The 288,358-nt window shown below is 38.6% G+C and overlaps 3 protein-coding genes and 1 long non-coding RNA gene across 7 annotated transcripts; 2 read left to right on the plus strand and 2 right to left on the minus strand.

Moving 5' to 3' along the window:
• The first annotated feature begins 18,456 nt into the window (after positions 1-18,456).
• On the plus strand, positions 18,457-141,299 carry SEMA3C (semaphorin 3C). The gene is made up of 18 exons (XM_061467313.1): positions 18,457-18,893; positions 21,967-22,107; positions 88,868-89,028; positions 91,408-91,470; positions 95,266-95,385; positions 99,079-99,169; positions 103,002-103,121; positions 104,658-104,800; positions 106,874-106,988; positions 108,144-108,213; positions 110,568-110,712; positions 114,147-114,369; positions 123,462-123,550; positions 127,668-127,709; positions 128,969-129,126; positions 132,090-132,157; positions 135,311-135,441; positions 137,369-141,299. The coding sequence occupies exons 2-18, from the start codon at positions 22,005-22,007 to the stop codon at positions 137,780-137,782; spliced, it is 2,256 nt and encodes a 751-aa protein (XP_061323297.1). The 5' UTR covers positions 18,457-18,893; positions 21,967-22,004; the 3' UTR covers positions 137,783-141,299.
• An 18,807-nt stretch (positions 141,300-160,106) lies between these two features.
• Positions 160,107-187,785, minus strand: CD36 (CD36 molecule). Of its 2 annotated transcripts, none has more exons than XM_061467314.1 (14): positions 187,632-187,785; positions 184,463-184,699; positions 175,559-175,719; positions 173,313-173,457; positions 170,880-171,059; positions 170,648-170,739; positions 170,139-170,185; positions 168,571-168,640; positions 166,740-166,927; positions 165,833-165,951; positions 164,418-164,491; positions 163,589-163,643; positions 163,226-163,390; positions 160,107-162,547 (listed from the first exon to the last, which is right to left on the minus strand). In XM_061467314.1, the coding sequence occupies exons 2-13, from the start codon at positions 184,580-184,582 to the stop codon at positions 163,226-163,228; spliced, it is 1,416 nt and encodes a 471-aa protein (XP_061323298.1). In that variant the 5' UTR covers positions 184,583-184,699; positions 187,632-187,785; the 3' UTR covers positions 160,107-162,547. The 2 variants fall into 2 exon arrangements, with proteins under 2 accessions (XP_061323298.1, XP_061323299.1); XM_061467315.1 differs by having other exon boundaries at positions 184,463-184,696; positions 187,632-187,779.
• Positions 187,786-189,768: 1,983 nt separating this feature from the next.
• Positions 189,769-194,669, minus strand: LOC133276486 (uncharacterized). Of its 2 annotated transcripts, none has more exons than XR_009745886.1 (3): positions 193,966-194,669; positions 191,325-191,417; positions 189,769-189,884 (listed from the first exon to the last, which is right to left on the minus strand). It is a non-coding gene; the product is annotated as an uncharacterized LOC133276486 (long non-coding RNA). The 2 variants fall into 2 exon arrangements; XR_009745885.1 differs by lacking the exon at positions 189,769-189,884 and adding an exon at positions 190,545-190,694.
• A 23,175-nt stretch (positions 194,670-217,844) lies between these two features.
• LOC133276360 (guanine nucleotide-binding protein G(t) subunit alpha-3-like) lies at positions 217,845-266,211 on the plus strand. Of its 2 annotated transcripts, none has more exons than XM_061467081.1 (8): positions 217,845-218,097; positions 248,849-248,891; positions 253,526-253,667; positions 256,469-256,626; positions 260,547-260,675; positions 263,848-263,977; positions 264,185-264,338; positions 265,677-266,211. In XM_061467081.1, the coding sequence occupies exons 2-8, from the start codon at positions 248,887-248,889 to the stop codon at positions 265,865-265,867; spliced, it is 909 nt and encodes a 302-aa protein (XP_061323065.1). In that variant the 5' UTR covers positions 217,845-218,097; positions 248,849-248,886; the 3' UTR covers positions 265,868-266,211. The 2 variants fall into 2 exon arrangements, with proteins under 2 accessions (XP_061323065.1, XP_061323066.1); XM_061467082.1 differs by lacking the exon at positions 217,845-218,097 and adding an exon at positions 242,744-242,998.
• The last annotated feature ends 22,147 nt before the right edge of the window (positions 266,212-288,358 follow it).

The following is a 288,358-nucleotide window of genomic DNA, read 5'->3' on the forward strand; positions in this document are numbered from 1 at the left end:
AACCGTTCCTTTTTGTTCAGCCCCCAGCATTCCACACGCTGGAGCTCAGACCGCCATGGAAACATGTGCGAGTCAAGATAGGGGAAAGCTCACAGGCTGTTCTGAGACTGCTCTGGATAGACCCTTTACTTCAGAGCAGAAATCCACATTCACAATCCACATTTATCCCTCTGTCTTTGATGAAATGATTAAACCTGTATCTGGGCTTGCTGAGAGATTTTGGCTGAAAGATCTTAGATCTTATTTTGGTAGTCAAAACCTGCCAGAGACGGCTTCTAAAGAAGGGTACATTTTTTTGATAACTGCACCCATCTCCTAATACGTTATTATTATCGCGGTAGTGCTTCATCCAGAATAGCTTTTTAAGATATCCAGATGTCATGTGAAATATATGTCTATGTCCTTGCTTTAGACAGATTACAAAGGCTCTAAAAATCATACCCAGACTTCACCTGGAGTAAACTGACATCATCCTCCTCAACTTGCTGACTGCACCGTCTACAGTCAAGATGCTCAGAGCTGCCAGTATGGGAGCTGCAAATTTTATACATCCCTATACAAGCATATAGAAAAAATCTGCCACTACATAAGGAAAAGGAAAAAAAAAACCAACCCAATTTAATTATTTTTCTCCTTGAATTATAGGAAAGTTCAATAAGTCATCTTTATTATGCTGGAGGATTCCTCCTCCTTCATAAGGGCTCTTTGTTCCAACGTTCCCTCACCAAAAGCTCATGAAGCATTTTTATGAGCTATAAAGGAAAAGGTTGTTCTTATTATTCCATACTCAAAATAGCGATATTTATTGTCACATGCCATGATTTTAAGCCATTCATCAGTGCCTGTTTATTTGTTTATATATTACATACATGAGAAGAAATTACTTTATATTTGGATCCCTGATGCAAAGCCAGTGCATTACACTGACTAGTCATCTACTAAATGTCTGCAATCATCCTCAGGATTTCTGTTTTATTAGAATGCATTCACATATAGGGCATGAAACATGAATCATTCTGACTTAGCACACTATTTTTCTGGGACGAGGCTTGAAAAATATTGTATCCATATAAAATCAGAGGGAAAATGTAGGCACCACTATAAACAGTACTTTCACCTAGCTCAAATTTGCCAAGAACCATAGCGCTAACATCTCTGTTCTTGCTAATCACCAATCTGGGTAAGTGCTAAGCCCTGCAATTTTGCAAGTCTACAGATGTTTCAGGAGTGTTTTCACTTCAGACCTTAAACAAATTATGGGGTATTTAATAATGGCAAATGATCAGCTTTATGTCTCATCCAGTTTTATGGATCCCCATCAAACTATCGGAGGAAAGTAAGATCAATTTAATTACAAAGACTGAAGAAGACTTACTTATTATTCCTCATCTTCAGAGCTCCTACATGTCTGACTCCTGTATGAGTGAATATCTCCAGGCATATTATGCTAGACTTCTGCATTAAATTGCTCCTCTTAAGACAACAAAATGAAATGCAAGAAAAGAGATCCCCTTATAGACTTTCCATGTGGAAAACTTTCTGGTCACATATGTTTAAACAAAAAATATTATCAGCAATTTGCAGCTCTTCTTTTTTTCTCAAAATTGCAGACAGCTACGAAACCCACATCCTTTGGTGTCAGCATCACTGCAGGTAAGTACTTCAATACATATCTTTTGTTGATATTTTTTATCACATATAAAACCAGCCACTCTGTATTGAGAGTCCATCTAGCCCAGTAATGTCTCCAGAAGTGTCTACCTGTGGACATACAAGGAAAAAGAGCATCGGAGCAAGTGTGCATGATATTTCACTCATAATATTGTTTGCCTCCAGCTACTTTCAGATTTATTTCCTAAGTACTCGTCCAATCTGTCTGTTAACCCATATAAATGTTTTGCAAACAAAGCATCTTTTGGCAAAGAACTCCACAGTCATAAAACCTGTTGCATGAAGAATCACTTCTTTTTGTTTTGAAATTCTCTACTTCTAAATGATAGTAGAGGGAGACCATCTGATGGATCTTGTACCAGAAAAACATTAATTGATCCCTATCTACCCTCTCTATGGCACTTATTATTTTGCTGATCTTTATCACACTCCTAAATTTTCTGTTTTGTAGGCTGAGGAGATTCAACCTGCTCAACTGTTGCTTCTATGAAAGCTGCTTTTTGTTCAACCTTATTGCCCATGTTCCTTTCTTCTGGGGTAGCAAAGTACACAGATTATAAAACAAGAAATCATACAGTAGCTTCATTATGTGGTTTTTTGGTGGGGTTTTTTTTGTTTGTTTGTTTCTCTTTCTATTCCTATTTTAAAAAACCTCATATTTTATTTGGGTTTTTTGACCACTGACATGCTCTGAGCTTTTGTTTCCATAGAACTAACGTACCAGTGAGATTAAAAGAATTATAGAACTAGTTCAGTGTATTTTAAACCTGTGAGACTTTGCTCAAAGTAGTGATGTGCTAAAAGTAGTTCTGGTAATAACTATATGACTATATAGTAGAGCTTTCGTTGCTGAATTTAGCTGTAATGTTTCAGAGATGGGAGGGGGACATTCAGCTTACAAAGAAGTTACCATCTACAACAGCTCTTATACTGGAATAATCATGCCTGGCTATATTCAGGAATAGTATTATGAAAAGGATAAGGGAGTATTAGACTTCCCTATAAATAATAGCTGGTAAATTGTATGCTTCTATGACATACTTGTACAGTTATGTGGCATCCACATTTACAACTGCCCTGGCTGTATGTTCTATTAAAAATCCCAAGAATCAATTCCTACCTCATTGTCTAAGCTCAGTCAAAAACTGGGACAGAGGCTTAGGAATTCAATCTGAAAGTTTAATGCATCCACTTTTGTGCTAAAAAACTGTAGTAAAATAGCCACACTGCCACATTAATAAGGTGAGGGCTGTTTTGATATGACTAATTTCCTGGGTAGTGCAGAACCACTCTGGTAGTCATTGGCTTCCTATGTGCTGCAAATGGTGGTTTCTTTGTTAGTTTTAAAAATGTGCTTATTCCAGAAACTTTCCAACCCACCACTGAAATACTATACATTAATTCAACACTACATTGTACCAAACTGCAGCCACAGTGCCAGGATCTCCTGTTGTGACATTTGTGTAAGGTCGAGCAAAGAATGACCATCATCAAAGGTATTAGCAAGAATAGTTTTAATATGATTTATAAAGGCACAGCTTTATTTATCAAAGAATTTGATGGCAAGGCTCATGACATCTCCCATTTTGTGCTGAGGTATGTTTTTAGACAATGAAGGTGTCATGCTGTTTCTCAGTGACATGGGTCTTATATGAATTAGAATTGACGAGAAAGGGTAAATCCTTGCTGTTGCTGTAAGAGAGACTGGAGATAAGAGCTGAACTATCTGAATATTTCGCTACCCTGGTTTTAGTTTCTCTTGATATAGCTCCTCTAAAGACCCAGCAAGAGCTTTTGGCAGAGATTTCTCTTCCCATGCACAATGTATGCAATATTATCACTCCTCATTAGGTACTGTTGATTCATTTTGTTTTTAAAGGAACCCAGGATGGATATCTGACTGCTTGAACCAAGATCAGTGACATACTTTCTACTTTTACAAGTGATTGTGTAACTATTATAATTCAGTGTGTAAAGACTTTGATTCAGGGACAGAGAACGTAGTACTGAGAATATGAAATGTGAAGAGGCAAAATACAGATTTCTCTTTTTTTTTCCAAAGGAAAAAAAGGTTCAGAGTACTGTAAAAATAAAGTAGCTGCAAAAAGCAATTTACATGTTTCTTGTTAAAGCCAGAATTTAAATTATGGGTGACTGCTTTTAAAGTACTGTAGGAAAGAGCAAGGATGCCAGGTTGGATAGCTAGCTTTAGATGGAAAGCCAGAATAAGGTGTAGTTTGAGCAGAAGATCAAAGAAACGGACTTATGGCAACTGTATCGTGTGCTGGCTAGCATCACAGGAAGCTACAATCAAGGGAACCAAAGTCAAAGACACAGTGCAATTATTTAAAAACACAAATGAATACAGCATGTCCCTGCTTGGCATTCACATCTGTCTGTAACTCTGTAACTCAGGCTGAAAGTGAATTCCTATTAGCAGGGAAAGTAAAGAGAGAAACCGTAACATGCTTTGCAGATCTGGATATCTTTATCTTCATTAGTGAATCTCTCCAACCCAGTGAATTTATTCCAGAACATAAATGGTTACAGGAACCTTACAGGAAACAGAGGAGAAAGTGGGAAGAAAAGCATATGATATTGCAAAAAATCAGCTGACTGCTTAAGAGAGATTATTTTTTTTTCTCTAGTAGTATAAAAATGTCAATGGCAAAGTCTCCTCCATTGCAGAATAATTATAGTCTCCACACAAAACTTTTAGATCATTATGTTCATGGAACAAAAGGCCCAGAGGATTCACCCTGCCAAGCTACTCTAACCTTCTTCAGGATATAGGCCTTAGGATTTCTCTAAACTGACTTTTATTTAATCACTGTATGCAGACTCATAAAACCAGGACTACAATTTTAATCTCACAATGTACTGAGACAAAACTGGGTTTTGATTCTTTATAAGCTTTATGATTGAGTTGATTGCATACACAGATATTCCTGATAAATAAACATGAGAAAGAGCAAACGAACAGCAGAGAACAAGTCATACGATCTTCAAGCAATGATACCATACTGATCAGCATATACATGATAGTGAAGATACAGGCTGCATCTTTATCTATTTGCTCCCAAAGTTACAATGAGCTCTGGCATCCTGATCTATCAGTCATTCAAGCTGGCACACAATCAAACACAGTCTGCCTTTTATACCAAGTACCCAACTTTCCTCTGCATGGAAATAGGAAACCATTCATGGGGGCTACAGTATAGATGAGGCAACAGCAAAGTTGTACGTGTGAGTTTGTAACAAAAGACATTTGCCTGGTTAGATTGTTGTCAGCAGTATCATTCATTTTCTTTTTATCCCAGAAAATTTGTTTGCAAACACTGCTGAAAAAGTCTGCCAAATTGAATGTACTGTATATTCTACTAATGCAATAAAATATATCATCACAACTTTGTCATAGCATCTGTCATTAGATAATGTCACCATCTTCAGGAAGCCTGGTATTTTCTACAATGGGTGTAAATACACAAATCTGAAGAAAACTCAACTTGCCTTTGGTAAACCAGGGCATCCTTAAGAAGCCAGTGCTGTAGGTGTTGCAGTTACTTGTGCATTTTGGCAAAAGGCAGGTGTGCGAGGTGCAAAGTTTCAGGTACACACATTATTCTGTCATATTTCAATGTTTGGGGTTCCATACATCCTCCTTTTCACTCCTTATTTTTTCCGCCTTGGAAGACTTCCTGTCCAGTCAGGATATATTCATTTTTCCACAGGCTCAAAAATGCCACATTCACTTCCAAACCTATGTCTCTTCTGGGAGAGCATGCAATGCTGTCAAATCCAAACTTGTGGGCTAGATGCGTTCTTTAACAAAAGTAACCCGAAACTCTGTAAGCTTTGTATAATGCTGACATCTGCATTTATTCAGCTGCAAATTACATGCACAAGGCTAGCTCCTAGCTGGTGTAAACAAGGACAGCTTCTCTGAAGTCACTGAGGATTGCCTCCACTTACACAATCTAAACATATGGTATATATTCATCAGTTCACTTCCCTTACACAAAGTTGGTCAGATTGCCAGTGAGGTATTCATTCATAGACTACTCATACATACTCTTTCACTATTACAGTGAAAGAATTACAGCCTTCAATTACAAATTCAAGTATATATCATTGCTCAGATCAAGGATGTGCTGAGGCAGTTTCTTCTGGTACATATAGTTCCTGAAACCAACATTTAAAAATGCATCTCAGAAAGTTTAGCTCTCTGCTGCAGCTGTGCTTTTATGCACAGATTGGCCAACCGTGCTAGCTCTTTCTCTCCTCTATGCCCACTTAGTTGTGAATGCAGAAATCCCCTCATCTTTTGTATATGGAAAACTTCCCTCCCCGCCCCCGCCACACATCCTGCTCTCAGCTTTACCTCATGGCCACTCACCCATGTTCAGAATCAACTGAATTTTGACACCCAGAGCCTGTCTTAAAGGCAAGGAAGAGCAAACAGAACTAGAAAATAGGACAGCAAAGTTGGAACAGCAGTCTTGAATACATGAAAGGGAGTTGCAAAGACAGATTCTCCTTGCAGGACACAGTGAAAGGACAGGGGACATCAAGGAAAGAATGGTCCAAAACCAACTTAAGGAAACCACATTTAGACAGGGGGAAAAATTCTTTGCTATGAGAGTGCCCATGGGCAGGAGCAGGCTGCTCAGGGAGGTGGTAGAACATCAGTCCCTGGAGATTTTCAGGACCTGACAGGACAAAGGGCAATATGATCTCACTTTGAGGTTGGACTTAACTCCAGAGCTAGTCCTTTGAGAGGGGACTGAAGGAGATTAAATTCTTGCAATCCCAAATCATTCTGTGATTCTGTGGTTTAGTTCAATTCCTGTTTCAGATGAAAAAAGTTTCAACAAGAGACAGTTTCAGTGATTGCAGGTGGGTAACACTGCACAAACATGAATATAATTTACAACAAAACCTGGGCACTCCTTTATGCCTAGAATTATATTATATATTATATATTTCAATATGATATGGTATGATGATATAATATATAGTATAATTTTTTCATTTAAGCACTCCCCAGCAGATGACAGCCTCATCTTCCTGTGATGCTCTGATAAAATCTACAATTTAAGCAGATATGAAGAATGAAAAAATACATTCAGCTATTTGCTATAGAATACAGGTTTCCTGACCTAGCACACCAGCTTTGTTAGCTTACAAGATGTTGTTTCATCCTCGGAAAAAAATATCTAAAGAAAGTGTAAAAGAACAGGCACATGAAACAGTATTAAAAGACTGGATCATTTCAGTGCCTGGGATTCTCTGCATAATTTAAATACCAAAGGATTTGAATTTCTTTTGATAATAAAGATTAAAAAATAAAGGCTTTATTGGTCATTTTATCTCGACGCATTTTTTAGATCTGTAGATGCTAGTAAAACATACTTTATTTCTAACTTCTTTAGAGTTTATGATGATAACTAGATGTTATGTTTGTGACATTTTGCAGAAAGTGAACTCTCTATTCTGTATTCCCCTAAAAGCTATTATTTGCAGTTTATGTTTTACTAACACCAGCTCAGATGATATAACTTCCAAAAGCAATCTAAGTGATAAAAAAGTCCAAACGCATTTTTAGTTTGCTTCCCTCATACTACTACAGCCTATACAAAAATTACTTTTGTTTAGACCGTGTGTGTGGGGGAGCATCTGCTCAGTGAAAGCAGCTGACATGTATAAATTCAGTGTTCCTGTGTCATAAGAAATTACTGACCTCATATATGGAAATCATGTTTTTCACTTACAGTGATTGCGCAAAGGGAACATAAAAATAAATTAAAATTTCAATCATTCTCTTTTGATTGCAATTTACATCACCCTGCACCTGTGCAAACCACCAAACAAGGTGTGAAGCAGCCAGCAGCCAGGACCAGAATACCTCTTCACTGACAAAGATGCTTTAAAAAGATTATTGTCAAAACTTAGTTTCTATGATAGGAAAAGAGAATTAGCATCTTTAAATATTTACAAAGTGAATGTGTATTTTAAAGTCAACTAGGAAGTCAACATCCTCTCTCTAAGATGTAAATAGAGTCTGACAAACGACTCAGAATGAAAAATGTATTCAACAACTTGAACCCCATTTTCTTTCCAGGCATCGTTTGTGAATAGACTTGATTTCTGATAATGCCCTCATTATTCTAAAATATTTTAACCTGTCATTACCCATAGATGAAGATAAGCAGGGGTAAGCCCTGAGGCTGTTTGAGGTGGCTCACAAATATTCATTTGCACTTTAAAAGGTTGGGTTTTTTTGCATATCAGAATTGTTCTTTGAATACTCACAGGCAGAGTTAGAAAGAGGACAGAAAATACCCTTGGTAAATGTGCTTTCTTCTGCAATGCCACATTTCAAATTTAGCTAAGTTGCTTACTTCATGCCTCCTCTTGACTTGAAAGGATGTCTCATACAAATACAGCAAATGTGACACTGCCTCTGACAAAGTAGACTTGTACAACATCAGAAACACAGGTATGTTCTGGTGTTACTGGATTTTGCTGAAGGCTTCTTAAAAGCTCTTCAGTGTTTGCTCTGAGTCCTAATGGCTTTGTTTTAAGAATCTATCTAAAGACAACATAGCATTAGGGGAAGAACATATTGAGAAATATATCCTTTCTGAATAGTTTCCTATTGAAAGAGAGAAGCTAGAGGGAGAATGAGGTGAGTCTCCTTGTCTCCTGTTCTATGGGAGGTAAAGTCAAGGCCCATAGGAATGAAATTTTGACACACAGGAATTAACCATCAAGATCACTGAAGAACTTAAGAGTGCAGCATTTATATGAAGCTTTAGCAGAGGAGAGATGGTTGGTGACGTTTGCTTGATTGCTTGCTTACTTTTAATCCAAAACCTACTGCAGTAGATAGAAAATACTTCTTTATTATCTCATTTGTTTGTTGGTTGGGTTGGTTTGTTTGTTTTTATTTTTTTTACCAGGCCCAATAAAACTACTGTCCATGAAACCAGGTAGAAATAGGAGAACAGGACACCTGGGTACAAGCCTGAAGCATGTAGAAGGCTGTAGTTTTCCTTCAGAAAAGAAATAGAAACTGAAGGAAAGTGTACCTGCTAGTCTATGGAAACCAATGACTCTTGAAGTGATAACGTATTTTCATCTCAGAGAGTAGTAATAGCTCTTTCATACCTGATTACCTTGCCGGTCTTCAAAACAGTTCTAATGAACTGTCTAAAATAACAGCTCATAAAGCAGTTGTGTGTTTAAAGGTACTGGGAAAACACTGGAGAACCTTAAACCCTGTACTTAATGTGTGTTCCCAGGATGCATCATGCTTGTTCTAAAGAGAGAACTGAAATAACAGAAGGAGGAACACGGTCTTTCTACTGTTGCCAGCATTGTTAAAACATAACCTAACATAAGCCTGTTTATAGTATAAAGGAGAAAACTGCCTAGCAGAAATCTCATTGCTTCCAAATAGGTACAGATGCTATTGCATGTCCATCACCAGTTGAGTCTTAAGGATATAGAATCATAGAATAGTTAGGGTTGTAAAGGACCTTAAGATCATCTAGTTCCAACCCCCCTGCCATGGCCAGGGACACCTCACACTAAACCATGTCACCCAAGGCTCTGTCCAACCTGGCCTTGAACACTGCCAGGGATGGAGCATTCACAACTTTCTTGGGCAACCTGATAGAAGTGCTTTCCTTTCCATGAGCTCTAAGACTTGTCTGCACCTAGAAGGCCCAACAGTTATCAGTATAATTCCCTCCTATATAATTTTCCAATTATTTACATAGCAGTAGCTGGTATGTTTGACAAACAGAAATCTTACGATGTTGTTCAGGCATATACGTGAATCCATACAAGCACCTCCACAAGTCATTCCACATGCGGAGCAAACACAGCACTCCCAAAAGCAGGCAGTCACAGAGCTGTCTGATTTCAAAATTTCCCAATAAAGACACCAGTGTGTATGCTGGAATTTAGCCAGGCTGTAGTCCATCATTTCAAATATTTGTTACCTGATGAAATTAACAAAAATCCTGGCATTGCTCCTAAAGAAGAAAGATGGTGAAAAATCTGAGGTTGCAGATACAGAATTTAATTGATCTGATTTCCATTTTTAATGGCAGGGATTACAATACAAATACTGAGGTATCATTGCCTTGGGGAAAGATATGCAGGTGTTAACATAAATTATTTGTCAGATCATAATTCAGTGGATTTACTGGCTTCACCAGAATATTTTTTGTGCCAAATGCAGCACCAGCTTTTCAACTCTTCATGTAATGTCCATGCAACGATGAAGTGGATTGAAACCCACAAATCTTTCCCTTACATAATTATTTTACTTAATAAGTCTTCATAAAATTATCCAGATGATAAAATTACTAAATTCAGCTCTTCATTTCAACCACCAATTTCTGCAAATAACAGATTACTTCTGGATCTCCACATTTTTCTGGTACACAGCAATGGAAAAAAAGATCTGACACGCTGGAGAATACCCAAAACATATCTGAAAGCAATTTGTATTCTGTCAAATTGTTTTTCCCTATAGTTGTTAGTGAAAGTGATTTAGAGGTAGAGATCATGTGATAAATTACATAATTCTAGGAAACAGGACAATAAAATACATCCTTGGTATATGCTAAATACTATTAAGTCAGAAAATGATGTTCTGAGAGACTCAGAATTAAAAGAATCCATTGCTCGTTGGAGTGGACAAGGATGATGCAGCCAAGTACTTGTCTAGAGACATTTGCAGTACTTGATAAAGCAGGAATAGAGGATAAGACATAGACAATTACTGCTCAGGACACCCAGTATGTGTGATCACAAGTCTGCCTCTGTTCATGAAGAGCAGAACTGCAGTTTACATGGTCACAGCTGGGCTCTGAAAACCCCTCATAGTACATATTTTTTAGTTAACGACTTTTCTTGCTCTTGTTCCAGAATGAAGATTTTTTATCTTTCTGGGAAACAATCCAATATTCACTGACATTAGCAGAAGTCATTACATTATGCCTTTGGATCTAACTTCTACTCTGAATTTTTCGGTGGGGAGGGGAGAGAAGAGACTCCAACTCTTTTTCATCCCAAAGGCTGAAAAACCTTCAGGTCCTTATTTTCATACAGTACATTTTTACATTCCTCCCATTCCCACCGTCTACATCACTTACAAAAGGTGTTGAAAGTCTCAGGTTTAAGTTCTTTCGGGTTTTCTTTGGTTCACAGCAGAAACTCAGAATTCACATCCTCTGTCTCACACATGCTCTAATTTTTCTTCAGTCCTATTTTCATAATAAAGCTGCAAGGGTCTAATTTTTGCTGCCTTGCTCCTTTTTTCAAGGGAAGCACTTCAATGTATCTTTAAGTTCTGTTTGTGTGGAGAGAGCATAAATAAGTGCTTAAGGTTAACCCTGCCTAGGCATACTTCTGAATTGTGTCTATAGGTCAAACCATCATCTTTTGGCTTTGTTGTCTGGTAATTTCTAAAATGCAAAACTAGTACTTTGCCTTTTCTTTGGTCTTCCCTTGTATTTTTGGACTATCCAGTAAGAAAACCCAAGATAGTGAACTATGCTTGTCCCAGTAACTCATTTAAGGTAGACCTAATTACAGAAGTATTCACATTTTTTACTCCTTTGACACACAAGTGGAGTTCCTGAAACATTTGTGCTCATATTGACATGCATTTTCTATTCTAAGCGCATGAATAATGCCCTCTTATGGCAAAATTTAGGGATTCCCCAAAATTTAGCTCAGCTAAGATCATTTACATTATCAAACTATAATAGAAAAAAAAACACTTACCCTGGAAGGAAAAAATAGTGATTAAAAAAAACATACTGTGCAAGATATCACAGCCATAATGAGTTACACTAGTTTTTTTTCTTTATACTTCCTGCACTTATGTGATATTTGAGAGGATTATCCAGTTTTAGAAACATTTTTTTTTTAACGATTAGGATAAAGGTCTCATTTTTAGAACATTTTGATGAGTGTTCTTTGCCAATCGCTACATTAAAAGGAGTGTACATAAAGCAAAGAGCAAGCATCTATTATACATATATTTATTGATATAGACAACACAGGATTTAATTGATTTCTGGAAGTGTTTGTAATATAAGTAAACTGTAAGGAGTAAACAGGCAAGACTGTGGTGAAATATTACTGAAAATATTTATCTCCAGTTTCACAATACTTTGGAGGTACAGTAAGACAAATTTGTGTGAAGCAGTGTAAAGTACATGTTTTAAATGTCAGCAATAACAAAATAGCAAATAATAAAGTTCTTAAGAATTATTTTGCATCTATTCCATGTTTTTATTTTGCTTTTTCTTCTTCCTAGTTGACTTTGAATAATTGACAATGAATAAATTGATTTTACGTTATAAAGGTGTAATTTGGGAAAAGATCCTGGCTGTCATCCAAACTGTAGGTTCTATTCCTTTTTTCCTTGGCTTAAACCAAACTACTGCTGATAGATTAAAATAGAGATTCTATTAACAGATGTTCTGGGGAGAGTGAGATTAAAAAAAGGTAAATATTAAGTGGAATGTTTACATTGCTTGAGAAAAAAATTAAATGTAGACTAAATTATGGTTCTTTTAAGAAGAAGTCAAGTTAAAGCAACATAAGCTTTTCAGTGTGATAAAACATTCTGAAACTTAGTGCACAATGTTAGATTACATGATGCTGTACTTCTCGTGCCTCAGGTGCTTCCATGAAGCCTGTGCTAACTTTGGGAAAATAAGTAAAACAATAGGCATAAAGTGTATTTCTATTCCATAATAGCCAATACACTGGTTGGACAGATTCTATGACTGCTTCTCAGTCTTTTTTTAACTAATCAAATCTGATTTTAAACTGATGACTTCATGTTATTTTAAATTAACCCATATCCTGATTGTCCTGAGGCCTAAAGAATTTACGAAGAAATTACTAGATGCTCTCAAACCCCTCAGAACATACACTGACTTCACAGGCTTTCACTCCCCAAGCCGAGTGTTTGCTCATGCTTTTTACACCACACATTCTAATGAATATAGTGGGGTAGCTCTGAAGAAGGGCTTTGGTGATTGAAATATGATAACTTTATATGCTGCAAAAAGTGTTTTAAAGAGCCTTTCAAAACGTCTACTACACAGACAATGAAAAAAGGAAAACAGAGCTCCTTGTACCCATGAATCACGAGCATTCAAAGGCACTGTATGAATACCTGTGACGAAGGAGAGCATTCACACAATCAAGAATACAGCACAGAATACAATAAAGACCAGGGCTTCCATTTTATCTTCCTTAGGACCGTAGAACAATGCACAGGTACATATACAGCAAAGCACTGAAATGATCAGTATTACAGCTAAAACATCAGTACAACACCATTCATACCATGCTGATTCTACAGACAAACCTTGGTTCATAGCAGACAATATGACAGCTCTTTAAGAAATCGAAAAGAACATTTTGCTGGAAGCAAAAATTCTTCCTTAATGCTGAGATAATACTATGGTAAAGAATTAGGACTTGAATCCTACAGCATCTCAATGTTTCCCACCTTGGGGGAATTACAGGATAATTTGGATTTACACTAAAATTGCCACTGCTACTTCAGTTTCTTAAAGAAAAGGCAAGAATAGTCATAATGGGCCACTTGAAAGAATAAGTTTAAAATCCCAACTCCAGTGACAGCGAGGATGGAATGCAAAAGGATCAGGCTTGATGAGTAGGAGAAGGAGACATCTCTGGGGCCTGTTCCACCTCTGGTCCATATGCAGACAGCAGGCATTACTCGGATTGTTTCAGCGCTCCTCTTGGCACGTATGCTTTAAATTATGACCCTCTTCATAAGTTTTGTTCTTCTTTAATCTGGAGACACAAGCCCTTTAACTTTTACTTCTTCTGCATGGGAAAATCTTACTTGTTCCATGGCAGAAAACATTTCAAATTAAGTTGAAAAGAACACTTTGGCAGAAGCAAAAATGTCTTCCTTAATGCTGAGATAAGACTATGGTAAAGAATTAGGACTTGAATCCTACAGCATCTCAATGTATTCCACCTTGGGGGAAAGCATAGAGACAGTGTCCAACAGGACATGTTTAGGGAAGGACAAGACATACAGAATGGTCCTTCTGCTCCTCTTCCAAAGTAACAGCTTGCAGAAAAAAAAACAAATACAATCTGTAAAGCCTAAACTGAAAAAAAACCAAATACAATCTGTAAAGCCTAAACTGTACCTACAGAGAACAAAGCAAATCAAAGAGTGCAAGGTATGCATCTTCATTTGAAGATGAAGGATGGTGGGAAGTAAGACCATGCTGGTATATGATCTGGGACCAGACTGTAGTGGGTAGTTTTATATAATCAGGCTTCAAAAAGTATGCTTCATACCCAAGATAAGGGAAAAAATCACAAGGTGCGCTTTTTTTTAATTTCTTTTTATTTTGTCAAACCAGTGCTTCACATAATGCTTTACAAACACTGAAGTATCAATGGCAAAAAAATTTACCTTTCCACAGTTCGACACTGTCCCACACGACATCCTTGTCTCTAAATTGGAGTGACATCAATTTGATGGATGGACCACTTGGTGGATAAAGAACTGGCTGGATGGCAGCACACAGAGTTGTGGTCAATGGCTCAATGTCCGACTGGAGACCAGTAACGAGTGGTGTCCCTCAGGGATCGGTGCTGGGACCTGCCTTGTTCAACATCTTTGTCACTGACATGGACAGTGGGATTGAGTGCGCCCTCAGCAAGTTTGCCGATGACACCAAGCTGTGTGGCTCGGTTGATACGCTGGAGGGAAGGAATGCCATCCAGAGGGACCTTGACACACTTGTGAGGTGGGCTGATGCCAACCGCATGAAGTTTAACCATGCCAAGTGCAAGGTCCTACAGCTGCGTGGGAGCAATCCCAGGCACAGCTACAGGTTGGGCAGAGAAGAGATTCAGAGGAGCCCTGCAGAGAAGGACTCGGGGGTGTTGGTTGATGAGAAACTTACCATAAGCCAGCAGTGTGCGCTTGCAGCCCAGAAAGCCAACCGTATCCTGGGCTGCATCAAAAGGAGCGTGACCAGCAGGTCGAAGGAGGTGATCCTGCCCCTCTACTCTGCTCTTGTGAGACCTCACCTGGGGTATTGTGTGCAGTTATGGTGTCCTCAACATAAAAAGGACATGGAACTGTTGGAACAAGTCCAGAGGAGGGCCATGAGGATGATCAGGGGACTGGAGCACCTCCTGTATGAAGACAGGCTGAGAAAGTTGGGGCTGTTCAGCCTGGAGAAGAGAAGGCTGCGTGGAGACCTCATAGCAGCCTTCCAGTATCTGAAGGGGGCCTATAGGGATGCTGGGGAGGGACTCTTCATTAGGGACTGTAGTGATAGGACAAGGGGTAACGGGTTAAAACTTTAACAGGGGAAGTTTAGATTGGATATAAGGAGGAAGTTCTTTCCTGTGAGGGTGGTGAGGCATTGGAATGGGTTGCCCAGGGAAGTTGTGAATGCTCCATCCCTGGCAGTGTTCAAGACCAGGATGGACGAGGCCTTGGGTTATATGATTTAGCGTAAGGTGTCCCTGCCCACGGCAGAGGGGTTGGAACTAGATGATCTTAAGGTCCTTTCCAACCCTAACGGTTCTATGATTCTATGATTTGTTTGGGGAAGCAGCAAGCACCATGCATAGATACAACAAAAGCAGTATCTGTTTGTTTTGGCCATGAGGTTTGGCTTGCTCAGATCACATTGCAAGTCAGCACTGCTCCAATTCCAAAGCTGAGAGCCAGTGCCTGACTCTGCCCTGATACAAGTGATGCAACCTGGGGTAACTGCCCTTAGTTATAAATCTCATATGCAGTGAATCAGAATGAGAAGCAAATGGCACGCCACCTCATATGCTTCATGTAATAGAAGAATGATTAAAAATCAGCAGCAAAGCAGAGTACAACATTTGTCTTCATCCCCTGCTACCCTGTAAAATACACAGCCTGGAAAGCAAGTGTCTTGCATACTTTTCATTTCACTCACACGGCTGATTCACGCCAGAAAATACTGAAACCCCACCTCATAGTTTGGAGAAGTAATTTCCATTCCATGAGTTTTGCTTGAAGCTAATACATGCTATTACAAAACATCTAAAGTCAAACTTTAACCATTTCGCTTAGCCCAGCTGTGAAGTTCTAACTGCTTTTTAAAGTTAATTATCATGCTCTGACCTGCACATATGCATGTTAAATACAAATAAATCAATATGGCATGCTTATTCTTGTTTAAAATCACTTTTTGTTTTTAAAATTAGCATACTCTTGCATTGCCTAACAGATATATGAGTGTGATGGTATCTCACAGATCAAAGTTTTATGTTTGTCTCTTTGTAGTTCATTTGCTATTTTATAAACCCAAAGTCCTTGAGGGAGTGTCGGAAAGCCCCATAATTTTCCTCAATGTTCCATTTTACCTTTTTATCTCTGATGTAGCCAGCACATGTGAAGAAGACATGCAGATAGCCAGATGGCTCCGAAGTGTCCAGACATACAAAAGCACTGACAAATACAAGGGACTTTAACTAATGCTGATGTTTTCTTGAGCATATTCTTGTCTTTTTTTTAATGCTGTATGATTAAGCATAAGTGTTTATGATTTTACCTAGATTATTATTCTGAATTTTAAGCAGAAAATGTAGAATCATCATACTTTTTCTTTTTTTAAACTTTATGGCAGAAATATTTGCGGAGGACAGTCAGAATAATCGCAATTCTTAGTGTTGGTATTTCATGGAAACATTTTTGGTTTCCTTGACTGGTATTGCCACCCATTACACATCTCCCAAACATCTCCTAAAACAGAAGTTACTTCGTATTTGCTTTGTGGTTTTGTGTGCACTCTCCTCTGAATCACCCTGCATAGGCCACAGCAAGATGGAGAATTAGGTGATTCACTCCTGTTGCTTGGTGTGGTGATCTACAATTGCACTTAGCTGTGGGGATTTTCCAAGGCAGACAAGTGACTTCTCCCTTTGCCAGGGTGCTGCTGTCAGGCCAAAGCATTTGAACATCACACATTTCAAGGATAAGCAGCATAATGTTCACAACCATGTTGCCTGCCCATGGAGAGAACAAGCTCTCTGATGGCTTAGTTTAACTGCTCTCTAGGACAGCAAATGTTCACACATTTCGTCATAGTTTATTTGTGTTAAGGAGGAGAACTGGAAGAGCATCAACATTTGTTAAGACTCATCATCTGGAGAGTTTATTCATCTGATGCCATCACCTAATTCATCCTCAAATTATGATCTGAAATGATCATGTTTTTCACAATTCTGGGCTCATTTCTTTTCTGGCATGAGTTGCAAATCTGATGGCTCATTTCAGAGGAAGGACCATCCCATACTTTCATGTTCTCTGGGATTACAAGTGCCTTATAATGCTGGAATTTCTGACTTGAAGAAAGCGTTAACTTTGCTAGGCTGTCACTGAATCCTGGGGGTGAAACAGACTTCGAAACATGTGTGATCCTAACTCATGCAGATAAGCTCTGACATGAAGTAACCTATAGACACAGGTCATAAAGACATCCACATGTATAGACAAAATTTGTTTACTAAAGGCACTGCATTCAGGCTACTCCCTGCTCTTTGGCTATAATGTATTAGTATTATTGTCTGCGTTGGTTAGTATGGCTACTGCCTAATAGCTAGACAAAAAACTATAACTTGAGTGTGTGCACTGATTCATTGTGGGTACTTGTTAATATATGTCTGCCTCTGGGACAAGGCTGCAAGCGGATGACGAGATGTGCACTACTGCTGTGACAGTACCCTAGAGCCTAGCAGGTCAGACCAGCACACAACACATCTGCAACACAACTTAGGCAAACCTCACCCAGAACCAAAATGCTGCTGTTTGGAAAATCCTAGCTCCTTTACCAACACGATGCTGCAGTTCACATTTTCAAGACACCTGAGGGTAAAATTTCCTAAGCTGTCCCATTGCCATGAAAACACGTATCTCACCAAAACCAAAGACCTTGCTCGACATCGTGGGGACAAATTCAACCTGAGCAATTGAAGCTCCAGACATGCTAAACTGAAGAAGCACTTTCAACAGATGGTGGTAAAACTCCTGGAACAATCGGAACACTGACCTACAAATCTAACTACTGCTCGAACTCTCTCTTCTTCCTCTTCTTCGCTCAATTTCCTGCAGAGCATCAAATCGAGGAAATCATTCAGAAGGGGGGATCCCCTCTGGCCGGTGCTCGCCGCGACCTGGATTTCTCCTCACTACTTCCCTGCCTTTTTTCCCCCCTCTTCACAGTGACACCTACCGGCCTCCCCCGAAAGCTCTCCGGAACCCTCCGCCCTCGCCGCTTCCCGGGGATCCGCTTGCCTCCCCAACCTCGGCGCCTCGGCATGCCCCCGGACTCGGCTTCGACCTCGGCGCTGCCGTCGGGGAGCGCAGGGAGCCGCTGGACGGCCCGCATAGAGGGGTAGAAACTTTCCTGGCGAGTTTCCCTCCCGTCTCCAGCGAGTCCCGCGGGCGCGCAAACTACGCGGAGTGGGAAGTGGATGCGAGTCGGGAGGTACCTGGCGCTGAACGCCCCTCGGGGCCAAGACGAGGGGGAACCGGTGGTGTTACGTTGTGTGCTCCTTAAAGAGCTATTGACTGCATTGCGCCCCCCTACCCCGCACAGCGAAGCGCGGGGCACGGTATGTGCGCTGTGCTGAGCGGAGCCGTCGCCGAGCTGGGAGAGCGGAGCTGCCGCCCTACGCTGCCCGTACCGTGCAGCCGCCGCCGCCGCGCTGGGCGGGGTGTGGCCTCGCCGTTATTTATGAGCTCCAGCCCCGCTCTACTCCGCTAATGATGCACCGGAGGCAGTGGAGCCGCGTCTCGGTAGCGCGGCGAGGGCAGGGCAGCGCCTGTAACTGGAAACCAGAGCGGTCACCGACACCGCCCGGCCGCTTCCCATTCACTCCTAGGTGCTCAACTGAGGGCTGGGGAGAAGCGCTCCTGGCGCGTTAGGAGTGCGGCTGCGGGGATTGTTCTACAGAGGAGCCGGGAGTACCTTTGCAAGCACCGGGAGGACAGACTTTATTTTCTTTTTCTTTTATTTTCTCCCCCCGCCCCCGAATGAGCCAGGTTTGGAATTAAAGTGTTCTGGTAGCAGCCCTGGAGTCTGTAAACTGATAGAGACCAGATACAAATCTGTATCACTGGTTCCTACAATTGCTGGGTAAGCATAATTGAAAGTTCTCTTTCTTTGCTGTGATAGATGTGAAATGTCTTTGATGGTTGAATTTTCCTGCTGTTCACAGATAGTTAAAGCAATATTTTCTGGATTAACATAGTCTGTGATTGTTGGTGGGTTTGGTTTTTTTCCCTGCTTTCTTCCTTCACTTTTTTTTTTTTTTTTCTGAATGGTTTTCCTTACAGATTTTAAGGGTAGGACCCTGACTGTAGCGGATGACACCTGCACGGCACTTCACAGCAAAGCTGTATAGTACTTTCCAAAAGCAATACAGCATGCTGCAAGTGCCCTCTGTGGTAGGAAAACTTCATCACTTTAGTAGTGGTTTGCCAATTTGTTTACAGTTAGAATAGGGTATTAGATCAGAAATGTAGTTAGACATTGTTTTTTGTCTGTCCTGAAAGATACTTTAAAAGTACTTGGAAGGTTTTAAGGTCCGTGGGTTGTCAGCCCAGATCATGTGCACGGGACATGCTGAATATAGTATCATGACTTACTGAGATAAATTCAGAACTGGGATATAAGCCCAAACCAAGAGTCAAACCTGCAATGAGTTTATGTTCAGTTACCAACTATGTAAATCTCTGAAATTAAACCTATTTCCATTAGGTAACTCACATGTCAGACACCCTGAGGTACCTTTTTGGCACCATATGCGTTTTTCATTTATGTGTCTAACAGCTGGGTAGGAACCATGCAGCTCACAAATTGAATCTTACATTTGCCTGTCACTTCTGTGTTAACGGTGAAGATCTGCAATTTGAGCAATGAAATGTAGCAATATTTCACTCCTGCAACTGATTGCACTAGAATTGGCAGGAGGCATGAGAGTGGGAGGGAAAGAGCGTTGAAAGGGGTTTTTTACTATTATTATTTCCTCCAATATTATTTAAAGGAAGAGAGGAAAGCCACACACTTGTTCCTCTTTGACTTTTTATCTCTATTGCAAAGAAAACATAGTGCTACTACTGTAAAGTACTACCCCCATTGCATCTGTTAAGTCACATGTTCTATATGATTGGCTATTTGTTTTGGCCTGACGGAGAAATTTTATCTGGATTTAATGGCCTTTCTCTCTTAGAAGAGGGATAAGTTAAAGAGTATCCCATGGGCTAGTCACAAGGCTTTAAATTTAAAGCCCACAAAGCAGCACTAATACTGGAGTTCAGGCAGCCTGTTTAAAAATTATTCTTGGCGAAAATGCTGCAACTATTGTTTTATTAGTTAACAGACCCTTAGAGATAATTTGGAATGGGGCCAGTATGGATAAGTTTCTCGGGTAGACCAGATCTGTAGCTGGCAAATTCCTGACACTGGTGTTTTTGTCAATTAGCAGACTTGTAGCATTACTTGCTCTGCATTTCTTGGTGCTCCAGAACAAATAATGGGGAGTTTAGAGTGTGGGCTGCAGAGCTGTGTGTTTGCTCCATCCCACCTCCAACTTAGTATAAAGTTCTCATGGAGAGGGAAACCTTGCAAATGATTTACAGTGAGCGGATAGGGAATGACAGAGGTAGTAATGAGATACTAGGCTTTTACTGCTAAGGCAGTAGTGTGGATCTGCCCCAAATTGGTGTCCTAAAGTCATCCCTGCCTGACAGCTCATTCCTACCGTGCTGTGCTGGTTACAGCCAGCTCTTTTAGGACAGGTGGGAATCTCAGAGGGGCCAAATGAACAAGCATGTAGAAATATTGGCTTCCACTGGAGGGACTGTAGTGCTAAAGCAGAGCCAAGATAAAGAAGTGTAAGAGGATTGCATGGGCAACAAAAATCTTAATGAAATAAATGTATAGCCTTTAGTGCTGTCTTCAAGCTGTAGGGGTTGCATCCTTCAAAGTGCTTCCAGTTACCATAAAATTGAATATATCACCTGATTAACCAGTAAGTCCTAGGAGAAGGGCTGTTGATGCTGAAAAGAAAATGTACATATAGCAGGGAATTAAAATGGGCCAAAATGAGGATGTGTTAATAAAATGCATTTTGCATCTGAGCTGCAGAACGAAGTTGTTATCACAGGTGAGGTGGAATTTGGAATTCAGTTTTGTGAGAGATGCCATTTAGGAGCGTTATAAATCTTCAATATTCAGCATCTAATAACTGCTTGGTTTTATGGGTCTGGTCCATTTAAATTGATAACGAAGTGCCACTGACTCCCATGAGCAAAAGCTCTTCCTGAGCTAAGAAAAGATACAGATTTGTTTAGGGATGTTTTCTGTTTTTCTGAGGAGCTCAGTTTTCTCAGCAGCTAAACCATATAAAATTAATGTGAATTCAGAAGATGTGCAGGAGGAGTCACAGAAGCATTAAGTGCAATGCACTGTCCAACACTGGGTGTACTTAACGCTCTGTAGAAGTCTATCAGAGCAGGTAAGTATCTTGAAAGGAGCTGACCCAAAAAGCAAATGTTGACTAATGCTTTCAAGCATGTTGAAATACTTTTGGTCTCAATGGCTTTGAAATTAGTAATATACATGGTCAGGATTTCATCTTAAAAGAAGACCTAGAGGGCTATTAGAGAACTTAATAAAACTTAGAGCTCATTTTCAAGCACCTTTGATTTCAAATATTAAAAGGAAAAAAAAAAAGGGCAAAACAAAGAAACAACAACCCAAACCTGCTCCCTCCTCTCAAACACAAGGGAGATCAAATATGATGTAAGGAGAGACAACTAAAAATATCAGCCAGCTTTTTATTAATGAAACTTTATCTCCTGTCCTTGCTTTGCTCTGCCTTGACATCTAGTATAATTATCTTTCCAGCAGGTGGAATTGTCCTTATTTTAAATAAACTAAATCTAATGATGTAGTCTGCCTTAGCCAAAACTCAGGCTCTGTTGGTTCATACTAACAGGCAGAGAGGTCCTTTTGTGCCAGCACAGCAGACTGCTGGGGAAAACCATTCTTAACTGCACAAAGGCAAAACAGAAGCAGTCTACCTCCTTCACACTGTCATGTATTATGGCTTTAGCTGGAAGAGCTTTCTAACACAGGTCTTCTTGTAGCGTTGTTTTTGCTCCACGCAACGGTGTAACAGTAATGCGATATCTCTGTCTTTCAGGTTTGGTTTCTTGGATATTAACTTGCAAATCTGAAGAGATGGCATCTCTTGCACTGCACGTGTTGATTGGGATATTTATTTACTTTAGCAGTGTAAAAGGATCTTCGCAGCCTCAAGCAAGGGTGTTCTTAACATTCAATGGTAAGACAGAAGATAAACATTCTTAAGCAAATGTTATGATTGAACATTTTCTTTTTCCCCTTAAATTCAATAACAGAGTAGAAATTGGCTTTTTGATCTGCGGCCACAGTTATTTGTGGTTTGTGTTGCTGAGGTACCCCTCAGCCTAAATTTGATTTTTACCTGAAGTTCATTGCTACCGTAGCTATAGGTGCATAATTAACAATGCATTCTCTTTATTTTGATAGTTATTATGGATTAATAACAACTAAAGCTTTTATTTTTCATACTTAATTTTTTGGGGGAAAGATGATAGCACATGGCATGTAGTGGAAATGTAATGACTTGAGTTGCTTTCGTTCAGTGCCCAACTGAGACATGTTGTACCTGGGAAATGAGGCTGCCTGAAGGCTAACCAAGATAGTTAGCAAGACACGGGGCCCTTTGACAAAATATCCTTCTTTGTGCTCTTTGTACAGTGTGTTAGATTTGCATTGCATAGAGCAATCACTGATGCCTGCATATTATACAGCAATCAAGATTATTACTGTTAACAGAAAGATGCTTTTACTTCTGATGTGATGAGCGGTACCTTGTTGCTGTCTTTACCCCAGTATTACTTTTAATAGTAAGGTAGCTTATCCTCCTAGTATTAATGCCAAACTTAAATAGAGATTTTAGCCACCACTTCAGCATGTGTTCTTCAGCTTACATTTTCTGTTACATCTGTGCAGAGTTTTTCTGTCACTAACTATAGGGTCGTTGGCTTTGTTCAGCCCTCTGCCTTTTCTGTGACTGTCTTTGAGGCATAAGGGCTACTCGCTGCACCAATACTGTCTGCATTAGGGTGTGCGGTTTTGTGGTTCACTATTGCAGGGATGCCCTGCAACTGCCATGGGGATATTCTCGGTGCTCTAAATAGTCTTTAAAGAATCACTTTTAAAATAATCATAGCTAATAAGTATCTCAAACTGCTGTTTGCCACAGTGATCAAAACTGTACTCTCAAGTCTGAGAGACATCATGAAAGACAGCTTCCAAGTTAGACCTTCCACAAACACCAACCATCAGGCTGAGCACATTACAAAATACTGTGTATTGTAGAGTATAGAGCCCTAAACATGTGAGTGCAGTACTTGATAGGTAAAAAATGGCATGGTTCCAGCAAAAGCAACAGTAGATACTGCATTCCAAGGAGGGACTGCCAAATGAAGAAGTAGATGGGAATTTCTTTTCCTTGGTTAAATAATGCTGACTTAACGTAGATGGTACTGATTCAGCACAACTTGACACACAATCAAGTTTGGCTGTGGTTATGTGTTACACCTGCGGGTTTCAGTTACACAGGATAGGCTGATTCATATTTCCACTTCGTGTCTATGGTGGCCATGAAAGTAAGCTAGGCTTCCCCTGAGCTGTGGTATGAGCATGAAGAAGGAAGTAGCCAGGTTTTGTGGTATCCAGCCATGTGAATGGGAAAGAATCACAATGAGGGGTAAATGGTTTTAACCTGGTCTGAAGAGATTTGTGTTGCATTCCTTGGCTCACCACAGGTATCCTGCAAGTCTGAAACAGAGAACTACCCATAGGGCAAAAAAACACAGACCTAGGGGTTTAGAGAAAATACTGGCTGTGTGAATGGAAACTTTCATTTTCTTTGCGAGAGGAGGTTGTCTCTCCATCCTTTAAAAGGGGCTATGACAGCTTTATGTCCCAGCAACCCTTATGTCTGGTGAGCCTCTTGGGCCCCCATAGCTCTGCCACACCATGCCAGCCCTGGGGATACTGTCCCAGTTCTCCAGTTCCAGACTGTAACCCTGCTGAGCTGCCTCAATTACAGCTCATTTCTGCAATACTATGTACAGTCATATTGTGTGTCCTGTGTCCTTTCCTTGATTTTTAAAGTAATGCTTTGCATGGGTAAAACTGAGTCTCTAAGACACAGTGGAATTTAGGGGAAATTGTCACTAGAGCCTTGCAATACTGTTGCATTATCTTAAAATGGACATTTTACATTCTCTAATACTTATCTCAACATTCAACTTTAAAGCATTAAAATGTTTTAAAGTCCTTGATTTTTATTTTTAAAAATAAAAAATGAATTATGTATTTTATAAGATGACAACTAGTATCTGAAATAAAGGGCTAAGCTTTTTGTATAATACAGACCCAGTAACTTTATTTTTAAGCCTGGTTACCAGATGGTAAGAAACAACTTTTATAGCGTGAGAAGAGTTTGCAGGTTGTTATGTATAACAAGGTAGTGGCCCCACCTGTAGCATGAACTTTTGTTCTATAAATCTTCATTTATTTACATGGGTACTGATATAAGAGAAAAAAGAGAAACTTCAAATTGTTCTCTAGCCAAGTGTGGTAACATACTCTTTCTGCATAAGCTGCTTCATAGCTTATTGTTTTTAAATCATGTAGAAATACCAAGTTATTGACTGTCTTCATGCCCTGAGAAGTTGTCAGTTATTATGGAGAATTGTCACTCTTTTGAAGTGCATGATTTGAAAATAAAACTATAATTAGGACTCCTTATGTTTTAAATGACATTAGACAATAAAAGACAAGTCATTCAAGCTTAGGATACTTACATGATATTTTTCAAGTTCTGAATTAGATTTGGCTTGGTGTCTGTAATTACATTGCCTAAGTTTTGCGGGTAGAATGTATACAGGAGGAGAAAATGAGTGATGCATTTCAAAGCTAACCTACTCCTTCAGGATCAAGTCAATTGAGCTTATTCACATCACAACATTTCTCATGGGAAAATCCAGCAAGTATCTTGACCTATTCTGTTTTTCATCAGAAAAGATAAAAATGCGAATCATTTGAATCATGGGCTGCTTTTCTCTTTGCCATCTACTTCATTAAGAATCAAATGTAATTAAAAAGTAAGCCTGGGTAATACCTCAAGAGCCTGATAATAGGGATTGTGCAATTAACTTCAATGGAAGAAGGACTGCAACCCTAACTTCTCTTTTTGAAATCAAAAGCTTGGCCTCTTGTCTAATTAAAATGTAGTTCATGACTTAGCTGAGATTGTTAAATGCACGTCTGATGTGAGCATGGGACTTACTGCTGTCTGCACCCCGAGTTTCTTGGAAATTGCAGTGCCATACAGAACCCCGGGGCCTGATTTCTATTGCTTTGCACTTTGTATGGCCATTTACTTGGGTGAAGGGAAAGGTCAAGCTGGAGCTGAACTGCTTGTTTTGCACAGGTATACGTGGTTATACATGGCACTAGGCCTGCAGAGAATTGGACAAAGGGGATATCAGTTTTTTTGGGAGTGATTTGTTATGACCTAATTGTGCTGTTCAACTGCAATGGCTCGAACCATCAGTATTTGTATATCCGCACTTGAAGAGCTGTTGCAGCTGAAAAAAGAAGGATGGCTCTAGCTTTTTCTGACTCTGAAATTGCAAAGATGCGAAGCCTGTGGTGCAGAGGCTGTGTTAATGTTGGAGAGTCATCAGCTGTGTTACCATGGAGGATGCAAGAGCAATGGGAACCTGGCACAGGGGAAGTAAAGGGCTCAAGACATCTCCCTATGCTGTTAGTGTACCATCCCCCCCTCCTCTTACCTCTTCTGGCTGCTCTGCAGAATAAATCTTTTTTAATCCACCCATCATAATTTAAAGCACCATAGTTTATTTCTCTCCACAGCAAACAATGTACCTTATCTGTTTATGAGCTATCAAGTATAGTGCCTGCTGTTTCTCGAGCTACATGCGTTCCTCCTCATTGCTGCATGTCCCTGAACATATAACCGGGAACTGTATCATTCTGTTTTTACAGGGCCAAAGCCTTTCTCAGATCAGTGAGAATATTATCAAAATATGAAAGGAGTTATTAGATGCCAGGATAGTGTCAGACTTCTGTTCAAACCCATATTTACATTTTGGGGTATACTGCAACCCTAAAATGTTGGGCCATACCATTTTAACAGCAGATTCTGAATTACTCAAAGCAGTTCCAATACTTTGTTTTTGAAAATAAGCTCAAAGAAGATTTATATGGAGACACACAAGCAAGTGATAATTTTGCAATTTACTGGGACCATTTCATGCATTCCTACCTAAAATACCTGGTCAAGCAGATATTTCCCATGTAGATTCTCCCATTTTCTCCAGTGAAAATTCTGTATGAGGAATCAAGGCTAATTTGCAGACAGTTTTGTTCTTCTTTTTGTCACGAAATTGCTAGAACATCTAAAGCACTTTTAAGAAAGTATCAGTCAGCTTCATTAATGACAATTAAAAAGCATAAAATGTCACCAAAGCAACACCAGCACTTATTCAACTGTCAACATATTTTAAAAGATTTAATGCAACCCCTGTGGTTACCCTCAAGGAAAAATAAAGGAACTGAGAACCATTTTCTTTGAGCTCTTGAGCAACAGAAGTACAACTTGTTTTTAAACAATCCCTCATTGTAATGTTAATGTTACCACAGTTAATAAAAAGTTCATTTATTATTTGGGGGACTTTGTGCTGATGACAGTCTAGTAGGCAATGGTTTATGCTCAAATAGTTGATTGGCTCTTCTGTGATGTCCATGGAATGAAAGCTACTTGAAAAATGAAGTAGAGGTAAAACATTAAAACAAAGAGGGGGGGAAGACAGACAGAACCATTGTTTTATTCTTGTTTATATGCAGAATTCATAGAGAAATCTCTTTAACTGTTTATATAGTTACATAATTTTCAGCAAATTGTTGGTCAGGTTTTCGCAAAAGTAACTGATTTGTGGCTTTCACAGCTTCATAGATCTTAAATCATACTAGTTTATAAAGTGTTGAACACCAACCATGTGAAAACTCTTCTGCTTTGATTGTCTCACACTGGAGACATAAAACTGAAATCACTTTTAAATTCTGTCAACTAAAAATAATTTTTTTTCTGATCTTTAGTAGCAAAGTAGATATTTTTACATTTGGTTGAATTGACACCTTTGGTTGTTCTTCAAGACAAATACCTAATTTACAAATTGAAGTCTTTGGGGGTTATTATTGTAGACTTTTTCCCTGTATATGGAATTTTTTTTCTTGCCTTTTCTGTTGTTAAAATAAGCAGAGACATAATGGAATGTATCTTACTCGTATAGAAATTGAATTACTTGAATAGATTGAGTTAAATGTAAAAAAAAAATAAAAATAATTAAAACTGATATTAAAGTAAGTATTATATAAAAAAAAAAATCAGTGTTATTTCTTGAGTTCCATGGGTAGAGGTCCCACATACCAAATGGCATTGAATCTGCTTGTTTTCACACTTATTCTTGTTCAGCAGCAGTGTCACTGACCTTGCTTTACTGTCATTATTGTTGACATGAATGTACAGGAGAAAAGAATTTCAGATATTGTTTCTCTAGTTAGATTGTGCCATGTGCTGTGACTTCAGTTGTGAGAATGATCATGCAGTAAAACTGAAGTTGTAGGCAATGTCTGGTCCAGTTCTTTCCTTGTTCTCTGAATTTACCACAAGAAAGAGGTATCTTCATAGGAAGGCAAAATAATAAGTACATGGTCTTCAAGGTAGTTAATTATCAGCCCCCAAATTTAGGGGAAAAGCTTAGAAATTTAATCCTACCCTTGGATGAACTCATCCAAGTTTTGCGAAGTTTGAGAAGGCATGAGTGTTTCTTCCATGAAAAAAAATAAATTATTATCTGAGCGATTACTTATTCCCTTTAATCTCTTTCTGTTCCCCAGCTCAGTCAATTTGACCTGTCTCTGAACCATGTCTTTTTTTTTTCTTTTGGTATGGAAAAATCAAACTTTATCGTAGAACATTTTGACACATTCAACACATCTTGGCGCTCTCTACTTGTCATAGAAGAAAGCAGCTTATCTTGGCCAATTCCACTGCTCTTTCTTTACAATTCTTCCTTGTGTTGCTTTTCCAAGGCAAATTCCGAAGTTCCTACATAGGCAGTTGTATTGCCATCATGGTATAACACATCTTCTTTTATGTTTAAAAAAATGCAATGAGAGAAAAATGGCATAGACGTTTCTAATGCCCTATCTTTTACAGGGCTGTTCAAGCACCAGTAACAAGAGCTCCTCTGTGAGCCATTCCCATATTGGATGAGTTCACAGTGCACTTTGATATGTGGTGCTGCACAAGTCTTTTTGTGTATCAGATGTAATTAGTGACGTGACTCGCAATAATTACGCATTTTATTGAAGTGCGTTGACTGAGATCCTGCCATGAATAAATACATAGAGCAAGACCTTACCCTGTCATTTGAACTGGCCATTTCCCCAACATGTGTATTTTGTTCTTTTCAGTGCTTGACTGTTCACTGTTCTCAATTCCCTAAGTAAAAAGACTAGGCACTCTTTCTCAGGGAAGGGCCTTTGTCATAGGGACACAGTTTGCTGATTCACAGTGTGCCTTCGTATCTCATCTTACATTCAGATAGCAATGGCTGGAGCAGACACTGTGTTAAAAGAAGACTGTGTTATTTTCTCCTATTCATCTGACCACAGACTTGGGTTCCGGGGTGCATCAGAGGGCTGAAAAATACTGTATTACCTGTGTGAATTAGTGTGATGTTGGACTTTCTCACTGTGAAGTGTGCAAATCAAGATAAGCGCATGTTTTCAGAAACAAAGTGAACAATGATAATTAATGGAGGGTTTATGCTATCTGCCCTTCCACCCTGCACTTCATACCTCCATCCTTTTTCAGTATAATCTTGGTACAATTGTATTTGCAACCTTACTTCATCCATCATCGATATGGCTTCTTCCTGGAAGCAAATATCTTGTCTTACTGGTTTACTGAAGCTAAGACTGGTGTCACAGTGGAAAGAAGATAAGGAGTGACAGCTGTGACTCTCCCATGAAACCACTCTTGAGCTGAGACCATTTTGCCCTTCAGGAGTTTAGTTTTTCTTATCTTTGTGAATATAATGTTAACTGTCTCTCCTTGAGGAAAAGTCTCTTGCTTCTTGAGTGTATAAGGTTGATTGAGGTTATGTTTCTTTTCAGAAACATAGTATAAATATTTTTAACTAATGATCTTAAAATAGTTATTTTATATTCCAAGACAGTGATACAAACAGGAGAGAACATTTTGGAGAAATGTTCTGCTTCCCTCTTATATCTTGCATGCAAGAAACTGTAGCTCATGGTATTCCATTATTACCTGATTTTATTTTTTTTTTATTTTTTTTTTTTCTATCAAACCATCTTGATTGATAGAAAAATCTCTGGAACAACATTTCACCAGTACACAACTCCAGTGAGTTCAATCAAGGAGTGCCAAGAAATACAGGATCTGTTAAGAAGTCTGTGTGCTGTTACGGAGAGAAAATGATTTTCAGACCTGGTGCGTGAATGCCCTCAAATCACAGTGATCTTAGAGTTAAGTCTATGAGCACCTTTTGAGTTTTAGCTTTAGATCTGTGAACAACTTTTGGGGTTTAGTGCTTAATTCTGAATTTGGCCAGTCCTTAATTTGGCCACCATCTCAGGAGTGATATGACTTTTTAATGGCATTGGTAATCTGTAAAGAAAGAATGGTTTGGGTTTGGTTGTTGTGTTTGGGTTTTCTGGTATTGTTTTTTTGGTTTGTTGTTGTTCTTGTTTTGTGCCTTTTTTTTTTTAACTGAGTTAAAACTTCATATAAAACAAACCCTCTTTTTATGAGAAGTTTTTACTTAGTGTACGAAATTCAAATGCACGTATGATTTTGTGAAATGCAACCTTTGGAAATAGTTTGGAACAATTGCCCAGACTATTGAACTGTTCTTAATCTTACTCACTGCTGTGGGATAAATGATTGCCTCACCAAGATTATCTTCTAGAATGTGGATGAAGAGATATCAGAATCACCCTAGATTGCCAAGTTGCTTAATGGGGAAAAAATGTGTCTTGGCAGTTGCTTTTATTTTTGAAAAACTGAAAATACAAAATTAAGTTGAAGACAAATTCTTTAATTAAAGGCATCACCTTCAGACATTAAGAGGGGCAGACAGGCGTTCTGAAATGAGCTTTGCTTTAGAGTCGCACAGTAAATGTGTGGCATATTAAAATTCATTTTCAACTATTGGTTGTCTCAACTACTGTTTCCTTTTAGTATTTCCTTTGTAATTTCGTAGTTCCTGTATTGCTTTGCAAATGCCAAGTGGAAAAAAAAAATCCTTCCCTGAGAGTATTAGGCTTTCTCAGTCACCTGTTTTGATCATCTGTTGTTGTTTCTTAGATTTTTTATTCTTTTGATTAATACCATTTTCTTTGACAATTCTTAATGAAAAATACATTTGCTTTTAAAAGTTTCATGTTATGCAGAGTAAATAAATTTCTGTCAGCTCAGAATCAATTAAATTGGGCAAACGTTTGGATCCTTTTTAACATCTGTGTAAATCAGGCTATACCTCTCAGTCTCGCAGCTTAAAGGAGCTGCGGAGTTGAATTTGCAGGGATAAGGGAAATATGTGAGTCAAATGTCTGATTACTTACTCAGTTCAATGGCTGGGAATGATGAGGTTCCTTTTCTTTCCTTCTCATGTAACAGACCAAAAATGCATAATTTTGAACAGCAGCAGCAGAAGATAAATACCATACTATACATGCATACAGGAATTAATAGTGTAATAGGAAACAAAGAGGAAAAGATAATAGTTATCTGTATTCATAGTCCTGCACTAATTTTGTTTTAATGCAAAAGGGCATTCAAAACACTGTGTCATACATACATCAGTAGGTATGCTTGTGATTTCTTCTTTTTGACCCCAAACATTTTACTAGGTGTGAACCTAAAACTGATAATGGAATCTATGGAATCAGCTACTGAACTTATAAGACAAGACTGGAGTTTCTTACCCTCTATGGAGCCAGATTGAGCTGAGGAATGAACCATGTTTTTCTTGGGGCAAAAGACATACTTCTTTGGCCTTTCTGCTGCCTTTCAACAGCACAAGATAGCTTCTAACACATTTAGTTTCTACAGTTCTTAGAAATTCTTCCTTGTCTGAAATAGCCAGCCTGCATGCCTGTCATTGCAGGTTTTTCAGATAGCCTCTCTGTTAATATGTTGAGTGCTCTTACATGACACAATATCAAATTAGTATACAAAAATGTGAGCACTTGCATCTTCAGAATGGCACTTTCTGTATTTTTTTAGTATCAACCAATTAAGATGTTATTTTTCAAGGAGAGGCTTGGCATTTTTTCAAAAATTTACTTTTTGAGGCCTGAAAAGGACTTTGTTGGCATTGAGAGCTGATCCCAGGCTTAGAATTTTCAATGCTTCAACATGAACACAGCTGGAATATTTTAAGCTGATTCAGCTAAAAACCCACTTCCTGCCACTGTTGAAAATAATGTGCCATAATTTTCTTATTTTTATTTTTTTTCCTAAAGCAGACAAACCTACAGCAAAGACAAAAGAGTTTAAAGCCCACATGAGGTGCTTTATTGTGGTCTGCATTAGGGAAATAAAGCTGAAGAATGAATATGCCTGTAAAGCCATTACCTCTGATTTAATAACTTGACTTTATAGCTTTGGTAAGTCCCTTTAAAATGAGAAGGGTGTCAGCCATTCATTTCTCCAGTAGAAACCTTGTTTTTCTTATGGATACTTGCAAACTTAAGACTTTTAATTTTCAAAAATAGAGTAAGAGAAGAATCAAATGTTAGTGATTTTTATCTCACTGGATGTTTCTTCAGACTCTCTCTCTACCAGTTCCTGATCTCAGGTAAAAGTGCTCTTATACAGACAGCTGAAGAAGTCTGGTCCTAAAGTGGCAAAACTGCATATAATTGCATAAATAACCTGAAACTTTCAGCCGTGGTTGCGTATACCGCTATCTGCACTAGCAGTGTTCACAAAGTGAGCCAAGGAGAAGAGTTACAAACTTGACCAGCACACTTTGGCCCACCAGCCAGGTTCAACAAACAACAGGCTTATATTTAGTGCTGCCTTTTCCTTCGAGCCATGGGAGAATCTTTGCTTGCACAGTGTGTGCTTCCTTAGCTGATGAATTCTTCCTCCCACTGCAGCACCCTGAAGATGAGCAGTGAGTTCATGAAACACCTAGTACGTCTCTTACAGAAGAGAAAGAACATGAGTCTTGCTGTGTTTGTGTGTACATGTGTGACTGGACTAATTAAAGCTGCTGCTGTGTCCATGTCAGTAAAAGCAGGTGCTGGGGGAGAGGGGTAAGCACAGGAATTCAGCATCTCCCTAGAAGCTAGGGAGAACAGACCACCCTGATGCAGGAGCTCTGAGGAGGGGTTTATAGGGGAGGTTGTGCCAGCTGAATCAATACTAGGGCAGGTTTCATACTTGTGTGGTAATTTACATAGATGTGTTGGGGGGAGTGATCCAACAGAATTAAGTTTGTTTTTTTAAAAAAACAACAGCCTTTCTTGAGTTGGATTTGTTTGCAGATACAGCAATCTGCCACAAATGATGACTTAATTTCCATTTGCTATTTCAAAAAGAAGATACATTCCAGATTCTCAGGGTGTCATTGCCAAAGAACTTTCCTTCATAAAAGCATTCCAGATGCATCCAGCACTGCAGTGCAGCAATGAGATCCCTCTCTATTATTATTATTATTATTATCATCATCATTATTATTATTGTGCCTGTGCTAGGTGTGGCTTTATTAGTATTGGTATTACCATTGGTATTGGTACAGGAGCCAGGCACTGATTACTAGTTTTGAAGCAGCCTGTTCTTCTCCTAGTATATTCAGTTCCTTTCTTATCTTGTCCTTAGTGGTAAAAGAGATAAAAGAAATCTGCCCGGACTTGTCCAAAGGCACACAGCTAAGTTTTTCCTTCTCACTTTACATGGTGACTGTGAAGGACCTTTGCTTTAAGGTTATTCTCTTTCTACACATGAGGGGACAATGTCATTGGAAGGAGTTTACAGCTTACTTATGGCTGATGAAAGCTTCTCTAGCTAGCTGAAGAAAACTCCCTTTCAGTTCAGGTTGGATGTGAGAGAAAACATCTAACATCCAAGTGTGTAACGTCAATAAACCACAGCGCTCTGAATAAACAAGGTGGCCACTCGCTGTTTACTGTTCTCTTTGCTTATTTTTCCTGCTCTGTGTCTGGGATAGCCCCAGCCTGTTTGCTGAGCAGTTGAAACTGAGTTTTGTTCAGAGTGGATCTCACTCTTGGTTGATGGGTATGAGCCCAATCTGGAAATGTGTGAGAGAGAAACAGCAGATTGTGGGACGCTTTTTCTCTTAAAAGGCCCTTTCAATAAAGTAACTATTTCTCTGTGGAGAGTGAAGGGGTGATGTAGCAGTCACCAAGAGGTGAAAGGGTCTTGTGGAGATTACTCACAGGCACAAGGAGTTGGGATAAAGTTATTTCACCCCAGCTCACACTGTATGAGAACATTCAGCCATGAAGTCTGCACTAGAGGTAATCTCTAGCTTGTTTGAAGTTGACTTCAGATCTGATACCGGATCTTCTCATGCTGAAGAAAGTACATGTGTGTATTCTCTTTAGGCTCAGTTAGGAGGCAAAATACTGATTTTCTACACAGGGATTGAGCACGGTTCTGGCCTAATGTGTCATTTATATGCAAAGGTTTCTGCAGTCCTGTCCATTTATTAGTTTTGATCTGTGGAGAGGAATGATCAGGGAAGCAGATTTCTGTGTTCGGTTTTGTGATCTCCCAGCATAAGAGGTGCTGGTGATTTGAAGGAATCTCAGTGCAGGGCCACTGAGCTGTTATAGGTGCCAGAGCATGTGGTACATAAGGAGACTCTGAGACATCTGAATTTCTTCAGCCTGGAGAAGAGAAGGCTAAGGGGCATGTTGTGCTGTCCTTAGCTGTCTGATGGGAGAGAATGGACAGAGCCAGACTGTTCTCAGAAGTGCACAAGGCAAAAGTCTCGAGTTTTAGCATCATAAATTGTGTTTAGGTCATAGGACTTTTATTTTATTCACTGTGGATGTAGTGAGAGATTGAAACAGGTTGTACAAGGAGACAGGAGACTCCATCTCCCCAGGTATTCAACACTCAGCTAGACATGGTCCTGTGCAAAACCATCTCACTGCAGCAGCTAGCCCTGTTGTGAGCAGGACTTTGGCCAACACAACCTTCAGATGTCCTTTCCAACCTGCGTGCTTTGCATTTTGTGATTTTATCAGGGATCAGCAGGTGTGAGTATTAAGATGTAGGTATCTATTTTGGCAGTGTTTCCAGCACAGCTTATCTACTGAAGTACTTCTGAAGAAGAGAGTTAACTTTTCTCAAAAAGGTCAGTAATCTGACCCAAATGACCTGGCAGCCTGTGTCCACAGTGGAAGCTGTAAGCACTCAACATCAGGAATTTTTATTTAGATGCCTACTGCAAATTATTGTGCCTAAAGTGTGGCTTTCCAAGTTTATAACCTTGCATGTTGTGTAAATTGTTTTCTTATGGTTTAATGCAATAGATTTCCCTGGTGTAAAAGAGGAAAAACATGGATTTGTCTGTAGCTGCTCAATAAAATACAAAAATTCCTCTTATAAGTAATGGCAGAAATCCTGCATGTGCAGCATTACATGATATGATCTGAAAGCGATGTCAGATGCTTCTACCTATATTTTCTGTACATAATCTCCTTTGTTCTCTTGTTTAAGAAAAAGAGATCACCTTCTTGTTAAACTGAGATCATTCATAATATGATGAGTAAATGACTACAATTTATGATGGAGTGTGCAGAATGTAAATAGATTAACAGGTACAGACTTTATTCATATTAACAATTCAACAACTTCTCTAATACCAAATTAAAATTTTAGTTAAAGAAGTGGCATTTCTGTCCAAATTCCACAGTATGCATTTGGCCTCAGAACAGATTAGGTCTTTACTTACTATGACTTTTTTTACTTACTATGACTATGTCTTTGTTAGTGACATGGACAGTGGGATTGAGTGTGCTCTCAGCAAGTTTGCTGATGACACCAAGCTGTGTGGTTCGGTTGATACACTGGAGGGAAGGAATGCCATCCAGAGGGACCTTGACACGCTTGTGAGGTGGGCTGATGCCAACCTCATGAAGTTTAACCATGCCAAGTGCAAGGTCCTACAGCTGGGTGGGAGCAATCCCAGGCACAGCTACAGGTTGGGCAGAGAAGAGATTCAGAGCAGCCCTGCGGAGAAGGACTTAGGGGTGTTGGTTGATGAGAAAATGAACATGAGCCGGCTTCAGTGTGCGCTCGCAGCCCAGAAAGCCACCGTATCCTGGGCTGCATCAAAAGGAGCATGACCAGCAGGTCGAAGGAGGTGATCCTGCCCCTCTACTCTGCTCTCATGAGACCTCACCTGGGGTATTGTGTGCAGTTCTGGTGTCCTCAACATAAAAAGGACATGGAACTGTTGGAACAAGTCCAGAGGAGGCCACGAGGATGATCAGGGGACTGGAGCACCTCCCGTATGAAGACAGGCTGAGAAGGTTGGGGCTGTTCAGCCTGGAGAAGAGAAGGCTGCGTGGAGACCTCATAGCATCCTTCCAGTATCTGAAGGGGGCCTATAGGGATGCTGGGGAGGGACTCTTCATTAGGGACTGTAGTGATAGGACAAGAGGTAATGGGTTAAAACTTAGGGGAAGTTTAGATTGGATATAAGGAGGAAGTTCTTTCCTGTGAGGGTGGTGAGGCCCTGGAATGGGTTGCCCAGGGAGGTTGTGAATGCTCCAACTCTGTCAGATTTCAAGACCAGGTTGGACGAAGCCTTGGGTGGCACGGTTTAGTGTGAGGTGTCCCTGCCCATGGCAGGGGGGTCGGAACTAGATGATCTTAAGGTCCTTTCCAACCCTAACTACTCTGTGATTCTGTGACATTTGGTTCTAGTTTAATTTCAAAGTTTGTATCTGTACATGTGTATAATGTTACATAGAGCAGATAAAGCAGACTTCTACAGTATATACTGTGTTTGTGGAGATACATGTGTCTACTTCTGGGCAAGTTTTATGTTATCTGATGTATGGCAGATGTATAGAAAAATAAAGTTTGCAAAAATGATATTAAAATGGCACCGTCCAGAGTAAAAAAATCTAAACTCCCTGGCCACATCCTGTTTCATATGTGTATCAAACCAAATTTGCCCAAGCTATGGAGTTTTCTTTCTTTTCAGTGGTTGAGTTTGCAAGATTTAGCTGTGTTCTTTAATGATAAACGTACACACACACACATCCACGCATGCATGCACAATCAGCACACAGAAAACGTAATGATATGATACATGCTTCTGAGCTTATTGATTTCAGTCATGTGATTGACACTGCATTATATTTAATATTTGAAAAGGTCATTAAAAGTTCATTAATTGTTAGGCTACTCGGACTTAGGGAAACTTTCTTTAAGCTCTCTGAAAGTCTGTAATGGTCTCTTATTGACAATGTTTAACAAAACTACTATATTTTTTGTGTCATTCACAGAACCACAGAATCTTGTGGGTTGGAAGGAATCTCCAGCCAACATCCTGCTCAAAGCAGGTCTGATTAGATCAGGTTGCTTTGACACATTTCCACTTCAGTTTTGAATAACTCTGTGGCTGGAAATCCCACCTTTTAATGTCAGTGTTCCAGTAGCCTCCCAGTAGGACACTGTACACCGCAATAAGATTTCTCCTTTTCCTTTGCTTTTTAAAATTGAATGAACCCAGTTCTCTCATCTCTCTGTGTATGCTACGTGCTCCAGAAACTTTATTTGTTCTTTGGCTTATTTTTAGTCAGGGAAAGTGATTCTTCCATTCTGATGGTGAGCTGCTCACTTCAGTAACTGCTCACCATAGAATCATCACTCTCCAGGCATATTATAGGAACAGTCTGCCTCTGTTTATATTACAGTATTTCATCATTCAGCCACTTTAAAACTGAGTATGATCAGAATCAAGACTATATCTGCCTGTGTATCCACTTAATAACTACTAAATTGTTCTATTGTCCAGCTGGGGAATAAAAAGGAGGATTTCGTTGGTTCCAGTGGGGTTAGAATCAACTATAGAGGTTTTTTTTTCTGGAGAGTGTGAACAAATATGAGTGTGGTGTTCCATGGCAGTTGAGTATTCGTTGATGCTGGATATCATGATATTATGAGGAACTCACCTGCCAGCTGTTTTTAGAGCAGTTTCTCTTTGATTTTCTGAGGGGATACCTTTTGATTCCTACCTGTAATTCATATAAGCAATTTAAAAGGAAAAGCCTGTGTATCCATTAGCACTTCCATATTAATTTACATTTTGGGCATTAATTCCCAAGCCCAAGAGCCAAAACATTGTGTCATTTTTGATAGTACCAATATACAATACCTTGTATATGAATAATAAAAGAAAAAAATGTCTCAATTCACTTCTGTAGACTTTGTGCAGACAGATTAATTCTCTGTGTAGTAAAGGATAGGTGGATTTTCTTTGTAAAGAGGTATTCATTCTCATTTGATCTCCCTTAATCCTGAGGATATGGGTTCAGATCCCAAAGCCATCAAAAATATTAGCTTGATGCTTCCATCATCCTTCAAAGGCTCTGTGATTGGAAGGCATTCAGCAGCTGTTATCTACTATAGTAAATGCCAATGATAAAAAGGACTAGACAAGGTGAAGATTTATTTTTTTTTTTTTGAAGAACAGATAAAACTATTTTCTTTCTAAATTAAGTTAGGGAAAAAAAAATCCTTTGATGATTTCCTTAGTGCCAGAAAATATCAACAAGATTGTTCTTGGTTAAAGCAATTGTTCTTTTCCACAAATATTGCTTAGGATTTGTGTGTCACAGTTCATAGTGAAATATGCTGCCTCTGTTTGCCCAGCTGCCACACCTTCTCTGCCTTGTCTCCTTCTGCATGTGAAGAAAGAGTCTGAAAGCAAGGTAAAGGGAATGACAGATGTAGTGCTGCTCTGCTTGTAGACGATAATGAATGTAAATGGCATTATAGGATTAAGACTTTTTGCTTCCATGTACGTATCCCACCCAACAGGAATGACGCCCTAGTATTTAGCACAAGGAAGAGAGCGTAGTCTCTCACTGTGGTTTTGGCTAAATAGGGACATACAGCAGTAATCCAGAATGCAGGAATAAGTCCTACAAGATTTATTATTGTGATTTTGTTTTCACTGTTAAGTCAAGGTTGTAACAACTGAAAATTGCTCCTCCAGCATAACCAGGGCAGTCTAGACAGAAAGGGCCTCCAGAAAGAAGCAAAGCAAAATGTCAAAACTAAAGGAAACTGGTAAGGAGACAAGGGATATGGAAGGGCTGTTTCTTCCAGCTTTCATTCCAAGTTCAATTTTATGGATGTGACACACAAATTAAAGTAAGATTGTGTTACAGAACTGTATGTTCCAAAACCTTACGGTACAAAGCATAAAAGAAAAAAATATGCACATTCATGTTTGTGACTCCATACACTTCAAACAGATGCATTTTAATTTCAGAATGGGCTGCAGAGGGTTATCCATAGTTTGCATTGCAGCAGTCTCTGCCTTACATGTTTCCATTTGGTTTTGGCAAAGCGAAAGGAAACAACAGCTGAAAGGAATTTTATTTTGTAGGGCGAAAAATGAGACAAAACAAAGAGTAATTCCTTCTGAAGTCCAGTGTTGTTAATGAACGTTGAATCGTGATCATGTTTTCCAGTGGGTTCTGTATTTCAATTAGAAATCTACACTTACTCTCTACCCTAAAAGAATGCGTACAGTTACAAACACAGTGATACATGGCAGTGTTCAATGATTTTTTTTTCACTGTAAGAAAGTATTCAAATTTCCAATTAAAGTTAGAATGAAACCAAGAAAGATTAGAATCAGTTTCTATGTTTTTGCAAGTTCTTATGTCCCAATTTCAGCATGAAGCATTTATCCAGATCAGAGGTTTCAGAGCCTGTGGGAATGGGGATTCATTAAGAGGGTGGCACTTACACATCTCGGGACAGGCCTGGCTGCTCCCTTTGCAGTGATGAAAAGGGTACATGTTTGCTGCTGTCCCTTCTTCACTGGCCATGGCAGTAATTGCCACTTTGTATTATTTATAGAGGCAGAGTTGGTTTTCAGGTTTGGTCTTCTTTTTTTTTTTTAGCCACTACCCCACACGACTGTACCCAAGCTTTTTGTTGAGGTTTGTCTAGTGGAAGCAGAATTAAAGATTATTGTGTACTTTGCCATCTTATGACAAATGGCAGCAAATGAACTGAGGCATGTCAAGCAACTACCACAAAAAGAAATCTGTAATTTACAAGTTCAGACAAAGGTTAAAGAAACAGACCTTCTCTGTAATTGTGCTGTCTCATACAGTTAGTTAATATTGTCACATTTGAGAATATTTAATTTTCCTAATTGAGGGAACGTTGCACTACAGTTCAGAAAAGAAGGTGAAATCAAATGCAAAATACTCTGATTTTCAGCAGAGCAGTGCTACCACTTTTTATTAGTCAGTAGGAATAATATGGAAGTGGATGGGAAGCAGTAATTCATTACTGTCTCTCTTGCAGTCAGTTAAACATACCTCATACCTAACTGATTAATGCTGCCTTTTTTTCCATTATGATGATAATAATAAGATTATTCTGAAACAGACCAAGAGTAGGACTGTTTCTCGCAGCATCTCAGCTCATTAGAGGAGGGGAAAAAGTAAACCACAAGTGCCAGTCTTAGTAGCTTGAGTCTGATTATGAAGAATCAAAATAAAATAGAGATTTTTCAAAATCAAAAAACTAAAATGCTCAGAGTGTCTTTAATGAAAGCAGTCTCACAGGGATTCATAAAACATGAGATACCTAGAAATGTTTATAAACTTTTTAAAGTGCTAGTATGTATGTGGCTATTTGTGCTTATGCTGCCTCTTTATTCACAGGGGGTTTAGAAAAATAGAAGTTATTAGTGACTCTGAGACTTGCAAATACTTGAGTTATGAAAACCATATAAGTATTGAGGGGGTAACTGTTCTCTACAAATACAGATTCACATTTTTATAGCTGCAGAGTTTTTCTTCCTGCTCTGATTTTGACTCTTGTTAACAGCCAGACCTCCTGAATCTTAAACACTGCAGCATATGTTGCAGTTGTCACTGCAGCATACAAAATTCAGTTTTCAAACATTACAAAACCATAGGTAAAAAATCTGGTGATCCGCTGTGTAAATATAGGTGTAAAATCGTGGATCATTGCATGTAGCGAATGAGTTCCTACTTTCTGTACCCTTCCCCCATCCCTAATTTGTCTGCTAATCAAATGCTATAATTACAGAAGGTTTTCATAGAGCTGATGTCTTTATTATCCCTTTCTTTCTATAAAATCTATTGTTACTTATTTGTAAGCTGTTTAAGAGACTGAATACTATGTTGCCATGCTAACATGGGCCTGACAATTGTTAACATACTGTCTCCTCCAGTTTGATTCACATGTGCTCCCTTCTGTATCTAGTCCCCTGTCCAAGTTAAAAAGTAAACTAAAGTATAAGAGATGTTTGGGCCTCTGAACACATTGCTGAAAGGTTCCTTTTTCTGCCCAAAAGTGTTCAGAGTATTTCTCACAGAAGAATAGCATAAATTATGGAGATTGAGTTAACAGAACAGTGAATGGTATTGTCAGTTTGCTTAGGAAAAACGAGTGGGGTCGTAAAGAAATACTGTCTACTTTATTAGAGTAAAATTTGACAGCTGGAAAAACAAGGGCAATAGGCTGGTTTCCATTTTCCATTGATTTTAGCCCCCAACATTCAGAAGACTTCCTTTTCTGAAAAACCACATTCACACTGCCTACACACAATGGTCTTTTGCTTCAAGCCAGAGGCAGATTAAACTTCATTAGGAGAGTAAAGCTTAAGGAAAGTTCAAACTGTAACAGATAGTAATTTGACAAATAAAGAATTGGGGTTTGTTTTACTAAAGCCAAAAATGAAGGCTAGAGCAAGGTTCCCATAGTTCTTTTGTGCCTTTAACTACTGGGTGGGAACACAGTCGCTTTTCGCAGTCAGGTTTACATACCCAATAAGCCACATACCAAGGCTTTTTTAATGCACTTAAGCACCACTGGAAGCACACATCTCTCTCATTAAATAAACAAAAATATGCCTATAAAGTATTTACCTTAGAGCAAGAAATAAGGATTGGAACAAGAATATGTGTTCATAGTATACTTAGGTAGATGCACTAGTGGCTCAGATTAAAAGAAACAAGAATGAATGCATTTTATGTCTAGATAGATAGGACTAGCTTTCTGTAGCAACATTAAATTCTCACCCAAGCATCCATATAGTGACACTTTCCCAGGCCTTGCTAGCTCTAGGATAAAGGATGGATCGTTGCAGTTGAGTGGCAGATACCTGTAGTAACTGATGAGCCATGATTTGAGAATTTAAGTTATTCTCGCTCAATTAGCAAACTGTGTAATGGCTAACATGCTGTGGCACAATCATAGACAAAGGTCTCTAACATTAATACCATAAAACATTTTGTTAATATATATCAGATGAACCTTAACAGACAAATTACCAGTGAATGATGCTACTTGCTATATGGTATGTGCTGGAATGCACAACATACTGAATAGTGACTGCATGCAAACAATATTGCAAAGTGATGGCTAAAGCAACAAAGGAATAACATGCTGAAATACATGTCTGGCAAACACATGACATGACTGTCTCCTGGAGTGGAATTCAAAGCCTGTGTTAGGTGTCTGTGCTTGCTTTTGAGCCCATGAGGGGTGTTAGGCAGCCCAGACTGAGAGATGAAGCAACCCTGTCAAATAAACAAATGCTGCTGAAAATAGTCATACTTCTTTAAACATTACCTGGAAATAGCTAGAGGAGAATCTTTGAGTACAATAATAGGACACAAATCTTGGTATTTAGTTGACTTAATTCAGGTCTGCAGGGAGATACCTCCATCAGCCTGGAATCCACACAAAGGCTCATTGCCTGAAGAGAAATGTTTGTATAGTTTACATTCAAAGAACTGAGAAAAGATTACTTTTTTTCTTTTCTGCATCGTATGTAATAAAAAAAGAAAGAGGTTCAACTTCCATCTTAATTTGGAAGCAAAGGTGCAGAAGTTCTAACTCCAGACCGTAGAATCACAGAATAGTAAGGGTTGGAAACATCCTTCAAAGGTCATCATGTTTCTTAAGTAACTGTTGTAAGTAGGAGATACAAGGTGAGGTAATCAGAGAAGTGTACTTTTCACTCCTCTCTTTAAGATCTGCCACTATACACAAAAAACAATTCAGAATGAACTGAACTAGACTGAGCAGCATAAAGGGCAGTATATTATTTCTGAGTCCTAGCTGTAGTTTCTTGTTTTCATAGTTACAACTTTATTTTTAGTAGCTCTGTAAAACAGAGACTGTCCATTAGGAGTGGTCATTGGGATGGAGGAAGACTGGAGGTGTGGGCAGCCACTGTTCCACTCCTCAAATCCACCAGATGATTCCTGTAGCCTACTGAAGGGGGGCATTAGCCACCTGGCCCCAGAATCTTCTCTTGGATTGTCTTCTGCACAGATCAGGCCTCATAGCTGTGTTGCATCTCCAAGGCTTGATGCTGGGAAACCTCTCATTTTAGAAGACTGCTAACTCTTTGGCCTGGCTTTAGGCTGGATCACAGATCTCAAAACTGAGTTAATTTAGTGTGTTTCCAGAAGATACTCCTGTGCTTGGAGGGTTTAAATTCTTGCTGCTATGAGTGAGCAAATCTACCATTTTATATGCTAGTGATCCCCAAATGCTGCATACAGACATACAAAGATGCCTGTGTTCTGAAATGGATTTAAGCCTTGGTCTATATCTCCTTTAAAACATTGATGAGGTTAATTAAATTGTTGTTTGGTTCTTTGTAGGGACAATTTACCATATGACTTGAAGGAAACTACTGCACCAAATGCAACTATAAAATTACAAAGACTATGAATTTAGTTTTATAGGTTAGTTTTGCAGAAGTAAAGGGGGGGGAAAAAGATAAATCTAGAGTCAGGGTGAAAACAGTATATTTCTTTGATAAGGCATACTTTGTAGTGAATATGTGTATCAGAATAATCCTGAATATACTCATTTAAAAACCATGAAATGCAGAGCAATACATGCTTAAAAGCTTATTCCGAAGTGTGTAATTAATCAAAATTGCCCTATGTTGCAATTACAGTTTGTGCTGACAGGGAAGAATACAGTTTCAAACCACACATTTAGGCTGACTCCCTCTTCTCTTTTCGTCATTCAAGTAGCCTTCTCAGCTATGTATGTGGGGGCAGCTGCATTTACCTCTAATGAAACTATGCCAGCAGAGAATTTGGCTCTGTTTCAATAACTTTGTTTCTTGGAGCTTTTATGTCTCATTCCCTCAAGCAACAGGATAGAGATCAATTCAAGATATGTGTGTGAATTCAGAAAACTTCTTAAATTTTGCCTCAAGGAAGAAAGAGATCTGAATAACTTTCTCTTCCTAATATGTACATATGTACACACACTTCTCTAGCCTGTTGGCTATGTGTGCATGCACACATATAGTACACACATACAGGCACAAAATGTCATTATGAGACATCAGTCTAAAGAAATAGACCAAATCAATTTTAAAATCCAGTCCTAATGAAAATGCATGTGTTATAAATGTAGGAATCTTTAAAATTGTGAATATTCGAAATCATTAACTCCTCTAATCCACTTCACTTTAATAACAAAATATTTGCTCCAGCACATTTTTTAAGTGCTTTCTCTTGTTCAGTAATGAATCTCGTAAGCACAGAAACTTTTTTTTGAGCTGTTATTTCAGGAAGAAGAATTATTTTCCAACTATAAGCCTTTCTTTTCTGTTTTGAAACTCCGCAGCAGAGAATTACACTTTTGTACACCATCCTAAAATCCTGTTCTGTCTGAGCACAGAGCACTCACACAGAACTATCGTTATGTTGCTTTACAATCATTTTTGGCCTTGCTGGCCATTGTTTGGTTTGCTTGTTCATGTTTTCTTGATGTTCCTTCATAATTTGGTCTCTTCAGTGTCTTGAATACTTAGACTTGTGCCCGTTTTCCTCCCCATTACTAATACTGACGAGCTTAGCAAGGGAGTTCATTATTCCATGGATAATCTCAGGGTGGTAAAGGGGTGTTCTATGGTGGGATTCCTCCAGGTAGGGTTCAAAGTAATGCTAAATACAATTCAGTGCATTTTTAATTTATTTCTCACAGGTGCGTATGCTGCCATTGTTCTAATGGTAATTTAATGTGTGCAGATCCAGACTTATGCCCTTGAAGTCAGTGAATCTGCATCACCTTCCTAACTGTGTATTAAGGGATTAGATTTGAAATAGTAAAAATACAGTGAGTGAAGTCCATAGGCACACTAATGTATCACCAGTGACACAGTACTAATGAAGTAACAGAGCCAAGACTTTGGAGAACTCTATTTACACGCTTATGTGCACGCTTTTTCCTGAAGCTTGTCATTTTGCCATTGACTCACCAGCTGTACAAATGCGTAGGGCTGTACTCTCAGCATATTAATATATTCAGGCACATGCCTGTTCTTGCCCTCTAAAGACCACATGTGTAGTAGGACAGAAGCGTGAATTAGAGGATACATCATTCCAGAGGTTTCCAGACTGGTAATTCACACTGGATTTTGCCATTCAGTTTAACTGGAGATGAAAATCTCAGGTTTTACCTACAAAAGGAAATCATACCTGAAATCACACACCAGAAGGGCACTACAGTAAATTTCCTTACTGATGCCTGAGACAGGACTACCTTGACAGGTGTGATGTTGGGATTGCTGGGATGTGGGTTGCTGGTAAGAGCAGGCAGCAATGCTGCATGAGGCTGCTTTCATTGCAGGGATTTGTCTCCCCCCTTCTCCCTGCAGGACTCTGACTCTGCTTTTAGGTGTCAAGGCAGTCTGCTGTGGTAGGTACATGCAGACAAGAAGCAGAGAGATCCAGATGCAGTGTTGTAATACTAGAAAAAGGGCTTCATGATATGGGAACCAGTTACGCGTTTCTCACTTCCTGACTACTATTATCAGTATCATTACCAGTGCTAGAATACTCCAGTGAAAGCAGATGTAATCAGATTTGTTTGTAACAGAGACTTGCTGCCAACTATGAACCCTTTCTCTATATATTCTTCATGGGTATGGGAATGTCTGTTCTGCTGAGGGCTTTCTTCAGAAACAGGGGTTTGACTTGCTCTTAGAGACTTGTGCTCTGAACAGCCTTGTACTTAACCAACAAACATATTTAGTTCTCAAGTTTTGTGTGAGCCTCAGGCTCGCTGTAATACTGTTTAATTGTCACTGGTGCCAGCTCTCCTTATTACACAACTTAGAAATCTGCTGCCTCCTTTCCCCTCTTACAATATCAAGGCATATTCCAGAGACAGCAACCTCCACATTTCATCCTCTCTGCATGCTCTGAAACAAGATAGTGATGGAAAGGAGAGGAAAATGTAGTTCAGCAGTACAGTCCTCACTGCTGTTATGCAATCTGCATGTAAAATCATCTCCTTATGCCTATTGTTTACTATATAACAAAGAAGAAGTTGCACTGCTGAGGAATTTGCAGTCTTAAGAAGAAAAAAGTTTAGCTGATCCACAGTTCTTTGAGCTGGAGTTAAAAGGGGCAGAGAGAAGCAAGGCCTGGGGGGGAGTGACTGTGCTTTTGTTAAAGAACAATAGAAACTAAGGAAGACTCACCACTGATGCTCAGGAAGAGCTTGTGTTTTCTATAATGCTTAAAATGCTATTTTTCTAGCAAATGTATCCTTGCAAAATACAATCCAGGTAAATCAAGCTAACAAAATTAATTAGACTTGTATGTGTTGTTTGTTTTTATTTCATTTTAGGTGCATAAGATGCCCAAAGGCAGTTTTAACTTGCATAGGCTTCAAAGGACTGTAGAATCAGTTATACGATATATGCAAAATAAGAAGAATTTCTGGTTTGTTCATTTGCTTTCTTTATGGTTGTCTAATCTCTGTGTGCCATGCAGCAAGCAGGTTTAAAGTGCTGAAGTGTTTAGGTATGCAATAGGGAATGGTGTTTAATTACTGGTGTTTAATTAATTTGATGCTTCTGTTTAAGTAGAGTAAATGAATGTAGGCTGCACCTTTTGAGCCCATTAGCTTTATCACTTCCTTGAAGGTATAAAAAAATTTGGAAGAAGTATTAGAACAAGTCTGAAATAAAAACCAAGAAGCTGATATTATTATTGGAATCATTAGAATCTTTTCCTGGATTTTAAAGCAGTTTTTCATTACCTGCTGTGAAGAGTTTTTACATAAAACCCCAAACACCTGCATGAGCCCATTGTGCAATACTAAGTATATCAGAAAGCTCTACATGCAAGAGCCACTGATTAAACTGCAGAAATGGCATCAAGAGCTGTAAGACTTGTAGGAAAGCAAGGCTCTCCTATCACTTTACAATGTGGATTAGACATCAGAACTGAATATAAGAGAGGGGAAATCAATCCTTCCAAATCAATCCTTCCAATCTCCAGTTTTATGTCATTTTCTCTCCAGCATTTCTCTGTTATTACTTTCCAAAATTAAATGCAGATTCTTGTATATAATGCTACAGCAACTGTAACTATCATTCTTCCCAAGGCTGGTTTGATCCTGTGCTTCTCGTATTTTCACATACCCATGTCTAAATAGGGAACTAGATTTTGCTGGTGCGGTGAATGGATGGGGAAAATCTGACAAACAGTTCCTACTGTCTGTGTCCCCATGAGAGCAGCATGGCTTCCTATAGACTGCCGTAGCATCTAACACTGCAGAGAGCAGTGCCACTATCCATGCTGGGAGTGAGCTCCCTTGGCTTTATTCCCAGATGGCAGAGCTGCCCTGCGAGCTGCTCTGGGGTCACGGCTGTCCCCTTGTGCCCGCGGCACAGTGCAGAGCAGCCTTCCCGGCCAGAGATGCCACTGCCTGTGGGCAGCTGCATCTCACACAGTGTATTTTTGGAAATCTCTGAACTTTACAGTTGAAGATGTGCCAGAATTAGTTAGGAAAAGTTCAGGAGGCACTGAGCATTTGAGCACTTGCTTCCTAACCTGCTGGTCTGACAGTGTTAATAAAAGCGAGTTTGACAGTCTTTCACTGAATTTAAGTGGATAAAGCTTATAGCTGTGGTTAGTTTGTTTCAGTTACCTCATGCCCAGCAATCACTTCTGCTCATTAGAAACTCCCACTGTTTGTTAAAAGAGATTAAAATGCATTTTCAAGTTTCTAATGAAGGAGAGCTTTTAGGTATATAATTTTTTCAGGGATTAGAGACCTGTGATAGGTCCTGGAATAATGTGGGTCAAATGAGCATGAGCACCACCAGTGAGTGTGCTGCAGTTGGGCTCTGCTTGGCAGTGGTGGAATGAGAAGGAGGCTGGAGAGGAGGAGTGGGGAGTGATGGCAGGAGGAAGGCAGAAGTGGACTCTGCTATAGAATGAGCAAACCAGCCAGCAAAGTACTGAGCTGAATTAAAGTGGGGAAGACTTTTTTTGGTTTTCTTTTTTTTTTTTTTTTTTTTCAGGAAAGCAGCTTTGGTTTGTCATGGAGTCTAATTTACTTAATCGCAGTGGGCCATTTATCATCTTCCAAGGGAGGAAAAATTGTGTATCCATTAAATCATGTTCAAGATGAATAAAAATTTCCTGTTGCTTCAAGTATTCCACCTTTTCTTTCTGTAATGCTCCGAAATACTTCCCACGAGGGACTCACTTGCTGCTCAGGGGATTTAGCATTCATGTAACAGTACAGAAACGTAACTGTCTCATGATTTGGTATTACAGGAGCATTTTGAAGAGATTTACTGGGGAGAGAGATTTGTGAGGAACAATACAGCTCCTCCTGTCTTTTCACAGCAAGTTTTTGCTTCTCCTCCCATTCATTTTGGCACCTGCAAAGGGCTCTGTTTGTGCTGCTCTTTCTCTGTACCTGCTCCACCCTTGTGCGCACTCTCCGGTAATGGATACTGCTTTAGCTGCCTTCATTTCTCTGTGCCCATAAAGTGGAAGCTCAGAAATCATTAAATCACTGAAATGACTAAATCACGATAATGCGGTCTTTTACTTTTGCAAACAGTTTGAACACTTGTGATGAACTCTGCTTGGAGCAGAACTTCTAAAGCCTCTCGGAGCAGTGATTTTTGATCTGTCCACCCATACATAAACACATCCAATATATGTATTTTCATTTTGTAGCTGATATTTGGCTCTCTAAAACATAAATGACTGCAGATTTTCTTTTGATAATTCCTTCTGTTTTACAAATAAGCTCTTATTTGTAGAACAAGCTCTGGAACAGACAGCTAAAAAGATTTGGGGCATTTTGGGGTAAAAGATGGTTTTCAGTCTAAATATTAAAAGTATTAATGAGACCAGACTGAATTGCAACTGGTCCAGTCTGCTACTAAGCTAATTCCTGAAATAAAATGGAATTTGGAAGCAAAGCAGATTACTGTGAGAATCTCATGAGCTGCAAATCTAAATTTAGTGGCAGAAAAAGGAAACACTTCCTTACAGTGGTCATAAGTAAGCTCTAGTTCCTTTCAGGGCTCACCTTTCAGTAATGATTGACTGTCTTTAATCATTACTAAACCAGGATTACTTAATAAATTCTAAATGTCCTTCTGATCATATGAGCTTCTGAACTGGGACTTTAACCACTACAGCCTACAGCCTACTTGATGGATGTGTACAATATAGGAACAGGTCCTTTACATTTTCTGCCTGATAACTGTGTTTTTGCTTTCTCTCATTGTATTGATTTTAAATGGCTTTGAACCCAAAAGTGAGCACTCTTTTCAATGGGTAGTAAAGTTCCAATACACTTAAATCTGAGAAGACTGGATATTGAATCCGTGGAGCCAGTGCATGACTTGACAGTTTCAATGATGGAACCTTTTTTTTTAAGCTACAATTTGCAAATATTTTTTCCTGAGCAGTCACCTAATTCTTGTAACTGTTTATTTTCTTTATATGTTTTGGGTATCTGCCATGAACAGGACACTATTTACATATAGCAGAGTTTATGAGTGTATTCATAGAGATAATTATGACTCATCAATGCATCAAAAGTTGGAATTTAGAAGAGTTTGACACAGCTTTTCTGAGGTGCCTCAGTTGAAATCCCTTTGAAATGGTTAACTTTGCCACTTCATGTGATTTATTTTACATGTCCAGCCTAAAAATTTTAAATAAACCTGACTTGTTCTACTGCTAAACACAGAACTTCAGATATGCCAAATACTGATCCAGTACATGTGTGAAGGCATTTTACAGGGAATATCATTTGAAAAATCACTTCTGTTACATTCTGCTCCTGTAGCTATTTTGGGGTAGACACTGTGCAGGCCTTTGGTGTGAGCTAAACCAGCTTGCTTTATATTCCAACGTAAAGCCCATTAAGCATGTCACAGAAAGACTCTTACAGATTGTGTGGCTGTCCGGCTGTCTGGCCAGGCTCTGTACAACAGGTGTTTAGTTATGATCTCAGTCACATATATACCAATAGTCCCTTGTGCTGACTCTCTATACCTTCTTTTAGCTCAAAATCTAATGGTTTCAACTTGATTGTATTGCTTCAACTTGTTTCACTATTGATCTTAACTCCAGTGCCAATAAATTTGTCTCTGTGTAACAAACACAGAAAGACACAGTCTGAAGATCATTTGGTCTAAAAAAAGGCAGTTACTAAGACACAGTTATTAAAAATTGTAATAGTTTATCATAAATAAATAAATAAATAAATCACTAAGGCACCTACTTTTTCAATCCTTTTCTTTTTAGCCATCAACATGTTTTACCCAGCAGGTCTAACAAACAGCCATATGCTCTCTAGTCCCAAGGGAAGTAGTTCCAGCTTGAAAATCAATATGTCACTACCAAGCTGTAATAATGGATGCTTACAGCAGCAGGTTTATATAAGCTAATGGTACACTGTGCAACAGCAGCTCATTTAGATGAAAGGGTTGCCTAGTCTCATTCAAATGTTTGAGGCAGCAAAAGATGAATGTTTGTAAAAGCTAATCAAAATGGTAATTTGTTCACTGATGAGCATGCTGTCTATAGTTGCTACACTGGAGATCCTACCAAGGAATACATTCAGTGTACACTACTCCATGTTTTTTTTTCTGCAAGATCTAAAGACTGGTCCTACCCTATCATCCATCATAAACTAACATATTTTAAATTGAGGCTTTTTCTTACATGAGTATTGACCCCTCTGGACTTGGTTAAGCTGGAAGAAACCTGCAGAAGAACAAAGTTGTAAATATGTGTTTGAAATTCGATAGATGATAGAAATACCAACAAATCATCAAGACCTGTATTTAATGTGTACTTTGAAAAGAGAAAGCCTAAATGAAAGGCCTAAAATAAAGGGGATTTTTAAAAGAATCCCACTTTTTTCATGGTTTGTTGTGAAGAACAATGATGACAAGTCATATAGATCAGTCTGATCAAACTGTATTTGTACAGTGTGCCCTTGCAAAGCCATTCACAGTGCTGCTAGTGACATTCTGCTTGTTTCTACAGAGGGCTATTTCAACCACTGCTACTAATTCATCATACCCTGGTGTCTTTCAGAGGAGTTAAAATACTCTTCCAGAGTAATGTCTTGCTATGCAGTGGAAAGAGGTCTCTGTGTTACGTACAAAAGAAACTACAGACGTGTACATTGTTAAAGACATGTACTGTTTTCCTTTCATGCTTGTTTCTTTCTGTTGCTTGGGACAACCATAATGTATTTTTTTGCCTTAAGTATGTGTTCTAGTTAGCAAGGACAAGAATGAGATTTTGGCTAGAAAATGCAAGTTCATAGGGTTAAACAAGATTTCTGTCCTCTCATCATGAATGGTGACCAACAAAATATACAGACTTATAGGTAAGGCTGTCGTCTATCTAGATTCTTACCTAGCATGTAGTACATAGCCCACATTACAGAACCTGCTTCTCATTTCTGTCAATATCTTTTCAAGATAAGTTTGGTCTCTTGACTTCCTTCCATTTAATACAAGAGGTCTTGAGACAGTCCTTTCCAATCATTTTCCATTCTTTAGGATAAAATAACGTGTCTGAATATTTCAGATTCACTCACTAGATTTTCTTTGAGTTCAGCCCTAGAAATAAGCAAAATTGTTTGCAGGAGAAAGGGATGTGATTCCTGATTGTGTCTGTTTAATTCTAATATTCATAGCTTGTGGGGGTTTGTTTAAAAAGTGCTGAAATGCAAAGCCAGTGTGTATCTTAATCTCCTGTTCAGACATGGTGCTCTTAGTTTAAATAACTAGTTAAAAAGAGGTATTTAAGCAGTCCTTTGTAACCCGTGGGATCCAAAGCTTGCCTTGTTGAGCTTTTAAAATGTAACTAAGCCGTGTTTTGGTGATGTATGTGTAACTCTTTCTGTTTGTTTATTTCAAACTCTTCCAGCAGCTTGTTTTACATATATTTATAACTGAAGTTTCATTGAGAGGACATGTGGCCTCTTGTTTTCACATTTACAGGGAGCATCAAAGGGCGTTATAAATACACTGAAAATTTCCTCTAGCAAGAAACAAAACCACCAGGTTATTTGTGCACTATGCATGTTTATAGCCTACTTCAAAGGCTTTGATTACCTTAGCTCTGAGCCTTGGAATCTCTCTTGCAATGTATGAGCAGGTCAAGAACTTCTAAATATACACACTGGCCTGGCAAACTAAGCCTGATGTTGTCACAAGTAAGTGTAGACACTAGTGTGTTGCCTGTTCTCTCAACAGTGATTTCAGATCACTGTGAAATACAGAGAAACACCCACTTTTGGTCTCTTTTTTAAAATCTGATCCACTGACCCTTGAAGTCATCTGAAAGATTCCCATGACCTAAATGTTGCTGTAAATGTTGCTGTGGAGGCTCTCGTCTGAGAGGCAGCCTGTCATCATTTTCTTATAGGATCCCAGGTTGGGTAAAATGTGAAAAACTGACAAACTATATTATCAAAGATCAGAAAGCATAAGAGCTTGTGAAATGTGAAGTCTTTTAGTATATTAGGTCAGCTATTCACAGAGCTCCCCCTTCACATTAGCCTGGAAATAGAACTGATGAGTGAGCACAAGTGAGAATTAGACTCCTTACAAAACTCATCCAAAACTCAGCTATGTGAGGAGAGCATTACTGAAGGATCAAATAAATCACTAAAGACTAGAAAATAGGAGCCTAAATTTATCTCAGCTGCTTTTTGATCATTTATTGTGAAATTATCATGCCTTTTTTTTTTTGTAGGCTACCTCCATGTTTGAAATTAATCAGGGCCTGAGATACAGTTCCTAACTGTGGATCTCTGTCACTTCTTTGCAGAAGGTACAAAGTGAAAAGGAAAAAATGCAGCTTCATGTGTCTGAGGGAACTGAGACCTCTCCTTGTCTCTCTCACATTGACAATGCTAGGTTGGACAGTTAAGCAGTGTTTTCAGCCGGTCTCAAACTGCTGTCAGCAGGGATGAGATTCCCGTTTGTTGCAGAAGTGACAAATATTTAAACTTGAGAATAGAAAATAAACACCATAAAACAAAACATAAAAGGTGCTATTCAATAATAAAGCCTATAAAGAAATATATCTTTGTGTCTTCAGTTGCATACCCAAATTTTTCTTAAATTCTTCATCTATAAGTTAATAGGCATGTTATAATAGTAATGTAGTTAACATTTCTAAAAGCACTAAGGTGCTAGTGAGCAGCATTGAAAAGCCCCAGTGGAATTAAAAATATTCTCTTCAACAGAGGTTGAATAATTCCTATCACAGAGGAATGATGGTAAAAAAAATGCTGAATTATTATTAATCCAGATTATTCAATATTCCATGCACTGAATGAGTTAATTGGACTACTAAGGAAAAATGTGCTGTTGTAGTTAAGAAATATGTTATAATTTATAATACTGTAATTCACAATAGCATAGAGGTCAAATTAGATTTTATTCAGGCAGCTTCCATCTTCTGAGCGCTTGAATTTGTGGTGTTAAGTTTTCCTTCAAAGTAAAGCTGAATGAATGAATGAATGAATGAAAATCTTCACAAGTGTTTTAAAAAGCATTCTGAGTGCCTCCTTCCTCTTCTGCTGAAATTCTACCATTGTCTTAATGCATAATCATAAGCCACATATGATTTGAGGTCATTTAATCCTCTAACATTTAAGTGGCAAAAGAAGTAAGATGACCTCTGTTGAAGTTCCTTTTGATCACAGGCCAGCCTCCTTCGTGGTCTTATCCACTGTATTTTGTTGAAGGACTTACCTCCATATCCTGCCTGATCTCGTGTTGGAAGGGCAGAAAGGGTGTGAGACTGAGTTTGTTGAAAGGGCTTACCTGAGACAAGTTTCTTTTTGCTTCGTCTAGCATCTTGGCCTGACATGCAGCATTTGATCCAGGCTGGAATATGTCTCTGCTGGGAACAGGCAAAGTATAATTTCTTGAAGGTGCACATTTTGGGCACACATGGGTACTTCCTCCAGAAAACAGAAGAGGAAATTGCACTGTGAAATTTCAGAACATCCTTTGAAAGGATGCTCAAGCTCAAACCCTTTATAGGAAAAGTTATTTACACTTATTTACACCAGCCTGGTCAAGATGACATATAATCCTTAGCCTCCTTTTATAGAAGAGCAGAAATGTGTAGCTGAAAATTTCCAGGGTTTCAGCCCAAGGCAGAGGGCCAAAATGGAGAAATTTAGCCCTAACAATTTCAGTTAAGCGATTGAAAACAAAAATGTGAGTAACCTTTGAATAGTCTAAGCCCCATGTAAGACTTTGATAGTTTGGTCATTTCTGGCTACTAAACTAAGTAAATTGGAAAAAAAAATCTGGTTAGCTACGTAATTTAGGAAAGGCCTACAAATAAATTGAGCAAAAATGCAAATGAATGCTAGTATCCTTGCTTTCTTTTGGTGTTGCAGTGCTTTTAAGCAAACTGAAATAGAGGCTTTTATAATGATACAAAACTATTTTCAAATGTGTGTTTTAATAATAAATCCACTAACTTTGGCCTAGAAACACTGCTTGTTACTTGACGAGTCAGTGAATGAACTGCTGTTATTCAGAAGTGTTACTTTAGAGCAGATTGACAATTTACTGTAAGCCTGATTCTGAAGTAATCAAGTGCTGCAGAGATTTTTTTATCCTGTGGGTCTTGATACAAGTAAGAAGTGCAAAAGAGAAGTACAAATCTGTAGCTGACTGAGAAGAGAGCAGATAAACATATTGTGGTTACAAGCTTAACAGTTTACTTTAGCATGAAGAAAGAGAGAAACACTGATCGTAATACAAGAACAAGTTAAAGGATATTTATACAAGCTAGATATTTTCAGTTGTGAGAGGCTGATTAAGTTTATGCTAGACAAATTTAAGGGAAGTTTAAGGAATCCTTCAGTTCCAAGGCTATGTTTGTACTATCAAATACAACATTCTAGGAACTTTCCTGGGTACTGATGCCATGGGGCATGAAACAGTACAGGTCTCCGCTAAAAACTTTCTTTGTCTCCAAAACAGGGCATCTGCATCCAAAACATTTGTTGGGAATCATCCTGGAAATTCCTACACTGCATCCAACCTCGGCATTTGGTTGGGACAGTGCTACCTGGCACCAACCCCAACAATGCCAGGCTCCTGTTATTACAGTTTAACACTGTAGACTTGTGTCTTCATTTTTAATCCCATAATAGGTGACCTTTTTCTTACTTCCTAAGTGCAGCATTAGTGACTCTTTTCAAGAGTCCTTGGAGAATGGTGATATCTAAGTGGGTCAGAGCATGGTCCATCAGTAAAGATGAGGTTACTCTTTGCAAAGATGCAAACAGAGGGTTTTAAAAAGTACAGACCTGTCAATAATACTGGAACCAAAAATCTTCCAAATTAACCAGAAATTTTGTAACGTCAGTTTAAATGCATTTGGTAGAATAGTGAGATGAATAGAATTAAGCAATGTGGATTTATAAGGACTAAAGTGGATTTTAGTCTGATCCAAATTCCTTCTTTGATAGAGTGACTGCTTTTATGGATGTGAGGAACTGCATCTGTTACAGGTTCACTTATTATTACTCTGTTTCGAAGTCATTTAAGCAAACTATGGAATTAAGGGCTAGATTAATTTAATATATGCTTAGTGGGTGGCAAATAATTTAAGGATGCTGTTTGCTGTCAGACTGGAAAGACTTCTGTAGTGTGATTTCACAATGGCTGCTTGGAATCTATTTCTATTACACATTTTCAGTAGCAGCTTGGATTATGGAATAGAATTTCCACATTTGAACATGACACCAACCTGAGAGAAGTTGTAAGATTTTTAGAGGATAAAGTGAGAGCTCAAAATAATCTCACTGAATTGAAAAATGGTCTGAAATCAATAAATTGAAATTCAATCAGGAGAACTGCAAGTCTGTATATGCAATTAGGGAGGAGAAATTAAATGGTCAAATCAAAATGGAAAAGCTTGGGCAACAACATCACAGAACTGGAGCTGGGTGTACCACCTTGTAGCTGAGTAAGTAATAATATAACTGTGTCAGATAAACTGACAGAAATGTCCATTTCGGGCACAGGAGTCAATTTCTGTACTTCACACTAATGAGTGCAGTTTGGTCACTGCACTTAGCAAAGATGTAGGCAAAGTGAAGAAAGTCTGTAGGACAGCAACAGGATGATAAGAGGTAGAAAAGATACGACCTACAAGGAAAGCTTGAAATAACTGCATTTGTTTAGTCTGGAGAGGAGAAGACTCATAGTGTGGGAGAAGGGAACGTGATAACAGTCTTCAAAACTGTTACAGCCATGGTAATTATCAGCTGTTCCCCACATCCATGCAGGACAAGGCAGGGAGCTACTGACTTAATTTGTAGTAGGGATTCATAGGAGAAACTTCAACTGTGCAGAGTTAAACAGGTTTTGTTGGAAGAATGGGAGTGATGGTCCCCAGACAATTGCACATTTATCAGAAAAAAAGTCATTGTAAACCTGTCTACATATATTGATCCTTCTTCAGCTTAGCAGGATAGTGTAATAACTTTGTGATCCTTACCAGCTCTGCTTCTCCATTTTGATTTGGTCCAATGTATTATCTTCCATGTAAGTGGTATAATAAATAAAACCTCATGCATTTCTTGCCTTTGCTGAAATATAAATTAGTCAAGTAATTGGCAGCAACCCATAACCGTTAACATTTTTTAATGAAAGCTGTTACTTATTGTAGAGGACAACATGTTGATATTTGATAATGATGAATTACACATTTTTCCTATATCGGAATTGAATAATAATATGCCATACATTTCTATATATTCCACATATTCCATATATTTTCATAATATATATTATAAAAGTTACCTCATTTTCATGGTCTCTCCTGCAGAGTCTATGCTAGGGCTGTATGGACTACGTATTAAAAAGCAGACTGTCTAGGAGCAAGCATCTACATAAACTTACAAATGAAACCTTTCCTCCAATACTGTATTAATGGCCATAATTTTTGTCTCTATTACGGATCCTTTTTCAAAGTAAAAATGAGCAAACCTAAACCTACTATCTGAGATCCATAAAATCAGGCCATATTTTGCCACCAGCCCCAGTGGAAACAAGACAGATATTTTTAATGAGCTCCAAAATTAACTTTTTGGTTGCTTTTGCAAAGCTGTGTATTTCCCGATACAGGTCTGGGATGACTGCCATCTGTGAGTGATGCCGTTGTTTGTGTTGTGGTGCATAGTATTATAAGCCTGGTATTTTCCTTTCCATGTTTCATTCAGCTTTCATACTTCCCCCCCCCCCCCCCTTATTTTTTTCCCCTATCATACTATGCTGAGTTGAGTTTCCTGTGCTGAAAGTATCTATTAATATTTCTGGACTCCCTCGAGGGATGTCCCATGCTCTTACCCTAATTTTGACTGAGGAAGAAATTTCAGCAGAGCAGTACAGTATGCCCAAAGAAAATGCAATTTGAGCTATTGGAATGAACCATATATACCAAAAAGGAAAATGTAAATTGAAATACAGTTCCATTGTTGCTGCCAGTAAGTTTTGCCATGGCAATTCCATTGGTTTCATGGCTTTGTATCCTGATTTTGTGCATTAGAGCATTCTTTGTGATCTCAAGTGTTTGCTTACCCATAATTGCTGCTCACTGCTTCTTGAGTGGTTTTGGTCATTAATATTAAATGAACATGAATATAGAACTGCTGCACACACATCTGTAAAAGTGCGCCAGTTCACCTTCACTACTGGAGACGAGGTATGGTGTGGAGTGGAGTCTAGGCTTGTGAGCTCTCTGGGCACATTAGGCAAGGGCTTTTGAGTATGTCTCCAGTAGACACCAGCACCCTGAGGGAAGAGAAAGCAAGCAGAGGCTGGTGAGGATGCAGCAGCAGGGCTTCAAGGGTGAATAAAAATGCAGTGACACAAGGCAGGAGAGGAAGAGAGGGCAGCATGTTTAAAGGCCAGCTGTTAAAAGTTTAGAAAGCAATGTACTACAAGAAGAAATAGAAATTTTGTACCCTGGTTTAAGATGAAGTTCATTAAATCCCATGGATTCCACAATCCTTTCTAAAATGAATAAAATTACCAGATTTCAGCTCCCACCCAGTGTTTCTTAAGTATTTTGCAAATGAGTAGTCTCATTTTGCTTTATAGTGAGTATGTTGTTCTGTAAAGTGTAGAGTAAATTAAATGTATTGATCACATTTTCAGTCTTGGAAGTGCAAAGAGAAGTAACTTATTTTTGTGCTATTCATCCTTTTCAACCTTAAATGTGGTTATTGCAATAGCTATTTAGCTAGAACTAAAACCGGAACACTACTGCTGGTGTAGTCTAAACATACAAAAGAAAGTTTTTGCTTCCACGTAGTAGGTCCTTAAACAAACAAATTATGAACAAAGAAATCCAGGAAAATAATAATTTCTTTCTGTAACAGCTGTATGGGCATTTTGGTATTATCTCAAAAGCCTTCACTTCTACAAAAATTCAGTAAGCAGTATCAGTATACAAGGGGTTTCTGGAGTAGGTTTTAACTCCAGTATTTACTATTTGTGAAATTAGACTATGTATTTGCATCAAATATGAACATACAACAGAAAATTAATTACTTGGTTCAGTGAATTTGTCTTGAAAGGACATGGAAGTTGCACTGGTATTTACCAGCTGCTTGACTATGACTTCTTTATGTCTGCAAATAGTGCCTATAAGTGACCTCCCTGCCAAGAGCTGAACCAGCCTAGATCTGCCTAGATTTGACAATAAATACAAGAGGGATTTAGCCAACTTAATTCACGTACACACAAAATACATTTCTGTGGAAGTGTTACGGTGCTTGTATGTAACTTTCTGGGCCAAGATTGGTCTGAACTAGGGATGGTTCCACAGAGATGTGCAGTGAATAATTAGCTGATGAAGTTGATTGTGAAAGAATGAGCCAAGGTGAGCCACCATCCCTCATTGAGCAGGAAGGACAGGAAGGATGTGAGAGCTTCTGCCTGAGGTCAGGTCTTGGTCTTTTGATGGTTTGTAGTTGGGTTTTACTTTTCAGTTGAGGTTTAACACGCATGTTTTACTTGGATTGACCCCTCCATGCTTCCACACCTGAGGTAAGCACAGCAGTACTGGAAGCTAGATGCATTTGTCATGTTGGATTGATGTGATTCATTGTGCTGATCAAGAATAATAAAGGCCACAGAGAACTAATGATGATGAGGTGGGTTTTGCTAGTAGAAGTGAAAGGTAAATACTGCATCTGGTTAAAACATTAGTGAGTTAAAAACACTGCTGGACTTGCAGAAAGGGGAGGCATCCCCAGTGTAAGCTGTAAATGCATTTATTTTTTTCCATCCATCACATTTTTGTGAAAGTCAGACTTTCCCTCACACATGTGCCAAATCCACTTGCCTGTTAGCATTTCTTATCAGCTACTCCTATAAAGGATGATGAATACTTAATGTGGTGGATATAGACAGTATCTATTTCTGATGGGATTCCAGCTGTAAAATCACTTAATATTTCCATGATCAAATATTAGGGACCTGCAGGGAACATATTTGTTTGACTGTCTGAAACTGCTGCATCTCCTCTAACAGCCTTAGTTCTGGTAACATGAATCTTGCATACATTTCGGATCCAGGATGCGTCCCTGGAACTGAAAATCAAGTACACCTCTAAAAAGCACTGAAATAAAAGGAAGCTTCAAATTAGGTTTGCAATTCTGAATGTAGGTGCTAGACTAAATTTATCCATATGGAGTAAAAGGGAGAAACCGTAACGCGGGAGCAGCATCATTTTTCTTATCTCAGCCCTCTTCTGTGCTCCAGAAAACCAGGTTTTCCCATCAATAATTAAAGATTTCTAGATTATATCAGAAATGGTTGCTGCACCAGAAATGTAACAGGGTACAGGCCTTGCACTTCTAGATGGGTTAATGCTTTTAAAAACAGCATAAGCATCGAAACATAATTATGTACCTCACACTATACTCTTAGGGGTAGGACAGATGTCTTCTCTCTTGTTTACTTTTAACTGCAGAGATGTGTACAAAAAGTATATCAACATTAATATATGTTGATATTAAAATATCAACAACATATTTTTGAAGGTAAAATTACTTTGCAGTAATGCAGAAAGTGGAAGGAGATGATACAATGGACACATACTGACACAAATCTCATCTTCTGGTTGTGCTAGTATTTGAAGCTAATTTACTGGATGGCAGCAATGGCCTTAAGGATTCCTAGTTGTTTTAATTACAGTGGGTTTGAATCAAATATGTCTTCAACATTTATGTGCATAACTGTTCTGTTCTATAGCTATAGGAGGAACTCTTCCTAAAATACATCTATGACCGCAGATGTGCTCCTGGTCTGCCACACTGATCCCTCTGCTATCTGAATGACTTGATACAGCTCTGTAACTGTGCAGAACCATTTAACAAAGACACCCACCCCTTTAAAAAACAATGCATCATGTTTGACCTGTAATTGAAAATTTTGGTAACTGCAGGGTATGTAACCCTCACCTGCTGAGGCAATAAAATCTTTGATGGCACAATGTCTCAGTAGACTTTGGGGGGAGGGGGAGAAATGTTTGCTGCGTTTGCTGCATAAGGTTTTCTTCACAGCCTGCTGGTTTGAATTAGAATCAGAGATGAATTTCCAAGTCAGCATGTACAGCACCCTGCCAGAGAGTTGTTCTTGAAGCTGCTGCTTCTTTGTAAAACGGGGGGGGGGGGGAGGAATAAATAAATAAAAGGGAGGAATGGCTACTGGCAGCTTTTCCCTCCTGTGTTTAGGATGTTGTAGAGACAACAACCAATACTGTCTGGGCTTTGCTGAAGTTAAAACTGGATGGGCAGTGTGGTTTCTCCCTCTTGGTAGATTTTGTTTTTTAGCACACTGTTAGAAAAGAAAGGAGAGCTTTCACTGAGACTGGCAGCACTAGCAACATACATTTATTAATATGTGAATGAAGCAATAGTTCTGGCTTTTATCAAAAACATAGCGTAAAGTTTATTGTATGTTTTACAATTTCATATATACCCCCAAAAGGAAAAGACTGTTTTGGAAAATGTAAAAAGTATTTTCCCACAAGTAGCTAAAAATTTTTAAACTTCTATAAAGTGTGAACCAAACCATCAAATTCACAAGGATTTGTCCAGCCTACACTACAGAAGTATGTGAAGAATTTCAACAAAGTGGTTGGTTGTAACATATTCGGACCTGTTTTGCGGACTCAAAAACTTGAAGCAACAATAACAATATTTCACATTTTAATGATGTTTTTAGAGAAATAAACATGAGAAGCTTTTCAGGGGGTGCTATGCAATAGGTGAACTGAAGTACGAAGAAATAATCTCAGTTGTCCAAGGTCAAGAGAGGCTACACTAGCCCTTTAGACACAGGCATGGGCATGATAGAGCAGCCCCTCTGCTTTTCTGAATGTTACATACCCTGATCAAGGTTTTAAAGCTTAAGGGAACAAAATCAAATTACTTCCAGTTTTACCTGGATACCTTGTGGCAGAAGGCTGACCAAGCAATGGTGGTACCTGTTGCAGATGGAGATTCACCTCCCTGCTGCTTAACAGCTTGTAAATGATGCTTTGAGCAAGTACCTTAGTACTCTGTCTGTAATTTCTCATAAGTGGATCAGTATTGGTTCTACATCACAGCTATGCTATATACATATTGGACAGATATTATGGCAACTATATGCATGTAAGAGAACGAGAACAGCATTTATTAGTGTGTGTGCCTGGACTCAGTCTGATTCACCTCAACAGGAATTCGGTACTGTAAAGTCGGGGTCAGTGCAGTTCACAGAGAGTTCATAATCAAGACTTTCCATTATTTACTTTAATCTTCAGTTGTATCTAGTTAGGCTTTACATAAACATCTACAGGGAATTCCATCTCCTAGACCTTCACTTTGCTGATCACTAACCATGAGAGCTCTTGTATACTTGTCCATACAGAGCTACACGGAGTGTATTGGGAGAGAGGGACAGTTCACTATTTATTTAATTAGTATTATATATAATCCTATCAAAATGGCATTCTAGAAAAAGCATTCTAAAAAAATATACAGTTGTAGAGCAATTGTTTTGATACTGTCCCCGCATTCCTTGTTGTTTAAAACCTTTAAAAAATGAAAAAGCATGAAAAGACATTACTCATCCAGCTGCTTTACTAGCTGCACTCTTTATGAGTTCTGCATCTCAGTTTGTAACCTTAAATGGAATTACTGCGTTTGCTAATTGTAAACTAAGTTCATGATTAAAACAAAGTTCCTTTTCCGCATTTGGCATTGCTTCCTATCTTTCTTAGTTTATGAATTTTGGCAGAGACTATAGGATGATACATATTTGTGAAATACAGTATACTGTATGCCTGTATTATGAAATTACCCTTTTATTCTTTATTAAATAAAGGGTGGGGCTTTCAGAAGCAATTATGGCCTTACAGGACAAATCTTACCAAAAGTCAGTTGAATTGCTAAACCTTTTAGATGGAAAATTCTCATACTTTTCACATTACAGCAATGAAATCTGTATAATTTATTCCAATCAGGAGACATGAAACGTGAATCACAAAGAAAACAAGATCATAGTAATATAAAGCTATAAACATATTGAAAGGGATACTTTTTGCTTACAGCAAACATTTTCTTCTTGGAAGCAGCAGAAAGAAAAGCAGTGGGCTTGTTAATAATGTCAGCTGGCTCTGCTCTTTGAAGTCTTTGGAGGTGTTACCAATTTCCTTAATAAGCAAAGCAATGAAGAACAAGAAATCCAGTTCAATAGCAAGAAGGAGAAAGCTGATGTTCCAGAAACCAAAACCCTTTTCCTTGCTCACCTGGGTAACAAAGGTACTATAGGATGCTCTCTCTTGCATTTTTGGTGAGATCTGTTCTCTCACAGAATTAACTTTGCTTTGTGGGCCAAAGCCAAAGATGCCCATACAGAGGGACCCACTGTTTTCCTTGCTCAGAGGTCCATGATACCCCTCTGAGTCATGGGGAGCCTTAGAGGAGGATAAACTTAGAGGTCAGGCATGATTTGTTTATAAGAACAAATTATCCTGGCAGAGAGCATTAGCAGCCTTACAGTGGAGCCTGACAGATCTTTCAGTATCTTCTTAGCTTTCATCTTCTGTCTGGTGGATTGCAGTGCCTTCTGCTGTGCCTTGGTGTTAACACCATTTTCCTCAGGCCTCATTGTTACAAGCAGTGGAAAAGCTTTTGCTAGTGTAGCATTGGATTTTTTTGACTTGGTTAACTAACCTGGTAGTGAAGCTTTTCATGCCATCTGCATCATGTCAGCGAAGTAATCTTCAGATTAGACAGCAGCTGGGCATGGTTTTTCCTGACAGATGGTATCCTGTCATCTCTTTAGCAGCTGTTTGGACATGGCTGCATATCAACGCCACCATGATATAATCATTGTAGTCCTGTGAAGCGAGCCCAGTGTGACCCTTAAGGCACTTGGCATCATGCTGGTGGTGGCATATTTTGCAAGACTATTTTGAAGAAAGGGTACGGAAACAAGAAATCCGAGCACGTGTCACATATGTCCTTCCTTTGCACACTTATATGGGGAGTGACAAATGTGTTCAAGCGTCTTAACAGTAAGTCTTTTGCTGGTTGCAAACCTAAATTTTGGATTTAGAAAGCTATATAGAGTTACTATGAAACTGTGCCAGTTTTGCAGTAATGTGACATGGTTCTGGCTTTATTCCACTGATACTGAATACACAGTCTTTTATATTTAGCATTTAATTAAAGTTCTCGGTCTTGTCAACCAACAAGTTTTTAAATCAGTGAGGGAATATTAGTGTAAATAGTGGAAAGCTGCTTTGAGAATGTACGCAGATCTTTTCTCTCACTTGCTGTATGGGCTCCTGGCAATTCTGACTCAAGATGGGGGTACAGGAGTTAACAGAAGTCAAAGCTCAGAAGACAACCAGCAAAAGAATAATTTTCCATTCTGGAATTTAAATGTTTAGCCTGGCTGGTATAATAAGATTCTTTACATTTTTAGACTCTTGTATTGTAAATTACAAGCCTTAGCCATGTGCTTTACATCTGAAAGCTCAGTTCTTTTCACTGTTTAATGTGCCCTCAAAGATGACAATGTCCTTTTTTCCTTTTTTTTCCACGTATGCATCTTCCACTTAATCACATTATGTGCTTTTTGTCCGCCTATGGTTGAAGTGCTGACTGCAACAGATGTGACACAGATCCTTGGATGTCTTGGTGACTAGCCCCACAGAACACTTGGTTGGCAGTCTCTCTGAGTTGTGCGCGTCTGTGTTTATATATACACACATACATACACTTACATCCAAGCCACTTTGGCCACTATCTTGGAGTTCAAAGAATCTGCAGTATGAGTGTTAATTTTGTCCAGATGTAAGTTGTTTTGGTCAAACCGAGTTGTATGTAGGACCTCACCACAGGAATCTCCTTTCTGATGCCTCCTTCCTTGACCTTTTCTGTGTAGTTAATTAACAAGTATTGGGACTATCAGAGAGGATTGGCAGGTGACGATTAGCTTCTCTATATCCATGGGGTATATTATACTTGATTTTGCCACCAAGCAAAACAGCTTTGGTCGGTTATATGCACAAAAAACCTCACATGGCCATTAGATCATTTAGAATTCCTCACTGCTGGTTAAGTCTTAAAGAAGTTCAACACACAAATAAAGAATGTATTCACAGTGCAGTCAAGTGTATGACAATAGATTTCTTAGTTTCTTTAGGGAGTTTTCTCTTTGTTTGTTTGTTTGCCTGACTTTTTTTGCTGATGCTGAGAATTAACAAAAATATCCCCAAGATTATTGTGGGTTCTCTGTGCTCAGTAGCTATGGAGGCTTAACATGCTATTTTTGGTTGAATTCTCCCTTACAAAGGAGCAGTGAATAATAGCAAATACACTGCTTCTCAGTCATCATTGTTTCCAAAGGATGGTTTAAAAAGGATTTCAAGGACATGGCATTTTTCAAGGGTGATGAGTGGGCTTTGTTTTACTGAACTACAACATTAAAAGACAAAAGAACTTTGCCAAACATCCCAGCCTCTGACTTTCTGAGGATTCCACTTTTATTTTGAGTGTGAGAAGCAACAGATATTTGTTAATGGTTACAAATCATGGCAATGAAATAGATATCTGTGTCCATGTGCCCGGGTTACATCGTTTAAAATTATTCTGCTCCAGGTTGTGCTTTGTTGATAATCTGCTGCACTGTCAACATACAAATATATATTTTGGCCTGAATGCTGTGCAGCCAGGCTACCTCTCACAAATCCTAGCAATAGTTAAAAAAAAATGAGGAAATATCTGAATGTCCGGAACATCAGCATGTTAAAATTGATCTGTTGACATGGAAAGCATTTTCTTTATAGCATGTTTTTTAATCAAACAAACAAACAAACAAAAACCACAGACAAATGGGGAAAGAAAACCCTTTTGCTTATTTTCGGCATATGTTTTCCTAGCATTTTACTAGCTAATTAGTGTTCATCTTGAAGACTGATCTCCGTAATGCTTATTTTCAGCCTTGGCAAGTACGGCTGAGAGCACCAGCCAAAGCCAAATACCTGGGTGTCATTCTCACCTAGAGAACGACATGAAGTATAAACCAGTATTGCTGACAAGTTTCCAAGCCAATGCTCAGAAGCCACTGAACTCTTGTCTTCACTGTCAAAACACAGCTTTGTTAAATTTTTTAACTGTAAATACTGCACATTCTATTTTTCCACATGCAGCAAATTAATGTGGATTACAGACAGCTTGAGACATCACCCCACCTGGGTTTTGCAGCTGCTCTGGTTCGCACAAGGATCCTGCCAGCGCTTGAGGCTGTGGAGTTAATGGGAGCTGGATCCACATCCAGGCACACCCAGCTGCTGCTGTAGTTTGGATGATGGCTCAGAAGCTGACTATCCCCTAACACAGGGCAGCCAGGATAGAATCACAGAATCATAGAATAGTTAGGGTTGGAAAGGACATTAAGATCATCTAATTCCAACCCCCCTGCCATGGGCAGGGGGACCACACACTAAACCATGTCAACCAAGACTCAGTCCAACCTGGCCTTAATACAGTTTGATGGCTTTGTGCTGTTGGAGATGCTAGCCTTTAGGTGAAATGTTAGAAATCAGGTTACTACAGTTTGAAGGCTCAGACATAAAGTGTGAGCAGCCCATATATAGCTGTGTAAAATCTAAGCCTCTGACTTTTGTGTTTGACCTACCATCTGCAGATTTGGCTTCACTTTTATTTTTACCCCCAAGCTTGAGTGTTGTTTGCTGTGTGGTACGAAACAATTATTCCCTTTAACTTGGAGCTGGTTATTGAGAGATGTGTTCTCTGTGCTGTATTTGCTGTGCTGTGTTCATTCTTCTCCAGGATATGTTTTAAGACTTAATTAAAGTGGTTTGAGATCCTTGGGGCAGTGTTACTGCATGTTACTGTTTTATTACCTGCTGCAACATAAATGTTGGTTGCTATTTTTTTTTTTTGTTTTTAAATTACATTGTATATGTGACCTAAATTTGTAAATCTGATATTCAAAATGGCATGTAAGAAGAAACTGATGCTTTGGAGGTAAAGTGGTCCAGTTTCTTACCTTCTACTAAGTTTCCTTATAGGACCTACAAAACTAAATGAACAGTTCCATCTTAATAGTTCACACCTTACTCTCCTAAGTGAAATTCAAAAGAAAGAATACTAAGTTTCGTGCCAAAGCAGCTGTTTGGTCATGGGAGGGTATGTCCGTCTGGTCAGGTAGGCCATTCCTACTCAAGATTAAAACCTCTGAAAATTAAGCAGGCCAATTCCATTGATTTTACCTGAATATATTTAGAAAACAGGAATAGAGCTCTTCCTGGACAATGCCTGTGAGGCTGCATGCTTCCCTGAAGGGAGAAGGAAGTAATTCTGAGAGACAAAATGTTTATTTATGAAGTGCAGTAATACATCTGTTTTATTTACTATTTTTGTATACTATTTTGTGTCACTTTTTTTTCTTCTGCTGTGAACACTTCCATTACTGGTTTTACCATATTAACTAATTGGTACATGTAATTTTTTGCTATTTGAATGCTTGCATTATCTCATAGCTAGATTTGCTGTTAGGCAATTATTGGTATTCAGTCAGCCTGGATGAATGGAATAGTTGTACTTAGAAAGCTGACTACTTTATATGGCTCTAACTAATTAATTAAACCTGCTATTATTTAGCCTGCAGGTCTAGCTGTATACAGCTTAATCCTAGTTGTAACAGATACAAATGTATTATGACTCCATAAAGACCTATATATTTCTAACTAGTATTTATGATTTCCCTGTGCAGTGTTAGACAACAAATGAAACTTCTGTAAAACATTTGTGCTGGGAAACATTATCTAACCCCTCATTATTATGTGGCCTGTTTTTACAGCTCAGTCGGTTACACTGATGGGGAGAGCCTCAATAAAGTTTAGATTTAGTTCGCTGCTGATAAACACAATAAATTTGGAAAGCAAATTTCATTCCATCTGTGTTCAGTTCTTTCTCAGACTTACTTCTGCCTGGAATTAGGGTCACCATGTTTGACAATGTGTACACTGTCTCCCTGACCTACTGGAAATAATGTTTTCTATTGCATTTCTATTTTGTCTATGAAGTTTTTCTATTGCTGCTGTTACTATACCTGATAATATATCTTTTATCATAAGGATCATTCATATGGTGGTCAGCCTCACATCAATTGCTGCCATGTCATAGTTTTCTACTGCTCCTGGACTGATGTGTGCCAGGATGTGTTACCCTGCAGTGGGAAAATGAACTTGCTGAGCAGAAGGACCAGGGTGTTGCATCCTAGGAAGAGCTCAGGAACGCTTTCTGTAAAACATGTTCCCTTGCAGAAGTCCTTGGCTTCAGCCCCTGGCCGGCGTGCCCTGCTGCCCTCTGCAAGTGCCCTGATGTGGGGGATGCAGCCATTCACACGACCCTGCATGTGGAGCCTGGTGTGTCCTGGAACAAAAACTTGGGAGGTCTCTAATGGGCTTGGACCAAGCCCTGTGTGAGCCTGCATAGATAATTGACCACCTCTTTGTCTGAAATCATGCTTCAGTCTGTGTCAGAGGAAAGGCTCTGGAAAAGCAACTGAACTTCAGGAAATAACAAGATACTTCCAAACAAACTGGAGGTGCTACCACATTTCCCATGAGAGCTCAGCTCTTCTTCTAGCTGAGCCGTAGAAGAATAGTGGGAATCAACATTCACAGTAAGGTTTCTGGGAAGAAATTACCAAATTTCTTTGAATCTTAATAACTGGCCTCATTTTGGAGGAATAGAGAAAGTTTTATTGTTATATTTCACACAGATTGAGTAATCTTCTGTTCTCATTATAAGACAGAAATAATTTGCTAGTTTCCAAGATTGCTTTATGATCTTTGCAGTATCAGTAACTTTCTTTTCTTAAATCTTCAACTCCCCATTTCTTTTAGCAGAAATGGCGTTGAATTAGATTTAGTCATGCTTCTCCTCATTCCTATCAGTATAAACCAATGTTTGGCAAAAATTATGGCACTCATCTCACTATTCAGATTGCGCTGAACGCTTCTTTGCCAAGTGTATTTGTTTGTTTGTTACTTGTTCGCTTCTGAACTTTTGAGTTGTGTAATATTTCTCAAGGCAGTGATATTTATAAGAGTAATGAAAATTTGCACCTCTTTTGATGACATGAAAGAGAGTGGCAGGGTTAACTGGAGACAAGCATATCCTGCTGCTTCCTTCTGAGCACACAGGGGCAAACTTACGTTCTTCCTCTCTGAACTTTCTTTGAAGCACATCTCTGCTATTGGACATGTCAGTGTTCAAAAATTCTTCTACTTTTTGGGCCAAAGCCCTTACATTTTGCATTTGGGACGTTGACTCGCCAAGATATACATACATGGCCAAAATACATGTTTTTTTTTTTAGGGAACTGGAGAACTTTTTTCTCTCTGGATGTTTTTCTTTTCTTCCTATTCTCCCTCAGTTTTTGATTTTTTTGTTTTTGTTTTCAGGGTGGTGATGAGTTTATTCATTTTAATAGCATTCTAATGCAGTGACATAAATCCTTTGCTAATAGGAAACAGAAACAACAAATAACTTCATATACATTTAGTGCAAAGCATATTAAATATAGCAAGAGTAACAAATGTCAAATAAGAAAAGTCAGAAAACCTAAGAGTTGTCAGTGGACTTCAGCGTCAGTGACAAGCCTTTGCCATTTCGCATGTTGTACTTGGAGGCTGCTGTGTGCTGAAAATTGGGTTGCTAGGTTGCACACTTACTTCTTTCTAGAATATCTGTGTTTGGGCATCTTTTTTCCTCTAAGTTTACAAGATAAAATATACTTCTTTTTGCCCACATCAAACTTTCCCTTGTTCCTCAAACATTATTATTAGTAGCTGTTAACCAAGTGGAGTATATACCATTAAAACACAACAGAAGCATGCTTAGGAGGTAGGAGAAGCAGATGGGCTCAGTGATATCTCAGCTCAGTTTTCTGTAATGTAGGAGGTTGGGAGTGAAACCTATTAGCGTGGGCTTTATAAAAGCCAACTTCCTTCTGACAGGCTTTCTGGGGATATACAACCAAACTTATCCTCCTAGGACAGTCAAATTTGAACCTCTTTGTACTGAATCTCATGAAATGTCTTTGTCACTGCACAGCAAAATTTGAACCCATAAAGAAAAAAAAGAAACATTTTCAGATTTTTTTTCAGGCTTTGTTATTTTTAGTTAAGCCACAAACCATTAATATGTGTTTGAAGTAGGAGGTTCCACATTTTTCTCCTCAAGCATGTGCTGTTTAGTTGCTGCCCATGCAAGTATGCAGCCAGAGTAGTTGGTTCCTCCAAGGACACTGGAAAAGCTTCAGAGGAGCCAACTTGCACTGGGCTATGAGAAGGGATCATGGCTCTGCCACATACAGCCTCCTCAGGGATGACCAATCCCAAATCATTTCTCCTTTGCATAAGGAGAGGAAGGAGAGGTCAAAATACTACCCTTGATCTTACAGAATATGAAAGTGGGCCTTGGCAGTATGTGTGCTTCCCAGTTAATGGTCTTGGATGACTTTTGGCAGGTCACATTCACTCTTTGTATTTCTGATTTCCCATCTTTGACTTGTTTACAAAGTCCAGCCGTTTCTGACAGATGCTTGTGTTCTGCTTTATGTTTGTGTTCCACAAAGAGTTGCAATTTTGCTTTGAATTTGAAATATATTGATGCTAACAAATAAATTATCAGATAGATATATTAACATCTTAAATGTATGAGAAATATCCTTCCACCATCCTTCCTTTCCTTTACTGAGAAGTCCTCTTGAAAATGGCTGTTCTTAAATGCATCCAAGCAAGACTGCATTGAGGCAGGAGGAGGAAAACAGCATGCAAACCAATTTTCAGCTTTACTGGAAATCTTATTTCTAGAAGTATTTCAGTATTTTCTCCTCTTCTTGGTCTCTCTTTCCCCCCTTTATCTCCATAACCCTCTTATTGCTTGTTGATTATTTCCTATGCTGGAATAGCAATACATAATTGTGGTAGCCCAGTGTTTATTTACATCTTCCAGCTAAAATTTAACTATCTTTCAGTATTTGCCATGTATTTTAAAAGACTGACATCACTATTGCTGTTTGTAATAACTAAACCAAATATTGTCATTTCCTTGCTTGTTTTCTTTCTTTTCTCTGATACATCCTCTTTCTTCACTTTTTTTTAATCTGAAATTAAAAGTTGGTCCAACAGATCATTTAAAGATTGTTAGCTTGCATTCCTGAGAAGTCCTAATGGACTCTTCATTGCTTAATATTTTACTGAAGTAGACCATATTACAACTGTAGCAGATGAAAATCTGCCCCTATTTTCTTCTTGCAGCTTGTTTGAGTTCTTTAGAAGTTCCTGTTCTATTTCAACCTCTTAGCTTTGTCCTATAGAAGATACAGCCACTAATCTTTCAGTAGAACCTTGTGATTCCCACTAACTGCAGAAGAGGTTAGTGCAGGGGTAAAGATCTACAGAGGCTAGATCAGCTCTGAAAGTGTTTAATCTCTTTGGAAGGTCTTAAAAGAAATGAAAGTTTTGTTAATTAAGGTTACAAGTTGTTACTCTCGTGTTGCTAATGATACCTCTAAAAGACATGCATGACATTGCAGTAGTCTAAAATATGTGCAAGAAAAAATATATAACCACTGACCTATGGGCCTGGTGTTTGGAAAAATGTCCATGCTCTTTTCTACAAGGAGGTATACTTTCCAGTTGTTCTGAGATCTGGTAGGGAATTGACACCATTAGGTGTGCCCTTGTGCAGATCAAGTAAACTCAGAATTATTTTTAATTGGAGTTAGAACCTCACCTCTTCAAGGCTGTTTCAACTCAATAAATCAGGGCATATTCCTTCAGAGGGAGCTTCAGAGAATCTGAGCTACTCCTCTGCTCTGTTTAACCCTCTGGTTTTAGTTTCTCAGCGAGAACATCCATAGCTTCTAAAAACTGGGTTCCTAAATTCAGTACTTCAAACAAGATGCATGCAGCAGACTTTATGGGTTTATACAGCCTGCCTGATCAGTGTATGAACAAACTCACGTCTTGGGATTTGACTCTATTAATGGAAAAGAAAGAGTAGTGCAAGCCACGTCCCTACCTTTAGATAACCTAAAATTCTTAAGATGGACCTCCTGAGACCCCTCTTAATTGCTTATATATTCACTGAATCAGAAAGGGTGAAGGAAACAAAAGGTTCTGGGAGAATGCCTGTGCTTTTCCTCCTCCTATAACATTTGCACTTCTGTTGTAATTTAAAGGGAGTCCTGAGCTAGGGCTGTGTGTTTGTGATGCAATACAAAGTAGTTTTGACCTTCCACTGACAGGCCTTGTTTAATATTCAAGGGTAATTGTCACATATCACTTTCCTGCATGTTTCTTTGCTCCACAAAATTATACTTAGATTGTTTATAATGCTAACAGCCACAGAGGATTTGGCTTTGGTTTGAGTTGTTAATGTGGTTGAGTGACTCTATAGCAATGATAGCATATTTATCCTGTATCTCCCAACAAAGTGAAGCAGACAGGAGGCAACCTGAAGTTTCTAGTAAGAATATTGCTCTGACACTGTTCAAAATCTTTCAGTCAAAAGCACTGTTTAAAAGCTACTTATAAAAGAACATTCATTATTGAATGAGCACGCTCCCAAATTTTTTAAGCCAGTATTGCATTGATATTACAACAAACTGAGATTATGAAATACGCTGTTCATGCCCTTCTGCACAGAGGTTCAGAACCTGTCTGTGACCCCATGTTGAGGAGTTTGTAATCTAAATAAACAAGACAGACCAAGGCCAGAAGGAGAAATGATGCACCCACAGTTATGCAGCTGGCCAGTAGCTGAACTAAATTAATCTAAAAGATCCTTGTCATCAGAAATACAGGTTTTTCCCATAAGAAGAGGCTGGGTAATGCCAACTAAAAGCCAGGTCCATTGGCTTTCAGCAGCTACTCACTGTAATTTTAGAGGCAAGACACAGGCAAATATATGTCGACTTAATGAATTTGCAAACTGAGACTAAAGATTTAGGAGCATCATCTCCTGTGTCATGAAATGGAATCAGAAATAACATGTCCCTTATCACAGTGTGGTATTCTGACATATGCATCCACAATAATTAAGTGCTTTTTACCTTGACATTGTCCTGGGTTCAGCAGTAGCAGTCATTTTTCTCCTTCCTGGTAGCTGGTGCAGTGCTGTGTTTTGACTTTCAGCCTGGGAACAGAGCTGATAACAATGATGTTTTGGTTTGGCCAAGGACTTTGTGAGCCTCATGCTCTGCCAGAGAGGAGGGGAAGCTGGGAGGAAGCAGAGACAGGACACCTGACCCAAGTTAGCCAAAGAGGTATTCCATACCACAGCACGTCATGCCCAGGATGTAACTGGGAGTTAGCCGGAAGGGCTGGTAGACTGCAGGGTTGGAGGAGGTATCGGTCAGAGCTTGGTCGGGCTGGGGGGGGCGAGTTATCGGTTGGCTGGTGGTGAGGTGTTGTATTTTCTTCCCTTGTTATTTCCTTTATCATTGTTATTATTGGTGGTAGCAGTAGTGATTTGTGTTATACCTTAGTTACTAAACTGTTCTTATCTCAACCCGTGGGAGTTGCATTCTTTTCGATTCTCCTCTCCGTCCCTCCGGAGTAGGAGGAGGGAAAGAAGCAGGGGGGAGTGAGTGAACAAGTTAACTGACTGGGTTTAAACCACGACAGACGTACAGCAAAAGAGACAAGATTCTGGGAATATTTTAATACTTTGTCTATTCCAGAATGGTAATGCACGTTTTTATGTCCTCATATCTAAATCGTCAGCAGTTATTTTATGCCTTTCCCATTTTTTCTTTTTCAGTAGAGGCAACCTTGTTTAAATACTTGCTCATTTCTGATTAGAATGTTTTTCCCAAGGCTATTGACACAGTTTCCTTTGTTCAATTAAATATAGCCAAGTACTAATGTTTCCTGAGTAACAGTATCATTACAGCATAAAAAACAGTTCAAACAAATTACATTCTGTATTCACTTGTTAGGCACACTTCCACACTCTACCACTATTAATTAATGTAATTGATAGATCTGATTTTAATTAAACTAATACAGTAGTTATAAATAACCTTATCAGATATTTAAAATATATTTGAACAACTGAACAGATTTTTAATGTTACTTGAAGCGGAATATTTACAATGTGCTAATAAATCGAGGGCCAATGCACTGCACAAAATTGTTCTTTAACAACTGCATTTTATCTTTTTGAAAAAGAAATGTTAACCAATGTTTGGAAGTATTCTACAGTTCACATTTGGACCTGGACTGCTTCTTATCTGAGTTGATGTGCACAGTGAAAGGCATAGTTATTTGCTGTGTTAGAGAGGTGGAGAAGGGATAGCAGGCTGATGGAGAAAAAAAAATATGTAAATTATATAATCTGCACAGTGCTCTGTGGGAGCAGCAGCAAAATACTGGTAAAATGCAGCCTGGGTGGACTTCCAAATATTTATTCATGTGATTATTTTTTTGCATCTATGAAAAATCACATTCTGATTGCTTCTATAAATGGTGGGTTTAGGGCCTTTGGTTTGCATTGGCATAGTGTGTGCGGGGCCAGGGGATATTAGGTGGCATTCAATGTTAACAGGAAATTAATGTAAATGTATTCAAACTGCAGATATGTTATTGTCTTCCCTTCCTTCCTCTCCTTATGTGTCACTTGCTTTCTAAGACGATAAATCCAACAAGTTAATTTATTACACTCCTGTCTCTGTGAGTTTTGTTCTGCTTGGAGGTTTTTGATGCAATTACATTTGAGTTCAGCATATTTATAAAGAATCAGATATTTTTTATTTCAGTGGTTCAAAGCCAGTCATTGAAAAGAGCCCAAAACCTTTAGTTAACCATTTTCAGACTTTTTTTTTTTTTTACTGTTACTGTTACACTTGTCCCTTGAGGTACCAGGTGAGTAAATAACAGGTGTATTTTTACCATATTGAGGAAGCTCGCCTACTTCTAGTCTTGTCATCTAAATGTTAAATATTTAGTCTGAGTTAGACATCCAGTCTTCTTTTCTAATCACTAGAGAAAAACAAAACAAAACAGGAACCTGCAGAAAAAGGTTGAAATTATTGACAGAAAATAAAATTCTGTCAGCATGGATGAGTTAGGTTCTTGTGTCACTGTCCTTTCCAGAATCTCAGAAAACACCTGAGAACAATCACTTTATTTCTCCCTCCTTCAGCAGAATGGTTCTCCTCAGAATACTCATTGACTGTTAAGGTTTCCCTTTTCTCGTACCCAACCCTAAAAAATACACTGCACTCATTGTTTTGTCACGTTTCAAGCCTGAAGAGTATGTATTTTCTGGCAGTGTAAGACTTGTGACCATGTCATTCAGTGTGAGAAACACTGATGGATGAATTTCATGTGTTCTTTATCTTACAGGTTGTAAATCATTAATCATTTCTATGTTGTTCTGTTTCTGGACTACCATGCGCTGATTTGATGTGATAAAGTGATGGGTCATCTGACAGGCAGTGACAAGTCCAGGACAGCCCACTTATCTTCCTGTGATTAGATTTAGGGATTAGGCATGTGATCTTACCAATATTGTACCTGCATGATATTCAATGTGGTGCATGTAAAACAGGATGAAGAACCAAAAGGAATAATAATAATAATAATAATAATAATAATAATAATAATTAGTTTCATCAGACTCCAAAATGTTTTCTTTGCTATGAAATCAACAGGTATTGGTGAATTCTTTTGGTAGACCTACTCTGGAATATAAAGTGACATTGCTGTACTGAGTTTACCCATAGAAGAGATGACGATAATTGTGACATGCCCAAAGTTAGAGAAGGGTAAGTGAAGTATAGAAAGGAAGAATAGCAAGGCACATACTCAATACACCAGTTATACACCTAAACTGGCATCTAGGTGGGAATTAAGAGCCTATGTTTAGACTATTAATTCAGGAAAATCCAGCCTAGCTCATATTCACACATTTCCCTTGACGAAAGCTGTACTACTAAGCATGCCCTGCACAGTGTTTTTCATTGCCTTAGGTTGGCAGAGGAAGTGACTGCCTAAGGTTTATTGGCATGCAGAGCAAAATCATTTCTCTCCCTAAATTCTTTGCTGAGCCGGATATTCATGGTCAGACTTCACCAATCTGCACCAAATGGCCTGTTGTAGCCTTAAAAAAAATGGCAGAAAGCTAATGCCTGAAATATTTCTGCAAGTGGCTTGGTACTTGTGCTCTTCCTCAGTTCTGCCTTATGGTTGCTGTACCAGAAAGTGTCTGGCAGATATTGCAAAGCTGAGATTCACATTTCTGAGAATGATTGTCTGCACTCTAGCTCAATATTAATACCAGGAGTAGAGCCCAAACATCTGAACTTCTAGGTCATTTCTCACCCTGAGCTTATATTTCAGGAAGTTCTGGAATTTTAGTTGCAGTCAGCTGGTAAATTTGATAAATTTGGAGACTGCATTTCTAACGGTTGAAGAGATAAGAATTGATTCCTAATGCTTTAAATATATTTTGCGCCACTGGTTCTCTGTTGATTTTATCGGTGTTGAGAGTGGAATATTTGGAGCAATTCAACGGTAAAATAGATCAGCAGACTACTGGTCAGTGATCATAAAACCCAGGGCTGTGTAAAATGTAGCAATTCTCCAGCTAATTACAGTCTTATAGAAAGAGTTTTAGTAAGAAAGATTTTATAACTTCTGCAGTACAAATGATAAAGATAAGTATCTCTAGATTGTAGTGTCTTCAGTGAGTAATACTTAGGCTTTACAATAGATTGCCACCAAAAAAGGCATGCAAATAAGTTGAAATTATTTATTCTACACTCAATATGTATCTTATGGAGGGGACCCAAGCTTTACTTTCATTGTCAGTAAACCACCCAATAACTCAGCACTGAATAGTAAGCAGAGACAAGGAAGAGGAGCAGCTATGAGAGATCAGTTTAACAAAGTTAAAAGTTATCACAATTCTTTTCAGTTTTTCATAACTGATAAACAGTTGAAGTATACTGTGAAATGCTATGAAGGTGAAGCTGTTAAATGGAACTAGTCAAAATATGTCACACATAATAGTGAAAGACCTATTAAATAAACACCAGCTAAAAGACTTAAACCTGTTAAAAATATTTTGCATTCAAATTAAGAGTTCAAAAGGTCAGTCTTTGGCATTCCTCCTTGTGGGCAAATTCAGTGAAGTTTACATGCCTCTAGTTAAACAAATTCTGCTTAAAAGCTATTCAGAACTGTCTCTATTTGCTCTATCACAACCATGTAGTAGAGATTTCCTTTCCACTACAATAGAATTCATGACATTATCTATTTAAAGGAGCTGAAATGGATTGTGCATAAAGTGGAATTACTTTATACAACACAAACACTAAAGCATGTGTACCTATATAATGGAATAATTTAAATGTATTATGCAATAAGCCTAAATGGTATCAGGAACATGAATTAGACTAATACCTTGAACATAAAAATGCCATTCTTTGTATTTTTTTAGCAAACATACATTAGCTGAACTTGATAGTAATTCTGAAAGACAGGTATGTGTTGTTATAAACATATAGCAGATGGTTAAATGACATAAATGGAGGGTGAGAGATTTGCTGAAGGTCAGAGAGCAGGTGCCCAAGAGTTCTGACTTAAGTTCCCTGTTCTGATCATGAAACAAATCTCCTTTGTTCTAGATATTTGTACATTATGCTTTAAATGAATAGCCATGTTATTTTACTTTTGCTTCCAAAATGAGTACAGGGCATACGCAAAGAACATAGTCTATGAATTTTGCCTTTAAAGTTAGCACAACTTTGATTTTATTTCAGGATCAAGGAAACGGAGTTACATAATGATGACACTTGCATCTTCCTCTGCTACAATTAGTAGTTTGCTATGAAGATTAAGTGGTTGACTGTGGTTGATTTCTATCCCATACTGTCCGCTACCACTTTCTTCCTATACCTGCAGCATGCCACTCTGTCAGCAACCTAAATAACCTTCAGTTTAGGACTGCTCTTCTAGTCCATCCTCCCTTGAACATATTGTTTCTATGCTGAACATGTCCATATAGGACTTTGATTATCAGCGTACATTACTCTTCTTGACTCTTCTTTTACCTGGAAGCAATGAGTTACCTTATTTTTTCTCTTTGCAGATCTTCAGCACATTCAAATGAACCAATAGCTCACTCCTGTTAGAGCCTACCATTATCTAAAAGCAGTAATCATGAGATGTTTTATAACTGAGAGTTGAATATAAACAAGTAGGTTTTATCTATTTTTTTATATCTGTGGAAATGCAAGAGGGGGAATTCTTATACTTTTTTTCCTTCTTTTGGCCAAATACTAAATGGCCATCCTGCTGAATAAATAAGGCAAGTCTGATTTAAACACAGAGTGAGTGACTGCAGAAGGTTTATTTATTTAAATGTCTTCCCATTCAGATGAAATCTAAACAGAAAAGCATAAAAGTTATCTCTGAAATCCAAACCAGAGTTTTGGCTGAGTTTATTAAGTCTGAAGGCTCTGGACTTCAAACAAACAAACAAAAATCTCTTTTTGCATGTGAAACACACTTGAAATAAATTCTTCCAGCCTTTTCATTTTAATTTCAAAGGCTTTTTTCTGTACATTACCAAGTGCAGCCCCAGAACAACCCAGTCAAATAAATTGCCAAATTGTTACTTCCACTTTGCATATATAACTCAAGAGAGTTTATGTGACATGTCAAAGAGCAAAATACCAGCAGAGTAGGATTTAGACTTGAGTGGACTCTAATCCACCAGGCTGTGCTCAGCCCACTAAACACAGCTTTTATTGTGCACCCAAATACCAGCTGGTGATCACTTGAAGACTGATGGTAGCATGCAGCTCTGGAATGTGTCCTAAATTCAGTCTTTGTGTCAGTCTTCATGGTGTGAAAAAGAGTGAAATACGGTAACATTCTGTGTGTTTAAACAGCAAGCATGCTACGCACCAAACACATCTCCCTGCGGGACTTGTGCACACCACTCCTGCTCCCTTTGAGCCAGCATTGACGGCAGCCACATCTCATAAATGACACCTATCAGTCATAGATCCACTTCCAGCTTCCAGATCCATACAGAAATAAAGTAAGCTTAATAAAATCATTTTCACTGCACGCATGCTTGGACGTATTTTTGTTTTGAAGTTGACTTAAAAAAAAAAACCCTAAGTCTTAATTAATTTAATATTAAAAGTATTCAAAACAGTCCTAGGCGTTCAGCAGCACAAACAGTGCTGCTGTTGCGTCCATCCTCTGAAGTCCTCCTGGGGACAGAGCCAAACCCTGTGTCCAGGGAAGCAAGTTGTGACATTACAGTAATTTGAAAAGAAAAAAACCCAACCCTTAATGTGCAATCTGATGAAACCACAAGGCTATTTCCCTGATGGGAGCTACTTCATTTAATATACCAGAGAAATGTATTTCAAGGGAAAAAAAACAGGAAAACATTTAAGGATAGGCTTGACCTTCTCTCTTCTCACAAACCAGAAGGCTTCAGAAGGAATCCCAAACACCCACATTTAGAAATCAGCTTGTTTCCTGTCAATGCAAAAGGCTGGGTGGCCTCCTGGATGCAGAATCAATTTAATCAAAGAACCCAAATTAGGCTACACAGGGTAATTTAACCATAGAGAAAAAGAAAGAACTATAGGAAAAGGAATGAAGAATGTTGTGGAGAAGTATTTTACTATTCTAATATTTCTGTTCTTGAAGTAGAAATACCAAGAGGAGATTTGGAGAAATACAGTTATGATAGAACAGTGGAATCAAGTGTGGCTGTCTCTTTTGGTAAAGTTTCTTATCTCCAATATAATGACCCTTCTGGCATCATGTTGGACTAGGGGTTCATTGAAGGTTCACTGAAGGGGGGATGCCATCATTTGTTGACCCCTGGCTGCTTTGTTTTCTCACATAGTGGAGTGAGAATAAATGTTTCTTTTATCCTTCCCAGATGAAAAGCAGAACTTTCTAACTTTCTGGGCTTGGTATATAGAGATGAATATCTCGTACATAGACAAGAGTGTATAGACACCAGGTATGTGTATACCATTGATGCCATACTGATACTGATAGAAAACAAAAGACACTATAAAAAGGAAGCAGTAGTTTCCCTAGTAGTATGCTGTACCCACCATTGCTACATAGCTGTTTCCTTGTTTTTGCCATAGCAAAAATGCTTTTACGAGCATCTCTCTGCATTCAGAATTGTCTGTGTGTAAAAGCGCTACCTGTTAATTCACCAGTCCACTGAAATGAATTTACTAATTAAATTCTTTTGCGTATGAAATACTGCTCTCCAGGCCTTCTTCAGCTCATAGCTGGGTAAATTTTACATTATTTTACTGAAGAATAAAGAAAAGCTAAGCACTGGGATTTAGCTGGATCTCTTTATGCCTGATAGTTAATCCTAATTTGATTAAAATGATAACATTAATGAAACTGAAACCAAGCCTTCATATACAAAGTTGCCATTTTTTATACAGAGTAGGGGTGAAAAGGGACTGCCAAAGAAAGGGCCAATATGTTTTAAGGAGATCATAGTGGCATGGCTAAAATTGCAGCTGAAGTTCGTAACATCAATAAAGGCAAGGATTACTGCAGCAAGGGCAGTAATGCCAATCCTAGACATACAGAGATTGTCTGAATCTCTGGGGAGGTTACTCTTTGAAGGAGAGAAAGAAATATAATGAAAAGAGTTCCTCTGCCACGCCACAGTGAAGTGGGTTCTTACTTTATTAAAGAAACCATAATGAAATATTGCAGTGATTGAACTGTGTTTTCTCAATGAGTTTTTATTAGCTCTGCCAACAAGAGTAATTTGGCAGCTTAGCAACCGTATGCTAGGAGAGAAGAAGAAAGACTGCATGTGCGTTGATGTGAAGAGCTCTTTTGGTCAGAAAAGAAGTTAAGAGACTGCTATCATACTTTGATATTTAAGGTATTGATTATTTTGCAACATTTGGTAGTTCTTCATTAGAGTTCAGAGGCCCAGTTGTCAGTACATCAATGAAAATGTATTAACACCTCAAAACTGCACATTTGGAGAGCAGCTGCCTCTGTCAGTTCTGCAAAGGGCAGATTATTTCTTCACTGTCTACAGGCTACCTCAGTAAGCCTAGAGATTACACTTTTAACACTGAAAGTGAAAGATGAACTTGCAAAGACAACTCTAGCAGTGAAATAACCTTCCTTTCACTCAACCTTACTTATACTCTCCCTTGCTCCCCAATATTCAAAAACATCCCAGCTGACAACATCTGTCACATTAACATGTGGGGAGCAGTCAGGTATTCAAACCTAAGCCTAAAAAGGTTTGCTTTTTTATCACAAAAATAACAGCCTGAATGAGATACAAAACTAATGAGAAGTCCACTCAGACCTTGCTCTACACCCAGAGGTCAACCCACTAGTAACAAACAGGATGAAGATGAATGAACTGGGGGAACAAATCTGAAGTCTCATGTTGTTGCCCAGTTCTGACTTGGAGAGCAGCACTAGCTTCAGTTTTAATTTAGTTTTCAGACAGACAATTACAATAATGCACTTTCTTTCGTTTCTCATAACTTTCTTTAAATTTGGATCAAAGAGCTTTAGTGTCTGCATACAGTCAGGGCTTCAGCTGGGCAGTGAATCTGATAGCTACTTGGAACATTCCTTTGTGAGACTAACCACTGCAGGAGGAAGCACAGCCATTCCACCCATGACGTAATTGCTTGTCCAGTGGAAAGAGAAGTATGAGAGAAAACACAAGAGATTATGATGAAAAGATACACTGCTCCCAGAAGAAGTAAAATTATGTGAAATTTGTCTGACTTCTCCATGTGAGTGGTGTTTTTTCTTACTCTGTCTCAAAAATGTCATACGTGGTAATCAAAAGCTTCTCACTCCTGCATCTGGAAACCAAATCCATCCTGAGTGCCAATGGCAAAGCCACTGTGTGCACCCAGGCTAGAGGGTGAGATGGTTTGAGTTTGTGCAGTCTTAGGCAATGTGGCAAGGATCTTTTCCATGTCTTTTGGGAAGAAACAAAAGGGCAAACTCTGCTTAACAGTGCAGACTTCGAAGTATGCAGCTTACCAACTCTTGGAGAGCAGTTTGCATGCTGCAGGTCTGTCATACACAAGCTCTTTATACACAAGACACGGAGGAGACTGGCTTCCATCTGACATGGCTAACTCAGCTGCAGTAACCTTAAACCCAGCTGGCCTGTCTTTATGTCTTCCCATGCTTGCAAAAGGTATTTCTCTGGGTTTGGGACCAAAAACCTGGACAGGTCAAAAATGGGCAGAAATAAATAAGATAGAATTTGAAAAATCAGGTAACTTCTGGAAATTTCTGTACAGTATTTGTGATGTCTTCTCAAATAAAACTCTCAAACTGCAATTATAAAAAGGAATAAAGTTGATGACCAATAAAATTATAACTGCACGCTACTTATTAAAAAAATAAGAAACCAACTTTTCAATGTTTTTATTGAAATACCTATATAGACATTCCAGGTTTACAGTGAGGCAAGTGAAAGAGTAATCTGAAAGTGATGTCTGTAAGTGTCTACAGCCTAGCGAGACTGGCTGGCTGGAGGGTGTGGGTGGTCTTGCATAATTCTCAGTGAAGGAATCTCAATACTGGAATATTTGGCAAGACTCTGGATAGCTGTGCAACTGCAGTTTGGAAAAAGTTGACATATTTTTCCTCTGTTTTGGAGTGGGGCTTCTACTGTGGAATGTGGTATGATTTCATCATGACAGTATCTTTGCGAGTAAAAAAGAATCAACATTGAATAGTGTCTGTTCTCCATGATGTAAAGCTTCAGTGAAAATGCACTTAACCTTGTGGGGTATGTCGTGTTGATGAATGTGCCATGGAGCCATCTTAATACATTTTGCCACACAAAAGTGACTTTCTCCCATTGTGTGTTTGTCTTTGCTTAGAAAGCCCATTCCTTCTGCACAGAAATGGCAGCTGCCCACACCTCAGTGGATCTTCCCCTCCTTTTTTCTTCAAATTAGCAATCAAAGATGAAAAAATCTCTCATAGTTTTTGGTAATTTTAATGACACACACTCTGTTCATGAGTGATTCCTCTTGCAATACAACTTTTAAAAAGCCCTAAGATCAAAAGCCAGTTAATACTCCATTGCGATCTTTTTGAAGTCTACAAAGTACCAGGATTTTAGGACCTCTGTGTGTCTTGTGAATTGTTAAAAAAGACTCGTCTAACTGGCATATGTGAATGCTCTGCTTAAGGTCAACTGTTAACTGGTATGTCTTTTCATATCAACACGGTCCCCTTCACAAAGAGCTATTGAGTGTTTTATTGCTCCTAATGTGTATGTTGAGCTGCTGAAGGTGAAAGATTGTTCTTCAGACATGCTAGAGCTACCTCAGGGCCTGATTCTCCAAAGACTTCACCTTGGTGCCATTATTTCTATTTATAAAAGACTGCACTCAATCCAGCACTGTTTAAATTCCATTTTCAACTAATTCAGCAAATATACCAATAAGTGTTCAAGGTGTATATTTAAACCAGATCCTATTTAGATATCATTGACATTTCCGTGTTATTTACTCTTATTCCAAATACAGCAATTAAATTTCCTTCTAGCAAATTATACATTTTAGCTCTGAGCAAAGAGGGCTCCTTTTTCAGCCTGTACTGTCTGAACTCCCCTTCACCTATCCTCAAAATGATCTTGTTAATTAGTTAGCCTGTGATTTTATGAGCACTTGTAAATCTATTTTCTCCCCTCTCTTTAACATTTTTTTTAGTAAAAACGCAATTAAACCCCTTTCAAACAGATTCAGAAGGTTGCAAGTGTGCACATCTGTGATTTCCAGTCCTTATAAACCTGTTATCTTATACAAAAAGCCAAATTTCATTGTAACAGCATTAAAGAAAAGTGCGAAGACTTCTCATGCGTGCAGAAGAGATAAAGAGATAAAGAAAAGGTCAAAGGTCCACATGAGCTTTTGGGCCCCATGTGGTTAAGGCACACGAGGGACTCACTAGTAGCACATCTGGCTGCCTATGGCTCTTTGGCCAAATGTCTGCATACCCATTTATAATCAGCTTCACTTGTGAACTGGCTGAGGATTGAGTTTTAGTTTGAACACTGCATGAGCAGTGGAAAAATGCTTTAACAACTCTTTTATCTAACCCCCTTAAGTAGAAGGAATCAATACAGATTTCTTCAAAGAAAAGGAATATTGGCAGTGCAAAGGTGGCTCTTTCTGAAGGTTTGAAAGGAAATATTCAGACTTTCCTTGTTCTCTTTCCATATATAAAATTAAACAGTCACATTGTATCTAGAAGATCTTAAGGTCCTTTCCAACCCTAGCCATTCTGTGATTCTATGATTGTATCCTCATAGATTTGAAAGAAGTATTATAAATAGCATAATTTGTCCACAGGTCCTATTCAAACTATAAAAATAATGCATGTCTTTACACTGAAAAATCAGAAATAAGGCCAAAGAAACAATAATTAAAATCATTAGACTCTTACAAAATCTGGTATCTTTTAACTAGATCTTTTCCAGTCATTTCTAGTAATAGGGTACAAAACAGAGAAGTTAGTCAATGCGAAGTAGAAGGGAAAATATTTAAACTAAAATAAAATAGAGCTTTTTTCTGGCTGAAGCAGTTTTTTAAATGATTTTTTGCAACTTTGCAGGTATCTCTGATTCTACTCATATTTTTTTTTAAGGTGCAACCATTTCTGTCAATGCTACCGACATTATGTACAGTGTCTCACAAAATTTATGTATGCAGATTATTTTTTCACCGTTCAAAAGTGACCTCTTGAGTAAAAGGGAGCCAGTTCCATCTGATGCTGTAAGCAAAAGCATCATTATTTCTGGGGGGAAAAAAAAGAAGAAAAAAAGAATACCGGTTTCATTCCAGTTCCTAGAAGGTGAGATTTTACATTGCAGTTTTACATTTGGCATGGACTGGCTTATCTCTTGGCACAAACTGAAGGCTTAATGAGGCTTAAGAGAGTCTTACCGCCTCCTTAGCTAGAAGCTAATGTCAAGCCTACTGCTATATGTACACAAGGCCTGTTGTTGGTGCATCCCATACCCCATGGGGAAATAAAATAAAACAGCATTATATTGCTGACTTCCAAATCACTAAGGCTACATAAAATCCATACCAATTTGGGCAGCAGAAGTTCTCTGGGGAGAGGTAGCCCATCTTTATGGAAAGCTATGTTTGTCCCCGTCACTGTGGTGCTGCGTGTGAAACTGGATGCTTTATAAATATGTTTTACTCCCTGCTTTTTTTGAGGCACATACACCAAATCTCTGCTTCTGATCTGAACTTCATAAACAACCTTGTGAGGATGAATCCTTATGCCAGTAGGAAAGAGGAGGAAAATATATTATCTCTTGTACATTACCACAGGGGATCATAAATTAAAAGCTTGACAGAGCATTCTAGATTTGCTCAAAGAAGCCCTGCTAAGCTGGGAACCCAGTGATGGTGTAGTGCAGAGACAACTGTGCACTCTCTCATGTATCCACAGCTTATCAGTGGACAAACTCGGTGCTTTGAACTCGTGCTGGGGATGCTTGCATAGCATGGCTGTAGCTTACCAAACCCTGCAAGGTAAAGCAGATTATGTTGAACTTTCCAGTAACAAGTGGTTGTGTGGGTCTGCAAATAGAAAATGTTTTGGAAAGGTCCTGCTAAAAATTGTATTAGTTTAAATGACATGTGCGTCAAATATCCATATTAGTATAAGATGTCTACTGAAGAAGTCACTTATATTAGGTTCTTAATATTAGGTATTATTATATTGCTTATGTTAGGAAAGTCAGGCTGTGTTTTCAGCATTGTGACACCAGGGAATTTGAATTAAGGAGTGATGAAAGGTTGATGTTCAGTGATTAAATAAAACATTCAGAGAACCTGATGGGTAGATACAGTTCATATATCCTTGTGCAGGTTGGATAATATGTGTATAACAGGGTGTGTGAGATATTTTCACCTTCCTAGGTTTCCAGTCTCTGGTAGCTGTAATTTGTTTTGTCAAGGGCAACACAATGAGCTTGAAGTGTTACAAAGGCTTAATTATAGATATTACACAAATACTGTGTTATTTCTCCTTCAGGAGCACAACTTTTTAAAAATAATACTTTCATTAACTTTTTTGTGGTGAATTAGAAGGATAATTAAAGAGTAGGTGTTAAACTGCCTGATTGTCAGCTGTACACTGTGAATGGAGAAAACTCCCAGTCATTGGCATCTCCAAAATGTGCAGGTCATTAATAATAATAGTTCTGGGGAGAGAGTTCACTGTAGCTCTTATTTTTTCATTAACAGGGACAAGAGGTATACAACATGTCCTCTAGATCAGATTACTGATGCTATGGATCAAGATGGTATTGGCTTTATAATTGAGGAAAGCCAAAACTAAATTCACTGACTGATGAAAAAAGGGTGAACAAAGATTGTTCTTGTATCATTAAGAATGAGTTATTTGCATGTGGATTATATTGTAATCTTTTGTTTTATTGTCAAACAAGAATGTTAATATTCAAAGAGAGCTGTCCGCAACATCATTCTCCATGGAGATTTTAGTGCTTTGAGTATTTGGTTAAATTCCCAGAACATGGATTAGAATTTGCCTTGAAGGTCAGGAAATGTTTGAATCATTTTTTTACACAACATTTTGGAGATGAAAAGGAATGTGGAATATCTTACAGCATATTTCCAGACACCACTTTTTCCAAGTAACAGCGCCCAGATTGTAAGTCTTTAAAAAATACAATTTTCTTGGATGATTGTGTGGTAAATTTTGTTAAATGAAAAGAAAATTTGATCAGTTAGATATCCCCTCTCCACTTGCTTGAGTAGCCCTAAGAGGCTAATAAGCCAGAAGCTTCAGCACCAAAAGAAATAAAACTAATAAATCTGTATGAGAGTATTTGTTTCAGGACTTTCTTTCCCCTTGTGGATGGCATTGAGTTTCCATAGTCTAGTGACATGTCATAAGGTATTCTCCTCAGCAGCTTGAAGGAGACGTATTACTATTCAGGTGACTTAGAAACCATAATACCATTGCAAAGAGATTACTAATATCAGAAAATAATGGTTTTTAATAAAGGTGTGGAAATCACATATCTTATGCTATTTTTCTCTCTTGCTTAAATAGAATCATCATGATCTTGATCATCTTTTTTGATAGGTTATTCATTGTCATTTGTCAGTCACTGAAGCAGTAAGGAGGGGCATTACTCTGTGCAATCACTATGCTCACATTTACTTGGTGTTGTGCAGGAAACTGCTGCCTCTTACAGTTTATCTGTGCTTTCCTTGTACATCAAATATACAATTATGAGAAGGTTCAGTTTACCTTCTAGCTGCCAAATATTACAACAAAGTTAATAAGGCCACCAGGAAAAGGGAAGAGCACTAGCTTCTCAGGCTTCTAATCAAAGGTCAGTCTGAGAATTTCAGAGCAGGCAAAAGGATTGCATTTTAATGGCACTGTGCTGCTGAGTCTCCCTGGTGCCTTTAAAAACTCTAGGTAAAAGCTTACAGGGAGGATTGTTTTTTTTTAATAAAGTAAAGCAATTGATTTTTCAAGCACTGAAGAAAGACTTCTAGAGGTGATGTGGACAATTTTCATCTACATTTAGTGAGTTGAAGCGCTTAGGTGCAGACTGTAAATCTTGCTTGTGTGTTCATCTTCTGTTGAGGGACATACAGAATCATAGAATAGTTAGGGTTGGAAAGGATCTTAAGATCACCTAGTTCCAACCCCCTTGCCATGGGCCCAGAGACCTCACACTAAACCATGACACCCAAGACTGAGTCCAGCCTGGCCTTGAACCCTGCCAGGGATGGAGCATTCACAGCTTCCTTGGGCACCCCATTCCAGTGCCTCACCACCCTAACAGGGAAGAACTTCTTCCTTACATCCAATCTGAACTTCCCCTGTTTAAGTTTTAATCCATTACCCCTTGTCCTGTCACTACAGTCCCTAATGAAGAGTCCCTCCCCAGCATCCTTATAAGCCCCCTTCAGATACTGGAAGCTGCTCTGAGGTCTCCAAGCAGCCTTCTCTTATGAAATAGAAGTATTATTTGTGGGTTGGTTTTTTTTTAATTTTACCATAAGTAAATGCACATAGGCACCTAAGTGAATCAAAAATACATATCTTTCATGAACCAAAGATATTTTCTATCTTTCGATAAAACTATTTAACAATCATTATAATAATTAATTAGAGCTTTGTACCATATTTATCTATGCAAATTATATTCTGATGTGTTATTTTCATCATTAGAGCTTTAGTAGAAAGGTTTAAGTCCCAAGACTGCAGGCTTTGTCTTTATGTTGTCTACATCTTGTCAAAAATTGCTCTCCAAGTAAATTATGCTTCCAGCTAAATGTGTTTTGCAGAAAGTGCATACTTTAGGCACTATTTTTTTATTATTATAAAAGAGCACATATCCAGAACTATTTTTGCTTTGAGAGTTTTGTTTTCCAAAATAACATTAGCCCACATTAATCTAGTCATCTAAAAGGTTTAGATAACTAATTTTGGATAAGACATCTACTGTTTTCTTAGAGAACTAATGAACAAGAACTTTGCTTTAAGCAAAAACTGGGTTTTAGTAACAGTTACAAGTATGGTCCCAGACAAACAGTTTGCAAAAGGGATATGGATTCAGTTCTTAGATTTATGAATAAACACTCTAGCGAGGCTTTGTTTTCATATGTACTGTGTATTTGCCACGCTTTTAGAGTCACAGGAAAAACAATCCAATAAAAATGTTTATGAGGTAAGAAAGCAAAATTATATGTTAAATATTTAAATAAAGACAAATTGATCATTAATGTTTTATTTTTCTGTTCTCAGCTTTTGAGAAATATCCCCTCTGTTATTACTGAAACGAAAAGTATCTGAGTGGGGGCCAAAACATATTGGCCAAGGAAAGACAGGAAGGCTGAGCTTTCTCATGGGCAGCAAGTAATACTTACATTGCAGATGCTTGTGCTTTTCCTGTCATAGTCCTATCCTGCACTGACATCAAAGAATGTTTTTTACTTCTCTTCATTGAAGAAATTTTTAGGTAGAAATATAGAACTATTTCTACAGTTCTGATAGTTTGGTCCAAATCCCATTTGTGAACAACTGAATAAATGGACACACTTAAGCTTCACTGAATACATTATTATTTTTTCTTTTAAATAAGCCATGCATGGTGATGAAGAACTAAAATAAGGAAAATAAAATTGACCTTGAATAAAGCTATTCCTAGTGAAGCCCCCTGTTAGGGAAAGAAAGTAAACTGTTCTTTTGTAGCTTTCATTGATCTTGTGGATTTTTGCTGTCATAAACTTTAAAGCGTACTAAGCACATTGGTTAATTTAATATATGATCTTCCTTAAAAGCCAGAGGTGTAAATAATTATATCCATTACCATAAGAATTAATTAGATGAATGAATAAGAGCAATGCCTGATTTTTATGAGATAGGTCTAGCTACTTAATGCATAAAAGAATTACACTCAAACTGGAAAAGGAAAATTCGTTCTAACTCAACTATCATATTATTACCAAGTGTTTGATGAGAGTTTTTCTTCTGTTATTGACCCCACTTGTGTTCAAAAATGCCTTTATTTAGAATTAAATGCAGTTGCAATGATAGTAAATCAACTAAATTTTTTTACTAATTTGTTTCCTTTACTATTTCAGAGCTGCAAGAAACTAAGACCTCTGAATATCACAGAATATCCCACAGTCCCCTGGATTACAGGATATTATTCATGGATGAAGATCAGGATCGGATCTACGTGGGCAGCAAAGATCATATTCTGTCATTGAATATTAATAATATAAGCCAGGACCCTCTCAGTGTAAGTTTGAGATCTATTTTTACCCAAGGTTGCTTCACTACATGCCTTTCTTCTGAAGACAAAGAATGTGTATTTCATGCTTTTGCAACAGGCAAAAGTCCAGACCAGTCCTTGTTTTATGTTTAATGCAAGATGAACAAGCTATTAGCATGGCTGCTCCTCAAACACTGTTTAAAAACACCTGTTTATTCGTTTTGAAGTGATGTTCAGCATGGGTTGGCCTCATAAGGAAAATTGTAAGGGTTGATGGTTTCTGCAGCTCTCCAAGATTTAAGAAAATTCAGAGATGCGCTTCTAACGAAGACTGTAAGGAAGAACAAGATACCATTTCAGGCTGCAGGTCAAAAAACCAACAGGGACAGAGTTGCCTTTAACCTTGGACTATATTTATTATTGTTTTGTACTCTGCAGCCTGATCACCAAACTGTTCTCCAATCTTTTGTTGTGTCTGTGTCATCCCTAGGCCTTCAGTTCAGTAGTTGAGACACCTCCTGTCTGGGGTTCTTTGGACATTATGACCCACATCTCCTTTTCAACACTGCCTGTTTTGTAGCTCCTTCTCTCACTTACCAAGATGCCATTTTCTAAGGACTGTCTGTGTCCCACCTCCCCAGACTGTAGTAGGCAACCTGTGTATGAAACTAATCAAATTAAACTACTTTCACAGATTCCTGTGTTGTCTCCAGAGCCAGTTCAATTCCAGCTTCTCTGCTTTTAAAATAGGTGGCCTGCAGAAGAACTTGTGTGCTCAGAAGTCTGACTGTTAAGTTATTACCTCTCTACAGACTTTGCCTTGCGTATCTTGAGATTATCACAGCTACAGCACTGCCTTAAAGTGTGCCTTAAAGGCCTTGTTCTACCAAATTCATCTGATCCTTTAATCTATGGGCTTTATTACTATACCTCAGGAGTACTGAGGGGCAGAGATATCCAGCTTGCAGCAGTGAAGATAAATGCTTTCCTTAAGAGGCAAGGCTTTTAATGTGTCAGAAGAGAGAGAGAGGCCCTGCTACAGCATGATTAAGCGCAGTTAAATTAGGCTTTGCTCTGAATCACCCTCTGGATATGCCTATCTGAATTGATTGTGCAGGCAGTCCAGGGAGGCTAACTCTAACTTACACATTTAAATTCAATGCCTCTTGTGTGATGGCATGAACCCTTCCACCTCCTAATGGTACAGAAAACTTCCTCTGAAATGGGGCCACCTTTTCTAATCTTAAAGAGCTTGTGTGACCTTTTTGCTAATTCCCATCTCACCACCAGTGATACAGGCACCCTTACCTGTAAGCTGCTGTGCTCCTGCATGGCACACTCCAGCCTTCCCTTAGCAGGATGGTTTTAATTAATTCTGTGCAGAGTTTGGTTAGGTAGAAAGGCCTTTGTTGCATGACATATATTCTGCGGTATAAAGCTGCAAAGCATTTCAACATGGGAAAAGAAGAACAAAGAAAAAGTCAACAGAAAGCACAGAAAGCAAAAACACACAAAATTTTCTGGCAGTGGATGTGATCACCCAGTATTAGGCTCAGAATTAATCTCTGCAATTCCACATGTTCTTCCATTTGTTTATTTATTTTCATAACAGTTTCATTTTGCTGATCTTATGCCTCTATACATATGCATGCATTCCTACAACTCTCTCTATATGTATGTATCTATATATATATATATATATATATACACACAGAGATCTTCTATCATTATTATTTATGTTATCCTAAGGCTAATAGTTATCAGACTCTGTCACCTACTAAATTTCTAGGGAGAGATTTCTAATGGATGTCTTCTATTTCAAAATCAAAATAAATAATGGAAGAAGTTCAAAATCTTTAGAGTTTGAATATAAATGAGATAAACATTCAGGCATTGAGGTGTTTGTTAGAAAACAGTCTGAAAGAAATCAGCCTGAAATCTCAAGATTTCTATCAGGTTTGTTCATAATCTATCCAGACCTTTGGTGTTAAAGCCAACAAATTGTTATAAGAGCCCTTCTTGCAATATTTTGTTCTGGTTTCTAGTGTGAATAATTTTTAGTTCAGTAAAAATAAAAAAGTAAAACCGGACAATAGTTTAGGCAATGAATTAGGCAATAATACTGAAAACATCTCTCTTACTTAGAAGAAAGAAGTCTAAATAAATTATGCTAAAAATATGCAGCAAACTTTATTTATATCAGCCAAAGACCTGTGGCTTTATTTTGATTACTGTATGCTAAGACGGAAAGTTGTTTTCATTTATCAATGAAAATTCTTTTTGTCCTTATAATCAAAGTATGAAAGATGTCAGATTATTAATTTACTAGTTTAAATTTGGCAGCAAAATGTTTTGCTTACATTATATAATAATTATGTTACTTAAAAGATATTTCTTTCCTCACAGATTTTCTGGCCAGCATCAGCAAACAAGGTTGAAGAGTGCAAAATGGCTGGCAAAGATCCTACAGTAAGTTATAATCCACGTGAACATGCACAGGCACACACATATGCAAATTACATAGCTGGCAATAAAGTAAGAGCACCTTAAATGCAGCCAAAACGAAGCAAAAGAAGTGTTTGTTATGCTTTTGAAATGCTCTGCAGGCCAACCGATAAAGTGAAGGTACGAAAAACAGGCTATGTAAACAGAATGCACTCTGAGACTGTGACAGATGGAAAGAGGTACGCACTGTCCACTTTCTTGCATTTTTCTCTCGTCACTACTCAAACTAGGTAGTGCTTTTCCGGGTATTTCCTGGGAGTGATCCTGAAGAGCCCTGCTAAGCTGTTGTTCAGCGTGGGGAAGTGCTCTGCCTGGCTGCTTACCACAGGAACAGACTACAGGCAGGGGCACTTACTGACTGGAGCCTGAAGACCCCAGACGCAGGAACACTCCAAACACCTCTTTCCAATTCACAATACATTTACAATAATCCACCTGGGCCCATTCTGTAGGAAAAATGTGTGGGCTTTATTTTGAAAATCTATTGCAAATGCTGATGAATGTAAGGACACCGGAAGATTGGCCTGTTGCAGTACTGCTGTAATACTGCTATTTCAAATTACTGTGGAGAGTAATGCAGAGCAATAGAATGCTTCTTAATGAATAACTATATTATGGTTGGTATTGAAGCTTATCTACTTTTTTTTCTGATAGCTACAATAGTGAAAACCAAGTATTTTTCCTATTGAATATCTTTTTTTATATATATATATTTTTTACATTGTTCTAGTTACTGCAGTGTGCAGTAAATTCAATAGCTAGCAGCCTGTTAGGTTGCACTAAATGAAGGGAAAACAGAAAGCTATGTTAATAGTGATTAATATTTGATAGTAATTTTGCCAGTTGCATCATCAACTTGTCATAGTCTGGTTAAGGAATTTTCTTTTCTTTGAAATGCAAAAATGTATTAGCCTTAGTCATGTTCCCAAGATATGATAACATTCTTCTAGGGCAAAAATAGAAAAAATGCAGACATTCTAAGCAGCAAGTAGTACGCAAAATGCGTAATCCATAGGAAAAAAGCCTAAGACCCTACTAAGTACTGGATTCTCTGGAGGACTTTTAATCTCGGGTATTTAGTGGTGAGACTTTCCTAGCTTTTAATCATATTGAAGTACCTAAATGTTGCTGCATTAGCGGACAGATTTCTGGATAGAACCTGTGTTTTTTACAACAGTTTAATTGTGGGTACAGCTAATACCCTGTAACGTAGTTAAGCATATCTAGGTACATCAACTTTAACTGATTTTTTTTATCCCAGCTGTGCACTGCAGAAGAAAAGTTTCAAAAGAGGAAATAAAAAGGTATTGAGGAGCAGCTGCTGCTCTCACTAAAATCAGTGATGTATCTTATTGAAAGCTCCCTGAAGTATTGAGAAAAAGAGAAACCAATGCTAAATCACTGCTTGCAACTTAAAATATATAGTTTGTTTTAACAGCATTCTTGATAATATGGTAGAAGCAGAAAATTAATTCAGAAGAATTAAGCATTTCAAATTTAATAAAAAGTCGTGGTGGGGAGGAGAGGGATGGAATGCATGATAACATTTGGCCTACCAGAGAATAGTGATTATTATAGAGGAATACATATACTTGGAGAAGCCAGAAAAGGACTTAATGCAATCAATGAATTATTTTCCCAGGAGATTTGGAGGGTGGTTGTTTGCCCTACCACTAGACAAACATAGGTGTCTGACTTTGTCCTCTTTGGCTGCCTTTATTGTTACTGAGAAGAAATTGTCACCTCTAAATAGTATGTTCACTGGGCTAACTTAGGTGCTTACATTAGTACGACATCTATTTCTCTCCATTTACTGTGATGAGATCCTAGGGCATAGATGTCTGACTTTCAGGTTTCTACAGTAAGGGAGTTCCCCAGACACTGTTTTTTTGTATCAGCTCCAAGGGAAGCACCAGTCGTATGTGAATATCTACCTTTAAAAAATGACCATCCTAAAGACAACTATATCATGCCACCTCAGACCAGACTGATTTAAAAGGACAAAGCGCTCCAGTATCAAGGAAAGGGAAATAAACTAAGCATAGGTGCTCTTGAATGCATTCCTACAGAATATATTCTGAAGTAACAATTTCTTGCTTTGTTCAGTTGTGGAGTCACAGCACAGTACACAGATTAATCATGCAGCAAATGGCAAATGGAGTTCAGTGGTTCAATACTAGAGAGATGGGCAAAGGCTCGGAGATCATAAAATGGTCTTCCTGACGGAGAGGATTAAAATGAAAGAATATTGGTACTGAGTCAACTTGTGTTATTTGTCTGTAAATCACCAGTGAAGAGACATGAGGACACAGTATGTGTCAGATGGTTACCCAGAAAGCTGCCCTGAAAGAAGCATTCATATAACCACCCCTATGTTCTTGCCATAGACCCTTTGGAAAGCCATGACACAAAGCAGAGTAGCAAGTGCCAAGTACCAGTACTGTTCATGTAGACATTATTTCCTAGTCCTGATCCTGGAAGACTTTCATTCTGAGATTTCTCAGCATGAAATAAACCTTTATCTAGGAGTCTTTTAGATAAGTCTTGCTGCAGACAGCAAGAAAAGAAAGCAGTTTACACCCTGGCATATATAAGCTAGTGGTATACCTTCACCCATCCTTCTTCTCTTTCCACAGGAGTAGTGTGGCATTACTGCTGGGAAAAACATGCTAGCAGGACATTACTAAAGCCATCTTTGGGCCAAACTAAGACAGCTGGATATGAGAAAATGGAAATATTTAGGAACAGCCCTCAGCTTTAGAGAAACAATGTATTTTGACTGGGTTAAATGACTTTTCAAATATATCTAGAACTAACACTTAACTGAGGGCATGCAGTGTTCCCTGTAGAGAGACTCCTTCTATGAACTCTGAACTGCCTACAGTTATGCACTACTTTTCAGATGTAGTAAAGTACCAGCTCCTGCTGAACCAAAACTGTGAATGCCTTTAAATATAAATAAACTGTGCAGTCTGCTAAATTAACTCTACCGATTTTCAGGAGCATGACTGATGACACAGTTTCCAATCCTGTGCTCACAGAACACATGCAATTCTCAATGTCTGTGATGAAGGTTTGGGTGATTGAATATGAAGGCAGTTCTCGGATCACAGTAAGAAATTAACAGTTGATCATAGTCAAAAAAGGAAAGAGCAAGAGAAGAAAGGGGTATGCTTGAAGGAGAAAACTGTAAATGCTGTGGTATGAAATTGTGTGGCCATTAACATTCTGTTTTAGTTTTCATGTTGATTTGAAGATGTTACTGTTAATCTTCGGTATTAAGGAACAATTCACTTTAAATTTCCTTTGTGTTGTTCAGTGTTCTAAAATTTTGTAAAGGAATTGTTTATAAAAATAATGGGATCTAAGATTTGGGCTTGCTTTGCTTTTTAAGTGTCTCCAGCTATGATGAGAAAATTAGGGTGTAAAAGAGACTGTTCCTGCAAAGGCCCCGCTTCCTTCCATGCAAGATACAGAGAAGTCTGTGGATGAAAATTAAGTTGCTGTGTGGAAATGGGAATGTTACACACACTCCTTTGTAACTCCTCTATACTGTCTTATCAATGCCCAGTTCCCAGACTAGGCAAAATGGTGTGAAAAGAAAACAGAAGTCTACAGCTGTTCAAGCCTAGAGACTACCACACTCAGTAGCTGTTTTCATGATGCTTTTAAAATTATAAACCATGTCTATTCCCATAGCTCCCAGCATCCAACAACATTTGCCAATGTGAAATGATTTTTTTCCTGTATTCCCTGCAGCATGGCTGTGGAAATTTTGTGCGTGTGATACAGTCATACAATCGCACACACCTCTATGTGTGCGGCAGTGGCGCCTTCAGCCCAGTGTGTGTCTATGTCAACAGAGGACGCAGGTCAGAGGTAAGTCCTTTTGCATTTTATCCATCCATTTTGTGGTGCATCCTATCAGAGTTATGCAAAGCACAAAATGCAAAAATCACTGATCCACATAGGCTCCTTCATGCATGATAAATAGAAAAAGGGCAAAGATCCAGAGATTTCTGACCTGCTAGCAGCTAGAAGCAAGGCCATGATCAAAAAACATGCCTCAAATACAGCGGTTATCCAAAATTCCACAGTTGTACCAAATGGTAGGCTACATTTGATACTACTTTGACATTGTCTGGTGAATTCATTCCTGCTATTTGCTGGAAATATTGCCAGGAAATACTTGAAAAGAAATAGTCATTTAGATAAAAAGTAAAATATGCAGTCCGCTTTTAATAACTTCCATGTGTTACTGATTCCTGGGAGAAGTCCCTGAGTGGGCTAACTGCTCAGGTATGTGAAGGCTTGCTGGACTTCAGCTTGACACCCACTAGATGCAGTCCCAATACAGGTAACTCATCTGCTGCACAGGTTTTGCCCCATTAGATTCTGCTGGGGTAAAGTAATTTTCACCATCACAGTGTAAATCTTATTCTCTCTAGATGGGTCTCCAGTTTTGGGTTTTTTTCTTTATATTCAGTTTCACTGTGTATTTTAAGTGCACAAGTACCAGATGTTTCCAGAAGTATATTGTCCAAATTTCCTGATTTGAAAGTGAAATGTTTGTTTATGTGCAAATGTAATAGGTAATAAATTAAGCAACTAGAAGGAGAAAGAAAGGCACTTAACTGAGACCCAGAACCTCAGTAGCTTTTGGGTCAGATTAATGTCTGCAGGCACAGGGGTGCGCAGTATATTTTCCTGAACAATGTGGAAGCAGATGTTTTGGGAAGAAAGATCCGAGCATGCTACCTGGAGTTTTGCCATGCAAGGGCAGTTTTAAAAGCTGGGCTAGCTCCTAGGGAAGACACTGGGAAATTCATCACTATTTCATTGGGAGTGGGTTGGGAATTCTGGCCAAAACCCAACACAACACTACTGCAGAAGTTACTAGGGAGGTGATACATCATTGTTTCTCCAGGTAGGTGACTTTGGGTAGATCCCTACTTGGCATCAGCCTCCTTAATAGAGTGTGTAGTCTGAATCACTATACCTTTGCTCCTAATGAACAGACTAAAAGCAGAGTTTCATAGGCCTAGATTTAAAAGCATAAGCAAGCAGAACTGAATAAGCAAATCCATCCTTCTGATTAATAGACTATTCATTAATTTATTTGGATGTATTTTGAAACAGAGGTCAGCTTTCCTCAGCATCATCCTATTTCTTGACAAATTATTTAAAACATGGAAAGTGATCTCATTTGTGTCTAATTAATGCAATTTTCCTTTGTCAGCTTAAACAGTAGTACTGTAGCCCAAATCTCATTGTTTTATGGGTTTTGCAAATGAGATGGGGCGGGGGGAGAGGGAGGGCAGGAAACTCCACCTCCAGATGATGCAAGATGTTAAATTTCTTAAGTTAAAAATAAAGATACATGTCTTGGAAGAGCAGAACTGGCTTCACTTAGCCTGTCTGTATAGCTACATGCCTATGATCAATTGATTAAATAAACTGCTGTTTCAGACGTCTGGAGTCTGTCAGACACTTGACTGAAGGCATCGCATGCTCAAAGCTATTACTGTACAGGCCAACAATAGCATAACAGTTTAAAACCAAGCATTTCCTTCTGAACTCACTGCGTATATCAGTGCATGACTAATTAATAGGGTTGAATGAAGAACTATGTAGTACTTATGGGACTAGTGAGAATTCATTTTTTCTCTGCTTTTATCATTTCACCTTTAATTTAGTACAATTTTTCATGCACAGAAGGCTGGTTTTGCACGTGCAAAATGGGTATTTTAGAAATCACATCTGTTTTTCTCTAGAAGCTACAAAGCAGTCAGAGTCATATCCAACAATTGTAAGAACTGGGCCTGTTTTGCTCTTTTGTCTCCAGGTTTCCACATAATCTCACAGAAAAAGCGGTTTCATTGATGGGGCATTGAAACAGAGGTTAAAAAATAATTAATTTTCTTGCTTGGCACACTTGATGCTTTGGTCTTTAGTAATGACGGTTTTAGTCACCAAAATATATTCTAATGTTAAAGTAAATGCAAACAGAAGGAAAAGTAATCACTATGGGAATTAATTATAGTCTAAAAGGTAGTTTAATATATATGAAAATCAAGTGTAATCCTGGAGCTAGTTTAATAGTACAGTAATGGGCATTTTGAATTGGTAAACAGCGGTGTAATATAGTAAATATGGATTAACATCAAGCTGCACATTAATCTAGAAATAAAACAACAACAGCAAAAATAAAACCAAGATCACATTAGAAACTTCATGCTTATGTTTTAACATTCTTTAGAGAGCTTATGACTGGAACAGTAGATAAGATCTCTGTTATTAAATTAGGCAAAACAGAAGAGGGGGAAAAAAGATCAGGGGTAATGAATAAGAAAACTTCCTGCTGTAGCTTAGTATGTCAGGTTGGGGCAGTCTCTAACTTGCTGTCACCGTATGGCTGCTCAAGAGATCTATGTGGCATCCCTGTATTCCTGAGATATACATTAATTGTTAAAGCAAATATAAAGACTTTCTGCCTTTAGTCGAATAACTGATACATTGGCATCGACATCACAGAAGGCTTCTTTGGAAGTTTTGTCAGTGTCTTGGGTTTTCTGTCAAAAAATCAATATTTTAAGTTTGGATGGTTGAGTTTGTTTTTTGTTTTTGCAATTTTGTCTTTTGGCTTTTCATTAAAGATGAGAAGTTTGCTATAGGAAGCTAGGAACAAGTCATTTGTTTGGTATACAGTGATATGTGAGTTGGTGTACTATGGATCAATGTCTCTGCCATAACTGACCACTGTTTTTAAGTAATAGACTTGAACCAGAGTCACTTCTTGCTCTTCAGTATTACTAGGAACAAAGAAATGAAGGGGTACACCGAGATGGGCAAGTTTTCTAAAGATATTCAGACTGTTTGTATTTCAGGCTGTAGTCCACGTTGTTTCTACTTTGCCAAATGGATTTCCAATTTATAAATCAGATAAAATATAAACAAATCCCCATACCAAGATTCTTAAGCAACAAAGAAATTCCAAGCTATTTCAGGCTTGATAGATCATCTATCACTTGATGGATCTTGGGCTGTACACAAAATATAAGAGATGGTATTGAAGAAAATAACTATGATCTAGGGTATTTTCGGAGATCTGATAGCTCAGTAAAGAACAAACTAAATTACAGTTGTCAGAAGAGATTTTTATTTAATATATTTTATTGTTCTAGTACCTTTATTAAAATGTCCTAGACTAGGATAAAGTATCACTGTGTTTTCAGCAAATAATTGATAAATAACTTCAAAATCACAGAAGTAATCTCCACAAACGTTATTGCAGAGACCAGTGAACTTCTCCAAAGCATAACTGAGCTAGAGGGGAAAATTCTTTATTTCAGTGTCTTGAATTTATAACAAAAGTCTTGGAAAACAACTGGGTAGCAATGAAAAGGTTGTCTTAAAAAGATGATGAAATCCTGAGTAGGAAAGCTAAACTGATGATAGTACAATAAAAGTGCCCGGCAGTGCTGAACATTAATAATGCTGGAAACAGCCAAGCATAAAAACCACATCTGATGGTTTCTGAAATGAGAAGTGACACACAAATCTACTTTGCAGGAACAAGTCTTCAAGATCGACTCCAAGTGTGAATCAGGGAAGGGACGCTGTTCTTTCAACCCTAATGTGAACACGGTGTCTGTTATGATCAGTAAGTAAAAATACTCCAAGTTGCTGATGTCTAAACCCATATGATCATGCATGGTGTGGATTAATGGGATATTTGAAATGAGCTGGACACAGAATTCAGCCTGCAAGAAGCAGTACTTGTGTCTGGCTGATGGCACGAGGATTTCATCCATCCTTGTTCCAAGGTTTGCATGAAGCTAAAGGTGAGTATACAAATGAAACGCAGAAAGAATCTTGTTGGGAGAGAGAGAAACAGAAAACAAAAGACTGTGCCTTTTCCAGCTTACACATTTTTTCCCAGGATTGGTTTCAACTATACATTACCCTGTCTAGCATTTTATGTTTGAACAGTTTCTGACCTTGTTCATCCTAGACAGCACTTGTGTCTCATTTAATTATTTGTAGAATCTCAGAGTAGCCAGGGAAAGAAAGCCTGAAGACTCTAGTTACTTTGAATTTCATTTTTGTTGTCATCTCTGCTGTAGAGCCCACCAGCTATTGCAAGGCTCTTCATTCTTCAATTGGCTTTAAACCCAAGCAGTTTTGCAAATTTCTTCCATTTGAAAGGCCAGAAAATGATACTCTTGTGAATTGATGGTGACTAGAGTCAGTGACTATGACAAAGAATTACTGCAGTGCCTATTGCACACCTAACTGAAGACTCAAAGGGCGCATATGCTTTGTGCAACCTAAGTCATCAGTAAAACACTGTTTGTTTGTTTGTTTGTTTTCCAGAGAGGAGATACATTAAATATACTTAGTTTAACCCAACCTTTCACATTTGTAGTATGTTCACAGACTTCTAGTGACCAAAGCCATGTTTTTAAAACATGTGCCTAATCCTTCCTGTGTTTTTTGGCGATGAAGGGAACAGCAGTTGAAGAGATTTTTCAGGTTTCCTGAGTAGATAAAGCTTAGTACACAGGTACTGCATATTTCACCCCAGGTTTGCAAGGGAACAATGCATGGTGTTTCTGCCTTTCAGCTTCCACTGAAGTTGATGGCAGCTACATATTGTGCTAGATACTTCCTTTAAAGTTTGAGTTTTAAGTCATGGAGCTTAAGGGAAGTGTCACATAGCTTGTCCTTCATGGTCTGTTTGAAATACAAATTATTTTTTTATTGTTACTATTCCTTATTGCAAATATATTTAGTGAAAATGACAGGTAATTTGATTCAGAGGTATGAACTGAAGCATCTATATAAGACAGGTAAATACTACCTAGATACCTCTCTGAACCTTGGCTGCACTTATGTCTCTATCTCATCAGTGATCTATGGTCAGTGTTTATAGATACTCACTGCATAAAGAAAATGCTTATTCAAAGTCAGTGATGGATAAATCCACTGCTGCTCACTGCTGTTCTGGTATTATTAAATGAATCAGCTGGCACTAAAAAGTAAGGTTTCCTTTCCTTGTTCCTTCTGGATTTTATAAAACACCATAAAGGTACATTGTTTCTGAATTGTTATATATATAGTAAGCTGACTTTTTTTCTGCAGTGGATCTCTGCAAGCTTTGTTCATCTTAGTGGACTTTATGTTATCTTTCTCAATGTCTCAGTTATGTGACTGAAGAGACCTTCCTTAGTGATTGACTTATCTTTCATGACATAGTTCATCTACAAAGTTTAAATTATTCCACAAAGGTCACATTCCTTTTCCAAAGAGTCACACAGATTGGGTTTTATACTTTCTCCCTCTTACTACACAGTCCAGTCACTTCAAAAACTTCACGCTTGAATGAATTTAGCCTCAATATCCATGCCAGAAGGGGGAAGATTTTGTAAGTCGCATCTTGAGTTATGATGAGAGGACCCAAGCCCATATACTGGACTCTTCTTTGAGCATTCCTCTGCAGGAGGAATTCCTTCCCCTCGCTTCAGAAGATGGGAAATACTGCTAGACCAGATAATTCTTCCACAACAAAAGAACCAGTTTTAAATATAGATAGATTTTCGTGACAGTTTTGGGCATCACCAGCCTAGAATGCAGCAGGAAAGCTGATTCACCCTTCAGAGGAAAGTGATGCTATAAAAATAAATTCAAACCTGGTGTAGCTTACCACTGGACAAAGCACCTTTACATCAAAGCAATGAAAAATGCGCTTTGAAGAAGCTTGTCATAACTAATGCGCAGAATGCATGTCTCTTTCCCCACCAAGACTCTGAGATATTTATAAAAGCAGACATACCTCATCAATTCAGTAATTTCCCCCCAGTAACAAAGAGAAGTAGTGTGAACTAGTGTGCTGTGCAGACCAAGTGCTGCCCAGAGTTTAAGAATTTAACCAAAAGGAAGTGAAGCTGACAGTTATCATCTGATGTGTGATTAGCAAGCAGACACTAGGGATGCTTAAGACATAACTAATAAAGTTGATATGTAATAGGATTAAAATTACATAGTGTAGTGCAGTTGTTAAAGTGTGTGTGCATGTGGATGCGCAGGGCTGTACATAATGTTTAGTGAGAAGCATAAGCCTTATCTCTCTCAAGCAGTTTATTTCATAATAAGAATAAAGCTCTGACAGATTGAAGTGATGAGACAAATATACAAAATCAGTAATAAATCAATATAGGTCTAACATCATTCCATCAAGACATGCTCAGGAAGTAAATGCTTCACAAACATGCAGTGAAAGCTTTGTTTAAATCCCCTGTGTATGAATCTTGTCATCACTGGGAGAGTTGAGAGCAGAAGAGTGGCTGCAGGGGTTCAGTTCAGGCTCTAGCCAACAGCAGAAAAACAAAATCTCTAGAGTTTTAATTCTCTTATGAGCCAATAGTCTTCCATACTGATGCACACACACAGAGAGCATAAAAACAGCCTCAAGCGCTTCTGAACCTGTGCCTCTTGCCAGCTTGACCACACTCTCTGTGTAGTCCAGAAATTCAGACAAAAACATCAATCAAAGGACCCAGCTGTACTGGAATGTATTCAGCCACCACTCCCACTCTGAGATTTAGAGTTTATTTTAGCTACTGTTTTCTACTCTGGGGTTTCATTGTCATTAGTCAGTAGAAATTGCTTGGTTATTTACTGAGTAGAAAATGATAGTATATGTAGTTATGATTATAATTATGTATAGGAATATTTATGCACACAAATACAGATATGCATCCTAACTGATGGACTGAGTTTTCAGCCCTGCACAAGGAGCAAAAGTTCATGGTTCTGCTCACGTAAGAGTTGCGTGTCTAATTCTGTTCAAACATAATGACCCTATACTTAGAATCAAGCACATAAAAGGGGACAACTGTTGCTTCATCTTACTCAGAGTAAAGTTCAATAATATGATTGTCTGGCCTCTGCAATACTGAAGTCAGCTTGAGGCTGGCTGGGGCAGCCTTGACAATACTGTTGGTAAAAACTGCCACTGACTTATTGACTGCAATAGATGTTGTGCCAGTTTACACCAGCAGTAAATTCAGCCCAGTCATTTTCTCTACTTCCATAACAAAAAAAAAAAGCTTTTTGAAGTATGTACTTAAAAAGTTGAACGTGATTCTGTTTGATAACACTAGGCCGATTTTCCAGTGATCCTTTTCAGTGAAAGCTGAGCAGCCAAACTTCATATCAAAGAAAGGTTCACCACATATGCAGCTCTGCTGCTGCATTTAATTATGCAGGTCCCTAAAGTCTTTAAGACAAATCTGATGATTCTTGTGCATTCTAGATTGTGTCTTTGTAAATCAGAGGGAACTCCCATTCCCATGACCCAAAACTTATCTGTATGCACTCCTGTGTAAATAAAGGGCTGACGAATTTAAAATAAAAATAGATCTGTAAATATGGTTTTCCCAAAAGCCATAGCAATGCGTTTACTTTTTCCCTTCCGTTTCAATTCTTTGCAGATGAGGAGCTTTTCTCAGGAATGTATATTGATTTCATGGGGACGGATGCGGCCATTTTTCGGAGTCTGACCAGGAGGAATGCAGTGCGAACTGACCAGCACAACTCCAAGTGGCTGAGTGGTGAGATCCTTTGTTTTACCAGACCTTTTAATGGGTTTCACAGAGATCCTGCTCTGTTTTCTTTAAAACAAAAGGCTTGTCTTTTACAGAGCTTTTCTCTGAATTTAATTTATGAAGTTGAACCATAAAGAAATGTGTGTAAATACATTGTAGGCAATTCACAGATGTAAAGGGTTTACTGCATGAGCTAAGCCCTTAAGCCACATCAACTGATGGCTTTTTTGCATTAAGGTTCAACCAAACTGCAATGGCACTTGTCAAATGGCAAGTGGTCACACAGTCTGACTTCTGGGGAAGTGCCTTCTCTACCCGTAATGCATCAAATACTGCCTTAAATTAAATGCATGATTCTAGGACTCAATTCAGACTGACATACCTCAGAAGACTCACCACCACTTGCATTCAAAATGTGTGCAGCAGTGCTCTGGGAGGTGTGTGCAATGCCACATAGGTGGGCTTGCCAGGTTAGGGCTCGGGGCTTAGCAGGAGATGAAATGCGGGACTGAAATGCTTTGCAGGAAAACGCACAAAAGCCCTGAGTGGTGTAAACCTGCCAGTGTAGGAATCTGGTTCTCCTCTTGCCAGTGAGGCTGGCATATGCCTGGAGGCATCACTGCAATCCCTCTTAAACATTTATCCTCACATGCTCCTATTTACGCATGTTTGGTACGGGATGCTCTTAGTGGGCCAAACCACTTGCAGCTCAGTGTAGTGAAGGGAAGATTTTGTTCTGCTGTTGCCATTGAGAATGGGCAATGTGAAAAGAAAAATCCTGGAGTCTTACTGAGTTTTCTGTCAGACATCCATCCTTTCTATCGGGTTATTTCAAGATTTTTACTGGATTTCAACCAATCAAGCAATCTTGCATGATAATTAGAAGTTATAGCCTTCATGCAGGAAGATGGTCCACTTCATTCAGACAAAGAAGGACTTTTCCACTGTCCATTATGTGCTTGCTGTTAAGGATATAAATTATTTTGCTTTCTCTTTAGTGCTTCTTTGCTGTATTATGCATGTACACTTTGCTATGTTTATTGACCTCTGTCAGGAACTCAAATGCAGTTCAAGCATTTGTCTACCCTGCTTCTCTTTTCCGTGTTGTTTTCCTCTCTTACTTATCTATTTTATTTGTTCTTTTTCCAATGAGTCTTTTTAACAGTTTAATTTTATATTTTGCCTCAATGAGGCTTTTCTTCAGTGCCCCTTATGACATACTGATTCTTGCCTCTTCTTTCTCCAAGTCTTTGAATCTCTGCAGTAATCCAATACTTCTGCTTCTGCATTTGAATCACTTTTCTAAAATCTTCTGTGAGATAAAATGCAAGGATGCAAAAACTGAAGGTCTAACAGCAAGAAGCCATTTACCTGGTGTTATCTGGTGTATATCAACATAAGGCTAGAGCAGTACTGGCACAGCAGTATCCCTATATGCATTACATGATGTTTCCTTGAAGCAGTCACTAACTGTCAAATCATTAATTGCTTATACTGATACATCTTTTGGTTTCATCTTTTTGGTATACTGTTTCATTTCAGAGCCTATTTTTGTGGATGCTCATGTTATCCCAGATGGCACTGACCCCAATGATGCCAAGATCTACTTCTTCTTCAAAGAGAAACTCACAGACAACAGTGGCAGCACAAAGCAAATTCATTCCATGATTGCAAGAATATGCCCAGTAAGAACTATTCTGTTTGACAGGTTGTTGGACAAGCTGCTAGTGTGACATGATAAGCTAAAACACTAAATGATTGAAAGGCCTTTGATTTATATTCAAAACAAATTTCCTGTTTCAGCTTCCACATTCATAATTAAGAAGAGCTGTTACTGAGCACATAGCTAGGGTCCGAACATGTTATATATTCTGGCTATGCCTATAATGATACGGACTTCTAGATTTGTGTATTTCTCTGTGTCAGAATAGTTACCAGTGTTGAATTTCCAAACTTTTGTCCTTTTCCCAAATGAGGTACATTATTCGCTCAGGAAAAATGAACTATAAGACAGCGAAGTCTTTCACAAACACACAAACACACACATAAACACACACATAGACACACACACTCAAAATCTTTGAAACACATTGGGAATACCGGAGCCAACTTTTAAATGGGTTAATTTAACTTTCAGTTATTGTTTTCATTTTTACAATACCTGTCCTTTCTGAGTTCTTGCACTGATGTATGTGTCAGTCTAATCTAAAAAATGTGCACAGGAATATTAAATTCAGGAGTTATGGCTACTCCTGTGCTGTAATTAATTTACAGTAACAGCTCTCATTGTCTCTACTTCCTTTTTCATACCTCTAGTCAACTGTAGATGAGAAATTATTGAAGCAGCTCTTAACGTCTCTGGTGGAATGGATATTTTTTTAAGGAGAGAAAAATTGTAAATGCACAATTATTGCTAGACTTTTCATTCCTTCTTTTGAAAAGGCTCAGGAGGATAATCGTGAGGGTTTGTGTAATCTCTGTCTTTAATCTGAGTCTTCTTTAGAACTTGGTGCTCTGTGATGTTGTTGTGTATGGGTAGGAGGGCATCTTTGGGATTGTGTTGAACACTTCGTCTGTCAATATGATGAGGCATGTGATTTCTTTATAATCCCCATTTTCTATATTTTTGTGAGGGTGCCTAAAGGCCTTTTTGGGTATTTCGTAAGAAGACATTTCATGCAATTATAGCTGTATTTGTTATTGTTACTGTTGTAATGAAGCCCAGATGATTTCTGAAAGGCCTCAGCCTGTTTAGACTTACACTGAAGTCAGTGTCAAGATCCCAAAGGCAATGAAAAGAAGTCTGAGTCAGGCATATTTGTATACTTGTATGCCATCATATTCATATATCAACGCCTTTGAGACTGGCCAAATATATTTGTACAATGGTGCCAAGAAAGGCCCCCAAAAGACTCCTTATAGGTCACCCAAAAAATTGGATTACAAACTCCAAGAGCACCAATGAGGCATGGACAGCATTTCAATGAAACCACATTTGTCTAGCTTCTGAGTTTCCTCATTTGACTGCTGAATGCCGTAGGTAAGAGCAGTATCTTCCAAACTGCCTAGCACAATGCCACACAACAAAAGGGAAAAAGGAAACTTAGAAATCAGGAAGGAGCTATCCCCTCTGTGCTGCACCATCTGGTTTAGCAGTAACAGTTTCCACCTTGCAATGGAGAGAGATGGGAAGATCCTAGAGTGAACTGTGACCAAGCCAGCTCTGGACCAAGCTAGCAGGACTTCCAGCAGTGCAAAACTAGTCTGAGCCACATTAGCCATCATTGCTGAATTTAGTGCAGAGCATCCACCTCACGGACCAGCGTGGCTTAATACATCAGATGGGACGACACTGCTGTCACAACTGGAAGACACATCTCTCCATAGGATTATTAGAACTTTTAGAGATAAAATGGACTTCTCCACACTAGGTGACAGTGAGTGATACAGACCTCCACAGTCCTTCCCAGTCATACCTACCTACAGACACTGCTGCTGCACAAAATCTACTGCCCGACCCTCCCAAGACTGCTATGCCAGCACAGAAACTCTGCTCAAAAAGCCCGGTTCTTGCTCTTCCTGTATCTGGGGTGTTTGGATGAAGGGATTTGGTTTAGGCCTATCTATTTTTTATAATTTAATTTCCCAGCATAATTGTCTACTGATGAGTCAAATTAAGCTGAGGAAAATGTGTAAAAGCCCAGTAAAACGCGAGCTGTGTTGTATGTTTTTTTTCTGAAAATACTATTCCTTTCCAGAATGACACAGGAGGTCAGCGTAGCCTCGTGAACAAGTGGACAACATTCTTGAAAGCAAGACTTGTGTGCTCAGTAATGGATGAAGATGGAACAGAAACGTATTTTGATGAGTTAGGTATGGCAATAAAATCCCTTAAAAGTTTTATCTATATCTCGCACTCTGTGCATATTTAATTACTGAAGTTCACACAGCTCCTTAGTCGGGTTGTTGATGGTGAAATTTTGGCTCTAGAAATTCATGATGAAATTCCCTTTGCAGTTTTAAGACAGGAAATGTAAAAATCCTTATAAATCTCTTTGGGTAATAATCGTTAACTTTGAAATAAAAGTAATTAATCTTGACTATGCAAAGGAATTATAAAGAATTAATGTTAGGAAGGGAACGTGAGGGAAGTCTATTGTTATTTTGCTCTTAGTTAAGACTGTGATAGAGGTTTTTTAACATGCGTCTTCTTGAAACTGTTTCTTATACCACTGTGTAACACACAGCTTTTCTACAATACAGTTTTTCTTTTTTGATCACTGGGTAGAGGACTCAATAGTTCAAAATAATACTGATACATGCTAATAAATTGTTTTCCTGACACCAGCAATAGTACTGTGAATAAATACAGTTTCTCAGGATTCATTCAGGCACTTAGATTTTCAGTTCACCATGTGAAACACTGCGGATATCCAGTGAATGATCCATGCAGCAGACACAATGGTGGCAAATTCAGTTCAGTGAGTAGGTAAGATTTTGCGTAGTGCAGTCAGTAAATCCCTACACAGTGGGAGCTGGGAGGTTTACATCTCTCAGTGTCTTCACTGCAAAGCTGTGTGTCATTCATATCATGTTGAAAATGAGTTAGTGAGGGCATCTGGAGTGTGTACTGGACAATAAAACGCCTAATTGTCCTGCTTTGGATTAAATCAATAGGAACTCTTCATCTTTGACCTACTGCAACTTAAAGGTTTGCCTACTGTTAAACAACCTGCTGAAACAAGATCCAGCTGAGAGAAATGTGTGACATGGATCCTCAACATATTTGAAAATCTTTGCCTTCTGTCTTCATAAGGCTAGATGGCATGGAACTAATCTCCAAATCTGCTTCTGAATGTTCAAATGCTAGATATATACATAGGTCCATTCATACAAGTCGGCTTTTCCCCATTCAAGTCAGAGACAAAACTACTGTTGACTTTAGCAGCAAAAAAGTCATAAATTAAAATGGAAAATAAAGGTTTTATTAGTATTCAAACCTTTTTATTTTCCTTTTCTTTCTTACAGAGGATGTGTTTCTTCTAGAGACTGATAACCCCAGAACAACACTTGTGTATGGAATTTTTACAACATCAAGGTAACTGGGGAGATTCTGAAAAGGATTACCTTTCTGAAGTGCCCAGTTTTCTATATGAAAACTGAAAGTGATGGTTTGTGAGGCTGTGCTGTGCAATTTTGTATGTCTGTTGTGGCCATCGTTCACATGCAGGAGTAAGAGTCTCAGTATCACTACTCTTGGTATCGATGTGCCCATGATCAGTCTGTAGTATTCACTTACTATCCAGTTTAGAAAGCATTCAGTGAGCTCCCAACGACAGTGGAAGTACTAGCTATGACTTACTGTGATGAAACTCTCCACAAAGATAGACCAACAGGTGGAGCAACAGATTGTGCCATCCCTAATCTCTTCCTTTTGTCACTTTTCTCTGTAGTGTACAGAGTAGAAATAGTTGCAGCTTGCTGATTTCTGATATCCTGTATTATTTAGCTGTTATTACCTTCAAAAAAGTTTTCTGCTTTTTTTTGTTTGATCAAATTAGCAAATTATTTAACTTATTACTAATAATTCCTGAAATGATAATTTCTACTGAAAATTCTTTAATGAAAAAATATTTTTTTCCTGAAATGCTTTTCTGTCTTCTTTTCATGTGGATCCAGGGATCTGCTGTCCCAAATATGTGAATATGATATTATGATGTTTCATTGGGAGAAAAAGAATCCCATCACTTGTAAACGTTTGGTGCTGTCTATATTTTATGCTTCCTACTACACAAAAGGAGAAAATGCTGAGATTATGTTTAGCAGTAAAACCACACTTATGATTAGGTTGTGGATGCAACATGCTTGAACTAGAAACACTTTTACCTAATCCTTCTGGTATTTCTGCAGTGGAAATGAGGTTTGAATCACAGGACCATATACAGTGACAACAAAGACAAAACTTCACTTTTTCTTGGCTCTCAAGCTGTTTTCTCTCTTTATTGAGGTTTTTACACTCATACTTTTCTGTTATTGTGAATCACACGATCTGTGCATCCTTTCTCTTTGTTCAGTACCTTGAATGTGTTACCTAGCTGAATACAGCAATTATAAGGATTTTTACTCCTTAACAGTTCCTTTAGATTCACCTCTGTAGACATCCAACTCATAACAGTAGCAAGTGAGAAACATGCCAGCAAATAATTATTAGTATTTTTATCTAAACCATACAGAGGGAAACCAAGTAATATTAAAGCAAGTTATTTTAGTGGCATAATCTGCTGTAAATCTAACATAAAACATCTGGAAATAAATTTGTTAAAACTTATTAATACCTACTAAAATTCCACAAATACCATAATCCACCTAAAAGGTTCCTCCTATTAATCCATATACAACTGAGAGCAATGTGGATTGCACATTCCTTGTTTAGACATTATGTGTAATGTTTTAGTTTTTTTCTAGAGTGTTTTTTTATTTTGACAGTTGAAAACAGAGTTACTTGGATTATCTTCATACTGCAGTTAACATCAGGCAGATTTTAGACCATCTGGAGTTTCCAATTTGTTAGGATACATATTTCAAGCCTTATATGCAGTGAGAGAAAAAAGGGACTTAATTCACTACAGTCAACCTTAGCATCACTCTGGAAGTTATTGCCTTAGTACCCTTCATTATTAAGGGGTGATGGAGGCCATTCAGGGCTTGTGCTGCCTGAGACCATCTGAGACCACTACTGAACCCAGAGTGGTGGAAAAACCAGGCCCTTCTCATAAGTGATCCCCCAGAAACATGATTCAGGAAACATCAAGCTTCAGCCCTCTTGAAGAGGTCTCTGTAAAACCAGTTTTGTGGGTGGATTTGAGGACTGTATAGTAGTAATGCCTTTACAGCCACAACCTGTCCTTATTTTGCTTAGAAAAGTTGGAAACTGATTGTAACAATCTATCCAATTGTAATTGCACCGGATGTTTTGATTAATATTTTATCCACATATTTAAAAGGCTCAAGGAGGTCTTGTGGTTAATATACTGGTAGGGAGTTCTGGAAACCTGTGCTGAGCTTGGCAGTACAAAGTTTATAAAACTCTTGTCTCACTGAAGTCAGCAATATTTTTGGCATTGATATAACCGGGGCCGGATTATATTTCTTTTATATTGAGCATTAGGAAATTTTCTTTTCCCACTAGTAGGGCAGTACCTTCCTTCCTCTTTTTATAGTTCAGTGTTCAAAAAGGTGCTAGGTCTCTAAGGAGTAATGGTGTATTTTGGGAAACTAGATTAGTTTATTTTTAAATGTATTAAATCCATGTTGTAGAAGCATTAAATTGTATTAAATATATTATTTTAGATATCTGCTTCATCCTTGGATCATGATGGAAAAGCAAAATGATGGAAAAGCTCTACAAAAGTAGGTAGATTGCAATACTAACCTTTTCCTACTGTCTTTCAGCTCCATATTTAAAGGCTCAGCTGTGTGTGTGTATCATCTATCCGACATCCAGACTGTGTTCAATGGGCCATTTGCACACAAGGAGGGCCCAAACCACCAGCTGATTCCATATCAGGGCAGAATTCCTTACCCACGACCCGGCACTGTAAGTATAAAGATGTTTATGCAGGCTTGCCAATTACTTGTCTGTGTTTAATCCATAAATAAATATTATTTATTCTGGGATAATGGACTGTATGTGACTATGACACTTAGTTACAGTTTCTTGCTGCTTCAGAATATTGTTTCCTCAACCACTGCCATGTTATTCTTGGTTCACCTCATGGAGGATTATGAGGTATTCCAGATGGACCTAAGAAATTGAGAAGCCGGATGGAAAGGGAAAAAGAAAATTCAGATTTGGATTTGACGTGGTGACAGAAATTATCTACATTTTTCAGATGTGCCAGTGAGCTCTGAACTTGAAGATAAATTCTTAGACTGTAGCTTACACAAAGAATAAAGGCAAAAGGGATTATTTTCAGATGATCATTGATCATTGCTGGTTTTCTGATCACTGGCTTTTCTGTGCTTCCTCAAAATTCAGCCACAACACAGTATCTTAAAAGTATATTTTCTAAGCTGGGGCTTGTTTGACGTTGCTTTATTTCACTGCCAAATAGTTCCACTTTTAAATGCACGCCACAAACTCTATTTTTCACTTATATCAAAGCATTTGTAAAAATTAGGATGTGGAGGTTTTTTTGCTGCTCAGAACTTGTGTTCAAAGGGTTAACTATCAATAACCCTGCTTGTAGGCTATAGGGCATGTGCCTCTTTCTTCTGGAACATAGGGGTTTTGGCATCTTCTGGGATGCTGAACTAGACAGGGATGCCTTTTTATAGGACATGGAAAATCCTAATTTACTATTGCCTAAAGAGATACTAAACCTCTGGACAAAAATTAATGTTTGTTGTGTCTCAGTACATTGGGTAAACAGGGAAAAGGCTTCGGTGTGGCTTCAGTAGGATTAAATAAAGCAATACATTTGTTTGGCCATAATCAACTCGAGTGTTTGGCTGCCCTTCACTAAATACCAATGGTTTCTTTTTTCGTCCACAAGAAAACCTTACTTATGGAAAAAAGAAAGGAAAAAAAAATATTACATAATTGGTACCTTGCTACTAAATTCAGTGATGTTTGAGGATAGTTTCCATTTTTCAGAGTTTACAGAAATAGTTATTGTACCTACAGCATGTTGGGGAATATGCTATAAATTAAAGAATTCTGTTTCCCTCTGCAGTCTAACTGCATGTTTATCAACTGTGAACATAAGTATTGTATCTCCAAGTCCTTGAATGAGGTGTAAAGGATACACATTCAATCCCTTCAGGAAAGGGATTGCTTATAGGGTGCTTCAGTAACATCTGTTGATTGCCATTGGTTTATATGGGGGATAGCGAAAGAATTAATTGATTAAAGATGTTTGTTAAGGCTTTGCTAAGAACAATGTTATAATGTAAGTTTTTAGGGTCATACTGGGGTGAACCATAGCACAAACATTTTTGCAGGAAGTCACAAATGTCTTGCGATCTCCAGTTCAAGAATGGAAGGACTGAAAGTATTAGTCTTCTTTTAACTGAGCTGTTTGGGACCGGAAAGTTTAATTTGAACTGCTTGTGAAACAGAATCCCTCTGGAGAGGAACTGGGGTCTGGCTGATCACTACCAGGTAGAATAATCTTGCTAATAGCCCGCAGATTTATGAACATGGTTTGTTTTTCAGCACTTGTTACTAATCTTAGCAGATAGCTCGATACATTTCCTGGAAGACTGTGGATGGAAGTGCCACAGAGGGAAGGAGTAGAGCAAACAAGATGATAAAAATTAGATTCTTTTGAGCAATCTTAGTGGGCTAGCCTGTAGAGTCATTTCTAATGAGAACCATACCAAAACCCTCAGAATAAATCAAAGTCCAGAAGAATCAATTGTCAAGGACATCAGATGGGAAGAAATCCATATCTGAGCTGAGTCCCGGTTCTTCTTCCTGAAGGTAACTGATGTCAGAGCAGTTTCTTTTAAAGAATTCCTACTAGACCTGTCCTATTTTGTATAAATAATTAAATCCTAATTGTGCCAGAAGATGGTTCAAAAGCCTGGTGTTAGGCTGCAGTCTTCTCTCTACTTGGCTTCTGGTATTGCCCAAAAAATAATTAGGCTCATAAGATGGAACATCTTCTAGAAGTGACGGTAGAAGGGGCACTCCTGTCTGGTGGTTAGAGGTATCCCCTGGGAGGTGAAGTCCCAGATTCTAGCATTTGCTTGCATCAGGTAGGCTGAACACATGACTCATACATCCCCAGTGAGTTTTCTTAGCCTCTCAGAGTATGATTCATTTTCTGTAATTTTAGCCATCTAAAAGCAGGGCATCTAGTCTCAATTACTAGCTACAGAGGAAACCTAGATATCTAAGAATAAATGTCTGACTTTGAGACAGTAGAAGTCAGGTGAGGTAAATCTCTCCCTAAGCTACTAGCTGGTTTTGTGTCTGTGGTTTCGGCCAGACATTCCATCCTAGACGTAAGAATGGTCTTCATCAAAATAAAGAAGTTTCCATTAAATACTTCATATTGAAGAAATCAACATTTTCCAATTGGAAAAAAATAATCATGTTGAAACATTTCTGAATAGCTCCAATACTCTGAGGAGAGTTTTGCAGCTCAGAAGTCTGGTAATGGGGGAAATAAAAGCTCAGGAGCAGCCATAAGTGAGGTAATGGTAGCTGAAAAAAAGTCATGTAAATTAACATCCAGACTATTGTACCAGTTCCTGACATAGCTCCTGATTTCCCACAGTTTTCTTTTAGTTTCAAAACACTTGAGTTTTCTAAGATTGTTTTTATTTCCTCATGATGTCCAGAATGCCTCAGGGCTAATTGTTTGGATGGTTCTTCATGACATTTAAAGAAGCATCCAGAGTATTCATGGACCAGTTATTTCTGGGGCATAGGGGAATCTATAGACAAGATCCTGTGAATGGTCAGTCTTTTCAGACATAAATAAGTTGCCTTGGGACCCCTTCATCAACTCCATATTATTGCTTTTTCAAATGAAGATGAGTCACAGGCATTTTTGCTATCTCATAATCAATGCAATAGCTAGAAGGATATTGACCAAAGTACAGTTAAGTATCAGATTTTACCTTTTGCCTTTGTACTAATTCTGTAACAAACCAGGTGCAAAAGCTTCCTATCTTCCCATACCAATCACTTGGAATTTTGTTTTTTCAACAGGCAGTTTGGAAGCATAAAGAATGTGGAAACAGGTCCAGAAGTATAGATCTTTGCCATCAAGCTGAGTTTTGAAAATGCAAAAATACATTTGTGTTTGCTTTATTGGAATTGATGGGAGTTCAAAACAGAGCTATTCAAGCACTCCATTCCCTTTACTGGAACATAATTCCTTTCAGTCAGAGCCTGAAGTGCTCTTTTGGGAACTTAACTTTGTCAACTATCTGTCAATATTTGTAAATGACTTGGAGAAGAAAACTCTCTGAAAGGTGGCAAGTATTGTTAAGCATTACTGTGCATGTTTCTTACAGTGTCCAGGAGGAGCCTTCACACCTAATATGCGGACAACCAAAGAGTTTCCAGATGATGTTGTGACCTTCATCAGGAATCACCCTTTGATGTTTAATCCCATTTACCCAATACACAAGAGGCCATTAATCATCCGGATAGGAGCTGACTACAAGTATACAAAGATTGCTGTGGATCGAGTGAATGCTGCTGATGGGAGATATCACGTCTTGTTTCTTGGAACAGGTAAGACAAATTTAGCAGCAGTTGTTCCCCCCTTTTGCATTATAATTTGCAATCAATTCTGATTTGTACAACTTACAGTTTTCAGAAACATTTGTTTAAACATATTTTCTATCTACAAAAAAATCTGTAGTAACCCATAAATTACATTCTTTTTACTTTCTGTGCATTTTTATGTTTACTACAGAGGTTAATTATGTACAAGAGAGACAATATATTGATAGGAATTTTGAGACCAAAATCTATACTTGTGTGTATTGTATTTAATCTAAATTGTAATGCTTCGTTTGAATATGGTTTGTCTGCAACATGATTCCACATTAGAATTTGATGCTCTCTAACACGAATAAAATTACCAAAGTCTGGCTTTGTATTGTTTTGTATGCTCTCATCATCATTATTCAATATATTCTCTATAAACTTCTTCTGAAGAAAAACACAATCTCATCAGGATGATACAAAAGCAGAAATAACAACTCTGCAAAAGAAAAGGTAAAACAAGTAAAAATATGGAAGCACTTAGCAGAGCAAAAGAAACAAATGGAGTCTTAACAGCAGTGGACACAGAATTTGGTCCAAGTATTCTAAAATAATTTCTATCTCATATAACCTACATTTTTTTTTAGTTATGATGTCAAATTTGAGTCTGGTCTAATGCTTCTGAAGTCTGCAGTGAACAGGTCAAGTGATTCTCATACTGATCAGTTTTGATCTTTTAAAATATTCAGATATAAATCACAGTATTTTGATTGAAGCAGACAGGTGGAGTGGTACTCTGGTTAGACCCTAGGATTCAGTCACGTCTGAAACTCCCACTGGCTTAACAGGGCATTATAGGTTGATAGGCATGAAGGCTAATCTTTTTTACTACAGATGGTTTCAGGTAGAACAAAGGAAAAGAACCCTAGGAGAACAAATACATCTCTGAACATCAGAAAATAATTACAGAGATGGCTTGCATTACTTTTATGGTTCACGTATTATTGGGGTCCTGGTTGTTTTCTGCTTGTAGAATAACCATGTCTGACAACAAACTCACATGGGGCTGGGAATAACCATCTTGTTATAATAGATTTAGGAAGCTGGTGCTAAAAAATGTCAGGCTTCTATAGTGGCAGGATTAAAGGGAACTCTCTTCACTCTTTTTATAAAAACCTCTCAACTATCAAAATCTGCAGGGTGCCCTTGTGCCAAAGGAGGGCAATTCCATGCTGTGTTGTATTAGCAAAAGTGTATCCAGCCAGCAGGTTATTGAAAAGGATTCTTCCCCTGTATTTGGCTCCTGTCAGGAGTACCATGTCCAGTTGTGGGCTCCCCAGTACAAGAAATATTTTGACCTGATGAAACAAGATCAGTTGAGGGAGGTTGAGAGAATTGGATTTAAACAGAGAAAGCAAAGGGGAGATCTTACTGCTGTTGATGACTGTCTAATGGGAGGGTTCTACTAGCTAATGGGAAAAAAAAAAGATATCTGGACTCATCTCAAAGTGCTCAGTGTCAGGATGAAAGGGACTGAAAACAGTTTACAAGTAGATATACAGGAAAAGGTTTTCACCATCAGCATCATCAAACATTGGAAGAAGGACCTAGAAAGTTTGTGAATTCTCCATCCTTAGAGATAGTGTGGCCAGCAAGATTACGGTAGCAGTCATTCCCCTGTACTTGACACTGGTGAGTCCATACCTCGAACACCGTGTTTGGTTTTGGGCACCTCACTACAGTTGAGGTGCTGGAGCGGGTTCAGAGAAGGGCAGCGAAGCCGGTGAAGGATCTGGAGAACAAAACTTATGAGGAGCAGCTGGGGGAACTGGGGTTGTTTAGTCTGGAGAAGAGAAGGCTCAGGAGAGTCCTTATCACTGTCTACAATTACCTGAAAGGAGTTTATGAGTCCTGAAAGGACGCAATGTTCTTGTGTCAAACCTTTGCCAGGTCACCATCTCCTGTACTGTGAATGCCTAGTATACTGTGAGGCATAGTCAGGGTAGAGGAAGCTCTGGGTAATGAATCACATTAGGAATTTCATCAGGTTTTGATCTAGGTATTTTTTGTATACTTGGCTGGCACTTGATAAATGAGTTCTAAGATGTTCATGAATATATCTTTGATCCTACTTGCAGTTATTGGAAACTAACAAATTAATTAGGACAAGGCCTTCTTCAAGGTGATTTTCATGCACACACACCCCAACCTGAAACCACATTGTACTTTTAGTTTAATTAATGCAGCTATATTTCTTGATTTTGGGACCTTTGAGGGTTATTTTCCTGCTTTCCTACAGAAGAAAAGAGGTTTTGTACACTATTGTAGATATATCAGAGATGTAGTTACTTTCTCTTTTATCGTTATACAACTGCACAAAAAGTTAGGTTTGGCTTTCTGTTAGCTTTATTCCTGTAAATTGCTGTGTTTAGCCAGACTAATAGGTTGAGTAGGTTAGTACAGATCTTTCAAACAAACATTCTATGCATTTCTTTAAATAGTGGTGCCATTGTTTTAAAATCCTCTAAAAACACCTAATATTATCTAGAGGAAAATTCTACTAAAGATTAGTGGAAAAGATAAGGATATGTAAGTTTCCAACCAATATAAGATGCTTAATGTAGCAGTAGTAGTTAATACTAGAAATGCATTGAATATCTGAAATTTGCATGAAATCACGGTATTGATATATAGCACTTTAGTAATTCTGCAACAGATAAATATAGATAATTTCACTTTATATTTTGATAAGCTTGTTACTGTTTATAAGTGATCAGTGTGGCCTCACACATACACCTGTGATTCATTAAAAACATTAACATACCTCAGCTTCTTAATCCTCTTTTCTGCATCAGCATGGGATTCATTATGGATCAAACACATAAACTGTGGCTCTTGATACTTTCATTGCTTTATCTTCTGCATTACACTGGAGATGAGGGTCATTGTCTGCTTTCTAGTTAGTTGGAGTGGAGGTAGTATTCTTCCTGAGTAGGTCACAGGACATTAATAGCTTCCAAGGTCTTCCTCAACAGAAACTGGTGCAATGGGAGTTACTGCGTTTCTCAGCCCTTTTAAATAAAAGGAATTGAGCTTCAGCCACTGAGAGGAGAAATTTGTTTTCTTTATTCTCTGCTCGGGAGGATTTGATAGAGATATTAAGTGTCAAAAGGAATGCAGAGGAGATTTTCTTTGGTGTCAGTTCATCCCAGCAAATGCAAAAACCACATTGTATAGGAGAATTTCATGTGATAATTTCCTTGGGAGCCTGGAGCCCCACAGCCAGAGACAATGGGACTTGACACCTGGTGACAATTGCACTCAGCTCCGATGATGAATTACTGCTGCTGAACTGAGATGTTGCCAGCCATGTCTGTCACTGTCAGTGACCTGTCTCATGCTTGAAATTGGAGTGTTTTATGTCTTGCCAGATGCAGAGCACTCAAAATACTTAGCTTTTCCTCTCTTCCTCCTCTATAGATTTAGTAATAAATTAGTTCCTGAATGCAAGTGAGGAATAACAGAAGAATAAAGCTCCAAGAACTCCAGTGGTTTTCATCATGCAGCCATGGCATAGGAGGGTATTGGCAGCTGTGTCATTTTTCACATTATTGTGAACTAAAATGTACTGTTGCCTTTGCAACTCCATATGAAAGTTCTGAGCTTACAGGAGCTGGTCCATGCCCAGAGTTAATGCACTGCTTTTCTCCCTCCTTCGCTTACATAGCTAACAAAATCCCACTGACAGACATTGTTCTTGCAGCATTCCACCCACTTTTTAAATGATAATGATCTCCTGTTTTCCCTATATTTTTCAACATGAAGATTCCCAAAGCACTTAACAAAACTTGCTAGTTTTGTTAAGTCCACTCAAAGGGATCTCTTCACCCTTCTGAAATGAGCTGATTTAAGTAACAAGCAAGTCTTTAATGGTAGATGTCAGTGCTACAAGAGAGCAGTGCTGTATACCTCATCTTCCCAAACAGAAACTGGAAGGATAATTTACCTGGATAGAATGTAATCTCTCATTTGCATATTTGACAAGAGCGATGCCGATGGTACTTTTTCCCTATGCAATAGGTAATAACATATTCAGTTCAGGAATTTGGGGTTATAATTCTGCTTTGATTATTCCAGTTCTGTGTTAGGATGGGATTCAGTCCTGAAGTCTGATTCATCTTAGAGTTTTACTGGAATTACTTTACTCATTGCAGTTATTTATAAAGAACCCAAGCTTTCAATGTTTTCTGTTTATCCTTGGATAGATTGTTTTCCATCTGAGTTTTAAAGCAGCAGTAAAGCAGCATAAGAATGTTTTCCTGAGATTAATATTTATTTTTTAAGCATGCCACCTACTGCTTGCAGTGCGAAAGCCTTCGGTCAAAGTACATGCCGATTGCACAACTGAAAGATTATGCATGGGGTTTTTTATTGCTCTTGGTGTTATGAAAATATTTAAATGTCTGGGTCAAACTTGGGTACATTAAACAGCCATGGGCACCAATAGGACGTTTTTCAGCCCCTTCCTATCAAGATAGGATATGTTTCCATGGAAAGAGATCTAGGTTTTTGTCATGAAAAAGCACATCAGACTTGAGTGTGATTTATTCAGATGATTAATCTGGGCCACATGCATCTTATGCAGCATGAGGTTCATTGATGTTTCTTATTTTCTTTTCTTCTCTGATGCAACACTTGTTTTCAAAGTCTGGATGTAGTAATTGCCTTCAGAGCATAAGGTTGTAATAGTTTTTTTCATGGTGTTATACGATGGCTGTCTTTTTGGAAAACTAGCTCTTGCAGACAACAGTAGCCTCTGGTAATGCAGTAGCCAAAATCATGCAATGAGCTACAGATTCTAAGGGAAAGAGATAATCTGGTCAGAAGATCAATTTTGCCTCCTGTAGAATTGCTGGCTACAGCTTCGTGACTCTGAGCTTGGCAAGATGATGTTGCACAACACTGGCACAACAGGTGGCAGAGAGATTTTGCTTCTTCCTCTTGGTCATAGCATCTGAGTCATTCAAAACATTTCAGTGACCAACTCATCCAACTCTTTGCTTTCTTTTTCTCTCTGTAACGTTATTTGTTTTGCATCAGGTTCAGCTCAGATCAGAGACCAAAAATAATTTAGTTGCCATTAGGCTGAGTAAATATTTCAGAGGGTCTCAGACACATCAGGAAGTCTCCCTATGAAACTCCTGTCAGAATAGCAGTTCAGTGTCCATTGCAGTAATTTCTTTATGATGTGGAAAAGTCAGGGGGGTTATTTGTTGTTCAATTTGTGCATATGATGTGGCTCAGGGGTAGGTGGGTCCTGACTCTCTTTGAAGGTCACAATACTGACAACTTCAGTGTTTACTTAGGGCTGGGGAAAGAAAAGCTAGTCAAAATCCAGAGAACGAGGTTTAAACTCAGACCTGCAGATTCAGCCAAACACCTGTGCATTTTGCGTTGCTGTTCATTTGCATTGTTGATCATTGCCCATTGTCAGCCAGACCAGGAATTACTGTAATCAGGCATAGTCCAACTGGCATTAATGAAGCTTAGCTGATTTATACCAGCCCAGAATCATGCACTGAATATCAAGGATTATTATTAATAATATTTATTACTATTATTATTATTGTCTCTTCCTTGTTCCTTGAATTATTTATTGGACCAATTTCCCTATTTCCACCTCTACATACTCTATACCATTTTTCAGTCTACAGGATGTTAAGCACTTTCCTCCCTTGCTGTTCCCTGTTTCTCAGTCCTCTCAGAGGGAACACAATCTCAGTAAGATTTTCTTGCTTGTCAAGCTGAGAGATCTGCAGTCACTCAAGCAGGTTTGAAACATTATGAGTAGCTCACGTCCTCTTAACATCACCTTGAGAGATATTCTTTTTCATTTCTCCATCTGCCCTTAACTCCCAGGCTGCTGGCCTGATGTGAGGCTGCAAACAGCTCCCAGTGAAAAGTCAGGGAAGTGGTGAGCATAAATCTGCTTCTTCACTTCATGCTTTCTGGTGGTGGATTGATATTCTGGAGAAACTATAGCTTTTTTCATGACAATGTGAAATCATAACAATGTTGAACTGTTTTCAAGTGGGTATCTGTAAGTGACAAGTAAATGGCCAAGGAAACCATCCTGTTCATTTTTATTTCTTTTTACAGAATCAGCTTATAATTTCATACATTGACATTTCATACATTGCTGATCTGTTATGCCTGGCTTACAATACAAAAGATTATCTATTATGAAATACACAGGGAAACAGCTCATGCACTGCTACTTGCATATATCTCCTGCCGTGCACAGCACTGCATCCTTTCCAACCTTCCTTCTGACCCAGGGAATTTAGTTTGCTGCTTTGCCGTTAAAAAGAATAATCAAGTAAGTTTTTCAACACAACTCAGATGTACCATAAGCTTTCTGTAATGAACATGTGTAAGTAAGTGACTTGATTTGTCAGCTACTGAGCTTATAGTGGAGACATCAGTTCTACTGAGAAAGGAGTAAGAAGTGGTTTTCAGGCATAAACATTTGCCTTTCATTTATTAAGGAAAAGTCTGAGCAACAGTAGAAAAACTGGTTTTAGAATCGGTGGAGGGCTATAACCTATACACCATGTATTGTTTGAAGTATGTTTATATGTATATACAGCTGATTGGAATCCCCTGCTTTAAGTGATTTTATTTAATGAATAGATTTCTATTGCCTTATTTACCTAAAGTGAATATTTATTTTAAATGTTGTATTAAGTTTCCTTTAAAACAATGGAACATTCCTTTCTGAAAGGATATGTCTCTCATGGTACAATACTGAGTCAAAGCAAATGGTGAAATATTGAGTCAAAGGGAATGAATACCAAGGTAAACAGTCCTTAACTCTGTGTATTTTGCTGGGGTGTGACAAAAAGGTAGATAGGAACCTACTTTTCAAATAGGAAAGGTTATTAGGACAAGAAGGACTTGGCGTCAGGCATTATCAGTATTTTCTGTGCCAGTGGCCAGGATAAAATCTCCCCTCAGCTTCTTATTTCAGTTTGGGGCTATGCTTGGGAACTGAAGACAGCTTAGGAATTTTAAATGTGTGGCATGTGCTAATGGATCATTGAAATAAACCGGTTCTCCAGAGGCTCAGAAGCCTCACATTCCTTTGCAGGTAAGGTCACTGTCAACATGCTTAGTGCCCTGTGTGTCAGGGTTACAGGTAGCTGACGCTTTGCAGGCAGCTGAAAAAAAAAAGCCACAAAAAGCTGCAACTGTGCCTTTTTTTTACAGTATAGTTTAATGTTTAAGAGAGGACACTGATAAAAGGATGCAAAGAAGCAGAGATAGATTGGACTTCAGCTTTGTATATTTGTGAGTGGTTTATTCCCTCTAGTAGGAGCAGAAATACACACACACATGCACATGCTTCTGCTTAGCTCCAACAAGAGATGCATCTGCAGCAGTTTAAAGCTTCGGTGGGTCCTGGCAGTTAGTAAATCACTCTCAGGTTCTCATAGCTTTGCTAATACTGGCACCCAGTCTAGACCACAGCTGTACTATCACAAGATTTAGTTTCAGTAAAGTTTCTTCGGAAGGAACTAGTTTATCGTGCCATTGTATAATGAGAATAAATGTTCTCCATAGAAAAGCCTCATGAAAAATTCATGCCTAACCTGCCCTAAGCACGTACAATTAATAGCTACATATTTTAGAGTCTTGTCAGCATTCAATTTCTCTTCTCCTTTTTTTTAGAGACAAACTGCTGCTATGTGGTCTCTGTGTGTGGTCAGACCATTACAGATCAATATTCTGGCTTTGAACCTTATTTTTTAAAAATAAAATATATGATTATTTGCTGGCTTCCTCCAAGGAAATAAGATGTAAATTATTTACTGTAACCAACTTGCCCTGCAGCTCCAGCTATGGAATTCAGTCACTGACCTTAAAGCAAAAGCAAAATTGCCTTTTTTAGATTATGTTGTCTACATCATGAATTGCCAAAGAGGAAGCTGATATTTCCTTCCCCAGTCACAAATTCATAAAAATACATGTAGATACTTACCTATATTGTACTAACTGCACAAGTTTTTGCTCATAAAACTTTTGAAGGCCAAACAGAATCTGTACCATGTGGTCTCATTCCTCAGAATTCCATATTGAGCAAATAAATTCATTCTGCTCACACTAATTTCCAGCCCTTTCAGGCAAGAGGAATTCTATGTGCTGTGCTTTTCCAAGTAAAAATGCTTGCCCTTATGATTCTCCCTGTCTATCTTTTCTGCCACATCAGAAGTATTTCAGTGGCTTTCACAGCCTTCACAGATGGACCCCTCCATCTCATATATTCTTTCCACATAACAAATTTGGAAAACTAATCACAAATATCCTTTTTGTCTCACTCATCATATCTGCCTTGCAAAACACTGCCATTGCCCCATCCTTCTTACTTCTTTCTCCTTTGATCTGAGTGGATTTGGGAGGATTGGAACTGTGTTTTGAGAGGGCAGCCATGATAGGGCTACAATATCATCACCTCGCTTTTCCTTATGAACCAAAATACTAACTCCTATCAATATGTAATGGACTTGATTAATGTCTATTAATCCTGACAAAAAAAAAAAGCTTTCATCTTACTTTGTTTAGGTATATATAGCATTATTATATAAAGAGTTATTCTTTGGAAGGTTTTCCTTTCATGTCATCAGTTGTTATTACACTTTGATTACGGAATATGAATATATATTAAATTCTGCAGTTGCTCCCTTTTACCTGGGTTTATCTAAGATCATTAGGATAGATACTGCCTCTCTCTGTGTGTCTGTACAACAACTAGTACAGAAGATACTAATTTTCATTGATCTTTTTGGTTAGAATGTTAACAGTAATGCTAGTTAGTCCAGTCTTACCATGACTTCCTCATGTTCATATATGAGAATAATATCATATATAGTATTCCTATATAAGGAATCATCTCATGGTTCTTTCTGACCCCAAAACCCTAGAAATTACTGAACATTTCTTACCTTCCTCTGTGTCATAGTGTTTGCTTTGATGCTTTCTTTGCATAATTGATAATAGTTAATCTGTTTTTTTATTTCTCTCTGTTACAAGGTCTCACTTTTTCTCATCTTTTCTAGATCAAGGAACAGTACAAAAAGTTGTTGTCCTACCCACCAACTTCTCTGCAAGTGGAGAGCTCATTTTAGAGGAGCTGGAGGTTTTTCAGGTTTGGCTTGCTCCTATTATTACTCTTCCAATGTGTATGTTCACACAAACACTTTGTTCTAAGATATTTTGGCAAGGACAGCTGTGACTTGATAAAAGATCAAGCAAATGTGCACACTGTCAGCTTGATACCTGCCTAAAGAGGAATGTAAAATGTCCATTGTTATGAAGGCTGTAGCTAGCTGAAGTCTTTTTTTTTCCCTCCTCTAAGTTGCTAATTTTTTATGTTATACTGGCTAGAAAGATTTTTGATAATCACATTTTTACGAGGTCATGTTATAGTAGCTACCAGAAGGCAACTTTAATCATTGGCATCATGTATTGAGACTGTCACTAAATACAGATGGAATCTAAAATTTTTGTACTTTGATTATCTGATAATCTTCCTGATTCTGAGCTGCAGAATGGAAGCAAACCAGTATTGATTTTGCTTAACTCCAGTTTTTCAAAGCCACATGCCCCTGGAGTCAAAAAAGCTACAAGCTTAACACAGGTTGAAAAGAAACACGAACAACTACACAGAGAAATAAGGGAATAGCCTCTGTCAATCACCCTGACACGTGGCAGCTTGTAATAACCTAAAGAAAATGTTCTTCCTCATGTTGAAAAAACCCTTTCAGAATCCCTCAGAGATCTGTGTTGGGACCTGTCTTGTTCAACATCTTTGTTGGTGACATGGACAGTGGGATTGAGTGCGCCCTCAGCAAGTTTGCCGATGACACCAAGCTGTGTGGTTGGGTTGATACGCTAGAGGGAAGGAATGCCATCCAGAGGGACCTTGACACGCTTGTGAGGTGGGCTGATGCCAACCTCATGAAGTTTAACCATGCCAAGTGCAAGGTCCTACACCTGGGTGGGAGCAATTCCAGGCACAGCTACAGGTTGGGCAGAGAAGAGATTCAGAGCAACCCCGCGGAGAAGGACTTGGGGGTGTTGGTTGATGAGAAAATGAACATGAGCCGGCTTCAGTGTTCGCTTGCAGCCCAGAAAGCCAACCGTATCCTGGGCTGCATCAAAAGGAGCATGACCAGCAGGTCAAAGGAGGTGATTCTGCCCCTCTACTCTGCTCTCGTGAGACCTCACCTGGAGTATTGTGTACAGTTCTGGTGTCCTCAACATAAGAAGGACATGGAACTGTTGGAACAAGTCCAGAGGAGGCCACGAGGATGATCAGGGGACTGGAGCACCTCCCATATGAAGATAGGCTGAGAAAGTTGGAGCTGTTCAGCCTGGAGAAGAGAAGACTGCATGGAGACCTCATAGCAGCCTTCCAGTATCTGAAGGCGGCTTATAAGGATGCTGGGGAGGGACTCTTCATTAGGGACTGCAGTGATAGGACAAGGGGTAATGGATTAAAACTTAAACAGGGGAAGTTTAGATTGGATGTAAGGAAGAAGTTCTTCCCTGTGAGGGTGGTGAGGCACTGGAATGGGTTTCCCAGGGAAGTTGTGAATGCTCCATCCCTGTCGGTGTTCAAGGCCAGGTTGGACAGGGTGACATGGTTTAGTGTGAGGTGTCCCTGCCCATGGCAGGGGGGTTGGAACTAGATGATCTTAAGGTCCTTTCCAACCCTAACTATTCTATGATTCTGTGATTTTGAATGGGCTGTACTTTAAAACATGTAGTCTCAGGTCAAACGGTAGTATGCATCTATAAACCTAGTTAAGGGTTTTGTCATGAACTTTTCTCCATTGAAGGGATGCAATAAGGAAAATTTAAGATTTTCTATCTAGACAAGCAGCATTAACAATTTCCTTAAGAAAATTAATGCACTCTGTGTAAACTCTCATGAAGGCATAATTAGTCTTCCTGGGCTTTTGTTGAAGACTTCCCAATAAGAAAGATATATGTGTGTAATATTACCTAAACTGTACCCTTCAACCAAGTGTTACTTCCATTTACTGAAATGTAAAATAATACAGCAAGAAGGTAAGTGGGCTGAGAAGAATCCTCACACTAAACCTAGTTTCTGAGCCATTGTGCATAGATTTTTTAGCCTGAACCCTAAAAATCGTGAGATCATAACCTCAGCCATTGCAGTCTGTGCGGGCAGCATGGCAGTATTTTGCTCTCCAAGAAAGCAGGCTGTCTGTTAATAAATATCCAAAGTAAACAAAGCATTAATTCCTTTCCAGAGTATAAGCAAGGAAAGGAGAATGTGACATCAGACCTAATGTTGTATTTGATCTTGAGTCTGCAGAGAGTTCATGAAATACTACAACAGCTCTAAACTCAGAATCACAGAATGGTTGAGGTTGAAAGGGACCACCGGAGGTGGTCTAGTCCAACCTCCCTGCTCAAGCAAGATCACCTAGAGCACATTACTTAGGACTGTGTTCAGGCAGCTCTTGAATATCTCTAGGGAAGGAGAATCCACAACGTCTCTGGGAAACCTGTTCCACTGCTCAGTCACCCTTACAGTAAAGAAGTTCTTCCTCATGTTCAGGTGGAACTTCCTGTGTTTTAGTTTATGGCCATTGCCTCTTGTCCAGTCTCCTGGCACCACTGAGAAGAGACTGGTCCCATCCTCTTGACACCCTCCTCTCAATTTCACACTGATCAGATCTCCCCAGAGCCTTCTCTTCTCTAGGCTGAACAGACACAGCTCTCTCAGCCTTTCTTCATATGAGAGGTGCTCCAGACCCTAAATCATTCTAGTAACCCTTTACTAGACTTGCTCCAGGAGCTCCGTGTCTCTCTTGTACTGCAGAGCTCAGAAATGGATACAGTTCTCTAGGGGAGACCTCACCAGGGCTGAGTAGAGAGGGAGGATCATCTGATCATCTTCTTCGACATGTTGGCAATGCTCTTCCTAATGTACCACAGATAGCATTGGCTTTCTTGGCCACAAGGGCATATTGCTGGTTCACGGACAACTTGTTGTCCACCAGGACCCCCAGATCCTTCTTAGAGCTGCTTTCCAACAGGTCACCCCCCTGGCCTGTCCTGGTGCATGGGGTTATTCCTCACAAGGGGCAGGACCCTGCACTTGCCTTTGTTAAGTTTCAGAAGGGTCCTCTCTGCCCATCTCTGCAGCCTGTCTAGATCCTTCTGAATGACAGCACAGCACTCTGGGATACCAGCCAATCCTTCTAGTTCTGTATCATCAGCAAACTTGCTGAGGAGGCACCCTGTCCCTTCATCCAAGTCATTGATGAAAAGCCAATCAATACTGGACCCAGTGTTGACCCCTGTGGGACACACTAGTTACAGATCTACAACTAGAGTCTGTGCCACTGATCAGACCTCCTTCAAACCTCTGCAATTCACATGATTTGCATCCAGATTTTCTAGTCTTGGCCTCTCTGCTGTGCTTGTAATCCCGTGCAATTAATTCTAGCCCACTGTTATGGCTTTCCTCTGTGACTGAACAAATGCTAAATCTTGAAAAAGTGCTGAACATTTTTATTACCATCAATTTCATCATTTATTTGGGTAATAAATTGCTTCACTTGCTTAAGGCAATGAATTTGATAATTCCTTTTCCAGTTCTTTAACGTTTGGTTTGGACACATGTTAATAAACTGCTGTGATGACACACAGTAGTATACAGTACTGTCTCTGGGAAGGCAACATTCAATAACACACATGCCATTTTTAATATTCCAGTCATTGATAATCTGAATGTGTATGTTGGATGGTCACCAAACTGTATGAGCTCTACATAATGTGTAGGAGAAATATGACATATTCTGACCTGGATAGTGTGGTAAATATGCATGAGCTATTTTATGGTTTTTCCTTATCCTCATCAAAGAGCAAGCGTTGTTTATTACAAAGTGAGAGTAATGGCTTCAAAACACATTGATCCTATCTTGCTGAGGTAACACAGATGCAGGTTAATTAGAAGTGTACAAAACCTTGTTGATGTACAGGAATAATAATGATGCAGTTGAGTTTAGCCAGTACATTTTGTGAGACATTAATTACACATGTATGTTATTTGTTTAGTTCTGAAAATAGCAAAAACTTAGTAAGAGTGAGTGATGCCTTTCCAAGATACGAAAAGTTTTAGTTTATTAGATGTGACTTAGGTTTTACTGAATTTTAAATTGAAATTTTGGGACACTATTAACAGGAGAGTCCGCATAAGTGTGGTTTGTGATTTTGTCTTTCAGAGTAATTCTCCCATAACAACAATGAAGATTTCATCTAAAAAGGTAAAGTGGAATGCCAACTTAATGCTTATAAAAGAGACGCAAATTGATTTAAAGATGTTAGAATAGCAATTGTTCTGCAGAATAGTAAATATAGGCAGGAGATTTTCCATGACGAATGTGGAGAAACTTGACTGAAGTTTGCATGAGCTATTTATATGCCCCAGAGCCACTAAGATAAACCAATTTCTATTCATTGTGTATCATTTCTAACTCACTGAAAGTGTGAGTTTTTTGTTTTGTTTGACAATTAAAGAAAAAAGTGTACTGAAAGAGAAAATTTGCCCTCCCCATTTTTTATATAAGTCCTAAATAGAAATTTCTCCCTTGGAAGTCTGATCCATGTAGAAAGGCAGTTTCAGGGCTGGTATGTCCTTCATGCAATTGTGCATGTTGGTTTAGTAGTAACTCAATAAAAATGGCAATAAGAATTGATGAAAATAGCTGAGAAGATTGCTTCTCCAATGTTAAACATCCAAACTAAAACTAAGTATTCTATGACTTTTCAAGCAACACATTGCTCAATATTTTACAAAACTGCTAATAAACATTATTCACTAAATCGAATTCACTATAATTTTTTAGTTTTATGACAAAAAGATCAGGGGACTTTCAAGGTTTTTGTTCAATATTAAGTTCTATTTTAAGAATGATTAAATAATTGTTTCTGAGTAAAAGAACCATTTTGGTCCAGGTTTTCATGATGACCTATGCACTTTGAAGTTCTTTTGCAAAAGCTGTCATTTATTATGAAAATTCTTTTGTCTTATTTTTCCAGGTATATAAGGCTATCAGAATCTGGCCATAAGCCTCAACATAATCTCTAGGCTTTATGTCTTGGAAATCTATGCACTGGAGAATCCAACTAGGAACTCTGCATAATATTTGTTGAAGTGACTATATGCAGAGAAAATACTTACTTCAAAGGCTTGAGCCAATATCCTACTGAATAAGAACCAAATTCTCAAAGCTGAGCAGTATTAACTCAGCCTGTCTGCCCCAGAACAGAACAATGACATTCAATGTCCAAAAACCATTAACATTCCGCAGTGTTTCTAAATGTTTTCTAACAGGAAGGTAGAAATACTATAGGCCTATTCACCTGGGAGAATACTATTTATCTTGGCTTTATATATCTTAGTGGCTTCCCTCTTGGTCTTGAGGTAACTCTAAAATTAATTGAAAGGATTTTAGGTGCATTAGCAGAGTCTCAGGTGAAGCTTCTTGAAATCTGAAATAAATCTTTGCATTTCCTTCTACAGCAACAGTTGTATGTAAGCTCAGATGAAGGGGTCACTCAGCTATCCTTACATCGCTGTCACATCTATGGGACTGCCTGTGCTGACTGCTGCTTAGCCCGAGATCCATACTGTGCCTGGGATGGCAACTCCTGCTCCAGGTTTTATCCCACAGGAAAAAGGTGAGCAGTATTAAACAGCCCAGTGAAGTCTGCAAGGAAAGGTTTTTGTTCTGCTATAGAGCCTGGGGTGCAGTAATGATGGAGAAATAGGATGTCACTCTGTTCAGGAGCATGTACAAACAATACCTCTGTAGCTGTTGTGCTTGGCATTATTCATCACCTAGGAGTGTATGGTGCAATAGTTTAGGATAAAAAGATTGCTTTTTCATACTTACAGTAATACATGGAAAAGAAAGGAAAAAAAAACCCGTTCCTTATCATAACTATGAATCCTTCTGCCTCATGCACACAAAATCAGGGAAACATTTGTTCCCTTTGTTTAAATTCAGTTGCTCACTATGGATGTAATTATGATAGCCCTAAATACAGCAAAATATCTCTTGGGCTGTCTGAAGAATAAAGTAAAATATTTTTTTATTTCCTCATTTGCTCCTAAGAGAGAAGAATTATTTCCAGAGAAATTTTAGTCAAATGTGATTTCCGTGTAATGCCTGCAGATTTGGGTTTTTTGACATAAGATTTATTAAAGCAGGCAGGGAAAGCAATTTCTCTTTAATTTACAACAGAGCTAACAGCCCATCTCATAATTCTTATGCAAAACAGGAGCCTTTCTCCTCCTCCCAAGGGAAATATTTAATAGCAGGAGGCCATGGTGAGCTCTTGTATTACTAAGATTTTACTTCATATACAAACAAAGCTACAGAATACACAATGAGGTATTACTGCAGAGGAGACAAACCTCTCAGAGGTACACCAGAGCTTTACTCACTATGTGCCACTGTGTTCACTGCCTGCACTTGAGCTGCAGATGCAGAAGAACAGATACAGTTAATAAGCTTAGCTCTACCTACATGGAGGGAGACGGTAGACAAAAACAGGCAAAGCTTAACTCTGCTCCAGTGACCCAGCCAGCTGATGACAGTGTCTGGGATTAAAGACAGTTACTGCATTATTGCAAAGTTTTCTTGACTCATTCCCTATTTGAGATTAAAAGGTAAATCCCAACCTGGCCATGTAGCAATTGGTAAAGTACCTGAGGTTTTTACTGCTTTCACGCAGCATATTCAGCCTCCAGTCTGCAAACTGATCACTTTTGTCCATGGAACAAAGGTCAGAAGATGGGGAGGAATGAACAGAAAATTCCCCAAGTCTCAGGCCACCTAACTCCTACACTAACATGGCTGCTGAAAGATATAATAAGCAGTCAGGTGTACCCTGTCTGTGCAGTTTCCAGGGTTTTTTTACCATCGCTATTATATACACTCGGGGTTATTTCCACCGAGGCTTGCTTTTTTGCTGTCATTTTGTTTGCAATTTGCTTTTTTATCAAACCAAAACAAAAACCTAAAAATGTACGGAAAAAAATAATCTGTTTTTCATATGTAAAGGAAATGATTTGTCCCTTTATCTAACAAGAAAGATTATGAAGGAGAAAACATTAGTAATAAGAGCCAAACCCCATTGTCTAGACAGTAGTATCTGCTGGACACTGGACATATTTGTTTCTTTGCTTCGGCACTTCTGTCTCACTTGGATTACTCATGGTTCCTCATCCAGCATTGATTTACCTCAAAACACCTGACAGTCTTTATTTTCTAGCCACCACCTTCTCAACCTTTTTTTATAAATATGAAACTGTAAGTTTCCATTTTCAGAACTGCTTAATGCAAGCAGCATGCCGTTTCTCAGTGTGGAGCAGTTCACAGTATTCACAGTAGCACAGGAATCCTGACATTCACTCAGAAACTCTTCTTTGTCTCCTTTGACTCGTATAAATAGTTCACAAGGGTTAACATCCCAAGGCATAAGATGAAATATTTTTGATGGTAAACATCAAAAATATACATGGAATGTCAGAAATTACTCCTTTGAAACATCATCTTTTAGAGGTTTCCTTTTAAAACAACGCAGTGAAGGATCAGATGACATAGGGTTATAAACACCATCCCTGGGTGTTTGTGCAGTAGTTGGTATAATGTGGCCGTAGGGGCATCACCCTTCACTCAGTGGTACTGGACCTCCAGGGGCTTTTCATGTGTTATCTAGCGAGTCACAAGCGCATAGTTCAGAATACAGCTGTTACATTTCCCAGAAGCATCCATTTCCAACAATCACCAATACATTTTTTCTTAGAGATAAATATTGAACCACCTTACAGAATATTCAGCAAACAAAATAATATAACAATAAAAAGTTCAGGTATCGGATTTTCATGCACTGAATTCTGTGAGCTATGACCCTCTAGCTGAGGAGGACTGAAAAAAGAGTATTCTCAACCCCAGTAAGCTCCTTAGCTCATTTGCAACAAAACTGTGACTTTGCATCTGTCATCCAAATAATATAACAAAGTCCCATTTAGAAGTATTCTGAGACCTGGTGAGTCTGAGTATCTTTTGCAAATAGTCACATACCCTCAAGTAGAGGACAGAACTGAATCTTAGCTCTCCACTAGTCTGGATTTATATTTCAATTCACTCTGCTACCAAGGTGGCTACAGGCACCAAAAATAAGGTGCCTGATAGAATCAAGGTGGTCACATGCCTTATATCATCATGTTCTGTTGGTGCATTTGATATGAGCACTGTCACTCATGCATCTCATTCTTAGGTGCTTGTTTGCACCTAAGAACGAGGTGGGGATTCTGGCTTTGAATGTTAGGTCTTTCAACAGTAAACCAAAGTGTATTTCATGCATCATCTCTAACCTTTTTTCTATTCCTCCTTTACAAAACTACTTTACCTCCTAAAATTACAACCATTTTATAAACTTCATCAAACTGATTATTTACTTTACAGTATCCTCACTCTAGCAAGCCTGAGAAAAGAACACCCTCAGTAGGTCATGAACTGTCCCTAATGGTTGATAGCATAAAAAAAAACACAGATCAAATCCAAAAATAAAAGAGCATTTATTTACAGTATAACTATCCTGAAATAACACTTTGTTTTTACAATATATTTCAGGAGGAGTCGTAGGCAAGACGTGAGACATGGAAACCCTCTGACTCAGTGCCGAGGTTTCAACCTGAAAGGTACTGTAATTTGGAGATCCTCATGCTATATAAAGAACACATGGCTTTCCTTTGTGTGATTCATCATAACTCACATTATCTGTGTGGTTTACTGGTAAAGCATAATTATTTTCCAAGTCTGAGTATTGTTTTGATTTGATTTTAGCATTTTTCCTTGCAGTTACTTGAAACTTGCCTATATATGATAGAATGATGAATCATGAAATATATATATAGGTCAGCATACATGAAATGAGAAGCTGACAGACAGTATTTACTTGAAAAAGGTCCAGTTAATTTGAGGGCTTGTCTACTTCTAAATACCTTCAGTGTTTGTTAGTGCATGCTTCTTCATGCATTTAATTCTTGGACTTCAGAATTATTCTGAGCATTTGACATGATACTGATTTTTGGAACACATCTTTCAGCAAACAGCAGGTTCTAGCTCATCGTAGCCTGTCTTTTGAGCTGTGATTATTCCCTTCTCCCTTTCCTTGGTAAAATAAACCATTCCAGAGCTTTTTACAAAGTCTCTTCCTTCGAGCTGTGCAACTCTTTTGGCATGGAATGTCTGGACAGGGGAGCCAACATTGCCCTCCCAGCTACCACTTTCTCCAGGCTGATGAACACCAGTCAGATATGGCCAAAGTCGTACTAATAATAGCCACATTCATAAAGGCATCTTAATCCTCTTCAGCCACATGCATGTGTGAGCTTGACAGTGGCAATGTATGCAATGAAACTAAGGGCACACATTAAAGAATTCTTCTCCTTTCACCTCTATGAGTAGCTGTTTTGAAGTGCGTTCTCACCTGTACCATCTGGAGACCAAACAATAGACCTGATGGTAATTTTTTTATTGAATTTTTTGAAACAATGCTGTAAGATTTAAATGTGGAAGATTCAGTTAATAGTAATTCCATTGAAATGGTCTGGGAAGAATCTCCTAAATCAAAACAGACCAAAATAGTTGGGTGTAGGTCCCTCAGCCCAAACGTGGCTTATTGTTCTCTAGCTGCCAATCTACAGTGCCAGAGGGTCTTTCCCCATGACTCAGTATTAGGTCATTTATACGAAGCTGAACAGCTTCAGCAGGTAATTACAAAAGATGACTCCACCATTAGAGTATGCACCTGAGCTCTGAGATCCATATTAAAGGTGAGGCTCAGAATCATGGAGTAACTTGAGCTGTGTGTCCTGCCTTGCAGGCATGTGCTGTGACCACCCACCCATTGTCTTTCCCAAGGGTGAATGTCTCCTCTTTCCAGGTGGAAAATGTGAAAATGTCAACTGTCTGCTTTCTGGGCTGAGGGGAGACAAATGTTTAGACCTTGACTGTCTTGAGAAACAGGTTTCTTGTTTCCAACTTTTTTTTTTTTTTTTTTTTTTACTGTGGATGTATTTATAGGTTCATGTGTTTTAGCAACTTCATAAAGGATGTTTTTCTGACAGCAGTGGCATACAGCATAGGTAGGTGGCAATTGTTTCCCCGGTGGAAAAAAAGATTAAAAGAAACAGCAACTTAGACTTTTTTAAAATATAATTAAAACCATTTATAGCAAAACTACTATGTCTGGAGGAAAAATTATATCTACCTAAAGGACAAAAGAGTAGAGAATCAGGCAATAGAAAGAAATCATCCAAGTTCATGAGGAACCAAAGTCTTGAAATGAAGACTTTAAACAGTATAAGTTGCATGTCTTGGAGCTCTCAGCATGTGTAAATTCAGCGGGTTTGGCATATTGCTATTTTTAAATAGATATCAAGAACTAAGGGACTTGTATGACTGCTTTTTAAATGTTCTTATTAATACTGTCTTAGCCCATACAGCCATTAGAAAAATGCATTTGTATTCTCTCAATCTTTTTTTTAGCATGTGTATAGTAGTATGGAGTAGGTAAGAAGTTATATACTGATCAATTAAACAGGTGAAAATGCTTTTCTGTGGTACACCTAGTTCCAGTGTGCATAAAAATAACACTGTGTTACAGCTCTGATTCTCAGTGTTCCACCGCTACAGATAGGTCAGACCACAGACAGATGCTTTGCTAGCTTATGGTATTTGAATACAAGCATTTCCACATTATTCCCCTAAAAGGTACAACTGGTTGTGGTACAATCTCATAAATGTGCTAAAAAACTTGAAGGGTTAGAAATAAGCAATGTCTCCTTCCTTTAGCAGAACAGATTCCAATTTCACATATCAGCTGATGAAAGAAGCTAAAAAGAATGGGAGATAGAGTGGGAGGAAAATCAGTCTAAGAACTGTGCAACAAGAGTCAGATTTTAGGCATGCAGACTTCTCAGTGTTTGAATTTCTCATAATATTTGATATCCATTGCTCCTTTCTCATCATATATATTGCATATATGATGTCAGCTTTTAAATCTGGAAGTGTATTGTTTTCAGGACCAACATTATGATTTATGCCAAGCAGTGAGCATCTAAAAGTTCCTGTTGGTAACTGCCAATTGTTCATCTGTTGAGACTGTAAAGGGGAACAAGAAGTCCAAGCGATGACATATGCTCAGCACTTGCCCAGGTGTTGCTGGAGTGCTGTAAATCTGTCCTGCTCTTTGTTGCTGGCCTGCCTACGTACTCACTGCACCTCAGATTTAGAGCCAAGTCCCTTCCTTGCTTTGTAAGAGCGGCAGACTGGGAAGCCAAATCCGCCCTCTCTCGCCTCCCTGTGATACTGCACGCAGCTGAAATACACATAGCCTTTTTTATAGCATGCTGCTGCGTTTTGAGTCATACAGCTATATTCCACCAGCTCGTAAATGGTGAAGTGTGAAGAAATATATTAAAAGCTTCATTCTCCTTTGGATAGTTCTAGACAGGCGTTCTTGTAGTAGTAGAGAATGAAATCATTTCAGGGAACAATATCCCTGAGCTCAGTTATCCCATCAGCAGAGTGCACAGGTATCCTGTTTTTCTCAGAACAGACCATGTCAGTTTGAAAACGCTGCTATTTGCAACTGGATGTGCTTTCTTCAAATTTCATTTCTTTGAAAATTTTGTGTCCTATATTACTTATTATTGGCCAATACCAAGATCAGATATACTTCATTTTACCTGTATTGCAAACATTTTACCTCTATTGCAAAGAGATACTTGCTTTCTGTATCAAATCACCATTCACAGTCTCCAGACCTGTTTTCTTTTTCTTTCTAGCATACAGAAACGCTGCAGAAATAGTTCAGTATGGAGTGAAAAACAACACCACCTTTCTTGAATGCACACCCAAATCTCCTCAGGCTTCTATTAAATGGCTGCTACAGAAAGACAATGACAGGAGGAAAGAGGTGAGCAAAATGAGCAGTTGCTCCTGTGTCAGCATCTCATCTACTCCCCAGACCAAAGTGAGGGAACATTTGTGTTTTCATCAGCAACCCAGCTACAGTGAAGCTGAAGAATTTGTATGAATGCAGGACAGTGATAAGCACTTCACTTATGTAAATAAGGGCAGGCTTTTCACTGTAGATGGGACTTTGCTCAGCACCTATGATTTCTGTCGGATCAGAACAGCTATTGCAAAATTCCTGTTAGCCCTTAAAGCCAGGGAATTAATTAATGAATTTTCCCTTCACACCTTATTAATTGCAAACTGAAGGTTTGGAGCACTCAGGACTTCTTACTGATCCAAGGAAATAGGCATAAAAGCAATAAAATGTATAAAGTTCATGAAGAAGTCAGAATGCAGTAGCCCTTCTATGCTATTAAAGAGATAAAAAGCAAAAGTGGGAGAAATGTGAAAGGTTTCTTTAGCAAGAAACTAGTCCAGGCTAAGAACATGTATTGACAAAAGCATTTCCCCACCATGGTGCAATCACATTTTCCATTACTGCACTCTCTAAGGCTCTCAAGTTTCAGCACTGTAATACACAGGATGATTGTTTATGGGGCATGTGCCTTCCCTAAGTAATATAAAAGGGGAAAAAATCCATTTCAAATCCAAGGCAGTTACTATATGAATAAAAAAGTACATCTTTCAAAAAGAACTATTACATAATACAGTGTCTGTTGATAAATTATAAATACTGAAAAGCATTATTCTCATATCAGGCCATTTTCCAAAATCGGAGAGGACTTTCAAGGCTTTCATGCTGTTTTCCTCACTTACTCTTCAAAGACTTAAGTCATGTCCTGCCAATTTAGGTGCAGTTCTTTATCTCTCTTCTTCAGCAGAACCCTTCTTGTTCATACGTTCAATAACTGTATTGAAATCAATGCAAGACAAACTAAAGCAATCAATGGGTTAATTACATTTCAAGCTGTCAGATTTCTGGAAGTCTTACCTCTGCAATGCCTACAAAAGTTTACAATAAAAGAACAGCATAAGAAACAAATAAATGAATTCCAAAGAGAATCAGGTATAATGCAAAGTGCAGTGGCAAAATGGAAAAATCAGTCATAAAAATACCAGCACTGGTATTTTGTCAGAATGGGTTAAATTAGGAATTTTTATTTCACAGCTGATATGCAAAGGGACATGTGCACAGTCACTTATAGTCAGATGATAACTCAAGAAGCTGTGGTACCTTGCTTCCTTCAGATGATGTGACCATCTCCTGGGACTGTCCAGAGTCTGAAGCCCGGAAGGAAATAGGAGAATAGAAAAATTGCTCTTGGTTTCCAGTGAGCTAAGTCCCATCTGAAGCCACTGAGATGAAAATGTTTATACCAGACTATAGACTCTGCAGTGCAGACACGGTTCTTCACAAGTTAGCCCCAGGAACTTGCTCAAGGTCAAAATATTTAACTAGCAGCCACTTTGTGTTCAATGCCAGCTCAACCCCTCGTTGTCCACTTTTCCCCCATCAAGTCTCAGTAGCAGTCTCTGGTACTAGAAAAGACATTCCCATGGGTGTAACCCTGGCAAATAGAAGTTAACTTCCTCAGTTCTGCTATTTGAACATTAGGAAAACTCTTCTTTCATGTAGTCTCAAGGTTTGCATCTTTGTCTTCATCCTGGTCAAATCTATTGCAACATAATGAATAAAGTTTTGAAGTCATTGTTTAGTGACACTTACCTATCTTGAGTTAGTTTCTCTCCTAACAGTAGCAATAACTGTGGTCTCTGGGAGATGTGATAAAAGCAAAGTATGGTACATTTAAGAAACCCTTTAGTTACGAAAGAGGTGTTTGAAGAGAGACTTACCACAAGAGGTCCAACACTCTGTTGTTCCATAACATTTCCTAAAAAGTTCCTTCTGACTTTTTGCTATCTAGGTCAAGCTGAATGAGAGGATCATAGCTACTGAGCAAGGACTCCTCATTCGCTCTGTCCAAGACAGCGACCGGGGGCTTTACCACTGCATCGCAACAGAGAACAGCTTCAAGCAGACCTTAGCAAAGATCAACTTCAAAGTGCTGGATTCAGAGATGGTGGCCATCATGACTGACAAATGGTCCCCTTGGACCTGGGCCAGCTCAGTGCGAGCGCTGCAGTTCCACCCGAAGGACTTTGTGGGAGCTTTCAGCCACTCAGAAATGCAGATGATTAACCAATATTGCAAAGACAGCAGACAGCAAGGTCAGCAGAGGGAAGAGCCCCAGAAGATGAGAGGGGACTACAGTAAACTAAAGGCCCTTATCAATAGCAGGAAAAGTAGAAATAGAAGGAATCAGTTACCTGGATCTTAATTTTATTTTTTAGTAATAGATACCTTTGTCCTCACTATAGGGGGCTTATATTTGTTTATTGAGAACAAATTTGAGCAAATCTGATAAAAAATATAAATGAAAATCCAACAGCTCTTGGAAAAGATCCGTCTCCCAAAAAAATGCAGTGTAACTTAACTAAAGAAAATAATTCAGAGCATTTTCCTTCCTAGGAAAGGTTAGGCTAGGTTAGGCTCTGTCCTAGATTCAGAACTGGGTATTCATCTTAAGCCAGATTCACCATTAACATTGCAGTATTTAATTACAGCTGAACAGAAGGTTTTACAAAATCAATGCATTATCTTTCAACTCTGACCTGTACCAGCCAGACTCCTGCTGAAAGAATCTGGGTTAAGATGCATGCTCAAAGCAGGATGGTACTAAGATTTCCTTGCACTGCATTTGAGAGCATGAGTTTCTTCTTGTTTACTATTCAATATTGGGTTTACAGCTTTCACTCATTGTTCAGATCATATGAATGCATGCTGACAGGAAACAAGGAAAGTATAGTAGAAAAGTTTCATTCATTCAGAGGTCAAATGAAGGAGTGAGTAGGAGAAAAACAAAAAAAAATATACTTTATCAGAGGAAACACTGATTATTGTGCATAGTATGAGTTGTAATAAATTAATAATGAGTTCTGGAATGTAACTTAAAATATCTCTGCTCATATTGATTTTTCTTAAAATAGGGTGTCCTATAACAGTACATAGCTTTATAAATGGCACTAAGCTAACATGAGAATGTTCATTTTACATACAGTTTTGAAGAACACCTAAGTGACTTAGGTATTTTAGCTATTTTCAAAGAATTACACTCCATTTTTTTTGAAGAGGAGAATGTGAGTATACTGTATGGTGTTTTACTTCAAAATGAATAATATACATTAATCTGTTCCATGATTAAATTGGAGTTGGCCTGCAATGTGGAAACAAGTCATGAGCATCTTTGAAAATTTTAAAATGTTATTTTTTCAACTGTTTTCTCAAAGTTGCAAATATTTTAACTAGAATTTTTAAATTAAAACATTTCCATTTTACATTCTTTGTACCCTTTTTCTTTCCAATGTTATATTCACAATTTCCTGTTATTTTTAGTTTTCTGATGAAAATGAGATCAGGAAAAGAAAAAGAAAAAAATGAGGTAAAAATAAAGAATGGATTTGGGTCAAAATTTATGCAGAAATATTTTTGTTTAAGAAGCAGCTGTCAGGTCTAATCAAGTATGTTTAATGAAAAGTTAAGTAAATGTGCGTCAAGCCATGCTGTGAAAAGCTATCACTTTCTGGTTTTGAGCAACACTAATGCCAGAAAATTGGGACAAATCCTTCTCATTCACTATGTAAGAGTGTTCCAGAAGCCACTGAGTCTGTGTAAAGGAGATAGGTAACAGGGATTTAAAATATTTGAGTACCTTAGAAAAATTATGGTTTATTCCATGATCTTTTATGATAGTATACAAAAATATAAACTAATCCTCAGCTCAAAACTGAGCTATGTTAAGCTCAAAAAAAAAAAATAATTAAAAGTTATATTTCTGTTTAAAAAAAAAGAGTGAAAATAATTTCTGAATCCAGAGAAGATAAGAAAAAAATATTCTTTAAAAGTTGTTAGTTCCAGCCAGTAGCAGATGGATACTGTACTTTAAAACATACTTTTAAACATTTTAATGGGTCTTTGTTGAAACTCTTTGGGCATTATTTTGATTCTGCTTCTATTAGAATACTCTGGGAGTAACTCTACAGCATGTAGAACACCTCTGGGTTTATGCCAGGAGGAATTAAGATCTAGTGCAATGGAGGTAACTCTGGTATTTATCTGGTATCAGTTACCTTATCCATACCTTTATCATTATAAGTATCACTTTATCACCACGTGATGCAGAACAGCTGGGAAATGGGCTCTTATTGATCAAACCACTTAAACACTGTCTCTTTGATGCTGGTGGGAGCTCTTTGAATTTAAATTGTGTGTTTACTGTTTGCTTCAAAGGGGATGGCAATGCCAGCCTGCTCATGTATTGTCATCTAGTTAAGTGCTTTCCTTAATCAAGGCCTAAATATATATTTCTACAGCATGTAGCCACTGGTATTTAAGGTCCTTTTTATGGAAACCATCAGGAAACTTTCTCTTTGACTAGAGAGCTTGGTGAGCTTGGATCTGGCCCCAGGAGCTGGCAAAGCAGATTTTGGAGTTAAAAAAAAAAAAAAAAAAAAGGAAAATGAGATGGTTAAGGAAAAAGAAGGTTTTTATTTGTTTCTCTCTCCCCACCCCAGCTGACTTTCAGTGCAGCAAACTACTCTTCATTTTTCTGAGGATGACTGACTTCTGAAGTGTGTAAGTGACAAACCAAAAATTGAGTGCCATAAAATAAAACTACCTCCTGGAATGACATCAGTGTGTATACTCTGTTTGCTGCCATGCTCCTCTTATATCCCCAGCAGATTCACTGCAGAGTTAGTATGATATTAATGTCTATTGCAAGGATCATAATTGTTTCCAGATGGAATATGGTGATTAATAGGTATTTAATGGTACAATTTATCCTTTCAGTGGTTAGCTACAGTGATATTTTAATAGCCCCCAATTAGGCCTCAGAAATTAAAGTTACACTGTTTTCTAATAGAACATTGGCAATAAGGGATTCCTTTAAAACAATCAGCATAGCTCAGAGTTTCATATGATTATAAAATAATATTTTTAAAGCTGCTTCATATACCATTATTATGGTATGACTGTTTAAGGGATTATACTTAAACTAACATTTTTCCTGCTGCATGAAAACTTCAGCATATATATAATAAGCTTCTGTCAGTGAGTCCAAGCTACCATGCTTTAGCAGCCTTCCCTTGTGTATAGACTAGTTAGGAGCCAGATGCTCAGCAGGTATAAACTAATGTGACTTCCTCACTGTCCATTTAGCTACTGTGGTTTATACCAGCTGAGGGTTTGGCCCTCAGTGTACAGAAAAAACAAACTGCAATTTTTATTTCTTTGAAGCAGCCCCTCTACTGTAGGTAACACCAAAACTTCAGGCTGTAATATTGTTTATGCTATTTAATACTTCCTATTTTGAGGATTACTAAATAATGTATATAATTTTATTCCTTAAGAAATACAAAAGCAAAATGACTTCTAGGCAAAGCTTCACCAAATGTAAAGATATGTTCTCTGCTAAGAACTTCACCGTGTACTGATATATATTTTTTTTTGGCTATTTTTATTTTGTGTAGTTTGTAAAGTTTGCTGAAATCTTGACCTAACAATGTGTTCTTTGCGATTGTTGTTACTGTAGATATGTGTGTTTTATTAAGAAAATCCTGTTTTTAAAAGTGTAGGTATGTGTATAAGTTCCTAGCATGATGAAACTGTCATTACAGTGAATATGCATTATATAGTGTGTAAGAAAGAACAAAATGTAGTTTAACATAGTGCTATTTAATTGAATATCTAAAATACTATTTGCCTGACAAAATAAAGTGTGTTGCACAACTTAAAAATTTGCTGGATTCACCTTTATAGGTGTGTGTTAAAAACGCAATCCCATAGACTTTCTTAAACAAGTTCAAGAAAATACTTGGAGCATCAGGTATTGCAGTTGATCAGTTCTGAGCCCTGCTTGATTCTTTCAGTTATTACCCCTTATGAAGACCTGGCATATAAGCAAGTTAACTACTAGAAGTATGAAGTCAATCAGGAATATCTGACTACAAAAGGGAAGTGTGAATATTTTTCTGCTTTTATTCCAGTGTGGAAAACAAAATGCAACCAACAAAGCCCAAGTGCATTCTGTGAAACCCTGCTGGTGAAATAAATTGTGCTGTTCAGCTTTGTCTCTCAACTGGGACTCTGACCAGCTCTGCAGGGGAGGCAGGCTGGTGGGGCTGCCTGCAGGGAGCCACAGCTTCCTCCCATATCCTGGCCTGTACTTGGATTGAAATAACCTGCCTGACACCTACAGTATGCTCCTTTTTCCTGCATCTATCATCCAAGCAGTGTTATTACTGCTTTTCTTATCGTCTGTTTTTCCAGGTGGGTTTCAACAAGAATGCATACGCCTTCCTCAGTTCTTTGGGATAACAATTAGAAATTCCATGTCAGAAATACTGACCTTCACAACAAGGTTCTGGATCGTTAAGCCTGGATTTTGATTTCCCAGATAGATAGGTTCCTGCAAGGCTTTATGAGGTGTGAGTGGATAAAATTACCTCACTCCAGGATTTCCGTACTGGCTGGTCCCTAGATGTGCTGGTACTGTACTGATACCTGCTCAGCTCTCAGGCCAGTTTGGGTCAGAAGCTGAGGTTTTGAGAACTCCCACATGCTGTAGGAAATGTTTGTATTAGGCTTTAAAAAGCTGGACATTTACAGAGTTTTACACTCTGAGAAACCTTTCCCATATCTGATCCTCTGCCTTTATATCCTGCTCAGTTATCTTTAGCTGATCTTCTCCCCCTTCTGTTCTTTTCCCTCTGCCACAGCGTTTTAGCATGGTTCAACACTTACTGCTTTGGTTCCTTAGTTCCAAGCACTGGCAAAACAAGACATGGGACTTCTCTGGATATGAGATGTGAAATCTTCAAGGGTCTGAGCTTTCTCCTTTTTCTTTCAAATGCCTGTTGGAATACTTCATTTATTTTTATTTTTTTCTATCTGGGAACTACTGCTACAGAAGAGAGACTCAGGTCTCTCTTCTGGTGACAAGACCTTTCTTTGGTGTCTTTAAAATGAAAGTAGGATGCAAAATCCATACAGTCTATTGAAATGCGTGTGTCCATGCAGGATCCCTACAGCACAGGGCAGTCTAAAGTGCAGCCTCCCCTATGCAGCCACAGAAGCCCAGAGACGGCCAGTGAAAAGTGTTGCCTGAACAGGAGGCACTGCTAACAATGGGGTGGCTCCCAGTACTACAGGATGATTGTTACCTCTGGAATTAATTGTTGCCTCCAAAATTAAGTCGGCAGATATAATTAGGCAGGACAGGCCATAAAAACAGGTTGAGGCATTGTGCCTTTTGCCTAAAGCAATGGGCTGTCTCAGGAGACCAATACTTCTTTATCCTTTGCACTGCAGCTGGTTTGCTAAGCCTTTCTTGTGCACCCCAAGGTGGCCTGGGGAGAAGTGACTTCATGTGATATGAGCCCAAGTAAAACTATGTACAGATATTCACCAACTGGTTCCAGAAAGATACATATATAAAACTGCCTGCATATAGAGGAGCTTTTCTTTGTATACAGTAATTTCTGATCCATTTTGCTTCCTTTAACATTAATGTGTGGTTTTTTATACATGCATATAATGTTATTTTATATTTTTATACATACATATTTTATACATACATGTAACTTCCTTTAACGTGCAACATATGTATAAAAGAACATATCTTTTTCTGTTTCAAAATGGACAGCATCAGACCTTGCACTCCCAACACATCTATAGCCTGTGTGTAGAGCAGTTACCCTCTCTGAGAGCATTTTGAAAGACAAGCAGCTGGTCAACAAAAGCCCATTCTTCTAATCACTCCCCTTTCTAACTTACCTGGTTTTGCACTATCTCAACAAGAATTTCCTTCTAGCATCAGGAGACTAGCACAGTGTAAGGAGTAAAAAATGTGCTGCCATTTAACATGTCTAATCTAAACTAAAGACTGAGATTTAAAGATGCTTTGACATTCTGAACACTCCAAGACGCAAATTCAACACAGCTGGCTCAGCAGTCAACCAATAATTGCTTTACAGTGACAGACTGTCCTGTATCCCAGGACTCATGATTGGATTCTATATACAGCTTTACAAAGCAAACCACATTTGTGTATTCTTAGCATTGTATCAGCTTCATTACTCCTGATTTGAATGCCAGCCTTCTAAACAAATTTTAATGTTCACTGATCTCCACATTCAAAATACTTTAGGCCAAGGGATTTCAAAATATCCAACACTTTTAAAAGGCTTTTTTTTTTTCCAAAGGATTTTAGAAAAAGCTAATTTAAAAATGGCCATTCTTGCTGTCCATGGGAAACGAGAATCAATAGACAGTTTTCTAGCTGAGCAACTTGTACAGCAAGATGTAGCATGAGGAAAGTGAAGAAAAATACATTTGTTTAACCCTTTGGATACGTGTTGCTCCTTGACTCTTCGCAGTAGTTCTTTTCCCAGTATCTGTTCTCTCTGTCTCCATTTCAAAGGTAACTAAGGGTTATAGGGTTTATACTTCCTTTCAAGTTGACGCCTTAGGACGTGTTGTCCAGGACATCCTTGCAGGCTTTTTGTTTAATAAGACCTTAGTAAAAATAGTATTACGTATAATATAATCTACAATGTCCACCTAAAGAGTTTTAGCAATTGATACCATATTTGGAAAAAAAAATTACAATTTTTTGAAGGCTTTCTTCAAAATGATGGACAGAGAAGAACAGGACCCCAGAAAAAAACAGAGTTATGCAGCATGCCACGGTCCTTAGATGAGCACTGTGAACATTGACTTGCATTTTGGTGTATGATGGAAAAATATGATTCTTTCAGCTTTAAAGGTCCAATTTTGCCATAGGTCAAAGCTCAGCGAGATTAATGTCCTTTCATTGCTCATAGCAAGGATTTGGTTGGGCTCTTTCAAGAGTTTTCATGTGCCCCATTTAATTTTATTAAAAATTCAAGCATTTTTTGAGAGCTTTCAAAAAGAGCTTTCAAAAGCTCTTCTTCCTTTAGGATTTTACTCTGCCTTTTCTATATGGACTCTGCCCCTGTTCCTTTCCTCAGCTGAACTCAGGCTACTAGTCCCAGAGGGGTTACCTTAATTTAGCTGATTTAATTACAAACCCCGTTCACTCCAATACTCTGAGATATATTACCTAGTACAATCTTCAAAAGATGCCACACATCATTTGCTTCATCAAGCTTGTCTTCTTCGTAGTGTCAGTTAACAAACAAAATATAAAGAAGTACTTCCAAGATGTTTACAGCCTTTGAGCTGTTTATTTTTCTTGAACAAACATCAGAACCAGACCACTTCTCTGAATGTGTATGTTCACACTCAAAAGGCATTCAGGTAATATTTTGTTCTGTTTTTTTCAGCACTACATTCATATTGCAGATTATTCTTTATTTCATGCCTGAAAATGCAAGTACTCTAGCTCAAGGATTTTGTTTTAAGGAACTTGAGATAAAGGATGAAGAGAAAAATATCAATATATTATATAGATCTATTTTTCAGATTGCCAGTCACAAATATATTTAGTTAAATTAGCTGGAGGAGAATTTACTCTGTAACTCAGAAAGGTCAATAATCAAAAGAACTTGTCTGAGCTACCCAAAACAATAAGGACAAAAGAGTGTTCTTAAGACTGTTTCCTTTCGGGGCAAATATCAAATGTCTTTGCCATGTAAGGAAAGATCACCTTTATCATCACAGCAACAAATCCATATGCATCTTTCACATATCTGGAACAAAAGGTTTTCTTCCCTTTCCAAGACTTCTAAGGGCTAGAAAGGTTTATGATATTAATCTCTATATGGATTTGTCCTGTGCATGGATCTGCCCTGTGCTGTGTCCTCCACCTAGCAATGTCTGCAGCTATCAGGAAATGCTTAAAGCAGAGAATAACATGACTGGTGGTTTATCTAAGGCTCCAGAAGTAGGGAATAATTTTTGCTGCCATTTGGTAGCCACCTGGCCCTCTAGAGCATGCTCGTCGTCTCCCAGCACAAGGGGCTGTTGTGGTGTGGTACACACCAGCCAAAGAGCCCTAAATGGAGTTAGAGATGATTCATTTTTGAGTGTTGCTGGGGACCAGCTAGGGATTAACAAAGAAAGAATTGCCATGCCAGTTTATTCGTTCCTGTCAAGAAGGCAAACTGTTATTTTGAAAGGAGCTAGCGACACGATGGCAAAAACCACATAAGCTGAACAGAAACTTCCCCTGCATCCTCCAGCCAACTGTAAAGTCAGCCAGCAGAAATCCTGGAAATGGTACAAGCCTTGCTGCATTGAGAGCACTTGGGTTTGGGTGCCAAGAATAAATCTCACTCTGAGGGAAACCTCTGAAGTAACTGCTGTTGACTGAGCTGTTACTGGCTGTGAAGGCAGAGCTGAGTGTGGCAGACAGTGTCATGCCATACCAGATGCTGCATCCCCACCCTGGCCCCATTTACACCACGTTTGGCCTTGTCAGTGTGGGAAGAGGAGGTTGTGCACCAAGTCCCCCTTCCTTTGCCTCAGACTGGCAACGCTGGGCCTCTCCTTTGGTTCATGCCAGCTACTCTGCTGTCTCAGAAAGCTGAAACAGCCATAACACTATTTAACTGGTTAATTAAGTCAGTTCACAGCTGCATTTCATCACCAGAATTTTGCAAAGCAACTATTTGGTCTAAGCCATTATTTTAAGTCCCTTCAAACAAAGCACTAAGTTGCACAAAGACATCTTCAAGACTTTGGCATCCCAAAGAAGGACATAGCACTGGTAAGGTTAATGCAATAACCAGGAAAGCTCTGATTTGTAAATAATGCTTTGTAGTGACCTCTTTCAGCTGTAAGATGGGAGAATAGTTTTTGTAATGCTTTCTGCATGCTGCACACCTGTATTTCACTAAACAAGACACTCCTTAAGGTACTTCACACCTTGAACTTGAAATTTAGCTACTGAAAAAGAGCAGGAAAGTATAATTCACAAAAGAATTAGAATTCAAGTCAAAGCTGCTCATGCTAAAATGCCCTGACTCTTGTGCAATGTCATAAGGTTCTTGGCTAACACACGCATCATCTAGCAATTCCCATCCCCAGATCCTAGGAAAGATCCAGCAAGTACTTCCTTGAAGACATATTAAAGTGCAGCCCAGTCCAATGTACTCCCTTTCTCAGTTCCTTAAGCCAGGTTCCTAGTGAAAACTCCTACTGGTGTTAGTTACTCAGCTTGGATGAATGAGGGCTGAATGAAGCCTGTGGGAATTGCCTTTCAAGGAATCATGCTCAGCCTCCTTTTCCCTCTGTCCAGGGTCTTTTGAGTTTGAAATCTTTCTCACTACCTGATCGTGAGTGCTCTATATCCCCTCTTCATAAGTTCATTCCAAGTCACTGAGAAGAGCACTTATTTTCTATGATGTTATTTATTTTAGGTTACTATGGCTATAGTAACCATATACAAACTCAGGATATTCTGAGTATACGATATTCTCATAGTAATGAGAAATTATTCGACTGATATATTTAAAAAAATTAAAAAAAAGAGAAAAATAGGCTTAGATGTGTTAAGAAAAAAATCAAAACCAAAATCAAAATTAAATAATCCCCTACAGATTCTTGTATTATGTAGTAAAAGAGAAATTAAAATGCACCCCACTGTTGATTTTATTTGCTAAATCTCTGTCACAACTGTGACAATTTTATTCATTTCCATACCCCAAAACACTCAGATCCCCAAATAACCAGTTTATTTCCTCCACACTGAGTAACAAGATAACTAAATAGTTTCTCCACTGGAGGTTCTCTCTAGTGGGAAGAACAAGGTTTTTCTTCATGAGTGGATGCAGCCCTGAACCAAGCTGGGAGGCACACACGAGTTTGCAGGGCCGGCTGTCCTGTAACCCTGCTGATTAGTCCAACAACTGTACCAACACCATTAACTGCCAGTTTGATGAATTGTGAAGTCAGGGCCTGTTTGCTGACTTGAAGTTGCCTTTGAAGTTGGCTAGGTGGTGCTAGAACATGCTCCTGCATTACGTTAACGAGCATACGGATCATATTCTCCTTACTGCTGGTCAGAGAGTACTTAAAACTTGTTGTTACAGCATGCCTCCACGCTTAAAAACTATAAAGTGAGCCAGTTCTACAATCCAGCCCTGGACCACAAATTATTCACAGTGCCCATTAACTACATATTGATTTTAAGGGCAGAAACTAAAATAATAATAATAATTAAATGCCTTCCATTACTATAGTGTACAGCTGCTTGGCAACGTACCGGTGCTTTCTATCTCTGAAGGTTATTTTGTCTTCCTCGCTAGCGGAAGTTGTACCAGTTCTGCGTTTTAATTTTCCTTGCCACTACAAATCTTGACCTTGTTCTCCCTGGCTGTCTTTGCAGGGTGGTTCTATGTTATTGTTTGCTGTTTTGTAACTCACTTGGGTCTCCCAGCTGAAGAAACATGTGATGTAATTAATATGGGAGAGCTGCAGAGATGTTTGAGCACAGCCTGAATTTATATTTTCATTTGGCTGTTCAGAAAATTGGTTACGATTCAAAATGAATGTGTCATCCCAGATCGCACACTCCGTTCTGTGGACAGCTACACATGCACAGGAACAGCTAAAATGAAAATGTAAGTCTCAGAGGATATTTAACCTCCAATACATTCAACTTCTCTTATCACCACTGACTCCACACTGCATACTGGCCTTTCCACAAAGAGAATTAAAAAAAGGGTTTGAACTGCTGAAAATGAATTGTAGCAAATAAACGCAATGTGTACCAATACAGTCCTGGTATTCTGCTTGTAAGCAAACAGTTGCTGGCATTTTATAACTAGTCCTGGGAAGAGGATTTGGACCTTTCCTGATACATGCTAGCTGACTGCTGTAAAGCCTGCAGGAGCAGCATGCCCACCACTGCACAGCGACTTCCAGCCACACAAGAAAGCTGATCACAGCTCACCCATTGCAGTGAACGTGGTCGCATGTTTGCAAAATAGCAGGACGTTCCCTTTTCCCTCCAATCTGAAAACTGGAGAAACAAAGAGATTTGTTTTTTTTTTTTTCTGGAGAAAATGCAGAAAAGAAGAGAACTGAAAGAGAGAAAACACTTTTAAGATAAATATTGGTGCAGCTGTTTATTGCATATTTACTGAGGAAAACAATACCTCTGAGAGATCAAAGGGCTTTCAAACAAACATTAACACACTTTCTGGAGGAGTAAGTTTCAAATTATTGCAGAAGGAGCTGTGTTGTGAATGCAGAACTTGTTGATTCATTCATGTAGGCTTTGCTGTTGTCAGTCCTCCCTCTTGAGCAAGACAGATGAGCAAGACTCAGGATTCAGCATTGGGCTGCTCCATGTAGTAGGCTCTGGGTTGGATTTTCAGTGCAATCTGTACAAAAGGGAGGTTTCAATACTCAAAGAGAGCAGTGTGCTGGTTTCTCTGCCAAGTGACCGTCCTGAGCACTGTGTTATCGAAGGTTGTAAGATTTCTTTTACCTTTCTTCTCTTTTCCTTGCAAAGCCAAACATCCTTAGTGAGAGAGATTTAGATCCCCCCCTGTCAAGATGCAATGAGGGAGCTAGCCTCAAGTTGGTGGAGAGAAGCAGCTTAAAATCTCTTCTGGTTGGGGAGAAATTGGCATTTGAGTTAGGCCCACGACCTAACTGCAAAGGGGGGAGGAGGATAGGAGTCTGTGACTGCAAAGGGAGGAGGCGAGGAGTCCTTCTCTTGATTTGCTTAACTGGGGTTGCACATAGTCTGAGAAGAGCTACAGGCTCATGTTTTGTAATTGGAATAATATCTTCTATGGAAATCCTCAAAAATCCCAAAAGCTTAGGTAATAGGTGTGTTCACATGTGGGCAAATGAAGCTTAGCTTCAAGAAGTGTCACTTAGGTCAGTAGGAGTTTTGATTTAAGCATCCAGAACCAGATGCAACATATTGAAGAGGCAGTTCTTCTGAAGCTAGATCCCTTGGCACACATACCAAAATAAAAATCAGAACCTCCCCTGTAGTGCTGGGCAACCCTAAGCACACCAAATATTGTAAGGGGAAGCATTCATATGAGCTACTTCTTTTAATTTCTTGGTCAAAGAGTTAGAAATAAGCCTTTGTTATTTGTGGCATATCTCAAGCCTTAAGTTTAGAGGAATCATGACTCACAAGTACCTTTTTTTGCTCATTAACTATAAAGAGGGTGTAATATGCTGGTATTATAACCATACATAATCTCTGGTAATATAATGCATGTAATACTAGCTGAGATAAGCCTCAGCATATCTGGCTCCTGGGATGACTGAAGAGTCAAGCACTAGAATGGAGGAAGAGCAGTAACACCAACAACATGGACCAGCCAAAAGTCTTCATACGTACCAGCTCACTCAGGGGCATGCACTGGGACATGTGTACAGTGAGTGCCCTGGGCTCATTCCTCTTTTCCCTCAGCTTTGTGTGAAAGGCAGCATACTCTGCAGAGTATGTACCTCCTGCACATTGCACTGCAACAGTGCTTAGAGGCTCCAGGTCAGAGCAGTGGTCTTTTGCTCTTGGCCCTCTTCAGATACATTAATAGTTCAGCAAGGAAGAAAAGAGGCAAAAGGAGTCACAGGGCAGGATAGCTGAAAGGCTGTGGTGAGACTGAGTGATACTGGTGGATATACCTGGATGTTCATTGAACTCTCTGTGCTGCTGGGAAGTTGCTCCCAGGAACTGTCTCCTCCATCTTTTCCAGCTTCCAACCACCACAAGCAGACGGGAGGTACAACTTTAATGTTCTTTCTGAGAGAGCAATTCAGACTGCCCAGCACACCTCTATGACCACAGCAGCCCACCTGATCCAACTTGATTTTAAATTATCTCATTTAATTGCAGGAAATGGCCTCTGGCCTTATGCCTTTGCTTTTAAAAGGATTGCTTCAGCTCCAGTCATTATGCATGAACCACCCACTTTGATATGGAAATTGCTGCAGCCCAAGGGGATTTCATTAAGTAATTAGGGAGGAGGGCATATAATGTCATTCGCTGTAACTGGATCTGCAGAGCCAATCAATAAGTGACCATATGTGCATGAATTGGGAGCATTTTGATACCCTTAGTACCCCTGTGAAAAAAAAAAAAAACAATGCAAGAGGTATCTCCTTCATCTTTGACACAATCTTGTGGTCTCAGGCATATTTTCATTGCTTAAAAGAATCGCACAAGCCATGCTGTCATACCAAACTGCACAAAGCAGGCAGATTTATTGTCTGCCTGGAAAAGCGTGGCAACCAGAAAGCTTTGTGGTTCCAAGTCGAGGGCTTGACAAGCACTGCAAGAATAAAACCTGCTTTATATCAGAGATTTCATAATCAGGCCATGTTTTGCATTTATATTCCAAGTTTGCTACTCTTAAAGGTCAGTTTTGTTCTGAGTCTGAAAGAAATTTGTGGTATTAAGTGCTAATGCAGCTGTAAATACTGCTTTCTAGCTTTTTTCTTTTTCTTTTATTTTTTTCCTCCTGTTCTGTTGGCTAAAACCCTGAACAGCTGGTGTTTGCTAGATTGCATTCTTAGGGTGAAGAGTTTGTCCTACATACACAGAATGTGTTCATTCCTCAGGAATCAAGTGACCACACCAGAGCTAAACAATATGTATAGCATACGACTTATTTTGCACTGTTATTTCTCCAGATGCTGAAAGCTGGTACATTTATTAACTTTTGACTACAAACCACTGATTTTTCAGTAGAAAAATGTATACAATAAATAGCAAAACCTTTTTCCGGGAGGTGTTATTTGGAACTTCACTCAATGCTTGATGCTTTTACACCTTCTTTTTTGCAACACTCAATCTCTAAACATAGGAATTACATAAATGAGTTTTTATTTGCAAGAAACCTTTCATTAAGGCAGTGTCTTGAACCAACACTGACTGCAATAATGGAAAGATTTCCACCTATTTGAAGGCAGACCAGGTCACCATTTGCAATAGCTCATGCGTGGTTTGCAAACCAAACTTGTGCTATTTAAATGGCATGCATAATAGTCTAGCTTTGAGTTATATTTATCAGCTGCTCTTTTGGGTAGGTGAGTGTCAGTAGGCTCCATGATCGATCAGCCTGCAGTCAAATTTTCAGGGCTTTTTACAACCAAGGCAACATGACCTTTGGGCACAAGCTCCAGAGGTAGCTGACTGTTATTTAATGCCCACTAAAATTAATAGGAGTCATAGGTGTAAGCAGTACTCCAGTTTTGAATGCCTTATGTGTGAAAATTTAAGAGCTGTAAGACAGGACTGCTGTCTAAGGGAAGTGCAGGTCCACCTGCGACCACCAAGATCTGGGATCGTGGTATGGAAAATGAGTAAAGGACTTTTATCCTTTGATATCACAGTTACAGAATGCCTCAATCCTTGCAAGGAATATGTGACTCTTTTCAAATCTTTTTCCTAATCCTGTAAAGCTCAGAAATTGATGGCATCAGAAAACACCTGTGCCCTTTCCTAGGAGAAAGCCAGGTCCCATGAGGCTGTCAGCCATGGAGGCTGCCTGGCCTCAGGTTCTTTAACAACATGTTGCCCCATGCTCTGACCCAACTGTTCACATACACAGAGTAGATCATTAATATACCATGTGGGAAAGCTCAGGACACGCATTTTTTGCATTGAAACATAGAATTCTTCAAGCAAAGGAGCTAGATGGTATTTAGAGACATTATCAGATTGAATACATCCAAGACATATTTGCACATCTTTTTCCCTATTGCCTTCACTTTCATTTTGTTGAGCTGTGATGGTAAAGTTGGTCAAGAGGGTGGGGCTGCACCCATTTGAAGGACCATGGTATGTATAATCTTCTCCAATGAGCTTCTGTTGACTCACTGCCAGTTATCTGACTTTAGTACTCTGAATAGTTGGGGATTTCAGGTACATTTGTGAACAGAGTTGGAAAACAGTCATTATCAAAGCAATAGGTGGTTATCAAGGAAGAACTGTGTGAGGAGGGTGTGATGCAGTATACAACAATATCTTGGTATGTTTGCAGATGATGTAATGGAGAGTCCCAGCCTTATCAAGTGATACCATTTTGCTTTTTGTTCTTATCTATGTGCTTATGTTATAACCATGTCATGCAGCAACTGACTGCTTCACAATAGGGCTTTTTGCACGTTTGTTAGTTGTCCTTGCCCGCCTGGAGGAGCCACCAAAAGCCACTGCTGGGATGGGAGGAAGCAGACCGATAGGGACAGGAGCAGGGAAAAGAGTGTTTTATATGTCAGCAACTGTGTGTGCTCCCTGGTGAGTCAGCAGCTGGAGATGAATTCATGCAATGGCAGCTGGCTATGAAATCTTCTTTGGCAAAGCCAGTAATGAACAAAGTTTAATACACATTGCATATTTGTCATTTTAACATGCTTCTACCACCTACTCAGACCTGGAAATGCTCTCCCTGCCCTTCAGGCACTCAGCATGAACGCTTTATCTTGACAAGGGATACCAAGCTACCATGCACAGAGCTTCAATCCAGCCAGACGTGCTGCAAAGCTCATTTGCAGAGCTAATTCAGATAATGGATACAAGTCTCTAAATCATTTAAGACACAAGGACACGACACAAAAGCCTTCGCTATTGTACCAGCTCCCCAAAGGATCACTTCTGTGCCAAGCTCAGTTTGTATGGGTAAAGGTATTGAAAACTCGTTTTTCTTCAGCAAAAGGCAGGTGCGCCAAAAAGCAATTTCAGTCAGTAGTCAAATGTAGAAGATTTCTTGTTTAAAATATATGAAAGGACCAATTATGTAATTATACGTATAAAAAGGCTATTTGAGAAATTTTATACTAAATTACTGTAAAATTTACGATGAAATCCTCATCCTAAAATTGCTACGAGAAACTTCCATAACATAGACAACTGGACACACATTCAGTATCTCCTCATACTGGATGTAGGCCAGTCAGCTGAAACTGTATCTTCAGGACATCCACACATGCATATTGCAAATACAAACAGAGAAGGAAACCTGAAGAGGACCAGCTATTTGGCACTTTATCTGCTTAGCAACAGAGCTAATTTTTGATGTAACATCTTAGTCCTTATTTCTCTGAGAAAAACTTACAGTTTTAACTCTCTGACCATATAATGTTTGATTTTGAAAAATTAACTGACCGTCCATCATTGTGAAGGGTTTCTTGAGTGTTACAGGAAGTGCTTTCACCTAGGTATTAGGATGCCCTGGTGAGACCGCATCTGGAGTATTGTGTCCAGTTCTGGGCCCCTCAGTTCAAGAAGGACAGGGAGCTGCTGGAGAGAGTCCAGCGCAGGGCAACGAAGATGATTAAGGGAGTGGAACATCTCCCTTATGAGGAAAGACTGAGGGAGCTGGGTCTCTATAGTTTGGAGAAGAGGAGACTGAGGGGTGACCTTATCAGTGTCTATAAATATATAAAGGGGGAGTGTCACGAGGACGGAGCCAGGCTCTACTCAGTGGCAAACAATGATAGGACAAGGGGTAATGGGTACAAACTGGAACACAAGAGGTTCCACTTAAACTTGAGAAGAAACTTCTTCTCAGTGAGGGTGACGGAACACTGGAACAGGCTGCCCAGGGAGGTTGTGGAGTCTCCTTCCCTGGAGACATTCAAAACCCGCCTGGACGCATTCCTGTGTAACATTATCTAGGTGTTCCTGCTCCGGCAGGGGGATTGGACTAGATGATCTTTCGAGGTCCCTTCCAATCTCTAACATACTGTGTGTGTGTGTGTGTGTGTGTGTCATCTTACTGGGATGAGAGATCATAACCCACAGCTTCTCAGGCACAGACTTCAGCATTTCTTTTTTGGTGATTATTTTGGTGATTATTTTGATTATATATAAAAAACATACATACATATATGCTTATCATCCATCCCACACATCCACAAATAATCAGTGCTGGGAATCAAGGTGGTCGAACCCAACAAAGTATTATTGATGATATCTTCAATTTTAATGTGATTGAATTTCAGGGGGGATTCAAATATTTCTTATCTCTTCCCTGAAGTATATCAATATAAAAAAAAAAAAAAAACATTCTTTTGACAAAAACCTACTTTTGAGAAATCGTTTCAATAACCTTTTCAAAGACCTTTTATATTTTAAATGTTTTTTAGCTTTAAAAACCTGATCACATAAAGAAAAACATATAACATGGGGGTTTTTACTAAGTTTGATTTTCTAAATAAAAAAGAAGCTGCTATCCAATCTTCCTAACTCCAGGAAGCACACTTATGTTATACTTAAAGACAATAAATACATGCAGAAGAATACATACTTTATTTCCAGAAATAATAGACAAAGGTGAATAGTTATCTGCCCATAATTTCAGCTAGACCTTACCAGCTTGCTGAGGTGCTGGTTCTCAGCAGGGTTTGCATATTAGCTTATCAATGGGGATCAGAAATGGTTCATATTCTGCACACTCAGAAAACCCTACAGAACACCTTGCAGACACATTTTTGAAGGTAGGCTACAAAGTCAGATTTGCAGTTTACATGATTTATTTAGTTCCTGTCATTAGGGGCTACTATCATGGGCACCCGATTAATTGGATTTTGTTATTATTGGTGCAAATATGTTATCTCAACCTATAACTGTCTATCCAGTCAATTTCATTGCTATGTATGTGTTGTACCTGGACACAAAAAATAGAAAGATAACCTCCTTTCTCTACAGCCAAAGCTCATCCTTCAGTGAAGTCAGTATATCTAATGGCTAGAGCCTGGTTTTAAAACAGAAAATCTGGGATGGATGGTGTAACCATATGTAGGCAAATATTTTAAATACAAAATTACACAAATAGATACAGAGCCATTTCTGAACATGTCAGCAGTCTAAGTAAAACTGAGCTCAAATGCTCAAGCAGGAGGTCATAGTCATATGTCCTTACACCACAGGAAGCAGAAAGAATCAGAGAAGGTAGGGTTTCTGGATGGACAATGGGGATCTTAAAGAGGATGATTCTTGAAACATGGGAGCTGTTGCTCTGACGGTATGCTAAGGGGCAGCAATTGGGTTTGCTGAGCATGAAGGTCTTGCATACTTTCTCAAGTTCTTCACCAGAGGTGGCATGCCTGGCTCTCTTGAGCAGGCACTGCAGCATCTGCCAAATGGCAAGCTGAGCACCTTTCCATAGTTCACAGGCCTAAGAGTATGTGATTTCTTCAAGTTCAAATATTTCACCATTTCTTTATAAGCTGAAATGCAGGTTATTTTAGAAAAAGAGACATCCTCTGTAACAGCTATTTCGTTGTGGAAGCCATACTCACATAAAAATGTGCATACACAGACGTATACATATCATCCATCCCACTCACATATGTGAATGAATTAGCTAACTGTTGCAGCACCACCAAGCTGTGTGAGGCGGTGACCCAACGCTTATATTATGCTTTGGATTAATGCGAAAAAAAGGGCCTCAGCTGAAGTCTCGCCGCGCCAAGTGCATCCACCCAAACCCCGGTGAAGGGCGAGCCGCTCCTGGCAGGGCGTTTGGAGAATTTGGGACCATCAGTCTAGATATTGCATTGCCATCTAGTGCGCATCGCCGAAACTGCACGGCGAGGTTGCGAGCGCCAAACGTGAGTAAAAGCAAGGAGGATTGCCAGAAATGTTCTGTTAGAGGGTTATGAAGTAATACATACAGCAGGAAACCCTTAAGAGAAATGTCCAGCTTCCTTCTTTGTTTCCTAAAGAAGCAAAAAATCAAAGTTTTGAGAGAACAGAAAGAGAGATTTTAAACTCTCAGCCCTTCCATTTTCCTTTTCTGGATGTAGAAGAACCAAGGGAAGTCCCCTGTGTGCTCCCTCCCTGTAAATACAGAAAGGACAAGCCGCAGTTAAGCCTTGCAGTGTTTCCTCTTTTAGCTCAGTATTTACTTGCAAATAAAATGTAAATATGTAACTCATTTCTCATTCAAAATTATTCACTGTTTACATCTGGGATTGCTCCATGGTTTGCACATTACTCCTACACTGTGAATGGTGACTCAGTGGGTTGTAAAGCATTGATCCTCTGCCACTTCTGGAACTGCTGCATTCCCAAGTTTTGCTGCATGGGTGCATGTGTACCAAAAGAATAGATATTGTCATAAGTGTAAGAATGCATTTTTATATCTAAACATGCAATTCAGGGATTCAGGCAGTAAGAAAGTTTTGTTCCTAAACACTGTCTGTAAAAAAAGGTATAAGAGCTTAGCAAGAGAACTAAATAGCAGTATGTTCCTGAACTATTTAGCTGGGTATTCTTTTCATTCATTTCTCTCTTCTCCCTACAAAAAGGTGTAGGGAGGTTCCATAAAAAGACTCAGGTGGGAAGCAAAAATAGCAAAGGATGTAAGTTTTAAGTACCTCATCCCTTTTCTATGAATAAGGTAACTTGTCTGCTCAGCAAAGGAGGATTGAGTACCTGAGATGGGGATATGCAAACACAAGCTGTTTCAGAGGGAGTCTACCAAAGCTGGCCAGAAAGTCCTGGCAATTAGCCTCCTACAAGACTTCATGGCCTCCTGTACTCATGACCTCTCTTTTTGCCTTATTTTCAACCCAGGAACTTTGTTAAAGAGCCCAGTCCTGAAAAATGCAGCTATGGAAAGAGATTATAAAATGATATAGCAGAACTTCCCCTATGACACACTCTGGGATATTTGAGATATCTATGAGGGACGAGTAGTATGATACGAACTTTATGGGAGATCAAGGCCTTCCTAAACTAGCTGCTAATAAAAATCATAAGTATCCTGAGATAGTCTGCATTTATATAGTTAGGCAATTGAGACTTCCTACTAGGAATTGACAGCATTCCTACTGTTCCTGTTTTGCTTGCACACTTGTATGGCACAAGCCCACACTGGTGGGGTGTCAGCAGTGAACAGTTTAGGGACTGGTGGACAACAAACACCCTAGTGATACATTATTTCTCACGCCCCAACCTGTGCAATGCTGAGGAACTGCTGTGTTCAGCCATTTACTCCTTCTTGTGGAGCACTGCAGCCTGTCTTTCACTTTATAGCCATCTGCCTGCACACCACTACCTGCATCTGCAGCTCTTCTCCCTGTCCTCATCTTCCAGAGTGCTCTTATCCTCATTGTCTTGCACAGAGGTACACAAATATTGCTGTTATGGATGTTCATTGGGGTTTTGCTGAAAGTCATTATGTAAGTTGCCCTTCCTTCCTCCCTTTACATTTCGTTCCCCAGTTCATAATTCATCTTTTAAAGCCATATATTAGGGAGCAAGCACAGCATAGTAGATAAGAGCTGTTCAGATACTGTTAACATTTCCCAATTATGTACACCCAAGACCCAGCAGCCAATTAGAGCTGCAAAATCTGATCCAGATTGAAGCATGTGTCAGCCAACTCTATTAGCACAATGAGGGAGCAAAAGCAATGGGAAGATCAAGACAAAGCTGCAGTTACTTTGAAAATGGTATCTGCAGGCATTGCTTCACTGGAAAGGGTGCCCTAAAGAGGATAGTCATCAGGAAGGACCTCTGTAAGTTCTCATTTGGGTTGGCCGCTTTGAGGAGTGTTCCCTTTCTTTTTCCTTTCTCTATTTTGCCTTTCCTTCCCTCGTATATTGGTTTGGGTTTTGTTTTGCTTACTTCTGGGTTTAACTCATTAAGAACTAAAACCGACATAAGAGGTGTCCTCTGTATCTCAACCAGTATCCAAAGTAGACCCAAGATTCGCTTCATCTTTGTGGGTTTACAGTCACCTTCCTTTAGCACTTTATCTTTATTTGGAGGAATAACCTGAGTATCTTATTTCTGGTGATGTACACCCGCAGAAGAAGCAACGATGAATTTTAGCCAGTATTACTTTTTGACTGCCTCTGCTGAAATGGAGCACGAGAACTTGTGAAAATCTGTATGCCCTTTGGGTGGCGCTTGCTGCAAAGCATTTGGTTTCTCTCATTACACATTAGAACAGAGAAAAGCCACAGTCCGTTGGCTGGGGTTGGTTTTAAGTCCCTGGCTCTTTTGGGTAATGCTGGGAGAGGGTCAGAGGTATCCGGTATGCAAAGAGAAAACTGGGAATAGAAAATGAATAGCATCTATTTGTAAATGCAGTTTGCATTTGGTGAGTGTGAGCCATTTGCCTTTCTGATTTTGGGGTTAATATGGCTACTTAAAAAAATAAATCCAAAAACCAAAGGAAAAGCTGTAAACATATTTTATTCATTTACTATTTAATTTAATCATAATGTAAAATTTATACATTTAATAGTTCATAATTATTATATTTTTATAATTATTATTTATAAATGTATTCACTTTTAAAATACTGTGCACCCATGAATAAAACAAGTCCTTGCCTAGCTTCACAGTTAGAAAAATAGGGAAAACATCCATTTTCTTTCTTTTGCAGGGTGTAGTAGCGTGTTTAACAGACAGTGGAAGGATAGGTGGGAAGAACAGGTGTTAAGAAAGAATTTGAAAGCATAATCAATTAGAGATCAAGAGCTGGCACACCTGCTCTGGGGTGTACGTGGGCTATTAGATCTTGGGTCAGATCTGATTTTCAGTGGTGATTTTCACCCACTAGGAGCTGGGGAGGGTGCGGAACATGAAGTGAGAGGGTGGGGAACATAAGGTGTCAGCGTAGCCAGGCTGGCCTCCCACCCAACCTGCTGAGCCAGCAGAGCAAGTAAAGGATGTTGTAATGTGCTGCTGGATGTGCTAAAGCCATGCTACCAACACCTCCAGCTCAAGGGAGTTGAAAGCAGGTCTGTCTCTGAGCTTGGTTTCTTTGTGTTGTTTTAGAATTGCTTCAGTTTAGACATACTGGTGCTCAACTCAGCCCACATGGTCGCCTCCTTGTTGTAATTGTCGTGGTTTAACCCCAGCCAGCAATTAAGTACCACAAAGCAGCTCGCTCACACTCTCCCTCCCTGATGGGATGAGGAGTAGAATTCGAAAAAAATAAAACCTGTGGGTTGAGATAAGAACAGTTTAATAATTGAAATAAAGTAAAATATAATAATATTGAAAAAAGGAGATAAAAAGAGGGAAAGTAATGAAACCCAAGAAAGACAAGCAATATACAATACAATTGCTCACAACCTGCTGACTGCCCAGCCGGTCCCTGAGCAGTGACCAGTCCCTCCTGGCCAACTCCCCCCAGTTTATAAACTGGTCATGACATGCTGTATTATGGAATATCCCTTTAGCTAGTTTGGGTCAGGTGTCCTGTCTCTGCTTCCTTTTGGCTTCTTGCACCCATTCTCACTGGCAGAGCATGAGAAACTGAAAAGTCCCTGATCAGGGTAAGTGCTACCAAGCAACACTAAAACATCAGTGTGTTATCAGCATTGTTCTCAGACTGAAGCCAAAACACAGCACTGCAACAGTTACTAGGGAGAAAATTAACTCTATCCCAGACAAAACCAGGACAGTAATTTAGAGCATAAATGTTGTATGTCGCTGGTATTTATAAAATACTATGTGAAAGCTGATACGCACTTCAAAGCAGCTGTGATATGCCAGAGCACAATGACATAACAAGGTTAGCCATAAGCTTGCTTATTCAACAATACATAAAATCAACCCCTAGGAAAAAAAAAAAAACAAACCTAAAATACCAAGAAAAGAAACAGTGACTTCGTTACTCAACACAGAAAGTTTTATTTACAATTAGACATAAAGGATCTCAGAAAGAAGAGTTTGAACTTTATTTGTATTGAGTTTATTAACATTTCTAATAAATGTTTATCCTGCACTGTTTGAACAAATGTAAATACTTAACATTAACCTTAACAACATGAATTAACAATAACTGTAGCCGATGCTTTGGACAAAATAATTATAATTCAAGTGTAGTCTAGGTGCTGACCATAGTTTAAAAGTCTAAACCTGCACTGAGATCAATGAGATTATACATATGAACAAACTTTGTACGCATGCAAATTTGGGCCTTAAGACATTTAAAATCATGGCCTGATTTCCTTGATCACTGCTGTTGGAGCATCACATAGCACTAGACAATACAAGTAGAGCAAAATAACTTGCCAACAATGGACTTGAAGCCAAAGAAAATGAAGTTGAAATGCTAGTGTATCAATAGCAACAGGAGCATTGCTGTTCCTTTCATGGAAGCATCTCACTGTTAGATTCTGGCAGAAAAGACTAGTTCTATTATAAAAACTTAGTTTCAGATCTTGAACCACAGCAGAATTGTGCTTATTTTCGGGGAGAAGGTGACCCTGTCTTTAGCTATCCTCATAGTTTTTTGATCAGTCCATAGGACTGTAGGGATGCTTTTAGTTGTGTCAAACTCTCCCCAGACTATTATGGGAACAAAGCATCACATGTGATACCAGCAATAATGTAGAGATGAGAGAAAAGTCTCATTTTTCATTGACTAGCAAGCACCATGAGCAAGAAAATGCATGGGCTTTCTAAGGAGAGCTGAGCTTCCCTTGAGTGTCATGACATCTTCACATCTCCTGCCCAGTTTGCATTTCCAGCTCACAGCTGGAAAAGAGAGTGTAGGCATGTACCACATAGAGATTGCCTTCAAGAATAATCTCCTGGGATTTCTGTGACTCACCAGCTCTATTGATTGCTACACAACTTTGTCTACAAAGAATATCAGATTAAAACAACAGCATTTTATTCTGTTGGGTTTTCCTCTTCATTTCTAAAGGGCAAAAACACCTTCCTAAAGATGCTTGGCCAAAGATACTGTCCTTTACTAGCACAACAAAACTTTTGGTTTAAAGTTCATTGTTGCATTATTTCCAGGCTGTGAGAGGCTGGCCATGTTTGATTTTCCTTTTTCTGTGCGGCTCCTGTTTAAGGGCACAAAAGATCCAAAAAGAAACCTTAGAAAGTGCTGAACTTAGGCACTCATTCTGAGTTCACGTGAAGGGACCCCACAACACTAAGTATCTGCCCTATTGACTCCCATTTCTAAGATGTGGCATTCAGATTAAATGAAAAAGTAAACTATTTATGTGGGTGGCAGTGTTTACCACCTGTCTACAGGTTGATGCACCTCATTAAACAAACGGTTGCACAAATTATCTTGTGGCAGATGGTTTATCAGAAAGAAGTGGGGCTACCTGTTTTCATTAATGTTCTCCTACAGCACGGAAATGGAACCCTTTGATGTTTGATCCAAATCATTATCTCAGTCCTTCCTGTGTCTGGAGCATTCTGGAATATTTTGTCTTGACCTTAAAGGCGGTACATCAGATCATTCCCTGAGGGAGGCCTTGGGCAAAGTGGGTTAGAGTAGAGCAGAGGTGGGTGTTCAAGCAAAAGCCAGAAAGAAGAGCACAGAGGAGGCAACAGAAAAAACAGTGGAGCAGGTTGGGAGTTAGGGAGTGATTCAGATTACTAGACAGCTGTGGAGCCAAGTGTCTATGAGCTCCATCAACAAATGAATGACTGTGGTGTGCCTATGAGCCATGTCCATATAAAATGTATAAACCACATATTTTAGTAAGTCTTTTATTAACTTCATGTATTACAGTTAGTAACTTTACATAATAAACTTCACATTCAACGCAATTCGCGTCCCTGAATAGAGGACAGAGAGCAGTTCTATTGCAGCAGCTTCCACTCCTTGAAGGAACAGAAAGAAATATTGTAATGAGAGCATCTAGAGCACAGCATGAGCTCAAGGGTGTTGTCATTCCCAGCCTGTGCTCAGAAGATCAGCAAACAGCTTTCATTTGTCTTGCAATCCCAGAAGATAAAAAGTAGCAAGTTGCATAAATGGCAAAAGGTGGACTAAAATCCAAATGCGCCTCAACTTCAGTCTACTTGAATGTCATTTAAAATGTGTAACAAGGTTCAAATAATCAAAGTTATTTGAAAGCATAGTTTCCATGGTGACCTCTTTAGTGATATCAGAAGTGTGGACCTTTGGTAACTTCAGCTCATTTGCGCTGGTGAGTTGGTCTTCTCAAAATGGAAAAGCATGTTGAATTCCGCAGCATGTAGGACTGGCTGTGCCTTGAATCATACCTTTTGTCTTTGAATTTTAACATGCTGCTTGGCTGAAATTTCAATTAAACTCTGACTATTTCTGAAGTCTTTTGTTACCTGTAGTGAAATAAAATCAGAATTCAGCATGTGATGAGGTAAATCTTCATCTTAAAAAGCATACTTTTCACCATAACATTAATGTCTTGGAACTTCTTTTTCAATTACTTCCAAAATTTGTTTTTTCCATTAATCAATCAGTGCATTAATCAACAACTTAGATATTCTACCCATAAGGGGAGTACATTCAGTCTTAGTGGACTATGCATTTGGGAGATGTTTAAACTAACATGATGGTGATGCACAACTGACAGAAAGAATTGAGAAACCCTATCCAACACTCAATAAAAAGTGTCATTTATACTGGGTTCTCTGAATCTCAAACAGGGGTATGTCATGGAAGAGCACAGGAATCTGCAGCTGTGTGGCCTGTGTCCCAGAGAAGAACTAGAGGGCACTGCTGAACAGTCAATTTTCATAAATCACAAAGAGCATGTTTTACTTTGGAATAAAAAAAGATGTTGGTCTCCTGATATAGTTCTCAATACCCTTTCCTCAGTGCATTAATTGCGTCCTGAAAGATTAAACCTAGGAAGAGAATTTGAAATTCTGGATGAACGACTGCTGAATTTACTAGTACTTAAAAAGTAAAAACAGATAAATAGGTAATGATTCTGAGCTTCTTGAAACCCTGAGAAAAACCTACTACTGAGGACTGAGCTGTTAGCACTTACTTACTTATTTTAATTTCTTTGATCTGCATATGAAGTAGGAACCCATGAATGCGACGAACAGCACAGCACCTGCAATCATTAACACCATCTGCAGCATATTCAGCATCTGGACACGACCGGTGACTTTAGTTCTGAACATTTCTGCTTTCTCATCCCCAATAACAGCAGACTGAAACAGTGCAAGAAAAATGTCAGTGAAAGATGAGTATGCAAGCCCTCACTTGCTGAATATATTCTTGGTGTGTGCAAATCACAGAGTGAGGTAAATTTCAGGACACCAAGACTGGAAAAGCTAGCTCATTTTTTTTGCTTCATTTGTCTGTTTTTTTTTAAACAGTGAAAATTAACGGACAGTGAATATACTAACCTCATTTAGCCAAAGAAGAGGAAAAATATAAGGTTTTTGAACTTTTGATAAAGCTCTGAAATGAGAAAATAAGTACAGCATGTTACCTTTAGTTTGGTGCATAAGCCCAGCCTCTACTTAAACATTTTTGTTCTCCTCTAACTACGTTTCTAAATTCCAGATGTACCTTTTTAGTATAGTCTTGGACTGAAAAAGAAATAAATTAGCTTACAATTAATTACATCCGATTTATATATATCAGGCAACCATCTCTTTCTGTTTAGTCTTCCATATGTGGGTAGTCACAAAGAAGAAAGTCTGGACACAGCTAGGTGTTGGTGGGAGGGTCTTAACACCTGTGTCACGTTCACCTGCCAGAGGTGCAGGATAATGAAAAGCACATCTGTGCATGTACATTTGGGCCAGTGAAGGGAAAAGAAACAGCAAGAGACCCATCAACCCTTGTGATAAAATCCATATAGTGACAGAGCACACAAATTCTCTCACTGGATTTATTTCAGAGGATGCATTTTGCCTTCTATCCTCATGACTCCCATTTGGGTTTTGTAAGAATGTTGTTTTTAAGAACATTTTGCCTTGTAAATTTCTGTGGGGAAAATCAGATGTGTGTTAAAATGCTTGGGCAGTCGCTTGCTCAAGAAACCTTGCTGTTTCGCTGAAATTCATGTTCTCTGAAAAGTCAGGACTAAAATATTTGCAAGAAAGACAAAAACAGTTTGGGAAAGTATTTTTATTCCTTCTTTCCCCAGCCATTTCTACCGATACTTTCCTAGACCAATTGCCTCTCTCACAAAACCACTTTAGAGTAAAATAATGAATTAGTACTTACTCGATTTTTGCTGCAGGTTTCACAAGGAGGTTTACTTGCAATCGTTTTGCAAATTGTAGTGTGAAACCGGTGATCTAAAATCAGAAAAGAAAAAACCCAACCACATTAATTTTAATTTTTGAATTGGATGCTGAAGCCTAGAACACGGACTGCGCCTAAAAGAACTTTGCTGTCATTTTATCCTTGTGCTTTGAAGGATTTAATTTTATGAAATTTTCATGTTTCTGAGGGTCTTGCATTTCTCTTAGAAGTTCAGATTTTGTGGCTTTACCACAGTTACTTTTGTAATTTGCAATTGAAACTGAAGGCAAGAAATAGATTAAAAATACTAAATCAGTCATGAACTGGTTTAGGGTGGGGCTTTTTTTCCCACCAGAAATCAGCTAAATTTCCCTTTTCAAAAAGAAGAATGTTTAACTTGCACAGAGCCAAAAAAAAATACAAATGAGATCATTACATATCAGAAAGCACATATCAAAACAAATGTAAGATTTTTCCTTCATCTCCTTCTTTTCTCCTTTATCCTCCACAGAGATAAAACAGGGTGTAATTCTTGAAAATTTCATATCACATTTAGGAAATTCTGGTTGATTTCTCTATTACAAATAAGGTGAAACAAAGATTTAATTTTAGATGTCTTCACTGAAGTTGCACAGCTTAACTGTTAAACTATATGACTAAAATAGTTGAGTGAAAATCCTGAATTTTCTCTTGTTGTACAGATTCAAAGACAGCAAAATAAAATCTTGGAAACATAGAATTCACCAGATAGATAGTTCAGAAAACTTTGCTAAATACATTTAAACTTAAGATTTTGGATCACTGGAACAGAAGTAGCTGTAAAATTGGATGAAATCAAAATCAGAGCTGAATCATAAATTCATGCAGTTTGGAAGATCTCTTGGACAATCCAAGGCACAAAGATGATATTAGATCTCTTCTAGGCTAGTCTGTTTAGACTTCTAGCAATTTGCTTGGAAATAAACTGGTTTATATTTATGTCATTTCAATTGAGATATAATTATACAAATATGGGTAGCTGTAGAAAATAAAAAAGTGAGTATAGAGGGAACAGAAGAACTTTCTTAGGAAATACTTTTCTCTAAAGCCCTTGCAGGTCATAGAAAACATATAGCATACTTCAAAGTTTGAGGAGGCTCTTTAATCCTAAATTTTCGGTAAGAAAAAAATCAAAACTTATTTTCCAGACTTTAAAGGTCAGAATGAGACACAGTTCTGCTCTAAATTTCCCCTGCTAAAACGTAGCACTAAAGAGATCTTGCAGAATCAAGCATGAAAATCTTGTATCTTCTGCTCATCCCTCTGGTAAAAGGCCTGTTCTTTTGCAATTAAATTTAAACATTGCAAGTTCACTCAGTTACAATTACAATTACAGTTACAATATTTGGACTTACAGGCTCTACATCTAGAAATGTCTCATGCTCCTGCTCATCTGGGTTCAGGCCTTCAACATCATGCAATATAGACTCACTTGCATGAAGAAAATGCGGGAGAGAGATAAATACTGGTCTTCCTATTTAAAAACAAAACAAACTCACTTGAATCATTAAGCCTTGTTTCAGTGTTCATCTTCTCAAGTTAAAAACACAGTGTTTTACATAGACAGATAATCCTGATTAAAATTTTAATAGTCCCACCCCCCAAAAGAAGTTTAAGCATTTCTGTTATTCTACTGCCATGAGGGAAATTTGCACAGTGAAATAAACTGTAGTTACAAATCTGCTTGTCTGTGGGATAGGTATTGCTCCCAGTTTCACATGGAGGTGAGGACCTGAGTTTCACTGTTTTCCCTCACCCTCATGATCTTGATTTAGCAGAAAGCAAGCTTGAAGGGAACTCCTGCTGTCCACTCTGCACCAAATGCAAACTCTCTGTATATTCATTACATTGCACTGATGCTAAACTAAGCCAGTAGTGTCTCTCAGTCTCTGCATGTGTGTATGCAACGCACATCTGCATGCGAGTTGTGTACACACACTCTCACACCCCATGTGTGTGAATTATCACAAAAACAAGGACTGTGACTATCCTGGCTTTTATAGTGTAGCCGGCTTTCTTTTCTATAGATGCATTACTGCAATCTCTGTATATGAGCTGTAGCATCATGATTTTGCAGAGCATTATGAAAAATACAGAAATATTATAGTCCTCATTTTGTGAAATGTGGCAGGTCTCACAGCAATCTGTAGAAGTATTCACAAACACAAATGTCCTGTATCTTAAAGTAGCATATCCGCTACAGGACACCTGCTTTCTCCCCGGTTAAATGGCTTGTTTGGCAGTACTGTATCACTACTATACCTGCTTTGCAGGCGCTGATGTCTAGGACTCCAGCTATTGTGCAGTTCTTTGATATGATTTGATCTGTACAGAAGCAATAATTATCGCTGACTTCAGCAGGCGATGCAAATGCTTCGCGAGGAACTGCAAAACGGTACAGTGAGATTCCCTTCACATTCTGCTCACCCTGGAAAACTCCATAGATCGATCTAAATATAGAAAAGGAGAAACTGGCTTCAGTCATTTGGGTTACTAGTGTGAGTGCATGACAACACTCCTTAAGGATCCTCTGTCACCTTCTTAAAAGAATTACTCCAGAGAGCCAATGTCCAGGCTCCCTGCACACTATTCAGCAGTTTGCAGGGGTGTTCCTCTGTAATGGAGAGTATTCCACAACTTTACAAAAGGATGTACAAGCTTAGAAGTGAGCACAACAGTACACAAAAAAACCAGACACAAATACTAACGCTGCTAATAAACAATATAAACAAAACTATCGTATTAACTATGAGCTCTTTTCCCTACATGCTTCTACACCCACTGTTATTATGAAAGTTTTGAAAGTTTTGGACTACAGTAGAGATACTTAGCAATATAAATCAGCTCTGGTATAGAGTTTTGCTGACCTAATAGATAATACTAATCTGAGCTTTATGAGGCAGGCAATATTCTGCGTCCATTACATGTGAATCAGAATACCACTTAAGCTTCTTTTTGCTCATACATTATCAACTGATAGGGACACGTGGTTGTTACACGGTAAAGTAACCAGGGCAGCAACGTTTCTTATTGCAGCAAAGAAAAAAAATAGAAGGGTTCTGGCATTTGCAACATGGACAGAACCCTTTTACATGACCCTATTCAGTGTAACCTTTGAGTGACCGTTACTGTCCTTCCTCATTGTTCACTAATTGTGAGAATTCAATAGCAAGAGGGATCTCTTAAACTGCATGCAACCGATCCAAAGAATTTTGTCATTTCTCCTCTGCATAGAATTCCCTTTTCCATGACTTGTGAAATGTTTTCCAGTTTGGGGATAAAATTACTTCATAAAAAAGAAAAAGAACTTGAACATCATGTAAAAACACTGATCTTCAAAACCAGCCTGCACAGCAAATGACCCACTTTAAACCCTGTTAAAGGGAAGAAGCTGTTTCCAGGCAGCAAAACAAATAAGGGGGTTGAAACTCCCAAAGTAAATACACTGTGATGCACTTTAAATCTTATAACATAGCTTTCAGCAATCCCACTGGAGAACTCAGGGACACTGGATATCCACAGCAGAAAAAGCAGGCTGAAAAGCCATCAGTATGGGATGTAGTAAGCAGGTTTGTTTGTTTGTAAATATTCAAAAATAAAATATGTAAAAATATCCTGTGAGAAAACAATTTTGAGTATCTAATGTATGACAGTAAATCCTGCTCTTCATAGTGATCTGCGGAAATGCCAAAGACAGGCCGAACAAACCCAAGCTGTACCTATTGCCTTCTCAGACCAAACAAGGCAGGTTAATGGGTTCTGATTTTAAAAGAAGTTCACGGCTTTGAACGCTGTCTCAATGTCTTTCACAGAACTGTAGCAGCTCACAGCAGTGTCAGATAGCCTTAAATTATACATCTGTAACTGGCTGATATACACCATAAATACTTTACTATGTGACATAAGGTGGTAGAATCAGGTTCTGAATCATGGGCGTAGCTCATGAATTTACTTGTGTTTAGGTGAAATGCTTCTATTGAACTGCCTTGGTGACCTAGGCCCAAGCACAGCCACTGCAGCCACCCTCTGAAATGAAAAAGCATTCAGATGGGACACACAGGTATGTACACACACCAGGAAGGGACCAGCCTACCTGCAAATATCAGAGGAGAAGAAGCGCAGTACCTGATCCTTCTTAACAAAGGGTGGGAATGATGCCCCATCTGTGAATAAAGTAAAATAAGAACGTGAAATCAGTTCCACTTAGAAAACACAATTTAGTTTCTGGCTCAATACTCAGCTGTCACTTTCTATAAAGCTGTGAAAAACATAAACAAAATGAGTCACTTCTGGGGAAAATATTTATGTAAGTTATTGCTCAGTGAGAGGCACTCCACAGATAAGATTGTATTGCTTTTGAAAGTGAATTATGGCGGGTTGGTTTTTTTTTTCTCCCACTGATTTGAAACTATATGATCAAGTCCATTAAAAACAGGATACAAAAAACAACTGTGCTAAAGCTAAAGCTAAATGCTAAACCTTTTTCAACAAAGTTTGCTCAAGTGGACCTCTTCTTTGTAAGCTGAGAACCTCTCTATAGCTAAGGGAGAGAAGGGAGCACTTCTAGGGTACAGTCCATCTCACCCCATGGTAGACATGCAAAATAGGTGAGACTACTAGCACTTTAGTGGTGTCTTTCTCTCCACTCACTATAAAAAGAACACAACCAGTTCAGATGCCTATTTCTGCATTGCAAGCATCCAGGATTAAGTAAGAAGTGTCTGCCGTTTTCGCAAACAAGGTGTTGTAACAAGCCTTTAACCAACACATTTGTTAGTTCTTGCTACAATTTCTGTTTAGTTTCTTAGTCAGCAGCCATAACCCAGGGATTGAAAACATCTGTGATATCTTTGAATCTAGTTGGCAAGAGCGAGACAGCTGAATTACAAACTGCCACTTGCCCACTGTTGACAGAAACATTTTTTTTGTTAAAGAAGATCCAAGGTCATCCTAGACATACACACTCTATTTCTATTTGAAAGGTTGGCAAATACGGAATTATTCCAATCCCTATACAAGAATACTGCTTAATATTTTTATCTAGACATTTGTTTATACTATGCATGTCGTGCTTTGGTGTGAAACCTTACAAAAAGGAATTGTCATTCTTACTTACAAGACTTTGCAAACTTACAAGCCTGCTTCTCTAAACACATCGTCTCTCCTGAGCAGTTACATTTAATGCTCTTGTAAACTGTGATAACAAGGTAACCTTTGATAACAAGGAAAAGCTTCATATTTTCACTGTGCTGGAGCACTTTGTCTAGACAGCTGAGTATGTTTATTCCATCAAATGTGGAAGAACAACAGAAAACTGACCCTGGGCAAAAAGGCTTCAGGCTCCATAAGAAAAACAGAGTTCTAAACCTAAGAAAATACTGCCTCTCATAAATTTAATCCCAGAGTTTAAAAAGGAGCTAATCCCTCCAGATTCATAGACTTTTGGAAAGTCAGATTACTAATAGGTACACACATATCCACATATAATAGTAGTGGTATGTATACATTCATTATATAGACATTTTGTATACAGAATACAGATCTGTCAAAACCCAGGGTTATTAACTTAAATATTGTATTTATTATGTTGTGTTTATTGTAGCATTATTCCCTTGCAATATCAAGAAATGTATTGAAGTTTTAAAAAGCTTTAATACTCACCTGTGCCATTAACCAAATCGCAGTGACCTTCCCAGTATGAAAGATTCCTTTAAGATGAAAAAAAAATCACGCTGCATGTAGTATATCATATTGTGTAATCAATTTCATTACCTGTTTAATTGCTAAATAGTGCTGCTAAATTATATTGCTAAATAAAGCTGCTCCTGTATAAGCCTGGTTCATTAAAAAAGTCAGAAAACAGATATGTTCATTCATTTTTTCAGATCAACTTGATGATGCACTAGAACTAGATGAAAGGGATCTAGCTACTTAAGTATGAAAACCAGAAGTAGCTATTTGTACCAAAGAACCAATAACTGATATAAATTCAAGCTCTTAATGGAATTAAGAGCTAAAAGGGAAAGGTGTTTTTGCTAAGTCCAGGGCTTGATCCAGCTTCCTTTGAATTGCTGAAGATTTTCCATTTATCTATAGTTCTCAGCCAATCAAGCCTTAAGAGCCACATCTTGAAAATAAGTATGCATTTTAATTATACAAAGCTATGGTACCTTTTGTTTTTATAGCTTTCAATTATTGCTGTTTGTTTAATATCGTTTTGCCCGGTATTCACTTTGTAAAGTCCATCAAACGTCCCATTATACTGTAACAGACACAAGAAGTAGGAACAACAGTTAGAAGTACTGAACCAGATTGTAACATTGTCAGGTTTTAGTTCCTCACAGCAGTTATCATTCACAGAATGGTAACTGAAGGTTTTGCCTCCTCATTGGTTTCACTTACCGGGTAGAAGACTCCCAGAACTGGGTCCAAGGGGAAGGGGACCTTGTTTAAGAAGGGATCTTTGTACCCCCACAGTATTTCTTTCACTGTTCTGTTCTGAAGCATGGATGACTTCGAAGCTTTAATCCAAGTGTTTAATAGTAGTTGTATAAAAGTGTTTGTATACAAGGCAGGTGCAGCCTACAACAGCAATAAAAATTAATGTTTAGCATACAATTCTGCATGCACAGTTCTCTTTTCTATGCCATCTCCATATGTCACATACTTTAGATTCACTCATGCTATAAACATGTAAGCAAAGGATACAAGTCTTGTTAGTTATTGGCTTAGATAAGTTGTTTAAGTTTGCTGTTAAGCTAATGGCAGTGCAGCTGTACCCTACATGCAACTGACCAAGTGCTTCATCTCCATTATTTCTTTGCTTAGAAAGAACACACATTTGTAACAAACAAGTATCTTCTGAACAGCTTTAATTCTAAATAATAGATAACTTTTCCTAATTCAACGGAGAATATTGTAAGTTTGCCAGCAGTAATTGTAATGAACATTCCCAGACGTATAAACACAAAGTCAAGCCCCTAAACACACTGAACAGTGTTTGGAAAGCAAACAGAAATGATCTATGTTGGCCTGTATCAAAACAGTTTTGATAAGTAGATCTGTGTAAACTAGTCTTTTACTGGTTCTTTTAGAGTAAATTCTCTCAGCATAGGCCAATTAGTGGGCCACCTTTTTGTACGTAGTGCTGTGAGTGTAACAGTCTCCTTTGTTCTCAATTCCTACCCTTTTCATCCCCATGAATCTTTCAGTGTTGTCTGAAATTGAAACAAGTAGGCAGAAAGCATGGATATTACAAGACTATGAGATAGAGATGTGGGCTCAATCCCCTAAAGGTTAAAAAAGTATGAAAAACATCCCTCTAAAATCCTTTTAAGGACAAATTTATGATATAAAAGGTGAGCTCTACTTGATTAAAGTCAGTGCTTTCAAATGAGATAGACAGACCCTCTGTGGGAATTTAGGCTTACACCAGTTTGTTTCTGAACACCAAAATGGAGCTTGGATCCTCTGATGCTGTCTCCCTTGACAGAGATTCTTCAATGCACGAGTTTACGCCTAGAGCCATAAAGAGCTACGTGGTTCAAAGCGTGGGAGCTGAGCAGTATTAGTTAATTCTGTGGCATGAAGGACTCTGAGCATAGGAAACAAGAAAAGTTTTTCAAAAGATAAGTGCTGGCCTAAATCAGGACAGAGCCAGAATATATCCAGTCAGAATAAGGTCATTCACCTTTATTTATTAGTTTTTTTTTCTCCCTAGAGAAAAGAAAGCTCAAGGGGACCTCATCACAATATTCCAGTACTTAAAGGGCATCTACGAAGAGGATGGAAACTCTTTCTTACACAGGAGTGACATGAAGAAGACAAGGGGCAATGGGTATGAGTTGCACAAGGAAAAATTTCATCTTGATAGAAGAAATATATTTTTTTAACAGTGAGGACAGTAAATCACTGCAATGTCATAGAGTCCCCATCTCTAGAGGTTTTTGAGGTGCAATTGGACAGGGTGCTAGAAAATTCAATATAGACTCCCTTTCTCAGAACAGGTTGGGTCAAATGATCTTTTAAGGTCTCTTCCAACATGGAATTTTATATGATTCTGTGATTGTTGGTGTAAATCTATTTTGGTTTACACCAAGCACCTCTTTACTCTCCCCCTATCAGGCACCCTCTCACAGTAATCCTGAGCAATCAGACACCCCCAGAGTTAGTGCAAGACAATCAGGCAGCACAACCAGGGCTGATTATGAACATGAAAACTGCAAGCAGTAGTCAAGGGTAAAACAGTCTCAGCCTGTGATGACACAGAAACATCTGGACTTAAAAGACGCTAGCACTGCTCTAGGTGGGTACTCCTGTGTCTTTCTTTGAAGGACTAAGTAGGGCTCAGGGGATGCCATTGCAGTGGTGCTGAGGGGCACCATGGGAGGCAAGCAGCTGCACTGGTGAGGCCATGCAATACACAGAGTGTGGTATTACAGCCTCCCCTGCAAAGCAGGACTGAGGATATTACGGAAAGAATATGGGAAATCTGCCTTGTACTGTTCATGCTGTACCTCAGAGAGATAATCCACTCACAAACTCTAGATTTGTTCCCACACTAAAATTTGCTAGAAGGATATTTTTTGTTATATTCCACCCAAACACTTCTATTAACAAGTTCATTTTCATTTACTGATGAGATTACCCTGGGAATATAAGGAATCCTTTAAGTATATGCAGTATATCTTCAGTGTAGCTGACATTCATGTCACCTGAGTCATAGAGAGGAAACCTATCCAGTGGCAGTTTCAGTGTTGCTAATGCTAACTTCTCCATTTCTTCCAGTCTATTAACATCTGAATGTGGACATTATGGTTTTGTTTCTTTACTTACAACAACAGCAAGGTTGAGGCAGGTGATGGTATCATTTTCTGTCCCAACAGACATATCAGGTTCAAAACGAGCAATGTTGGGCAGCATGTAGGATATTGTGCCATCAGAGTTTTCTGTGATATTTTCTTTGGGTAAATATCTCACCCTTGAAAGACAAAATTAAAACAGAATGGTTTTAATATTTGATTTTTGAGACAATACAGCCCTGCCTGACTGAAGATTTTTGATATGTTAATGAACATTTTTGTTGACGAATGTTAAATACTTTATAACTATTGAAAGAATTCTAAACTTTTCATATGAATATGTGTAAAAATCCAATTTTCTGTAAAAAATATTGTTTTGGAAATATTTCCTTAGTGCCTAATGGACCATTTTTTTCTTGATACTAAAATGAAAACAAATATTTCCTTTTTATTTTCATTTCAATAAATGGACCTTGTATCTTTTTATATTTTGTTTTAAATTAATTGTGTTTTGCCCTGTTTTTTTTTCTAAGCTTTCTCATGGTTGAATGTAATTAGAAGGGAGTGACTCAGAATAGCTGATAAGCACTTTTAAGGACTGATCTGATAGGCTTGTGTTGCAATGAAGCAGGTTACAGGTTAAATCCATAATTGGAGTCACATTGATAACATTTCATATGCATGTGGAGATTTATAAGCAGCCTTTCAGCTCCACTGAGATTCTCATAAGCCTCTCAATCAAGCCCTGTCAGCAGATCTCTAAGGTACAAAACTCTACTGCAATTCTAGCTTTAGCTCAGCTCTACAAACCCCCATCCTCCTGCTGACCCTTCTGTGGGGGCAGCATCCAGGAGGCATCACAGGACTTGGTCTATGCCATGGGATCTTAAGGGTACTTCATCAGAACTTCCAGCCTGGGTATGCATGGACCAAAAAGTTCAGAGAATTGTTTCACCATGGTGCAGATGTAGCCAGTGCATCACCTTACCCCAAAAGCAGCTGGATCCTGGCTTCTCAAGATTGGTTTGTGTGCATGTCATTTTGATTAATAGCCTAATATGTAGAGCATCTACCTGAATATTGGGAGATCTTTTTTCTTTTTCCCAACTGATGTTCCTTCTAACTGGAAATAAAAGATCTAAACCAAGATTTTCCAGCAGAATCACAAGACAGTTGGATTTTCAAAGCCACATATTGAAGGGAATATTGAGAGAGAGACTGTTACAGCGATTCAGGTAGACCCAATATCCCAGGTAAGAAATACTGCAATGGTGAGAAGAACTATAGCTATCATTTCTTACACAGTCTTCTCTAAGTTTCTGGCAGAGATTTGTCCCTGATACTAAAGGCACTATCACCACCACCAGAGTAAAACATTCCTGTTTGTTGGGAATTAACCTTCATAAGTATTTCTTAACTGGTTAGTTTCCCAGTTCCTGTGTACCCATTTCCAATGTCTTCCCAGGTACTTTCTGAACCAAGAGTTCTCTACTTCCAATGAGAAATAATCTTTTAGTCAGCAAAGTAACTCATCTGTAGATGCTTCAATGCATAACCGTCTTGCAAATGTAACATACACCCCCAAAGATCTCAGGAAAGAGGTACCCTTTTGTTTTAGGAAAGCAATCTCATAGCAAGGGTCCTGGTGACAGCTAGATATTGGGATTAATGACTCAGGAAGCATCAACTACTCCTATGCCCATATCACATTCAAAATTAAAGGAGTTTATTAAAAGATTCCCTGAATGGGGATGGACTGCTGCCTCTAGGCCCTAGCTAGTACATTCAGAAAAAAGGAATAATTTTCAGAGGAAAAAATAAAAAAGTAAAAGCTATAGTTTAAAAATAAGTCATAAAGGAGCAAATAAGCAAAACACATTATGTAAAATAAATATGAGTGATATATGGGTGACAAGATAACCTCTTGGGTTTAGGGCATCTAATATATATTCTCCTATGTAAAAATTTGGCAAAAACTGAAAAACAACAAACACAACATCGTGTTGTTATGCCAACATCTTGATAAGGAATAATAGTTTTTCACAAGAGCAAACAACTTTACACCTAATCACTAATTTGTATTTTCGCTGTCACAGTGCAAGGCTCTGTACAGAAAGCGTTTGTGATTGCTGTGTGGAGTTGCAGTTTACAGATTTTTGTCAAGTCTGACTAAAATACAATGCTGGAATTTCAAAAGTAAATTGTAACTCAGCAGAACTTTTTCTGACTTGAGTAAAACATGTCATATGACATGTCACACATTCAGGGGCCTTTGCTTACCTGTATGTGTAAGGTCCTCTTTGTTCAAGTTTTGGACGTGCTCCGGTCTCTAATACCTCTGAAGGATTTAGTACATGGAAAATCCAAAATTGCCTGTAAACTGAACTTCCTGGCACAAGCCAATTTTGAAAAGCAATGGTACCATTGGCAATGACAGCTTCCTAAAAGAACAAAAACAAAAGATAAAATTAACCACAAAAAGTGATTAACAAGCTGAATTTACTTTCCAGATAATCATAGAAGATTCACAAGCAAACAGGAAGAAAAGCTATCATTGATGTGAGGCATGCAGCACACGTTTCTGCCCAACATTTGAAGGTAGCCTGACATTCCTGCTGAGTGAGAGCAAAACCAAGGCCCCCTAAAATAAGTAACCACAAAGTTGATATGATTGCTACTCTAGCCTATAGAAACACTCTCCTACTGCTGTGGTTGGGCATTGCCCAAGTTCCTAAATACTTGAGAAATCCACTGATGATTTGCAATGAGAAAATTATTAAATAGAATATAAAAATAGAATGACTGAATGATACCGAGCAGTTTTTAGAATCCATAAACTACTTCTCATACATTTGGAAATAGTCCAAGGGAAGAAAAGAGAGTTATCTCTAAGCATTACTCAGTTAATAAGTAATTTTGCGCCCAGAGAAAGCAAATAGTGTTTTTGCAGGATTGTTTTTTGTCAGAAATCTTTTGTCACTAACACTGGGACTGTCTAAGAAATCTTTCTATTTTTGATAAAGATTTGTTAGAAAAGTTTCACAGTTCTAGGGAATGAGGGCAAAATATGGCTCAGGACATAGACAGGGTATCAAGAACCACTCTAGAATAGCCAGCAGATTTATGTCTGTGGCACTCAGCTATATGTTAAATGTCTATTCAGTCCTTAGGACTGTTGAGAAGGAGAGTTTATAGAGATGTTTCCTGTATTGTCAGGGGAATGCCTGCTCTCCCTGGTGTACCTCAGGCTTCTTTCTATATGATTTTCCCAAAACCCTGGGATTCTGTGTTTCTCCTTAATGGTAAAAATTCAGAATTTTTTCAGTAAGAAGAAAAATCTAGGCTGCCTGGCTCTAACACGAAATAATCTTTTATTAGAGCGGTGCAATATTGATTAGTTAATTTGCACAGCTCATAAAGTCCCATGAATTAAAAGGCTGGAATCCCTCCAGAGAACAAGAAACGACATTTTATATTGCAAGTTGCTAGATATTCTTTCTAAGGCTGCCTCTAGAGTTTGCTTAGCAGGCACCATCAAAAATACAGGATCTTACCAATTAAGAACCACTGCAGTTGGAAACAAATACCATGTTTTGGAGAGCTCATCACATAGTCAGGGCTTTGTCTGTGGAAAGCTGTTTGTATGGTGCAGTTGCAAATGCCTTGCTCATGGTGTAAAGAACTGGGCTTGCTGTCTGAATAACTCCTATAATTAATGCACAATTGTATGAGAGGGGAAGGAAATCTTGCAGCAGAAACACGTTATCAACTTGAGGTCTTGTGCTCAGAGCAGACAGCTGAAGTTCTCTTCAGCCTTGTTTTGCAAACCTTCAGAGGTCAAAGACTATCACAGATGTGATCCAGCACAGGGCAGACCATCTCCTTGATGAAGAGAGAATAGTTTACATGACTCTGAAATCACCTTTTCAGTTTCCACAGAGAACTTCTCTAAGGATCTGAGAGAAGCAGAGTGCTAAAAAGAAAGGCTGAACTCGGTCTGCTCAGAGTCCGCCTGTGATCCGTACTCAGCAGGGTCATGGGATGGGGAGAGGCACCAGGATTTGACATCCTGCCTCTGTGTAACTGAATTAGGGAAATGGTTAAGGATTCCTGGCAGCAACACGTTCAAAAGGACAAACTAAACTCTCTAGAGGTCAACAACACACAGGCACAGAGGTGAATAGAGAAGTGTCAACCTTGTAACAACAGATTTTAGAGTAGTGTTACTTTCTTCTTAAAAGAAGTTTCCCCCTCCTTTCATTCCTCCTTACCCTCATAATCCTTTGCTAAGGATTATAATAGCACAGAATTATATGTTAACTTCTCTTCCACTGCAGAGTTTGCTCGGGGTGCCTGAGCCATAAGACCTGTCTTTCCATCCTGTATAGACACAGAAATACTCCCCAACCTGCCTCCAGCTCTAGGCATTCTGAGCACTTTGAAAAATGTTTATTCTACAATAATGACATCCTACAACTTTATGTTGACTTGGAAGGATATAAGGAGCATGCTTCCTCACATGTAAATTATCTTATTTTTTTTTCAAAGGGTGGATCTTTGCTGTAATCTTCTTTCTGCTATTGCAAGGAAAACCAAAAGTGTGCATCACTTTATGCTGACACTTTAGTACAAACAGGACATCTTTCCATCTAAGCTGAGACTACAGGCTATGTGACAAGCCTTTTTATATACTTTCTGTACTGCCCCTTGCTGCACTTCACTATAACGCGTACTTCTTTATCAATCTAAATTAAAGAGGTGTTGTGGCTCTCCTTTATTTTTCATTCAAGAATAACTACTATGTCCATATTATACCCTTAGGAAATGCCAACAGAGAAAAATTACTTTGGGCACTGTATGAAGAGATCCCTGGGACCTGAGTACATGGGACAAGCAGGTCATAAAGAGTTACTGTGTGGCTTTACAGCTCACCATTTACTATGTGCTAATGCCACCATGGACAATGCAGGGGGATGCTTCAATGGTCCAGCTGATACAAACTGATAGTGCTGCAGTCAAAGGGGCAAGCTGGCTCCCACAGCCTCCAGTTGCTGATTCATGTGCCTCCCCATTCCCTTGTGCCAGCTCTCATTCCCCAGGAAGCTGTTTCTGCCTGCTTTACTGGGGAAAGATTATTTTATTATTTGCCTCTGGTTTGTTGTTTTTTTTTCTTCTTTCTTTGTTTTTTTGGGGGGTTACCTTTCTACCAGTGAGCAACTTGGCTCAGTGGTCTGTGTAGGGGGAAAGATCAGATGAGAACATGAGTTAAAATAAAGGAAGCAGCAGGACAATAGAGCAAGACCATTGTTTTCAGTGGCATCCAGCCATTACCGTTAGTAACATTTCTCCCACAAAGGAGGTGTGTATGTTTGTCTGTTATATGGTTCAAGAGTGCAAACCGTGGGTTAAAGCAGAAGAAAATGTAGAGCTCTGTCATTATCCATGTCTTCATTTGATAAAACTAATATCCACCACACCAGCAAGCCCTTGGGTTTTGGCTGTTTGATCACCAGTGAGGTCAGCCCTAAACATTACCCTGTCTGTGGCTGGTCACTTGTATACTCCCCTAGTGACACTGCCATGCTTTGCAATACTATGAAAGGTGGGGCAATTCGGAAAACTACTAATCTGCAATTGATAATACAAAACACTTCTCAGCTAGTCGTCAGCTCTAATACCTTATGCAATAGTTAACTATTGTTGGCAACTCTAGCTATACAGTATCTAATTGCTACACAGCCAAGTCCATTTCATGATCTAACTGCGCAACAAAGTGAAATCAATAGGAACTTTAACCCCTTTGGTTTCTGACACATTTTTTCCCCCATTTATGCTGGTTCAGCTGGCAATACATAAATTCAAGAAATGCCAAGCAGTCAGCAATTGAAGCTTGCTGTATTTTGCTGCTTTGTGCTGAATTCAGCCAGCATGATTGCTGATGAAGAAATACAAAATGCAGGACAAAGTTGCTATCTCAACAAAAGATCTGCCCACATGGAAAAAAAAAGATGCCATTTTCTGGGAATTGGGAAATGCCATGAGTACCTTAGGAGGTAATAAAATTGTTACTAGTTTATTCCTGTGTTGTATGTGTTGGGCTGTGTATGTAAGCTGTAGGAAAGAACTGATACAACTCCCTAAAAATGGATAAATTAAGTTCCAGGAAAGCAAATAAAATTTTGTAGCTGAAAGTGTGAATAGCCATTTATTACTTTTTAAGTAATGATTATAAGCTTAGTGTTAGCCTTTCTATTCAGGCTTTGTTGGACCAAAACTTTTAGTCCTTTTTCAGTCCTTTACAATAAAAAAATATGGAAGCCAATCTAGTTTATCATTGGTAATGCTGGAATACATGCGATCACATAGATCACTTATGTTCTGCTGAGAGCCAGCAGTTATTTTAGCTTCATTAATTTTGATAAAGAAGCTGCATGGGAATGTCATAAGCACTATTTTAAATTAGAAGTGTTTTCTATGCCTCCAGTAGCTGAGGAGATATAATCTGGACAATTATAGATAACATATATAGACAGACAGATGCATAAACATAATGATTGCTAAAACTGACAGCCTTATTTCTAAAAACAAAAGAGACTAACCCTGAGAACTCTACAGGAAGAGTTCAGCACTGAGGTAATGTGACAAATCGTACGCCATTCTGTGCCATCAATTCATCAGGAATTCAGCACATTAAGTACCATTTTGTGGCTTCTGTTAATCTCCTGAGCTCAGGGGCTCAGTAGAAAGTAAAAGCTACTAGAGAAATGGAGATAAAGATTTTTTGGCAAATAAACCAGCTGGGGAAAAAACAAAACAAAACAAAACAAAACAAAAAACAACCAAAACTCAAAACAACCTGGATGAGCTGAAAAAAAAAAAAAGTTTTATCATAACTGAAATGATAGGAAATTTTCCTAAATAAATGGTATTTTTTTAAGGGAGGGAAAAGCAAAAAAACAGTAATTGAACCATCTCAAAATTTTTCCTTTCCACAATATCAGATGCAAGATTTCTTGAATTTTTTTTAATTCCCCTTTCTTTTTGATTTTTTAATTTTTAAAAATGATGATGTCTAATAATAATGATAACAGACATTATAACATACAACCGAAATGTGTGGAGTTGGCTAAAGAGGAACATTCTCATAGCCTCAAAATAATCTTTTTTTGCTAAGAACATGGAAAATTTCGTGTTTCACTCCTGACTGTGCCTAGGACAGTTTTCAACCCCCCATAAACCTTCATGGAAAGGCACCTCTACACTCTGGGTAAATTCAGTCTAGGAAACTAAGCCCTTTGGTACTGAAATCAGAGACACCTCTTAAGGGGGAAGCCTCCTTTCCCTAAATAGTAACAGTGCTGAAATATCTTAGCACTAATCTCATTAAGTGGATCTCTGCCAAGATGCTGGTGGCAGTGGTGTCGTTTTGAGCGTGGTCTTCAAGTGACCATTTCTTTAAAGAGACACTAAAATGTTCAGAAAATACATATAACATTGACTTTCTTTAAAACCCTGCCCCATACTGGAGGCCGGCCTGGAAACAGCTTATTTAAAAAACAGATCTGAGGTTAGAAAACATAGCAACGCTTTTTGTGTTGAAGCACACATCTGTTAAACTAGAACACATGAGGAAATGACATGTTCCATGCTACATGGACTTTGAATTGTCCACCCATGGACTGTTTGTGGGTAGTGAACAGTACCTGCCTTCTAGGAAATAACAGCCTATACCCTGAGAGTCTCTATCAAATTTGTGAAGGGACCTGAGATTGTCTATGAACTTGCAGTTGCTTTCTCTTTGCTGCAACAACAGTATAAAACCTTCCCAGAAAACATGTCCTTCAGTGTTTATTCAACCTAATGACTGCAGTAAAGAAGAAATGACTGTGGTAGAGTCTGATAAGCTGCAAAGATGTGCTCTTAAGGGAAACATGCTCAGGCTTCCCACAGCTAGCAGAACAAGAATGGTAAGAACTATTGATTGCATTGATTTTTTGAATTACAGTTATCCCTATTTATTGGCAGATGCTAAGAAGTTCGGATGGTGAATAAATTGATTGTAGTGCAATTTGAAGAAATCTTGATAACAAGTTAGTTTATGACAATTTGACTAATTATAATATGAAGTGTCTTAAAACTATTCAAGAGAAAAAAAATCAACATTTCTTTCTCTAATCCAGCAATAAGCTTTTACAACAACATTCATTTCCCCTACAAATATAGATTAGGTCTTACTGCATTGCTGCTAACTTGTGCAAAGAACTGGGATTTGCACCGAAGTAGGATAGACAGAGGAACAAATATGAGTCTTTTTGCAAGCTTTGGACTGTGCAGATTTCAAAGCATAATTTTGCTTACAGTGGTGATACCTGAAACAATTACTCCTTTTTATTAAAAATACCTCATTTTGATATTTGTTTTCACTCAGTGGGTGAGGAGCTAAGTTCAGGCTTTGCCTCGTATAAATCCAAATAGAAATAAAAATGCTTACAGGCCATCTCTAAGATAACATCTTGTTCATTATTTTTTTCCTGTCCTAGAACCTCTGTTCTTAAGAAATTCCAAACAAAATAGTCATTGGAACTGATCTATTTCTAACAAAAATTTGTTTAGAAAATAACATTTTCAAAGGTAAAAATTTCAGAAAAACATATTTTCAGTATGCTCTGCTCAGCTGACCTGTTTCTTTTGCAGTCAGCTCTACATTTATCATAACTTGAATAACAAATATTTGTTTTTATTACTAGCTGTTTCATCAACACAAAGAAATGAGAATTAGTTAGATCAAAATCCCTCTTGAGCATCTGCTGAGCTGATCACATATTTCAACTGCTGTACCTTGGCGTATATTTTCTGAAAAGGAATTGTCTAAAGAGTCTCGTGGTCTCACTAAATAGTCAGCATGCTAAACAGGAAGAAAATAACCTAGACTTGTCCTTAGGAAAAAAAACATCTGTTCACTTAAATAAATAAAGCCTCTACAAATTTACTCTTCCATGTTTCATACAAATATTGGTTCAAATTTTCCTTTTTATATACATCAAACAAGCTGCCTTGAAATAGGCACAAGAATCTGAAGCACCATCACAATGTAGAAAATTATAAAGAGGTTGAAGAAAATATTGCTCCATATAATATTTTACCACTAAGAAATCATACGGGTATAATTTAGTATGTAGACACTTGCAAACTATGCTGTATAACTGGTTCATTATTATAAGCAAACAGATGAACCCATAACATCACTAATATATGTAATTTGCTTTGGAAATATTTACTGGCATAAGGCAACACTGGATAAATTCAAAGCGAATATTTAATGTAAGGAGATGCACATTTTTAAATTCTGCGCTTCTAAAAAACTTATTTCCTCAATACATCAATCAATTGAAAAAGTTTACAGAGCATGACTCTGTAAAGTGTTGCAAGGTGGGTGAGACACTCTAGTGAGAAATACTTTATTGTTCTCTATAAATTTGAAAATTTCATGAAAAAGTAGGTTTTCGTTGGATTTGCTGCAAATTTTAAATGTTATATAGAGCCCTTTAGGGTTTTTTTAAGTTTTTTTAAAAAGTAGTACCAGAATCTAGGCAGGGCCTTGACAGTTTAACATCTCCTGACAATTCTTGTATCTACCTCCTCAACTGACTTCCAAAGCTGTTAGTGGCAGTATTCCAGAAGGCTCTTAGAATAAGGATGTCCAAGGTCTCCACAGTCTGTCTTCAGTGTCACAGCAGACTCCTCATTAGGAGAACCTTCAGCCAAAGACCTTAAAGTTTCTATATTTTAATCTGTAGGAGACCCCATGTTGGCTGCAGTGACCCCACAGAGACTCCATGACTCTATGTCTCCATGGTGGACACAGCTGGGCTTCCGTGGTCTTTCATTCAATACTATTACATGACATAGACCGTCAGTTTTACACCCTTCCCACCAGAGAGTTAACAAATTAAGTTTTCATTTTATTTTAAAGACAAAACTAGATTTTAAAGATATTAAATCATCAAAGAAGGTAATCCTGCCCCTCTCGTCTCCTCTTGTGAGACCTCACTTGGAGTACTGTGTGTAGTTCTGGTGTCCTCAACATAAAAAAGACATGGAACTGTTGGAACAAGTCCAGAGGAGGGCCATGAGGATGATCAGGGGACTGGAGCAACTCCCATATGAAGACAGACTGTTGGGGCTGTTCAGCCTGGGGAAGAGAAGGCTGCATGGAGACCTTAGAGTAGCCTTCCAGTAGCTGAGGAGGGATGCTGGGGAGGGACCCTTCATTAGGGACTGTAGTGATAGGACAAGGAGTAATGGGTTAAAACTTAAACAGGGGAAGTTTAGATTGGATAGAAGGAAGAAATTCTTCCCTGTGAGGGTGGTGAGGCACTGGAATAGGTTGCCCAGGGAAGCTGTGAATGCTCCATCCCTGGCGGTGTTCAAGGCCAGGTTGGACGAAGCCTTGGGTGAGATGGTTTAGTGTGAGGTGTCCCTGCCCATGGCAGGGGGGTTGGAACTAGATGATCTTAAGGTCCTTTCCAACCCTAACTATTCTATGATTCTATAATTCTATGATCTGAAAAAACAGGAAAAAAAAAGAGGCTACAACACTCTACATCATCTATTCTTCACATTCCTTGAATCAAGGAGATTTATATGATCAGATCCTGCAGTTTTGTGTAGCACATTGACTTGGATCATCTCATCACAGAATGTGAGTTGAATGTATTTAAGTGTAGGATTAGATTCTGCATCAGAAGTTTGCGAAGTATGTAAATATAATTGTATGGAATAAGTACCAAAATAAGACAAAAATGCAGAAAAATAAAGAAGTGGATCATCATGAAAGAAAAATAAAGAAACTACAAACAATCATAATTAAAATAAATACAAAAATGCATAATTCAAAACTACATTACTGAAAACACTTCTTGAAAACAATATTTTGACGTCTCATGTGAAGCATGAAATAGAACAAGCAAGTAAACATGGCAATATAATGAATATATTGAAAAAACATTGCTGCAGCATCTTTTCTCAGGGAAGTTTAGATTGCACATGTTGCAAAAACTGGGTTTAATATAGAAAATAGAGAAAAAAGCAGAAGCGGAACAAAAGTTTTAAAAATAATGACCTTTCAATATCCAAAAACCATCCAGGCTGAAAAAAAAAAGTGAAAAAAAGGAAAATATGTACCTTTTTTATTGCTTTGCCTATGAGGTTATCTCCAACTGGTATCAGAACGCCTCCAAAGATAGCCAACACAGCACCGAAGATAGCCCCAGTGAGGAGCCCACAGTTTCTGTTACAGCCCATTCCTCTCCTTTGTCAGGTTACAGGCAGACAATGAACAAATATCTTGCTGTAAGACTTGATGGTGTTTTTCTCACTTCTTGGTCCCAATAGACTCACTGGTCTTCCTGAGAGAAGCTGCTAATGTAAGGAGAGAGTGAACAAAAATCACATTCCAAAGATCAAAGTGCAAAGGGCATGAGGTGAAGCAGGTAGAAAGATAACATTTCAAAAACAACCGGTGGCAGCCAGTGCCAAAAAGAAAAAATAATAAAGTTGTAAGCGATTTTGGCAAGTTAGCCACTTGTTCCATAACATTATCTTTTTTTTCCAGTCCAATTCTCCCTAAAAGACTGATAAGTTCTTTTATTAGACTTTTATTAGGCTTTTGGGGGGGGCTCTGTTGCATTAGGCATTGACATTATTATTTGCTGACACTTTTCCTGACACAAGCGCCCTCTCTAAAATCTCTCTATGCCAAAGAAAGAGGCTGTAGCCCTCTGCTTTTATCGAATCCTGCAATGCCCACAGATTCAGCTTCAGGAAAACCCATGAGTTCACACCACCAGTATGAACTACCCAGGGTGTTTCTGCATTAAGGCAATAAGGAAGCCCTCAAGGTCCATCAGCACCCTGTTAGGAATGGCAGCCTGTAATGAAAGGCACATAGGAGAAGTCTGTCTTTCCAAATCTGTCACTCCACAGTCCAATATTGAAGGGATAAAACTTTGTTTCATCAACTTCATGCAAAAGCATAACTGGATTTTCCTTTTAGACCTACATTCTTACCATCACCTGGTTTCACTAATCCCAATTGCCTTGGTCAGCAGACTGATGATGTGTCCTCCAATGTCCCACCAAAGCTAAATCATGTCTAAACCTGAGCCCAGACTACTTTGTCTGCACTGGAAACCCACTTTTTGCCTGCTCTTGCACTGACGGCAGTTTATGTCTCCCTTGCCATTAACAAGGACTATTTCTGTATATTTAAGCTCACTTGGTATTTTAATAATTTCTGCTTAGATACTTGCAAGCAGCGTGGTCAAAATATTACTTGCAAGCTCTGAAAAATACCCCTCCTATAAAAGTCAACCAGCCCATCCACGTGGAGGTACACCTTAATGTAACTGCAGGTTCACTTAGTTGCTTATCTCTCTACCAGCTGTTGCCATGTGTCTTTATGCAAAACAGCAATAGAACATCAATTTATTAAAGATTCTTTGATGTAGTGGATGAATGTGTAATGCAGCTAATGGCAAACTTCAAAGCAAACTCAAGTTAGAAATATATTAGACCTGAAAAAACTTTGAGTTCTCATTGGTTAGGTGATGTGGGGATTTAAAAATCTGATTGCTGTTACACATTGTAAGAAATATAAGGAGAAGCAGAAGTTCTCAATATAATCAAATTCTGAAAATTAAGTATTTCAAATTGATCTTTTTCCCCAATGTTATCTATTCTAACAGAATTTTTTTTTTAAATGTGGAAATACACATTTGAAAATTTATAATTAAAATTATCACTTCCGTAATGTTTAAAGAGGTCTTTCAAATATATATATATATATATATATATATATATATATATACATACTTTTTTGGCTTAAAAACTGAAGCTTTTCAAATTCAACAGAAGTACACCTTCGTCAAAATACATTTCCATCTAGGTTTCTACAACCTGTTCCAATGGATTAATTTTGTCTTAGTCAGACTAGGTATCTCTCATGAGCACTAGCAATAAGCAGCTAGAAAACAACTGGCTGCTAATAACTTGTGTCTATTCCAAGCTTTTGTAAACTGTAATATATTCACCCTTCTCCCATAAAACACAATGAAATAGCAGTCTAGACATATCTCAATTTATGCAATTCAAGTTATCAATTACACAACTGCAGTGAAGAGGACTCACAACATAACACTCAATTTCACATGGAAGTCAAGCTATTCTCATTTATTACAACTCAATGTAGAATATGAAGATGAAAGTAGAAATTTCCAATAAGAATGCAGTTGTGTCTGGGAATACAAGTGGACATTATTTACCTTGAGCAGAACAGAAAGTTCCATACTAAAATTAGATATTATCTATGAGACTACGGTATCATTTAAAATTAGATTTGACTACAAGATTAATATGAATGTTCACCCTATTCTAAAGTGTTTGGTATGTACTTTTAATATTGTTTTAAATGTACTTAAGAGAATATTGACAATGGGAATGGTCCATGCAAATCTCTGAAAAGAAAATTTATAAACTGAATAGGAGAAAAAATGCAAAATGTATTAAACATTTTATTCCCTACATAACTTATACTTCTGTAATGTAAGTTTAAATCAAGACTTAATAAAAATAAAACAGCATCATCTTTATTTTCTTAATGATTTCTCCATCTTTAACAGTAATTTTAAAATGTTGCTTGACGTGGCATTCCTTCAATCTTGCAGAGAATCAGACTTATTACCCCAAAAGAGACAAACTGTATGGAGAACAAGAGTGTGTTTAGCAAAAATTAAAATGGAGTTTGAAAATACTTATTAAGAGTTTCAACCCAAACCCATGGTGTTTATTTAAACATAATTCCAGTTTCTCCAAGGTCAAATGGTGAGATTAAAAATCCTGAAATTACTGACAGATAAACTTGCAGGAAAGACAATTTTTCTGCTTTTAAAAGCATGAAAATCACCAAACCCAAAACTAATTTGACCTGTGTTGAAATTATAGTTTTGACCTTTTCATCTGCAATAGTAAATGCTACAAATACAACTTTAAGAGGATGCATTTCTTATAAACTCACATGACTTCAGAACTGTAGGTTCAAGAATATTAAATAGCAAAAGACAGAATAAATTGGGAAAGCCAGCAGTACTGAACATAAAATACCACTGCTAACAATAATGAAGCATTTTATTAGGAAATGTAAAACTTCACTGTTCCTTGGAAACAGCTTTACAAAATCCTCCACTTTTTTTTTGTTAATTGCAAATAAATATTTTCAAGATTTTTCCCCAAAATTATTTTAAAAGTATTTCTGAGGAAAACCCTCTGATTTTAAACAATGTATTATATGACTCACCTTGAAAAAAGGCAACTGACTTTTCAGCTGAGCATACAAGCACTTAACACATGACTTGCATCAAGTTACGAGTAGACAAGCAGCTAAATCTCCACACCAAGCACATAGCCTCTATACTCCGAGGGAGTGTTTATATATTCCAAGAGATGTCATTTCCCTCTTTATCTTTCTGCCAGAAGAAGTTAAGTTGTATTGGTGTTGGGGAGGGGGGGGTTATTTTTGCAGTCTGACTAAAAGCCACTACCTACATCTCGTGGTAATATACTTAGCAGCTGCAATCTTTGTCAAATTTTGATCCAAGTGAGTCAAAGGTCAAGGAGACAAAAGGGTAACTTACTTATTTGGTTCCCAGTCACTTCTCTGATAGCCATTTGGTTTAAAATTGCTCATATTAGCAAGTTATGACTAACCAGTTCCTGGCAGCTTCTTTAAGATACAGAATATTTGCAAATATTTTTTGCTATATAGCATGCTCTGCTGTGTTAATAAAGCTTTACTACTTCAGTCATTCTCTGTCAGAATAAAGGCTAAACATCTCTGCAGCTCAATCATTGTTAGAGTATAATTTCAAGCAACAAAAATCAGGAAATGTTAGAATATTTTTGAAGGGATTTTTTTTTTTCACAGGTTGGATTACATTTCCTCAGCAAGTGCTAAAGCTCTTCCTCTTTTACTGCAAGTTCAATGAAGATCCCAGAAGCTTTGTTTTCTTAATGTATCTAAAAATGTTATTATTTTCACTGATACTTCTGTAGACCAAAGTGTCTCCCAAGCACAGGGTCTACTAATAATTAACAATAACCAGTTTGGCAAGCTTTCTCACAAATAACTTTTAAATAATTCCCCATCTCCTGTGAATTAAATGAATAGATTTTTTTAAAAGATTCTTCTGGCAGCAGCAAGAGGACATGATTGATATTTGGCTTATTTCATCATAAGAGAAAAAATATTCCCAAAGAAAAGTTTTATGTCCAGACTTTCAGGGTACAACACTGAATATTTTATGTTTAGCATTTACTGCATGTTTTCACTGATAGTTTACTATTCTGTTTTTTATATTGCCATGTTTGAAAGTTAAGCTTCGGTAGCATGATTTTAATTCCCATGTTTCTATAGTCATGGCACTCAGAGAGTTCTTCTTTACCTGCCTATTATGAAACGTGTAAGAATTAATCTTGACATTAATCTCTTGTCTGATGTGGAGATGTTAGCAGATGTTAGCTGAGGTTAACAAGCAAATTGGAAAACTCCAAGAAACTCCTGTATGTACCTTTGTACACTCTGAATTTGTCAGACGACACTAACCTTAAAATAAACCAAACCAAAACAAAAATAACCTTCTGGTTGTTAAGTAAATGCCAAGCTCTTGGACAGAAGTTGAGGTTAATGTTCTCATCACTCAAAACATGATTTTCTATAATCTTTTGGGTACTCTCCCTATTTTGATATAAAGGATTTATCTGGGTTATTAGCATAATCTGATATGGCTTCTACACTCCCTATCCAAAATCCTGTTGCCACCACTCAGTGGTCATCTGGTTCCTCCAGTTATTAGGTTGCACAAAAGGGGCAGTATCTGATTGAGCAGTGCAAGATTTAAAGCATGCAGGAACTCCACAAAAACCCAGAACATGTGGCTCCTGTCCTCAGATAAGCTTTTTCTGACTCAACACACTCATATTCACTCATGGGCATTTAATTCAGGAGAAGAATGACAAAGATGAATAATCTACAGAAGAAAATATGCAATATGCCAGCAGCTGGATGAGACTTCTGCCCCTCCACATGTAGTGGAGATACTAGGAGGTCTTCTTTTATAAGGAGTGAAATACTGTGTGTAAGAAAGGTAGTTTGATTTCCTATAGAAATTAAAATCTTCTGTGCATCACATCACACAATGCAGAGGAAGCAGCACATAAGCTATTCACCCCAGACCAACAAGTGCTTTATTTCTATTGCACTAGAGCATACCCAAGAGTGATCACAGACTATCTTCAAGTGCTGCCTATAAAGAACTTAAAGATATAAACCATAAATTATAAAAATAATAACATAGAACTGACATTTCTTAAATTATACATTCACTGTCTTTGTCTCAGGTAATCTTTCTGTAACTGCTGTTTTGAACCACCTCATTTTCCAATAGAATAGAACAGAGTTAAATGGCAGGAATACTCACCTCACCTTTATGAAGGAGGTATAAAGATATTTCAGTTGTTTCAGTTTTGCTTTTAATATCTTATCTCCAACGTCCTGTCAGAAAAGGGAGCCTCAGTTTTGTAGCAATAATTCTTTTTTTTTGTTTAAAGTTAATTACAAATATTTGTTAAAAATAACTTATCCAGGTAAAATTAAGCATCTGGACTAAGGAAGCTGAATTGGTTTCCTCTCAGTGGATAAGTATGAGCACATCCATGTACTCATACCATCTACCTTAAACACTTATCTTAGGCAATATGGATGTACCATATTCTTTGGAGGTCCTGATGACTCTTCTTTAACTGCAGACCATCTAAACAATCGCTTAGATTAGACATCTAACTTTCAGAAGGTTAATGTTAGAACAATTCTACATGAACTTCCTAAAAAGGTGTTCCAGTTCCTCTCCTCATTGGTGCACTGTACCATCAATACCAGGACAGCTATGCAAAGTTCTCTTAAATGCAAACAAATTGTGAAGCAAGAAGAAAATGCAATAGGAAAACTTCAAACACCTGACATTAATGGAAAGTATAGCCAAAAACTGCAGACCCGGTGTAGCATTCTTTTGCCCACCTGTCATCACAGACTTTTACTGCAGATGTGTTGGCTTTCAAGACTTTCCAGTGTATGCCCTGAGGCGTATTCCAAACATTCATATCAAGCAGTCTTCAGCCCCCCCCCCCCCAAAACATCCTCCAAAACATGTATTAATATCTGATTTGTCATCCAAAGAGCTTGAAAGACTCATTCCAAATTGCTATGTACTCCTTCAATATCCACTAAAGACTCCAAGCTGTAGTTTTCCCAGCTCTGTAAACTGTTAGGACCTAAGGTGCTGTCCCTTGTGATCCTTAGTGTGTCCTGATGATATGGAAAACCTCCTAAAATACTATTGGCCCAAGCCAACTTGGCAGCACTATAGTGGAAACAGCATGATATATTTGGCTCCTGCCAGTGATGAGCTTCTCTCTCAAACTGTAACTAGGTTCTGTAAGGGAAAAAGGGGTGATGAAAGACCCAGTAGCTGCTTCAGTTCCTTTTACCTAGAAATACTGATTCTGACTTTTCTTCACTGACTGTGGCATGCATAAGCTGCTTCCTTCCTCAGACCTCAAATTCACTTTTAAAGTGTATTTTCAAGTTATTTTAGTAGGGGAATCAGGTGAAGAAAGCACGAAAGAGGCAAGGGTGGAAAGGACCTTGATTCTTCCACTCACGTGAGAGTCAGAACATAGATAGGAAGGAACTTCGTCAACTGAACCCAATACAGAAGCTGTAATATAATAAGTTAGGCTTTTGGGTAAGTCTGAAGCAACAAAGAGCTATAAAAATCTGTTACCTAAAGGGCTGGCTCAGTCTGTTACTGATAGAGATGTTTCTTACTGAAAACTAAGGAGGGCACTGAGAGGAGGCCTTAGTGGTAGAGGAGAACAATTTTAAAAGCAGACATCTTTTGAAAGTCAAGAGAAATTCGATAAGTCTTGTCCCTACCTGGGTATACTTCACTTCTTGCAAAACTCTTCGTGTTGGTTCGGAAGTCTCAGAATAATGAAGTAGTTCAGAACTCCTTCACTAGTGCAACACCTAGTTGAGAAATAGTCACCATAATGAATCATCCCAATGGCAGTGACTTACATGAGTGACTGAGTAGTCCTTATGTTAGCCTTTGCCTACCAGCTACACTGTAATTTTGTCTGCATGATAATTAAGAGCAACATATGTGCAGGGGATTTTTCTAATTAATGAAGAAGTAAATTTCAGGTTACTTTTTTGATGACTTCTCAAGAATTAAAGCCCAGTCAAATAACTTGACATCGTTTTCTTTCAGCTCACATGTCCCAGACCTGGAGGCATGTCCTTGGTCAGAGCAACATGCAGATCTTCCCTGGGATTTCAGGTCAGTCTCAAAAGGTATTAAAGCCAAACCATGAGCCTACTGCCAGAAAAAAAACAAACTGCTTTTCATCAGGCCACCGCAAGAAGAAAGCTTTAACCAACCTCATGTCTTGGGACAGTTGCCTAGCCCCGCTTTGAGGATCAGAATCTGTAGTTGGGATGGTATCAGGGGATCTATGTCTCTGCTAGTAAGGTATATATATTTTCTACCAAAAGAAAGTGAGACATAGAAAATCATCTGCAGAGTAAATACAGGCCAAAGACCTTGATAAAGCTGTCTCTCTTGCGGGGGGAATCTCAGAGACAACAGCAGTGGCACCATGATGCTGGAAACACCCATAAAAGCATATTTTCCCTTCCAGCTGGCAGCAGAGGTACAGACCATGTGGGTCTTGCCTACTGGTCTAGGGAATGAAGCAACTCTCAGGAAGTTGCAAGAAAACATGAAGACATGCACTGACTGCCATGGAGTTTTTCAACTTTTATAGTCTTTCCCTGTGGATCTGTTGAGACACCTTTATTTAAATTTCTTTATTATACAGAAACTTTATTATACAAATTTTCTCATACCGTCATACTATCATTTATTCTAAGTGCTAATCATAGAATCATAGAACCGTTAGGGTTGGAAAGGACCTTAAGATTATCAAGTTCCAACCCCCCTGCTATGGGCAGGGACACCTCACACTAAACCATCTCACCCAAGGCTTTGTCCAGCCTGGCCTTGAACACTGCCAGGGATGGAATATTCACAGCTTCCCTGGGCAGCCCATTCCAGTGCCTCACCACCCTCACAGGAAAGAATTTCCTCCTTATATCCAATCTAAACTTCCCCTGTTTAAGTTTTAACCCATTACCCCTTGTCCTATCACTACAGTCCCTAATGAAGGGTCCCTCCCCAACATCCTTATAGGCCCCCTTCAGATACTGTGCTACTCTTGCATGACAAAAAAGGATTTTTTTTCCTTTTTTTCATATTCTTTTGAGATTATATTAAATTATTGCAATGAAAATATGAAACAGACAACACACACACAGAAACCCAACTAAAACTGCAAAATAAAATCACTCTTGACGCAAGAACTACATTGGCAGCAGCTGAAGTTCTAAAGACATTAGGAAAATTTGTGTGCTATTACTGCATATTAAGAAACATTAACAACTATGAAGAACAGAGCAGTAGAAAAAGTACTAGTGGTGATTTCTGTTCACTAACAGTGAATGAAGTAGGCAACTAATAGATACCCTGAACTTCTCAGATCACGCAATTTCCTGATGTTAAGTTATGGTATTATTCTTTCATTAAATGAAACCATGATACAGAAATATTCATATAACTATCAGTTACACAAAAAGAATTTCCAAAACACAATAATTTAACTGAGAAAACCCTACAATTCTGATCATTTTCCTGGTTCTGCCAATTATATAAATGCTTTCAAAGTCTCACTTGAGGATAGAAAAAAATCCCCAGAACTAGACAACTCCAGAGTTCACATTCTTTTATGAATAGAACAGTTTTTCAAGTTAAAAAAAAAAAAAAGGAAATCACTGGGTTAATAACATAGTTATTGTACCAGTTGTCAGAGAGAATCAGGTCTCTAAAACAGCACAAGTCATTAGCATCTATATGACTATGCTATATTTATTGAGTTGATCCCAGGACTTCCATACCAATATTCATTTTAGGTGTGTTACATGAGCATTTTGCTGAACATGAATTATAACTTTAGATCTGCACAGAAATGAACTTATATACCTTCTCCTACAACTAGTAATTACTACAGTATTTTCAGATGATAATTTATAACACACTTCTAAAATATGTGCATGTTTTGATCAGCCATATGCTTTATATTTCTCTTCATATTATTTTTTATAAATGTATATAATCCTTTATATAATAGACTTTTATATATAACAGAATAATTCACAAATTAATTACACTTGTTACACCTTACGATATGAATACATTAATTTTTAATTACAATGTAGAGTTTAATACTAGTAACATATTGAATATACTCAAGATATTCATATGCAAGTGAAATAATTTGATTATCAGTATATTTGCTTTTTATAAACTTTAGTGAATAGTGAACTTTATAAACAGTCAAGAAATAGAGACTGAATGGCATCTGTCTTTGCCTTTAATAATCCCTGGCTGTTAAGAGCATTTTGCTAGCAATAAATTGCAATAGTATGCTCACGCAAAATTAATATGATGTCCATCTACCTGTTAAGAAGCTGCATTTAGTCCAGAGGCAGGATCACATACCTGTAGGGAGGGAGAGCTGCTCTCACTACTCTCGCCACCAGGAACTGGAAAGCTTCAGAAGAGCCTGCTAAGTTGTCTCCTTATTCACAGAAAAATCAAGTTGCTGTAGCAACCCTCTAGCAACCCTGGCTGCCCAGACTCCTATGAGTCAGTTGATCTTTCACCAGCCACAAAGAGAAAGTTGCACAGACCTTTTAAATGCCTTGGTAGCTAAGCTGTCTCGAGTTATAAGGAATTATAAGACCTCTGAGCCAAAGATAACACCTTTTTGTACTTATGCTTTCAAGAAAGACCAGTTTTAAGAAATCCTTTCAGTGCCAGCCTCTTCCTCTGGTCTGTTTACCCTCTGCAATAGCCCAGCAATAGTCCCACACAGGCAATGTAACAGATCCCTACTACCAATCCAGAGCAAGCCTAATTGACTTTACTTTTTGCAATAACTCTGAAAACACAGTCTAATCCAAGTTAATCCTCACCATATACTGGAAGCCAGGTAAGGAGTTTCATACTAGAGATAACTCTTCAGATCTGGGCTTATTAACACATATTTATACAAAGCACAGACAGAGGTCAGAATGAGGGATGGCAGCTATGAATACAGCTGTTCAAATTCATGGGACTCTTTCTAATGATTTCTACAGGCTTTGGTTCAGAAGTTTGTTGTCAAAATGAACATCTGAGGCAAGTGCTAGTACTATTGCTTCCTCTGGCTGTCCTTTTGGATCTTTACGAGATCCTTTTATCATAACGATGAGCTGTTCAAAATCTTTATAAAAACTATTAATACATTAAAAGTTCTGTTTGGACAGTGGATTCAGGCACCTCCTTCCAGACAGTCGCAGCAAATAGCAACAGTGAGCAGTCTGTCTGCTAAGGTCTTTCACAATTAAGATAAAAGCTGTCCCAGAGGGTTAACATGACCCCAAGGTGAGTCAGTATAACAGGAGCTGTAAAGCTGTGTCCCACTGACTTAAGAGGCATCCTGCACCTGGCTTTATATGAAGTTTCTTCTTCTCTAACATTACTGAGAGAAAGAAAATGAAGGGGAGGAAGCAAAAATACTCTTAAAATTTCCATTAATCTGGATATTTTCTGACCTATCTTCTTATGTAAATGCTGTTGTTCTACCTTTGTTCTTCTTGGAGTCCTGTTGATTTCTTCCTGTGTAGCTTTTGCAGCTGCAGCATCCAGTTTGTTGCCAGACTTCCCTTCTGCCTTCTTTTCTACATGTGCTTACTTTTACTCCTGTTTTCTTCCTCAAGAATCTCCTCCCTCCTCCAGCTCTCAGTCTATCTTTCCCACTTCCCACCCTATCATCTCAGCAGTCACTCCTCCGCCAAGCTCTCCTCTAGTCTGTCTCCTCCCCCACTGGATTACCCCCTAGTTTATTTCCCCACATCCAGAATTCACAGCTTTCTCTCAATTCTGTCTTTCTACCCTGCCATTAATATTTATGTTTCCCAAAATCTCCTGTGATCCCTTTTTCTTTATTCTCCTACTTCCCTTATTCTCCTTCTGCCTGAAGTCCTGGCAGAGATTTCTTCTTCTCATACTATCAGTTAATCAAAAAGCTGATTGCAACTGAAAGTCAGATTTATCAGTGCCCTTTGGTAAACAAATGAATCTTACTGGAAAAGGTTAATTATAAATAATAATTTAAATTTGGTAACTTAATCCTGTAATGTGTTATTGTTTGTGTTCCTTCCTTAAGCCTCACAACAGTAAAGCCCATGGCATTCCTGCCCATTACCTCTTCCTTGCCCAGCTGTCATTCAGCTATTTGAAGTCCTCCAACTCCTAAGAAAATGGATATTAAACAGGTTCATCCACACACAAAGAAACAGATGTGCCAGATGAGGAAAAGTAAACTTCATCCAGAATGGAGAGAGGACCTGAGATGAGGCTGGGAACAGCTCACACTTCTCTGAATGCCTGGTCAGATAGGTCCAGTGGTGAAGCAGGCATATTGGGCTACCAAAACCAGGGCTATGCCTATCCTTCCAACCCACAACAGCTAGAAAGTAAATGGGATGTATCACAGAATCAGAAGCACAGGATTAAGAAATCACAGAATGGTTTGGGTTGGAAGGGACCTTAAAGGTCATCTAGTTCCAACCCCCCTGCCATGGGGAGGAACACCTTTGATACTCAACTTTCTTGGACCATAAACGTTAATGGACTTTATGGACTGGGCTAAGCCAGGCAGAAAATTAATTGAGCTGTCTTCTATACATTCTGTGGTGAGCAATTTAGGTAACAGGAAATGTTTAACTAGGAGTATACTAGGTGTCTGTGAAAACAAGATAGAACTAAGGGCATTGGCCTAGGCCCTGTTGAAGCAAACTCTGGTAAAACACTGATAAAAGAGAAACTTTATTCATGACTTTCAGTATATATAGCTTTTCTGGGAAATGTCTTAAATATCATAGAATCATAGAATGGTTTGGGTTGGAAAGGCCTTAGGATCACCAAGTTCCAACCCCCCTGCCATGGCCAGGAACTCCTTACACTAAACCATTCCACCCAAGGCTCTGTCCAACCTGGCCTTGAACACCGACAGGGATGGAGCATTCACAACTTCCCTGGGCAACCCATTCCAGTGCCTCACCACCCTCACAGTAAAGAACTTCTTCCTTATATCCAATCTAAACTTCCCCTGTTGAAGTTTTAACCCATTACCCCTTGTCCTATCACTACAGTCCCTAATGAAGGGTCCCTCCCCAACATCCTTATAGGCCCCCTTCAGATACTGGAAGGCTGCTATGAGGTCTCCACGCAGCCTTCTCTTCTCCAGGATGAACAGCCCCAACTTTCTCAGCCTGTCTTCATACAGGAGGTGCTCCAGTCCCCTGATCATCCTCGTGGCCCTCCTCTGGACTTGTTCCAACAGTTCCATGTCCTTTTTATGTTGAGGACACCAGAACTGTACACAACACTCAAAGTGAGGTCTCACGAGAGCAGAGTAGAAGGGCAGGATCACCTCCTTCGACCTGCTGGTCACGCTCCTTTTGATGCAGCCCAGGATACGGTTGGCTTTCTGGGCTGCAAGCATACACTAAAGCCAGCTCATGTTCATTTTCTCATCAACCAACACCCTCAAGTCCTTCTCCGCAGGGCTGCTCTGAATCTCTTCTCTGCACAACCTGTAGCTGTTCCTGGGATTGCTGACACAAATGTTGAACAGGATCAGTCCCTGAGGAACACCACTCGTTACTGGTCTCCTGCTGGACATTGAGCCATTTACCGTAACACTGCATGCAGCTGTCCAGCTAATTCCTTATCCACCAAGTGGTCCATCCATCAAATTTATGTCCCTTCAATTTAGACAAGGATGCCGTGCAGAACAGTGTTGAACACTTCACACAAGTCCAAGTAGATGACATCAGCTGCTCTGCCCCTGTCCATCAGTTCTATAGCCCCATCACAGAAGGACACCAAATTCATCAGGTGTGATTTGTCTTTCACCTTCTTCTTATGCTTTGAGAAGTCAAGGTACTAGTTAGTGTTTAGCTTTTAAAAACAATCCTTAAAATTACATAGGATGAAGATTACAGAATCGCAAACATGCCGTCACAACATGAAACACCCCAGGCCTGTTTGTGGCAAAGTGCACACCCTCTGTATAATTATACTCAGGCTTCTCTGTTCCAGGCAAAAAGAAACAATAGTCACTTATCAGATTCCCAAAATGGTATTGGAGAGGATTCAGCAGGACACTCCCTATACTTTCTGGGTATTAAGAGCCACAGAATTACAGTCATATGAATGCTCAGTCTCTCCAGTTTTTGGCAACCATTTATTCTATGTTGCACTCTGCTCTGTTAGTGGTTTTCTAGTTAGTTTTTTTCCAGTCTTTCTTTCACAATTCCTTTTCTCAGGTGCCAAATTTTAACACAGTCTTCTCATCCTTTCCCTAAGCCTTGTTATAAGACTGTCTGCCCAGCTCCTCTCAGAGGATAGATCTTAACCATACCAGAACAGTACCTCTAAAAGTCTTTGATGTGCAGACTGAAATGCTCATCTCAGCACTGTGCCATGCCTCTGCCTATAGTTTCAATGTGCCTGTGATTCTAACGTATATACACCTAGGTCGTGTCTAGGTGCACATTCAAGTAATGGGTATGAATCTCCTCATGACAGGAAGAGCCCCAGCGGTCAAGATTTGACAGCTTTCACTCATTGCGCTTATATAAAAACCTAGTAAAAGACAACTTCTTTGCCATTTGGAGACTGCAGATCTCAGTATTCTGATCTTCATCTGCATATAATGAGAAGAATCTGCATCTTGGCATGACCTGCATATGCTGCTTCATGAGCTGGTGAGGCTTGTGAGAGTGTTTCACTTTTTCTTGGGTATTAAACATGAGAATGTATTTTTCTGTCCCCAAGTCAAATGAAAAAACCCTCTTCTCTAAGGGCAATTATATTCCATTTTTGACACAAGAAATTCTTAGGCATTTATAAATTCTTGCATGTACACATGAACATGCATGCAAGTGACTTGCTTCAATTTACAGACTATCTCCCGAAACTTAGGGTATAGCTGAGCTCTTTTGCCTCTGGCGATCTTGCTTATTGCCATTTTACACTTTGCAAAGACCCTGAATTCCACCTTTCCTTCAGTGTCCCTCACTGAAATGTATGTAGCTGAGAGGATTTGTGCCTACATAGGCCTTTGAAATTGTTATGAATCCCCACACAGCTTTAACCAAGCCATATTTTTCATACCATTCAGGTTCCTCACCTGAGCAATGGGGCAGTAATACAGACCTATTTCTTTGGCATGTTGCCACACTTACTTAGTGTATTGCTTAAACTGAGGAGCTTTCTGAGGTGCTACAGCCCTCTTTAATGTGGCTACTGCATTTATACATAGCCTTCCTTTCCTTATGATGAAATTAATCCATAAATACATTCCCACCTTTAGAACTACGCCTCATCTAAATACCATTTTGATACTTCATGTTAATTTATATTATGCATCGGCATGTACCCAGTGCACATTCTATAGATGGGTCAAGACCAACTTCCGAAGTATAGACCCAATGCAAATGTGTTGACTCAACACATCACCTGATTTCACTTCCAGATCTCTCTAGGTCACCTGAAAACATATCTTGTTTGGATTTTGCAACTTTAAGGATCAAAATCCAAAGTAAATCTGTCTTTAAAATTGTCTTTAACCAAAACACTTTAAACTTGTCTTTAAACTGTGACATCTTCCACGTTACTGCAGGAAACTTTCACGCTATTGTTGGTCCCTGCTGTGAGTCCTTGAGTCCTCTCAACCTTACTATATGATAAATTAAAAGTAGCTCTCATGAGCTACCCACCATGCATATCTATTGCTCTGCAAAAATTTAGTTCAGAATATTTCCCTCTATGAGATGAAATATTTCCTTTTTCTGTAATCAAAAAAAGCGTATTATTCAATATAGTATGCACAAGAAGGCATGAAAAAATATACTCCAAGGATCTTGAAGGATTTTCAGGATTTAGAAATAACCTTTATTCAACTTCATGAAGCATTAAAAGGGAGCAGAAACAAAATTGCTTTATAAGTTTGATCTGACCTGGTTTCATCCTCATTTTGTAATTTGGACTTATTTAATGCTGGGCACAGTTTTGTCGTGAAAAAGTGGCTGTAGTTAGCGAGACCTGATAAATTCACATAACCTGAATTTAAACAGCCTATGGGCATTATTTCTGCATTTTGCTCAGAGTGAATTTCATCACAGTTCAAAGAGCTCATATGACTATTAAATGATCACAACATGAAATTGGCTCATACTATCTGATTCATTAAGGTTTTTATTCTCATTTGCTCCTGTATTCTTCATTCCACCATATTGTAATTAGTCAAATTAATTTAATACACAGTTAAGTAACAATTAAAACTCGTCAGACACTCTGTCCTTGCAATGCATGAAGCCTAAGCTTCATGAAATGATGGAATCGCAACCAGTCGTTTTCTTCAAGCAGTTTTAGAGGCACATAAAGAAGCCATCATATGAATTATATAATTATGGCTCTTAATTAATTAGATATTAAGAAATAAATTATTTCAAAAGTAAGATTTGGCAAGGAGCATGCTAATATAGACACACCATGCAGTGGTGAGAGACAGTAATGAAAAATTATTACATTGACAGATATTTGACACCTATGTCTTTCTGTACAGCATCGCTAATAACATGAAAAGATGGGAGATATTGCAGTATGTTCAGAAAGTACAACAGCACTGAGGCTGTTTTTGTTGTACATTGCACTTCAAGTAAAACAACAGGATAGCAAGATTGTATTTTTAAAATAAAAAAACAGCTTCTGAAGTGTTCAGTGGCTCAGTGTGACATGAGAAATGGACTTAGAGAGTTTGTGAAGATTCAAAGCCCCTGAAAGTAGCGTTCTACCTGCTTTTTTTGCTACTAGAGAGAATAATAGTCTCTCAAGTCATGAATAAAAATGTGACGGAAATTTATACAGTGTTAGGACTTTCTATGCATGCTCAAGAGTTAAAAGTTAGTCTGAATTTAGAAAAGACAAAGCAGTGTAGCTCCTTGTTTAATGACAACCCGTCCTGCCAGACTTACTCAGGTAATAGCAGGTAATGGCAGAATTCCCACAGGGGATTCCCCCGTAAGGGGAAGCTGGAACAGCTGGCATCAGTAGCGAGTCTAGGCGGTGAAACTGGAAAATCCCATGTCTCAAAGCAAAATGTTAGAGTAGAAATTTTTCCTAGGCCAGTTGCCTAGGCCTGCTGCCTACATGCCCAGACCTGGTGGTAGCAATTGTCCTCTTCTCCAACTAAGCCTGGATGTATTCAGAGCCATCCAGAATTAGAAACCAGATCAAGTGACAGATCACAGGAATTTACATCAGCAAAGTAATGAAGCTACGTAAATATAAGGCAATGGAAAATCAGAAGTTCAGTGGCATTATTCAGTTTTTCAGAAATGAATCTTATTTATTTATCTGTATTTTCTTAAAGTCTCCACATGGCTAAAACCAGCATGTCTGCTTTATTTCTGTAAACCAAGCACTGCGATATCCTAATGTACAGAATCCTAAGATTGTTATTCTCCCAAATCAGACATTACACAGAAATTCAAATTTATGTAGCTGATTTATGAAAACTGATATTTGCTCTTTGAAAAATCAGATCTCTTTTAGCTGAAATTGCAGTTTCCTAAAACATTAGAGATCAGCATTGCCAAAATTTTTTTAAATAAAAAAAAATCCTTTTTACTTAAAAAATGAAAGTGGTGTTTGTACAGTGTTCACTGTGAAAAATAAAGCTGCTGGTTTAGATTATTCCAATCTTGCTAAATAGCAATTGGTTTTAATAATCAAAAAATACAAATCTCAGATCTAGATTGCTCAGGTGGATAGTTCTCTGCTATCTCTTAAAATAGAAGTGAAAAAACTTTCTGTAGTCTTTTACACAGATAGATAACCCAGAATTTTGCCCACCAGAGTCAGCTCTCCCAGCAGGTCACTCAGAGTACTTTGCTCCTCTCTTACTGAAAAGATCCTTATCATTTATTTTTCATCTCAGCAGACTCTAATTATTTTCAATTTCTTTGGCCTCTCAGTTGCCTTTTCCTAATACAAGTACCATATCTGTAAAACACCTTCTGATGAAAATCTAAGGTTGAGCTTGCCTTATGTCTTTTGAACAAGCACTGACTTCCCATATAACTCTTGTGTAACATGGGTTCCTTCTTGGAACATCTTTGTCTGAAAGTTTTTGATTTACATAATATATGTTCAAAGGCATAAAAAGGTGCAGCAAGCAAAGCCATAGGCTTTAGAAAGAACTAACAAACAGTTCCTTCCTACTTTACCAAGCACAAATCATGTACTACCTTACCTTTCTGTCAAATTCAAGAACAGTGAATTTTTCATAGTAATCTCATGGAAGTGCCTGTGCCCAGTTACCCAGCTTTTGTATCAGAAGCTAAACTCAGTAGAAGACATACTTTAAGCAAATAAAGCCACTCAAAATACGTTCTTTTAAAAATCAGCCCACCTGAGGATACCATGAACATTTACATCTTAATATGTGAATTTATTATTTACAAGTTTTATCTTTTAAACTTTTATATACAAGCTGTAAGCTTCACCAATCTGGCCATTACCTTTCTGAAATAAAGGCTAATTTACCAAGGCACATGAATGCCTGGAGTGTTCTTGCTTCCTTGAGGCAGCATTTCCCTATGAATCTACCAGCATTAAGAATTTGATCTATTTATACCTTAAGTAAACCTTCTAAAAGAAGCATTTGCAAACTTTCACAGTTAAGTGAAATTTTCCTTTATGAAATGTACAGACTTTTTACTTAATGAGAAACCCAAATCACAACTTGTTTTCAAAACTCTGTGATATTCATGTTATTATCAGGGTCAGAATGCAGAAGAATGGAAAAGCCTGTGTCTTGTGCTCAAAGCCTATCTGCCCTACTGGGCAGCTGTAATGAATGCTGATCCTTGTTAATTTAGGAAGATACTGAACAAAATGTTACAAGAATGTTTCTTGCACTTTGTGAGGACTTGGAATCACACATGCACTTTGGGTCTCTAATGGCTCTGGCAGGAATTGTGGGAAGCATAGCAGTGATGCTGGAAAGTAAAAAGTCAAGAGTAAGAAACATACTGGGATTGAGACAGATCTTGACATTGCGCAAGTCATACTTAAGTAAGTGCCAAGAATGACTATTCAGAGCCCAAAGATCCTTGGCTTCTCTTGTGATTTTTAATCATTTTGTTCCAGACACGTATAAACAATACCTTATCGTAGGAAAGCTGAGAGGCAGTTTTCAACTCCAAAGAGTATGTGAAAGGGTAAAGGAAACTGATGCTAATAACAGAGAACCAGACTTAAGGAGCACTATGTGAACAGCCTCAAGGGACTTGACAGAGAATAGACTGAGTCTTCAAGCACAACTGTGTTGTAGGAGGAAATTAGGAGAAAAGTAAAGATTCAAAAGAGATACTAAAAATAACAAAGAAAATAAAAAAGTAATCAAGCATGGGGAGTTAACCTTGGCTGGCTGCCAGGTGCCCACCAAGCTGCTCTATCACTTCCTTCCCTCAACTGAACAAGAGAAGAAAATACAGGTAAATGCTCATGGGTTAACATAAGGAATGGAAATCAATTACTTTTCATTTATTGTCATGGGCAAAGCAGATTCATCTTAGGGGAAATAAGTTAACATTGTCAATTAGGCAGAGTAGAATAATAAGAAAAAAGAACAAATCTAAAACATACTCCCCCCTCTTCTTCCCAGGCTCAAATTCATTTCCAAATATTCTACATCCTCCTTCTGAGCGGTGCAGGGGGATCAGGAATGGGGGTGGTGGTGCATTCATAGCACTTCACCTCTACCACTCCTTCCTTCTCACACTCTTCTCTGCTTCACTGCATGGTCCCTCCTCACAGTCCCTTGTGAACTTTTCCAACATGAGTCCTTACCATGGGCTTCAGTTCTTCATGAGCTGCCTGAGCATGGGTCCTTTCTATGGGGCGCAGTTCTTCAGGAAGAGATTTCCCCAGTGTGGGTCCCCCACAGGACCAGAGGCCCTGCTACAAAATCTGCTCCAACATGGGCTCCTGTCCCTGGGGCTGTTACCATAAAAGTCAGTTGGAGACTGTCTAAGACTCGAAGTTCCAGAAAGCAGGCATTCTTCATTGCAGCATTGGGAGCAAACTCAGTTTCACAAAGGTGAGCACACCTGTTACTTGCTGTTTTCAGCTATATATTTAGCATACTCATATATTTACAGCTTTTCCAGGAAATTGTTTACATATTCATGAGATTTCCAGGAACTAATTATAATATCTTCATTCTAATTACACAAGTGTTTTCTTGCTGAGTGGAGTTCTGATGGTTGCTGATAGTCTTCCTCACTGTGTTTGCTGACTGGCCTCAGTGCTTGCACATGCTTGCAAGGTCCTAATGCTGAGTTAGCACAGGTATGTCCTTGCTTCTGTTCTGTTCCAGTCTCTGTTATCTTGAACGTAAACATCCTTGGTTATCAGTTCCATGATGTTCCTTCCCCTGTCAGCCTGACATTCCTTACTTCCTACATGCCAGCAAGTTAGAACAGCTGTTAAAGTCATACATATTATTCTTAGTTTAAACCTATAATTTAAGACTACAGGGCCATGGATCCTGACATGACCCTGCATGGGCTGCCCACAGGGTCAAACCTCCTTGGACATCCCCCTGCTCCAGCCCCCCTGGGCTGCAAGAGGAATCTGCTCCACCATGGACCTCCATGGGCTGCAGGAGTACAGCCTGCCTCAACATGGGCTGCATCATGGGCTGCATCATGGGCTGCAGGGGAATCTCTGTTCCAGTGCCAGAAGCACCTTCTGTCCTCCTTTTGCACTGACCTCGGGATCTGCAGGGCTGTTTCTCTCACATATTCTCATTCCTTTTTCTCACAGCTGTTGCACCACCTTTTTTTAACCTTTTCCTTTTCTTATATTATCCTAGATATGCTACCAGTGTCATTGATGGGCTCAGATTTGGCCAGTGACTGGTCCACCTTGGAGCCATCTGCAACTGTGCCTGTTGGACATGGAGACAGCTTCTGGCATCTTCTCCCAGAAACCACCCTTGCTGCCTCCACTCCACAGCTACAAAAATCTTGCCACCTAAACCAAAGAAAAAAAAAAGGAAAAAAAAAAAAGATGTTGTGGGCATGTGAAACTGTAAACAAGCAGAAATACTTCAGGTAACTTTGACTTCTATGAAATCAGCTTATTGCAACCAGCTCATAATTTTACTGTAGATCTTACAATGTTTGGTGTGGTTAGGCCCCTAGTTGTAGAGTCAAGCACTAGTATGATTATCTTGGCTTTCACATCTGAAAAAAGTTTCTAGCTATTAGAGCTATAGTAAAAAAAAAAGAAGGAAAAAAAAATTGCAGTGAAACCGATTTCCTAATTCTAGAGATGTTAACTCTTACTGTTCCTTCTGTGTGGTGGGCTTGTGTGTGTTGAAAATTTCCAATCTATCTTTCACAAAAGTTTATTATAACTATGTTTTAAATCTTGGGATATAATATTAATGAGTAATTCATGAGAGCAAATAAAAATTTTAAACTACATGTTCTCTTTTCTGCATCTCTAGCTGCAACCTAGACAGTGCATTTGTAAAGAAATCTGAAAGAAATTACTGTAAAGAAATCAATGCTGTTTTAGGAGTTCTTAAATAAGGCATATATATTACTTAAAATACATTATTATAGACTACCATAAAGTGCCTGAGGAGACAACTTCCCCCCTTTGTTTTCACAGCAGATCTGTTACATTTCAGTGGGAGGTTCTGTGTTTCAAGTTGTTTTTTTTCTTTTTATTCAGAACATATTTGGACACCACTTCCAAATGTCCTTGAAAATGAACTCCTTTTCCTATGGATTTCTAATCACATAAATGCAGAAAATTGTTATAATTAATGGTCTATAAACATCCTTGTTTTCATGGATTAGCATTTTGATTCTTCTAATCCTGCACTGATTTTCTGGCAATAATCTACCTGAAAATGTAAGAAGTGGCTCTGGAATTTGAAGCTTTTTCAATATCATTTCAGGAACCAGTTACTCTTTTTAAATGTTCTGATTAAAAGAAAGTGAATCAAACGAAATTTAAAACCATTGCTTAGGAAATTGTCCTGTTGGTGACTCCCCAGTGTCACATGGTTCCTCTGCACAGAGAAGTACATGAACAAAATGAGGAAGACAGCACTTAATCGTGAATCAGACAGGCCTGACCTTGTCTCAGGCTTTAAGATTAGCGCAAGTGTGAGGGAAGATTTCCCAACTGTTTTTTTGTGCATTGCCTATTTCTAGCGTATTGTCATCCATTTAGTGATTAGAAATTTTGTCACTTACCATTGCTACCTAAATAAGTAATTACTTCAGACCAAGCAAGTGATTTAACATAGTCTTGTTTCAAAAGAAGAGTTCAACAACAGCTGAAGCCTTGATGGAAAAACAAACCTATAAACACAGTAGCTGAATTCCAACATCTTCAGTGTAGGCTGGGCTTGTATGTGGAAAAAGCCCTTCTAATAGCAATAAAAATCCTTTCAAGAAGTATTTACTTACACTTTAATTAAGCAAGTGTATTCATAGATGTACTATCACAAGGCAGTTCATACTAATTTTGATAATAATACAACTGTTTGCAACTGTCTTGAAAAGTTAGTTTGCATCCATATGTGTTAAATAGATAGGTGCACGTTTTCATTGTAAATCCTGGTGCTTTGCTAAGGGACAAGGGAACCAACAGGATCTTGAAGTTAAATTCATTTTGTCATGTCATGAGATCTTCCAGGAGTATCTGTTTTTCTTGATATGCCACTGTCATCACTACTTTTTCTCGAAATATCCTATTCTGATTGTTTAATTAGCATAAGGGTTATCCAAATGGCTCAACGGCACTAAAGATGTTATTATGCTCCAAGGTTTTCATATTGTGTAAACTATTTCTCCTCATATCCCAGGTCATCCTTCAACTAAACAGAAGAGTTGGGCTAAACTGACAGCTCTGACTGCAAATCCCATCCTTCCTTCCTTCTCTCCCACTTTAACACACCTGTTTTAAATGATTGCTTTCCCAATAACTGTGAAGAAGAAACCACTGGAATAAGTGAGGCTGAGCAGATATGAACAAAACTTGACTTCATAGATCCTTTCCCTCTCATAGTGTGAAGAGTTAATGCTAATCAGGAGTTCCAGCATAGTCTGAACACCGGATGTGTTTTGTTTGCCTGCAGCTAGGGTCACCTCTGAATACACGAGTCAGGGAGATCAGAGATGAAGGTGAAAAGTGGTATTTTGCTGTTCTCTGTACTTTATTGTTTGAAGAAAGCTGACAGCTCAATTACATGACCTATAGTGGAAGAGTTTCTTCTGTATTCAGGTGTGATCAGTAAAGAGAAGCTAGGTGCTTTTTTAATTCAGTGAGAGCTGGGGGCAATTGCTGAAATTAAAACTTTTATTTGGGGTGTCCATGTTGCAATTTCTATTCTAAATTATACACGCCAAAATCCAAGTAAGTCCATAAACCCTGTTTGTATAGACCAACATTGGTGCAATAAATGCCATCACCTTTGGAGGTATATGTCAATATGCCCCTTGGCTGCAGGGAAATAATTTGTTTTTGTTAGAGCAGAATCTTCAATCCACAATAGTAAGTCCAGAACCTAGTGTAGTTAGAAATGGATTGGGATTTCTCCAATTCAGTTAGCATATCAAATTAATATGCTTAAATAAATTCTCACTTTATTTATTTAAAAGATCAATTGTAAGGAAAACCCTGAAATTCTTTCTGATAACAGGAGTTCATCTGGAAAAAGATACAATAAAAGGTGTCCCAAAGTCTCCTAGAATTGAAATGTAGTCTGGAAAAACACATTCACAAATGATTAACAGAAAAATGCCCTATCTGAATCTAGGTGTTCTCCTACAGTATTCCATGCCATTTTATAGAGCTTTTAGCTTTTTCTGCTTTACATGGAGTGGAAGGTGTTAAAAATGCAGTATAGAAAAGCTCTGGAACATTCATTTTTTATAGCTCCAGTCTTAGAAATAAATCGAAACAGTAGAGGATTAATCCGTTGTTTATAATTCAGTGTTAATTATATAGGCAGAGGATTAAGATGATATTGTTCTATTTTAAATCATTGAGATCTGATGATTATAGTAATTTAACTAACTGCTGAAAGCACGCAGAAGAAACAAATCATAGCTTTAGAGCTGCAGTTAGACTTGCTAAGCAGAATTGTTCTGGTTTGTGGTGTCTGCCACCAGACACAACATCTTCCTGCTGAGGATGAGTAATATTCTGGGGAAGCATACCACCACCACTGGCAATCCATGGCACCTTTCAACCGTAGCAAGTGCTGCTGCCACCAGTCCAGACAGGCATGTAGAAGGGAGAAAAGAAAGAGGAAAAGGTGCAAAGGAGAGGCCCAGATACAAAGGAAGGTACAACAAACACAACTGTGGTTTACCACTATTAGAGTAACACAGACGCACCAGCATGGACCTTAATAAAACTTTCACTGAGAAAATACAAAAATCCTCAGCCTTTGCATGTACGCACAGTAGGTTTACAGCCAAAGAAGACAGCTGCTATGAACTGAAATCTGAAAGGGAAGAGCTGCACAGAAAACTTAAGAAGGAAGGAAACTCACAGCAATGCGAAACTGAGCAGGTTTGATAAGGCGGTAAAAATAAGCATTCATCTCCTGTTAGTAGATATGTGTTCTTCTGCCAAGGTGAGCTTCTTCACAGCTATTCTAAAGTCTTGGATTCTTCTCTTCAGAGTATTTTTACTTTGCAGTATGACAGTTAAGTCCTGGTGTTTTAGACAGCAAAGCAGTGAAATGGGACAGGCTGAGAAAGAATCTGGACTTTGATCCCCAGTCTCTAACATTACACCCTTAACCACCAGGTTCCTACACAAAAGGAAAGGATTTTTGCCAAGAGCACAACAACCTGGCACTGGAGCTTAGGCTCATCCCATGCACTAAGGAGTGTATGCTAGTGTAATGAATCAAGCTATACAGGCTGTTCTGGAGCCTGAAATCTCAAAATATAATTTATAATCTGGGTGTATGTCAGAATATGAAGAACTGTCTCTAGGACTATTTATGTTTCTTGTTCTTAGCTTCTTACCTAAAATTTAAGTAGCTGAAGTTGAGAGGACCTTTATTTCAGTTGTTAAATTGCTTGAATTTATTTTAGAAGGCTGACCATGTTTTTTAATTCCAGTCTTCCAGGTCCATACGCAAATATCTAACCTAGTAGTCTGATACCAAACTCACTTAGTACTCAGAAAATTTGCTGCTTTGAAGCTGTGAAATCAACATTGGAGTGCCAAGCAGCAAGCCACAATTGGAACATCTGCATGCAAGATATATCCTGCCAAATATTTGTATCTCATAATTTTCTTAGTCAAACTACTCTTCAGACTGCCCCAAAGTGAAACGAGTTGAAATGACAGGAAGATATCTGCAGAAGAATTTTTGTTTTATTTTGGACACAACAGGCACTTCTATGAGAATGTCCTCTGAATAACAGTAAACATAATGTTTGGAACTGTATTGAATTCTTAATCCTGCAAGAGAGGCTGCTGAGGTAAGATATGACAGTGTTCTGTAAGCAACAGATAAAAGTGAATTGCTCTTTCTTCCAATAGAGAAATGAAATCTATTATCCCTTAGAGTGGAATAAAAAAAATCCAAAATAAAACAAAAATTCTTCTGCAGATATCTCACGGTCACTACTGTACAAACTGTTATCTACAACCACATTTATCACTGGGGTTTTGTGAACAGAAATTCAAATAGACATCACAAAAAATTTTACAACTGGCCCATGACAACTGAGGGGAATCAGGACACAAAGTACAGAATTACAAGAGTAATTCTTTATTCCTGTGCATGAGGTGTCCCATTCAAATTGAGGCACACCAAGTGCAGTTTTAGACATGGTTCTCACCCTTTTCAAGGGTTCAGTTACAACATGATTTGACCATTTACTTCTTAACACATATATATTATATTTTAAAGCTCAAGAAAGCTAATACAATTTCATATTATTAATAAAGTTCATAACATTTCAAACTATAAAGACTAATTGGTACAATTGTTAGCGAATGAGATTTTCCTGACATAGACCTGTCAGGCTTCTATAACTTTTATACTAGAAAATTTTCACCAACAGGATCTGAAGGCTTCTTGGACTGTTTGCACAGAATTATCTTACCCTCTCACCAACAACCTCACACAGGGACATAAGTTTGCAGTCAGGACTTCTGTACTAATTTTGATGACATCTGCTCATATTTCAATTCAGACTTTTTTCACACCAGTTTTGTCCAGAGAGACTCTTAACGTGGTCTGAATCACTACAGAGAGAGGGAGGAACAAAACTACTTATACAATCACATATAGGAGGAAATTTAGCAACCTACTGCACTGCTGAAATACATTGGAATTCCAGAATCTAAATTTCCTTATTTGCTTAAAAGCACAGATGCCTTGCCCATGATGAATATGCACCTGTCTGTCGTACACTGAGATCCTGAAAAGTCTTGGATTTGTGTGAACCTCTGTAGATCATCCAAAGTTAATACATCACTAATCTGTTATAAGTACTTTTCCTCATAAATATGCATGTAGGTTTCTCTATATAAGCAACCTGAGTATGCATGCAGGATGTGGTGATTGTAGATTTAATTATCTCCTCAAGAAGAGTATAAATTCTTCTCACCAAGAAAGCCTTAACTATCGGCTTGAAACCAAAGTCTCAAGCATGATCATGCTTATGTCACTGTTTGCTCTAGCCCCGTTATTTAAGAGGTCCCAGTGTAGGTATACTGCTCTTTTACTGTGATTCTTATCTCTTTTTAAGTGGTGTGTTATCATGCCTTTAAGACTGTAATTTGGTAATTAATAGTTCTTCTATTATGCTATGCTGTAAGATTAAATCCAGCCGTTTCCTGAGTTGGTAGAAAATAGAGTTTTACAGTCTTCAATTTATATTCTGCTATTCCAAATTCTTTCACAAGTCAGGGATCTAAATTGTCTTGCCTATTGTTTTTAAGCTCTTGAAGCAACAAAATAACAATAAGGCAATGACCTTGCTGAGTAAGCAGTAAACTGTTTTGAGAAGTTGTTATGGTAATAAAATTTTATCTCTGTTCCCAGGGAGAACAGATTTCAACAGAAGTAAATGATACTGTCACTTGCTCATCTATTTGAAAGAAAAACATTCCTAACACACTCCAGCAACTTGCTGAGCTATGTCATGGTCTGTTATTTTCAGTTTTGTGACTAATTAAGTTTCCCTCCGGTTCTACCCTTGAAGAAGGCCATTATAGATATAGATATATAGTGTCATTCCAGCAATGACTAGAGAGAGTCTAGAGAGAAAATAATGTGTTAGTATGGAAAGATGTATCTTTCTATGCAGATATTCTAGCTTTGTGTTTTTTTTTTTAATGAAGTATCTTAATGCTTCAGTGAAATCATAAATTTGACATTCAAACTTTAATTCCTTCCCACCTTTCTACATGGTCTTGGTACGTGAAACTAACTAGACATCTTAGATTCTCAGCATGAGTAGGTTCTAGTCAGCCTAATAAATAGATGTAAACTTAGGCATACGGTCCCTTTTGGGTCACCTTCACTTCTCACGGGCACCTGTAAAGGACTGTTATCAGCAGCTGCTTAAAAGCAGGTGCAGTGCAAGTGCTGAAGCTGAGATTAGACTACACGTTTTGCAACTCTCTTAACTTGTTGCCACTTCCAAGGCCGTGGCTGAGATTAGACTACACCTTTTGTGACCTTGTTAACTTGTTGCCGCTTCCAAGGCTGTGCTCTGTCTTCCAGATTTCATGCCAATTTTGTTCTTTGGGATCAGTCCAAACTCAGTGTAAATTCTCCTCATTTTCTGACAAGTTGTTATTGTTTGATGCTCTTCCTCATCATGCTCAGGACAGCAGCCCATGACTGCACAATACAAATTCTTCTTAACAGTATTTTCTACTCCATCATCAATATCCCTCCTGTATTCAGTTCTTCCTTCCTGTTTTTTTTTTATGTTTGCTAAGGACTAATAAAGAATCATTCCTGTTCTGTGGAAACCTTAGTTTTTTTCCTTAGTGTCTTGCAAAACCAATGAATTATAGTAGCCTGACATGCTCTTTTTTCTTGCGTGTACTTTTTATTATTTACAAGTAAAGGGTTTTTTAAAAGATAACAATTTGTAAACTAGCATGAATACTAATTTTTTTTCCACTTCTATCTTCATTTTTCTATGCATTTTCTGTATATCAGTTACATTTTTATTGGAAATTGCCATTTTTTTAAACAGAAATGCATCATCAGATGTTATGGCAAAATCTACCCTGAATCTCCTTTGCTAATAATTAGATTCATTTGTTTTTCTCTCCTCCAGTTGACATGGAGAAAAACTGATCACCATCCTTTTACTACATTACACAGTAACATCCTTTTACATCTTTCTTAGTTTTCTTGACCAAATAAAGTGCATTCAACCATTCCATAGTGATCATGCATTCTTGTATTTGTCTTGGTCTCTCCTCTGGACTTTCTCCAGTTTGTCTGCATTCTTCTTATCCTGCTTACAGTGTTCCTGTAAAAAGGAAGACTGTAACAGCTTCCTGTAACAGCTTCATTAATACCACATAAAAAGTATATAACTTTCATTGCAATACAACCTTGTTCTTAAAATATCCCAGATGAAGGGTGGTTTGGGGTTTGTTTAGTTGTGGAGGTTTTTACTTCTGTACAAAAGTCTTAGATTATTGAGCCATATTGAGATACTTAAATTTTTCATAAATATTACACTTTGCTGACTTTAAAATTTCAAATAATTTCTGTAGTTTAGTAGGATTTTGCACTGCAATCTTCTTTTCTATAGTCCTCTAGAAGGTGAAGTGCAGTTATTCTGTTGGATAAGATAGATAAAATTTTGATATTTGTTTGCTGTCATCTTAAGTTTACAACCCTTCTTTATCTAGTGAACTGATCAAACATACTCCACTACTTATTTCTCCTTTACTGCTCCTTCCAGATCTTAAAATACACACATATCACTGCCCACCGTATTGAACTTAGCACCATGGTCTTTCATATCTGAGCCTTGGCTGGGTGAAATAGTGGTTAAGTAGAGGGCAACAGGGCCCCATCACCTTACCTTAATGTCTCCTCTTTTCCTCAGTTGTTCAGACTGCTCAGGGTTCTTTCTTAACCAAACACTTGCTCTGCTCAATGTTCTTGTTCAACCAGAGAAAAGTCTTCTCTCTTCAGGAGTCATTAAACTGTTTGCAAGTCTGGAGAGGTTGTTGTACAGTACATTCCTGACTGTAGACAGCAGAAGTCAAACCTTTCTAAATCCTTAAACTCGTAAGTGCAGGTCACCTTACAGTCAATATCTCCTCATGAGGAACATGTTCCTCCCGCCTCTACTGTTACAAACTCACTTAAAACTCACCTGGATTCAGTTTGGTGGAACAACCACCCCAAGAAAAGATTATCTTTGCTGCTGCTTCCTTTACACAATCCTACAGCTTTGTGCATTACACAATTCTACAGCTATCTGTACCAAGACTATAGCCCACAGAGAAAGACTTGAATGTATTTTCCCAGTCTAGAGTTCTAGGTTTTCTATGCTATGGTCAAATTATGAAGTCAGAAAAATATTTTTCTATTGATGCATACACCTAATGTTTAAACTCAGTGTTTCTGATGGAACTTCAAGTCTGTACTCAGAGTTTTTTTCTGGACCTAGGACAAGGGATTTATTTTATAAATCTAATACTTTTAATCAATTAAAAAAAAAAAAAAAGTAATGCCTTCCTCCAAACCATGTTGATGTTCTAAGGACAAATTTCATAAAAGCTTTTGTAACCTTCTGTGAGATCTTTAGAAAGAGCATGTTTAATTAATTAATTAATATCATCATATATTTACCTGAAGGTTGAGTGAAGAAATAAGTGTTTTTAAAAACCAGTTTCTTTGAAGGGAATAAATTGAGAATGGTGTCTTCTAAATACAAAGTCTAAGCAATCATAGATGTAAAGAGCTCACAGCACAAAGGATTTGTCTCTAAGAAGCAAGTTGTTAAATGCGTTGCAGCTGTGTGTTACAAGCATTTAGATTATGATGGCTGCACATTGCTTAATTAAATGGTAAGACAACTTACATCAGATGGTGAGCCTGAACACCATTTCTGGGTGATGAAAGTGTCCCACTGGCGGATGGACAGCTTAATGACTGCTGCAGTTCAAAACTGAAAAATGAGCTTCTCCTGGGCAGCAAAGGGTTTCTGAACAGGGAGAAGGATACTGAAGTTTCTGTTCTGTGACAGAAGATCTCCTAGAAAACTAGTTCAGCACATACATAACAGAAAAAAGACTTGAGTGTTCATTTCTTCATTGGCTGTGTTATTTTAAGCATTCCTCATCTGTCACCGGATAGTTGCTCTCAACCCTTGATCTGTCCCTTTCTCTTGATCATTACAACCAAAACCTTTTTATCCTGGGTTAGTTTCCAGCTAGATATGTTCTCTAATGCAGTGCACTCAAAGCAGTGCAAATACAGAGAACACATCGAATGGTAAGCATGTAAGAGCTGCTTAATTAGTTTAAATGCATATCTAATATTTATGCCTAATATCTAACCATGGCCTCCAACAGCTGGTTAGGCAAGTTAACCCCATTCTCATAGTTAGGTTTGTAACATAATATAAAATAATTGTAGAGCTTCTTCAGAGTCAAACAGAATCAATAAGGAACTACTAAGCATCTCCTGGAAGGATACCCATGTTCTGACAATCGGTTTCAAATATGACTTCATCATTCACTATTGATTAAACTGCAGTTTTATCACAGCTCAGATAAATAGCAACATTTTTTGTAGAGCTAAGGATCAGATCTAGAAAGAGATCTGGATCCAGAGTATCACCATCTGTTTCCTATCTCTACCCAGGGAACAAAAAAAAGCCATACCTGTAAATGTAGGAGATTGTCTAAAGGATCATTTTCACACGGCCATACTGCTGCTTATGCTGATATGCTGCATCTACCAGCTCAGATTGCTCATCCCAAGTATGTTGGAATTCAGGATTGAACTGATTTAGCAATAATTTCTGTCAGCTGGAATACAGCTGCATGACCCAGAGTCTGTTTCAAATAGTAAAAATTAAAGTCCCCAAAACTGTTATCTGCACAGCAAAAGTATTAATAGTTATATATAAATAAACAAATTAAATCAAATTAATTAAATATAAGTATAAATCAGAGGAATTTACAAGAGTGCTCAAAATAACAAAGACTAGAGGATAAGATTGAGTTGCTAATAGTATATTAGCAGGTCGAGAAAGCTAATTCTCCCCCTTTATTCTACCCTCCTCTCATGAGACCCCACTAGTAGTACTGCATTTAGTTCCGGAGTCTTCAGCACAAGAATGTGATCTGCTCAAGCACATCTAGAGAAGGGCTACAGAGATGACCAGAAGGCTGGAGCATCTCTCTCACAGGCTGCGAGAGATGGGATTGTTCAGCCTGGAGAAGGCTCAGGGGAGACCTTATAACAGTCTTCCAATACCTAAAGAAGGGACTACAAGAAATCTGGAGAGTGACTTTTTACAAGGACATGTAGATGTCCATGGAGTTGTTTTTTTCTTCTTTCACTCATCCATGACACCAATAATGGGAGGGTTTCACAGAGGCATTGAAGGGGCTGGTGTTATTTAGACTGGTTTTAAGATTCCAGGAAATACAGGTCCTTATCTTCAGCATGAAGGCTGCTCTCCTCCTTGCAATGAGCTGGGGCCCTTTAGTTATGCTGACTTAATCATAACTACACAGTATTCAGTGTAAATAATATATCTCTCAAGAAAAATAATACAATTTCATATTGTTAAGAAAGTTCATAAAATTTCAAACTAGAAAGACTAATTGGTACAATTATTAGGGAATGAGATTTTCCTGACGTAGATCTGTCTGGCTTCTATAACTTTTATACACCAATGGAATCTAAAGATTTCTTGTATTGTTTGCACAGAGCTATCTTCCTCTCCCACGGAGGGCCTCCCATGGGGACATGAGTTTGTGATGAGGACTTCTGTACTAATTTTCATGACATTTTACCCACATTTCAATTCAGACTTTGAAGCCTATGGGGACTTTCAGTTTAGGTACATCTGATTCTGTCAGGACTGTGTTAGGAATTATGCTGACAGGCTAAAAAATTGCAACCTGATGTTTCCCCAACAGAGGCTCTTGATGGCAAGCACCCAGTGTACCCAGTCAGTGCTACTGTCCATGACAAAAGTCATGAAAACAGTCAGAGGTCTGTGGAATCAGATTTCCTGTTTCTAATACTCTTCCTTTTTCTTAGGGATTCAAGAAGAGTGCCACTGTTTTACAACATATTCTCCACTCCGTGGGTAGTGCAGTACAGCACAGCTGCACATTTAGTTCATCTGAGTGGCATATAGTTGCTAGCTAAATTTGCCTCCATATGTTTTCATAATTTCACTGTCAATCATTCCTCTCTGCTTAATGTGCATGCCTTGTATAATGTATCACCTCAGTCTTTAGCTGTAAACCAAGCCCTATCTCAAAGCCAATCCTCAGCTAAAAAGCTGGCTATCCTTCACTGGTGCCCTTGCACTGGATCGCTTCAAAGTTGGCTTCTAGCCAAAAACATGTCTATTCCACATACCACTGGATTTTCACTTCTGCTCTAATCTGGCAACCCGCATTTAAAGATATATACATAGAATCACAGAATCATAGAATCGTTAGGGTTGGAAAGGACCTTAAGATCATCTAGTTCCAACCCCTCTACCACGGGCAGGGACACCTCACACTAAACCATATCACCCAAGGCCTCGTCCAACCTGGTCTTGAACACTGCCAGGGATGGAGCATTCACAACCTCCCTGGGCAACCTATTCCAGTGCCTCACCACCCTAACAGGAAAGAATTTCCTCCTTATATCCAACCTAAACTTCCCCTGTTTAAGTTTTAACCCATTACCCCTTGTCCTGTCACTACAGTCTCTAATGAAGAGTCCCTCTCCAGCATCCCTATAGGCCCCCTTCAGATACTGGAATTTTAGTGAAAACCAAATATGTTCTAGTGAAGCCCAAATTACTCTGCTGACTTCAAGAGTAATCACATTAAATTCTGCAGCTTGCAATGAGAAAGGGGTCCGTTGGTTGGCTAATCACACCTCAGGCTCACCAGATTCAGCCAGGACCTCTTTCTTGGTCCAAAGACCAAACAGCTGCTACCAGAATTGAAAGCAAATCTGCAAACGCCTTCCCTTTGCCATGACACTGGTGCACCCCCATCTTTTTGACTGATTAAATGTATTGCTACATAAGGAAAAACAGGTAGCTTTAAATCTTACAGTGGCACAGAGAACACGACAGTTGTCCCTGTGTTTTATCTCATTTCAGAAAAAATAATCTAGCAAGGAGAGTTTCAAGTGAAACTTTTTTAATATTTAACTAAACTTATCAGAAATAGGGGAACTGACAAACAATAAGGTGCACTTTGAATATTGCTTGTTATTTTTACATGACCTTTGTTACTTAATCATATAAATGACATTTCAGTCTTGGATAAGAAAAGATATGTGAGACCTTTTATGTGAAAAATGGTTATTACATTCTATTATTAATTATTTTATGGCAGTCTTATATATATATGTGTGTGTATCTCTTATGTAACAGATGTGAATTATGGTTTATGTTCTCCAAGAACAAAAAAGAAATATAATTGGTATATTATTGTTTGTCAACAACTGCATATATGATACGGAATTCTGAGATTTGTTTGACAAGATACTCTAAAGAGTGTGTATGCAATACTTCTGAGCAAAATCATATATTTAGAAGTACAAACTTATAAGACATTTTCATTATTGAAGTTAACGATTAAATATATGCATAATTCAACCATATGTATAGTAAATTTCTGACAAATATACTGTGGAAGAAATTGTGCTGCAAGAAAAAGTTGGGCTGAGAACAAGGCAGCCAGCAAGCCAGGCAGTCTGAAAGCAATCCCAGATGCTCACCTACTTGATAGGTAACTGGAGAGCATTTCATTCTATAACAGCAGCATTTTCCCAGCATTCTGTTACAGGGGAAAATTATCAGCTGCTATGAACAGTTCCTTTAAATTATTAATCCAGTACACTGTTTGCTTTGCAAAGTGACATGTATAGATTACTCAAAAGTTACCTTTAGATATTGTTTGTGGTAGCAGAACATGGCCAGAAAGATCCCTTTGCATTGAAAAAGACAGAGTTGATTATGTGCTACTACATGGACTGAAGTACTCTAAATCAAAGTTTCCTAAGTGAATTATTTAATACCCAATGTGTGAGGATAAAGAACTCTTTTTTTTTTTTTTCAGTTCCCCAAGCATGGTAATCTTCTTCTGTGACTTTCTGCAATTAGCAAAGACTGTTCACAGACCCAGTGATTTGCTCATGAATTGCCCACTGGCTGTGGTAGTTCATAGCCAGTAAGAACTATTTGCATGAGGAACTGCAGAGAATGTAACATGAACTTACTGTGATCGAGAGGTTTCAAAATGTGTAATCCAGCAGTTGCATAAGTGGCCTTTATTATATAGTAGGAACTATTTCAAAGAAACTCTGGACTGAAATTCTGTTCACAAAATGGGACTATTCTTACTACCTTTAAAGAAAACATGATAGGTGGCTGCTGTGGCCATTAAAGCAGCTTGCTTTCTCTAATGCTTGGTAGAATCAGGTTGTCATTGTTAAGCCTCCAGCTGTGCCTCTGGGAGCAGCACGGAACTGCCAGCTGCGTTTCATGTAGTGCTGTCCAGAGCAGTGTGCCAATATCTGGGTAAACAGTTTGTCCCTGTTGTTTTGCTGGGGGAAAAAGAAGAAAAAGTCATGCTGTTTCCAACTGTATCTAAATTTGAGCTTTCCTGCATCTTGAAGGATAATCACATTTTTGAGTTAAGTAAGCAGGAAGTAGAATCTAATCACAGAGCAATCAGGGGGGAAGGAACTGTGCTCTACTAACATGCCTGAGTTTTGCTGAGCTATAGTTGTGGGAAATGCAGGGATACCAGAATAACTGCTGCTCTGAAACACTATCCGTGAGACCACGTGACAGCAAGAATTTTCTACAAAAAACTATCTGCTCACCATGCTGTAGTAAAGTAATTACTACCCAAGCTTACACCCTCTTGTACCCACCTATAGGATATTAAATTTCTTGGATTCACTCTTACAGTTTCAAAGCATGAGGGAGAAAATAGAAACAACCAAGTATTCTATGACTGTGTTCATTACATACAAGTAGACATGTTAAGGTTAATTAAACAACCTATGTTGCTCTTGCAGCTTTGATACCGCAGACCCCTGACAACCCCACTGATGTTCTTGTTCCATAACAGTTAACTACACAGAAGGATATCCTACACTGATGCAGAGCAGATTTAGAATAAATTCCCTAGAGCCAGTAGAATAACACCATTATAACAGTAATTCAGGGGTCAGGACCAGGGTCCCATTTTTCACATTTATGAAAGCACTGCTAAGTTTTCCTTATGTATCTTTTCTGAATTTGCTTTCCTGACTTCACAGATACAGCAATGAATATTCATTCAGTTAAGCTTGGCAAATTGATGGATAAAAATCATAGCCTTACACCCTCCAGTATCTGTTACTGCAGTAAGGGAGGTTTCAGAACTTCAGCCTAGGAAGCATTAAAAGATTAAATTCAGGAATTGTGACATGATACATCAAAATGAAAATGTTCCTAAACAATTTGTTCAGAAGAAGACATTATAACGACTCTGGTTTTGCCTGACATCAAAGTTTTGAAATTGTTTTGTAGACAAGCACCCATCTACATTGTTTATTTAAAAAAGCTCCTAAAGTCAGATTGCTAAGAAATGAGATTCTTACACAAAGTATGTAAGGTCTACAAGAAGAAATTACTTCACTGTTTTTTACAGTACAAATCTATTCAAATAAATCAAAGATGAACAAACACTAATTACCCTTTACTAGTTTATATCCAGTTGCTATACAACTAGAACATTAAAGGTTACTAAAAATCATACATATATGTCATTTCAGCATAGTTAATGATATATTTTTTTGTAATTTTTATACTCTTTATACGAAATATAAAACAGATGTAAAATAAGAAATTTATTTATATGAAAAATGAAGTAACAAAATATAGAACTTACTCAAACTAAAAGCACCAGAGAAATGGTGTTTGTCTAAGTAAAATCCCTTTGCCTTCTTTCAAAAGAGGTTAAATATGCCACCATGAAATTGCACTACTAATAAACACAGCCACTGCTCAGGTGAAAGAGTTGAATGGTGGTTTCAGACAAGCAGCATTTCAAATTACTACTTTCACAAAGCATGTCAGGAAATACCTAAAGTTATTCATTATGTCAACAAGAAAATCCTAACGAGAAGGAGCAGCCAGAGAGATTCAGTCCATTACAGGGAATTCCCCATACACTTTCCTTCGAGAAAGCAATATCCAGCAGTTGTTCAGAACATGCAAGAAAATTTCAGAAGCAGCATTCACTGTTTGAGAGGATAACAAGAAAGGCAACAGAAAATCATCGCTGAGAAGTGGAAGCCCTTGACCCTGTTTACAGCCTCCAAGAACCAAGGCACAGTATGTAAAGCGTATTCAATATGAGGAAATGTACTATTAAAAGAGGTTGCTAAGCATTCCTGGATGAATGCCAGCCATGAATGGGTGCCTATGGATGCCAGCTGTGCCTATGACAATAGCCATGACTACATTACCCAGTCTTACTAAAATCCATTTAAGTTTTAAAAGAGCAGGGGAAAGGTACATTCTGGTTTTAAAAAATGTGCAGTGGTGTGTTATCTCAGTGACAGCAATGAGCTGTCAACACAGGACATAAATTTATCTACTTCTACTAGGAAAGGGAAAGAGGGACCTTCTGACCATTCCAGGGTAACAGCTACTCCCGTTAGTGGCATGTCCCTATGCTGATGAGCAAATTTCAATAAACCTTATATGTTAACTCTGTGAACCCTTAGAGCCCTTTCTTATAATACACTCAAATCTCAAACTCCTGAGCTTGAACCTGAAGGCCAGAAGAAGAGCACTTGTGAATCCAAACAAGGAAGAAAGGTATCTTGGCATTTTGGGAGACAGTTGTTGAAAAGAGGTGTAGCAGGAACAGGTTCTAGACATGGACTCCACAGTACTAAATGTTCCAAATGAAGCAGCACAATGGTTTGCAGTTTTTATGGAAATACATGATGAATTTCCCAAAAGGAAACTCTCATCAGATTGGACTAATACCAATAAACATGTTACTGAATTAAAGAAAGGTAAATTGGGTCATGCTGATCTTTGCCTTTCCAGAAATAGATTGTGCTTAAGATGTATCAGTGATAGCTTGAGTAGCTGCCCACAGCCATTTCTGTCAACACTGCTCTGAGAAACTAGATTGACATATTGCTCCCTCCAACAGAAAGACTTAGCAATCACAGTTGAGGAGCAAAGCAATATTAACTCGTTCCTATAGATGGTTGATTTAGTCATAGACAGTTACTTTGGAAAGCAGATATAGAATAGAAAACAGCTTTCCTTCTCTCCTACCCTGGTTTTATGATGCTAGAGCCTTACAAAGATGGTCTGTTTTTCTATGGTGTGTGGGCTGGTGTGTAGTGCTGCAGAAAGGAGGAAGAGGAGCTCCTCCCAGGCACCAGGCACCATCCTCTTTTTCCCCTGGGAGGTAGCAGAATCAGCAAGCCCAGCTCCACACGTTTTCCCGCCAGCTTCCTCTTCCCTCCTTGTAGTGGGAGTTTCTAAGCTCCAGCAAACCTCCACAATCCCCACTCTTACCCCAGTCTATTTCTTGGATTAGCAAAAGTCAGTGTTAGCTCCAAGGTTTGACCTGTCCCTGTTGCCTATATGCACAGTGGCAAACCACTGTAGTAGGTAAGACCGGGGTCCAGGAAGTCACTGTGAGAAAACCCTAAGGAAAAATATACAATAAGGAAAGATGGATCTTGTGATTCAAAGTTTAATGCCAGAACTCTTCCTATGAAATGCTTTGCATAACATGTAAAAGGGAAGATACAGCATAGCATGAAGTGAAGGACAATGTAACCTGCCCTTCTCTGAAATCTCCCCTAGGTTACATTACCCTTATCTATCTAAGAGTAACTTTAGGCTTTTCATTTAATTTCATGTTTCCATTACAGGACATAGCTCTTCTCTTCCTTAGAACACTAGTTCTAAAACTGACCCTAACAGAAAACTTTCTTTATAAATATATTCAATATAGATGTGCTTGTATGGCTGGTCCAGTATTTTTCCAAACAAATGAAGCAACTAGGTTTGGGCATTTCAAAGCAGCCTTCTCAGTCTGCATACAGAAATTTCTTTCCCATCTCTTTCTTACTGTGAAGTGTGTGGTTTTATTTCAACAGTGTTTTTACTTTCTAACAATGATGTATTTGTTTTTTCCTTTTAAAAAAAAAAAAAATGATTTCAGGTTTAAAACAAAAAAAAAGTTTTTGTTTCTAAATTCATGTCTAAGCAAAACCTTCAGAGGCAAAATGAGAGAATAAAAAGGTTTTTCAGAGGAGAGGAAAAGAGACGGAACACATTTATCAGTTTGGGCCTCGGGGTATGGTGGTGGCCTGTGGCTTGAGGTATGGGCATAGATGCTCTTCATGTTATTCAAACATAAAACTGGAAGGTCTTTGGAGGACCTGCACAGTGTATCTTGCTAAGAGTTTTGTCATATATAACCTTTGTCTTCTTCACTGTCCCTGACTGGGAGGGCCCCATACTGAGTTCACTTGAACAAGCTACTAAGGAGCATGTGGAGAGCTCATAACCAAGGTGACAGTAGCATCCCAAATTCTGCTGCTGCATTGGAGCTCTCTAGTGGAATACTTGATGCAGGGCAGCTTAGTCCTATTTTGGCTGCCTGAAAAACTACACCAAAATATTGGGCTTGATTGTTATTCTGAGCTCCTGTGAACATATGTGATGTACAAAGAAAGCTGGCATGTTCTACAGCACTCTCTTTTCAATCCCTATTATTAGTTTAACCTAACTGTCCTGAAACACTCAACGGCATAATCTGGCAGAAGAGCAAGGGGAAAGTTTTCTGTTGGGATTGAAGGTAGGGCTTCTAGAAGACCAGCACATCATGTAATGTGACTTACACTTTTAGAATTTGGTCCAGCTGGGCACAGACAACCCATAGGATCAGTCTGAACTTGAAGAAGATTCAGAATTTTCTGTTTATCACATATTTTTGCTGGTTACTTCAGTGTTAAAATCACTTAAATGGGCACCACTAACAGTCCAGACAGAAATGAGATGGTGCTGCTGTGTTTTGGAGATAAACTGTAGGTGGTTAATACTCTGTCAGACATGGAAGGGTACTGTAGGCTGAAACTCTTCTACCTTTCCTGCTGTACCTTCTTCATAATAAGAGAAACACATTTTAAAGGGATTAGTGGCAGAAGGATTCAAAGGGTGGACTGTCGCATTTTCCATCTTACTCCCTTTTTCTACTTTCTACTTTTTTTTCATCCAGTGTTACCTGGATGCTCATAAGCACCAAGTCCCCATTTCAGACACAGCACCAGTACAGGGCTCCAGGAAGCCCCCTCTCCAGTGGGGGTGGTTTAGCTTTGGACCCCTCCACTTCCTGGGTAATGCCATGAAATGAAGGAAGAGAAGCTGAGGAAAAGATACAGGAAAAGAAGGAAAACATTAAAAATTAGAACAAAATGGTATGTGCATTTCTACTGCATGTATATGCTTGAGAAGAAACAAGACGGCAAAAGTTCTGTTAAAAAAGTTCAAAATTTCAAAAAAATTCTGATTCATGAGATCATGCGAGGCTGGATATATGAGATGTACAGCAATATGCTTCATAAGCACTCTCAACAGCACTTCTGAAAGCTTTTTTGGAAGCAAAGCATGTATTTAATGCTTATAGTTTTTCCTGGTTAGTTAGTTGCCATCAATATAAGAAACCAGCTTCTACTTTCCATGAGCTGCTAGGAATCTTGACATACATCACTAACGCTGCTTTTGGACCTGCTGCTACCATACGTAGCTCTTAAATGCACCAAGTGGGCATCAGGTCATTTTCTGTTTAGAGCTGAGCAGAAATGCAATAAAACCAGCCCAAAACTGACAAAGTTAGTGCTATTCTGTGATTATGTTTTCTGACTCTCTGCATAACACGAGACATAAAACTTCCCTGAAATCTCATTTGAACAGCTCCACTCATGCAAAACTCTCTCCAAGCTCTTAGAAATTGTCATCAGTTAATGAAACAATTGGAGATGGGATGGAAGGAAGAACAGGAACAATAGAGTGGATACAATGCCATAAATACAAGGAGGTTTAAGCCCAATCAACCTTCAATTTTTTATTAAAGGCTCAACAAAAGAAGGAAGCAGGCAGAAAGCAGCTAAACAATTTCCTTACCTTAATAACTGTTTTGCAGCTTGGAGACATAATTAAAAAGCAAAACAGCCTGGGAATTTCTGAAGTAAAGCTGCATTCATAGGTAATAAGGCTCACCCAAATTTATTTGCTCTTTTTGTGAAAAACACATAGGATAAGATTCAGATTCACCTACTTTGGTGAACCTGAACAGCAATTAAGAAGCTTGAGGTGAGTAAGAGAATTTTAACATTCACTCCCCAGCATGATACAAACCTGAATGCAGTCAGGTTTAAATGATATTTGTATTTTATGCCATAAGGTCTTTTAATTATCTTGACCAGAGCAGCCATGGAAGTTCCCATGTAACTCTCATCCCAATTCAGACCTGAAAAGGCAAGCATAACTTTCAAAAAGGAAGGGGAAAAATCCTTCTTCTGCTGTTTTTACTAGGTGGTAAGTACTAGATATAAAGAAAAATATATATAAATTCTTGAGTGCCTATTCACTACTGAGTACTGAACCTTACAGTGCTTACAGAGCCATCTTACTTTATGATCTCCTTGTTACCATCTTCTGGTGGAAAATTCTAAGCTAGATTTCACACTGCGCACCTCTTTGGAAAGTTCAGCATCTCTCACGGAGGTGATGGCCTCCTACCATTGATTGTACCATGAAAATTGAAGCCCAGCTTCAGAGCTCTGACTCATCTCACAGGTCCAGGCAAGCCCTTCTACACACTAAGGTGGCTAATTCAGATGTCTGGAGTCTACATTTTGAATCTGGATCAGATCGACTACTGCATACTGAGGTAACTGGGCACTCCTCTGCTGTTCTGGATTAATTTCATACACATCTTTCTATTTCTTCGATACTGTTCTGTTCACCCTGAACTCTCCTTTGAGCCCTGGAGTCCTGTTTAAAGCAATGCATGACCACATGATTGGAGGCTGTAGGAAAAACCCTCAACCTAAAATAAGTTTCTGAAATCCTTGTAATTTTCTTTAAAGGCGGTAAAGAGCTATGTTTTTAGTTTGGCATACATCATTATGGCGTGTGGTATATTTCAGTGTAACATTCAGAAAGAAAATGGAAACTATCGTTAGCATGCTTGCAAGTAGCCAAAAAGACTTTGAGGAAAGAGGTCACTGAGCAAGCTAAATATGCGTAAAGGCACACTAGGAGTCACTTGAATAAGGAGCGAAATCATGATGTTGAAACAAAATCTTCAGATTTCCCCTTGTTCTTCTAAAGACACTAAAAGTCATGAAATGCAGGAGTACAGGGGTCATCAAAATCAGTTCCACTCTTTCTCCCTGGGTTAAATATGGCTGTATTTAGCGTGCCATAACAGTCCTAATTGAAGATAATCCCATTTGTTACTATAAAACAAAGGGATTTCCATAATCTTGCCCCAGTGTTTAACCACCAGTACACTTAAAAGGCTTTCATAAGATCTGATAGAAAAATTCTTTGTTATAAATTATGGTGATCATTTTTTTACTGACTTGAGCATCTGATCTCCATTCTTCTCAAAATGCGTATTTGTTATTCTTAGGCTACCATGACCCCTTCCATACTTCATTTGCTTAGTGGTCTATTTTCCAAATTTAAAAAGAAATCTGACTTTTTTTCCCCTGTGACCACTTATTTCCATAACCTCATTGTTTTCTCTAATGCTTAATACAACTTATCCTTGCTTTGTTAGTTAAACACCGTAAGTCCCTTATATATTACCTATTAATTAATAGTGGAAAAATGCATGCAAGCTGTCAGAACTATTATAAAGAAAATAATTTTCACATTTGATATTAGATAAATACATCAAAACAATTTTGCTGTGTATTTCTTGTAAAACTTGGAGCATAGTAAAGTTTTGTTGCCCATTACGTATACATGGTATTTACTTGCAAAGTGGGAAGGGGAATGCATACAACATTTTTCTCTAGAATGCCCCTGACATTTTCAATGAGAAAATGTGCAACAAGGAGAAAGAAAGCTATTTCTAGAATTTTGGTTTCCCAATGAGCTTCTGTACTTGGCTCTAAGAGGCTTCTCTAAGGAGACAATGGAACTGAGCAGTCTCATGTAAAACTCCTCTTGTATTTCAACAGTGTAAAGTTACCTTCAGGAAAAACTCTCCTTGATTATGTTGACTTAGATATTATCAGCTACAATTCATTTTGGGTAGGCCTGTTATGACAAATCTGCAACTCTAAGACAGTCATCATATTCATAAGACTGCATATATCCACTTTCTTCTTTCCCTTACTATTTATTCAGAACTGAGGCTTTCAGAACTTTCCTGCCCCTAGAACTATGCTTTTATTTTTTTTTCCCATATGATTTCCATCTAAACTCACACAGACTAAAAACAATTCAAAACTTGGCCTGTAGAAAAATGTTTTTCTATAGTAGACTCTAAGTCACTGTAGAAATCAGTCACACAGTAGCCTATTTTGTTTGCCTGTAAAGTTCATTTCTGTTTCTTCCTCTGCTCGAGAATACAGTTCTGTATTATTTATGGTAGCTTTGTTTGAGTTTTTTCCATTTTGAACGTTGTGAGTTCTGAAAAAATATTTTAATATTCAGACTACAGCCAGTGAAGCATGCAGAAATTACTCCAGAGATGGATTTCATTCTTAGCTATTAATTAGATTTAACCTCTGACATTAAAATGTTCTTTCAAAAGTGAGACTTAGATGGATGTTTAGACTATACAATTAACCTGGTAAAGTAAAATGAAATGTGGTATATTGCATGCAGAACAGGAAAAAAAACCCAAACATCCTACCCCCTCCCTCCCCCCCCTCCCCCCCCAAGAGCTCTTATCAACACAAAGATGCATGTTGATCTCATCACAAAGACACTGTCTCCCGTTGTTCTTGATCACTATTTCTTCATTTTGTGTTCATAAACCACTGGACTATACCAATGAAATAAGTGTTTCTACCAGCAGAATTGTTTCATCTTGTCACTCCTATTCCAGTGTGTTGGAAATTATCACTAGTTTTGGCCATTTTCCAAATTTCTGTCAGTTTTCCAAATGTTTTTGGAGCCACTCAGGAGATCTACATGGACTTTTCGCTCAGCAGGTCTTGGAGTCTCTCAGGATTTCTCCAAAGTTATTGCCACTAACCTCTGCAAATAAACTCCAGTAACAAGTCAAACATGTTCATGCACTGAAGTCTAGAAGGGGTCTTTACACAGTGTTTTCCTAAAATGAGAAACTGAACTTGGAGACTCTCTGGATAGTGATGACATTGTGATTAGTCCAATGACTGAGAAAAACAGTTCATCCTTAGATTCTGTAGTTAAGAAAGAAATCTGTCACCAGATACATGCATGGGAGAAGAACATGGTTCAAATTCTCCCTGGAGAATTGCTGAATTTGGAGCAATGAAAAAATGCATGACAGTTATGAGTAAAGTTATGTACTTCTAACGAGAACCATGCTTGGAAGAACTTTTGTGAGAATAAAAGTGAGAGCACTTCAGATGGAGATGAAAAAGATTTTAGCATTCTTGCTGAACATTTTTAACAGCAAAAGATAAGACCTATATACTATATACTGCAAGTGTGAGAGGAAACTGAAGTCTGGAAATGCTTATTATTTTTCATTGTCAATAAAAAAGACAGAAGGTGACTAGTCCAGATATACACCTATACCTTGTAGGCATCAGCAGGCAGTTGCAACTAATGTCAACAAATACGTATCAACATTGTAACAGCAGTAACAGATTGTAGTTTGACTAAACTTTAATGATTCTATTCAATTATCAATAAAGAATACACAACATAAAAGTGAACAATAAATTATTACTTGTATATAATCATATTTATTTTTGTTGCCTGTAGGCAAATGTGCACTCTGAAAAGAACATTGTTTTGCTTTCATAGATACAAACTTGTGCAAACAGGATGCTCAGAATGGCATCTTGGGCTATCAAATAGTGATAAAGTAAAGGGAACTTTTAGTTCTTTTTCACATAGTGTCACATAATTATAAATGCCCCTGGAGAACATGATGAGCATTTCCCAAAGTACACAAATGTCAGGGAAATTGTCTTTTCTGTCTTTGGGTATGTCTTTGGGGAATCTTTCAAAATCATAGAACCATACAATCATTTATGTTGGAAAATACTTTTAAGATCAACCATGGTTTGAGTTCAACCATTAACCCAGCACTGTACAATCCACCACTGAAACAAGTCCTTAAGTGCCACATCTACATGTCTTTTAAACACCCCCAGAGGTAGTGACTCAACCAGTGACTTCCTTGGGCAGTCTGTTCCAGTGCTTGACAACCCTTGCAGTGAAGAAATTTTTCCCGATACTCAACCTAAACCTTCCCTGGTGCAGCTGGAGGCCAGTTTCTCTTGTCCTATCACTTGTTACTTGGGAGAAGAGACCAATCCCCCCCTCACTACAACCTCCTTTCAGGTAGTTTTAGACCCTCATGTCCCTCAGCCATTCCTCATCACACTTGTGCTGCAGACCATTCATCACTTTGCTGCCCTTCTTAGGACAAATGAGAAGTTACATCCCTTCCTCCTACTCTTGCAGTTCTCATAGAACTCATGACATTTTTAGCTTTGAGCACTGTAACAATTCTCATACCAAAAAAAAAAAAAAAGGGAAAGGACAGTATTGGCCACACTGTAGGTGTCTTCACAACTATTTATCATCTCTTTTCCCTTAGTGTTCTTTTCCCAGAAACTCTCTATAGGATGTGGAAGTGTCAAGACATTTTCACAGTTTTACCCTTTCCATATAGGATTGTATGTTCCAAGAGGATGATACAGGGAGGATGTCGGCCGTGATCAGCTGATTGCTGATCAGCACCTTGACCAGAAAATGCTAGTTGTTGATTCTGATGCAATCACAGACCAGAGGCAGACTAATAATTTCAACAGAGTAGCAGGGACCTTGTCACTGCTTGCTCACTTCTGAAGGCAGCACTTTTCCAGATGTTAAACTTGAGTATTCCCCAAAAATCAGAGAAAAATATAGTGAAATAAACTGGTGGTCAAATTGGAAAATAGGATGCTCTGCTTCTCACTTAATAGTGCTTAGGGTTGCAGTAGGAGTGTAAGGGAGCTGCAAGGTACCTGGACAGCACTGAAAGGATTGCTTTATTCAATAGTCTCTGTGTTCCTATGGGACACAGACACTGGCAGCTTCATGCACACAAATCAGCATAGATTGTGCTGTACAATAAGTAGGGTGCTGCAGCCATCTGAAAAGAAGTGCATTCTTGAAAGTGCTTGTCTGCCGTTGATTGATTTCCTCTAACAGTTGAAGGTATTAATGAAGCCACAAGACAAATAATAGAATCAATCACAGAATACTGAGGGTTGGAAAGGACCTTAAGATCATCTAGTTCCAACCACCTGCCATGGGCAGGGACACCTCATGGTAAACCATACCACCCAAGGCTTCGTCCAACCCGGCCTTGAACACTGCCAGGGATGGAACGTTCACAACTTCCTTGGGCAACACTTTTTCCAGTCTTTGGGAACTTCACCTGACTGCTGTGATTTTTCAAATATGATGGATAGTGGCTTAGCAACTTCATTCACCAGCTCCTTCAGGACCCGCAGATGGATTTCATCAGGTCCCATGCACTTGGGTACATTCAGGCTCTTAAGACGGTCTCAAACCAGATCCTCTCCTACAGGGGGCCCAAGGTCTTCATTCTCACAGTCCCTGTGTCTGTCTTCCAAGACTTGGGTGGTGTGGTCAGAGCATTTCCCAGAAGACCCAGAAAGTCTTATCATGGGACAGCTTGACTTTGTCCTTTACATCATGTCAGCTTCAGAATGTATGGCTTATACCTACAGTAACCGAGACCAATTACCACAGTCTGCCTCAAGTCTGTGAATAAACTTTCACAGCCTTCAAACCAAACAGGTTGTAAGTAATCTGTCTTTAGCTGTGCCAGTATCCTTTGGCAAGCCATGTCATAAACACACCAGATTCTTTACCAGGACTGTCCTAAGCACAGACAATCCAATTCCAGGATAATTGCCAGGCATTCTTGAATTTACTAACACAGATGCTGCCTATAAATTCAACAGATAACTGAGGTTAGGGAGCAAATATTGAGTTAGAACACCTTTTTCTTTCTGTCACATGCCACGAGGTAATTCAGGAGAGCTGGTCATCTGGAAAAGTAGCCTGCATTGCTAAGCCTCAAGGGTTTAAATATGAAATGGAAATCAGAACAAATTATGTGTGTATATATATATATATATATATAAGGAGTTTGATCACAGATGCTGGAGTCCAGCCGTGCAGTGTCTGTGGTTCAGAGGAACTTAAAAACTGAGCAAGCACAAATGAAATGTAAGACTTCAGCAGAGTACTACTCTGAAGCATGAGGGCTGACTGCTCAGCCAGCAGGACCATGTCAGGTATGTGAGCCCTGCTCCACGCAGCTGGAATCACATGGAGTGATGGCATCCAGCCAACACTTCAACCCAGACACGACTTTCCATCAGGGGGACTCTGGAGCAGCAGAGGGCACACAGATAAATAAAGAAGAGCCTGACAGAGTTGTGTGATATATCAGTAACACAGCTTGCCGGTTACACAACGTTTACAAATAAGGGATGGGCACTACAGTGACTTCTGGAGGAAATCTCACCCTGAACCTCACAAATGTACTGCCACAGGAGGTTTAATTATAAATATAAAACAACAAAATCAATTACCAGAACAAACAAATCATTTTTGACACAGGACACTATAATGTGGGATAACTCAAGATATCTCACAGAGTATCTCAAATAGCTACAGCCCTGCCTTGCAAAATCAATAACGAGAAAAATACTCAATTAGCAAATGGGAAAATTCAGTCACTGTTTAAAAAACTGTTCTGCGCTTCACTTAGTGGCAGACTAAGATAAAGGCAACCTTAAGACATGACAAATGCTGGAAAGAGAAGAAACAAATCATCTGTAGATGCCGAGAGAACAAGACCTCAGGAGACTAGAAAGTAATACTACACAATGTTACAGCTTTGAGACTAAAACTGGAAGGATATTTAATTCTGGAAATTATCATGTGGTTTTGAAGAACAAACACAACACTCTTAAAGGCATAAAATAATGTGCTGAAGGTACAGAGGAGTTCCCCATCTCAACATGCTGTTCTATAGTTACCAAATGAGGTTCATGCTTCTTTTTAGGAGTTGAAGTTAAACACCTTCGAAGATGGAGACACACTCCCAGCTGTGATCTGTTATAGAACAATACTTGACACTCTTGGCATTCAGAAAATGTCTGGCTAGTCTTGTAGGCTCTTCCATTTCCTTTGCACCTAAGTCCTGACTTCATTTCTTATGAGATCTGAAGTTTCAGAGGTTTACTTTTTTTCCCATCAACTTATTGTATGTGGGCGGAGTTCTTAACATATGTGCTTAGGATCTCCTCTCCCAAATACCCAGGGAGTCTGATCTATGGTCACTGCATTCAGGAGTAGTAAAAACACTTTGTTTTTGGTTTTCCTTCCCTTTCTAAGAACAGAACACTTTTGGGGTGGGGGTCAGCCTAGCTCAGGAAGAAATGCTCAGCTTCTAAGTTCCTCTTTATAGAGAATGGGAGCTGAGAAGAATGAGATAATTTCCATTTTCCAAAATACCCAGGGAGCCTGATCTATGCTCACTGCATTCAGGAGTAGTAAAAACATTTTTTTTTGGTTTTCCTTCCCTTTCTAAGAACAGAACATCTTGGGGGTGGAGGCTAACTTAGTTCAGGAAGAAATGCTCATCTTTTCAGTTCCTCTTTATGTAGTATGGGAGCTGAGAAGAATGAGAGAATTTCAATTTTCCCTTGAATTCTTGCAAGGACAATGTATATTTTTCTAATGGAAGTGTCAGCTAGAGTTGTATTAATCAGAACACTATAAGCAGCATGGAAGAATCCTAAAAAAATCGTTAATTCATACAATCCCAGAAGAGTGAAAATCCAGTATCTTCCCCACATGCTGCATGAATCAGGGTTAGACACGTCATGATGCTATCTCACAGTATTTCAGGATACCATCAAGCCTGAAAGCTCTTAGGTAACTTGGTTGAAGACATTTGAATATTAAGCAGATCTAACAGCAGAAGAAGACAATGTATAAGGCTCAATCAGAAGCTAAAATAATTACCTCAATCAGAAGCTAAAAAAATTACAAGACACAAATATAATGAAAGACTATTTTGCTCCTCTGGAAAAATAGCTTGCCTTCCAGAAGTTATATTGAGCAGAAGACAAATTTCTCCCAGATTAATGTCAGTATCATTGTCGTGGTTTAAACCCAGCCAGACAGCTCATTCATTCACTTCCCCCCCTCTTCTTTCCCTCCCCCTACTCCCAGAGGGATGGAGAGGAGAATCGAAAAGAATGCAACTCCCATGGGTTGAGATAAGGACGGTTTAGTAACTAAAGTATAACACAAATCACTGCTGCTACCACCAACAATAATAATGATAAAGGAAATAACAAGGGAAGAGAATACAACACCTCACCACCTGCTGACCAATAACTCGCCCCCCCCCCCCCCCCCCCAGCCTCACCAAGCACCCACCAATACCTCCTCCAACCACACAGTCTACCAGCCCTTCCGGGTAACTCTCAATTACATCCTGGGCATGATGTGCTGTGGTATGGAATACCTCTTTGGCTAGATTGGGTCAGGTGTCCTGTCTCTGCTTCCTCCCGGCTCCCCCTCCTCCCTGGCAGAGCATGAGGCTCACAAAGTCCTTGGCCAAACCAAAACATCAGTGTTATCAGCTCTGTTCCCAGGCCGAAAGTCAAAACACATCACTGCACCAGCTACCAAGAAGGAGAAAAATGACTGCTACTGCTGAACCCAGGACAATCATAGACATATTTCTCAAGGAAAGTTCTCTTTTGCCTTGACATTTTTTACTGCCAAGCTTTGTTCAAATCCATCATATTTGAAAAATCATGGCAGTCAGGTGAAGTTCCCAACAACTGGAAAAAGGGAAATATAAGCCCCATTTCAAGAAGGGGAAAGTAGAAGACCCAGGGAACTACAGACCAGTCAGTCTCACCTCTGTGTCTTGCAAAATCTTGGAGCAGATTCTCCTGGAAGGCATGCTGAGGCACATGAAAATCAACAAGGTGCTTGGTGACAGCCAGCATGGCTTCACTAAGGGGAAGTCCTGCCTCACCAATTTGGTGGCCTTCTATGATGGGGCTACAGAACTGATGGACAGGGGTAGAGCAGTTGATGTCATCTACCTGGACTTGTGCAAAGCGTTTGACACTGTCCCACACGACATCCTTGTCTCCAAATTGGAGAGACATCAATTTGATGGATGGACCACTCGGTGGATAAAGAACTGTCTGGATGGCCGCACACAAAGAGTTGTGGTCAATGGCTCAATGTCCGACTGGAGACCAGTAACGAGTGGTGTCCCTCAGGGATTGGTGTTGGGACCGGTCTTGTTCAATATCTTTGTCACTGACATGGACAGTGGGATTGAGTGTGCCCTCAGCAAGTTTGCCGATGACACCAAGCTGCGTGGTTCGGTTGATACGCTGAAGGGAAGGAATGCCATCCAGAGGGACCTTGACACACTTGTGAGGTGGGCTGATGCCAACCTCATGAAGTTTAACCATGCCAAGTGCAAGGTCCTACAGCTGGGTGGGAGCAATCCCAGGCACAGCTACAGGTTGGGTAGAGAAAAGATTCAGAGCAGCCCTGGGGACAAAGACTTGGGGGTGTTGGTTGATGAGAAAATGAACATGAGCTGGCTTCAGTGTGGGCTCACAAACCAGAAAGCCAACTGTATCCTGGGCTGCATCAAAAGGAGCATGACCAGCAGGTCGAAGGAGGTGATCCTGCCCCTCTACTCCGCTCTCGTGAGACCTCACTCTGAGTATTGTGTGCAGTTCTGGTGTCCTCAACATAAAAAGGACATGGAACTGTTGGAACAAGTCCAGAAAAGGGCCACGAGGATGATCAGGGGACTGGAGCACCTCCTGTATGAAGACAGGCTGAGAAAGTTGGGGCTGTTGAGCCTGGAGAACAGAAGGCTGTGTGGAGACCTCATAGCAGCCCTTCAGTATCTGAAGGGGGCTTATAAGGATGCTGAGGAGGGACTTTTTATTAGGGACTGTAGTGAAAGGACAAGGGGTAACGGGTTAAAACTTAAACAGGGGAAGCTTAGATTGGATATAAGAAAGAAGTTCTCTACTGTGAGGGTGGTGAGACACTGGAATGGGTTGCCCAAGGGAGATGTGAATGTTCCATCCCTGTCGGTGTTAAAGGCCAGGTTGGACAGAGCCTTAGGTGACATGGTTTAGTGTGAGGAGTCCCTGTGCAAGGCAGGGGGGGTGGAATTTGATGATCTTAAGGTCCTTTCCAACACTAAATATTCTTTGATTTTATGATTCTGTGATTATTGTAATTAACCAGGTATAACAGAGTTACAGTGAAACATATCACTAAAAAACTAGCCCCACCATCCTATTTAAAAACCTACCAAAATAAGGATTGTGTTTAGTTATTATTATGGCCTGGAGTGTGAATGAAAGAAGAAATATCATGCAGCAGATGTTAGCCAGCTTCCTTTAGAAGCTTTCTTTAGATATGGTGTATTATCTCAGCAGCGCAACAATCTCTTCTACAGTCTTTTCTATAGGGATTATTACAATACAGCAACAGCTCTTATGGAAAATAAATTTTGTGGACACACTCCACTTGGAAATCGCTCCAAGCTCTGAAGCTACCTACTTACACCCTCTTCAGCATTCAGAAATCAGATTTTACCCAGCCACTGCACAGCTGTGCTACTCTTCAGAGTTGCTCATATTCCCATGCTGGCTTAGCTGGAACAAGTCTGCCAGATAAAAGGGGAGGAAAGTTGGTCTGCTGGGAAAAACATCTTTTTGTCCTTCACATATTTTTCCCTGCATTTTAGTTTCAGACCAAAATGAATGTTTAAAATACTTGTTATTCAAGGAGTTCTACAAGTCAAATTAGAATTGTGTTTGCTTTTACTCTATGTTCATTTCTGGCTTTGCAAGGCTCTATGGGACTCAGCAACTATAAATGCATGGGTCTACTGGGAATTGGAAATAGGATGTTGACAAAATATTTCCCCATTGTTTTAAGCTTTTTTTTTAAGCTTTTTTTTTATGTACTACGTTGACTGTTCTCCTTGTACTAGAAGCTAAATCCTTTTAGCAGAGATAGCAGGTATCGCTCATTTTCTTGCTAAGATATCCTTTTTCTTTCCTCCCCCCTCAAAAAAAAAAACCCACACGATGCACCTTTTGCAGGAGTCAACAGGAGAGAATGTCAGGCACTTCAATGAGAAACAGATGCAAATCAGTTCAAAGACCTCAAAACATTTACTCATTACAGTGCACTGCATTCTGACTGTTCTTTAATGAGCAACAAACTAAAAGAAAATTTAAACCCACAACGGCAGAGAGAGCATTTTTTAATCTTTGTGGAAAGGTCAGACCCTGATATATTTGCTGTCTGCATGTGAGAAATCAGTGGAAACCAGCAGTGCTCAGTGCAGTTCATATATATATTACAGATGTCCCATAAACATGGAGTCAGTGTTGGTTCAGGAGAGACTCAGGGGTTTGGGCTTCTTCTATAGTTTTGCACTAGATGTTGCTTTTTTCACTGGTAAATTTCAGACTTTTGGAGTGACCAGTTCTTAATCTGAACATAGTAGCTCAGCCACACATCTACTGTCACAACATTGGCACAGGATCACTGAGAACACAGCCTGTGTTCAGCTGCAGTACTGGTAAACTTGCCAGAATTATGTGAGTCTTATCTGGACCTATACTCAGCCAGCAAGCCCCCACCCAAAGCTGAGTGTCACATATTCCATTGCATCAGCATGTGTTGTAATTATAGAACCAAGGATAATGAGTGTACTCAAGTTAGGACAGTTCACATATCTCATAGCAGGTCTAAGATTTTCACAAAAAGGGAAACAAATTATTGCATATGTCAGTATTTTTAAGGGGAAAAAAAATCTGTTTGACAGGATTAAAAATGTAACAACTCTTTATTATTTTTAAAATATTCCCTCTTGACATTCGTAGCATTGTTTCTTCCCTTCTATTTCCTTTTAACCTCTGTTAGCAGGAGAAATTAATGACTACACCATACCTTTTCTCTTATATAACTACATGGCTTTGCAAATGTTACAGTATCATCACAGAGATACTACTATAGAGCTAAAAGACAAGAGTTCCTTTTTATTTCTACTATCTAGCAATGTTTCCTGAGAGGAGATGACAAACGGAGGAGGGGAGACACACCCTAAAAATCTTAGATTTCACTCACTTGTTTATATCCAGTGAAGAAAAAGGAAACAGAAAGATTAGGAAGGAGAAAAGCAAATAAAAAGAATCCAAATTTTATATTTTTTCATTATTTCGGAAAAAAAAAAGGAAAAAAGCTATCAGTGTATTCTTTGCTTTTGAATGTTTGTCATAGAAACAGTATTTTCTTCCCCATGAAAAACTTGAATGCATTTTTTTGTTTTCAGTTTCAGGAACTTGATGTTTAGGAATAATACTACTCGTAAAGGAAGACACAGAGATGAAGACCCCACAATCATACAGATTTTTCACAAGAATACAGATATTAAATCTGCAAAACACTCTTCTTCTGTCAAAATGTGGTGGTACTATCAAAAAAGCAGAAAAATGTAAAGTATTGATAAACAGGCATAGAAGTGTCTCAGCTGATACTAACCACATTTTTTTTTCTTACCAGTTATCAGCATACTAGTTATTCTTACTTTAATATGGCTTTTTTTCCATAGCATGGAAAATACAGATGAGAGTTCACCACACAAGCATCCAGGGCAATATCTAGAACACTAAGTTCAGTTATGTGACCTTTCTGAACCAGCTATGTTGGAGTTATTTTCATTTCTGAAAAATCATGAGGATAAACAGCAGGGTTCATCAGTAAATGGGATTTGAAGTAAACACAGATGATTACAGGCACCAGAACTACAAGAAGCTTACATTTCATATAACATAATATTTAAATCACTATGGAAACATGCAGTGCATTCAGAAAAGTCTTCACAATGGGTGCATAAGAGGAATAATAGTAAGGAATTACTAGGTCACATAGTTGAGGTGCTCTGAGTTAAATCCATGTCTTTAAATGAGGATATGCTTTCAACAGTGCTTGGAAAGCCTAAAGCAACTTAACTTTTTCCAGTAGCAAATACTGCTATTGCCCAAACACAGAATATCAAGTCTGCTTGCATACTGCTCTTGATTCATTTTTTTACAATTAACTTTGAACAGTGCTTATTAATGATTGGTAAGCTACAGGGCAGGGCAGTCTTTCACAGTGATCTTGGTAAGCTAGAGGAATGGGCCAACCTGAACCTCAAGAAGCTCAAGGGCAAATGCAAACTCATGCATCAGGAACAAGTAACTCCATGAAACAGTATGGGCTGGGAGCTGCCTAGAGAGAAAAGTGGCTTTGCAGAAAAGGATCTGAATTGTGGACAGTAAGTTGAGTATGAATAGCAAAATGTCTTCACACAAGGCCAGCCACATACTAGGCTGCCTTAAGAATACAGCCATCATGTCAAGCGAATGCCTCCACTGAGCTCTTGAGAGCACATCCACAGAAATATTTCTAGGCTTTTGACCACTAATAAAAAAAAAAGAACCAACAGATGGTAATGTATCAATGAAGAAGATTTGAAGGCTGAATCATATGGGAAATATGGTGCTGGGTTTGCTCAGCCTAGCTAAGGAGGGGATCTAACTGTAGTCTTCCATTAAGAAAAATAGGAGTTGACAGAGCCAAACCCTCCTGAGAGAAGAGGCAACAGGCATGTGCTCCAGCAAAGGAGATTTCAGCCAGAGAAATTCTCCACACTGAGCGTTTAAGTGCTGGAACAGACTACCTGAGAGGCTAGGAAATTTTTGTGTTTGGATACTTCATAATTTAACAAGGCAAAGCCCTGAGAACCTTTCTCTTTGAACTAGCCTCTGCTCTGAGCTGAGGTTTGGACTGGAGACCTCTGGAGATCCCTTTCAACATGAATTGTTCTATTAATTTATTAGAGAAATCTCAACCCATTTTACCATAACTTTAAGTTAAGAAACTGGTCTATGAGCTTCTAAGGCTTTAAGGAGTTTGACATAAATTCTGCAATGCCTCTTTCTTAAGGAACCTCTTTATTTTAATATAAAATAATTTCAGCAAAAGGCCACTTACCTGTGTGTCTGGAGAAAGAGGGATTAGGAAAAGATGAGACATCCTTGCTGGTGAATGATATCTCAGGTATCACCTGGCTTTCATGTCAGTGTATTCTGTTTTGACTCCTCCAGCACAGGTATCTGAAGTATAAAAGGATGTCTATCCATAACATATCAACCTTCTCTGCCAATAAACTCAACAAACCCCACTTTTTAATTGTGCACATTCACAAATAGACATGCTCATCCAGAACAGAACACAGAGAACCAACCCGTGAACTTGATCTATAACCATGAATTTCAATGTATTCCCCTGCAGAGGGGACAGACAGTCCAGAGAAGATTTTCTGGTTATGTCACCTTATCTCTTATACATGTAAGATAACTCAACAGAGGGTAGTAGCATAATAAGATCTAAACACTCATCTCTCCACTGGATCTTGTGGCCAAATTCTTAAAGGTAGTATGCCAAAGAAGTGTCTGTATTCCTCAGAAGCAAATGGTAGAAGCTCAAGCTCTGACTACCCTTGAGTCAAAAAGGTTGAGAATGTCATATATGTGCACTGGCAGAAAGGTACTACAGGCAACCTCAGAACAGAGAACCTGGAGAACCTCTCACCCGAAATGCTGGAACATCTGCTTCTATGATGGAGTCAGAATTATGAAACCAGAAGTAATTCAGTCTCCTATTGTCATTTCTATAAACATTTACGTTTACAGTAGTATGAAGCTGGCTGATAACACCAGTTTGATGATTGTCACGTTTTCTTGGTCTATGTCAGATATCTCGGTGCAGTAGTACAGTTGGTGTTGAGATTCATACGTTTTCTTTTTGGCTTGAGATGTCCAGATATGATTCTTGAGAGGAGATACATACTTATGTAGACATTCTTTTCTGGGTTTCAAGTCACATTCAAGCTTCAACAGTTTCAGTTTTGTGACAGAGTCACAATATCTTGGAAGATCATCAGAGCGGCAAGAGGAGATGATAGGCTGAGAAGCCTTCCATTGCCAATCTACTACCCAAAGATTCTCCACCTATTATACTTCACTGCTAGGCTAGCTGGCAAATTCTGAAGTCAACCCTACCAGCTTCTTCCAGATCCGTCTTACATACTTGCAAGTTTAAGACATGAAAAACTCACAGAAGGATTAACATCCATCTGGTATATGACTTCTAGCAGTCAAACAATATTGGTAGGTTTACACTGTATGAGGCAGATGGCAATCCAAACAGTAAACATCGCATAGTGAAACATAGGCCTATGTGAAGGTACTACCTCAGATTCACAAACATTTCAGCCCCATGATTGTGGCTGAGTGCCAGAGGTCATAAACCTTGAATCTTAACAGATTTCAAAAGCTCTGTCTCTGTCCCATGTTAATGCAACTTGCCATGGATCCAAGCTAATACCAGTGCTGACTGGGAGCCTATAAGAGGTCTCTGTACCTGCTTTGTTATGTGTTTAGGATATTTGCCATTCAGTAGTTATCTCTGCACATCAGTAGTTACAGAAGTCTAGATGGGCTTGTCAATGTTCAGGGTGCAAGGGAAACTTTCCCCACTAAAATGTTGCCAATGCCCAACAGAGTAATTCCAAGAAGTTTTGTTTCTTCCTGTGTATTGGAAGAAATTCAATAGCCAACTGATAAAGCTGAAGGGTTTCCTTTGGTTTTAACAGTCATTGTATTGAAGATATTTCACACTTCCTTTATTTAGGAGCTTACTGAAGGAATTGAATTGAAAGTTCCTAAATTTAGAGAATTCTATTCTTACTAAAACTTCCTCCATTTTCATCAATGTCATTCCTCCAGATTTTATCAGGGAAAGAGGAAAACATTACTTACGATGAAACACGGAGAAGATTAATAGACTCCAGTCTGATTAGTTTGTAAATGCAAAGGTCTAGAAAGAAAATAAGGGAAAAAAACTCAGAAGGTGTGAATTTCCTAAGCTATCCCTCTGATGGGGAAGAGCGCAGTACTTTCAGAAGAAACTGAAGCGGAAAACCTAAATTAATCGGAAGACTCTATTAACAGAACAATCTATGTAATTTGCCAAAAAAATACCCCAGACCAGTACACTTTCAAGTTCCAAAATAAAAATTTGTAGTTGGAATCCAGGATCCCAAATCCGTGACTTCTGAACAGACCACTGGAAACAGCCTGTCAGAAAGTCTCTTAGAACTGAAGTACAGAATGCCTTCAGTGCACACTCTACATTATCAGCGCCACCTTGAGTGCATCACTAGAAACAACTCCAGCAGCGTAAAACTAATCCTCTCTACAGCACGATTGCATTTCAGAGAAGCATTTTCCAGACTTATTCTCTTTCAAAGATTTCCATCTCAAATACACATGGATGATGCAACAGAAGAGAGGCAGGGAGAGACCTGCCTTTCACTTGTATTGCACCTAGAAGAGGTGGAGAAAAGGTATCACAAAACAATTTAGATTCAGCTGAATCCTGCAAGGCAGTGCCTACCACTTCTGGCTTAATCATAAGCAGAAATTTCCTCAATCAAAATATAGTTAGGGGTGATGATGATGATGATGTCCAAAGCAAAACAGAATCCTGTTCAGTCTCCAGAGAAATAGAAGCAGGTTGCTATGCTTTTTCCATAAACTCTTTAGTTAAGAATTTGAAGGCAGAAGTGAGCAAATCAAATGTATAAGATGTCATAGATATTGCATGTTGATTAAATAATTGGTTTTATCTCTATTTCTATACACATTCTGTTTACAGCCTGCTTGTATCAGACCCCTACACATTTAAAGCAAATTCCTGTATGTAGTCTTAATAGCAACAGATAATGTCAGGAAATTTGTTATGGGATTCGCTCCTGATTTTCCATTGCTTTCCATCTAGGAAGAATTGATTTATTTACTCTAATTTTCTTCTGGTAGAGCTGAATAGGACCTAACTTACCATTACACTGTTTCAGTTCAATACTGTAAAAATTAAATGCAAACCAATAGAGTTATACTAGTATATGCCTGGAAAAAAAAATCAGTAGTGAATTAGGCCTTTAATCTGGAGATGATGCTCCTCGTCATGATTTGTGTCTGTATCAGTAAATTTGTAAATGCTGTTAGTGTTCAGAGCTGCTCAGACGTACTTTTCAAACCCACTGACATCCATAGGAACACTGACTTGTCTATGGTTCTGATAAAGAGACACCTGGCATTGATACCACACTTCTAAAGCTGCTTATTTCCATTTTTTAAACAAACCAGTTGTCACTGTTGTTGCATATTTTTTTTATTATGACCTATTTTAAAGAATAAACAAAGTAGGAATATAGGCTTAACAAAACAGCATTTTCTTGCATTGTAAATGTATATGCAAAAATTCAGCTGTTAACAAGCACTGGTTACTCCTTTCTGGCAAAGCAGTGCAAAGAGGCTGAAAACAGGGCATCCTGCTCTGCTGACTGAGAAGCATAAGCTGAAAAAGCAAAGCTTGAGATCCTTATTACTGTATGTGGTCTTAATTTTAAGTCTGAGAAGACACTCACTATTGAATGGGACAATCACAGCACCTGTCTTTTATCAGAAGACAGCTCTCTCCACCTCTAATGGCACAGAACTCGTTACCACCACTGGTGATCTTTGTTCCTTTCACTCCCATCTTCCACATCCAGTACCATCTGCCTTTCTGTTACATCTGGGGTCCACCTGCTTCTGCTGTGGGAAAGTTTCTTTTCAGTAGCACATAATAAATTGAATGCTTTGCCTCTGGGCCTCTTCCTTATTTATCTTCTGTCTTAAATATGTGTCTAATGTTACCCAAACTGACCTGCATGCTTATATATCCCTTAAACATTGAACACTATTTCCAGGCTAAGCATTGTAAGCTTCTAGACTGTAAAGTCAGAGTGTCATTGACTACTGTTAGTCAGTAATTGTAGAATTGTAGAATAATTTCATATTTGTATGTTTTATATAATTGAAATACTTTATTAGGTGAATAAGTATAATATTAAAATAAATATAGTGTTGCACACTAGTGAGATTTACAAATGGCAGTAAAGTATCCATTACCATTACAAGAAAATAAACGTACTTGTCATAATGTGAAAATGTAGCAAACATTCTGCATGTTAACTCAAAATGTGCCTTAGCTATACAAATACAAATTCTGTCATTTTAAAACAAAGATTGTACATATTTAGAGCCATGACCACTAAGAATGATAAAAAATAATTTATGCAAATTCTTCAAAGATAATTTTCTTTCCTTGAGCAGTTATTCCCAATTTTATTGCTTCAAGACATTCTGCACAGTTCTTTGATGCATGTGAAGCTGGAACCCGTCCAGACAAGGACAGAGATCTATCCATACCTTGGTTTTGCTATTGAATGGATCATTTTAATTATATGACGTCATAACAATACGTTTCTATGTCCTTATATAAAGCCTTGAGTATAGCATCTCCAGATGATGAGAGAGATGAAAACGGACCGTTTTATTTGGAGGCTGAACACAGAGTTTGAACGGGATATTTAGATTTCTTTAAACATAGACTGTTGTTCTTCTTCTGAATTAAAGCAACGCGCCTGACAAGAAGTAAATCAGCTGGACAAACAGAGGACCTTTAACGTCTGAAGATGGGCAGTGGAGCCAGTTCTGAGAGCAAGGAGCTGGCCAGGAGATCCAGAGAACTAGAAAAGAAACTCCAGGCAGATGCAGAGAGGGAAGCCAGGACTGTCAAACTGCTACTGCTGGGTAAATAGAATAAGAATTGCTTATAATGCTTTTCCATTGGTTATTTTGCTCTGGAATTACATTTCAATACAGTGAATTTCTCACCTCTCACTGTTTTATTTGAAGATAGCCCTGTAATGCACAAAATGTCTTCTCTGTTTTTTCCTGCATTGTAACTGCAATGCTTACAAGGGTTTTTAAACTGATGTTTATTCAGACTCAGTGACATCCTTTAGATAAAGCAAATCAGTTTAACTCTGTTAGCTGCATCTTATGCAAAAGGTCTATTTATACCTGTTGAGAATCTAACTACTATTATTAATGAAGAAATAAGAGAAAAACAAAACCATGTTGACCTCTCAAATAATAATGGGAAAGCAGCAGTTTGATTCACTTTATGTACCATCAACATTCAGATTGCGGTTTACAAAGCTTTTCATTCCAGTGGAGAATATAAAGATCTTCTCTGCCACATTAAAACAAAATATTTCTCCTACTGAGGCAAGCTTGGGTTGGTCAAACAACAGAATCATACTTGCATTTAAACTTTCATAAAGTTTTGATATTTTCAACCTATTCTTATGAAAAGGAATTGGCATACCAAATCAGAACCAGGGTCCATCTACCTCAGCATCTTTTCTCTGGCCTTATCGAACACTGATCCATGAGGAAGATGTAAGAATTCCTTTAAGAGGAATTTATAGGATAAAGAGAACTTTATAAGATGAATATATTTATAAGGAAGAATTTTAATGATATATTTTTGTCTTCAAGATTTCATGCCTTGGCAATAACACTGGAGGTTGTCTTCCACCAGGACACAGACTAAATTACCCCTCCTAGAACTTGTGTATGTATTTAGTATTAAGGATTTTAATTTTAAATGTTTCCTAATGTATATAACTAGTCTGCTTCTGACACTATTCATATCAGTCTCAACATACCTTTAGTAAAATACTGGGAGATAAATAGCAAGGTATGTGAAAAACACTTCTACTTCATTCATTTCAAATCTGAACATATTCCAGTTTCATCACCTATACAAGCACTTTTCATGAGACAAGATGACTATTAGAATCTGAAATACCTTCACTGAAGTTTTCTTCATAGAATGTATTTCTGCAGTATCTTCTTTTACTTATGTCACACATGACAAAAATTCAAATTTCTCAGTAGTTAACAGTTCAAAAAGGTTTTTCTCCTGGAAAAATGTTACAACAGATCATAAGGATTTAGTAAAAAATATGTTGAACAGAGAGAGAAAAAAAGATTACATACTTGACAGCTTGAATTTTCTTGTTCTTAAAAATTAAAAGGGTGGATAAAATGTGAGTGTTTTGAGCCAATTGAACATCTAGAGTGAAAGTGTCTCTTGAACCTGGAATCACAGCTGCTGAAGCAATGTGTATAAAGGGCACCATATAACCTCTTACAGCCAACCAGTGAAGAGGCCAGTTAGGAGAGGATTAAATCTGCTGTGTTCAGATCTGTACCTTTCCAAACCTCTGAGGTGATTTCAGAAATAATTAAAATTTTACACTTCTTAAATCAAGGTCAGCTCTATTCTGAGCCAATCAGTCTTCTCTTAGATTACTGATCATTCAGACTATATGTCAACTCTGTATTTCAGGCGAGATGTCACCAGTATTTCTCTTGCAGTAGGCAGATATTGGTAGAAAATACTCAGAAGAAAAATCAGTGTGATCATTATGCTCTTACCTTTTTGAATATAAAAAACACGTATTCTGACCTGAGAGGTTTATTTAATATATAGTCTGGTCTCTCTGCATTCTCCAATAGGTCATTTTGCAAAGAAGAAATTTTATGCAGAAAAATAAGACACCGTGTTTATTTACGTTAAGTCCCGTGACCTGGGCAAACACATTGAACTTATATCTGTTTTGAGGTGGTAATTTACAGTTTATATGGCATGCAATAAAAGCTCTCATGTAAACTGGGGAGGGGTAAAATTATGCCACTTTCTGAGGTTCCTTACAAGTTGCCCAAGAGCCAGGAGAGTTAAGAAGTCCTCTGAGGTAGGTGTTCTATGCTGTCGAGGCCATCCCCATGCCCACACCTTGTCCACAAATCTGGCCTTAGACTTAAAAAAAATGAGATTGCTTTATGGGTCTGGAAAAAGCTTCAGGGTGAAAGTTTAATTTCCTCTGAATCAGGGCCATATCTTGCTTACCACATCACCCGCAATTTACGTTCTTCATAGGAGGGCAGCTTGTGATTTGTTTGTGTGCAAAGTACAGCACACATTCCAGACATGGCCAGAACAGCCTGATGCTCACAGTGATGTCTCACAGAAACAGGAACATAGCTTCATCTTACATAATCATTAATACTTTGAACTTATTTATTTTCAAAGCATTACTCCATGGCCTCATTTTCTACAGTTTTCAGTGGCAGGACAAAACTCACCCTCATTTAAGCTGTCCATCTTCAGCTCACTTTACGGAGAAATACTCATTTTTGGGGCACAACTTACCCATTTTAATTTAAATATCTGCTTCAGGGTGAGAAAAAAAATGAAGCTGTTTTTTCATTTGTTTTAGTAGCAAATATTCTTCTCCACTGACTATAAGAGGTCTCTGATAAGTCGTCTGGATGTAGAAGTTTATAGTATAGGTATTTAAAATCAGTTAAATGAATCAGTTACTAAAGTCAGGTTAAGTTCCTGTTATTAATACCTGCACTGGAAACAAAGACTGAGCACTAAGATGGTCCAATAGTCCTATTGATTGGAATACATATTTTCCTTTTTTGGGGGGAGTATGAGGCAGCATTTAAGGAACTTATTCCCTCAAGAGAGCTAGACCTTAGATCTTTTATCTAGTGCTTTTCTCTCGTGGGGAAAATTTGTTGAGTTTGGTAAGAGGACCAGGAAGATACAATTTCCAGTCTAGTTCAGTTTCCAGAACTTTGAATGGCATAGACAAAGCTCAGCAGGTGGTTTGGAACCTTTTCTTATTTCAGCTTGAAGATTTTATTTTCCTGCCTTTTGCTGTTTTATGTCATTGACAGCACCTTTTGTGACAGGTTTCAAACAAAATATTCAGGCAGTAGGTTTTGGGGTTTTTTCTTACCTTTACTTCTGGAAACATTTCTAAACCAAAGCTATACTTCCACATAAATAACAACTGTAAGAAGACAATAGCTTTTGATCTGAGACACAAAAGCAGCTTAATATAAAAGAAAACCCTACTTCAATGGCTCAACAGATGCTAATCTTGAAACGGGCTTAAACCCTCCCCAGTTTCCACAACTATTCAAACAAATTCTTAGAAAAACTGTAACATCAAGTTACAGCTGAGGCCCTGGGCTCTGTTCTTTGAATTTGAGAGAGTCTCAGCAGCTTTCAGGCACCTCCAGCTTTTTGTCTATTTCTGCTCTGTCTATATATCTTGGTGGCCTGCAGGAAAGAGGTTAGGCACTCCCAGAGCAACGAGGCAATTAATGTTAGACTGTTGGGTAAGGTTCCCTTGCAGCTCGGTTCCTGCTGCCACACTTCATGGTTCTTCTTGAGTCTCCTCTGGAGCTCCAGTGTACCCTGAGATATAGCGGGCTTGGGACATGATGAGGTGCAGTCTGAAATATCCAAAGCAAGAAGAGAGACAAGTTATAGCTTGCTGGAGCACTGCCTGTGCAGAACCTCACTGAAGATGGATGTGACATGTCCTGGGGCACGGTGAATGTGATCTCTGGGAGAAAGTGTGGGAGCAAACACCCATTGACCTTACTGGAGTCGGGACATCTTTCAATTCCCAGGAGTGGTGCCAGAGTTTCAGGCATTGACTGAGATTTCTATGCCTTCATTTTCTGTGCTTTTATCCTGGCATCCACACAGAGACAGAGAAATCAGAAGTAAATTAGAAAAAGCTAGAAGATCTTAAATATGTGAAATGCAAAATATTGGCTGTGGCATTTTATTGCTGGTTTCTATCAGGCTGAGCTATAAATCTTCACAGCGATAGAGTTTTTCAAAAGCCAGTTAAATTTTCCAAGCTCCAGGACAGGATGGAATTTGGCCTAAATTCTTGTTTTTTCTTCAGAAAATCTGGACTTGATTATAATTGCCCTTTTTACTGCCTACCAAAGAGAAGCTGCCTTCAGTTCTCCACACAGTCATGTAAGAGCTGTCATGATGCACTTTTGCCACTGTTTCTGCAAGAGGATGGCTACCGTGGGGGGTGGAAACACCCTTGTCCCTGCTGTCTCACCATGAAGGCCTGTCTCGAAGAGCAGGATACACAGGATGGGGAAGGAAGAAAGGAAGCAGGTGCAAAGTAAATTGTTTCTGACCTATTTCCTGGCATGCAAATGCTGCTGCAACTAACACGACACTCCGGAGTGATGCCAGTGTGTAGATAAAGACATTACTGGATCATAAATTAAAGAAGATCAGAGGTAGAGAACTGTAGCCAAAACATATAAATTATGCCTCCTGCTCTATTTTAATTTTTCCTTTCAGATCTGGAAGAGAACTTTATTTCTATATTAGGTTTCCTGGCATCTTCCTGTGGGGTGAATGCATTCATTCTCAGCACAGCCTGCTCTCTTTCCTACAAAAACTGTAGCAAATGCCACCTTGCTGACAGGGCTGTACAAAGTTCTTCAGATGGGCATTGAAGGGATAATAAATGATCTACATCAAATTTGCATTTTTTCCAAACTGTGGCAGATGGCAGCATCATCCCATTTTACATAGGCTCGTTTTTCTCTCGTACTTTCTGCTGCTCACATCAGAAAATGCTTTGCTTATGGTTTGCTCTCTGCTGTGATTCATTTGGGTAAATTAATCCCTGTCATATAAATTATATTAGTTTTTCAAAATCTGTTTATGACGTCTGTAATCAGTTTGTTCCATTCACTGAGAAGCCCTCAGTTAAAATACCTATGCTTCAGATTTCCTTTTTTTGTCAAAAGTATCTGACACCATCCAGAGAGGTAAATCATAGAATGCAAAGAAAAAAGCAGAGCAGTGATGAATGTTGTCCAATGGTTTCATAGCTAAAACTAAATCCTCTCTTCAGGTGCTTTCAAAATCCAGTTCTTCTCTGGCTGCTTTTGCTAAGACTCAACTCTGACTGACATATGATGATAGTCACTCGCACTGATTTCCAATGAAGGCTTTTGTTATGATTATTCACATTCCATGAGATAAGAAGGACAAATAAACCATACATAACCTGACCAGACTTACGCACTAGTTTTGCAACTGGCTGATAAAGCAAATGCCTGTGCCTCCCTGCCCATTCTGGAGACTTCCTGTAGAACCATTCCCAAGCAGGATCTACTGCACTGTTCTATAGGTTTCCCACTTCCAGCCACATTACTTCCTACCATACCAGTGTCAAGACATTTGCTCATTTGCTGCATCTGCATCATGAGATAGTCCACACTCAAGTCTCCATACTCTTGTTTTTCCAGTTGCTCATAAAGGCTGGATAGAGAGCTTGGACCTGTTTGGTTTGGCTTCCAAAAGGTCATGATACATATTAAATGAGCAGCTACAAATCACCTAATGTCAGAAGCTGTAGTTTATTCATGCTTTTATGATGCCTATCTGGCAGAGATGAAATCAAAATATGACCCATATTTTATTTCCTTGCTAATTAAAGAATCTATTTTTACCTTATTGACTGAATGTTCCTTTCTTTTCAGACATCTCTTTCCTTTTTAGAATTAACATTTTTACCAAGATTTCAGTAAGTCTGAGTAGACACTAACAAGGGTTCTAATTAGTACAATGGGGATCTAAAACATCCACGTTTCTTCCTAGATACAAAATCTGTTTCAGAGAGTTATTTTTAATACTTGCTACTTAACTATCAATCACATCTTCTCAACATTCCCCTCCTGCAGGTGCTGGAGAGTCAGGAAAGAGCACTATTGTAAAGCAAATGAAGTAAGTACATGAATATTCATGACAGTTTTCGAATTTCGCATTTGTAGTATAAGCTATGTAGCTAATGTTTATTACAATATTTATGATCATTTGGATAAAATGCAAAGGAACATCATTCAAATCAAGTTCTCATTCAACCACATAAAGAAAAACACAAAGTGACTATGAGATGTGGCAGGACTGGCAATCAGATCTGTCTGACCAAATCATGCACTGGTCCAACTTCTTGCTGAAGATCAGGGAAGCTTCCTTCTTGGCTTTGGTATGAGTTACAGTACTGTAGTGAGAACATGAATGCATGAGACAACCAGGCGCAGCAGATCCACCTTAGCCTAGTGTCCTGTCTCTTGCAGTAGCTAATGAAGGGTGCTTACAGAAGATCATCAGACCAGACAAGCAAACACACAGTAATACTTGCATTGGATAATCTGATAGTATCTGCTGATCTGTGGCTCAGGTACCACCCTGAACCAGACAGCATCATTGTGCTCTGTAGCCCTCAGCCTCAGCACTCATGACTACATTTCTCCTGAATCTTTTCTGAACTAGTGTAAACTAATAACATCCACAATATTCTACGGCAGGTAGCTCCACAATTTAATTACATATGATGTGATTCATCCTTCTTTGTTAAATTTTAATTTGTTCCTTATTAATTTCATTTGATTTCACTGTATTGCAAGAGAAAATACTGAATCATTCACATTTTATTATAGGGCAAATTCTGTTTGTTGAGGGTTTTTTTTTCAAACTGGTCTCTGTAGATCATTCTTGGTCACAACAGTCTTATTCCAGCTCCTGCCAGAGGTTACAAAGATTATTCTCAGGTCTCCCATAGGCAATGTGTGAACATATTTAGCTACCAGCCTACACAGTGAGCAGCTGTTACCCACCATCTAGCATGAGAAGCGACAGTCATGAGAACTGCTTTTAGCAAGGAAAGCACCACCCTGAAAACTTTTCATGCAATCATCAATCAGGGGAAAACCAGGTTGTACAAGCTGAAATGCAGAAATCCCTGTTCAAATTCGGACTGAGTACCTGGTTACAAAGAGCTTTTGACTGCACCATAAACCTACTGCAAGAATACTTGTAGATGTTCGCCCAAAGTGCACACAGTGCCACACAGATTGAAGCTAGTAGCTTTATTTGCCTGGCTTCTAAGGGAGGTCAAATATGCCTTTTTACAATTGTCTTTTTACAATTTACTATCACAACATTTTCACATATAGTCAAACAGGCTAAAACTAAATTAATTCATGTTATTCTTTCAAGGGTAGCCGAAATACTACTCATGTACCTGGTTTAAGCAGGTAATCCACCTGAGTTCAAGAGATTATACTTAGGCAGCAAAGATCCTCTCCTCCTTTACTGTGTAACCTGCTGAAATATTGCTGTTGTATCTAGCCCTGTTTTCATATACAGTGTCCAGGTCTGTTTCCTATACCTGTCCAAGTAGACTGTTTTATGAAATCAGTAATACTATTCCAAATTTAAGCTCTCTTAACTTTCTTATGTCTTCACCAATGCATTTTAAAGAGTAAAGTAAAAGATGTTATAAGACCAATTTTTTATATAAGCAGTTCAATTTGTAATAAGACAGATTCAGAAACATCCATCAAATTCTTTACTAACATCTGTTCCAGTTCAATGGTGTGTTATTTTGTCTCTAATTGTGTTCCAATCAGGAGACATTCCCTATTCAGACAACCATTGAAATGCATTGTGTTCAAAGCTTCCTCACGCGGGAGAAGATTAAAGATGTTCCTCTGAATTATACACTCTAAGAAGGCTTATAATGTTAACAGCAGTGAGGGAGGGGCAGAAAACTGCAAAGCTGAGTGTTCTTTAAATCTCTGTACATTTAAGAGCTGTCAACCTGATCACAAATATGAATTATTTTACTGGAAAACTCTTAAAGAAAATTAAAGTTTTTCATATAAAATGTCATCTGTCACAACCAGGGACTTTTTTTCAAAAAAAAAAAAAGGAGATTTTCAATTAAAAAAACAATTTCAGTTATTAATTTTTCATTAAAATATAACATTTTCTAGAGAAGACTGATAGCTGCTTACAGAAGCAATAATTTTGCTGAAAATAAACTTAACTTTCTGCCAAAATCAGGATAATTTTACTCCTATTAATATAATTTTCTAATTCATAAACCTCATTCTTTCCACACTGAAGACTTCAATCAAAGTTAAATCCTTCCACTTAGCTTTGCACACTATTTTCTGATGCTCAAAATATAGACATGCTGAAAGGCCCTAAAAAAGTTTGGATGGCTACGAGACATACCTGAAAGGGAAAAAAAGAAAAGCTTCTCTGGAGCTTTGTGCCTCTGACTAGATAATTTCCAGTGTGCTATCTAACTGTTTTGAAGCCAAGTTGAGTATTTCTATGCTATGCTCTAAGATAGCACCTCAAACCTACCACAAATAATTCAGCTAATGAAGAGTAGGACCCAAAATATATGACAACTCATCATGCCTGTTGTGACTGAATCATCTCTACCTATCTGGTGAGAAGTCCTCCCTTCATGAAAGACAAGACAAAACAAAATAGGAGGTTACTGTCCAGTAGAAACACAATTTAGCTATTATGACCTGTAGCCTATCACCTCATGCCTTCAGCATCCTGCATTAACTTTTTTAAGTTGTTCATTTTTTCAAGGAGCATCCAGGAACAAAATTTTCCATCTGCTAAAATGCTCCTTCTGGCCTTAAAAGGTGTCAGCCTGCTTTACAATCCTTCCTTAAGAATGACAGATCTTTAATAAAAGCAGTAAAATTCTTAAAAGGCTGGTGAGCATATCTTCCTCCAGAAGACGTAAATACAATATTTAAAAGAAATACTTAAAAGCAAAAAGCCCCTACCATACAAAACAAAAACAACATGAAAATACTCAAGCAAAACCAAGTTTTCTGTCTGCAATTACCAAATCTAGCTTTATTTCGGGATCTTATATTTTCTTCCTTTGTTCTTCACAGGGAAAGCATGAAGATATAAAACAGCCATTTGTGTACTCTTTCAGGGCCTTTCCTTCTCTTGCATTCCAGATTTTTGCAGCCAAAGGCAAAAAACCCGTCTTCCCCAGAAATCATTTTATGGCCACCAGCGTGAGACACACAAAGTAGTTAAAACAAGTTCAAATAATTCCTGGGGTTTGAGTTTCTATATATTTCATTCCATTATTTATAGAAAAACTGCTTCATTTACAGGTAGTAAGGGGAAGAGTGACAGAATATGCTGAAGTACCAGTGCAAAGGTACCAGACTGCATAACATGGGTCCCCTTTTTCTTTCTGTCAAGTTCAATCGAATTCCTTTGAATCTTGCCATTTCATTTGAAATTGTGCTGAAAACAACATTCAAAGAATCAAAGCTTCAAAGCAGAGTTTATAGATATGCCTGGTCTAAAAGTGAATGGGGAAACATGAAGGGAACCCTTTTTTCCTACAGATGCTATTCCTACAGACACAAGAATGAAACTTTTGGGTTTTCTGACATTCATAAGTTATAAAGATGTTAAGACACACTGAGTTTGATCGGGGTTTTAGATATGTGCGTGGGAACAACTTCTTTTCTGACAGGACTGACTTCTCCCCCTGAAGGGAAAGTCTCCCCAAGAGACACACCTATACTTATTCTGGGCTAACCTGTTAGATCCTTTCACATCAACCTTTTATGCTTGTATAGCTCTGTCCAGACTCTATCCCTGGCAAGAGACAGGGAAAAAACCCAAACTCCAAACCCCAGAAATTATTTATGCAATTACCTGGCCTTCATCTCTGAATAACTGAAGTGAGGAAGAACAGACCCATGGTTCCAGCAGCAGCCAAAGCACTTCAAGTGTATGTTCATTCATAGAATCATAGGATGGTTTGGGTTGGAAAGGACCTTAAGATCATCTGTTTCAACCCCCCCCCTGCCATGGGCAGGGACACCACACACACAAAACATGTAACCAATTTGTCACTGAGAGTATGCTTCTCCAAAATGGGTAAAGTTTTCACCCTTTTTCACAAGTTAAGGAAAAAGATATCTTTCAGTCATGGTATATTCTGCACACAGACCTTGGAGAACTTTAACCACATACCCTTTTCCAGTCAAGGAGGATTATGAAATTATAATTCCTCTGTCAGATGAATTTGCTATGACTGCTAAGGCTCTTTGTCCTCTGGAATACAGGCTATACCCTCTGGAGTAACATGCATGTCCCCAAAGCCTGTAGATAACAGTAACACCTTTCAGTAACTAGAAATAGTAGCCCATATACAAAGAAATATTAAAGATTTTTTGGTTTGTTTTCTTGAGGAACTACATCACAGTTCTTTGTAATAAGATTTTACTCTATGTAAGATTCTGGATAAAAAGGACTAAATAAGCAATGTGACAGCCCATGACTAATATTGTAGATTCCAATAACAACCTCATGAATTTAACCTGACATAACTGCAGAAACTGCTGTTTACCTGTTCCAGCAAAATAGGCAGATCAGCCATTGATAAAAGCTTTTTCAAAGGCCAGACAGATTCAGTTCTTTCTCACGCTGACCACAAAAGCAATTGAACCAAGTTTTCATTATTGTTTTTAATACATCTCTTAAACCTCATGTTTTCTATTTTGCACCAGGATCATCCATAAACATGGTTTCACCCATGAGGAACGCATGGAGTTCAGACCTGTCGTTTACAGTAACACGGTGCAGTCTATCCTGACTATTGTGAAAGCAATGACCAAGTTAGGAATCAGTTATGAAAACCCAGCTAGACTTGTGAGTATGACACCCTTTCTCTTGAAATTGGCATTAGAATGCAGTTTCTGTAATATAATAGTAGAGACTATAGAGCAAAGAGGGTTCATATTTGCTTTATGACAGCAGAAACTAAGTATTGTTTGAATTATATGTGACAAGAGGCCCTAACTGATTTTTATTCTCTCAAGGCTGATGCCTGAGGTCAAACCTTTGCATGAACTGCCATTTTGTTTGCTATAAAAGAAATATTCAACTTGCAAAGACATAAGAAAGAAAAAAAAAGAACCTTTTCTTAGCTCCTTGGTCACTTATTTATTGCTATTGGGAAATATAATAAATATTTCCCTTTTATGAACAAGCCTTGGGGCTCAGCCATGTAAGGAAGGGTCATCCAGACATGTTGGGAATATTTCAGTTTGGCATTGCTCCTGGAGCAGATACCCCCTGTTATATGGATGCAGCACTAGCCCATTGCAATAATGTGGAGTCTGACCTTCCTAATAGAGTTAGCAAGTCTATGCACAAGCACATAGAGGAAAAGCCATAGTCAGAAGACCTGCTATTCTCTGACAATCACACTGAATTTTCAGGGACAGAAGTAAAGGAAAAGCACATATTTCTCAGTGTAACGGTTTAATCTATTACTTGTAATTCAAACCTTGCTGAGAATTTCTCAGAATATCAGCCGGTTCCAGTTTTGGTAAATTCTGCCTGTTCCCTAGAGGTTTACCTTAGAGGGAATTATATCTGCTTAACCGAAAGAGATTTTTCTGTTCCAGAAATCTACATTTCATTACAATGACATGTGGTACTTTGACCTAAACAATTATAAAGGAATGTTTCAGACGTTACTAAAGCTCTTACAGTCATTCCACAAAATAGAAACTGAGTATTTTCTCCCTGTATTCTCTTAAGTGTCCATGAATGCAAGTCATTCAAACAAGTGTAACAGTGGTCAAAAGCAGCATACAGAAAATATGCCCATGTGAATGTACTGCACCTTGGCCCCTCTCCTCAACTGCGGTAGACTGATATATTGCACAAGGTCCCATCCGCCAGTCTACACGGCCTAAGGCAGCTGAACCTTGAAGCACCTAGCTGCAGCTCTTGGCTCATCCTCTAATATCCACTGTGTAGTCTAGACTGTTTGCCATCTGTAATTGAGATATTCTGCCTGTGCTCCAGTACTTCAGCCTCTTTTCTCAGCCCTGCTAAACTTTCTAAGAGGCTTATACATGTTCACACACTATCCTCTACACCTGTTTCATAGACATTATTTTCAAGGGATTTCACAGCCTGAGGAACTGGGAATTGGAACTGTTTGGGGTTTTTTTTGTTAAATAGCTCAGTTCATTTCTTAGCATAAGAAATACATAAGCACCGAAATTACATAAGCACCAGAATCCACGCTTGTTGCCTTTTGCACAGCGATCAATGAACATTTTCTGTGTACCTGGAGGCTCTGAGCTCAAGGTTTCTTGTTGTAGGCTATTCAACCAACAAATCCAACATTGTAGGACAATAGCTATAATCATTAAGTGATATGCGATATCTAGAAGGAGAGAATGTTCCAACCCTTATCTTCAAGAAGCATGTGCCATTGCGAGCAGCCCTTGAGACAGATGTGGGGTGCACAGGAGAAACCATGACTCAGTTCTGCTGATCTTGCCACTCAGTGAGCTGATAGGGCGTAAACACAGCCAGTGTTGTTTAATGTAGAAGGGCAACTGTATGCTTGATCGCCTTCCTTTTTCAAGTAAAGGCAACGCCTTAGTGATTATTGCCCTCCCCCTTTTTCTTTTTATCCATGACGACTCAATTTCCCCAATATTTTAGAAAACCTGAAGCATTTCAGTTTTGATCAGTCTCTGGGTTTTACAAAGTTTCCATAAACTGCAATTTCCACTGAAAGATACAGAACATTCCCAAAATAAATTCGTTACAAATTATTTTGAAGATGTTGCCTATTTTTGTATAAAACATACTCTGTGCCAAAACAGTGCCTGTCAGAATCCATTTATACTTTTGCAGCTATTGACTGCAAGTCACTTCAGTTGTCTACTTATACGGCTAGGAAGGAATTACATTCTATAATTATCCACTGCTGTGACAGTGTATCAAATGACCTTATTTTAATAGTGCTTTTAATTTACAGTACATTCTTAAACTATTAACCACCGAAAGACGTATTTTAATGTAATAGGTTGCTTGAAGTCTTTCTGGATTACTGCAAAAGGAAAAAAAATACAGAAAAAAAAACCATTAATATTATTTGGGATTTTATACAGTTAGGTGTTTCTTCAATCCCAAATAAAAGAACATATGGAAAATGCATTCATTATTTATAGTCACTTTGCAACATTTTTCACTGTGGCCAGAAGCTATAAATTTTATCTTCTAAATATATTAATTAGCTATATTTAATTATATATTTCTGCTTTGATGTACTTATAACAGGTTTAACTTTTAAATATCCTTTTTAATTTAGTTTTTGATATCCATCTGCTTTCTCTCACAACAAATGCATTCCATCCAAGTTGGACTTTCTGTGAGCTCATGGGAAGGTAAAACTAATCCCTTGTATGAACAAAAACAAGAGCTAAACTCTGTGTATCACAATTTAAGTGTAATCCTGACACTAACTAAAAGGAAGTGAGCTTGTAAAAGGATGTTTATACTCACAGGCAAGTACAGGTACCTAGAAGAATTAGCGAAAACAAGAAATTTTGCCCCTGCAACTCATTGTAAACCATGCACATCTTCAAGGAGGTGGAGGAGCACAGTCTGCTTACATGATACTTACTGAAATTTCCCTTTAGGAAGATGAAAGGAAGCTGTGTACCATGGCAACAACTCTGGAGGATGGTGACATGTCTTCTGAGTTGGTTGAACTCATCAGACAACTGTGGAGTGATGGTGGGATCCAGGCCTGCTTCGCAAGGGCTGCGGAGTACCAGCTCAATGACTCGGCAGCCTAGTAGGTGACAACACCTGAGGTGGCCACTACCGTGACAACATAGGAAGCTTGTGATGTTCCTCACATGCAGAATAGCCTACGGAAATTATCGTTCATTAACCTGAAAAAGAATGAGGTTTTTTTTTGGCTAATGTTTATAATAGAAATATTTAACTGAAGGAAACCAGTTGAAAAAAGGAATTTTTTTTTCAGTGAGTTTGCTTAAACTGTAAAAAAGAAAAAAAACCAACCCAAAACCCTGTTATTATAAGTTTGACAAAAGGAGGCAAAAAAGTGAATTAAAACAGCTTAGGTTTTACCTAGAGTTGTCCTGTGAATGTATGAATTTCAAGCTGCTAAACATGCATCTGGAGAAAACTAAAAACTTTCTTCTAAACTAATTTGGTTGCATGGGTGGGTATCCCCTGGGCTGTTACCATCTAAGCATTCAGCTGGTGTTGGCCAGCCATGCTGCAGCCACTCTCCAACCTGACAGCCTTCTTTCTGCAGCCTGGGAGGTGGCAGGCAGACAAACAAGGGGACTAAGGCTGCTCAGCTTTGGCTTCACTAAAGGTCACCATTCAGCTGGGGTACATATCCTAGTTTACGTGGAGTCAGTTAGACTTTTCAGGATTTCCTGGTTTGGTTTCTTCTACAGCTGTTCTTGCAGGCTACAGCAGTCCTGCTCTGGTGTTCTCTCCCTCAGCTCATACAGGACAGAACAGGGAGGTGTCACCTACATCAGAGTTTTCCTTGAGTACCCAACAGTGAGTCAACCTGGGGCAGAAGTTGTTCCAGCCCAGGACCATATTTCAAGGTCTGCAGTTGGAGTTTTCCCTGCTCCTGCAGCTCCTCCTACAGGCTGAGGGCACCACACCAGATGCTGGGTGTCCTGTTCAGCAGTGAAAGGCATAGTCGAAGGCTGGGCCAGGAGCCCTGGGTGCTGAAGGCAGCAATAGGTCACTAACAGCAGATACTAGAAGAGCTTCCATTAAAAAATGGGCTATATTATTATTATATGGGCTATTATATTAATATTATATATTAATATTATACAGGCTATATGAAAATATGAGCTACATAGCTAGAAGGGCTATACCATGAAAATACTAAAATTTGACATCTCTTTATATCTTCAAACCAAGAATGGAGACCTTTACGCAAGATAGCTGAACAAAGGAAATTGTCTGTGTTGACTTGTGCCTGACTTGGCTGTATTTCTATAGGAATGGCACAGAGCAATCTTTTGTTTCCATTCTGACAGGCCACACTGCTGCTCCCAGCACTAAAATCCTCCAACAAGACAATCATCATAATTAAAAGGAAAAATACTTATTGAAATAAAAAAAAAAACCTAACACAAACAACAACAAAAAACCCTAATATAGCAAAAAAAATATATTACCTGCATATATATACATCTCTATATACATATGTGAATATATATATACATTCTAGTACACTATGCCTTGCAGATTAGGTTTTGTTGCCTAAGAAAGAAAATAAGATAGTTTAAGGTAATTCCTTCTCAGTGTTATGGGCCATGTCTTTTAACCTGCAGTGGTTTTCAGAACTTAAGGGAGCTCATATAGACTGCAAAGTTGACAATAATCATTATTTTTTGCTGGTCACATTAGAAACAACAGTGATATGTTTTTCATCTGCCTGAACTCTTCCAAAAATCCTGCTAATCCTTTGTCTTCATTTCATAGCCAATGCTTCTGAAAATCTTGCCTTGGGTTCTGAACCATTAAAATCAACTTAATTTATGCTCTTGCTGCTACGCTTCTAATGATCAGTGCAAAACCAGCTACAGTCAGTCAAGAATCCAGTGCTATGTTTCCATTTCTTTTAAAACCAGACTCCTGTTTCTCAGTCCTGTGAATCAGCTCCTACACAGAGTACTGAATTATACTGTATAAACTCTGATTTTCTGAGATTATCTTCTCTGAGTCTTTTCATTATTAATTCATGCTAATGAAGTTGTATCATTGCCTTTCCTCTGGGTGTTTTAATTGAAAATAATGAGATCTTCTGAATAGAAAATCCCCTTTATGTCAACTTTAGTTGGGATTTCTTCCTTAGACTCACATAGAATTAATCATCTTCTAAAATGGAGTGATGGGTAAGGAAGGGGAAAAATCAGGATTATAAACCATGTCATTGTATAGTTACCAGTAGTACTTCTGCTGTCTTGCTTTCTGTCTTCTTGCTTGCTCAGCCATTTGCCTCTCTCAGAGCAAGAGTCTTATCACCTGAATCAAACCAAGGAAACCATTTAAAGTAACCCACTAGTTTGTGTTCCCTCTTTTGTCAGTGGAGAGCCAGATTGCAGATCATTCCCTTAGAGCTGCCCACAGCTCTAAGAGGAATCTGAAGACGACTCTCTTGCTCCATCAACTAGAAAATTAACTTGGTCTAATTTTTTTTATACTATTACAATTGGCTGCGTTGAACTGAGCTCAGGTATTTGTGACTAAGAACTATCAGATCTTTATGGTGAATTTTATATTCCAGTGTTTATTTTAGTGCTTACATGTTTTATAACTTGCAAAATTACTTTTGTGACTTCCCACAAAGGTGACATGAGTTTGCCTTAGACCCCATTCACAGAATCAGAGATATATTGCATTTTTAAAATAAACCAGATTGTTTCCTGGCCTTAAATAATGGGCAAACATTGGATTACTCAGATCAGCTGCAGCACTCCTTGCTCCAGTCTATTCAAATTAAAATGGAAGAAAATCCCATTTCCAGGTATTACTCAGAAATCTCCATATGGAAGAGTCTATTTTAAAAAAGAAAAAAAAAAATTATTCTACTTTTTTTTTTTTTAACCTAAAATCTATTAAATATTGCAGACAAGGATGATGAGCTCTGAGAAACTTCATGCTGGGCAGACATTGTGTTAGAGAATTAAGAAAAAAAGGTGTGAAGCCTAATAAACATTAGCAAGACTGTGTTTTGTTTGTCAAATGGGAAGGTGTCAACTGGGACACCAAAAGCTTGTAAATGCTTCAGCCATTGTATGTGGATTCTTGCTTTTGGCTTTGTTCTTTGTTTGAATATTAATAGTTAAAAGGTAGGAAGCCACTCAGACAACACCTCTTCTTTTCCTTTTATCAATTCATAACCTCTTGATGCTGATTCCTAGACCAGCTAGTAGGATTCGTAGGCTCTCTCCAGCCATTTTGAGAGAGCTGAATGGCCCTGGAAGAGACAGGAGAAATGTCTCTTGACAGGCCGATAGGTTTTAAAGATCTGGTCTGGATTCTCATTTCAGGCAGACTTTATCTCTGTATGCCAGACAAGGAAACCTCATAATCTACTCTTTTCCAGGGTGTTGTGAGAGTGCTAAGGGGGTCCTCAGCTTCATTGAAGCTTCTGGTTTTGATTGAAAAATATACATTTTTTAACTATCACTTACCTTCCTCTTGTAAACTGATAGATCTGCAGAGAAAACATCCCTCTAATGTGAATTCCTTCAAAATATTATGCCCTCCCTTTCACTTAGGAAGGAAGATACTGTTACAACAGGTCTGATAGCAGGCTGTGACTGCTTCTGGTCAATCTACTTCTGAAAAGTGTTTGTGGTTCTTCCCCTATGATGGCAGTTCCTGCTTGCTGAAAGCAAATGGACAAAAGCTCATTCTGACAAGGTAGTTTTTCAGCATCCCTGGGAAAATAAGGATTTTCCTGAACTGAAATTCTCAGAAAGATGTTTATTATAAACAACTAAATTACACTTCTATATAAAAGGAAAAAAAAAAAAAAAAGCAAAGAAAGGCTCTGAATTGTGGATCTCGGTTGTATAAAAAACAATATACTGTATTTAAATGTGTAATTTACATAAATACTTAAAAGCAGCTCAATATTAAGTGATTTTTCTGATCTTCATTTCACCTTTTGAATTCAGCAATCACAATTTCTTTTCTCCTTAGTTACCTCAACGACTTGGACAGGTTAGCAATGCCAGACTATGTGCCTAGTGAGCAAGATGTTTTGCACTCCCGAGTGAAAACAACTGGGATTATAGAGACTCAGTTTTCTTTCAAGGATTTGAACTTCAGGTATGAAAGCCATATTTGACAGTTTTCTGTGATTTTATCTTTCTTGTGTATTTGCAAATGTATTGACCTATATTGGTAATCCCATTGTGACAGCTTTGAATCCACTCTGAATATCTTGCAATAGCCAAAAAAGCAAGCTATTTTAGTACCAGTACCAGTACTCCGAACTTAATTATATAATGGACTGTTATAAAATATCTCAGAATATCAGGTCCTAAGAGGACATTTTTGCATATGTATGTGTCTAAAAAGCATTATTTGTATCCTGCCATTTGAATAATTGTTTGTGACATTTAGGAAATTTGCCTACCTAAATGCCCTTGCCAGCATGCAAAACATTTGATGACTACTAATTTGCATGCACTCTCCACCTTTCACTCTCTTCTTTTGAGAGGGAAATAACTGCTCTTAACACCGGAATGCATTACATTTGGCAAAAGAATTAACAATTTCTGTCCCATGGGAAATTTCAGTATTAGCATTAGAAAAAAAATCTTTAAAGTGATGTCTATGAGAAATCTGACTGAAAGTAATTGACACTTTGAGATACTCAAGATTTTGTTATGCTTGGTGAACCAATTAAAAACATCTAATTCCACATGAAAATGTATTTGAATAAATTATGACGGTTTAGCGTTCTGTAATGGTTTTCTTTACGGACTGAGTTCTTAATTTAAAGTCTTAGGTACATGTTACTGGAATGCTGTCTAGACAAGATAACTGTAGCGATAGACACATGTATAAAGCACCAGGATTATAACTTTTACATTTTTCATTTAGCTTGTTTTTTTTTCCCTCATGTGGCAATTAAACATTTCCTAAACCATCTACGGTACCACACAAATGTTTGACACAATGCAATTTACATATACAAAATAAGAAATGAATTCGTGTCACCTCAAGACACCGATCACTCTGAAAATTCAGCACTTACCCACAAGCACTACTGTGCAATGTCATAGACATCATCTTCTTACTCTCTGATTAACGTATTTCCAGACAGCTTTGTGCAATGGAAATCTGAGCACCTTCAGTTACAATCATAGTTTATGTAAGAACTAAAATCAGGATGCAGAAAGAAATCATTGGAGTCATGTCAGGCCTCTGACATGAACACTGTGAGTCCTGAGGTTAGATCAGTATTAGAGTCTAGGTCCAACTGAAACACAGCACAACTGAGACTTGAGTTACCCAGGTGTCTTTAAACAAGAGGAAAGCTCTTAATGCCACCACAAACACAAAAAACCCTAGTGTGTTTAGACCCTCTGCTATGTGTCACAGTAGTGTTATATGAGTAAATCCATTGGTGGTTTTAGGCACTTTAGTAATATGAGGTAGAATCACTACAAAAGTCTGAGGGGTTTTAGCTGCTGTAGAGATGTAGAGTGGCTATAAATCCATCCTAACCAGACAGTTACTGCTACTTTGCTTTGCCAGAGCAATACAAAACAGCTGGCAGTCCTGATGACTCTGCACTTAGTTTGATAAGTACCATAGAAACATTCATAAAGAGAGGAACACTTCCACATTCAGAGTGAGTTTTGGTTGATGTGCTCAACTGAGGCTTTGGGTCACAAGCTGTCCATGGATAAAAGGAAAACATGAACAGATGCCTCATTCACTAAACACTTGTCCTCTTCTGAACTGAATGAGGCAGAAAACGTTTTGTATCTGTGCAATAAAAGTCTAAATCCCAATACTGTAATTCAGAGAACTGAATTACTGTTGCACAGATAACGTCTCTTGTTATTTGCTGTCTTCTTAGTGGTTACTTTGCTGGTTTAGTGTAATTTAGCTTTCATGTGCTCTTTAATTTATTTCACTAATGTTGGCTTTGATTTACAGATCTCAAAACATACTTAGATAATTTTAAAAGAAAATCTGATCTTCATAGGTCATCTCCTGCTGTCATTTCCGTTTACATGCTAGGAACAGTTTGAAATCTGGCAAGCTTTATTTTAGTCTTTAGGTCTCACTACATGTACCATTAGGACAAATGAATATACAGCTATTCCCAGGTCTGTAGCTAAGTTTTCCAAGAACAGTGCTGGGAAAATATAGAGACTGTTTTAGTTAAAGAAGAAGATCATCTCAGATAAACATCTTCTACTACTCACAGAGGCACTTCAACTTTACAAGCGCTTATGTTAAACTCTGAGCTGACAGGAGCAAACTAAGGTTAGTATAACAGAAAATGCCCATCAACATTGCCTCTGGACTTGACTTGATCTTCTCCTATTTTAACTGACTTATCATGAATATTCACAGGGCCATATGCTAAAAGCTTGCAGGAATGAATACAGATTCATACAATTCTGTATGCTTGTGAAACTGTACTGCAGACTAACTTTTGAAGGTTTTTTCCCCCATAATCTGTATTTCAGAGTTACATGCCACAAATCAAGGACAGCTCCACTTCAGTTGAGCCGTAACTAACTAGGTCCCAGCTAGGTGCACTCAGTTGGCTTTGGACCCCATAGAAAGAGTCCATAAAAAACTCATATGACTCTACACGAAGATAGTAATTTCTGGCAGATACTGAAGGAATAATGCAGAGGAGGACAGACATATATTTTCCTCTCTATACACAAAGGGATTCACTCCTGTGAATTGCTGCTTAAACAGCAACTAATGAGATTGACAGAACAGAGACCCCCACACTGCAGGTTATACAGCTAGCTAAGTGACTATGCTAGGGCAATGAGTAGGTGACTTAATATTGATCTAGACCAGGGGCAACCTGTGACCAGCTTCCAGATATATGTTTTATTGATCAATGTGCCAGTTCACTGCAAGTAAAAGAATGAACAAATAACTGAGGATTTCAGGGTTTTTTGTCAATGTCTGATGCATGAATTCTGTCCTGAATAAATCCTTGCTTGAATGGCTAGGTCTTTCACCGAGCTCTTATGCAGAGCCCCACTTCCTCAGCGTGGAGTGTTACCTGAAAGTATTTCTTATATGCAGGTATTTAAGCCATTATGTTTCATTTTATGTCCACTACAAAGCTGTACATTTTATATAGTACTGCTTGACCTTTTGGAATAGAAACGGACAATAAACTGGGTGTTTGGTTGCAGTTCATCTCTAGTTGCACTCTGCATATTAACAGCATGACTATGTCCTTACAAGTTAGTGCTTTACATTGTACACATGCTATTTTTCTGCAAAGGATGTTTGATGTGGGTGGACAACGATCGGAGAGAAAAAAGTGGATTCATTGCTTTGAGGGAGTTACTTGCATCATATTCTGCGCTGCACTCAGTGCCTATGACATGGTTCTGGTGGAAGATAAAGAAGTGGTGAGTCAGAAGATACAAGTAACCATTTTTGCTGCTAAGTTTTAATGTACTCTCTGATGGCATATCAGAACTATTCCTGTTCCCTCATAACCATTTAAAGGCTATTATGCTATATTGGTTCTTATCTGTAAAGAACATTACAGTAAAACCTGACATATGGGGATGAGATTCGTCAGTCTCTCATGTTTACCTTTTACATCTCAACAGAACAGAATGCATGAGAGTCTTCAGCTGTTCAACAGCATCTGCAACCACAAGTGCTTTGCAGCCACTTCCATTGTGCTGTTTCTAAACAAAAAAGACCTCTTTCAAGAGAAAATAGCGAAAGTTCATCTGAGTATCTGCTTTCCTGAGTATGATGGTAAGTTTGGAATTTTCAGAAGAAAATACATTCAGATGATGAGTGTAGGCCACTCATTAAAGGTTTAGACTTCGATTCAGGTCACCTATATTAAACCATTTAAATACTAAGCATCTTACCTAAGCACCTGGCCTTTCTCTCAAAAGAATGGTAGGTGTCACATGCAGAGAATCCAATTCATCTCACCCACCCATCATGCTTATCCTAGGAAGGGGTCATCTGTCTCTTTGGAGATGCTTATTTCTCTCCATTGGCAGTAGAGAAAACTGAAAGAACTAGAAGTTTCAGATAACTGAAGCTAGCCCACATTTCAGCACAAGTCGGTGCTTATGACTCTCAAACCATAACTGAATCCAAGTTTTTTGCTCCTTTTCTGAAAACCTATTCCATAAAGGAAGTCTGCCTCTTTCTGTATATCACAGTAGTGTCTACTGGAAACAAAATCCAGCAGCTGTTCCCAGATTATGTAAGAGAATATATGAAGCCATGTCAATAAGTGCCAGAGAAAATCCAAAACCTGTCAGTATTTTAGTACTGACCTAATGTGTTTGGGACAGGGAGTGTCCAGAATGAAGCATACTTAAAGCAATATTATTAGAAGATGGATTCTGCTCACTTCCCAGAAACCAGCTCCCTCACTCCCTTTCTCAGGACGTATCAGCACAGCAGCCTAAATTCCTCAGTGCTTCACTGAGGCATTCAAACATTACGTCCTAAACTCAGTGGAGCTCACCATTTTGCACTGCCTGAGGCTTCAGGCAGGATGGGATCCAACAAGGGCTTTCAGCAGCAGCCTGCCACCAGGAGTCAAAGCCTGCTCCAGCCCTGCAGTGATACCAGTGTCCATACCTGCTACTGTTGTAAAGCAGGGCTACCAACAAGCAGAAAAACTGCATGAGGGAATTGGGACTGAATATACAAACATGATTTTTTTCCCTTTCTCCTTCATTTATCTCTTCATTTTTGTACCTCCACCAATTTTGTCTGCTATCTGATTCCCTTTGAATTTATGCTCTTTCCTTTTTATTTCTTTTTCTCTCACTTTCTCTTCTCTCTCTAAGGTCTTCAACTGTTTCACACTGAATGACTCAGGAGCATTTCACTTCAGAAATAAGGACTTCTGGTTAGGCATTGATATTTAAATTTAGGTGGCCAGTTTAAATACTAAATTTTTATAGTTACTGTATGAAGTTAATTCTCTTTAGGAAAAATTAATAAAGAAAAGAGAGGGAAAGAAAAAAGAAAAACATCAGAAAAAAGAATTCTTGTTTCCTAGCAGCTGTGAGGAAATTCCAATCAAAATGTGTTTTCTCTTTCTTTTACTATTCTCTCCACTAGGACTAAATACATTTGAAGATGCTGGAAATTACATCAAGAAACAATTTCTAGACCTGAACATAAGGAAAGAAGATAAAGAGATATATTCTCACATGACATGTGCCACGGACACCCAAAATGTCAAGTTTGTGTTTGATGCAGTCACAGACATAATAATCAAAGAAAATCTGAAAGACTGTGGGCTTTACTAGCCATTAATTCCCTTGCTTATAGCCTACCTTCATCTCAGTCCATTTTCCTTTCTTCATCCTGTGTGCTGACTGAAATAAAACATTCTAGGGAGGAAACAATATCAATTAAGCTTTTGTTAGCTGTCAGTTGAAGCCTTGGGTATAGCCTGATCATTGCAATCAACACTGACTTTCTGTATCTCAGAAAATTGAAAAAATGTTTCTGCTCCACAGAGGTCCCAGCCACTGATAAATCCTGCCGGCATCAAAGGGAAATTTGTATGTTAACCAATATGATCTTTAAGTAATCAGCACTTCTCAGGAAATGGTAGACACTTCAGTATCCTGTATTTTCTAGTGATGGGAGAAGAAAGATAATATATAAAAGAAACATTACTAGAAACATTACTTTTATTTACGTTTGAAACCTTAAGAGAGCTATAGCATTAAACAGTATCAATGCATCATTTCCATTCAGTACTCTTTTGTTTTCACGTTACATACACAACTAAAAATTAAATACCATTAATTCAACAAAGGCATCCCCCCCCCGACTTAACTGGTGTACAACAAAAAGCAGTGCAAATCTGAATGTTTAATCATACTGTTTTGTTAGAAGAGCTGAGGAACATGTACATAAAATCTGCGCATGGGTAAAGCTGTCAAAGGGTGTTACCCAGTTTGGAGAAAACACAGTAAGATGTAGGCAAGTTACCTTGAATCCCTAAGGGAAAAACATGTCATAGTAACTGTCATTTCCTGCACAGGCCATAAAGGCAAGTTGAAACATTATTTTTTAACAAATAAATATAATACTTTTTTTTTATTTTGGCAATAATTAGCAGCCTTCTTACTGGACAGCTTCTCCAGTGCCCTATGACTGCAACAGTGATTTCTACCAGGCAGAGCAGGTATAAACCCACCAGTCCTCATGGCAAAAACACATTGTTGGGCCCAAATGGCTCCTAGAGAAAGGGGGAAGCAGCCATCAACAGCAACATCATGATCCTCCCAGCAAAGAGGAGACTAAAACCCTACCATGAATGTTATATTTCTCCCACCAAGTATCTCAGGAGGACAACTTGCTGTCACATCTCTCTCTAAGACAAAAACCATCAGCATTAACAGCTGGAGGAGCAGTGGAGAGGTAAAAGTAGCACCAGAGAAAATGCATTAGAGACTTGGAGGGAGGTTTTATTACAACTTTTAATTATAATATTGTTGATTATATATATTTTTTTTATCTGGTATTTAAACTGCATTTAAACTAACTAACATCAACTGTTTTCTGTATTTTGGTTATACAGTCAAATCTTTAAATTACATAAACAGTAAAATTTTGGCTTCTTGTACAAGAAGTGGTCCCTCTTTTACCTGTAACAAGATGCTTAAGAACAGTATGTGTGGCATATATAAATACTCTGGTGTAGTAGTGGTATCAAAATGGCAATCTCATTGCTGCCCTTCTACTCCAGAAATGTACACATTCCAGTGGGATAAGATGACAAAAGATTTGCTATGTTTGATATCACACCTCTCTGTAACTCTCTGAGCTTCTCATTTCAAGAACTACAATTCCGATTCTGTAAATTGCATTTCACAAGGTTTTTTCTGGCATTTATTGTGGGTATGGATTCTTCCAGGAAGCACAAGAGAAAGGAACAGATTTATCACAAAGACCACTATTGCTTTTGCTTACTTTGCAAACTCTTCAACAGGAAGGAATGTTCAAAAGCTGGCAGCTGCCAACTGCAATTAAGTTGGTTTTAGTTTGCACATCGTTACAACATTGTACATATGGTTTTGATAGTCCATGAATGTTTGAATGACCCATCTTTATTTTGAAACTGGCATCCAAAACCTTGCAGAGTGCTGGCTTTACTTCCTATAGCACTGCAAATCCAGTTCAATGGGCTGTGTGAGATCATTCTGTTCATGCGTTGAGCTTGTACTGATGGTGTGTCCCTCTGTTAGATAGAGGGCATGAAACACTGTGTATCAACCTGAAACACTGCTAAGAGGGCTTCTATATAGGCAAGAACACTAAGGCTTTTTTTTTTTATGTCTGATTGATTACTAATATTATGATACCTGCAATTTCAAGAAATAGGGTAGACCTTGACTACTTTCACCTTTCCTGAAATTCAGATGTTACAAGTGAAAGATTCATGAGGTCTTATATGGGATGGAATGCTTCAGCATTTAGATATCTCTATAAGCATTCTAGAGTTCCCTTTTCTAGATTTCTTTCAGCTACTTCCTCTTCTCTTTTCACTAAATGTTTTCTTTTAATGCATTCCTATACGTTTTCCTGCATCTATACCAGGAAGCATTCAGAGACATTAAGGATCATAGAGTCATAGAATGGTTTGGGTTGGAAGGGACCTTTAAAGATCAGCTAATTCAACCCTTCCTGATATGGGCAGGGACACCTTCCACTTGGTCAGATTGTTCAGAGCTCCATCCAACCTGGCCTTGAATCCTGGTCTCAGAGTTCGGGTATCCACAACTTCTCTGAGCAACTTGCTCCTTTATCATAAGAGGGGCAAAACATGCCTTAACTCTACCCTCGAGAACTGACGATAAGCAAAGTCTTAGGGAAGGAAACAAGTAATCCTGCAACGTACTTACTTTTGCGCTGCTTTATCTTTGAAGATGAAACATTTCCCAAGGGCCTGATTTAGAAAAACATCATGCATTGGAAAGAACCATTTAAGCAACTGAAACTGCTTAAACTGTGCTGTAAAGCCTCTGCACTGGGGCCAAAATGGCTAGAAAGGCCACTCAAGAAACACCCAAGGAATATTTCTCTCCCTGGTGAGTACAAGGAGTTTTTCTACATTGGTGCTCAGAGCAAACGACTGATGTGGAAGGGTCATGCTCCTTCTCAACTCTGAGTCAGCCACTCATTCTAATAAATTAAATTAAAGACTCTGCAGTCCATTATTTCACCCACTGGGACATGTAAATCTTATTAGTGTCAATGAAGGTCACAAGACACTCAGAAAAGGTAATATACCCTCCTTATGATGTCTACCTGTAAGATACATTGCATGTCCTAAACCCACTTTCTATAACATTGTAGAAAACCTGCCATAAATATAGCCCCTTTCTGTAACATTTTAAAAACATAGGATGACATATAAATCACAGCATGATGAGCATTGTGAAAGCCTCTTATCTTTTTATCCATTAAAAACAAAATATAAATCCTGAAGAAGCACATAGGAGGATCCCCTGAGACCTAAGATTCAAGGGCATTTATGTGCTGAACATGCATTGACCAAATCCACTAACTGCGTTTATCCATGGGTGTAAATCCTGTCTGTGTAGGAGCAAGCAGCTGTGAAATGACATTATATAGCCAGGAGATGCATTCCTATGGGATCTTGCTCAAAAGACACAAAACTACAAATTGCTACCTAGCAGCACTGTTCAGTGGCTGGTTTTGTGATAGCAGGCTGTCACAGAGAGGAATGAGATGGACTGATAACTCTGTTCGATTTATGAGGGAAAGAACATAGTAGAGCTGATGATACTTTTACAAGTTCTGTGCATTGATTGAAGCTGTGCTAAAGAGCTGCAGCTTAAAGGGACATGATGCTCATTCACATTACAAATAAAGATTTATAGAAAGGAAACCTTAATGTCTCCCTTAAGCGTTTCTTTTCCCCTGTAAAATAGATTGTTACGTAGTTTGTGAGCTATACTGTCTGTACGTACAGGTGTATCGCGTCATGCCACTGAGTTTTGATCAGAGCTCACCATGAATTAGAAGCTACTGGATTGTTCTGCTTAACATCAATAACATGATGTACTACAGGAGATATTTTTTCCCTGTGTTTACTTTGATATGACAACTTTTTTTTTCCCTTATTGTGCTATTACCAAAAAGCCAATACAAACCTTGTTTAGGAGTTCTGCTTAAAATTGATGCTCACTTTATTTTGTATTGGCGATAGAACAGCAATTAGCAATTAGCTTGTAGATTGGCTTGGTGAGAATTTCCACTAAATTTTTATGCATTTGTGAGTGTCACATTTTCTTCTCTCTTTTTTTGTCTTTATTTTACGTGGGATCAATAATGATGCTTTTGGATAATGTCTTGTTTAGTCTAAGGTGCTTTAATTCAGTGCTTAGAATAAAGAAGCTAGAAAAAAACAGGGTTTCTTCCATTAAGAAAAAAAAAAGAAAACATTAGTTAAAGACCATAAGTAGATCTCACATGAAACTAAAATGACAGGTAGGTCTTAATAAACTACCATTGCACCTCTTCTTTGGAATAAACAATCATTTACTTTAAAGCTCATTTACAGCCAGTGTTTTTCAAATTAGAATTAATCTGACATTCTAAATAAGTCTCTCTCTGAAAAGCCGGATGGGGCACAGAAAACACTTGTTTAACAATTTTGGAGCTTCACAGAAAAGGAGTTAGAGAAACAAGGTGAAGGTGTCCATGCCCAAAGAAAAGGGAATTAAATGAAGGACAGGAGCATTTTCAGACAAAATAACACCCATTTTTACATGTTATAAATGAAAATCTTCAAGGCTGAGCCTAAACAGTTTTGTTGAAATAAAATATTTTGATAGGTCCCAACTATTTCTCTCTTCTTGTGTGAAGAACGACCAGTATCTGTTAAAAACAAAACGACAGACAAATGTTGAAATTCTCAGATTCTTCCCTGATGGTGAATGCCCATTCTCTGAGTAGCTCTAGTCAGCAATATTCATTTTCCCATAGTTGATGTGCTTTCAAGCAACGTCTGACTGCACCAGCAGAGAGCAGTAGTCCCCCCATCATGAAGGGTTAGACCCTGCAGGGGCTTTGTGGCTTTAGATTATGTATGCGATAGGGCCTATGGTCAGGGTCTGCGCAGGTGATAGTGCTCAGTATTTCACTGTTCTTGTCTATATATTTCTTAGGTTGACAGGAACAGTGAGGAATTCTGCCCACAATATTAGTTTAGGCTTATCATCTCTGAGCTCATGAGTATAAAAGGGCTGCTGCTTTCCCCTTTCAGTATTTTATATGTTGCTTTTAACTTCTGTTTACTGAATTTAAGTAAGTTTATTAAATTTGCTTCCATAAAACGATGTTTATATACATATACCTCAATGTTTATATTGTAACAAGGTTTTTACCTCTCAAAAAGTTCATGCAAGCAGAAACCTTCTGTTTCCACCAGGCCCTAGTAAATGCTTGTTTACATTATCCCTATCTGTAACAACCAAGCACCCAACTGAGCCCCTGCAGATTTACAAGTCCAATGAATCCCTGATGTTGAGATATCAAACATCCACTTGCTAATTGTGACATTAATCTCACACTGTCTGCTGCTGAGATGTTAATGCTGTACTAGTGCCACGTTGCCATTTAAAGTCATTTCATCCTGTAGTGCAAGTCATGTGGTTCTGACTGCTGGTACAGATCCAACAGATGGATGGTGAAGCAGTAGGAGGCAGAAAGCAAAATGCAAACAGACTTGCTGCTTTTAAAGTACAGCATATTCAAAGGTTGCCTTTGCTTTTAGATTTCTCTGTTCTTAAGCACCTGAAATAAGGTGGCAGCTCTCACTGCAGCATAGTCAGGTAACTCAGACACACACCCAGACCTGGGTGCTGAGGAAATGCTTCTGCCCTGCAGTTTACACAGGGCAAAGGGATTTAGACACAAACAAGCAGCTCTTGAAGCAAAATTAACTCCCTTGAGTACAGTGGTGAAGTTCCTTACAAAGTGAGATGGGAGCGTTCAGCAAGTCGGGGTGAGGTAGCAAGAGCCAGCATGCTGCAGGAGCTCAGTGTGGTCAATAGGAAATCCTGCAGAGGAGGTTTTGCTGCAGGGACATTGACTTTTCTAAACATAAGTAAGTGGGAACACAGACACCTCTTTGAAGGAGAATCTAAGGCCAAAGTCAACCTTGCTACCTAGGTGACTTTGTGAAGGGACTTGAGCACTTTGCTAGAAGTACTCAGAACTTGGTAGAATAGGGCCCTGATAGGATACTTGCTTCATAAATGGGTTCTGCAATGAGAACAGTGTATAGGATTTGTGAAAATAAGCAAAATTGCCAAAAGTTTAAACGTGCCTCAGTATTTCCATTTACTTTATGTTAATTGGATGCTAAAACCAAATAACAGTCATCTAATGACAAAGAATAGCAACATATCATGGAATTTACTTATACAATCAAAATTAGTTAAAAAGCCACACACCGAGTAGCTACAAACCTGAATAAAGGTATTATAGAGAGCACATTTCTGAGGCAATGGAACATGCGGTAGCTTTAAAGATTATTGCAAGAATATTTTCATAACCAAAAAGAAAAAAAATGGCTCACATACACTTTTTAGTGAGAGTTTGTATAGCAAATTCTGACAGACATGATGGCAAGAGGGAGAAGTCAGGAAAGCTGCAGCCCATACTAGGGAAAGAGCTGCTTTCATCTGGAATTGACTGAGAGCTGTCATGACTCAAAAAAGGCTAGCCAAGAAAACACTTGCTCTTCGCATCTTGTAAAAGGTTCAGACTGTTCTGCCTTTCTTTCTCCCTGTCTCTGAATAGTTTATTAGGAGGTGGATCTTTCCTGCTCAAGTTGCAGGCAGCCACAGGTCAGACTTTTATGGCTTGTGGAGTAATGGATTCTTCTTGTTAGCCTCACTCTTCAGCTTCTGTCTCCTCGAGGTTTCAGCATTATATAGTATTTTACAATACAAAAGAATAATGTTAATGTAATCAGTGCTGTGAAATGAGATTAATAATGACTGTTCCATCTGGCAGGCTGAAACTGAGAGTTTCTCGTGCATAGGAGGGACTCTGTATTGCTAACACTGGCTTTTCCTTTCCCAGGTTCATTAGCTTTGCTTTCTTCCTTTGAGGAAAGGGATTTGCAGTGAAACATTCTGCACTTCGGCAACACTGTTTGATGAGAGGAAAAACATGCAGCGTAACAAAGGCAGATCTTGCCTTCAGTTTCTCCCAGGCAAGCCTGCAGCCTTCAGCAGGACTGTATGAAATCTCCATTTCATGTTTCCAAAGCCCTGTACAAGCATTTGCCAGGTAACTTTGTGTTGTCTGAGGAGTGCTCCAGGTCAGCAGCACCAGTTGACCACCAACAAAAAGAAGCTCAAGCAGAGCATTAAAATAGTGTTTTCCTGCAAGCCTTGTAACAAGCAATCCAAAGGCTTTTGAACCTTCTGGAAAGGATGGGTTTTAGTTTGTTTGGGTTTTTTTTTTGCCTTTTCCAAATTTCCTGGGTGCAAGATGACCTGGAAAATTTTGCTGAAGGTAACTATACTTTGGCACTGATTATACAGACAGTCTCTGCAAACTATACTTCTAACTTTGACCTCTCCACAGGCTAGCTGAATACAAGAGAGGTGAAGATGTTAGGCCAGCTCTGTCTGGAAAAGAAATGGCTAAAGCCAACTTGGCCCCCCAAGATGAAGTGCTGTCACTAGGCATAAGTCAGAGCAAAGCAGTGTGCCAAAATGTGCATGTGTGCATACATGCAAGCATCTTTATGAGAATATGAAAATTTTATGGGTTGCTTTTGATATATTCCATTTCACAGAGCCCTCCTGGGGGTAAAAAATCCTAACCCCTCCATCTGTATGCAATAGATATTTTCTCCCAAATAGTTCTGAATTGTAACGTGCCATTTTCTGCAGCTACAGAAATTACAGCACAGTCAGGAGGCTGCTAACCCAGCAGTGTGCGCAACACGAAGCTTTAAACTCATAATGATTTGAAGGCTTTTCTTAGCTGTAGCAAGGTGTTTCTTGTGCCTCTAGTAACCTATAATAAAGACTCAAAGTTTATCCCCTAGAATTGTGGGACAGGCATTTAAAGAGACAAAGCCATCATTTGCTGTAGAACTTTCTATTTAAGGCTCTGCCCTTCAGCATTTGCAAAGAACTGCACAGATTAACGTTTATCCTCCAGCTCCCTGAAGACCAGGGTTTTGTATGAACTTGGGCTGTTATGAGAGGTATTGTTTATGAGTTTCTCTAGCAGCCATTATAAACACAGACCTGCCTTTGTGCACATCACATCTTTATGCAAAGACTATGAAGAATGTGGGGCTCTCCTTTCCACAGCATCTCCCTCATGGTAGATGGGTCTGGGAAGGTGAGACATGATGGTGGATGTGGAAAGAGGAAGAGTAATCTTTATTCCTTGAAATCAATAGGCTTTTGAGACATCAAGATGACATTGTCTTCCCTCCCTCCTCCCTTCCAGGCCCATCAAAGTTTTCCTGTCATTACACTGGCTGTCCACAGAAACTTCCACTGTGATACTTGGGCAACATGGTCTAGTGTGAGGCATCCCTGCCCATGAGAACTAGATAGAGAACTAGATGATCTTAAGGTCTTTTCCAACCCAAACCATTCTATGATTCTATGATTCAGCTTCCTTTTGGCTTCCAAGAAACAGCTCATGGCTCAGGAGCATGGGGGAGTTGTAAAGGTGGTGATTGAAGAAATAGCTCCCTTCAAAAGAAAAGGCAAAGAGCTAGGAAAGACGTTTCTCCTCCCTACCAGTTCTCCTGAGCACACACACGTGCTGTAAGAGACAGTGGAAGCAGCACAGTGCCTCAGGGCCACTGTTACATACTGTCTCTTAAAAAATCCATCAAAGAAGGGGTGCCAGGAATTGAGCCTGTGGGGGTCACAGAAGCCATCAGAGGATGGCCGCTCGTGGGAGCTATGGATTGCAGAACAGTCCCTTAACTGATCTTTACAGCCTGGCCCAGAAGAAGGCTTCTGTCCTGAGTTCAGCAGTAGCAGTCATTTTTCTCCTTCTTAGTAGCTGGTGCAGTGATGTGTTTTTGACTTTCGTCCTGGGAACAGCGCTGATAATACCGATGTTTTCAGTTGTTGCTAAGTCATGTTTACTCTGACCAAGGACTTTGTGAGTCTCATGCTCTGCCAGGGAGGAGGGGAAGCTGGGAGGAAGCAGAGACAGGACACCTGACCCAAACTAACCAAAGAGGTATTCCATACCACAGCATGTCATGCCCGGGTTGTAGAACTGGGGGCACTTATTCAGAAGGGCTAGATCACTGCTTGGGTCTGGGTGGGTATCGGTCGGTGGGTGGTGAGCAGTTCTATTCTCTTCCCTTGTTATTTCCCTTATCATTATTATCATTGGTGGTAGCAGCAGTGGTTTGTGTTATACCTTAGTTACTGGACTGTTCTTATCTCAACACCTTGGGAGTTACATTCTTTTGATTCTCCCCCCCATCCCTCTGGGAGCTGGGGGGGGAGGAAGGGGGGGAGTGAGCGAGCAGGCCATGGCTGAATTACCAGCTGGGCTTAAACCACAACAGCTTCCCACAGAATGGCTCCTCCACATCAGCCTCTGGCCGCTAACTTTAAATGACTGATTCAGGTATGTTTATTCTTATCAGGGTTCCATAAAGCAACAGCAGTAGATAGAAGTTTTTACAGGGCTCCCCTTAGGTCTAGCACTGGGAAAAGGTTAGCCATGTTGAGAAATCCTTAGGAAATTTCCGTGACATAGAGTAGACTGTTGACAAAAGAAGAGAGAGGCATCCCCTGCTCACTCTCTCTCTGTGAAGCCCAATAACTTTTACCATCGCTACATTGAAGAACGGGAGACTGAGTTCACTGAGGTGTCTTTCTTTTAGTGACTGCTTTTTAGCCTGCAGTGCTGGACTCAATGCCTCTCAGTGACACAAGGTTTTATTTTTAGACTTCAAGAACTACATTGGAGTTATGTCTTGGGTAACCTTTGTTCTGCCAGTTGGTGTGACCCCTTATCACAGAGCACTGGCCAGTGCCTGTACTTCTGCTGCAATAACCATCACCGCTGAATCTCATCTCTTCAATACAAGCAGAATTAACACTTCACATGTGGTTTTAGAGAAAGCACAGCACCTTTCATCTTCCCTGACAGTTGAGTCCAAAAATATTTGGTGCTCTGTGTGTGAGTCCAGATGGAAAAGAATCAACAGCAGTACATCTATGGCACTGCTCTGTAGCTCTGTGGAGCTGAGAGAAAATTATTTTTACAGCAAAACACTGGTACATCATTTGTCCAAAGGCAAGATTAAGTAATTCTGTGTTTTCACTTGGGCCTGGGGGGTTAAGATGCAGTGGATGAAGTTTTAACAGTGCACAATGATCCTGCCTGCTCGTGGGAGGCTGGTGATAAACAACTCCTTCTGAAAAATAGCTTCCCTGAACCTACTTACAATTCCCTTAAGATCAGCATCCGATATGAGGAAGAAGTGAAAGTCCAGGTTAGTACATATGCCAGTAACCACGAACCCTGCTACAGATCCCAGCAGTTCTGGAGGCACTACATAAAATATCAAGGGTATATAAGCTGGCTCTGAATGATAGACAGTCTGAGCTGGAAGTGCTTTTCACTGATACCAGTAAATCAGTGCTATTCGTGTCAGTGATTATAGCCAGTGCTGCCATTACCAAATGCAGCATCTATAAAAAATATTTTTAAATTCCTGATTTAGACTATTGCAGCTGGAAACATTTTAAGCAACCAATGCATTCCCTCTACAGATGAGCTGTGAGAATGGAAGTTGCATTTCAAAAGAATTTCAAGATTTCAGTGTTTGGCTTCATCCTGATAGGGATCAGTATTCCAGATTTTTCCTTGAAGATAAGTCTCAAAAGACACAAGCAAAAAAAGTTGGAGCTATTCTTGATGTTTACTTTTGTCAAAACTGAAATATTTTCACACTGACTTTTAAGAGATGATATTTGGGTAGTTAGAAGTATAAAAAGAAAATCCTTAGGAACCAAGCAGGAATCAGTGTCTTGCTCTGAATCTGTCCAAATAAAGTGTCTAAACACTACTGGAATCTTTCATTGGAGAACCTCTGGAGAGATCAATCTGATTTTACAATGTACTTTACATCCAATTGAAAGCATATTCAAATGCAAAATCAGTCCATCAAAATTGCTCTCAGCAGTTCTACTTGAGATACAAAAGTTCATCTAATTGGCATCCCCCAGAATGGTTATTTCCTCATTCAAGATGAGAGACCAGTTTTCAAAGCAAAATTACATCCTCTTAATGGAATAGGAACCCTGACATGAGACTCAGCTTTTCAATAAGTATTTTCAATGCAAATAAGGTTTCAAAGGACTGTTCTGAGGAAAAAGAAAAAAAAGGAGAAATAAAGCCCCAACAACACACAAAGAAGTGAACGAGCTCCTTCCTGTCTCATTCTTGGAGTATACTGTATGATACTTTGAATTATTTATATGAAGGTAAAATAAATGTTCATATAAGGACCTTTGCACATTACTTCCTTGTCTATCCTCTATACAATGAACACGCAAACAAAGCACTGTCAGTAGGTTCATTCATTTTGAAATGTGAATGGACATAAGAGGCCTCTACTCTGTTTCCTGGTCAGAAGCAGAACAGGAGCTGAGTGAATTGAAACTTTAATTAAAGCCTTATCAAGACAGCATAACTTACTGTAAGCATCTTTTTATGAGTTTTGCATCATATAAACCACAACTAACACATCTGTTACACAGTGACTTGTGATTGCTTTGTGACTTATAGTAGGTCTCTGTCTACAGACTGTGTGAAACAAAACCACGTAGAAGGCAGACCTAGTACAGCAAGTGAAATGGCTAAGTATCTCACATTTAAGTGCCCTTTGTAATATAAATAAAGCAGATGATACCCTTCTGGGAGGAGTTACTCAGTTTATCAAAAGTACTTCTTGAGTTGCTACATCACACTTAATCTTGTAGCCATAAGAACTATTCCTTACATAAATATCATATAAATACCGCAGACATCAGCTTGTTTTCATTGTCACAGAGAGACCCAATGCAATGAATAAACAGAACAGAAAGCAGACTGGAGAATGAGGTGTTGCATCTATGATAAATCTCCATGCTCTCCATCTTGGCACCCTGACATTTTTAGAAGACTCCATGCTAGCTGAGATAAAGTCCATATTTTGCTGATGGGGAGAAAAAAGAGGTAGTATTTCTTCTTGCTTGGAAGGCATTCAGATGCTGTGCTGACAGACATAATAGAAATGCCCACACAGATTAGAGCAAGAGAAAGAGAAAAAGACTGCAGAGCCAGAGCTCTGCAGATAATCACAGCATAATAGGAATATTAGATCACTGCAAATTTTTCCCTCTGTTACTGTCTGCTGGACTCTTTCTCAGAGCAGAATATTTTAGGATGTGATCCTGGTTTTCTTTTCTTCGATCACAGAATGTGGTCTGAATCACTGGGATGATGACTTGGACAGGAAGATACCTGTCGTACCCTGGGGATCTTGTTTGTACCACACATACTGCACTGCCTTAGGGGAGTGCTCTGGACATGGTGACAAATGTACAGCTATACAGGCTGACCTGATTGCTGATGTCATTTCATAGCCAAACGGTAGAAAAAATAATGTGAAAACAGCCTTGCACCAAAATATTTCAAGTCTCTCCATGGTAGGATTTTCATGCAGTTTAGAGGGGGATTTTGCTGTTATTTTCCTTAATCAGAAGATGCTGTGTGCAGAGCCTGCTGCCTTTTCTCATCATGAGCAACCTGTGGGGTTGTGCTGAAGGCACAAAACTCATCCCAGGGACTTGCCACCTGGCTGACTGCCCATGCTTGCTCCTGTCTTTTCCCTGTGCTCATCGCAGTGCTGCATGTAGGCTCCTCCTGCCATAGCTGCTAGTGAAGTGCTGCCATTCCCTGTACCCTCTGGTGTAAATCCTCTATGATTCCTGTGGATTTAGGAGATTTGTTTTCTATTGACACTAAATTTGCTGGCAGCAGGGTGCTTTCCTTAGCCTCTAGCATAAAAGAAGTGGTAAAGCAGGTAGATTTCTGAAGTTCAAACAGGTGACAAACTTGACATATTCAGGAACTTTGCCATTGATTTTAATGTGATGACCCCCATATACAAACACGGATGAATATGAATTTAAAGGCATAAACCATGATGTCTTAGCAACATAGCAGCATAGAGGTTATACTGCATAACTTTACGTTTGCAAGTTAGAAAGCAGCTGAGAATTTCATTTCCAATCAATAAAAGCAGGGCATGTAATAAAAAAATAACTGTGTAAATGAAGAAAATATTTCATCTTAAATTCCATGAAACTCTTGCATATTATTTTTATATATTGAATTTAAAAATACATGGCTTCCTAGCAACCAAATTCCTCCCAAGCTTCTGCAGATCTCAAGGTCTGGCCTTTGTCTTTCCACTTCAATTATCATAGTTTCAGTCATCTGCAGTCCCAAAGGCCTCTATGTTTTTGGAGGAATCAAGGACTTTTTATAAATTATTTCCCACTTTCCTCAAGAAATTCAAAATCTTTTTTGGTGATAGAAGGAACTTTTCCTGTGTTCCTCTGTTTTGTTTAAATCTATTTGATATGTGAGAAAATAACAGTGAAAACAGAAAAAGTGACCCAACTTTACTTTTGTTCAGTGCACTTAAAAAGATACATCCTCTGTTAGGTGATTATTGCTGTCCTTAACACGTAAAAGTGTCAGAATTCGGGGAAAGTATTATTTCCAAAATAACTTGTGTATAAAGGGTGGTATATTGGCTACTGAAGGAACACAATGAATAAGAGAAAGTACATCATAACAGAATTTTTTCAGATTCAATTTTCCATGACCTCCAATCTGCACACACAAAGATATGCACACAGAAAAGTACAGGTTGTTGAGAGTAAAGAACAAACTTCTGCTCTGCCTATTTTATAAGGGGAAAGCAATCAGTTCTCAGAAGCACCCTTCAAACTAACAAGACATTAATCATACATAAAAGGTGGAACATTGAGTACTGTGCTCAGTACTCCAACATAAGAAGGACGTGGACCTGTTGGAGCAAGTTCAGAGGAGGCCACAAAGATAATCCAAGAGCTAGAGCTCCTCTGCTATGAAAAGAAGCTGAGAGAGCTGGGCTTGTTTAGCCTGGATTAAAAAAAAAGGCTCAGGGGAGACTTTAGAGCAGTTTCTGGTGCCTAAAGGGGACAAAAAGAAATCTGGAGAGGGGCTTTTTACAAGTCATGTAGTGGCAGCATAAGGGATAATGGCCTTACACTGAAAGGGGAAATTTAGATTAGATATCAGCAAGAAGTTCTTCACTATGAGAACAGTGAGACACTGACACATTGCCCAAAGAAGCTGCTGCTGCCCCATCCCTGTCAGTGGACCTGTCACCTGGCCAGTGTTCAAGGCCAGGTTGGACAGGGCTTGGAACAACCTAGTGTAGTGGAAGGTGTTGAAACTGGATGATCTTTAAGGTCCTTTCCAACATAAACCATTCTACAGTTCTCTGATTGAAATGATGTAAATGAAGTAAAGACATACAGGGTGTTTCAGAGATCAGAAGTCACATAGCAGATATCTCTGTGGTTGGGTGCAGACAGGTGCAGCAAGAGAGAAGTGGGTCATCTGTATTCTGGTCTGTCATAATAAACACCATTCCTCAACTGGTAAAATTGCCCTTTAGCACAGCTAATTAGGTCACGCTCTTCAGCAAATGAACTGCATTCACACAGCCTCCAGATCTCAAATTGCCTTTTGCTTGTTGTACGGATGTGGGGAGGACAGACAACTCAACTACATAAAAGAATGCACCTAACAAGTCAAAACATTTGTATGATTTTGTGAAAAACAATATCCTTAGATACAATTTTAAAAACACTTCAAAACAATCTCAGAGAAGATCCAGTCTGTTAGGTGAGCTGCTTCAGTAGAAGAGCACTCCACCTCCAAGTATGAAATATTGGAAAAAATCATGCCGTGGGCTATATCAATCCTTCTTTGTCTTCTGTAGCTCTTCTTTGAGCTTGTCTCAAGGTTAAAATCACAATATTGGAGAAAAGATTCTAGTTTAGATACAGGCTCCTCTGACCCAGAATAGCCATTCTGCTTCCCAATGTGAAGCCTGGTAAAAATTGAACCAATCTTAAGTTCAGCCCTTCTCAGAGCAGATGCTCCACAGGAATCCGTGTCTACTGCCCTATCTACCAGCCAAAAATCAATGAATGGGACTTTGGCTGTTAATTTCAAGCACTGAAATGTTCAATGCCCGAGGATCTTCTGCTGTGCTGGTGGAGCCTCTGCTGCTTGATGTTGGTGCTGTTCTGTCATTCCCCTCCTTACCAGTATGAGACATGATGTTTCTGGACAAGGAACTGACCTAACGGCAAGTCAAAAAAGTCTTAGGAAAGGAGTCTAATGCAAAGTGATATCTGCCATATTTTCCAGTTGGTTCTATTATGCTTTTCATTAACTTTTACACCTATATGCACACATTAAACTTTTCATATGTATCAATGTATATACATTAAACACTAATTACTTTATCTGAAAAGATATAAAATATGTTTTCAGACCTAGGCATCTGCTTGTCACATAGTTTTATAAGATAAACAACAGCTTTATGGAGTCTGTTTTCTGTTGTGGCGCATTTCCTAGAATCCAGTGCTCTTTTCTGACTCATTTGTGGAGTGCATCATAATGAATTTTTTTTATCTTTTCCATGACCTCCAAACTACAAAAATAAAAATAGCAAAAATAAAAACACTAACAAGGGGTAGTGTGAATATTCAGTTAATTTCCAAACTGGTTTCTGATGGCAAAGAAAAAGGCAAGAAAGCTTTCTTTCTTTTATGACCAGTTTTCATTTGGAAAGTCTTCTATAACTTTTCACAGAGTGATTATTAGACTCCAATTGAAAACAAAGCTACTACTGCATATTAAAATAAATCATGACCTCAGTTAACATTTAAGTTGGGTTTCCAAAGGTGAATTCATTTTGTAGTCTGATACATTTGGATGTCAGAGTGCAAGAGCCTTATTTCTCATTGACCAAACTGAGATTTTTAGTCAGTGGGGTTGGTTTTCTTTCCCCTTGTAGATTAAAAAAAAGAAAAAAATGAGGTGAAGCACAGACTTCACTTGAATATCGACAATGACATGAATGATGCTACAGGAGACAGAGATCATAGTTCTAGTGACATTTCAGTTAACCTCTGTATCAATATCATATTCTCTTATTGAAAAAATACTTTCATGAGTGTGACTTACTGATGTCTTCCTACCAGGTGTGGTTTTAACCAATGTATCTAACATTTAATCATTGAAGAGCTACTGCCATTAAATAGTTCCTGGCTTGTTATTTTGGCTCTTTCATACATCAATAGCAGGGCCTGTGTGAGCATTTTTATCAAAGGCTCATTAACATGGTCTTCAGTCTCTTCCAGAATTTCAAGCTGTGGTATATGCACAATTAGAAGCAAGGTATACTAAAGCAGTATTTAAAGGCCATATGGAAAGCTGAATTCCTCTTCCAGGACAGGAATACAGTTTTTTTGTCATTCTTCATCTGTTTCAGCTGGGGAATAAAATGGCATATAATACGTATTATTTCATTTTGTTCTAGTCCAGATGCAAAGTGATCCACTAGAAAAATCCTGCAAGAGCAGGATTTAAATTGTTTGTTACTTCCCATCTCCCTGAAGAGGTATGGAGACTTGTTATTCTTATCAGAAGATTAAAGTGAAGAAAACACCACCAAATTGTCTAAAAGGTCAGTCTAAATGTTTTCATTGCTTAAGCAAAATCATCTGGAGCAAAGCAATACGAAATCAGCAGGTATCCTGTAACATTTCCTGGTTTTGAAAGATAACCTGTTTCAGCGCAATTCCTCATTTGAAAAGGCAAATCAGACACAACTGTATTTTTCACTCTGCCAGGAGCTATCAGCACAGCCACAGTTGCAAGGCAGCCATCCTAAAGATTCCTAAGCAAAACACATAAAAGAAGATGGAAGGCAGCAGTGTAATATCCATCACAGGAGTTCCACGTTTTGTGCTAGTGGAAAATATTGCTCGGTCTACAGATGCCTCCACATTCCACTGCATTTCTCAATAATATCATATACTTTATGGATAGAGATGCTAATTCTCAATTCTTTCTCAGATACACTTAAATGTTTAAAAATTGAAGAAGTTAATCCTTCGAGTGAGTTGCACTTTATGCTTTCTTAGGAATGAAAGTGCAAAAGATGCATATTAGATTTGAAAAAAGCAAGATAATCAGTTCTCAGTCTTCATGTGCTCAGCTATCCCTTCTAACACAAGAAAAGATGACAGTCCACTTAGTTTTTGTCTGTCAGCTTTCCAGCAGTAACTCTGTAAGTAGGTGCCTCCTTAATGCAACCCTAAGTGAGCAGTTTTTCACACATTCATGCTCCATGATTACAGTTCTGAGGAGAAAGGTGCTTACTTCCTAACAAGATCTCTAGTATGGTCTAATTTTAGCAGGCAGCAATCCAGAGTATACCTACACCTTCATCAGCCTACTATCATGGAAAAGCCTTGTCCTGCATGTCTTTCTGACCTTCCTGACCATCCATTCAGTTATCACATACCTTTTCTGGCTCTCTTTACTCTTGTCTTTCATCTAAACAAAAACAGAACCTCTTTCATAAACACCTCAATAAAAGAAGATGTCACTCTGGTTGTGCCATTAGGCCATAAAAAAAATAGCTACTCACAATCAGCATAGTGTGCATCTGGTCCATCAAATGCACTGATTTGTTTTTATTTTGAATTGAAAAGGATTGGGTCACAGCTTGTGGATTATTCATACACATTCTAATTGTGCCTGGAGGGGAAGCAACAGCTTTCCTGAAGGGGCTTAGTGTTATTACATGCATGCTGCAGGTAAGGAAACAGAAAAAGGTGACTAGGAAAACAAGGAGAGTGAGATTAATGAGAAGGTGAACTGTTACATGCAGAGCAACTGAACTCACGGTGAGTAGCTCTCCCCTTGGAGCAGCTCACTGAAGTAAAATTGTGTTGCTTTTACCTGCCTTATCAAAACAATGCATCTTGAAAGCTGTACAGAAATAGGTGAAACACTGATCATAGAAGTTTTAAAATCCCCTTTGATTTTTGCTCCATTTCTTTTATTTCTCTATGAGAACTTGACAGTAACACAGAGGCAAAATAGGCCTTTAAAAGAACTTTTGTTTATAGGCCTGCTAATCAGCATGACTCATCCACAAATTCATCCCCCAGCTAACCTTTCTCCTTGGTGGCAAGCATGCTTACATTTCACAATAGCATCCCATTTTAATGCAGAGGGGTAGTGCTTCATTACATTTCCTGACAGTGGTAATAACAGGCTTTTCTCCTCCATCTCCTCTAGGATTACCCTTGATTGCTGCTAGGGCTTCCAGTCTGCACTTAAAGAGGAATGTTCACACCTATAGGTCAACACAGACTTGTAGATTTTTAATTCGTTGAGGACAGGATGTTTCACTTTACAGCTTTCCCATACTCGCCTACCTTCCTTCTTTAACAAACCAGCTATATGCAACTCTTTCTGCACCATGCTTTATGAAATTACATATCTGCAGGCAGATCTGCCGCATTTTTTTTGGTATATCAGAAAACTGGAGAAGAGCAATCTATTTTCCATCAGCAGCTCAGATATATCTTTTATTCCTGTAGGCACATACAGAGTTTGTGAAGAATTTCAGATTTGATCACACCAAGTAAAAAATATCAATAATTCAGATTTCTATCAAGCACCATGCACATTCCAAATAAAGCTCTTTTTCCTTTCACATCCTTTTATTCAATACAGCCAATATTGCTAAAGTTTTCAGAAAGGAAAAAACACAGCATGAAAACACCTCTTTACATAACCCACTTCAAGTAGGTTTATTGATGAAAACATAGATTTGAATACAACACAGAGTAGAGCTCAAAGCTCAGATCTGAAGGACTGCCTGATTTGATAGAAATTATAGAAGTCGGTGACAATGCTGGCCTTCACGCAGGTGCATTTCAGGCCTTCAGAATTAAGGAGATAAACCTGAAAGCTCCAGTTTACTGATTGCTTGTATTGAACACTCTGGTTTATACCTACTTTGCAAGACAGGGGAAGGCACATGAAGCTTTCTCTCCCTGTTACCCACAGAATCAGGCTCCTAATTATTTATACTACAAAATTGTTAATGTATCTGAATCAATAAAGTACTCCATAAAAAAGACTGAGAGTCTCTTACTCTAGGAAACTTACAAGTAAGCCTGTAACACACATTTTCACTTATGCTTATAACAAGCTACTTTTCTCCTCTCCCTCCTACCTCGTCTAATGGCATGGTCACTGTCAGGCACAAGGAGAGGCAGAGAGGAAATGTGATTAGAGAACTGGGCACATAGCTAATCCACAGCTCTAGATTTCCTACTGGGGACTCTGGCCAAGAGCTGCAGTGTCTAGGGTGCCCTAGCCAGCTCGCAAGTCAATGCTGGCCAAAGGACCAGGAAGCCATAACTTGCTGCTTATAGCTCTTGCTGATGATGTAGAAATTTGGCCTGTTATATTAAAAGATGAACTGTGTATAATTTTGGTATCATTATTGATTGGAAAAGTGACTGATGAAGCAAAAAATGTCTTCAATAGCACCCTCCATTCCATCTATCTGTGCTGTTTTCCTGTGGGTTTCATCCTATGAAATATTTTCTTGATTGCTAGTATTTTCTTTCCTGAACTAATACCAGTAACGCTCAGGTGCCTACCCAAAGTACATGCCCTTTTCCATAATTTCAGATAGACAAGGGAAAAATACAGTAAGGTTTATTACAGGTTTTACATGTGCACCCTGATATTTGCACACCTAAATTAGCTGCTACATTGAGTACTGAACTTCCACACTCTTCACATCTTCCCGCATAAATAGAGATGACAGCAAATGGTGGACGACTGAAATCTCCTGTCTTCATGTTGCCCTCCTAGGCTGGAGCTTTCAGCTGGGTTACAATAACATTCTGGGTTCCCTTTGCACTTCAGGCAAACGAAGAGTGCCATGACCTGGTCCTTAAATTAGAGACAGCTATTACACAGCTAGCAGCAATGATGTAATCACCTTAGTTCCACAAAACGGTATTCTAAATATAGCTCTCAAGGTCTTGGACTACACAGAATCATTCAATTAACACACAGAATACACCTTCATACTGCTTTGAAGGCTTTTTCATTGTGACAGTGGCATCTCCACATTTGTTTGGAAATCTCTGATACAGATTATATGAATGTGACAGAAGGTCTTCAGACAGAACATAGCAACTGAAATTGCCAAACTTATTAAAATGGTCAGCATCTTTGCTACAAACTGTTACAGTCTTTTAAATGCACCTCAGCAAGGCAACAGTCTGGTAATAGTCCAACCAAGTGTGATTTTAGCCTACTGAGAAAGAATTAGGATCTGAAATTAATATAATAGAAAATGCTGTTATTTTTACTAGTATCTGATTCAGGCATCGCTGATTGAACTGTTTATGGCAGATGATTTCCACATGCAGCAGTTGTTGCTGTAGGAACTGTTTGGAATTTGTACTGTATTATAGTCCAAAGCATTTTCAAATTTACAGGTAGTTTGGAGAACCAGTTCAAATCTCTTGAGCATATCCCATATGAATGGACATTTGAACAGAAGGATGAAGTTATTTGATCACAGCTTGAATGTCACTGCTACATTAAAAAGAGGGGAAATTAATAGGTTTTTCATATCAGAAGTGTGGTATTCATGAACTGAAAAGAAATACAAATTGTGATAAATCTCAGCTACAGGTTGCATGACAATCTTTTTTATTTATCTTGTACATCATTTCATATAGGCCAGCAATATCTACTTTCCTGACACTGAGAAAAGTACCCAGTGGGTTCACTTCTGATGATGAGTCCCAGGGGATTGGCCAGGAAGAGGGAGAGGATGCACGTTTGCTTGGGATCCCTCATGATAAAGTTTTCCAGCTGTGTTCTCTTCCACAGGTTATGGTGAGACTTAAGGGAAACATAACTGGGGATTTACCTGAAATTATATCATCCTTTTTTAAACTTTCACATGCAACTATCAAAATAATCTCTACAGATCTTTTAATCCAATGTTTTAAATCCCTTATTAGTCACTTGAGTTCCCTGAACAAAGTGCTAGGATTAGCACTCGTATGTCCTAAGGTGCAACAGCAACTCTCTTCCACTAAAAGCTTAATCCAAATACCACAGGGGTCAATCACAACATTAACATCACTTTTAGGGGCTTTATTTTCATCCACCAGTGTCCTGCCAAGTCGCTCGTCATCTCACTTTGCTCTCCTGGTTTGGGGAAGCTCATCTTGACAGTTCCTTGAGGACAGCATAAGACTCCAGCTGAATGTGGCAATGTTTTATTCCCCTCTGGTGAATTAGAAAAAATGAAGAACAAGAGTCAAAACACTTCTGTAAGGGGGGGGACTACCTCTGAGATTCAGAAATGCCACTGTTTTATCCTGACTGTCTACCTATGGCTGGTCTACACACAGAGTTACTTGAAGAGCTAACTTGCTTCAGCTAGTGTTTTCCCATGATCAAGAGAAATAGACACCATTCTAGTTAGATTTTGGTTTTAGTGGTCTGGTTTATTTGATCTGAGAAACTTTCTGACTTGGGTAGTTCATCCTGCCTGTCTCCATCACTGAACATGTCTTGGGTTTGAGTGTCTGCAGTCCCTCATTGCTCCTATAGCCAGGCTCTTGCCTTCACGCATAAGCCACCCCAGCCCTGAGCAAGAGGTGCTGTCAGAGCAGAACTCAGCATCTCTGAGAGACTGCTGGAGGATCCTCCCCTTTTGCATTGCCTGCTGAAGGATCAGGAATAACCAAATACAACCACTTCCTTTTTCAGTTGCTTCTCCCTGAATATTTATTCTTCCTTTGGTAGCAGTCCAGGAATTCCTACATGTGAAACAGGACAATAATCCTGCTGTCACTAATTTACTGTCACAACTTATATTAAATTAAGCTCAGTGCTTCTAGTTTTGGCACACGGCTGTTCACTCCACAGACTGTTGCATTCTATCTGCTGTGTATAAGCACTGTTATCTGCATAAAAGAGATGTACCACACCAGTATTCAGATATGGCATAGGCAATTACAGCAAGTACAAGACAAATTTTAATTAGATCATTTGAATGTGACTAACATTGAAGATTTATCCATCCAATTTACCTCCTGGAAACTTTTGCAGTGTTTAAGAATTCCCTGAAGAATCTGTCTGGATGAATTAACTTCGGAAAAAGCTATCTTAAGGCTATCAATCAATCAGCCAGTCATGTATTTCTCCATCAGGTTAGGTTTTGGATGCAATTTTCAGGACACTACAGAGAAAGGTCATTGTGAAATGTAATCTTTTTCAAGCTGCTGTTTCAACTTCTTATTTTTGAATCCCTCACTTGAAACCCAGGAGGCATTCTTCACTGAATGAAAAATACACTTCAGCCACAATAGCCTATTATTGGAATCCGAATATGGAGCTGGTTGAAAACATTTGGAAAGAAAATTAACTGAAAATTGGAATTTTGTTGAAACATACTGATTTCAGTATGTTAAAAGTATTCCCTTTGGCTACAGCAACCTAGGGTCAGAGCCCGATGGGAATAAAGAGCACTACTGTTAGGGACAAGCAAACTATGG

Source organism: Pezoporus flaviventris, unplaced genomic scaffold, assembly GCF_033815535.1.
Source record: "Pezoporus flaviventris isolate CSIRO_AGI_PZ_B2104156 unplaced genomic scaffold, CSIRO_AGI_Pfla_v1 ptg000045l, whole genome shotgun sequence".
In the NCBI taxonomy this organism is placed as follows: domain Eukaryota; kingdom Metazoa; phylum Chordata; class Aves; order Psittaciformes; family Psittacidae; genus Pezoporus; species Pezoporus flaviventris.

What these genes read in the sequence shown, in the direction of transcription:
- LOC133276360 (XM_061467082.1), top strand. Translation starts at nt 242,881, where the DNA reads ATGGGCAGTGGAGCCAGTTCTGAGAGCAAGGAGCTGGCCAGGAGATCC. An exon ending in CTCAATGACTCGGCAGCCTA is followed by an intron (nt 256,627 to 260,546) that starts GTAGGTGACAAC and finishes TTTTCTCCTTAG; the next exon opens with TTACCTCAACGACTTGGACA. An exon ending in CTGCTTTCCTGAGTATGATG is followed by an intron (nt 264,339 to 265,676) that starts GTAAGTTTGGAA and finishes TCTCTCCACTAG; the next exon opens with GACTAAATACATTTGAAGAT.
- CD36 (XM_061467314.1), bottom strand. Translation starts at nt 184,582, where the DNA reads ATGGGCTGTAACAGAAACTGTGGGCTCCTCACTGGGGCTATCTTCGGT. An exon ending in TTCTGGGAGTCTTCTACCCG is followed by an intron (nt 170,740 to 170,879) that starts GTAAGTGAAACC and finishes TGTCTGTTACAG; the next exon opens with TATAATGGGACGTTTGATGG. An exon ending in GAAAGCTATAAAAACAAAAG is followed by an intron (nt 170,186 to 170,647) that starts GTACCATAGCTT and finishes TTCATCTTAAAG; the next exon opens with GAATCTTTCATACTGGGAAG.
- SEMA3C (XM_061467313.1), top strand. Translation starts at nt 22,005, where the DNA reads ATGGCATCTCTTGCACTGCACGTGTTGATTGGGATATTTATTTACTTT. An exon ending in CGTCTTGTTTCTTGGAACAG is followed by an intron (nt 114,370 to 123,461) that starts GTAAGACAAATT and finishes CATCTTTTCTAG; the next exon opens with ATCAAGGAACAGTACAAAAA. An exon ending in TGAAGATTTCATCTAAAAAG is followed by an intron (nt 127,710 to 128,968) that starts GTAAAGTGGAAT and finishes TTCCTTCTACAG; the next exon opens with CAACAGTTGTATGTAAGCTC.